Source organism: Spermophilus citellus (genome assembly GCF_964194105.1).
Source record: "Spermophilus citellus genome assembly, chromosome: 4".
NCBI classification, from domain to species: domain Eukaryota; kingdom Metazoa; phylum Chordata; class Mammalia; order Rodentia; family Sciuridae; genus Spermophilus; species Spermophilus citellus.
In genome coordinates this window covers 491461-724856 of record NC_138185.1, presented here as the reverse complement: position 1 = coordinate 724856, position 233396 = coordinate 491461, and the positions used below count along the sequence as shown (strand labels likewise).

The 233396-nt window shown below is 52.8% G+C and overlaps 10 protein-coding genes and 2 long non-coding RNA genes across 61 annotated transcripts; 9 read left to right on the top strand and 3 right to left on the bottom strand.

The window, feature by feature from the left end:
• Positions 1–4167: 4167 nt before the first annotated feature.
• Positions 4168–10979, bottom strand: STMN3 (stathmin 3). Of its 2 annotated transcripts, none has more exons than XM_081292228.1 (5): positions 10846–10979; positions 6483–6578; positions 6042–6217; positions 4850–5041; positions 4168–4545 (listed from the first exon to the last, which is right to left on the bottom strand). In XM_081292228.1, the coding sequence occupies exons 1-5, from the start codon at positions 10862–10864 to the stop codon at positions 4486–4488; spliced, it is 543 nt and encodes a 180-aa protein (XP_081148354.1). In that variant the 5' UTR covers positions 10865–10979; the 3' UTR covers positions 4168–4485. The 2 variants fall into 2 exon arrangements, with proteins under 2 accessions (XP_081148354.1, XP_081148353.1); XM_081292227.1 differs by having other exon boundaries at positions 6483–6659; positions 10846–10965.
• Positions 10980–14612: 3633 nt separating this feature from the next.
• RTEL1 (regulator of telomere elongation helicase 1) lies at positions 14613–48332 on the top strand. 11 transcript variants are annotated; one of them, XM_081290268.1, is made up of 36 exons: positions 14616–15002; positions 15859–15966; positions 16623–16821; positions 17121–17214; positions 17866–17947; positions 18175–18235; positions 21824–21899; positions 22590–22674; positions 24904–24969; positions 25957–26110; positions 31785–31836; positions 35255–35349; positions 35416–35494; positions 36425–36522; positions 37952–38007; positions 39462–39536; positions 39627–39708; positions 41259–41391; positions 41495–41608; positions 41695–41735; positions 41892–41977; positions 42128–42205; positions 42490–42567; positions 42860–43006; positions 43088–43203; positions 43399–43522; positions 43635–43785; positions 43876–44036; positions 44547–44639; positions 45517–45718; positions 45919–46059; positions 46702–46818; positions 47085–47309; positions 47414–47560; positions 47684–47835; positions 48071–48331. In XM_081290268.1, the coding sequence occupies exons 2-35, from the start codon at positions 15865–15867 to the stop codon at positions 47803–47805; spliced, it is 3732 nt and encodes a 1243-aa protein (XP_081146394.1). In that variant the 5' UTR covers positions 14616–15002; positions 15859–15864; the 3' UTR covers positions 47806–47835; positions 48071–48331. The 11 variants fall into 11 exon arrangements, 9 of the variants coding, with proteins under 9 accessions (XP_081146401.1, XP_081146397.1, XP_081146394.1 ...); XM_081290270.1 differs by having other exon boundaries at positions 14617–15966; positions 45520–45718; XM_081290271.1 differs by lacking the exon at positions 39462–39536 and having other exon boundaries at positions 14615–15966; positions 48071–48332.
• A 1626-nt stretch (positions 48333–49958) lies between these two features.
• On the bottom strand, positions 49959–58613 carry ARFRP1 (ARF related protein 1). 3 transcript variants are annotated; one of them, XM_081290297.1, is made up of 8 exons: positions 58353–58591; positions 57993–58090; positions 57493–57580; positions 57195–57277; positions 53027–53108; positions 52711–52781; positions 51640–51740; positions 49959–51570 (listed from the first exon to the last, which is right to left on the bottom strand). In XM_081290297.1, the coding sequence occupies exons 2-8, from the start codon at positions 58083–58085 to the stop codon at positions 51483–51485; spliced, it is 606 nt and encodes a 201-aa protein (XP_081146423.1). In that variant the 5' UTR covers positions 58086–58090; positions 58353–58591; the 3' UTR covers positions 49959–51482. The 3 variants fall into 3 exon arrangements, with proteins under 3 accessions (XP_081146423.1, XP_081146422.1, XP_081146421.1); XM_081290296.1 differs by lacking the exons at positions 49959–51570; positions 51640–51740 and adding an exon at positions 51769–52269 and having other exon boundaries at positions 57993–58086; positions 58353–58613; XM_081290295.1 differs by lacking the exons at positions 49959–51570; positions 51640–51740 and adding an exon at positions 51782–52269 and having other exon boundaries at positions 58353–58608.
• A 36-nt stretch (positions 58614–58649) lies between these two features.
• Positions 58650–73983, top strand: ZGPAT (zinc finger CCCH-type and G-patch domain containing). Its single transcript, XM_081290290.1, has 6 exons — positions 58650–59360; positions 71701–71834; positions 72076–72231; positions 72976–73095; positions 73179–73584; positions 73764–73983. Exons 1-6 carry the CDS (start codon positions 58846–58848, stop codon positions 73900–73902), a joined length of 1470 nt encoding a protein of 489 aa, XP_081146416.1. The 5' UTR covers positions 58650–58845; the 3' UTR covers positions 73903–73983.
• ZBTB46 (zinc finger and BTB domain containing 46) lies at positions 60558–138515 on the bottom strand. Of its 6 annotated transcripts, XM_081290280.1 has the most exons (6): positions 136643–136800; positions 116094–117063; positions 103534–103815; positions 89378–89553; positions 85472–85564; positions 85047–85178 (listed from the first exon to the last, which is right to left on the bottom strand). In XM_081290280.1, exons 2-5 carry the CDS (start codon positions 117028–117030, stop codon positions 85484–85486), a joined length of 1476 nt encoding a protein of 491 aa, XP_081146406.1. In that variant the 5' UTR covers positions 117031–117063; positions 136643–136800; the 3' UTR covers positions 85047–85178; positions 85472–85483. The 6 variants fall into 6 exon arrangements, with proteins under 6 accessions (XP_081146407.1, XP_081146404.1, XP_081146403.1 ...); XM_081290281.1 differs by lacking the exons at positions 85047–85178; positions 85472–85564 and adding an exon at positions 60558–64417; XM_081290278.1 differs by lacking the exons at positions 85472–85564; positions 136643–136800 and adding an exon at positions 137245–138515 and having other exon boundaries at positions 82343–85178.
• LIME1 (Lck interacting transmembrane adaptor 1) lies at positions 74211–77168 on the top strand. Of its 4 annotated transcripts, XM_081290292.1 has the most exons (6): positions 74213–74349; positions 75635–75748; positions 75923–75980; positions 76082–76133; positions 76247–76620; positions 76717–77160. In XM_081290292.1, the coding sequence occupies exons 2-6, from the start codon at positions 75651–75653 to the stop codon at positions 76918–76920; spliced, it is 786 nt and encodes a 261-aa protein (XP_081146418.1). In that variant the 5' UTR covers positions 74213–74349; positions 75635–75650; the 3' UTR covers positions 76921–77160. The 4 variants fall into 4 exon arrangements, with proteins under 4 accessions (XP_081146420.1, XP_081146419.1, XP_081146418.1 ...); XM_081290294.1 differs by lacking the exon at positions 75635–75748 and having other exon boundaries at positions 74211–74349; positions 76085–76133; positions 76717–77165; XM_081290293.1 differs by lacking the exon at positions 75635–75748 and having other exon boundaries at positions 74211–74349; positions 76717–77163.
• On the top strand, positions 77705–81164 carry SLC2A4RG (SLC2A4 regulator). 7 transcript variants are annotated; one of them, XM_081290288.1, is made up of 7 exons: positions 77705–78085; positions 78382–78527; positions 79382–79491; positions 79909–80096; positions 80163–80263; positions 80337–80762; positions 80847–81163. In XM_081290288.1, the coding sequence occupies exons 1-7, from the start codon at positions 77720–77722 to the stop codon at positions 80956–80958; spliced, it is 1449 nt and encodes a 482-aa protein (XP_081146414.1). In that variant the 5' UTR covers positions 77705–77719; the 3' UTR covers positions 80959–81163. The 7 variants fall into 7 exon arrangements, with proteins under 7 accessions (XP_081146414.1, XP_081146412.1, XP_081146415.1 ...); XM_081290286.1 differs by having other exon boundaries at positions 77705–78091; XM_081290289.1 differs by having other exon boundaries at positions 80340–80762; positions 80847–81162.
• LOC308646855 lies at positions 137897–139125 on the top strand. Its single transcript, XR_014021501.1, has 3 exons — positions 137897–138033; positions 138591–138659; positions 138744–139125. It is a non-coding gene; the product is annotated as an uncharacterized lncRNA (long non-coding RNA).
• Positions 139126–159752: 20627 nt separating this feature from the next.
• ABHD16B (abhydrolase domain containing 16B) lies at positions 159753–161867 on the top strand. The gene has a single exon (XM_081291854.1). It carries the CDS (start codon positions 160155–160157, stop codon positions 161553–161555), a length of 1401 nt encoding a protein of 466 aa, XP_081147980.1. The 5' UTR covers positions 159753–160154; the 3' UTR covers positions 161556–161867.
• Positions 161868–163514: 1647 nt separating this feature from the next.
• Positions 163515–183895, top strand: TPD52L2 (TPD52 like 2). 10 transcript variants are annotated; one of them, XM_081292546.1, is made up of 9 exons: positions 163518–163720; positions 167173–167249; positions 170499–170647; positions 171446–171505; positions 176643–176744; positions 180393–180419; positions 181700–181741; positions 182638–182686; positions 183196–183895. In XM_081292546.1, the coding sequence occupies exons 1-9, from the start codon at positions 163696–163698 to the stop codon at positions 183289–183291; spliced, it is 627 nt and encodes a 208-aa protein (XP_081148672.1). In that variant the 5' UTR covers positions 163518–163695; the 3' UTR covers positions 183292–183895. The 10 variants fall into 10 exon arrangements, with proteins under 10 accessions (XP_081148667.1, XP_081148672.1, XP_081148670.1 ...); XM_081292543.1 differs by lacking the exon at positions 183196–183895 and adding an exon at positions 182969–183025 and having other exon boundaries at positions 163529–163720; positions 167104–167249; XM_081292540.1 differs by having other exon boundaries at positions 163530–163720; positions 167104–167249.
• A 136-nt stretch (positions 183896–184031) lies between these two features.
• DNAJC5 (DnaJ heat shock protein family (Hsp40) member C5) lies at positions 184032–232625 on the top strand. 14 transcript variants are annotated; one of them, XR_014021742.1, is made up of 7 exons: positions 184032–186971; positions 190142–190201; positions 205684–205921; positions 211949–212077; positions 224276–224325; positions 224556–224787; positions 225999–226118. XR_014021742.1 is itself a non-coding variant. In XM_081292536.1 (6 exons), the coding sequence occupies exons 1-6, from the start codon at positions 186529–186531 to the stop codon at positions 226013–226015; spliced, it is 1032 nt and encodes a 343-aa protein (XP_081148662.1). In that variant the 5' UTR covers positions 184032–186528; the 3' UTR covers positions 226016–226113. The 14 variants fall into 14 exon arrangements, 9 of the variants coding, with proteins under 9 accessions (XP_081148662.1, XP_081148657.1, XP_081148664.1 ...); XR_014021743.1 differs by lacking the exon at positions 224276–224325 and having other exon boundaries at positions 225999–226116; XM_081292536.1 differs by lacking the exon at positions 224276–224325 and having other exon boundaries at positions 212036–212077; positions 225999–226113.
• LOC308647953 lies at positions 195230–204541 on the top strand. The gene is made up of 2 exons (XR_014021745.1): positions 195230–201152; positions 201344–204541. It is a non-coding gene; the product is annotated as an uncharacterized lncRNA (long non-coding RNA).
• Positions 232626–233396: the final 771 nt, after the last annotated feature.

Below are 233396 nucleotides of genomic sequence, written 5' to 3'. Positions count from 1 at the left end.
TTTCTGTTCCATCCTGCCATGGAGCTGGACTTTTGTTTCCTACAAGGCCAGAAATGATCCCTGTGGCAGAGGGGACTGAAAGTGCTTCAGCTTCCAGAACTGTGAGAAATTTGTTTATAAGCCACCCATATGGGTATTTCTGCTGCAGCAGACTAAGCCAGTGTTAAGTGAGTGCCCCCCACCCCCAGATAGGGACTTGCTCCAAAAAAAGATGGGCCTTGGTGGAACAGGCATTAGAACTAGCCAGAAGGGTCTCACTGGCCGGAGCCAGAGCTCTGACTATGTGAGCACTAGTAAGTGCTGACTGCTGGATTATGGCCACAATACGGGGCATTGCCAGTCTGCCATGTGGGTGTGAGTGGTAGCCAAGTAAGTGGGAAAATAGCACAATTCTTCCTGAATTCCAATTAATAAATATAGCACGTGTGAGTTACTGGGTTCCATCCCCAATACTGGGGGGAAAAACAAAGTCAATAAATGTAGAAGGAAGCAGTCACCTTTATTTGTGACAGGTATGAATCCACTGATAGTTGCTAAAGTTAAGTAGCAAAAGTTTCAGGTGAAATAGCGTTTGCATGGTTTCTGAATGTCTCCCCTAAAGTACTTATTTTCCTAGCTTTCTATTATTGCTCCAACAGATTACTTCAAATTTAGTGGTTTAGCTGGGCACAGAAGTGCACATCTGTGATCCCAGCTGCTTGGGAGGCTGAGGAAGGAGGATCACAAGCTTAAGGCCAGCATTTTTTTTTTTTTTTTCTGGGCATTGAACCCAGGGCCTTGTGCACACAAGGAAAGCACTCTACCAATTGAGCTATATCCCCAGCCCTTAGGCCAGCTTTTTTGAGAGCTACACAGTTGTGGGTACAACAGAGCACCATGCTGTTCGCTCGCCAAGCAACAAATTAGGAAACTGTGCCACAGCCATGGCATTTAAAGACATCCATGGAACCAGAGATGGCAATTCACCAAATTAGAATTACCCTCACCAGCGGCAATGTGAAATCACTTGAGAAAGTGTGTGCTGACTTGATCAGAGGCTCAAAGGAGAAGAATCTCAAAGTGAGGGGACCTGTTTGCATGCCTACCAACACTTTGAGAAGCACCACAAGAAAAACACCTTGTGGTGAAGGCTCCAAGATAGGATTGTCTGCAGATGAGAATCCACAAGGACTCATTGACTTGCACAGCCCTTCTGCGATTGTTAAGCAGATTACTTCCACCAGCCAGGAGTGGAGGTGGAAGTCACCATTGCAGATGCCTAAGTCAACTGTTTTAATAAATTATTAGTTGTTAAAAAAAAAAAAAAAAAAGTGTAAGGCCAGCCTGAGCAACTTGATGAGATTCCGTCTCAAAAATTATAGTTTTTAAAAAGTGCTGGGGGCGTGTGGCTCCATTGTAGAATACCCCTGAATTCAACTGCCAGCCAAAAATAAAAATCAAGGGCTCAAAATATGAATTTATTTTCTTATTCCTCTGTAGGTGAGAAATGAAATCCAACCTCAGGCTTGCTGGGCTGAAATCCAGGTACTGGCACAGCTAACGACTCCTGGGGGATCCAGAGGGGAATCCTTTCCTGCCTTTTGCACACCTGTCTCTCTCTTCCACTTTGAAGGACCCTCATGATGACATTAGGCCTGTGGGGATAATGCAGGAAGCACCTCTTAAAATTGTAGACTGGCAGCTTCCATTCGCTTGTGAGACAAATCACAGATTCCATGGGTGAGGACGTGGGTATCTTGGGAACCATCATTCTGCCTTCCACAAGATTTAATAGCTACCAAGGGAAAACTAGTGATTTTAAAGTGGAGAAACCAGATCAGATCACCACCAATGAGACTTGCTGATCCCAGGAAACTGTGAGGTGATACACTGAAAGACACACCTCATTTCTCTGGTTCTCTTTGCCAGAAATGCACAACCCAGTCCAGTCATGAGAAACTGAGGAATAGTCAGCAAAGTAGCTAATGGGTACTCCTCAGAGCACAAGGTAGTAAAAGGAGGAAATGAACTGCCACAGGTTGAGGAGGCTGAGGAAACACCCAATGTGTGAGCTTCTGGCAACATTAATGGAAAAACATTCACATTGGCTTTGGTTGGGTTTGTAGCACACCAGTGGCAACTTTCTGAGGCCCACAAGGGGACCCTCAGTCCAGGAGATGGCCACTGTCTCACAGAGGCCCTTATTCTACTTGCCACGAGACGATTAGCTTTTAGAACAATGATGCACACCTTTCCCAGCACCTAGGAGGCTAAGGCAAGAGGACTGCTTCAGTCCAAAAGCTTGAGACCTGCCTGGGTAACTTGGAAAGACCTCAGTTCAAAAAGAAAAGAAAAAAAAAACAGATTTTGGTTTTGTGAGGGATTCTGGTTGTGAGAATTGAACTTTTGGCCTTGGCTAAGGCTTCAGTCTATCACTGGCTGCATCTCCAGCCTCCAGAAAGCAATGAGCACCTGAGCCAGGCACTTAGGGCTCAGGTTGATAAGATGGTAGAAACCCACAGGAAGTGTCAGCAGAGTGCCACAGCTGGAGGACTGGGGGCTATGGAGGGGAGTGAAGGCTTAGGTGGAGCGGCCTCATGGAGAGACAGTGACTTAAGTGCCCACTCCCTGCCCTGCAGTGCCCTCTGCATCATCAGGGTCAGGTTGCACTATTGGCTCAAGTCATCCCAACTCTTATCCCACCCTCGCCATGAGGCCCACTTGAGCTGGGAGAGATGAGGCTTCTTTGTTTTAAGCCACCCCCTGTGGTGCTTGTTCCAGATGCAGGACACACTCTGGGCAGTCAGCCACTTCTAAATACACAGGTGTTTGTTCAATTAGTTTTAAGCTCACTCATGGATAAGACAGGTGCAGGCTGCATTAGGTTTTGGCTACAAAATAGCTATTACCTGCCAGGGAAATCCAACCTTAGCTCCCTTTCCACTTCCCCTTCTCAGTCCCGCAAAAGCCACACGTGGATACCACTGGGTTCCAACCCTGGCTTGTTGCTCCCTCTGGAGGGCTTTCTGAGACACGGGTGCCCCCATCTCTAGCTGGGCCTGGATGACCACCTGCAGTCCTCCAAAGGTCTTCTGTCTGATAAAAGCCAAGGCCCCTGTAGGCTGCAACCTGGCTTCTGGGGCCCTAGCTCTGAGTTGTGAAAGAATTGTGTCATTGTCCTCATACTTCACACCAACCAGGATCCTGCCCTCACAGTTGGCTACTGGGTGGAGTTGTCATGGATAAGAAGGGGATGCAGCTGTGGCACATAGGCAGGTGACTATCCCCAAACGGCACTGGAGCATTGGGGGCTGCTGAAGAAAAGGGGACCCAACCTAGGAGGGTGTTGACAGAAGAGGCCTAGAACCAGGCTTCCAACCCTCTGGTGAGGAATCTTGAGGATGGATGTGGCATGGGGGCTGGCTTGGGAACCCTGACCCTGCCCTTCCAACATCTGAATCTTAGACAGCTGGTCCTGAACCCCCGACCCTCATGTCCTGGCACCCACCCTCAGCCCTGGCAAAGGGCTCCCTGAAGACCTGTGGCTACTACTGTGTTCACACCTGGCCACACCTCCCTGGAGGGGAACCTAAAAGTCCAATGGCCAGGAGCATAATTGGACCAGAGCAGAGAGCAGAGAAAGACACTAAACTCCAAAGGGCTTTAAGGACTAGGTTCTTTCAGGGCATCTGTAAAGCCCAGAGGGATAGGGGCCGTGGCTTGGGATCTTTGAGTGCCTGCACTTCTGAGTGGGTGGAGACAGTATCCACACTGCCCACAACTCTCTAGATCACAACAGTCTGTTCGTGAGTAGTTGGAGGAGAATGTTCATGCACCCAGCAGACCCAGGTCATGCCTACCCAACCCAGGACCCTGTGCCATGACCACAGACTCTATGATTCACCTAGGGTGCCCACACCCTATGCCACCACATTAAGGAATGCTGCAGAACCTTCCCACCAGTTCCAAACAGCTATGCTGCACACAGGTTCCAGGGCTAGCTAAAGTGTCAGAGGGAGGGGGCTCCACGGACCCAGCCCAGTTTTTTCCTCCTCTGCCATTTACTCCCTGTGGAACCTTCACCCATGGAAAGACAGGAAGATGTTCTTGCCTTGTCTGCTGGCAGAGGGGAGTTGGCACAAGGACATGCCTTCATGTGACCAGACAACCCAAAACAAGGACCCATGACACTGCCATTAGATTTATTAAGGTTGCCACCATATCCACTAAGGGAGCCACCGAGAGGGGACCTAACCACACCTGGTCCTGTATCTGAACTGAGGGACCATGTCTCACACCCTGGTGGCTCCTCCGGGGAGAGCCCATGGTCAGACGCACCATCAGGACTGGACAACTGGGAGTGCGGAATGCGGAAAGAGAAGCATGAAGCTGGGGGTGCGGGGGCGGGGAGAGATGGAACAGGAACAAAAGTTGCATCTAGGCAGAGTTGAACAAAACAAAACAAACAAAAAAACTCGTTCTTGTCACCGCTGTGTCCAGTGCCCCTTAGCCCGACATCTCCTCCCGCTGCTCCTTGTTCCGGCGCACCTCTGCCGCATGCAGCTCCTGCGAAGACAAGAGGTACCCTTAAAGCGTGGCCTGAGAGGGCGCTGGCCCCCAGGGTCTTCTCTGACTCGGGGAACAGAAATACTTTCAAGTATTTCTCAAGCAGGACAGTGTGTCACGGGAGACAAAAGCCAACGGCGGGGCAGTGCGCTTTGGAAGCACCTAACAGACGGCCAGGGCGTGGTGCTTCGCAGTCCCGAGGGGCCCCTCAGCCCCGCACTCCTGCGTGAGGACCCCAGCCCCGTCCCACTTCCCCGCCCTCCGTCATCTTGCCCCGCCCCCCCCCCCCCCACGGTGTGCGCACCTTCTCGCGCAGCCTCTCCCGCAGCGCCGCCAGGTGCGCCTCGCGGATCTCCTTGCTGAGCTCCATCTTGTAGTTGAGCTTCTCCTCCGCCAGGCGGCTGAAATTGTTGTTCTCCTCCAGCGCCTTGTGCAGCACCTCGCGCTCGTGCTCGCGCCGCTCCGCCAGCTGCTTCAGCACCTGCGCCTCCTGTGTCTGCGCGGGGCCGGGCGCGTGAGCGGTGACCTCGGCCCCTCCGCGCCCCGGCCCACCTCCCTGGCGCTAGGCAGCCAGCCAAACCCTGAGTGGCTCCTCTGCCCCGGGCCTGCGGGTGCTGGACCGCGGGCGCCGTCCTGAGGACAGTCTGACCATCTCCAGGCCTGGGTCGGGCAGGGAGAAGGGGGTCACGGTTCTGCTGCAAAGGGCAGACTTTGTACCTCCTCTGCTCTCAGCTGACTGCCCCTACCCCGCGCCTTGTCCTACTGTCGTGTTGTTCATGGACACATCCTAAGAGCTTGGGCCTACACTGTACCGCCCAGTTTGCCTGGGACTTTCCCGGCTTTGGCACTGAAAGTTACTGTTGGGGGACTGAAGTGGTTCACCCTTGTGCCCATAACTGTCGCTCTATTCACTGGGCTGAGAGCATCTGTGCAAGACAAGCCCTGTCCTGGGGTTGATCCCTCCCAAGCAACACTGCCTAGCCTTCCTGCTGGGAGAAAGACCATCTCCTGGTGACCCTGGGTGGGGTCTCCTTGGCAGACTGACTCCAGGCTCCCAAGGATAATTACATGCTTCTTGCCTTTTGATTGACTGCAGAGGGCTTCACCCCTGCACTAGCCACTTTTGGTTAACCAGTAGACTTGGGTCCTGCTTAGCCTGGTCACTGTGCCTAAGATAGCCACTTCCCACTGGACAGCCAGTGGACTTGAGCTTTTGGGCTGCATTCCCGAACCAAGTCCTTCTCTCTGTTTCAGTCATAAAAGTGCTGGTGTAGGGGAAGGGATGGGGAAGGAACCTGGAGCCCACACCCATTTCTCTCAGGACCCCATTTAGCTCCTCTGACTGCTCCAACTGAGGGTTCTCAGATGTGAGGCCCTTCCTTCACACTCCCCTGCCCTGGATAAGACCCTTCTTGGATCATGAGTCCTCCAGGGCCCCAGATCTATGCCCTGACCAGGCAAGGCCCAGGGCAGCCTGTGCCGGGAGAGTTGCTTGCCTTCCTCCGCTCCTCAGCTGCCTCCAGTCGCTTCTGCAGCTCCTCCAGGGAGGCGTCCTTCCTCTTGGGGGGAGAGGAGAGCACAGGGCTCTCTGGGGACAGGTCAGAAGGGGACTTGAGGATGACCTCGAAGCTCTGGCCAGAGGCCCGCTTATCCAGCTGCTTTACCTCCATGTCTGCAGGGCAAGACCAGACAGGGCATCAAGAGGGCCGGCCAGAGGACGGGGGCAAGGTGAGGGGACTGTGTGGGGCAACATGCCAATCAGGGGCTGAGGGAAGGGGGAAGATGCTCATGCAAGACTCTCAGGCCTGGGCCCTTCTCCCAAAGCCACCCTCTGCAGAATCCAGCCATGTCAGGGTGCTTGAGAGTCCAGGGGAGGCAGGAAAGGCAAGGTGGGCAGGCCTGGCCCAGCAGGCCAACAACAACGTGGGCCCACTCACCCCCATACTGGTAGATGGTGTTGGGGTGAGGCTGTGAGTAGAAGCAGGAGCAGATGAGTGACAGCACGGACAGCTCCTTCATCTTCTCCTTGTAGGCTGTGGGCATGAGGCCATGGTGAGCGGTACCATCACTGCCCCACCCCTGAGTCTGCTGATCAGGGTCCCATTTTTCCCACCCTGTGAGACAGAGCTGTTCATCACACTATGTACCCACCTCTCTGACTTCCATCCCTCCTCTCCCGCTCCTGTCTCCAAGCTTGGACTCTGGTGGTATCTCCCAACACTGTTCTTTCTGTGCTTCTGTCTCTCAGTCTCTCCCCTCCTGGAGTCCTTTTCTCTCTGGGTGTTTCTGCCCATCTCACTCTTCTGCATCACTCTTGGTCTCAGCCTTATTCTTTCTATATGTCCCTTTCTGCCTGCTCTGGTCTGAATGTCTGTGTCCTCCCAAAATTCACGTGCTGAAATCCTAAGGCAGTGTGCTGGTGTTAAGAGTGGGGCTTTTGGAGGCTGTGTGTGGCTCAGTGGTAGAGCACTCGCCTAGCATGCACGGGGCAGTGGGTTTGATCCTCAGCACCACATAAAGATAAAATGAATATACTGTGTCCACCTAAAACTAAAAAATAAATATTAAAAAAAGAGTGAATAGGTCATGAGGGTGAAACTCTCCAGTGGGATTAGTACCCTTAGAGAACAGGACCCAGCAAGGGCCACCAGCCATTTTGGCAGGTAAGGTCGAAGTGAGGATGCATCTATGAGCCAGGAAGCAACCTCACCAGACACCAAATCTTCAGGAATCTTGAACTCCCAGCTTCCTGGACTGTTCTTGTTTAAAAGCCACCTAGTCAAAGGTGTTTTGTTATGCCCACCTGAACAGATGGGGACACAGCCTGGGTCTCTGTTCACCCTTCTTTAAGATTCTGTCATTGTCTTTGTGCCTTTCTCTCACAGTGCATCCCTCCCATTTTCTTTCTGAGTATTTCTCTGTGATTATTTGTTGGTGTGTGGCTTTCTGCCCTTGATACTTCCCATCCCCCACTAGCTCCTGTTCCTCTCCCTCTCTCTCAGACAGACAAAACCAACTACCGCCTCACTTTTTTTTTTTTTTTTTTTGTACTGGGAATTGAACCCATGGACATTTTGCCACTAAACTACATCCTCAGCCCCTTTTATTTTTTCTGTTGAAACAGGGTTTTGCTAAGTTGCCTCGAACTTGTGATCCTCCTCTCTCAACCTCCCAAATAGCTGGGATCACAGGAGTTGTGCCACAAAGCCTAACCAAACCCCCACTCCCACGACTGGGACCAGCACCACAGCTCTCTCTCCTCCTTTCTCTTCTTTGTTTTTATCTTTTTTAGACATACTCTCACTATGTTGCCCAGGCTGGTGAAATCAAGGGACCCTCCTGCCTCAGCTTCCCTAGTAGCTGGGACTACAGGTGTGTGCCACCCTGCCTGAACTGTAAGCTTTCTGAACTGTAGACTTGGGTGAAGCCCTCAGATTCTCCTGTGTCTTTTCTATTCATCCTGAGGACAGTGTGGTCACCCTGCGATAAATCCACACCCTCAGCAGACACATACTGTCCACCCAGGTAGGGTTGGACAAGGACAGGAGGAGCTGTCCACTCAGCACCACAGCTCACCTTTTTTTTTTTTTTAAAGGAATTCTTTCTTTTTTTTTTAAAGAGGGAGAGAATTTTTAATATTTATTTATTTATTTATTTTTAGTTTTTGGTGGACACAACATCTTTGTTGGTATGTGGTGCTGAGGATCGAACCTGGGCTGCACGCATGCCAGACAAGTGCACTACCGCTTGAGCCACATCCCCAGCCCCGCACAGCTCACCTTCTTGCCCTTCCAGATCAAGTGCCACCAACTAGTGTCCCTGCCATCTGACCAGAAAAGAAAATGAGCTAGTCAGGGCAACTGTGGCCCTGGCTCCTGTTGGGGGAAGGGAAACACATCCACTCTTAGAATGGAATAATTCAACTCTTTCAGGTCCTTTCACATGGTTTGAACTCCAGTGTGGGCCCACTATCTCAGTAATGCTCAGCAATCCTGTAAGCACCCTATAGTCACCCAGTTCCACACAACTCCAGGACCCAGCTTGCTGGAGTGACGTGAGAATGTCAGAGTATAGTCCTGGGTGTCTGTGCTCTTGCCCCCCACTCCAGTCTGGGAGGCTCTGCGGCCCATGCCTCACCCTTCCTGGCTGGAGAGACCCTCTCAGAAGAGGTGATCCAGCTTCCATACATGGTTATATATCAGCACCCCTCAAAGGAACAGACAAGAACTTGTATAACACTTAGAAGGGCAAGAAACTTTTTTAAAATTCTTCTTCTTCTTCTTTTTTTAGTTGTAGATGGACACAATTATTTATTTATTTTTATGTGATGCTAAGGATGGAACCCAGTGCTTCACACATGCTAGGCAAGTGCTCTACCATTGAGCCCCAAGAAATTTTTTTTTTCTAGTCCTGGGGATTGAACCTGGGGCCTCTTACATGCTAGGCAAATGCTCTGCCACTGAGATATATCCCCACACCTTTTAAAAATTTTTATTTTGAGGAAGGGTCTCATTAAATTGCCCAGTCTTGTCTTGAACTCGTGATCCTCCTGCTTCAGTATTAGTGGACAAGAAACTTTCTGATCAAACTTCACACATGATAATTTTTAAAAAATACTTTTAGTTGTAGATGGACACAATACCTTTTTGTTTGGTTGGTTGGTTTTTAATGTGGTGCTGGGGATTGAACCCAGTGCCTCATCATGCTAGGCAAGTGCTCTACAACTCCACAAACCCAGTCCCATGGTAATGTTTTAAAAATGAGCTGATACGAAATTGGGAGGACTGTGAATATGGAAATAGGACACAGGCAGGTGTTTGGACCTGTGTATTCAGAGCTGGAAGGTTTAAAGATCATGTCTCCCTTAGATTGGGAAACAGAAGCCTTGAGAGGTTAGGTAGCATGGCTCAGGTGGTCAGTCTCAGAGTTGCGTAAGGAGCTAAATATAAGGCAGAATCTACAAAAGCCATGAGCAGCATGGTGGCTGGAAGATGCCAAGCCTTCCAAAGTAAGGCTCAGACGTGTGGCCAGGACTCAGGGCAGATTGGAACAGTTTGTTGGCCATGGGAAGGGCAGAGTTGGCCTCGGGTGTCCTGGGAGAGTACCATTCTGAGCTTAGCTGTCCCAGTATCTCCGCAGGGCAAGAATGGATGAAGCCCAGATGGACAAGATTCCCAGACAGGGTTGGGGATACATTTGATCAGTGACACACAAGCCCCCTCCTCTACAGGGCCTGAGGGGCGGAGTCAGGGCGGGGCACTAGGTGAGCGGAGTTTGTGCCTGGGGCCTGGTGAGCGCGTGGGAGAAAACCCAGCTAGACCGTTGACCACAGTGATCCGACCCCAGGGTAGAGGGAAGAGCAGGAGAGGGAGTGGGGGCCTGCTGTCTGTCATCGCTGGCATCAAGAAAGAAAGACGAAGCTGGTCTAGGGCAGTTGAACAGGGCAGAGGGTCCGGTGTGTGTGTGTGTCGGGGGGGGGGGTCCTCGAGGGTCACCCCTCATCCAATGTCCGTATGTCTGCCCCTCCGCCAGAGCTCCGCACTTATGGCTGGCCAAGGGTGGGGACTGCTTTCGAGGGCTGTGGGTCTGCAGAGCACCGCGGAGGTAGGGAGGGAGAGGCAGACCCGCCCCCCAAACCCCCGCCAATCCTGGGAAGATTGGGAAATGGCAGCAGCCCTTCCCCCACCATCCGAAGCCCGTGGCGCAAAGGGTGGTGGCTTTTCCGGCCAGAGAAGCTTGCCCTGGCGTCGCCGTCGCCGAAGGGTGGTCTCCGAGCCCGCAAAGTCCCGGAGTGGGGGGTGGCGACGCGTGGGGCGGGTGCGGCTCTCTTGCTCCGGGCTCCAGCTGGTCCGGGCCTCCTGCAGCGCCCCCGCCAGCGCCCCTTAGACGCAGTGACAGCCCCGGGGCCGCTGGGGAGGGCCCCACTCGCTCTCCCATCCCCCGCGAAAGCGCGGTTGAACCGATATCTAAGGTCGCTGGCGCCTCGGGTCACCCCCCTCCACACAGCACGGGCGCCTTCACCCAGGGACAAGAATCGGTGCCCGAACTCCTGGTGGAACCACCCTGCGGCAGACGCCCGACCTGCCCCCCGGCACCGAAGGAACGTCGCGTCCCTGGCCAGACTCCGCCACCCTCCCAGCCCGCGGCGCGGCCCCTGCGGCTTCTGCAGCCTCCGAGCGGTCGCTGCAGTCCGGGCCCTGGGGCGCTCAGGCAGGTCCGGCCAGCCTCGCCAAGGCAACCAGCCCCTGCCTCAGGCCAGACCCGCCTCAGCCCCCGGAAACCCGAGGCCCTGCCGCCTACCGGACACGGTGCTGGCCATGGTGCTGGTGGCGACGGGCTGCGGAGGCCAGAGAGACGCAGGCGGCGGCTGGAGCTGCAGTCGGCGAATGCTGCAGTGCTAGGGAGGGGAGGGAGCGAGGCGAGGGCGGGCGCGGCGGGAGGGGGTGGGAGGGGGAGGGAGGAGGGAGCGAGCGAGGGGAGAGAGAGAGGGAAGGAAGGAAGGAAGGAGGGAGGGAGGGAGGGAGGGAGGCGATGGGGAGTGCAAGCCAGTACCTAGGCAGGGGCTGCCGCCGTCATAGCGGGAGCACCCAGGGATAAAAGCAGAAGAGAAGCCCGTGCTCCACCCTCCCACAGCCGCTGACTGCCATTCCTCCAGACTTGGCTTTGTGCTGGCTTCAGGGTGTGTAGAAATAAGCCCCCATACCCACTCAGAGCTCTTGAAAGAAGCTGCTGGAGACTGGGATGGCCACTGAGCCCTGGTCTGTGCTCAGAGAAAGGAATGTCATGGACCAGAGGGGTGGGCATTCCCAAGGGCAACTCCTCTGTGTCTCGAAGATGGGCAGGTTCCAGGCAGAGAACAGGGTAGTTGGATTGATGAGGTTAGAACCCCATCTTTGAAGTGACATAGAGGCAGGCTCTGACATTCTTTCTTTGCCTGAGGACAAGTTTCTGAGTTCTCTGGACCTCTGGTTCTTGAGTGTAAGATGAGACCAGGATGCCAGACCCCAGATGGTGGAAGAGAGGGAGTGTGCCAGGGCTGGAGCATGCACTCAGTGGAATGCATCTGTCTTGCTTCCCCCAAAGAGAGGCTGGCAGACAGACACAGTGCTACTCCTGTTTCAGGGATGGACACTGTGAGGCCAAGAGAAGGCTTGCTCCACCAACAATCAAGACTTAGGACCAGGAATAAAACTCAGGGATCCTTAGAAGTTCTACCCAGAATGAGGCCAGCTCCAAAAGGCTGAAGTCAAGGAAAGGCCAAAGGACTGAGATCAGCCTGAGCAACAACATCTTAGTGGTACAACCACAGGATGGACGGTGAATTCTGACAACATGAATGAGTTTGGAAGCAGGTTGGCCTTTGGTCCTTCCAGACAGAATTCAGCCCAATTGATCACCTCTTGTTAGCATTGGGATCCTGAGAATTGTGAGCTAACCCTTGAGAGGTATTTTGAGCTGCTGAATTGATGGCAGACCTGTCAACTAACACACACAGACACAGACACAAACACATTGGAATTCAGTTCTGACAGGAGCTGGGAGAACAGCAGCACACAAGCCATTCCTAACAATGGTGTTGGTCCTAGTGGAAGAAACCATGTCCTCTGTATGAGTCACTGCAGTTCTTGATTCTTATTCTACTCATCCGCATCCAGCATGGCCTAAGAATTTTGGGTTTCCCTTGCGTGAAATGTGCTGGCTGAGAGATATGACCAAAAAAATCACACGACACAGACATAATTTTGGGATGGAGGATAGGATGGCTCTGCGACCTTCAGGGTCCTGTTTCCACACTGGAAAGAGAGCCAGGAGAACCTGTGTTTCCTTTTTTTATACAAAAGGGAGCTTCAAAAGAAGTTCTATGGAATGTTCTTTTGCCAAATAAGGTAGGAGGTGGGCTGTCCAAGCCTAATGGGTAACGCCCAAGTCCAGAGCTTTGAGAGCTGTTCTGTTGTCAGAGCAGGGCAGAGATCTAATGCCTTGGGCAGTCTACACTAGGGAGTTGGGATTGTTCCCTAGGAAAGTCAACTCAAGTAGCATCATGGGTGGCCTACCACAAGCAGTGGTAGCTGGGAACTGTCAGTGTCCTTCAGATAGACTCAGCTCCAGATACTGGAACTCAGGTGGTAAGATCAAGAGAAGTAACCACCTCTGGTCCTCTAGTCTTCTCCTGTGGATGGAGAATACTTGTCTAGGCAGACTCAAGGGACTGTACTACCTCAGACTCACTTTGTTCATGTCCTCTGTTGAGTTTCTGTGTCCATTTGGGCTAGAGGGGCCAGCTGTTTGGGAAGCCCCTGGTACTGCCAGGTACACATTAGGTGCATATAACATCCACAGAAAGTATACTGAATGTTTGCCCCAATATAATGGTACCAGGCCTTGGAGCAGATTATATTTTTCTGTGTGTGGTACTGGGGATTAAACCCAGGACACTTTGCTGCTCAATGACATTCCTAGCTGGTCTTGTGATTCTCCTGCCTCAGACTCCTAAGTAGCTGGGATTACAGGGATGTGCCATCCCACCCAACTCTTGGAGAAGATTTGGACTTCTCAACCACAGTCAGTTGCAGGGAGTTCATAAGCAGCCATTTGAAAGACGCTTTTTGTGAACTGTGAGTTTATAGATAAGATCCTGCACTGATCTGAAAACAACCCTGGCCTTTCCCTGGAGGAGCCCTGCCCCTCGCTCAGTCAAAAAGCATCTGTGAAGTGCCTACTCACTGTATGCTGGAGTGGGGACTATGCCAGCAATGAGAGCACAAGGCAGGAGTCCTGGCAGTACCAGGCCTGCCTAGATGAGTACCCCTGCAGCAACCAGTCATGAGCAGTCCTAGGGCTAGACACGGACTTCCTTCCTCCTAGCTCTGTGCAAGTTCCTTCCATTACTCCTCTTTAATTCCAGACAGGCATTATTTTACTCTTGGATGGAATGGGGACCCTTGGACTCTCCTCCTCTCCCAGTTCCAGCCTCATCAGCTCCTTTGAGCCTTTACACCTTGGAGGGTCTTTCACTTCTGGGGCTTTCCCAGTACTTGCAACATGACTTTTCCCATGCTGTTTCCAACCAATCCACAGGGTGGCCTTTCTGACTTCTAGTCAAGGCAGCCTCCTCTCTTGTGTCTCTTCCTTGTATTCATCACAATGTGACTGGTTCATATTTGTCTTGTAGTCATCCACAGCTGTGTCCCTTGAAGCTTGAATGAGCAGATGCTCAATTTAGGTTTGTTGCCCTGGTCAAGATTCCTGTGCCTGCTGAGTGAGTCTTGCTATGGTCAGTCTTGGTTTCCCCATCCCCTCATCTCCCAGGTTGGGTTCAGTGGAATTTTTTCCTCTCAGTTCTGGGGATTGACCCAGGGGTGTTATATCACTGAGCAACACCCTTAGCCCTTTTTATTTTGAGAAGGATATTGCTAAGTTGCCCAGGCTGGCCTCCAATTTGTGGTCCTCTTGCAAAGTCACTGGGATCACAGGTGTACACCACCACATCCCATAGCAGAATGGCTTTTACATGTTTTAATTCAGAAGAGGTCCAGTTCTGGCCTATGAAAATCCCAAGTCTTTGGGTCTTTGCCTCTCCTTCCTTAGATTTCTCAGGAGGAACACCCTTGCCTTCAGGAGATGATTGGTATGGAAGTGAAGGACGGAACTGGCTCCTTGCAGGCTTTGGGCAATCTACACATAGATGGTACTGAAACCTGTTCTTGGTGCCCATTCAATTATTAGCGGCCTATCTCATCTTCTCCAAATCCCTGCTGAGATCTAGGAGCATCTGAGACAGGTGCCTTGGGTGAGTACCAGCGTGTGTCAGGTGCTTCCTCAAAAGAGACCTCACACAAGAGCTGGGCACACACAGATGCTGTCAGCGGGCAGCACTGCTGCTCCTGCTGGGACATGCTAGGGTGGCCTGAGGCAATACCTCCGACAGAAGGCCTGTGGGGGGCGGGGGTCTCTCCTGGGACCACCAATGACTACCAGCTGGAGACAGATGCTGGGGATTCACAGGGGCCTGTGTCGACCTCTGGGAACACTGACGGAAGAGAGGCTGGACCCAGGGGAGAGTAGGGACGTGGGGGGAGGGCGAGGGCTCTCTGGAGCGCGTCTAGGGCCAGGCTGCCATTTGCGGATTTTACTGACAGCCATCGACGCAGGGCCTCTGCGAGGCGAGGGCGGGGACCTCGGGAACGCAAGGTGCCGGCGCATTTGTGCGCGCGGTGGCGGCGGCCGCGCAGAGGGAGGAGGTGGCCGGACGTCGGGAGGGACGTCGTCGCGGCAGGAGCCGGGCAAGGAGAGTGCTGCGCCCAGAAGAAGCCGTGGCGGACCGCGCGACAAGGCCGAAGAGCAGACGGACCCTGCGACTTGAGAACCGTTTCCCACCGGAGCATCGAACGGCGGACAGGAAATGAAGGAGGAAGTGCAGCGTGCGCCTCAGCCCGCCAAGTCTGAACCCTGTGACGGTGCGTCTGAGCCTCGCCGGGAGTCGGTCGGCTGGGCACCTGGGGAGCCCGGGAGGTGGAAGGCTCCCGCCGAGACTGGCGATCGGAGACGCGCCGCGGTCTCGCAGCCGGCCGCTCCGCTGCAGCGGCCGCGCGGCACCTGGGGCGGCCGGATCCTGCGCCAGAGCGTACGCAGCCGGAGCGCCGCGCCGAGCCGAGCCGAGCCGAGCCGCGCTGGGCTGGGGCCTGGGCTTTGTGTTTGTCGGTCCCAGCTTCCAGGCAAGACGGAGGCCTGGAGAGGTTGAGCGACTTGCTGAGGGATGCTCGATTTGCATCCCAAGATGTCCTTTCGCTACTTTGGCTTCAACTGGGTGCCCACCCGGGCGACATGGGGAATGGCCCCTGCCTTTAGGGCAGTAGAGGGCAGGAGGCGCAGAAGCTGCATTCTGCACCGTGTGCCCGTCCAGGGAGGAGCGGTGCCGCTGCGGTCTCAGCCTCTCTCGCTCCTGTGAAAGTCACCGAATTGTTGCTTCTTGGGCCCTGTTGTTTTTGTGAACCCAGGCGAATCTTCAGAGTAGGACGGAGTGTCTTGGGGCAGAAAAAGGCGACTTATTTGGTATCTTCCTCTTCCAAGTTTTGTGTCAGGATATAACAGGCTTGCCTTCTGACTTTCTCCACAGGGAGGGATTTACTGAAGTGACTGGTGAAGTGGCCTGTCTACACAGTCTTGTTATCTTCCTCATGTCTGTGCTGTAGGGATTCCTGCAAAGATCAGTACTGTGTCCTAGTGCCTGGGACCCTGAGGTGTTCAGAGAGGATTTGTCTCAGACTCAAACATCTTACATCTTAGCTAACCTCTGTGCCTTCCTGAGAACAGGCTGATATGCCCAAGATAGTCCTGAATGGTGTGACAGTGGATTTCCCCTTCCAGCCATACCAGTGCCAACACGAGTACATGAGCAAGGTCCTGGAATGTCTACAGAAGGTAAAGCTGCAGAGACTGAGGGCTTTGCTTAGGGATGGGTTGATGGTGTTTTAGCAAGAGCCTCATACTTGCACTCTTCATTCCAGCCGGACCCTGTATTTTGTCAGGAATAGGCTTCCAGTAGGGTAGGAGAGGCAATATCAAGTGAGCAAAAAGATGATTCTATATGATAATAGGCTTAGGAGGTCCTTGGCTTCAGAGGAGGTGGCATCTGAGCAGAACTTAAGGGGTGGATGGGGAGGGGCAGTCACTTTCTACTGGATTTCTTGGAGTGCCCTCTTATACCCACTCACTCCTAACCCCTGAGTTTCTTGCTCAGGCTTTTATCTGAGAGCTGATATGTAGGACATCATATTCTGTTCAGATAGGACAGGGAAATGCCTGGGTCCAGAAGACTTGGCACCTAATTAGCCATTTTAGTATTTATATTATGCTTAAAAATGCTATTGCATTTTGGATAATGCTTCGCAAATTCCTACTAACAAGGGCTGAGTTCACCTGTGGTTTTTAGGGCATGAGTGGGAAATGTCATGTGGACTGATGATGTCCCATGGGCTTTTCTACCATGAGCTGTGTATTTGAGCAGAGCTGGGCGTATCATGTGGCCTCACATCTTGCTCTGCATCCCCATAACCCCTCTTCCTGACCCTCTTCAGAAAGTGAATGGCATCCTGGAGAGCCCTACAGGTACGGGGAAGACTCTTTGCCTGCTCTGCACCACACTAGCCTGGCGGGAACACCTTCGGGATACCATCTCTGCCCGCAAGATTGCTGAGAGGGTGCAAGGAGAGCGATTTGTTGGTCAAGACTTGTCATCCTGGGGGAACGCTACTGCTGCGGAGGGAGATCCCATAGGTGACCCAACTTCCTGGCCTCTCCTGGCCTTGTGGTGATGATAGGGAAGGGATAAGGTCAGGGACAGGGCCAGTCCTCCTGGGCTTCTGTCATCTGTGGAGCAGAGTTGAACAGGAGAATTTTGTAACTTTTTTTCCTGGAATTATGGCACTACAGGTAGCCTTTGAACCTGTTTCTGGTTGTGAGTGTGTGGATATTAGGTTCGTGGCTGCCTGTAGGACTGAGCCCAGTGTTGCTTGTTGAGACATGAGGACACTGACTCAGAGCCACCCCTTTTGTGCTTCCTTGTATCTGGGCAGCTTGTTATTCAGACATCCCAAAGATCATCTATGCTTCCAGGACCCACTCGCAGCTCACACAGGTCATCGGCGAGCTTCGGAACACTTCCTACCGGTGCGTCAGGGAGCCCTCACCTGCCTCAGGGTCATAGGAGGGATGAGCTTTGCATGGAGCTGGGCCCACATCCCAGCTGTGTGCAGCACTGCTGCATGGTGGTAGATGTCCACATTCTTTCTAGACCCATCCAGGGGGTGTGATTCTCTGCTAGGCTGAGGGAGGGCAAAGGGTGGTTGATTATTTGATTTTGCTTTTTTGGTGCTTGGGATTGAACCCAGGACCTTGTATAGAGCCTTGCTAGGCAAGCCTGCCTCTGGGCTACATCCCCAGCCCTTAGTGCCTATTACTTGTGAGAAAGCAGCTTTGAGCTGTGGCTATCCTTGGGCTGGCATACCAGGCTCTATTGTGTTGGCTGTGGTGGGTTGGGACAGACCCCCCAAGGGTTGCTTGTGAAGGGAATAGGGTCTGCCCTTTGCCAAGAGCCAAATGAGTCTTGACATCCTGCTCTGGGTTCTGTTTGAGAGAACTTGGACGGCAGGTTCTGGGAAGTTTTACCTGCCTGAGCCACATTCAGCCACTGTGCTCCCTCTGCCTGCCAAGTCTCCAGTGCATACTTATGCTTCCCACAGCTTATACTGCTGGACTATACTATGTGGCCATCTGTTCTTTGTGGCATCCCTCTTTGACCTTTCACTTCTCTTCTGCCAGGCCTAGGGTATGCGTGCTGGGCTCCCGGGAGCAGTTGTGCATCCACCCCGAGGTGAAGAAGCAGGAGAGTAACCACATGCAGGTGGGTTCCTGGGGATTTACTCAACCTCTGTTGTTCTTTTGGGCAGGTGCTGCCTGGGCACTGGAGGCCTGGGCTGTGCTCTAGTACATGCTGACCCCTGACCTGTGCCCCTGCTGGACTGGGCCAGGGCTTAAAAGTGTTTGGAGGTGGGGAGAGGGTTGGTAAGGCCTGAGGTGAACCCTCTGCAGCTGCTGCTCCAGATGTGTGCTTGGGCCTTTCTCTTGCAGATCCACTTGTGCCGCAAGAAGGTGACCAGTCGCTCCTGTCATTTCTATAACAATGTGGATGGTAAGAACAGCTCCTTGAAGTTGCTCCTGTCGCTTGTCGCATGGTAGGGTCAAGGTGAGGCATGTGCAGCTGTCTAGGGCTTGGCTGGGTATCACGGCCCACTTGATTTACCCCAGTACAGCCAGTAGGGCTGAGGCCTGTCTGTCTTGTGACTTGAGGGGTCACCTGTGTTGGGTCTCTGTGTGGGCTATGTTCTCATGTGGTGGTCTCAGAAAGGTCTACTGGCGGGTGTGTGGCTCAGGACCTCACCACCGCCAGGTGGGAGGCTCTCTGCACCTTAACTCTCTGTACACGTAGGGAGTATGCCACGCACCTTCTCTTCCATCTGGAGCCCAGAACGCTGCTGCCTGCCAGATAGTGGGCACCTTGTGGTGCCTCTGTGACCAGTCCCCTGGAGAACCCAGGTGTCGGGATGCCTGCAGGTTTCCCAGGTGACTGGCTTCTGGGGAGCTAAGTGTGTCTGCCTCCCCCTGATTCCTGCTCCTGCATCCTTTCTCTTACTAATTTAGCTTTGACAAATCACAGCCCCAAGTGTGAGTCCCTAGGTCCAGCCTGGGGTGGCCATGGCCTGACAGATGGCCTCATTCAGATATGGGATGAGTGAGTGCATTCAGGGTTAGTGGCCACAGCTGGCCCTGGTGACTGTGTGCCTGGAGCCCCTGAAGGGCCCAGGGCAGGGGTCTAGCTCGAGTGCTTTTTCTCCAAATCATTAACTTCCCATTCGTGTGTCTGTTGAGGGATTCTGGGGCTTATCACAGGTCCCCAGAGAGTGTGGCAGAAGGAACTTTCTGTGGCGGGGCCCTTAAAGTTGCTGAGGCCTGAAGGGTGGCACATCTGCCGTGTAGGCTGTGTGGCTGGGGAGCTCACACTTCTGTGGTACTAAGATTCTGTTTCTTGCCTTGGTTGGGACTGCCATGCTAGCACAAAATGCAGGGACCCTGGTGACACAGCCCTGGAGTACTCGCAAGGCCTTGGTGGGCCTGAGAGCCGCTGTCTGCTCAGTGTGTGTTCAGTGCCCAGCACAGCAGGGCTGAGGACCCTGGGGCTTCTCATGGTGGTCAGGTCAGAGGCTTGAACTGGGGGTCTCGCATCACCCAGCACCAGGTTTCCCCATTTTTTGCCCCTTGGAGATAGAACATGGCAAGGACCCTGACTCCTTCCTCTTTCCCTCTTTCTTGATCCTTTTGTGTGTGTGTGTGTGGGGGGGGTATTAGGGATTGAACCCAGGAGCACTCTACTGCTGAGCCACATTTCCAGCCCTTTTTTAAAGTCTTGCTAAGTTATTGAGGCTGACCTCAAACTGCTGTCCTCCTGCCTGAGCCTCCTGAGTCACTAGGATTACAAGTGTGTGCCACTGTGCCTGGCTTCCGTTGCCTTCTTGCTTACTGATTTTTTGGTCTGGTGGCACCAAGGACCCTTAGTCACTTCAGTGTGTGATTATCCTGGCCTGCTGGGATAATCCTGAGAAGGACTGTCTGTCTGCACTATGACAGTGGTCTGGAGGCCATGAATCTGGACCTGCTCTCCAGATGTGCTGTTTGGAAACTCCCCATGGACTCTGCCTTCTCTGGCTTCTTCAGAGGAAGGGTCTGTTGGGCATCCCCAGGCCACATGGTAGGGGTCTGTGGAAAGAAGGAAGGTGTGCACAGGAATCATTGAACACAGACCTATCCACAGCAGTCTGGACAGGAATAGTGTTTGGTGATCTTAGTCACTGGTCCTGGCCCCCTGGTCCTGTGTGTCTTCTGTGACCAGCCTGTGGGTGTCAGGTCACCTGGAAGGTGATTTTCCCCTCACCTTGTCCACCCCTCTGTTTGCAGTTCTCCCACCTGGTCCCTGGTAGCACATGTGAGCTTGCTTGATATAGTCATCTCTGCCCCATCCTGGCTGCCTCTGTTGTTCACAGCCCTAGCCAAGCTGGCCTCTGTAGCTTGCCTGTTGGCATTGTGCCAGAGGACCTGGTGCGGTGCCTGTGGGAACGGTTCCAGCCAACTTTCTGTAGCTGCTGTGGGTTAGTGCTCAGGGACCTGTAGGCCTGTGCTCTGCCCCAGCTGTCGCTTCCACTGCTCCTCGCCTGCGTAGGTCCTGAGGGCTCACTGCAGTGCTGGCCCCTGGCTGGAGACTGTCCGCATGACCTGCTCCTTATGACCCTGTGCTCCTTGAATCAGTGTGGAGGTGTGGTGGCAGCTGGCCTGACAGCTCTGGCCCTCTAGATATCTCCTCTTCACGACTTTGGGCTCAGTCCTAAGAACCACAGGCCAGCCCCCAACCTCACTTTGACTCACTGCTTAGCCTGTTGGAGGCTCCCCCAGCTGTGAACCTGCACATCTTTGCTGTGAGGCTATTTCTAGCAACCTCTCAGCTCTTAGGTGTCTTTGGAGTGGGCTGCAGTCCTGGTGAGGGGTTCTGAGGCATAGGGTGCCGTCCACCTGGGCATCAGCCTGTGGTGTGCCATGGGTCAGCCCTAGTTGCCCTTTCCTTGCCTGTTGTCCTTCTTCTCATTCCTCTTTTCTGTACTGACTCCCTGCAAATCCTCATGGGTTGGCGATCTGCCCAGGAATTGGCAAGTTGGCTCACTGCTGCCGTGTGTGCTGATTGGCCATGTGTTGCTACGGTGCTGCTGAGGATCAAGCTGCCTTGCCAGGGGGCGTTTGGGGAAGGGTCACTGTCGGGGTGTTTGTGTTTCCTGGCCTCTGCAGCTGATGCATGGGCTGTCATCATACTCCTGAGGGAGCTTGGCACCTGTAAAGGGTGGAATGAAACAGCCACAGTGAAGCCAGTTGCTGGGGGTGGCCCAGTTCTACATGTCTGCCCTGAGACTCTGTGGTGCTTCTTGGAAAAAGTCCCTCGTTCTGCCCACAAGGGCCCAGGGCCTAGGAGTTGCTCGTTTAGCTTCCAAGGGATTCCCATGACTCCAGTTTGGGGATCTGTACTGTGGTAGGGCAGCCTTTAACATCCTTTCTGCCCTGAACCCTGTATCCATCTGGGTAGGGCCCATTTCTGGGCTGTGGTCCTGAGAAAGGGTCAGGCTAGTGCTCAGCTTGGGTGGGGCAGGGTGGTCTCTGCCTGGGGTGACCCTGGCCTCCTGCCTGTGTGTGCCCTGCTTCCGTTCCCAGGAAGTGCCAGCTCTCCTGGCAGCTGCAGCTCTCCACCAGGTGGCCACTCTGGTTCTGTTGTGATTGGTGGGAAGCCAGGGAGCACCACTCACGAGATACATCTTGGGTTCTGGTGACAGGCTGTGGCTCTTCTCAGCCTCTCGGGGTTGCAGCCCTCCTGTCCTGTCTTGGAGTGTCCAGAGGTGGAAAGGATGCTTGGGACCTTTGGGGACAGTGTTGGCATCTCTCTCTAGGTTAACCCTTTGTCTCAGACTGGAGCCCGCCTTCTCGGGTCCAGGGCAGGACTCCCGTGGGGTTTCTCCAGGTGGAGCCCTCCCTGAGGACCTGACTCATCTGGTGGGGATTCTTCTGGCAAGTCCATGGGTGGTGGCTGTCCACACTGCCTGCTGCACAGGAGCCCTTTTGTTCTGGATGTCCCTCCTGGGTCTGGGGATAACTGAAGGTACTTGCTTACCCTTCCTGTCATCTACAGAGAAAAGCCTAGAGCAGGAGCTGGCCACCCCCATCCTGGACATTGAGGACCTGGTCAAGAGTGGGAGTAAGCACAAGTAAGAGCCCTCAGCAAGGCCACAGCTGCTGTGTGCTTCATGGTGGGCTCGTGGACATATTTTTTTCCTTTTCTTTTCATGAGATTAGCAACTGTTCAGTGTGAAAAAAATTTAAGCAGTTCTGAGAAATATGAAGTGAAATGCCTCCTCCTCCTGGCCCTTGCCCACTCCCCGGGGACCTTGGACAGGAACATGTGGTCTGTGTGCACTGTCTCCAGTTGGGTCCTCATGTACTCCACCTTGGGGGGGCTCTCTACATGGGTGCTAAAGCCCACCCCTGATTCTTCTGAGGACAGCAACCCTGTCTTCCTCTTTTAGGGCTGCATGGGTTTGAGCAGTGGTAGGGAAGACTTTCAGGGCTGGGTGCAGCTCAGTAGCAGTGCTTGCCTAGCACGCCTCGGACCCTGGGTTTCACACAGCATCGCAGGCAGACAAAACAAAAGGAGCATTCTTGCACCGAGGGGGTCACCCTGCCTTAGCTCTCCCCTGTTGTCTTTGTTCCCGTGGCCTGTGTCTAGGAACAGGGTTGGTTCTGTTTGGTATAGAGTTTCAAAGTGGACAGCACCATCACGGTTGAGAACACTCGTGGGCTCCCCACTGTCTGAGGCCCTGTCAGAGCGTGCCCAGTTCTGTCAGCTGCAGCCTGAATGGCCCTGTGTGGTTCTCACTGCCTCTTCCTCCTTACTCCAGAGTGTGCCCGTACTACCTTTCCCGGAACCTGAAGCAACAAGCTGACATCATCTTTATGCCATACAATTACCTGTTGGATGCCAAGGTGAGATCTCAGCCTATGTAGCTGGTGATCCCTGGTGTGGGAGTGGTTTCCCTGGGTTCTGGAGGGACTAGCCAAGCCTTTGCTGATTCAGGCCCTCAGAATAGCAGTGTGGGCAGGATACCCCTGCTGTAGGTCAAGGGCGCAGGACCTAGCCAGGTGCAGGGGCCTCCTGCCTCACTCATTTGCTTTTAGCAGGTGGTGTCAGCACCCTCTTACTTAACATGGTGGGAACAGCATCCTGGGTATCTTGTGCACCAAATCCCTTTGCCAATTTGTTATTTTCTGTGATAGATGTTCTTTGAGAATACACTGTGCTGGGTGCTGTCCTAGGCATGGCAGTGAATAGAACAGTCACTCATATGGAGTATAGATTAATCAAAGGGAGTCAGCAGGAAGATTCGCAGGAGCTGGTGCTACTGAAGAGCTCTAGAGTGTGTGGAAGGGGGCCCCAGAGCAAGTGTGGAGGCATGTGAGTGGTATAGAGGCCAGTCACACCATGAGGCCATTGCAGAGCCCTGTGGGAGATGGCCATGCCTGTGTAGAGCAGTTGTTGGATTCGGGGCCTGGAGAGCCAGTGAGCTCTCTGAAATTGTGGGTGGTTCTCATGACTTGAAGCTTTTAAACCTGGCTGCCTGGGAGCCACCTGGAGAACTGTTGCAAATATGGGGTACAAGCCCCATCTGGAGTAATCACATCACAATCAATAAGCTGCTCCGTGGTAGAGTGCTTACCACCATGCACATGGCCCTCGAGTCAAATCCTCAGCACTGCACAAATACCCAAGGCTGATTCTGATATTTTCTTAGAAATGTGAGTGATCTGGAAGAACAAGAGGGTTTTGAAGAGCAGAGTTGGAAGTTCATTGTGAAGTCTGGGAAAATGTGTGCTTATAGACACAGATCAGTGCAGCAAATGGTGGCCCCCATCCTTGTAGGCAGCAGCTCATTTTCAATACGTGTGCCAAAGGCATTCGAAGGGAAAGGAAAGTTCTATTGTGTTGTTCTTTTGAAAGGTGATAGGATAGCTGGTTATCTATTTGAAAAGTCAACACTCAACTTCACACTATGCAAATGTTCTTGTAAAAGCTGAACCTGAAATTTCTAGAAGGAATGGGTTGGTCTTTGCAACTTTGTGTTAGGCTGAGGTTTCTGAGCTCAGACACAAAGCACTAGCCATAAAAAAAGATGGAAACATTGCCCTTCACGAATGTAAAGCTTAGACTCCTTGAAGGAGCTAGGGCCATTAAGAGTGACAGGCCTGGGCCATGAATGTGAATAGCTGACCCAGGTCAGCATGCAGTAGGTGCTCAGCGCTCTGAGCAGCAGACAGGTGCTGCCTAAAACATGTGAGATGACACTGCATTCCACTGAAATAGCTGGGGTGTGGCTCTGTGACAGAGCACTTGCCTTTCATGTGCCAGGCCTTGGTCTTGATCTCCAGCTTCACCAAAAAACAGCAACAACAAAAAACCCAAAGCCCTAAGAGTTGGATGAGGTGTGAAGCAACTGCAAGCCTTACATGCCGGTGTGGGCAAAGAAGGGGCAGCAGCTCTGTGAGTACTGCAAGCCTGTGGCCCGCTGCAGTGTCCAGACTTACACACTCGAGGTCACCAGAGCTCATGCACAGTCAGCCCAAGGCCCACGTCTCAGCTGTGCTGTCCAGGAAGGCTGGCACAGCAGAGGCCCTCTGCTGACATGACATTCCAGAGATTAGACAAGCACACATCTGTCAGAATCCTGTGGTACGCTTAAAACAGACATTTGACTGTACGAAGACTTAGCTTGAAATTAGGTTGATTAAGCTCAGGCCACTTCCCTCAGGCTCTGGGGGTGGGACTGGGTGCTGGACTCTTAACCGTTGGTGCAGGCTTCTCCTCTGTCTGTCTGCGTACTAGGGCTTTGCGGCTTCCTTGGCTTTCTGCCAACCGCGGCATGCACCTTTGTGCTGTGTTTTTCTCTGTGATAGACACCTGTCGAGTGTCCAGCTACTGATCAGCCTAGGGCAAGGTATTGCCAGGTTGCCATCCTGAACCAGCCTTGAGCACTGCTATTCCTGCCAGTCGGGTGTGGCCCTTCCTGTCCCCACCAGCACTGAGTGTGTTCTGCGCTTGTGACCTTTGGTGGCTGCTGCGTGCCCTGGTACCCTCTTGCCCTGCCTCTGCAGGCTTGCACTCTCAGGATGCTGCTTTGCTGGGCTCCAGCCCATGGTTTCTTCCCCTCCTCCTTATAGAGTCGCAGGGCACATGGCATTGACCTGAAGGGGACCGTGGTGATCTTTGATGAAGCTCACAATGTGGTGAGTCCCCTCTGCCTCTGTGCTGTCCTTTCCAGCTTCCTGAGCATCCCTGGGGGCATCTGGCCAGACCTGGTAATAGGTGCTTCTGCTGCGCTGCCTCCTGGGATCAGATACCTCAGTGGGGCCTTGGACACACTCATCAGGCCCTTGTCCTTCCACCTGCTGGTGAGCAGCAAGGCCCATGCTGTCCTGCAGGATCTGCCCTTCAGGCTGCTTGGCTTGACCCTTGGGAAACTGCCATGGAGAGAGCTGTTCACCTCTGGTGACTGTGGCAGCAGGAGCAGCTCCTGAAGTCTTTCCTGGCTCCCTTTGTCCCTTGTCCTCAGCACACTTCCACCCTCCCTCCATGGTTTTCTGCTCAGGAGTGTGTATTACTTGGGATGGCCTTGGAGGCTGGCCACATGGGACAGCCTCATCCTTCTGCTGCAGATCCTGGGGTGAGGTTCCTCGAGAGCTGGGTTCCCATGGCAGGGCCTGGTGCTCTGAGGTGCAGCAGCCAGCCCCCACCAGCTTCCAGGCATTTGCTGAAGGAGGTGGTGGATGTTATACCAGATTTTTCTGACTTTTGAAACCAAAAATTTAGATTTTATTTTTTTGGTACTGGGGATTTAACCCAGTAATTTACCACTGAGGTAAGTCCCTAGCCCTTTTTGTTTTATTTTGGGATGATCTAACTAAATTGCTTAGGGCTTTGCTAAGTTGTTGAGACTGGCCTTGAACTTGTGATCCTGTAATCCCCAGTTGCTGCCACCATGCCCAGCTCAGAAATCTAGATTTGAATGGGAAATTTCCCAGTTATAGAACGTTGGCAACTCAAGTGAAATAGTTGTTTGAAACCTTGGTTTGGGCCATTTAGTCATCTTTAGTCATCTTGCCTCTGAGACCGGGGGCCATGGCTCCAGGGACTCAGCTGTGAGCTTCTGGTCCCTTCTGTGCCCCTTTCCTGCTTTTCTGAGCCTCTGTCCCACCCTGTGCTTGGCCTCTCAGGAGAAGATATGTGAGGAGTCAGCCTCCTTTGACTTGACCCCCCGTGACGTGGCTTCGGGTTTGGATGCCATTGACCAGGTCCTGGAGGAGCAGACCAGGGTGGTGCAGCAGGGGGAGCTCTGCCTGGAGCTCAGCGCAGACGCCCTCGGTACAGGTGAGTGCAGAGCCTAGGGCCAGAATGCTGAGCAGGGAGGCTGAGCCTGGTCCTCCTGGAGGCCGCAGTCCTGCACATCACTGTGTCCAGCTGGCATATCAGGACACTGAGTTGCCAAGCGGTTTCTTGGGCAAGACTATGTGAGGTCCCACAGGCTAGGGAGGGCTGGCATCATCCGAGGATTCTGGAGTTTTCTAAAGCACTGGTGTCCTTTCCTACCTGGTCCTGACTCTCGGTGAAGGCATTTTCAGTGTCCTTTGAATCTGCTACATGCTCTAGGTGTTGTCGCCGCTTCCCTCCCGATGTCCTCAGGCTGTGTCACACAGTGTGCTCTGAGGACACTCAGGAAGTGTCCGTATGTGCAGGCTGTTTGTCCAGAGGTGCACGTGTTTGCCCAGGTGGGCTGTTCTAGTAGGACGTTCGCATCTGCAGACAGCACTTAGTGGGAGTGCCTGGTTCTGCTGTGTCGTTTTCCTGGACCCGTATGCATAGCCTTGGTCCCTGCCTCTCCTTTTAGGTCTTGTGTGTCAGGTCTGTCCTTGGGAAGGATGGAGGCCCACGAGGACCTAGGCAGCCCTGGCTTTGCCCTTCCCACCGGGCTCATACCTCTGCCCTTTCTGCTGGGCTGATCTAGCTCTGATGCAACACTAACGTGTGTTGGTAGGAGAGTGTGCTCAGCACAGAGTGTTAAGGGCCCTTTACACCTTAGAAATTATTGAACTTCATTTTTGTGAGTTGTATCTATTGACAGGTACTGGAAATAAGTATTTATGTATGCCTTCAAGTAACAAAGCATTGCATGTTAGTGTGGCTTCCTAGAGCTGCTCACATGGGGGTACCAAGACAGTGGCAGTCCAGATCCAGGTATCTGTCTTTGGCTCCTTTTGGGGCTCTGAGGGAGGGTCTGTTTCTGCCTCAGCATGGGCAGCACTGGATCTGGGTGTGGCTGCATCACTGCCATCTCGGCTCCATCTTGACTCGGGCTTCTCCCCGTGTGTCTGTCACATTTCCATTTCTTGGAAGGACCCTGGGTGCTGGATGTTGAGCTGTGCTGACCCACAGGCCTCGTCTCTGTTGCTTATATCTGCAGAGACTCTGGCCTCTCCCAGCTCCTAGAGGCTACCGGCGTCCCTTGGCTATGGCCACAACACTCCTACCTCTGCTCCTGTCCTCACTCCTCCTTCTCTGAGTGTCCTGTCTCCTCCGTCAGCTCATTTCGGGCTCACGTGGATGATCAGGACACTCTGCATCTTGAGACCCTTGAGTTCATCCTATCTGTAGAGTTCTTTTGTCACAGAAGGTGAAGGAGTCACAGGTTCCAGGGATTGGGACATGGCATCTCTGGAGGCCAGCATTCTGCCACCGTCAGTTCTGGGAGATTGTCTATTCCTGAGAGAAGAAGAGAGGAGAGGCATTAATGCATGGTTATCACTAGTGGTCGTGCAGAGGAAATAGGGTTGGCCTGCAGGACCCCTGAGGAAGGGTCTGGCCTGGAGCCCTGGGCCATGCTGGCCCAGCCGGAGTGGATGGTGACACAAGGCTGCTCTGAGATGGCTCTGGGCCTGTTGGAGTCTACTGCTTATTCTCTGCGGCATGGGCTTCCTTCTGGTAGGCAGGGCATTGTCCTCTTGCTGGTGAGTAAAACCTCTAGGTCAGGGCTGTGTGGGACACCAGAGATAGTGCCTGTGTCTTGAGTGGTGGGGACTTTTATTTTAAAGCTCCAAGCGGAACTCCCCTGCTGCACCACCCTGGTCTGCTCCTCCAGGACCTCGTCATGGCATCCATGTATTTTTTTCAGAACTGGGGATGGAACCCAGGGCCTCATGTATGCTGGGCAAAGGCTCCACTACTGAGCTACACCCTGTCTTGTCGTGGCACTGTCCTCAGGATGTGCAGTGACCTGGGGGTGGAGCATCTGTAGAGCTGTTATTTCAGTTGTGTTTTAAGAGTCATATCCCCTTTTAGGGTTTCTTTCACTTGAAGACCCAGTGATTCTGCTGCAAGCCGTCCCTGTTCCCAGTTCTGCAGTGGTATTGTCCAGTGTGTGTACACTCAGCTGTGCAGTCATCCCCTCTGGACGTGTGCCAAGGCCCAGTGGTTGTCTGCAGCCTTGGTCGATACCTAACCCTATGTCGAGTGTGTTTTGTCTTATACAGAAGTACCTCTTACGGCCTTTTAGATCATAAGTTGGGTGCAGTAATAGCTCAACAGCAATAAGCAAGGTGGGGATTCTCACAATACATTGTAATACAATTGGTGTGAATGTGGCCTCCACTTTGACAGAGACTGCCGATCTTGGAGACCTCAGCATACCCTTTTCCTCCTCTTCATGTTGGGAGCATCCACCTTCTCAGAGGGATCATTTTATGGGTTCTCTGTGTCATATCCATGTTGCCAGCATTACTCTTCTTACACTCTGGGTCTCGGGACACACTGATGTGGTGCAGTTGATCCCACAGCTGAGAGGCTGCCAAGTGACAGGGTGGGCATTGTGGACAGGTGCTTGAGCTAGGCAAAGGGACATTCACGCCCCAGCCTGGGTGGAATAGGGCAGCACAAAAGGTCATCAACTGCTCAGAAAGGCATGATGTTTAAAACTAGGAATACAGGGGCTAGGGCTGTAGCTCAGTGGCAGAGCGCTTGCCTAGCATGAGTGAGGCACTGGGTTTGAGCCTCAGCACCACATACAAAAAAGTCATTTAAAAAATGCAAATTAGGGGCTGGGGATGTGGCTCAAGCGGTAGCGCGCTCGCCTGGCGTGTGTGTGGCCCGGGTTCCATCCTCAGCACCACATACCAACAAAGATGTTGTGTCCGCCGAGAACTAAAAAATAAATATTAAAAAAATCCTCTCTCTCTCTCTTTAAAAAAAATGCAAATTAAAAAAAATAGGAGTACATGTTTTCTGGAATTTTCCATTTCATATTTTTGGACTGTGGGTAGGGTAACTGGAGCCACAGAATGTGAAATCACAGATAAGGGGGCTGTTGTGGTTCCAATTTTTTTGCAGTGCGAGGGATGGAACCCAGGCCTCACACACGTCAGCCGGGCCGTCTGTAGCCCCTTTCATCTTATTTTGCGGCAGAGTCTGGCTAGTTGCCAGGCTGGCGTGGAGCTCGCACCCCCTCACAGCCTCCCAGGCAGCGGGGATGATGGGCATGGCCTGGACTTGTGCTCTGGGCCTTGGTCCATTGTGCTGCTCGGGACCCTGCTCTGTCTCCTCTGCTGCGCTTTGGGCTCCTCAGCGCCTCCTCCCTCCCTTTCCTTCCCTTTCTCTCAGGACACTGTCTGTGGCACGTACCTGCCTCTGTGTTCTAATTTGATCTTCATTTCTAAAGTGATTTATTTTCCCTCCGAATCTATTTGAGTCCTGTCCCTTTGTTTCTGAGTTTAAGGCCATCTGACAGGGTGTGATGGTGTGCACCTGTCATGCTGGACAGCAGGAGAGGGGGAGAGGGTATCTGGCTTATGTCCAGGTCTCGGGCAGTTCCTGGCGTCCTTTACTATTTTTCAGTGTCTGCTTTTATTTTTCACCACTACTTATTTTCCAAGTGGGCTCTCTCCTGTGTTGCTCCCTGCACTTTGCAGGGGCCCTTGAAGTCCCACAGGAAAGGGCCCGACCCTCCGCTGAGCACGCTCAGGCCTCCCGAGGATGATGTCTCGGTCTGTCTTCCGTGGCCTTAATGCTTTGAAGAGCCAGTTGCCCTGTGCACCAGCCTGCAGCTTATCTCCGAGGTCTCCTTGTGACAGGTACAGACTGTTCTCAGCCCCTTGGTGAGATGACCCCCATCTGCTGCACTCTGAGGCTTTCCCTGGAGGCTCAGCTCGCTGTCACCCCCACAGCCCTTCCTCACAGCAGCGGTTGCTGCAGTGGTTGCAGAACAAAGATCTTCTAGCCCCTTTGATGCTCGAGTTTCTTGGTTGGGATTCTGTGTCCGTGAGATTTTACTTTTTTCTTTTGGTATTAGGGATGGAACCCAGGGTGCTTAAGCAAGGAGTTACATGCACAGCCCTTTTTGTCTTTTATTGTGAGACAGCATCTCACTAAGTGGATGAGGCTGGCCTCCTTTTTGCCATCCTCCTGCTTCAGCCTCCTGAGTAGGAGTGATTGCAGGTGTGTGCCAGTGCACCTGGTGTCATTGGTTTTCTTTTCTTTTTCTTTTTTTTAAAGAGAGAGTGAGAGAGGAAAGAGAGCAAGAGAGAGAGAGAGAATTTTTAGTATTTATTTTTTAGTTCTCGGCGGACACAACATCTTCGTTGGTATGTGGTGCTGAGGATGGAACCCGGGCCGCACGCATGCCAGGCGAGCGCGCTACCGCTTGAGCCACATCCCCAGCCCCAATGTTATTGGTTTTCTACCTGTCCCTATTTCTAGCTCCTTTTTTTGTTATCATTTTTTATTGATTTATTTTTATGTGGTAGTGAGGGTTGAACCAGTGCCTCACACCTGCTCCAGCTCCTTTTTGACAGAGAGAAATTGGTTCCGTTTTCTCCACCATGTTGGTCTGTTCAACTTTATTGTTCAAGAATTGCTACCTCTTCCAGGAGTGGTGGTGCACACCTGTGATTCTAGCCTCAGCACCTTAGCAAGCCCCTGTCTCAAAATCAAAACTAAGAAAGGGCTGGCTTTCAGCCCTGTGGTAGAGCCCCTGGGCTCAGTCCCCAGCACCAGTGAAGGCAGGAATGAAGGGGTGAATTGCTGCCGTGGTGGAGGAGAGCCCTGCTTGCTGGAGCACAGTGTCTGCGCAGTGCTGGTCCACTGGTTGGAGAGCACCCAGCTGAGCCCTGTGCTGCTCCTGGGATGTGTCCTCCCTCACCGTGGCTTTGGTGTTCATTCTAGGCTCAGCTCTTTCTGCTACTTCTAATTTTTATTCCAATTTTCTCCAATCACGTTAATTTTAATTTTATCATTGCTTAATACACACACACACACACACACACACACACACATATATATATATTTTTTTTTTTTTTTTTTTTTTTGAGACAGGATCTCACTGTTGGTCAGGACCTTGCTAAGTTGCTGAGGTTGGCTTTGAACTTGTAATCCTACTGCCTCAGCCTCCTGAGGTGCTGAGATTACAGACATTGTTACTGCTTTTTTTTTTTTTTTTTTTTTTTTTTTGTGTGTGTGTGTGTGTGTGTGTGTGTGTTTGTGTGTGGTGTTGGGGATTAAACCCATGGCCTTGTGCATGTGAGGCAAGCACTCTACCAACTGAGCTATATCCCCAGTCCTGTTACTGCTTTAAAAAAAAAAAAAGGAAAAAAATTATAATTGTATATGGGCCGAATGCCTTTATTTTGTTTATTTTTATGCATTGCTCAAGGATTTGACCCAGTGCCTAACACATACTAGGCAAATGCTCTGCCACTGAGCTACAGCCCCAGCCCTATTATTGCTTTTTTTTTTTTTTAGTTGTAGTTGGACACAACACCTTTTTTAAATATATTTATTTTTATGTGGTGCTGAGGATCGAACCCGGTGCTCACATGTGCTGAGTGAGAGCTCTACTGCTGAGCCACAATCTCAGCCCCCATTGTTGGTTTTGAAGACGTACTTAAAACAGTAACATTAATCCAGAAGTCACGATCACACAATAATGCACACATGAGGTGGGCCTTGGTAGTTTCTGGACTGATCTTCCTTCCTCCCTCTCTTCCTTTCCCCAAATAAGACCTTGTTTTAGATGGTGTTCTCCAGAGCAACAGGTCCAACAGGAAGAACAGGTACCAATGAATGACAGGTTTGCTGTGAGGCTTGGCTCTTGCAGTTAGGAACCTCAGTCTGCATCTATAGCTGCAGTTGTGGAGCTGGGGAAGGTTGTGCCTGCCCAGCATCCCAGCTCAGGGTTAGCGATGACATGGCAGAACTGTGATCCCTGGCCCAGGTGGCCTTTGTCAGGTTGTCACAGCCAAGTTTGCAGTATACATGGAAGGAGGCTGCTAAGCATGGTCCATGCCCAGGGGCGGAAGCTCTTCAACTGCCTGTCATCCTGGGCCAGTGTCAGGCAGGGGTTCCTTAGAAACAACACAGATGACACAATACCAAAAAAGATACATTAGATGTCACCAGAATTAGAAACTTGGTGCTTGAGAGGTACAATCAAGAGGGTGAAAAGACCAGGGCTGGCGTCACGGGGTGGAGAGCCTACCAGGCATAGCACACTCAAGGTCCTGGGCTTGATCCCCAGCTGTGAAAAAAGAAAATGAAGACAGCCTGCAGGATGGAAGAAATTGTGAATCATAATCTAAAATATGTAAAAATTCTTAAAAACCTCCTAAACTAAATGAAAAGACAAATCAGTTAAAAATAGGCTAAAGATGTAAATAAATATTTCTTCAAAGAAGATACGCAGATTCTACCACGCGGCCTGTGCAGTGGTTTCATTAATGAGGTTCTGGCATTCAGTTAGTTAGAAGAGATCAAAATAAAACACACAGACAGTACCTTATTTTAATGCTAGGTCAAAGACGGCTCGCCTCTTTTCCCTGCCTCCTCAAGCCGCTCAGCAGGGCAGCGAGGATTACTCTGGGCTAACAGGAGAGAGAGAGAGAGCGAACACGCCGGGGAGTAGCCTTTTATTTGGGGGGACAAGAGATTCAGGGGAGAATTCCATCCAATGAAGGTTGAGGGGGGGCTGCACTCCAAGGTCAGGGTCAGTGATTGGGTCTCCAGGGTCAGTGGTTACGCACACCCCCACACGGATGGGCTCTCTCATCAGGAAAGGGTCGGGATAACTCCGACACAGCCAGAGTGCCTCAGGCCCTTAACGGGAGTCACCCAATCATGTGTCAGAATGGCTCCCCACAGCAGATGACCAGTGAGCATATGAAAAGATGCTCAACATTGTCACTCATCAGGGAAATAAATGCACATCAAAACCAGGGTGAAGGCGGGCATGGTGCAGGCCTGTCCTCCCAGTCACTTGAAAGGCCGAGGCAGGAAGATGCATGTCCCAGGCCAAGATAAGCAACCTAGTGAGGCCCTATCTCAAAAATAAACTTTAAAAAAGGGCTGGAGGTGTTGCTCAGGGGTAAATCCCCTCTGGGTTCCATCCCCAATACCAAAAAAAAAAAAAAAAAAAAAAATGGAGGGGATAGGGAGTGGCAAGTATTGATGAGACTGTAGAGAAATGGAGCTTTGAGACCTTGCTCATGGATCCTACCATGGTGCAACCACTTTGGAAAAGCAGCAGTTACATGTTAGTCAGCAGGGGCTGCTAGCAATGCTGCAGACAGGCAGGGCACTTGGCAGCGCTGGCCTCTCTATGAGGACACCAGCCTGTTGGGTAGGCCTACCCGGGAGCTCACACAACTGTCACTGCTGCTTGGCAGGCAGCATCCTGGAAGCACCATCCTGAAGTCAGGGCACCAGCTGTGATGGCTGGGGGCCCACTTGGAGTGTGGTCTATAGTTTGTAAAGGCTACGTGGAAAGATGGAGGTGCAGGGACACACACACACCTTGGCTGTTACTACTTTTGCTTATTTATTTATTTATTTTTATTTTTGGTGCCAGGGATTGAACTCAGGGGTGCTCTACCATTGAGGTAGATCCCCAGCTCTATTTTTCTTTTAGTTGTTGATGGACCTCTTTTTTTTTTTTTTTTTTTTTTTTTTTTTTTTTTTTTTTTTTACATGTGGTGCTGAGAATCAAACCCAGTACCTCACAAGTGTGAGGCAAGTACTCTACCACTAAGCCACAACCCTAGCCCTCCAGCCCTTTTATTTTTTATTTCAAGACGGTCCCCAGGCAGCCTGGAACTTTGACCCTCCTGCCTCAGCCTCCTGAGTTGTTGAGAAGACAGGCATGCTCACCAGCCCAGCCATCTGAGTCCTTTGGTCACTTCACATCAGTACAGGTCTTCAGCCTTCCTTTTTAAAACCTGATGAGGGTCACATTTACCTGGAGCCCCTTCTGTCCAGGTGTCCACTCATTCTCCTCTGTGTATAGGGAAGCATACCAGGCAACAAGGCGAATTTTGCTTACAGTCACCAAGCAATTTAAAAGAGAATTGTTCACCAGACATCATGGCTTATGCCTGTAGTCCTGCCACTGAGGAGACCGAGGCAGGAGGATCAACTGAACCCAAGAGCTGGAAATGACTGTGAGACCCAGGCTCAAAAACAGAATTGCCCATTGATTTGACCCAGTGGTTTGCTCTTTCTGATGGTCCACATTTTCTTCTAAAGTTGTTTCCTTTCAGTTTGAAGGACTTTAACAGTTCTTTCACATTTTTTTCTTCTTTTAATTGGCATGTAGAAATGGTAGCTATTTGTGGTGTGGCTAATAGTTCTCCAGAGAACTGCACAGTGACAGATTTCTAAATCTGTTCCTCTGAGGATGTCTGAAGTTATTTTTGCTGAGTTTGGAATTCTGGGGTCCTGGCTCTTCCCTGCCTGTGGGTGAGGAGTGTCCCTGCTGGCTGCTGCCCCCAGTTCTGGCAGGATGACAACCATCCTCTGAGTGGCGGCCTTCTGTTGGTCGTGGACTCTTAGTTTGTGGCTTGTTTGGCCGTTACTTGTCCCCTTGTGTGCTCTCTGGGTTGCAGAGTCTTTCAGATGCGAGGTAAGCGTTCTACCACTGAGCAACACCCTAGCTAGGTGTTCCAGACCGGCCTTGACTTGGAATCTTCCTGCCTCGGCCTCCAGGGTTGCTGGGTTACCCTCCTGTGCCACCACACGCAGCTGGCCGTCATTCCTTTAAGTGTTTGTTCTGTCCTGCACTCCTTCTCCTCTCCCTCTGAGCCCTGCCTCACACTGTCCCTTGTGCTAGAGGCCTGACTCGGTGCAGCCAGCACCACACTGCCTGTGCTTGCGGCCAATGCTTCCAGGCCTCTCCAGACACAGGGCTGTGTAGGGTGTCCATGTGTGTGGTGTGTTCAGATGTGTATTTTTTTTAATATTTATTTTTTGGTTGTAGTTGGATGCAATACCTTTATTTTATTTATTTATTTTTATGTGGTGCTGAGGATCGAACCCAGGGCCTGGCACGTGTGAGGCGAGCACTCTGCTGCTGAGCCCCAGCCCAGCCCCTCATGTGTATTTCCAAGGGTGTACCATGTGTGCTCCTGTGCTGTTGCCAGCTGGAGTGTAGACTTCGAGAACTGCACATGGCTCTGCTCTTGCTGGGTCCCCCCTCCACAGGGCAGCTGGCGGAGCTGGCAGGACGCAGATTGTGCATGTACTGCTCTCTCACCCAGGGCTGCACATGGAGCTGCAGGACGTCGCCAAGCTCAAGAGTAAGTGCTGCCCTCCCTCACCCCCACCACTGGTGGGCCCACCCCTGACAGCCCCTTGACCCACAGTGATCCTGCTTCGCTTGGAGGGTGCCATCGATGCTGTCCAGCTGCCTGGAGATGACAGTGGCGTCACCAAGCCGGGAAGGTGAGGGACAGGGGTAAACCCTGTGACTCCAGGCAGGGCCTGGAGCTGGAGGGGACAATGGGCTGTGACCTTGGTATTCTGCCAGGTACTGAAAGTCAGACCTGGGCCATGTCCTCCAGTTGGGTCTGTCTCAATTCTCAAGGCTCTTGTGTGCTGCCACCTCTTAGCAGCTGTGGAGAACACCAGGAGTCATAGCGCACGGTGGCATTGTCTTCTGCAGCCCTCTCCCCCAGCTGGCCCAGCCCCTCACTGGCAGTGCAGGTGCCTGTTAGTGAGGCCATCCGTTTAGGACCAGCAGAGCAGTGCAGCCTGTTGTGGAGGCCAGGAGGTCCTCAGAGTCTGAATGCTCTAGCGCGGGCACTCCGTTTTTTCCTGCTGTCTTTCTTGCAGGCAGAGGAGGGCCTGGGGGTAGTTCTCTCCTGAAGACAGGTGCTGCCGGAGCTAGGCCTGGGTTTATTGAGGAAGGCCCTGGCTACTGCCTTTTGCCAGAGCTGGTCTGTTCCTCTGAATGTGGCAGGGACTCCAGTTGCCGGGAGGTGAAACCTAGCTCCTCAGCTGGATGTCCAGGACTCCAGCTGGCCCTGGAACCTTCCCTGCCTCAACAAAGGCCCCCTTGCTGTAGCTTCTGCTGCCCTTCCCCTGTCTCTTTTCAGAGCCGTGAGCACGCCCTGGCAGCCCCATGGGCGGGTCCCTCGCCCAGGCACCTGCTGTCTCTTGGGTACATTGCACTTGGGCCAGGGCCTTCTCTCCTCTCCCTTACTTACAGCTAGCTCCTGAAGGCAGAGGCCTCTCACTTCAGCTTTTCTCTCCCTGAGAAGCCTCAGTTTGCTCCTGTCTAAAGGACACTTAAAAAGCTTCTGGCCTGTGGGTTCACCAAGCTGAATCCTGGTCCCCTTGCCAGGCTCAAGTCGTCTTTTTCCTCTCGGGCAGTTACATCTTCGAGCTATTTGCAGAAGCCCAGATAACATTTCAGACCAAGGACTGCATCCTGGACTCACTGGACCAGATCATCCAGCACCTGGCAGGGCGTGAGTCTCTGGAGGGCTGGCTGCCCTGTGGTGCAGACAGAGAGGGATGGGGGCTGCCCTCATAGAGTTGCTGCTCTGTGTCCAGCAGTCAGCTGCCTGCTTCAGGCTGTTGCCCCTCCCTGTGAGCAGCCTGTGGAGCTTCCCCTTCTGTTTGGGACTGAAGGCATCCGTGCCATTTGACTGTTTTGCATGTGTGAGGCGAGCACTCTGCCACTGAGCCCCAGCCCAGCCCCTCGTGTGTATTTCCAAGGGTGTGTGCTCCTGTGCTGTTGCCAGCTGGAGTGTAGACTTCGAGTTTATTGACTTGTTTATTTTTTTGGTACTGGGATCTAACCCAGGGTGCTCTACCACTGAGCCGCACACCCAGTCTTTAGCTTTCATCTTGAGACAACTTCTGGCTGAGTTGCCCAGGCTGGCCTGGAACTTGTGTCCTCCTGCCTCAGCCTCACAAGCTGGGATTTCAGACTGTGCCCCTGCACCTGGCCTGTTGTGTTGTCCTGCAGATGTGTTCCAACTCTTGTTAGTGGTGTCTTCTTATAGGGCATTCCAGAGAGACCCCTCCTTTTTATTGTTGTTGGTACCAAGAATTGAACCCAGGAGTGCTTAATCACTGAGTCACATCCATGCCCTTTTTATTTTTCATTTTAAGACAGGGTCTTGGGGCTGGGGTTGTGGCTCAGTGGAAGAGCGCTCGCGTAGCATGCATGAGGCACTGGGTTCAATCCTCAGCATCACATAAATGTAAAATAAAGATATTGTATCCACCTAAAATTAAAAAAGACAGGGTCTTAATATATGAGGCACTGGGTTCGATCCTAGCACCACATAAAAATAAATAAAGGCATTGAGTCCATATACAACTAGAAAATAATAATAATAATTTAAAAAAAGGTCTCACTAAGTTGTTGAGGCTGGCTTTGAACTTGATCCTCCTGTCTCAGCCTCCTGAGCTGCTGGGATAACAGGTGTGAGCCACCGCACCCACCAGATAGTCTCCTTTTAAAGAGAGACAGCAAGAGACCTTGGGCTTATGAGTTGGGAACCTTGCTGGCTTCTCCCTGACACCACCCAAGTCCCATTTCTGCTGTTTTGTGAGGGGCAGAGGGCTTCCCAGGGTTCCATGGCTACACTCCCTTTTAAGCAGGTGTTGGGGAAGTTTGAAATGCAGGACCTGTTGAATCTGCTGCGCCTCTGGGCACTGAGGAAGGGTGGCTTCTACATGTACTTGACCACAGAGCCTTCCTCGAGTTCCACAGAACCCTTTGGCTTCTCCCTCGCACTCTGGGAAGAGCACGACCGCTGCCCTCTTCCCATGTCCTGTGCCTGATGCTGGTTGGGAAACTGGTCTCCCCACTGGGCAGGAGGCAGGGCTTGGTAGTGTGGCCCTGTGAGATCCACAGCTGCCTCTGCCTCTGCCTGCTGCCCACAGGTTCTGGAGCACTGGCCACCACGGTGGGGTTGCAGAAGCTGGCAGACATCATCCAGGTAGGAGCCTGCTTTGGACTGCATGGCCCCCTTTCCAGATGGAAGTCAGCAGGGTGTCAGAGCCTGGATGAAGGCCCCCACACCACGTGTTTCTGTTGGCAAATGCTTAAGCTCATTTCCTCTCAGTCTGAATGCACTGAGCCTCTAGGGGAAGAGATAGAGGACCCGTCCGGCTGTGCTTGACTGTTGAATGGCCAGACATGTCCAGAGTAGCCCTGGGGGGGAAGCTGGTGTTCCCTGGTACTGCTGGAGGTGGGCATCAGGCCAGAGGCAGTGTCCTGGGGGTTCTCACACAGACAGAGGGGCTCCCACTGAGGGCAGTGCTGAGCACAACAGGAGACCATCTCGGTGTCTGCAGTCTAACTGGAAACTGGAAGTGAGGGCAGCGCACCCATGCTGGGAGCAGTCTGCATGGGGCTCTGTCAGAGCCCCAAAGGACAAGGAATCTTTCACCACCCTGGTGTTCATGCCACAGAGTGCTGTCACGGGCACACACCCAAGTTGCCGGAGACGCCTTGCCTGCACTGTTGGGCACGTTGGTGCCGGGCAGGTGGCCTCCCTTGAGCAACCTTGGCTGAGGCCTGGTTCCCTGGTGTGCCTGAGAGCCTGCTCTCCATCTCCAGGTCCCAGCAGCCCCCCAGGGGTGTTCTCTTACCTCCTTCTCTATGGTTTCTGACTGTTGGGTGGCACCCTCTGGAGCCCAAGGCACAAGTGTTCCCCTGGGGGAGCTGCCCAGTTCGTCCTGCAGCTTGAAAGCCACATCCCTTGCTGACCTAGGTGTGCTGGTCGGAGCCTTGCTGTCCGGTTGCTCACTGCCTTTTCTGTGAACTGTCCTGGGCATGCCAGCTCCATAGGGCTTTGTCACTGCAAGTGTTGATCCCTTGATCTGCACAGTGCATTTGTCTTCTGACTGCTTTCTGTGGTGGGGGCCAGTGAGCAGGAGGCCTGCCCCTGCTGGGGCTGGCCCCTCCCAGAGGGCCGGAGCCCACTTCTTTACACAGACAGCTGCCCCGCCCACAGGTGTCCTGTGCTTCACCTTGTCCTTTTTGGCCAGAACAGTTTCTCCCGTGCCTTTCAGCTCTGAGGTTCTCCGCCAGGTGGACTTTGGGTCAGCTCACTAATGTCCTTTAGGATCCTGTTACAGTCTTGACTGGGATGTTTTGAGTTTCTAGGTTGATTTGGGATGTAGGGTAGAGAGTAGCCAAGGCAGAAGAGGAAAGGCCCAGTGGGGCTGCTGTGTGTTCCCTGCATGTGGTCAACCTGGTGTGGAGGGTGCTGCCCCTCATCCTGTGATGTTGTTGGGCAGGTGAGCCAGGGAGGTCCTGAGTGCCTGTCCATCATCCTGGTGGCACAGGTATTCCTGCACGCTGGGCCAAGGGCCTGCTTCCCAGCACAACAGAGGCTTCCTTCTCGGCCCTGGCCCTTGGCCCTGTGATGGACTCCTTGCCTTTTAGGTCGTGTTCAGTATGGACTCTGCAGAGGGCAACCCGGGTTCCGTGGTATGGCCTGGGTTCTCACAGGCCTACAAGGTGGGAGCTCCCTCCAGGAGGTGGGCAGCATGGTGGTGGTGCAGAGATGTGAGGAAGGGGTCAGGACACTGTCCATGCTTGTCCCTCTAGGTGCACATTCATCCTGACACAGGATACAGGAGGGCAGCTCAGCGGTCAGTCACTTGGAGCGCCAGTGCATCCAAAAAGCCAGGTACCAGCCTATGGGCTAGGACCCACTCCCCCGCTGACCTCAGACACACTGGAACTGCCTACCTCAGTCAGCCACACCTGTGGCCACCTCACTTGCTCACTGAAAGCCAGAGGGGCCTTGGAGGAGGCTGAAGGCACATGACCTGTCCGTCACCTGGTGGGCAGTGACAAACCCAGGGACCAGTGAGGCCTCTCACCTGCCCGGGACACACTGCATGTGGTGCAGTGTGCCCCTGGCTTGGTGTCTGGAGCACAGGGGTTCTGGGGTACAGCTGGCCCCACCTCTGTGAGACGGTCAGTCCTTGTGGCCAGGAAACAGTGGATTCATGCCTGGGGCCCCTGGGTGCTGCTAACTCAAGAAGTGTTGGGCCCACATTCCAGGTGTGCCTCTCTGTGTCTGCAACCCTCCCTGGCTCCTGGGCCTCTGTGCCCTTCCCTGTGTGGGGCTGCTGTTTTTTCCCGCTGTTGTCTCATTTGGGGTCAATGCCTCAGCAGAAGCAGCCAGTGGGTGTTTCTGTGTGGGTACTGTAGTTTGACTGCTGTCGGGGAGAAAGGTCTGGGGGGTCCAGAGTAGCCTAGAGCCATGGTGTGGCCAGGAGCTCTGATCCTCACAGCCTCAAAGTATGGCCTCTCACATCCTGAGTAGGGGGTGGCATTTGTGAAGCTAAGGGTTACCTAGAATGAGGGCCTGAGTAGTGTATTCTCCTTCCACTCAAATCATGTGGCTTTTTAGAAGCCGCCTCCCTGACCTGTGCATGGTGGCGCACGCCTGTGATCCCAGGGACTTGGGAGGCTGAGGCAGAAAGATTGTAAGCTCAAGGCCAATCTCAGCAATTTAGTGAGGCCCTAAGCAACTTAGTGAGATCCTGTCTCAAAATAAAAAATAATAAGGACTAGGATGTGGCTCAGAGGTGGGGTGCACCTGGGTTCAATCCAGTTAAAAAAAGTAGTCTCCTGTGTTGGGGTGTCGATGGGAAACCAACCCTTTGTGGTGGGTCCTTGCCAGGCATCCCTGATGGTCCCCATGTAGGGCAGCTCATGTGGGAACATGTTCCCAAGCTCAGGAAAGGGTCCTGCCCTGGGCTGTCTGCCCTTACTCCTCATTCTGGAGAGTGCTGGGAGCAAGCAGTGGCGTGGTACCACGAGGGCCTTTTGGTCAGGCACTCTGGGAAGCTGCTGGCTTCTGGGGTGGTGACCTTGTTTGTCCTGACTGCCCAGAGTTGGAAACTCACTTCCCTGGCTTCTGCAGAGGTCTTTCATGCCTGGGAGGCTGGACCTGCTTCCTTCCCTGTGGTTTTAGCAGAGGGCCTCTGAGCCCTGTGCCACACATTAGGCTTTGGAAAAGTTTGGGTGTGAGATTGGTGGTCTCTCCCAAGGGGTCTCCTAGCATTCGCCTTGACCTGCCTCCTGCTCCCTCGTGTTCCGAGCTCTCAGGCTCAGCTAACCTCAGGAGAGCCTTTTTGTTCTGACTTCTGCACCCTGTGCCTGTGTGACTGTAGGAAGGTGGGAAAGATGACAGATGTCCCATCCTCACACCCCCTTTCCTCACAGGGAAGGTGCTGAGCTACTGGTGCTTCAGTCCCGGCCACAGCATGCATGAGCTGACCCGCCAGGGTGTCCACACCCTCATCCTCACCAGCGGCACACTGGCCCCGCTTTCCTCCTTCGCCCTGGAGATGCAGATGTATGGGTCACCCCTGACCAGAGACCAAAGTGCTGGGGACAGCTGGGTGTAGGGGTGCTGCCCGCGGGGCCACCCACTGACTGCTCCCTCTGCCTGGCTCCAGCCCCTTCCCAGTTTGTCTGGAGAACCCACACGTCATCGACAGACACCAGCTCTGGGTGGGAGTTATTCCCAAAGGCCCGGATGGAGCCCAGCTGAGCTCCGCGTTTGATAAGCGGTAAGGGGGTCCTGTCTGGGCCTCACAGGGTGGTGGGGTATAGCTGTGCTCTGGTCCTCATGACAGCAGCCTCCCTGGCTCTGCAGGTTTTCTGAAGAGTGCTTGTCTTCCCTGGGGAAGGCTCTGGGTAAGTGCCACTCCACCTAGGAGTCTGCCCTCTCTGGGAAGCCCTGGTGTCCAGCCCTCCCATGCTGTCAGAGCCCCACTTGGAGTTGGCACACCCATTCCCCTCTCCCAAGAGCTGTGGGGCCCTCTGCCTTGACCATGGCCACCATGCTTCCAGGAAACATTGCCCGCGTGGTGCCCCATGGGCTCCTGGTCTTCTTCCCTTCCTACCCCGTCATGGAGAAAAGCCTGGAGTTCTGGCAGGTACATCCCCTGTGCATCCTCAGGGGAGGGAGTCTGGTCAAGGTGGCAGGCAGATCCAGGGCATTGAGAAGACTAGCTGCAGCCCCACAACTGCCCAAGTCTGACCAGTGTGCTGACGAGCCTGTGCACACCTGGCTTTTCCTCCTACAGGCCCGAGACTTGGCCAGAAAGATGGAGGTGCTCAAGCCTCTCTTTGTGGAGCCCAGAAGCAAAGGCAGTTTCTCAGAGGTCTGTGCTCCACCAGGGTCTGCCACCTCCCTGGGTGTATTGCCTGGAGAACCGCTGACATTTCACTGGTGTCTGAGGCCCCACAACCACCCTGGCTGTGGGGTCCCTGTGCTTTCTGGGAAATACTAGGCAGCCTCTGGGTCCTGGGCATGGGTCCGTGGGACCAGCAGTGGTGGTGTTCGTACGACCTACTGGCTCCCCGATTTCGGAGGATGGGATCCCGGTCTCCCTTGTGGCAGAGGAGTCCAGGCCTAAGGCTCAGGCTGACCAACCTCTTCCTCCAGGTCATCGATGCTTACTACAAGCAGGTCGCCTCCCCTGGGTCCAGTGGGGCCACCTTCCTTGCAGTATGTCGGGGCAAGGTGAGGCCTCTGTGGTGCATCCTCCCCCTGCCATGGGCCCTGCTGGCCACTGGGACCTGTTCATAGGCCAAGCAAGCACTGGCAGGGCACAGGAGGTTCTGAGCAGGGGAAGTTGGTGATGGGCCCGGCTGGGGCAAGGAGGGGGCTTCCTTATATCTCACCCATGCCTGAGAGATGGGGCTGTGTGGGCTGGGGCACAGAGGGACCATTGGGAAGAGCCCCGAGCTCAGGTGGGGGCATCAGGGGTGAGGAGTCTCCACTGCCCCAGGCAGCTCCTGGGCCTGTGTCTTAGGCCAGTGAGGGGCTGGATTTCTCAGACACCAATGGCCGAGGTGTGGTTGTCACGGGCCTCCCATACCCACCACGCATGGACCCCCGGATTGTTCTCAAGATGCAGTTCCTGGATGAGATGAGGAGCCAGAGTGGGACTGGAGGCCAGGTGAGACACCACAGAGCCAGGGCTGGGTGAGGGCAGGGGACTGGTGACAGCCCCAGTGACCAGGCGCCCCTGCCCCTGCAGTTCCTCTCTGGGCAGGAGTGGTACCGACTGCAGGCGTCCAGGGCTGTGAACCAGGCCATTGGGCGGGTCATCAGGCACCGCCATGACTATGGGGCTGTCTTCTTGTGCGACCACAGGTACGTGCACCAGGGCTCCCCCTGGCCACTGGAGGCCCTTTGTGGGCCTTGGGCCTTTCAGCCCCGTGTGAGCCCCCTGGGGTTCTGTGCTGGGGGACTCCTCCTGGCAGACAGTGAGCCTCTGTTTGGAAACTGGAGCCCTGTGAAGTGGGTCAAAGAGCAGAGGACCCTGGCTGAAGGCCACACACCTTGTAGGTTCGCCTGTGCTGACGCCAGAGCCCAGCTGCCCTCCTGGGTGCGCCCCTACCTCAAGGTATACAACAACTTTGGCCACGTTATTCGGGATGTGGCACAGTTCTTCCGTGTCGCTCAGAAAATTGTGAGCTCCCAGATGCCCAGCTGGCCGTGCCTTGTGCCCTACCCAGGGAGGGATTGGGGTTCCTCTTCTGAAGAGTCACAGAAACAGGCCCCACCTGCCCTGTGGTCTGCAGATGCCTACACGGGCCCCACTGGCTGCAGCCCCAGGTGTGGGTGGGGAAGAAGCGATTGTCTGCACGGCCAGGTTGCCCAGCACCCTCCTCTCTGCCAGGAAAGCCACAAGTCTGGATGTGCATGTGCCCAGCCTGAGGCCCGGGTCCACAGGTTAATAGGGCTGGGTTCGGGGCCACCATTGACAGAGGCACAGCCTGCCTGGCTCCTGTGAGCCTTGCTCTCATTCTCATGCTTCTGTAGGATTGCCATCCTCTGGGAACCCCGAGAGCAGCTTGTGCGTGGAGTATGAGCAGGAGCCTGTCCCAGCCCAGCGGAGGCCCGTGGGACTGCTGGCTGCCCTGGAGCACAGTGAGCAGAGGGCTGAGGCACTTGCAGATAAGGCCCACCTCAGGGAGGAAGAGGTGCGGAGATGGGGTCCAGTGCTTGGTGCTGAGGCTTGCCCTTGAAGGGAGGTGCAGGCTTGGAGCAGAGGAGTGCCTGGGGGTGAACACTGGGGTTCTGAAACCTGCCCAGGTCCTGCCCATTTGACCTTGGCATCTTTCCCACTGCCTCTGTAAATCCCCTTCCTGGTGGGTTGATGGGGGATTTCAGCACCCCTAGCTATACTCTATGCCCTCAGCCCCAAGCAATGAGGTCCTGATTATGCCCCCCGCCATGCTATGCTTCCCTGGCAGGTCAGGCTGGCACAGCCTAGTGGCTCCTGTTGCCTGCTGCACCCAAAGCTGGCTTTCTCGGGGCCTGGGCTAGAGTGGGACTTGAGTTCTGGTCCCTAGGGGCCTTTGCCCCAAATCCAGTTGCCACCAGGACTTGAGCATGACAGCCTCCCCCTGCAGGGCTTCTGTTCAGGACACTGTCAGAGCTCCTGCAGACCCTCAAGTTTGGGGTTGGGACCATAGCTGTGTCCCCCTCAGGTCCTGGGTCACACCGCCCCAGCCCTCCAGCGTGAGAAGAGGCTGGCCGACATGCCGAGAGGAGGAAGGAGGAAGATTAGGCTGGTCAGCCCGGTATGTGAGCCGTTCTGCAGCCACACTGGCTGCTCAGGGACATGTCTGGAATTTGACTCTTGTGCCCATGGTCCCCAACCAAGTAGGGTGTGGGTCAGTCGGCCCCAACAGGTGGACTTCCTGGGCAGCAGTGATGACAGTTGGCTGGAGTTTACAGTTCCTTCTGTGGGTGTCTTGAGAGCCCCTCTTCCTTTCTAGCCAGGATCTGGTTTAGCCCTTGGGCCCATTTGTTTTGGGTCTTACAACTGGCCATGATTCCACTCCCCCTCCAGCTATGGTGGGGAGCACGTCGGGACCCTTGCCGTCCCCGAGTACAGACTCCGACCTGCCTCGTGTGAGCAGGTGCAGTGTGCTCCAGGTCTCAGATGAGAGCCACCGAGTCAGACCTGAGACGGGCCCTTTGCCTGCTAAAAGCCCAAGTGCAACTGCTGTGGTCATGTCCCTCAGCGTCTAGGAAGAATCAAGCAGTGCCCAGGAGGGCTGGTGCAGCCAGGAAGGGTGGGGCAGGGTTGCTGGGACTGCCTGGACCAGCCTGCCTTGGTTTTCATAGAACCACGTGGGCCTAACTGGGCATGGTGGCCATGTCTGGGACCGGGCAGGCTGAGGCAGGAGGATCCTAAGTTGCCTGGGCAACTTCGTGAGACCCTGTCTCAAAATAAATATATAAATAGAAAATGGCTGGAGGAAAATCAAGTGGGCACAGCCTGCTGAGAAGCAGCTCTCATTGCAAGCTGCCCTCTGAGTTCAGCTCCACCTGTACCTGTGGTGGGCCTTAGGTGCAGGGAGCTACAGTGGACCCTTGCAGGCCTCTCCTGGCAGTAACCAAGGGCAGAAAGGATGGGGCTGGCCCTGATAGGTCCTCTCTGCATGTGCCCAGCAGGAGGAGCCAACAGCTGGTGTGCAGGCGGGCAGAGCCAAGCTGTTCATGGTGGCCGTGAAGCAGGCCCTGAGTCAAGCCAGCTTTGACACCTTCACCCAGGCCCTGCAGGACTACAAGGGCTCTGACAACTTCGAAGCCCTGGCAGCTTGCCTTGGGAGCCTCTTTGCTAAGGACCCCAAGAAGCACACCCTGCTTCAAGGTGCCCTGGCTTGCAGAGCCCTCTTGCCATGGGCGGAGTACCTTAGCTGTTGCGGGTGGGGAGCACTTGCCAGAGGGCTTCTAGGGCCTAAGGTTGTCCCTACCTTCTGGACAAGGGAACTGGTAGGCCACCCACAGCCCCTCAAACCTCCATCTCAGTGGCCACAGTACATGGGCACAGGCAGCTTCCCTTCCTAACAGGGTTCTACCAGTTTGTGCGGCCTCACCACAAACAACAGTTTGAGGATATCTGCTTCCAGCTAACAGGCCAAAGCTGCAGCTGCCAGCCAGAGCACAGTCTTTCCCATGGGCAGCATGCACAGTCAGCCCAGGACCACAGTGGTGAGCTACCAAGCAGGATCCTCGGCCTCTGACCCCAAGGATGGGTGGTACCTGGGACCCTGGGTGGTCAGAGTGGGCATCTGTGCTCTTGTTTGGCCCAGCCTCCCTGCTCCTATGTGGGGGCTGATAGCATTACCATAAGATGGAAGCACTTATGTGGGCAAGCCCTGTTCCTATGCACTGGGCTGGGCCTAGGCCTCCCAGGAGAGACCTGCACTTGGGGAGCCAGGTGCACATACCAGGTCTAGATGCTAAGCACTTCTCTACCTTCTTTTCCTGCCTCTGAGCTGAGGTGAGCTGGGTCCTAGAGGGGCAGTGCCTGCTGTTGCTTTTGCCAAAGAGCAGCCCACCCTATGGTTTTTCAGAGCAGGCTCATCCGTAGGAGTCTGGGCTGGTGGGGGGTGGAGGTCCTGGTGCCTGCACCTATGGCTCTGTGCTCCTGGGCAGGGCCTTAGCCCTGTCCCCCTCCCCCAACAGAAGGGCAGCTGTGTGGGCTGTACTCAGCTCCCCCAGGTGCCTGCAGCATGTGCAAGTCAGGGTCATTGCCCTGGACTGTGGAGGGTGATGAGACCTGGTCTCCTCTGGCCAGTCCTGTTCCTGCCCTGGGGATCCTCTCAGGCACTCAGGAGCATATTTCTTCAGGAAAGAGAGAATATGAGCCCAAGCTGACCCAGTCTGAGGGTGTGTCCGGGCAGCTGGATCCTGGAAAGCACCTGAACCAGGGTGGGCCCCACCTGTCGGCCAGGCTGACCCCTGCAGGTACCTGACTCCTGTAGACCTAGGTAGGGTGTACAGTTCTCAAAGAGGCTTGTGCTCTAGTTTGGTTTGTGTGGCTGCAGCCAGAACAGTCTGGAGCAGAGCTGGAGCCTCTGGCAGGGGTGTCTCCTATCTGCTCTCCATTATGCCCCCACTGTCCTGACCAGCACTAGGCTCTGCAGGAGTTCCTGGAAGGAAAGGGAGTGGAGGGGGAGCCCTGGACCCCCAGAGGCCCAACACTACCTCTGAGCCATTCTACCCCTGATCAGGAGCCCTGGGCAGCTGTCCACAAGTCATGTCCAGAGAGGAACAGCGGGGCCAGCCTGCTGTGAGTGCTTACCTGGCAGATGCCCGCAAGGCCCTAGGGTCTGCAGGCTGCAGCCAGCTCCTGGCAGCACTGAAGGCATATAAACGTGATGATGACCTCAACAAGGTTCTGGCTGTGCTAGCTGCGCTGACCACCTCAAAGCCTGAGGACTTCCCCCTGCTGCAGAGCAAGTGGCCCCAGGGTGGGGTGGGCAGGGCAGGAGGGCTGTGGAGAGGATGGTGTGGGCCTGGCCATGCAGGGTAGGTACAGCCTGAGCAAAACTCCCCACAGGGTTCAGCATGTTTGTGCGTCCCCACCACAAACAGCACTTCGTGCAGACCTGTGCAGAACTGATGGGCCTGCCCACCACAGTGACAACACTGCAGAGTCCTCAGGAGGAGAGCTCCCCTGAGCTCACCCTTGGAGCACCTCAAGCAGGTGGGCACCTGTTTGGGCACTCTCTCTGCCCATTCTGTCACACTTGGGTCACCTGCAGCCCTGGGAAAGCGGGAAGGCAGGAGGGCAGCACTGGGCACCCCTCCAACTTGCTCCTTTCTGCAGGTCCCTCACAGGTGGATAAACCAGGGAAGACCCAGAGCAAGATCTCCTCTTTCCTTAGACAGAGGCCAGTGGGAAGTGCAGTGCCCAAGGGCACCACCACAGACCAACACCAGGCCTCCTGATGGGCATGCGAATCCTGGGTGGGGTAAGCTGTCCCAGGCTGCAAAGACTGCTAAGTCTGGGGGATGGCACTGGGAGGGCAAGTGAGCTCACCCGGGCCCCTTGTACCAGGTTTCCGGGCAGAGAACACAGTGCCTCTCCTTTGATGTCCACTTCTGGTGATGGCACTTCAGGTGGTGGGCTGGGTGGGAAGAAGTTAAGGCCCTTCGCTAGGCTGTGGTGTTCAGCAGACGTGCCCAGCAACCTGATGTCTCCACAGGCCTCCAGGAGGTGTCCTGTCATGCTGCTGCCAGGAAGCATATCACACAGATCTTCTGGCCCAAGCTCCAGTGAACATCTGTGGACTACCTTGTGCCCTGCTGTGGCCCCCACACTAGCTTGTCCCCGCTGTGGTGGGGTCCAGGAGTCAATCCTACAGCCTCAGACACATGGGGCCTGGGATAGGTCTGCCAGAAATTCTTCTCTGTAACTTTCCCCAGGGACCTCTGTCAGCTATGTGCAAATAAAACTGCTGACAGTGGCCAAAAGGTGTCTGTGTGACCTTGCTTGTTGGGGTATCTGAGGATACACTGAAGATCTGAGTAGCAGGGAGGGTGCCCTTGGTACTCTCAGAGGAGACCTGCCCCAGACCTGCTCCTGGTCAAGGCCTTAGCCCTGTCCCCCTCCCCCAACAGAAGGGCAGCTGTGTGGGCTGTACTCAGCTCCCCCAGGTGCCTGCAGCATGTGGAAGTCAGGGTCACTGCCCTGGACTATGGAGGGTGATGAGACCTGGTCTCCTCTGACCAGTCCTGTTCCTGCCCTGGGGACCCTCTCAGGCCCTCAGGAACATTTCTTCAGGAAAGAGAATAGGAGCCCAAGCTGACCTAGTCTGAGGGTGTGCATGTTGGGCCAGGCTCCAGACCCCTGCAGGAAGTCCTTTTGGGGCAGCCCCCTCATCCCCTACCAATCACATCTTGGGCTCCACCCAGGAGGGTTCCTGCCTTACCAGGCACAAGGACAGTGGCCAGACAGAAGTGAGCATTCCCACAGGCTGGCATGCTTTTTTCTGTTGCTTGGCAGGCAAGCTGCAGCAAGCACATGGCAGTGGCCCCTTACCTGTGCCTGGGGGGCATGGACTGGGCAATGTCCACTCCAGCAAGGACAAGAACACTGGAGAGACTGGTCCTGTTGCCCTGATGGGCACTCCCTACGCTGGAGCTGGTGTGACCCAATGCCCAACCCTATCCTCTTCACACAGCCAGGACCAAGTGCAGGTGCAGGAGCTTGAGGCAGTGCTGCCTGGCTGTATTTCATAAATGTGCCTGACACCACACCCTGGCTCCTTTGTGCATGCAGGTTTCTGGCAGGTGCATGAGAATCTACACATCAGTTCTGGTACCTCCCTGGGACCATACAGTGCCAGCCTGTGCCCAGGTCAAGTCCTGAGCACTAGTTACACCCTCTCCTACCTCCAGCCCAGATCCAGGAGAGCAGCCTGGAAGGCACAGCAGCTAGGGAGGGCCTCCAGAAGCTTCATAGGGTTGGGAACTCCAAGTTCCCACCAAGCCTTTAAGCTTTTCAGGGTGGCAGAGGACTAGGATTCAAGTTAGGCTGAGTTCCACTGGAGAAGTCCCAGAAGAATCTTGGACACACATTCCCTGTCCTTGGGAAAGGCCACTGCTTCCTTGCACAGGCCCAGAGAGCCCAGGTTTCTGAGATGCAGATGCTAACCTTCGTCCTACTACACCTCATGACTGAACCTCCCTGTCCCTCCCAATTCTTTCTATAGATAGGGCAGACCCCTGGGCCCTTGCACTGGCTACCCTGGCCTGGAGCTGCTGGGCGGCTGCCCCACCCCTGTGCTCCCTGGGCTTTATATTCCATCTTTGTCCTGCACTCTGCAGTTTACTTTTGGTCTGTGAAACTGGTGGCCCATGTGCCCACTCTGACCCTCCTGCAGGGAGACAAAGGAATGTGAGTATACTATCACTGACTTGGTGGCTTCCCAGGGCATCTCCAAGAGGCTGTGGTGGCTGGAGAACAGGTTGCCACCCAGGGAGAGTGGCATGGCTTTGCAGTCAACACTCAGCTGATGTGGCACACCCTATCCCGCAGCACCTTATTTATGTCTTGCCGCATACCCTCACCCTGCCTCTAGACCCCAACTTCACCAAGGGAGACTTCTTAAGGTTTATTTTAAAAAGGCATTTTGTAAGACTTGTTGCTTTAAAGTCATGTTTCTGTTCAAAGACAGGCAGGGATACCTGGTGGGAAGTTCCACCCTGCCCAGGTGCTTCAGCAGACCTTGGGGTCTGGGCCCGCCTTTCCCACCCATACCTGAAACACCAGGGCATATCATCCACAGGAAGGTCTGTGAAATACCCATTTCCCCAAGTCTTCCTCTGGTTAAGTAGCAGAGGAAGGATGGGGCAGCACCCACAGGACGTCTCACTGTGCTAGAGGGACCCCTTTACCCTGATCTTTTGAGTCCCACCCACTTCTAATGTGCAAGGGGATTTCCCATGAGAAGCCCGGCCAAGGACCTCAAGCATCCCATTGTCTTCTCAGAAACAAGGTGGTCTCCAGACCTATCCAGAGAGCCTAAGGAACTGGGTATGCCACCCTCCCCTTCCAGGGTGGCCAGGTCCTTCCTGAGGCTGGAGACCCTCAGGTCCTAAGAATCAACCTGCAGAACACCCTTTGGGGCCTGCAAGGGTGGGAACAGAGACTTTATCAAGGACTACAGCTAGACACCCATTTCCCACCCCCTCCAAGATAAAGTCTGGTTGTGACCTGATCTGGGACAAAGAGCCACCAATTCTCTGGACTGTGGCTGGGCTGCTTTCCACACCCACAGGATGTAGTCATGGCTCCTTACTTGCCTAGGGAGTTCCCATCTGCCACCTGCCCACCCTGAGGGCCCATGGTACAGTTCCTTGCTACAGTCACTCTGCCAGACAGAAGGGAACCTGGCCTTTGGGCTGCTCCACGGAATGGATGGACAGGAGCTGCTTTGACTGCATTGCTGCCCTGGCTGCACTAGAAGGGCAGAGTGCTGTCTCCAGAAACACCACCCAACCTGCAGGGTAAGAAGGACATACACACCTGCATGACCTCCCAGCATTTCCATGTTACCCCTCCCTGGGGACTAAAGCAAGATGATAATGGACCAGTGGGCACAGCCACCTAGGAAGGTCTCCACTCCATCCCAAGGTTCCACCAAAGCCCAGGGCCCTGCTGTGGACCAGATCCTCTCAAGGTAAGACCAGCCCCAGACTACCTCCAATATGAGGCCATACCTGCCTCCTCATGGGAAAGCTGGACAGAATACCCACCAGAGCCAGATCCTCATTTCCAACCCATTTCCCTAAAAACCCCACCTTGAATGGGCAGGCAGGCCTCAAGGGCAGCCTGTCCACCAGGGCCTCACCCAGCTCCATGCCTGGACTGGGAAGGGCTCCCAGCCTGTGGTGGCCTGCCTGGAGCCAGGTGGGCCCAGCTGCCCGGCGCCTCTTGGCAGAAGCCTCTGGATGCCTACAGTTTTCCAGAGGAGTTTGTCTTACAGAAAACACAGAGCAAATGAAGGAAGCAAAAGGCAAAGCAAACCCAACCCCCAGCCCCATGGCACAGGAGCCCATGGCGGGGAGCGAGCTTCTTCAGCACTTGCAGAAGGGCCATCCAAGGCAGGGCTCAGGTGTGCCTATGTGATGTCCCTCTGCCGTGGTGGCCGGTGGACGTTCCGCACGACGCACTTCACCATCCACTCGATGCCCTCGCGCACTCCTTTGCTGTAGAGACAGTGGTGTGAGGCAGAGTCGGCCTCCATGCCCAGGCCCCTATTGGGGAGGCCCACTCACCCCGTGAGGGCAGAGCAGGCTTGGGTCAGGCAGTCTCGCCTGCCAATCTTGCAGGTGCAGTGACTGAACGCAGTCTTGATGTCAGGAATCGAGAGGCAAGTCTGGGGGAAGAGGAGGCCCTAAGCAGCAGCCCCCATGCCTGCCCCATCCAGGCTGCACGGCAAGGACCACCCCCACCCTGACAGCAGTCCCTACAGCAGCCACAGTGAGGACGTGGGCTCCAAGCAGGGAGCTGACACAAGCCAGGTGGCAAGGCAGTGGGCCTCAGTGGCCCTGGTGGGCCGGGTGAGGGAGGCGGAAGTGGCAGTGTCCTCTCCGCTCACCCTTCCCTGAAAGAAGACCCCACCCCGTGACAGACAACCCCCATTAGTAGTTTCCAGACGCAGGAGCAGGGCTGGTGGGGCAGGTCTGCAAGGAAGCAAGGAGACAGGCCATGTGGGGCAGGCTAGGGAAGGGGCAGAGGCACTTCCGGAGAGTGATGCTTTCCCTGGTCCTCCAGACACTGGCAGCCACTGTGGGCTGCAGCTGCTTCTGTGCAGAGCCTCTCCATGGCAGCATCACCTCCAAGGGGTCCCAAAGGCTCGGGGGAGGTTTGGTACAGACACTGGCTCCAATGATGGTGGCGACAGGCTGGGGTCAGAGCTGACTCTCACTCAAGGGCCCCTCACAACTTCTGAGCTCAGAGCTTTCACCTGGGTCTCCCCAGTCCCACTCTAGGACAGAGCACAGTCACCCTCCAGAGGGGAAAAGATGCCCACACAGAAGGAATATGTCTCTGGGGTGCTACCCTCCCCTCACCAAAATCCTGGCACTTCCCTAGGGAAGAGGGTGGTACCTACAGCAGGGTGAGAGCGCCTACAGCGAGGATGGGTCTGCCTAGTGATGAGAGCTCCAGGACACTCAGAGAGGAACTGGGCTCCGGGAGCTGGAGGTCCTGAGCACATGAGACAGAGAGGGCTCAAGAGCTCTGTGCACCCAGAAGGACGTGGCGCTCTCAGCATGAGGGTACACACACACCACTCTCCTTATAGTTGGGACACAGGGACTCCAGAGAAGTTGTGTGGGGCTCACCTCCACATCCTGCTTGTTGGCCAACACCAGGATGGGGACACCGTCCAGCGCCTCGCTTGCCACCACCTTCTCTGGAGAGGGTACGACAGGCAGCACCTTGCACCCTGCATCCTGATAGCAGGCAGTGCCCGGGGCCCACGAGCATGGAGAGTGGCACCAACTCTCCTTTCACCCTCCCCTCGCATGCCAGGAAGCCAGCTCCAAACACATGGACCAGACTGGACCATGTCCAGGCTAGATCCGACCTCCCCTCACTTCTCCCCACACAGCCCTGGGACATAGATTCTTGCCTCTGCTCTATCTGGGTTACACTCACCAAATGCCTGCTTCGACTCAGACAGCCTCTCCTCGTCAGTGGAGTCGATGACATAGATGACACCATGGCACTCTGCATAGTACTAGGAAGACATGGAAGATGGCTGGAGCCACCACCCTGCCAAGGGTGGACTTGGCCAAGCTCCATGTCATGGCCATCAGGAGGGGTCCATAAAAGGAAGATTCTCACCTCAGGGGCCACAGTCAGGTAACAGGTGCAGCCCCAAGGGGAAGATCTGTTGGGGTGCTTTCTGGAGCTGGGGGAGCTCAGTTGTAGACACATATCCAGGGCCTTTAGGGAAAGGCTTGTTGACCCTGATGATGGAGTCATCCTTCTCCTGCCTAGGTGCTATCCTGAGAACCCACCTGCGGCCGTGGCTGATGGTGGCATTAAAGAGACAGGGCTGGGAGAAGTCCAGATCTTAGCCTGATCTCTGTGAGGAGTGCACCTGGGGGTTTGTGTAGCACCAGGCACAAGGGGGAGCACAGCAATGGGGATGCAAGAGGGACAGGCATGTTTCTGACAAGGCACTCGGAGAAACCTACAAAGCTGCCCTGCCCCTGCCAGGACAGTCAGCCCTACTGAGTTCAGACCTCTGCAGGCTGGACATGGCCAGTCCTGGGCTCACCAAGGGTGATCAGTGGGCAGCACTACTGGGGCCAGACAGACACAGGAGGTGCAGGTCTACATGGCAACAGCCAAAGATTCAGCAGGTGTATTTTCACCCCAAGCAGAACAGAATTTGGGAGACTGCCATATCCTTGTGGCACAGATAACAGCATGCCTGCCACTTCACCCGGGGCTACACCAACTCTCCTGTCCCAGCACAATGGTACTCGGCATTGACAAGTACCAGGATGTGCTCTTGAAGAACAAGACAAGCCAGTGGTCACATGCACCCCTCAGGTGGGCAATAACTGGAGAAGGAGCAGGCTGCTAGCTCTGCAAGAGCCTTAGGGCTTCTGGTCCAGGAACAGATAAGCCACTGCACCTGAGAAGCAGGAGGCTCAGTTCCAGATGTCCTCCTGGGTTCTACAGTGAGACCCATACACAGGAGCTGCTCTGGCCTGGAGCTAGGCCTGGCACACAGGCTGCCATCTCCAGGAGGGCTGGGCAATAGGCTGGCCTCTTGCTACAGACTCAGGAGCTGGCAGGTTCTACCAGAGGGTCTACAGCCAGCCCAGTGAGTCCCAGTAGCACCTGAAGTGCATGAGCAAGGCACAGATAGGATAACTGGGTCTCAGACCTTGGAACTCAGAGCCATCCTGAACACCTACCACGCACAAGATGAATGGCTCAGAGATAGCCAGTGAGATGGGAATGGCACATTAGCTCTCCAACAGATACAACACACCTCTGGCCATGTAAGAAAGCCCTGAACAACCAGAAAGGGAAATACCCAAGCATAGGTCAGATAGACAGGTAAGGACAAGCCAGAGCTGAAGAGCAGCTCAGCTGCTTGTGTGAGAAGTCGTGGCCTGAGATGCATGTGTGCCAACTTGTGGACAGCATGGACACAGGGCCTGGAGCAGAGGCAAGCAGCAGGCACAAGGAGCAGAGGCCTTGGTACCCATGTAAGGTCCACCAGAGCAGCTGCTGGGGATAAAGTGATTTGGCTTGCCCAGTGCAGGGATGCAGCACTGGGTGAGTGAGAGGCGGTGACTGTGGTGGCAGAGCACAAGCCTAATGGGACAGGCTCCACTCACCAAGGCTGAGGGATGCAGCCTGACAGTGAAAGCAGGGCTGAAGCTCAACAGGGTGTGGTCCTCAAGGAAATCAGAGGAACTCTGGAGTCAAATTAATCTCAGCAGCAATGGGTACTCCCACCATGAGATGTCAGCCCATGATGCAATATGTCACACCAGCCCCAGAGGCTCCTGTAAGCCACTATCATGGCATGGGCCCACACCTGGACAGTGTCACACAGGGCTGGGCCAGCCACAGTATTCGCCTAGCGGCAGCCTGCAGGGGGCCAGGCCTCAGGATGAGATCAGCACTCCCAGTTAGAGACCTGAGGTACTGGGCTCCAACAAGGAGGTCACAGCATTCAGGGACCACAGTGGAATATAGGCCCCTTCCTGTCCCTCCCAGTAACCTATGGGGGACTCGGCTGACTGTCCCCATAACTGAGGGCTCTGTGGGGTTGGAGGTCTACTCACTAAAGCAGCAAGTGCTCCACAGAGTTGCTGAGTCATAAACCGTGGCTGCCTGGGAGACCCCACCTTGGCAAGGTAACTGACACCAGTTGGCAGGGGCAGGGAAACCCAGTGAGCCATCTGGACAAGGGCTCAGACCCTTGGTGGCAACAAAGATGAACACAGCCCAGGATCAGGTGCCAAGACTACAGGCCCACATTCTCCTGGGCCAGCCTCCTCTTGAGAAGAAGAGCCATTCCCCAGAGCAAAGATACGAACACAAGTGGTACGCAGCTGGCCACAGGGCCCCACTGCAGTCTTGCTACCCAGTGGCAGGCACTTTGGCTATTGCAGGACCCACTTTGGCTGCTAAGAGCCATCTTACCAGGTCACACCTGTCCACACCGGTGACAGAAGGAGTCCTAGTCATCTTTGTCCAACATGGTATAGCTGTGACAAGCAACTCTCCTCCTGTACTCCCAGCTTGCCAAGGCCCTGCTGACCCCATCACCCAAAGTGACATTTCCCCCTGCTCAGTCCTGTACCCTCCTTGCTGCCTTCCCAGCACAGATCCCCAATGTGCACACTATGCCCAACCCATCCTGGTCTCCATTCCTGAGACCCTGGCTCCCCAGTTGCATCTGCATTTAGATGAGGGTAAGACAGAACACTTTGATGGGACCCAAGAAAGGAGACCAAGGTCAGAATCAGGTGCAGGTCCTCAGGTTTTTGTATTTTCTTTTCTTTTATGCAGTCTGGGGACTGAACCCAGGGACACTTTTCCACTAAGTTACATCTCTTAACTCTTTTATTTTATTTGAGTGGTGCTGGGGATTGAACCCAGGGCCTTGGGCACGTGAGACAAGCACTCTAACAACAGAGTTATATCCCCAGCCCCTTTATTATTTTTTGAGACAGGGTGTTGCTACACTGCTGAGGCTGACCTTGAACTTGGAATCCTACTGTCTCGGCCTCCCTGGGATTACAGGCATGTTCCACCATGCCTGGCTGGATACTGTGTGTGAGGGTAGCTGAGGCATCTGCACTATAGCACTGGGCTCCCCTAAACCCACAGTGCCAACCCATGGGACAGGAGTTCCCTAAGGGAAGGGCCAGGTCTGTCCTGCTCAGTACCGGACCCAGTGCCTGGCATAGGTTGAGCTGAACCCACAGTATAATCTAGGCTGTGTATAGAGAGGGGTACCACACTGGGGTCTCAGAAATGCCCATAACCTACATCAAAACAGGAAGCAGTTTCTGTCTGCTTGAGGACACTCCCTGGTATGGGGAAAAAGCTACCAGAGAAAAATGTATAATGAGCTAGAATTGAGACAGGCAGATCCACCTGCAGATGCAGGTTCTGTGCCCACCCCTCATCTGATTCTTGCCATTTTTGCCTGTATCCTGTGGTGATCGGCAACAAAATTACTGTAAGCAGGAAGGAAACAAGTGCGTCCTCACTTGGCAAGCGATGGTGGTGGTGAAGAGACCTCCTGCTTCTCCCATTTTTTCTCTTATGCTGAGAAACAGATGCCTTAATGACTCTGTGACCAGGCCAGCTGCCTGATTTTCCCAGCAAGCTTGAGCCCTAGCTGGGGCCTTGAACATTCTCTGGTCTTGGTAAGTGTTGGCTTACCCCAAAGTTATTCCTAGTTTGACTGTTCCCCAAAATGCTCAAAAAGAACTGACGTGGTCCTGAGCCAGATGCCTTAAAATGCCCAGGTAAACCCCATTCCTGGCCTGCTGGTTTAGAGCAACCCTTTCCATCATTAACTGCCAAAAGACAGGTTGCAGCTCTCTGTGTTCCCCCAGGAAGTGCTCTGTGCTGACCACCACAGGAATCCCCTGCTACCACTTTTGTGATGACTCTAGCAGCATGTTTGGCTGGAATGAAACAGGGAGTGACTGGGAAACCTGGGACAGAGACCAGAGAGAAGTCTCAGGGGAAAAAGTGGATAATGGACTTTCACACAGGAAGACCAAGGGCTATTATCTGCAAAGAAATGCTGTGGGGACAGACTTGTATGTCTTACCTTGTCCCACAAGGACTGCAGCTCTTCCTGTCCTCCTAAGTCCCAGAACATGAGGCGAGTCTTTCCCACATCTACAGTACCAACTGGGGAGAAGAGAGAATGGGCAAGCTCATGACATTAGTCTTTGACACACCAAGTCCCAGCTCTCCTAGGGAAAGGGCAAAACACTCTGGTGCCACCCACAGGGGTCTGGGAAGCAGCCTAATACACAGGGCTCTGGCCACTGACGGGCTGAGTTGTGGCCATAACAGCATCCTTAGGGGTACCCCTAAATCCACATCTTTAAGGTGCATCTTACTGTTTAGACCCACGGTGGTAGTGATTTTAGATAGACTCATGCCCTTGTACTGCTTGTTAAACCGGGTTTTCGACTGCTCCAGGAAGGTCTGAGGAGAAAGGAAAAGGCAGCTAAGGCAGTTTTCCACGTGTTTCTCAAATACTCTTATTTTTTATTTACTTATTTTTTGTACTAGAGCATTAACCCAAGGGTGCTTTATCACTGAGCTACGTCTCCACTCCACCCCCACCTTTTTTAAATTCTGAGACAGGGTCTCACTAAATTGCTTCGGGACTGGTAAGTTGCTGAGGCTGATTCTGAACTTGCCATCTTCCCGCCTCAGCCTCCTAAATTGCTGGGATTACGGGTCTAACCTTTAAAAAACGAAAAGAGAAACCAAACAGATCCGTGTGCTGCTCTTCAAGAATGTGGTGGTGATCACGGCCCTGCGGTGCACAGCAGCTATGGGTATAACCCCCAGCAGACCCCGGCAGGGAGGGGCCGGGCAGGCGGGCACCTACCGTCTTCCCGGCGTTGTCCAGGCCCAGGATCAGGATGCAGTACTCATCCTTCTGGAACATGTACTTGTACAGCCCGGACAGCAGTGTGTACATCCTGCCTGGGGACCCGAGAGACGTCACGGTGCGCACCGCCAGCACCCCACTTCCCCGGCTTCCCCTACGGTCCGTCCGTCCCGCGGGCAGCTCAACTCCAGCCCGGGCGTTCCCGGCCATTCTGGAAGCCCCCTGACCCCGCTCTTCCCCGACCACTCCCACCGCAGCTCGTTCCGCGGGTGGTAATGGCCGGCCTTTCAGAGTCCAGGCCCTTTCCTGTCCCTTCCGTCTCCGCCTCCCAAGCCTCTCTCCCTCTGGACCACGTACTCGGAACACGCCTGCAACTTGCAGCCGCGGCCCAGGGCCAGCCAGTTCCCGAAGCGCTCACTGGCGGGGCCGGGTTCTTGTGCCGCACCCGCCGCGGCCCACCTGCGCCCGCACCGACGCCGCAGCCTCCGCAGCGACTTTGGAGCCTCTGCCGCTGAGGTCCTGACTCGGCCGACCCCGCGCTGACCCCCGCGCGGCGCTAGACTGGACGCGGGCCGAGGCCGGGACTAGGCCGCGTCCCGGCGGCCCCCGCGCGCGGGCACTTCCGGCGGTGGCGGCGCTCGGGCGGAAGTGCCAGCGGCGGGCGGAAGGCGGGCGCCACCGCTGTGGCGTCGAGGCCGGCGGGCCCCGGACGGCGGCGCGGGAGGCGGCGGGGCCGGCTGCCGCGCGCCTGAGCGAGCCTGCCGTTACGGGCGAGCGGCCGAGCCGGCACCCCTGGCCGCGCTCCCGCCGCTCCGCCCGCGCCCCTCCCCGGACCCGCGCGGCCGTCGAGATGGACGAGGAGAGCCTGGAGGCGGCCCTGCAGACCTACCGCGCCCAGCTGCGGCAGGTGGAGCTGGCCCTGGGGGCCGGCCTGGAGGCGGCCGAGCAGGCCGACCTGCGCCAGCTGCAGGCCGACCTGCGCGAGCTGATCGGGCTCACCGAGGCCAGCCTGGTGTCCGTCCGCAAGAGCAAGCTGCTGGCCGCGCTGGACGCCGAGGCCGCGGGGGTGCCCGCCGGCCCGGAGATGGCCCCGGAGGGAGAGGCGGGGCCGGGACCCGCGGAGCCCGGGCGCGCGGACCCGGACCCGGACCCGGACCCGGGAGAGCTGAGCGGCGCCAAAGTGAACGCCCCCTACCGCAGTGCGTGGGGCACGCTGGAGTATCACAACGCCATGGTGGTGGGCACCGAGGCGGCCGAGGACGGCTCGGCGGGCGTGCGCGTGCTCTACCTCTACCCCACTCACAAGTCCCTGAAGCCCTGCCCGTTCTTCCTGGAGGGGAAGTGCCGCTTCAAGGACAGCTGCAGGTGAGGCCTTGCCCTGCCCGGGGAGTTGCAGCGGTGTCGGGTGAGGTGTTTACTCGGACTTTCCTTTTTCTTTTAATTTTTTTTTTAGTAGTAGATGGACACGTTCCTTTATTTTATTTATTTGTTTTTATGTGGTGCTGAGGATCAAACCCAGTGTCTCATCCATGCTAGGCCAGCGCTCTACCACCAAGCCCCAGCCTCATGTTTACTTGGATTTTTTTTTTTTTTTTGAGAAATCAATAAGTCTGGATTTATATTGTAAAGAACAATACCTGCCCATCATCACTTTGCTCTCCAGAGTGAACCTTAAAATTAGCTTTTTTTTTTTTGGCGGTGTCAAGGATCAATCCACATACTGGGCAAGCGCTCTGCCACTGACTTGCACCTCAAACCCCAGGATTTACAAGAGTTTTCAAACATGCACAAGATTAGAGCGGTGACAACTGCCAGCTTCATTATTTATCACATTTTCCAATTTTACATCTATTTTCCTTTGCTCTACCTTTTTTTCCCTCCTGGACTATTTTAAAGCAAATTCCAGAAGTTCCTTTTTTATTTTTGCCCGTAAGTGCTTCAGGGTGCACCTATGATCTATTTGATGAGGATATTGAATAAATAATGTCCGCATCTTTACATCTCAGGAATGGGATGGCATCACCTCATCAAATGCAAATGCCCTCATTTACTGCCACGGTGTCTATTTTTTTTTCCCCCCTTAACACATAGTTTTGTTTTTACTTCATCTTTAGAAGGAGTATTCACTAAAACTTTTCATAGTTGATTTTCTTTTAAGCCAGTAGTTCAGGATGACTACTGGACTTTTTTGTTTTGTTTTGCTGTGTGGGATTGAACCTCAGCTGACTCTAACCCTGAGCTACATTGTACTTCACCCATTTTGATTTTGATTTTGACATATGATCTTCCTAAGTTGCCATTTTCCTGAATGACTGGGACTATAAGTTTATGCTACTGCACCTAGCTGGATATCATATTTCTTAGTAGACTCTTGGCACATTTTTTCCTTTCCTTCTTCCCTCCTTTCCTCCCTCTCTTTCTCCCTCCCCACCCTCCTCTCCCACCCCTGCACAAAGGTGCCTGTCATCAATATTCACCAAGTGGACATGTCTGTGTCACCATCATCTTGCCACTGTCTCTGGGGGTTACCAAGTTCCTGCATTGTGTTCCCTACAATGAGAGATCTAGTTTGCTGCTGGCCTGTTTCCTTTGGCCCAGGTGCTGTTCCAAGAGATTTGCACATGCTCACTGACCTGTGCAGCAACACTATAGGTAAGCCCTGCAGTCACTCCATTTTACAGATGGAGAGATGGGCTCTGAAGCACTAAGTTGCCCAAGGTCACCAGCCCCAGCACTGTTCATCAGCAGCTTCCTCTGCAGCTTTAGGTCCCATCTGAAGACGTTGAAGCATCTCACAAACACTTGCCTCGCCAGCACCCCAGGCTAAGTTGTTTTCTTGGACTTGTTTTGGACAATGATAATGATGATGATGAAGATGGTTTGAAGTACTGGAAATTCAACCCAGAGGTGCTCTACTGCTGAGCTGCATCTCCATCTTGATTGATTGATTGATTGATTGATAGATAGATAGATAGATAGATATTGGGGATTGTACCAATGATCTACAGCCCCAGTCTTTTAAATTTTTATTTTGAGACAGGATCTTGCTATTTTGCTGAGGCTGGTCTCAAACTTATCATCCTCCTGCTTCAGCCTCCTCAGTAGCTGGGCTTACAGGCATGCACCACTGTACCCAGCTTGTAATTTTTAAAATAAAAGAAATAAAATGGTACCAATAATATAAAGTACCTTTCTACCCCCAATCTCTCTGTTTTACTCTCCTCCTGAGAGACTGCTGTCACCAAACTTGGTACATACCCTTCTAGTACATGATGATCCTCTACAGATGTGTGTCTGTAAGTGGTGTATGTACTGTGCTTTTTTTTGGGGGGGGGGGTGTTACTGGGGATTGAACTCAGGGGCACTAGACCACTGAGCCACATCCCTAGCCCTATTTGTGTTTTATTAGAGACAGGGTCTCACTGAGTTGCTTAGCATCTCTCTAAGTTGCTGAGGCTAGATTTGAACTTGCAATCCTCCTGCCTCAGCCTCCTGAGCCACTGGGATTACAGGCATGGGGCACTGTGTCTGGCTTCAGTATGTTTTGAGAGATGAACAAGTTGATTTTATGAAACTTTTGTGTTCAGGTACTGTTACTTTCCCTCATCTGAGTATGCCACATCTTATTCTATCTGCTTTGATGGTGTTCAGCTTTCATTTATTGCAAACAACGAGTGGTGACTATCCTAGTGCATGTTATTTTGCACCCAAGAAACATTTCCCCAGCATGTAAGCATTGTGGAGAGTCAGTGTGTGCCTGGGTCAGTGCAGAGAGCACGCACTTGCTCACCTCCTGAAGTGCCTCATTTTTAGTGCTCTTCTTATTGCCCACACTCATACTGTCTGACCTTCAGATTTGTGCTGTTGAAAACTGGACAGTGGCATCTGGATGGAATTTGTATTGTCTGATTACTAATGAGGTGAGCATCCTTTCACGCTTTTTTTTTTTTTTTTTTTTTTTTTTAGTGTGTGTGTGTGTGTTGCTGGGGATTGAACCCAGGACCTTGTGCATGGGAGGCAAGCACTGTGCCAACTGAGCTATATCCCCAGCCCCTTTTCACACATTTTTATAGCTTGATCTCTCTCCTCGCCTCTCTTCTAAAAAATGGAGGTGAGAAGTATCCCTGTAGTTACTGGGAGAATAGAATGAATTCACGTACAGGACCACAAAAAATATAGAACAGGGGGCTGGGGATGTGGCTCAAGTGGTAGCGCGCTGGCCTGGCATGCGTGCGGCCCGGGTTCGATCCTCAGCACCACATACAAACAAAGATGTTGTGTCCGCTGAAAACTAGAAAACTAAATAAATATTTTTAAAAAATATATATAGAACAGTACCTGAAGAGTAACAAGCATAAGTGTTACTCTTTAGCTTTCTTTAGCTCATTACTCTGAAACAAATTCAGATGTGGGAAGCAAATAGAATATAAAGAAATGTTTTGAACTGGCTGTCACCATCCAGATCAAAAACTACCAGTTGTCAATAATCCTAGAAGCCCCCGCTTTGCACCTCAATCCTAAACAGCCTCTTCCCTCAAAAACTGTATTTCTTATTTATATGGCTTATCAAACAGGTCTGACTGTGGTGTAACCGCCATAATCTAGTCTTGCCCATTTTCTGACCCTGATTATAGCTGCACCTGCCATCTGCAGGCTTCAGGTCCAACCTCTGTTGGTGTTACTGTTTTTATCACTAGGGTCATTTGCTGGCCATATGAATGGAAGGGGTGCAGAGAGCACACACCTGGGGTGCCACTTGACCACCCAGTATAGAGAAGGGATAAATGCTTGACATTTCTGTCTTGTTTACTTAGTTTTGAAGATAAAGAGCTGAATCATTTTTATAATGAGAAGGTGATGAAGTAACTTTTTAAAAAATTTAATATTTTTATGAACTCAAGAATTTAAATGCATTTGATGAATTTTGATCTGCTGCAGTTCTGATCCTTTTTTTACCTGCAAATTGGCCTGCCTTTGGCCAGCAGGACCCTCTTCAAGTTGACTTCTGCATCCTTTTGACTGGCCTCCACTGATGCTGATGGCCACCTTGCTGGGTCAGGATACTCAACCCACCAGTGCACTTCCTGCCCCAGACCCTGCATTGCCCAGCCTCCAGGACGGATGGTTTCCTTCATGGGAGGGGGTGTTTCTAGACCTTTAGTGTGCATAATACGAATGCAGGCTGGTCATTGTTTCTACATGTTTTAGGTGGCAGAGCTAGGAAACAGGGAACAGTGGATGTATATGTATATAGGCTGCCTGAGATAACAAGACCATGCACCTGTTCAGTTTTGGGTTTGTTTTTGGTACTAGAGATTGAACCCAGAACTCTACCACTGAACTTCATTCCCAATCCTTTATTTTATTTATTTTAAGACAGGGTCTTCCTCAGTTGCCAAGGCTGGCCCCAAACTTTTGATCCTTCTCAGTCTCCCAAGTTACTGTGGATAACAGGCATGCTCTAGTGCACCCACCTATCCACCTGTATTTTTAAGAGTAAAATACATGTGAGTTCATATAGGTATTCACAATTCAAATTAACAACTAGCGTTTTCATTCAGTCTCTTTTGGATCACATCTGAATTTCCTTCTCTACCCCAGGGTTCTTGGTTCTCAGGGGCTCAGGGGATCATAGACTCCAAATTTCCTCTTGTTGCTTTTTGTCATCCCGTTGTAGGTACACAGCGTTCTGAGAGCAATCGCACTTGGACTAACAGCACCAGTTGCAATGACTGAAAACTGTGGGAAGTGTTTTTATCCACGACCTGCATTCTTGTGTTTTACGATGGCACTAGGTCTCCATTATGTAGTGTGTGGTCATCTTAGCCCATCATCTCAGCTCTGCAAGGGCCTATGCTGTGTGTGCCATCAATCCGTGTTGGGTAGTTGGCTTACTTGGTTATCTGAGGCTCATCTAGCTCTAGGTGAGTGGTGGGCTCCTAGAGTGGCATTTCTGGAGAGCTGCTTATTGGAAAAGTTGTGTTTGTATTCTTTATGTTCAAAGGCCAGTTTTATTGGGTATAAATTTTGGCTCACACATTTCTTTCCCTGTAAAATTCAGTAGTTTTACCATGATGCATCTCACTGTGAATCATACTAAAGTGATACTCTCAGCATGGTATAGTCTTTCAACATAGGTAATTACAAATATTTTTCATTTCAGGAAAGTTTTTTAAAAATGTATTTTAGATGGACATATAACTTTATTTTTTTAATGTGCTGAGGATCCAACCCAGTGCCCCACACACACTAGGCAAGCGCTCTACCACTGAGCCATAACCCCAGCCCATCAGGAAAGTTTTCTTGAATTACAGTACATAGTATATGTCTTGTTGTCCATACTAACTCTTCACTTATCTTTAATATTTGTTGCTTTCTCTCTTTATCTTGTTCTTCATTTCCATATTTTGTTCTTTCCTTCACTAAAAAAAAAAAAAAAAATTACATTGAGTGACTGGGGATAGTAGTTCAGTCGTAGAACACTGTTTAGCATGTGTGAGAACCTAGGCACGATCCATAGCATTACCAAAAAAAAAAAAAGCAAAACAAAATTCTGTTGAGATTTAATTGACATGGCATACAATTCACCCATATAAAGCATACATTTCACTGTTTTTTCATGTTACATTATTAATTTTTAAATGTTGTGGTAAAATATGTATGACAAGGGGTCCCGTTTTAACCATTTTTAAGCCTTCAATTGAGTAGCATTAATTGACATTCACAGGATATCATAATCATCACTGTCAGCACTAGGGATGTGGCATAGTGGCAGAGCACTTGCCTGGCATATGCAGGCCCTGGATTCCATACCCACCCTCCACCCCCCAAAAAAGTCATTACCACCACTATCTATTTTCAGAACATTTTCTTCCCAAACAAAAACTGTACTCATTGAGTAAGTAACTCCAGGACCCTCTCCCCCAGCCTCTGAGAACCTCTACTTTGTCTCTCTTCATCTGCCTCTTCTAGGTGCCTTGTACAAGTGGAATAATCCAGCATTTGTCCTTTGTTCTTTGGCTGGATTCATTTAACACAGTGTGTGTGCATGTGAGTGGTCCTGAGGATTGAATCCAGGGCCTTGCACATGCTGGTTGGGCACTTTAGCACTGAGCCTCATCCTCGGCCCTTAACATAGTATTTTCAGGTTTCATCTGTGTTATAGCATGTATCAGAGAGTGTGTGTGATTGAACCCAGGTCCTTGCACATATTAGGCAGGTGCTCTGCCACTGAGCTGTACCCCAGCCTGGCATTTGGAGTTTTGATAGGGATTGAATACATAGACCAATCTTAATAAGATTGTTAACAGTATTAGCAGTATTCTCTTCCAATTATATTTTGTAATGTACAGATCTTACATGTTTTGGGTTTAACTTATTTTTAATATTCCTTTTGATGGTCTTATAAATAGAATTTACTTAATATTCTTAATTACATTTTTAAATTGTTCATTTCCAATGTGTAGAAATACAACTGAGTTTTGTATGTTGATTTTGTATCCTTTGCTAAAATTTGTTTATTAGCTTTAATAGGAGTTTTTTGTGGTTTTGTAGGTTTTTGTAACTTTTAAAGATTTTCTGTTTATAGGATCATGTTATCTCTGAATAGAGATTTTAGTTGTATCCAACTTATATAGCTTTTATTTCTTTTTCTTGCTTAATTGCTCTAACTGGAACTTGCTACATTGTATAATAAAAGTGATAAGAGTATGTGTGTATTTGTGTTTTTCTTTCTTTTTTTTTTGGTCTTAGAGGGGAAAGCTTTCTGTTTTTTACTATTGAATATGATATTAGTTGTGGGTCTTCCATGGATGCGCTTCATCAAATTTAGGACATTCCCTGAGTTGTGTTTGCCATTTCCAAATGCTCTTTTGTATCAACAGATATGATTGTTTTTGTTTTTTTTTACTTCCTCTTTTACTAATGTGGTGTATTATACTGAATGGTTTTCATGCATTGAGCTCCTCCTTACATTCCTGGGATGAATCACAGTTAGTCATCGTGTATGTTGAATATGCTGCTAAATTTGGTTTACTACTGTGTTGTTGAGGGTGTTTGCATCTCTATCCATAAAGGATAGTGGTCTGTAATTTTTGTATGTATATATGTATGTATTTTGCAGTACTGGGAATTGAAACCATGGGTACTCTATCACTGAGTTACATCCCCAGTCCTTTTTATTTTTTGAGACATGGTCTTGCTAAGTTTCCCAGTTTTCCTCCTGCCTTGATCTACAGAGTAGCTAGGATTAGAGGTGTGTGCCTCCATGCCCAGCCTAAATTAATATTTTAACTGACACATTAAAAAAATAAAATTGTACCTAATAATGGGGTGTCATGTGATATTCCCTGTAACATTTGTCATTTATTTATGTTAAAAAATATTTACAATCATTTCTTCTAGCTTTTTGAATATGGGAATGTTTTTATTTCTTCATCATTTTGGAAGGATAGTTTTGCCGGATATGGACTTCTTGATCCAGTAGGTTTTTGTTTTTTCTTTCAGTACTTTAAATGATGTTCCACTGCCTCTGGCTTCAGCAGTTTCTGATGAGAAACCGGCTGTTAATCTTCTGGAGGATCCTTTGGACATGCTGAGTCCCTCCTGTCTTGCACTTCTCAGGATTCTCTGTCTTTGGATTTCAGCAGTTTGCTTGTAATGAGTCTCATTCTGGACCTCTTTGAGTTTAAAGATTTGGAGTTTATTGCACTTCTTGGATGTTGTGGATGCAGATCTTTCATCTCATGTGGAATGTTTCAGTCATTAGCTCCACATCTTCCAGAGTACTCTTTCTGCTCCCCTCTTTCCTCTCCGGAAGCTCCTGCCTTGTGAGTGTTGGTGTGTGGGGCTAGTGGTGTGCCATGGATTCCTGGGGCCTTGCTCATTCTCCTTTCTCTCATTCAGTAGACCTGCCTCCAGGTTTTCTGTTCTTTCATCTGCCAGCTCAACTCCTCTGGCTATTCTACTGTTTAGCTTCAGGGTTTCCCTGAAGCTGGTGTTTGGGACATTGTACACTGCTCCTCCATGATGTCCTGTCTGTGGGTACCTTCTGTTGGGTTACCTTGGGGCAACATACCTTGTTCTTACACTTCCTTTGGTTCATCATCCATGCTTACCTTTAGTTATTTGGTATAATTAACACAGCTGAGAAATAGTTTCTGTTAACTTATTTGTTCCTGTTAATGGGCTATATTTTCTTATTTCAGCATGCCTTGTAATTTTTCATTCATGCCTGATTCGTCTGAATATTGGAGTATGGTCACCTTCATCTTTGAAGGTCACCTTCAGAGCTCTTGGTGGACAGTTCTTTTTCTTCTTAAGCATTCTCATACAACATCACATCGCCTTCTGGCTCCATTGTTTCCAATGAGGAGACATCTATGAACCGAACCACTGTGCCTTTGTACAGAAACAGTTACTTTTCTTTTGCTATGCTTCTCTGACTTCGGCCCTTCTATTGACATGTCTGGATGTGATCTCGTTGCGCTTGTACCATTTAGCCTCAGAAAGTCTCTTGAAGCTGAGTTGATGTCTAGTCCACCAGGTGGGAGGGCCTTGCAGTCACACATCAGGTGCCTCATCCCCTTTGGACTCCCAGTGCACATGTACTGGTTTACTTGATGGTTTTTTTTTGTTGTTGTTGTTTTAATTGTTATTGTTTGGGTTTTTTGGTAGTTGTAGATGGACCGAATATCTTTATTTTATTTTCTTATTTTTATGTGGTACTGAGGATCAAACTCAGTGCCTCCAAGCATGCTAGGCAAGTGCTCTACCACTGAGCCCCAGCCCCAACCCCTTGCTTGATGTTTTTATATGGGCTTCTGAGATGCCTTTTTTCTCCCCAGTTTGGTGGGGTTTTTTTTTTGTTGTTGTTTGTTTGTTTTTTTTAGGGAGGTTTTAAGTTTGCAGCAAAATTGAATGGAAGTCAGAAATTTCTTTGCATGCCCCTGCCCCAGGCAGGCACAACCCCCATGGCCAGCTCCTCATGCCCCAGAGCACCTGCGTTGTCACCACCCAGACACAGTGTGCACAGGGCTCCATCTGGGTATTGCATGTTCAGTGGATTTGATCGAATGCGTAGTAACATGATCCGGCTCTATAGCACCACACAGAATTGTTGGACTGTCCTGGAAGCCCCCTGTGCTCTGCCTGTCTCAATCATTCTCCTCTATTTAGCGTGTTTTCAACGGTGGCATTTCTATTTGATTCTTTTTATATAATTTCCTCTTTTAAGATATTCTGTTTCTTGAGTGAGTATCATTATCATTTAATTCTTGAAACATACTTACAATATTTGTTTTGACGTCTTGTTTAACTCAGCATTTGGACTCACTCGGTTGTATTCTATCAATTGCTTTTTTCCATAAATTTAGATCACATTTCCTGTTTTCCTGTCTCATAACTTTGTTGAAAATTCAATGACATCTCATTAGAAAGAGCAGAGCCAGAAGGCAGGTGATATATTATACCTGGATTCTGAATTGTTTTCCTAAGTTTGTTTTAGTGAAGTTTTCTGGACTTAAATCAGAAAATCTGCCTCCCCTGTAATGTGCAGCCTCTGTCACCACTGCTTATTTAAGATGTGCTTTTGCTCTTTAGCCTGGTTTCCTAGAGCTGCATCTTTGTGTGTGTGTGCACATATGTGTGGTGGGGAGGGGGCTGCATCTTCTTAAAGCTCCATGGTCGCCTGTGATTTAGGCAGGAGTGGTACTCAGATACCTCTAGCACCAAGGGCTTCTTACCTCAGCCATTTGGCCCTGTGGGTTGGGGAGCACCTTCCGTGTTCACCCAGCCTCTTGTTCTCTCTCCCGGTTTCTCCGGTCTTCTCTTGGAGCTCCTAACACATGCATTTCCCTCAAGAGCTGGGGATCTCCCTGTTAAACACATAGCTGGTGTTCACTGCAGCTGAAGTCACAACCCCACATGATTAGAGCTGTTTTCCCAGTGGTTTTTGCCAGCACTGCCACATGTAGCTGCCAGGGCCTGGGTTTTGCCTCTGCCCCCATCTGCTCTGCGGCTTTTAGTTTTTTCCCAAGCTGGAAGAACTATCATGGGTTTTCTGAACCCAGTAGCGGGCCAAATGTAGCAGCTGTCTCCTCCCATTTCCACCAGAGTTGAGCGGGTTGTCACTAATCTCTTTTCAGTGTATGTGTGCTCTCATCAATTTCCAGTGAGTCTTGACAATTTTTTCCAGTTTTAGGCTTGTATTTCTGTGGGAAGTGTTCAATGATGTCCTTACCAGGCCCTAGCTGAGCTTAGATCTTTTTATAGTTCAAGATCTTTTTAGAGTTCTCAGGTTTAAGTCTTTACTTCATCTAGAATGTGTTTCTGTGGACATTTTGATGTTGGTCATCAATTTGGGGGTCTTATATATGAAAACTCAGATTTTGAATCCAGAGTTCATCCTTCCCTAGCATGTTTGCGGTACTCCTCAGTTGTTAGGTTTCCTATGTGCATGGGGCTCTTGCTGCTCTCCTTTGTTCCACAGGTCAGTTTGTCCATCTCTTATTTTTTGCCTCATGGATATACCATAACTATTCCCCATGCTTCAAATTTTTAGATTATTTCTAGGTTTTTCATATTCTTGGAAATCCTTTCATAAAAGCACTTGTTCGATTGAGCATCCCTGATCTGAAAATTCAAAATCTGAAGTGTTCCAGAATCCCAAACATTTTGAGTGTGGACATGATGCCACAAGTAGAAAATTCCACACCTGACCTCATGTGAACAGGTAGCGGTTCAAAATCAGCCACACTGAAAATACTGTGTAGGATTACTTTAAGCTGTGTGTATAAGGTTTATATGAAACAAATGAATTTCTTGTTTAACTTGATTCTACCCCCAAGATATCGCATTATGTCTTTGTAAATGTTCCAAATTTTTAAAAAATCTAAGTCTAAAACACTTCTGGTCCTAAGCATTTTGGATAAGGAGCACTCAATCTGTGCCAAATTTTAAGTCCTCTACTAGTGATAAAGGATCCTCCAAAAAGGTTTGACTGATGCTCAAACATTGGGAATGTGTGTCGAACTCACCTGGCGAGGAGTTGCTTCAAGTGCATCCCTTTAGTCCTTGGTTGAGTGAGACTTTTCTGCCAGTACCTCCACTACAGTGCTCTTGCAGCTGTGTCACAGCTGCTAGTATTGCTTGCTCAATGGCAATGCCCTATTTACCAGGATAGCCAGGGGTGAGAAGGGGCACCCCAGACCACCACTGTGCAACTTGGGGAGCTTACTGAGACTGCCTGTCCATCTCCCTCCTTCCCACCCACAGATTCCTGCCTAGGAAGGCAACCCTGGCTCTGTTTTGACGTGAATGCCAGCCCTCAGCTGCTCCTGTGGGGTTAACAGTTTCCTGTATGAAATGATGACATGCAGTGGTGGCTGGTGGTTAGCTTTTTCATGTCTTTATTTGGCAGGTCCAAGTTTGCAGTCCTGTGTCTGTACCCACATTTCCTCTTCATTCTCTTCTCTAACTTGGTTTTGGTTTTGGTTTTAATTTTACTGGTGTACTGATATCTAAAAGTTGCAATACTGCTGAATATGGTGGAATAGGTTTGTAATCCCAGCAAGTTGGGAGGCTGAGGCAGGAGGATTGCAAGCCCAAGGGCAACTTAATGAGACCCTGTCTCAAAACAAAAAATAATAAGAAGAACTGGAAAAAAATAAAAAGGGCTAGGGATATAGCTCTGTGGTAAAGTACGCCTGGGTTCAATCTCCAGTACTTAAATATATATATATATGAGTCTCAGCACTGCTACTTATGACTAGGCTGTCCTAGTGGGTTTGGGTCCAGGACATGCATGCACCCCGTCCACCCTATACCATGTTTGCTATGAGTACTTATTGGGTCTGGAACTTCATAACTGGAGATGATGGTGAGCCAAAGTCACAAGCCCTCTGCCACATTGTCACCCTAGCCTAGCAAGCTGGAAACAATACCAGGATCTGCTCCTCAGAGTAGCCAAGCGCATCCTGAGAGACTTCAAGTGTGCATGTTTAGTGTGTATGAGTATATTGTTTGTGCGTGTGTGTGTTTATTCGCGTGTAAATATAGTGTGTGAGTTTATGTATATGGATACATGGGAATATATATGTGTGCTTGTATATTTGTGTGCACCTATACATGTATATGTAGGTATGTCTGTGAGTATGAGTGTATATGTTTATGCATGTGTGTGTTTATGTGTGTGTGCATGAGTGAAAGTCTGTGTTTGCCTGTGGGAAAGTGTGTATGTATATGCACATGCAAAAGTGTATGAGAGGGCTGGGGCTGGGGCTCAGTGATAGAGCATTCGCTTAGCATGTGCGAGGCCCTGGGTTAAATCCTCAGCACCACATTAAAATAATTAAATAAAATAAAGGTATTGTGTTCATCTACAACTAGAAAAAATATTAAAAAAGTATATGAGAGAGGGCTGGGGCTGTAGCTCAGCGGCAGAACCCTTGCCTAGCATGTGTGAGGCACTGGGTTTGATCCTTAGCAACACATAAAAAATAAATAAAGTCACGCTGTCCATCTACAACTTAAAAAATTTAAAAAAGGTATGTGAGAGAGATGGAAAAAAAAGTATATTCTTTTTGGTGTGTTTATCTCCCTGTCTGTTTCTCCCTTCTGGGCACCAGGCAGGTGACCTTGGTGTTCCTGGGCTTGTTTGCCCTCATAGGCCATGCCTGAGCCTTGCCTCCTGTGGCCTTCTCTGCAGGTTCTCCCATGGGCAGGTGGTCTCTGTGGATGAGCTGCGCCCCTTCCAGGACCCAGACCTGAGCTTGCTGCAGGCTGGCTCTACGTGTCTGGCCAAGCACCAGGATGGCCTCTGGCACCCAGCACGGATCCTTGGTGAGGCTGGTGTGGGGACTTCCCTGACAGGGTGCTTCTGAATAAAGCCCTTCTTAAAAAGTCTTTTCTCTGCTTCCTGTGGCCACTTCCTATCTCTTTGGACATTGAGACCCCGACTGGGCCCAAGAGGAGCAAGTCTGGCCTGGCCTCAGTTCTGCCTCACTTTCCCCTTCCTTTGTTGCTCCTTACTGTGGCCTGCTCATGACAGCTGCTGACCTGCAGCCCATGTTTGTCTCCTCAGATGTAGATAATGGCTACTATACAGTCAAGTTTGACTCACTGCTGCTGAAAGAGGCTGTGGTGGAGGGAGATAGCATTCTGCCCCCGCTGCGCACGGAGGCTGCAGAGTCATCAGACTCAGACAGTGGTGATGCGGTTGACTCAAGCTATGCCAGAGGTACAACAGCAGCGTGGTGCCCAGAGCCAGGATGGTGGGGGCCTGGAGCGAGGTTGGCAGCTTTCTCCCTGAGAAGCACCCTGCTAAGGGGACAACTGTAGTGAGTGGCCAAAGTGAGGTCAGCTCAGCCTGGGTAACCACAGCAGAGGTCTTGGGGTAGGGCCAGAGACCTGGCCTTTGGCTTTGAGGAGCATGTGCAACAGTTACAAGCTCTGAGATGCAAGGTCTTGGCCTTGCTGTGGGAGAGGAAGGACTGTTGGGGCTGGAGCTGCTAAAGAGACAACAGGGAGTGATGGGTAGATGTGACGGACAGGAAGGGGTGGCTCTGTCAAATGCTTTTCGAGGCTGAGGACCTGTTGCCTGGTGGGTGGGGGTGGAAGGGAACCTGGCAGATAGAGGGTATGTGTCCAGATACGTTGGGTGGAGGTGTCAGGAAAGGGAGCTGGTAGGCAATGTTCAAGTCTCCTGAAGGGTTGGGGAGGATGATGACAGGGAGGTGTCCCTGGGAACCTATGGCATGAATTGGTGATTTCTGAACCCCTATCCTCAGCAACCAGTGATAGGCTGCAGTACAGTCAACTTACCTGCTTAAGGTGCCAGGAACACCCACAGCAGGTTTGTGGGTCTTGGCAAGAGATGGGTATCCTGCTTGGGAGCTGAAGTCTTGGGGAACACAGGCCAGAGCACAGGTCACCACTCACTGTCCTCTGGCCTAGCTGAGCCATTGCCCTCTGTCTCTTGCAGTGGTGGAATCAGGCACTGCAGACACTGGGACCTGCAGCTCTGCCTTTGCTGGCTGGGAAGTACACACACGTGGCATTGGCTCCAGACTCCTCGCCAAGATGGGCTATGAGTTTGGCAAGGGTGAGTGTGTGCTACCTGGAGGGAAGGGTGCTGGAGAGCAGCTGAGGGTCAGTAGCTGTAGCACCAGCCCTACTTCTTCACAGGCTTAGGCAGACATGCCGAAGGCCGGGTGGAGCCTATTCATGCTGTGGTGTTGCCTCGAGGGAAGTCGCTGGACCAGTGTGCAGAGATCCTGCAAAAGAGGACCAAGCGGGGCCATGCTGGTGCCAACAGGCCCCCAAGGTGCCAGGGGAGTGGGGGTGGGCCTGGGGGCCGACCACCCCCTCGGAACGTGTTTGACTTCCTGAATGAAAAGCTGCAGAGCCAGGCTCCTGGGGCCCTGGAGGCTGGGGCGGGCCCCCCAGGAAGGAGGAGCCAGGACATGTACCATGCCAGCAAGAGCGCCAAGCAGGCCCTGAGCCTGCGGCTCTTCCAGACTGAGGAGAAGATTGTGCGTACCCAGCGGGACATCCAGGGCATCCAGGAGGCCCTCACCCGGAATGCTGGCCGGTACGTGTGGGGCCCTGGGCGCTGGGTGGCCATCCCTATAGGACATATGCGGGAGGTCACCTGACCTGAGGGTGCCTGCTGAGTTTGAAGAAAGCTAGATGTAAGAGGTTGGGCAGTGGCCACAATAGCAGTGGTGTCAATGGGCCAGGAAGCTATGCTGACAAGCTGGCCGTTCCTAGGCACAGCGTAGCAGCAGCCCAGCTGGAAGAGAAGCTGGCAGGAGCCCAGCGGCAGCTGGGGCAGCTCCGAGCTCAGGAGGCAGGCCTGCAGCGGGAACAGCGGAAGGCAGACACCCACAGGAAGATGACAGAGTTCTAGAGGCCTCGAATGCACTGTGGATGGGTCTTGGGACCCCAGCTCCGGCTGCCTTGGCTGGAAAACCAGCTGTCACTCTGACACCTAAGATACCTCTCAAGAGGGGACAGCCCACTTCTAGAATTCGTATCAGCCTCACCAGCCTGGAGTATTTGGACACTGCCAAGTGAAGATGTCCTTCTGGAGGTTCAGTCACTTCTGGACACTTACTTGCCTGCAGAGCCCACCTGCCAGTGTCTTGGGGCGTATCCTTAGCAAGGACATTAAAATGATTTCGTCACAGTATCAGTGGAGACTCAGCTGGCTACGGGGTCTCTGGGGAGAGAGGGGTCTGCACAGGTTCATGGCAACTCACGGGCTGGGCTTCAGGGGTCCTGAATGAGGCCACAGCCCGTGCCAGGGTCAGAGGGCCCAGGAGAGTGGCCTTCTCCCTTCTCTTTTCTGATTGAGGTGGGTAAAAACCCTGGGTGTCTTTTGGTGCCCTGTGCTTACTTCACTGGGTGGAGTTGGCCCTCAGGAGCACTGTTAGGCAGGTGGTCCTGGTCAAGTGGGTTTGGTCAGTGCAAATTTGGTGGCCACTGATTGTCTAGCTGATCTACTCTCCCCACTTCTTGTTGGCGACTGTTCACTTCAGTGGGTGTGGTAGGGTGCAAAGCTGGGCTCTCAGAATATAGGGATGGCCACCCAGCGCCCAGGGTAGCACACTGACTAGACCAAGGGAGGGGCCCTAGCAGGTGGGTGACTCCTGGTGCGGCAGCAGCTGCAGCTCAGGGCTGAAGGCTGCTGGGGAGGTGCTCTGAGGCAGCGACAGGAAGTGAGGTGGGGAGCTCTACCAGGCCCACAAAGACCTTCCTGGCTGCCCCAGACAGGGCCGTGGAGGAGCCGCGTGGTGGCCTTGGTAAGTGCCTGCTCTGCCCTCCAGCATGGGCAATTCCCCAAGCCCCTCAGGGGCGCTCCTTGCATTTGGGAGGGCTTGGACTGGCCTGGTCAAAGCATTGGGAACTGGCTGTGTTCTAGTTAAGCAGACTGGGCCCTCCCACATGCCCGTGCAAGAAGCCCGCTGCTGAGTCTGGGTAGACTGGCCTCAACCTCCAAGATTACCCCTTGAATCTCCCCTAACTCCTACAGATAGTTGGTGGGCCCACCTGTCACCCACCACCCATCCCCCAGGCAATTCTGCTGACATCATTCCAGCATAGGTGGCAGAGACCAGGGGGAGGAGAGCCAGAGCCGTGGGAGGACATTTCAGTGCCTGAAGCTGGCCTCTCCTGCCTCTTCTCCTATTCCACTTCAAGGTCCAAGCTCTCTACTAAGATGGCTTAGGGGCATCACCTAAGACAAGGGGGCCACAGCTGGGCAGGGTGGGTAGATGAGGTCTGTGGCCTGTGGCTCATAGGCCCAGGGGTGTAACTGCAGGGACTTCCCCCAGATCATGGGTTTGGGCTGCAGTGACCACAGCATGATCTTGGCCAGGTTACAATTGCCCTAGCCATGCTCTGCCATCACCATGACCACCTGCAGTTATGGTGAAAGTGCAGGCAGAGCACTTCGTTTCACCAGGAGTTCCAAGCTAGAGGTGGAAGGGCGGGTGCCCCTGTGTAAGGTCAGGTGTTTCCGGTATGCTGAGTCAGAACAGGGGGAGGAGCCCACCCACAGAGGGAGGGGCACAAGTGGGGCTGCCATTTGTGTGCCCCATCCTCAAGCCAGCCCCAGTGCCCCTCTCTTCTGCCCCCAGGCCCCTGCCTCACAGGATGGGGCAACCAGTGCCCTTGGCCCTGCCCACCCTCTGGGTCCTAGGGTGCTTCTCCCTGCTCCTCTGGCTGTGGGTGCTGTGCACAGCCTGCCACAGGTATGTCTGTTGTGCTGGGTTCCTTGTGGGCCCTCACCACCTCCTTGTGCAGACAGGAGTTAGAGGCAGGCCTGTGCAGAGGCTCTGTGAGAACCTCTACATTGGTCTTGCATCAGCTGCTGACCACCCTTGTACCTACCGTGGCCCCTGGCCTAATGATGCTCTTGCCCCCAGGACACGGGTGCCGAGGCATCGGGCCAGGCTGCAGGGCAGCATGATGCCAGTGCAAGTGGTGAGTGCCAGGCCAGGGTGGGGCCAGGGTGGGGCCACAGGGTCCCTTCCAGACCTTTGCCCTCAGTCAGTGCTGAGACAGACTCGCTTCTGCTCCCTCAGCAGGTCCGGCACCAGGCTGCAGGAGCTGCACCACGGCCCACACAGCAGCATCGTGAGCCTCCAGGAGGGTTAATGGGGTGGGTCTGGCCATAGGGTGTCTCCCCAGTTCTGGGGCCAGGCCTGCTCCCCACCCCTAAGTGACCTCTACTCTAACCCCACCCCTAGCCCCACGACCTGCCAGCATGGATCTCCTGCGCCCACACTGGCTGGAAGTGCCCAGGAGCAGCACCAGGCCACAGGCAGCCCCCTCCATCTTCCCACCACAGCAGTTGCCTAAGGCCTCTCCTGTCTCCCCTTCACCCTTCATTGGCCCTGAGGACACTTATTCCAACATAGGGCTGGCTGCAATCCCCAGAGCCAGTCTGGCTTCGAGCCCTGTGGTGTGGGCAGGGACACGGCTGACCATCGGCTGTGCCAGGCCTGGGCCTGGGGCCAGACCTCTGGTGGCTGAATATGCCTGCATCCAGAAGCTCAAGGGGACAGGTCAGGGTCCCCAAGAACTGCAGCAGGGGACTGCTGAGAGGATCCCAACTGCTCAGGTAAAGTGGGCCTGGGCTGTGCACAGCAGGTGGGGCTGGCAGATTCTTGGCAGAGAGGCTGGTGTTTACCGCTCCTTGGGTCCCTCCTCTCTCCAGGTGGACAGCCTGTACTCCAGGGTCTGCAAGTCTGAAAGCAGGGACCCAGGACTCATCAAAAACCAGCCAGACCTCAAGGGTGGGGGATCGATTCTGGCCCCAAGGAATGTCTTGACCTGTGAGACCCTCCCCCTCAGGGACCTGAGCATGGACAGCAGGCCCCTGGAAAATGTGTATGAGAGCATCCAGGAGATGGGGCCCTGAGCAGGAGTCACCCCTCCTGTCTACCTGGTAACACAGTGGATATGTGCAGGTGCCAGGCCCCCGTTTCTGCCTCGGGAGGGTTTGGAGACTCCTGAACACCCAGTATTTACTATGTTCCTTTCTCCAGAGTGAGCTCTGCCCCTGCAGCTGACTGAACAAATCCCAGATCCCAAGGCTTCTAGCCTGTGAGGTTCTATTTCCACCGTCCACATGTCCTCTCCCTGCTCCAGAGAAGGCCTACATCCTAATAAAGTTCCATCAAACAAGGATGGACATGCATGCCTCGCAGCCTGCCGTTCTTGAAAGCGGGGAGGGTTGCGGTGAGGACTTCTGGAAGGATCCATGGCTCCTTTTGGTCTTGCAGGTGGTCTCACCCAGATGCCCAAGCTCTGGTACCTGAGGCTGTTCTGGTTTCCGAAGCCATTGGCGGGCAGGGGGAAGGCAAACCGTCTCGCTGTGGTTTCCAGTCCTGGGGACAGGGAAGCCTGCTGGGCGGCTGCCAGGGTGGGACTTGGACCCTGGGCTCCGCCACCAACCCCTAGAGTTACATAAGTTGGGGGAGGTGGGCAGTTTGCGTTAAAGGATAACCTGCTCCAAGAAGCCAGCCAAGGAGACAGGGCCCCTTTCTGTCTCTGGCAGCTCTTCCAACACACCGGTGGGGAAGCGGCCCTCCCAGGCGGCGGAGCGCTAGAGCGCCCGCCCGGAGCTGGCCAGGCTAGGGTCCGTCGGGCGCCGGGAGGCCACCTCTCCTGGCCAGCGCGGGCCAGTCGGAGGCTGAGCGCCGAGCCCCGGCCACCGAATGTTGATACGCCCGCCGGCCAATAGGCGCGCGCGCCGGGGCGGGGGGCGTGGTCGGCCGGGCGGCCTCGGGGCGGCGCGGCACCAAGAGGGCCGCACGGGATCCAGGGCGGGGGTCGGCGGCCCCGCCAGCCCGGCCCGGCCCGGGGCCGCCTCCCGAGAGTCCGCCCTCGCCGCTACAGCCTCGGCGGCCGGCCGGCGGGCCATGGAAGCCGAGCTCTCCCCAGGTCCGGGTCCGGGCTGTGAGCGCCCCCAGCTCCGCGCCGGCGGTCGGGACCCCAGTGCGCTACGGGCCGAGGCGCCGTGGCTGAGCGCGCAGGGCTCGGGCCCGCGCGCCGCGCCCGTGACGGTGCCGGCGCCGCCACAGGTACCAGTGGGCGGGGGCGCCAACAAAGTTTCTCTGGCTGCAAAGATGGCGTCGGGGCTGCGCAAACTTTGGGCCCCGAGGGCGTGGCAGCTAGGGGTGGCCGCGTCGGCCCCTGCATGTCCGTGGGTCCGGCCGTGCGGCCGGGGGACGCTCCCCGTCGCCCGCGCCGAGGCGGGGCCGGAGGCGGGGTTATGCTATCCACATCGGCCGCAGCCGGTGGGGCGGGCGCCAAGTGGATCCAAGGTGCAGGCTGGTGGGCCTGGGCTGCCTCTTCTATGAGTTTCTTCCGTCTGCAGGGCCCTTCTATGGGCGGAGGTTTTGCGGGCTTGGAGTTCGCGCTGCCGCAGGAGCCGCAGGCTGCAGACCTAGGGACCCCGGGGACGTGGGCGGGGGCGGCTGGGCTCCCGACACCGTCGGTGCACATCCCGGTGCCAGCGCAGAGGTGAGCCCCTGGGGTGGGGGGTTCGTGCCCTAGGTGGGTGTGTGCACACGTGCGTCGGTGTGTGCATAGGCAGTGGGTGGGGCACGGATTTCTGCCTTCCCGACCCTCCCGAGGGAGGCCTCGGTAGAGAATAGGTCAGGGTCTGGAGCTGGGTTTCTGCGTTCTCTTCCCCCAGCTCTCCAACCCTGGAGGAGTTGGACATAAATGACCAATTACATTGGGGGTCCCATCGCAGAACTGGGAGGGGCGGCTGTCAGTTTCTGTGCAGAAGAGGCTGTGCAGTTTGCTTGGGGCTTACTGTCCAGGAATCCCTGGGGCTCCTATTGCCACTCCCCCACTCCTGAGCCCAGACACTTCTGGCTGGCTGCGCAGCAGGGGCGGGCCCTGTCCTATCCCGCTGAGGCCCAGGACCGGCCTGTGCTTGAAGCCCATTCTCCCTCCTGGCTGCTGCCGACTGCTGGCTGCTCCCACCTCCTAAGCCTGGCCCGGGGCCCACAGCTGCTGTTGCACAACGCACAACGCTGGTTAATATGTGATGGGGGCTGGGTCGGGGTCAGTCCTAGCCCACCAGTGAGACATGGTGCCCTGTAGATCCTGAGGGTGCAGGGGACAAAGCCCAGGCTGTAGAGAACACCAGCCTCAGAGAGACCCCAGCCCTGTTCCCGGTGGTTCCTGGTGATTTGGGGCTCTGCAACCTGAGCTGGGGGTGGAGCCAGACCTCCTTCTCTGCCAGGAGTGAGGCAGCCTGGTGCTGGAACACGTGCCCAGGCCTTGAAAGTGTAGTTGGGTCAGGGGAGGGGCCTAGAGTACTTGTTGGGCCCCACCCACCCATATCTTGCCCCTGTCTCCTTCAGATCCCCCCCAGGAAAAGCTCGGCTAGATGAGGTCCTGGCCGCGGCAGCCCTTACAAGCCTGTCTACTAGCCCCCTCTATCTGGGGGCCCCTGCTGTATCCTTCAGTCCAGGTGTGTCTGAGAAGTCTGTGCTCAGGTGGGGGCCGGGCCTGGGACAGAGTCCTCAAGGACCCTACAGCCACCCAGTTTCTGGGATCGAGCAGAGTCCTCAGACCTGCCACCCACACTTCAGCTCTCTTTCTGAAGTGGTTATATGGATCTTCAGTGCCTCTCACTGAAGCCAGGCCTTTGCAGATTGTCCACCTCCACTTTGTTGACCATGCCAGGCACCCCCTTTTCTCTGCTATACTGGGGGATGTCTCCCCATGGCCCTGTGACCAACATCTTCTCCAAGACTCTGCCCACCAAGCTCACCTGAATAGGTGGCAGCTGAGTTAGGGACTGCAGATCATTAGGCAGACAGCAGGCAGCAGCTCCCCACGGAGCAGCTCAAGCCCACCAGAGGTCCTGAGGTGCATGTTCCTGCAGAGCCTGACTTGGAACCCTGGAGGGAGGCCCTGACTCAGCCCACTGGCAGCTACAGCAGCAGCAGCAACAGTGGAGACTGGGTCTGGGACCAGGCCAGCGACCAGTCCTCCCCGTCCACACCATCGCCCCCACTGCCCCCTGAGGCAGCCCACTTTCTGTTCGGGGAGCCCACTCAGAGGAAACGGAAGGTGAGCTGGGGGAGCCCAGGGCGGGTGGACTCGAGTGCTGCTCCTGACACACACCCTGTTGCCCAGAGCGCGGTCCAGGTGGTGTTCCAGTGCCTGTGGAAGAGCTGCGGGAAGGTGCTGCGCACAGCCTCCGCCATTCAGAGACACATCCGCCTGGTGCACCTGGGGTGCGGCAGGGCCGGGGGCCGGGTGGTGGGGCCAGGCCAGGCCAGCGCTTCAGCTCCCTTGCTGTGTCCCCAGCAGGAGACGGGCAGAGCCTGAGCACAGTGATGGTGAGGAGGACTTCTACTACACTGAGCTGGACATTGGTGTGGACATGCTGACCCATGGGCTGTCCAACCTGGCCCCAACGTCCCCTGAGGCCCCTGTGCCGCCTGCCTTCCCCCACCTGGACCTGCCCAGCCTGCTGCGGCCCCTGGCCCTGCCCCTGCCCCCTTTGCTTAGCTCTGCAGCTCCTCCCAAGACATGCCACGGTGACCATGCCCACCATGCTGGGGAGGCCACAGGTGGCAGCTGGGAACAAGTCTCAGGGCACTCTGGAGAGGAGCGAAGTCCAGGTTGCAGTTCCCCCCAGGGCTGCCTGGCACCCGTCCAGGTGGACCCACAGCCCACTGAGGGCCGGGCCACTGCACCAGCCCTGCCCTCCAAGCTTGGTGCCAGCTTGAGGTGCGTGTGGGTTGCGGGCCTAGTCAGGTGCCAGGTGGGGGGGGGTCCCAGCTGACAGCACGCGTGTCCCACCTGTCTCCCCAGGAAGCCCCGCGGTGATGCCAAGAAGTGCCGGAAGGTGTACGGCACGGACCACCGGGACCTGTGGTGCACAGCCTGCCGCTGGAAGAAGGCCTGTCAGCGGTTCCTGGACTGAGCCCACTGGCCCTGCTGTCCCGCCTGCTGTCCTGGGCGATCACCAGGCCTTGCCTCCTCTAGCTGTGGGCTACTTCCTCAGGCAGGGGACAGTAGGGGAGATGGTGACCCTGGGCCCCGGCAGTGGGGAAAGGGGTCCTGCTCTTCAAAGTGCCTCTGGAGAAGCCAGCGTTTTTGCACTAAAGCCAAATAACATCACTGTCCCCTGGGCCCCGGGACTGGCCAAGGATGTTGGCAGGCCAGCTGTAGGGTTCAGTCCAGGAGGCACTTTGAGGGGTGTTGAGAAGGGGACTCCCACACTCACACCTGATGCAGTGGTTTAGGGCCAGGGCTGACTTTTCCATGTTTCTGAAGCTCAGGTGTCTCATGTCTGGGCCACCAGGCGAGGAGAAAAATTAAACATTGGGTTTTTTTCCAGAAGCTGAGTCTGCCTCCTGGAGGGAAGGAATGGGTCCAGGACCTTGTGGGCAGGGATGGGGGGAGGCCACAGGCCTGGGGGTCTCCAATCCAGCCCCCTGTATCCAAGATGAGGCCGAGGAGGGGGCTATCTGAAACACAGGAGGCATCTGCTGGGAGCAGCAATTTCCCAATTTATTGAAAGTAATCGCTTTGCAAGAATGTCTATGCTAATCCCGTCACAGAAAGGAACCCCACAGGCAGGCCTGGAGCCTGTGGAGGCAAGCAGGAAACTCCAGACCCTCTGTAGAGAAGAGAAGGTGATGCTGGCTGCTGGCCTGGCCTCTGGCTACCAAGACCTAGGCGGCAGCAGCTGTGATTTTCCACCAATGGACTAAAAAACCTCCCCGAATATTAAACACATCTCCAGTACAAACACAGATTTATAATAATATATAAAGTCAATATAATAGAGCATCCCAAGAAAAAAATCAACAGTCTCCAAACACTGCCTTTTTTTTTTTTTTTTTTTTTGTCTCTTCTGTTTTTGATGACAGGTTGAAAGCATGTTGAAAAAAATAAATATTTAAGGGAAGCACACACACAGCACCCTCACTACAAGTGGTTCTAAAAGGGCCGCGTACGAAACAACAGAATCTAAACAAAAGACAACCACTAGAAAGTATGGCTTCTTAAAGAGCTGCACATGTCACAAAATGAGCCGAAGATTATCTTTCATAATATTGCAAAAAGTTCCAGTTTTGCATTTTCTCAGATTTCTTTCTTAAAAAGGAAGATGTGCAAAGTTGGAAGCATAGCTGTGTCCCGAGTCAGGCCCTGGAGGGTCCTGGGAGCATCCTATTGCCCAGACCCACAGTCCAAACAACCTGGCCAGGATCCAGAGCTCCATACAAAAATCATGGTTTCCCTATTCACATACCCCCACCACCATGGACTGTATCTTCCACTTTGGTGTTGCAAACACCAAGGTATAAACAGACACAAACAACAACAACAAAAATACAAAATGTGAAATGTAATCTACACATTATTTTCCTCTTCATAAAAAAATATTTATTAGTTTGAACATTGATTAAAAAAAAAGTCACATAAAAAAAAAAAAAAACCTTCATTACATACGTCTTTTCCCTCCATGCCTCCTGAGATGGACGTGTTCATCTGGGTTTGAAATTCCACTCTCCAACTAGCAAACTGAGAACAGCGGACCTGCCACACAGCAGATGGGGAAGATGGTGGACAGATGGGGACCCTTGGTTTTCCGGTACAGTATCATTTCAAGGATATGCCCCTAGGCCAGCAAAGGCATCCAGAGCGGGAGCCAGTCAGAGAGCAAGACATCCTGAGTGCCAGGCAGAGGTGCCTGGGGGAGGTGGGCCAGGGGCCCTGGGCAGTTTAGCCTGAGAGGGAGGACCGGTACAAAACCCAGAGGCTGGTAGCAAAGGTCTGGTTTCCAAATGCAACTTGTAAGAAAATCAGTGTATAGAAAAGGTGTTAAAAAAGTGGGAGAAAAGGTACAAAGTTCTGAGAGCCCTGAAGGGGGCTGGGAGCTCAGCTGCAGCTTCCCTGATCAGGGGGTCAGCCACACTGCCCCACTGGGAGCACCCCAGACCCCGCCATGGCAGTGGGAGAATGGGTGACAAGCCAAGGCCCCCATGCTCTGTGTAGGAGGGTCTGAGCTTCTGCTAGGGACTGGCTCAGGAGCTCATGGCTTTGCCAAGGAGGGATGTATGCGCAGGAGGGCTGGATGGCAGCAGGGGGAGCAGCCTCTTGTGACTGGTAGAAACTGGCTGATTTTACTTTGAAAAAACAAAAGAGAGAACTGCAACTCCTCCCCGTACACAGGCCCTCGAGGGCAGCACCATGTCCCTGCGCCCCACATGGGCCCACCCTGTGTGTCCTTGGCAGCAGCTGCCAGACAGCTGTGCTGAGGGAATGTTCTCGGGAGATGTGCTCCAGGTGACCACTGGGACCTAAGTCATAGTTCTGTGGGGTTTTCCTTTTGTCCACTGAGGAAGATGTGACAGTAAAAAGGTGACAGCCCTCTGGCCTGCAGTCTGGAGGAGAAACTAGAAACTCACTCTCAGCTGGTGCTCACACTCAGCTCCCAGGGAGCCCTGGCCTAGGGTGGGGAGTGGTCAACCTGCCTGCACCTCACCCTGAGAGGGTGCACAGGAGGAGGAGGAGAGGGTGGAATGTCTGAGTTGTGGTGTCAGAGCAGCCCGGAGGAGGGGCCCAGACTGCCATGTCTGTTCTAGGGTGGGTCTGGCAGCCTGCCTCCAGGACCTCAACGCTGGGTGATGCACAGAGATGCCCACCATGGGGGCCTTTGCTTTTCACTCAGGAAAAAAGGAGAACACATGGGAAGCTCCTTCAAAACACAGCAGGAGGACTTCACAAGCCAAAGGAAAAACAACCCTATGCCGTTTTGCCAAGTGCGAAAAACAATGCAAAAATAAGAATTTTCTGCAGCTACCTCACGATGTCTCCAACTACTTTAACATTTGGTTACCCAGGCAGGGAGGTGAAGCAGCACACTGCAACAAGGACACCCACCTCCAGTGTTAGCAGCAACGATGGCAGGAGTCCGAAGAGGGGTCAGCAGGAGCCCTGGAGCAAGCCCAGGGTGGACAAGGGGCCCAGGCTCTCTAAGGAAGTGCACCCAGAGCTGAGGCCCTCATGGCAGAGCTGTTTTGGGCCTGAGATGGGGAGCCTGGCCAGGGGTCTCCTCCCTGACTGAGGAGTCCTGCATGGGAGGACCTGCGGCCTCCTCAGGCCCCGCCCTCCGGGACCACCGGAGAGAGCACCTGGAGCCCTGGATCTGCAGCTGCTGTGTTAAGCACCAAAGCCCAGAGGTAAGAGGATCGCAGGGCTTTCTGTGCACCAGACCTGGGTTCTACAGGCTGCCACTGCGTGGCAGGAGCCAAGAGGGCAAAGGGCCACTGCGGGGTCACAGGCAGCCACCTGGCTGCAGGGCTTGAGCAGTGCTGCGGATGGACGCAGCTCGGTGTATGCAAAACTCTCAACATGGACTGAGACCTGTGGCCTCGAGGATGCACTCATGCCCCTGGCCAGTCTGGCCATCATGCATCCAGGGTCTGGCCAGCCACCCAGGGCTCCTTTGATGCTCTGGAGGCAAACCCCAGACCAGACCGGCACACACCTGCAGGCACCTGCTGGGGACTCCAGGCATCCCAGGACAGGCAGGAGCATGCGCTCTCCCTTGACCGCAAGGCCATGGCCAGTGTCTGTGGGAGTGGGGCTGGATGCAGGGAGGACCAGAGGAGGGGCTGAGAAGGGCACTGCCCTGCCGTCGGGTGTTGAGACCCACTAAGACACACACACAGGTGGACGGAGCGACGCAGCCACCACCCCACCATCAGACCCTGCCCACCGAGGCAGGGCCTAGGAGATCCAGGCGAAGTCCTTTTCAGGCCCTGCAGTGGGGCTGCGGGGGCCCTGTGGTGAGTCCTCGTCCTCCTTGTCGTCCCCCAACAGCGTGTCCTCGGGCGCCAGCCCTACATCGTCCTTCCACTTTGCCACGTCGTCGTCCTCATCCTCCCCCAGCTCCTCCTCACCCTCCCCTCGCGGGTCCTCGGGGTCTTCCAAGTAGGGCCCATCACCAGTGAACAGGGCCTCGGGGGAGCCTTCGCCGCCCCCATGGTCCAACTGCACGGCTGCGCCCCGGCCAGCACAGTCGGCACACACACCGTGGCGCCGGGAGCCGTGCCTGATGCCCACGCTGGCTGCAGACATGAACACGCGGCTGCACACCTTGCACACGTACTTCTTGTCCTTGCTGTGGACCTGGGAGGACAGGGCAGTCAGTGGAGGGGTGAGTCATATGCCCTAAAGAGGCATATGAGCAAGGATAGCCATGGCATGACTTGGAGGTGACAGATCTGCTGGGACCCTCAAGCCCAGGCTTGAGGGTGCTGCCCAGAGTCTACATGGTCAGAACTGGGGACAGCACCCAAAAGCCCTATCCCTAGGGGTGCTGACACCAGGGGCAGCAGTGTCCCTCCGCAGCCCCAGCAGGGCCAGGTCTCAGTGTGAGTACACACACACACACATGCACACACAGAGGCCCTGCTGCATACTTCTCTCTCAGGTCACACTGCTCCCCCCTCCCGAGTCCCTGCAAGGACAGGCTGAGTTCTCATCAGACAGCGTGGAGCACTCCTGTGCCCCTCCTGGAAGAGACGGTGCCAGCTCAGGCTGGTCAAGGGTGGAGAGCCCACACAGCGCTGACCAAAAGCTATAGGTTGACTCTGGCTTCTGGGAGTCCAGTCCAGGCCCATGGCTTGATGGGCTGGGCAGCAGGAGAGCCATGGGTCAAGATTGAAGGACAAGGGCTAGGACTGTAGCTCAGTGGTAGAGCACTTGCCTAGCATGCGTGAGGCACTGGGTTCAATCCTCAGCATCACATAAAAATAAACAAACAAAAGCATTCTGTCCATCTACAACTACAAGGAGATTAAAAAGAAAAAAAAAAGAGTGAAGGACAGAGGGAAGGGGAATTGGGATGGAGTCCCAGGAGATGGTGGTGGACTGGGAAGAAACTGGGGGCAAGTCCACACCCCAGCCTTCTCCTGACCATTTCCTTGTAGGTGAAAAGGCACAGCTCCCTCCCCCAGCTGGAGCCTGAGGTCAACTGAGAGCCTAGGACAGAGATTAGCAACTGAGGTCAGCAGAAGAGGCACATTGGCCAGGAAGGGACTGGATCAGTGCCCCTTACCAGGGCTATGCCTGACAGGGAGCAACAGCATTTGGGAGAGGGTCCTCAAGAGAGCAGGACACAAAGACCCTAGGACCTGAGGACGCACAGATGGGATGCCTTCTGCAGAAGGGGCAGGATGCCTGCTGCTGTTTGGAACCTGTGGAGACTTCAGCATGGGCACTGGAGTCTGTGGAGAACCACAGCACCCCTGGCTAACTTGAGGAGGGCTTGGAGGGATGGGTCACCACCAAGCCCTGACCCTACTTTTCAAGAACAAAGGCCAGTGGGCCTACATGTGGCAGGCTACCTGCGAGTCTTGGTCCACCCTCTGGTTGGACCTGGTGCTAGCCAGGCTTCTGCCCTCAAGTGCCAGCAGCCTCCCCAGACCTCCAGGCTCTCTCGGCCCCTCTGTGTCCTGCAGACGCCTACCCTCCATGTGCAAGAGCTGGAGCTGTGTGAGAGCTGGAGCTCTGTGAGAGCTGGCTGCACACAGGGAGGGAGCTGTCCAGAAGGTGTCTGAAGCCAGCTCTCCACAGCCTGCAAGAAAGTCCTGTCACACAAAGACTGCAGCCAGGCTGTGGGGGAGAGGGGTCCTGCTGGGGTGGCTGAGAGCGTCCCAGGCTCATGTGTTGAAGGCATGGTCCCCGGCGCAGCAGTAGTCAGAGGTGGGGCCTCTGGGAGGGCTCACCCTGAGGGTCCGGACTCCTCAGTGGCTGGGTCCTGGATGGTGAACGCACTACCTGAGGTGGGACTGGCTGGAGGAGGGTCTCTGGGGCACGCCCTGGGAGGCTTACCCGCTGTCTTTCTCTGCTTCCTGGCTGCCGTGAACTGAGCAGCTTTACTCTACGATGCCCTCTGCCATGGTGTTTCTGCCTCATCCTGGGCCCAGAGCAATGGAGTCGGCCCACCATGGACTGAATCCTCTGAAACCCTGAGTCACAATAAACTTTTCCTTTTCTAAGTTGTTGTTTTTTCCTCCACTAAGTTGTTCTTGTCAGGTATTTTGGTCACAGCAAAAAAAAAAGTTGGCTAACATTTTCTTTTTTTTTTTTTTGGAGGGGGGTGCTAACAGGAATTGAACTCAGGAGCACTCAACCACTGAGCCACACCCCCAGCCCTATTTTGTATTTTATTTAGAGACAGGGTCTCACTGAGTTGCTTAGGTCCTCGCTTTTGCCGAGGCTGGCTTTAAACTCTTGATCCTCCTGCCTCAGCCTCCAGAGCCACTGAGATTACAGGCGAGTGCCACCGTGCCTGGCTAAACTCATATTTCTTCTACTTGCAATGATCTGACAAGCGATCACTGTGGTCCTGCAGCTATGCCTCGTGAGCTGCCCCTCACTGGCCTCAGCTTCCCAGGCCCTTGGTCCCACAGAGCACTGCTCTTGAACCTAACCTCCTTGAAGGCAGGGTTGTTACTTCCACCAAACCCCAAGTGGGGAAGGCTCCAGTGACAGCTGCCGGGCTGCCGTGACAACCTGCACATCCAGAGTGTGGCATGGGCAGGTCATCACATGGGACCTGAGACCTTCAGGAACAGCTGGTGGTGGCCCTTGGAGCTGGGTGCTAGCCCCCTGGCCTCCTCAAAAGCCCAACCAGCAGGGTCTAGACCTCTGGGTTGGGTCCAGCATTCTGTAGGTTTGTTTGCTCTGTATTAGATTCAGGGCCTCCCTCTGCCCCCCACACAGGGGAACAAAACGCCAGACCAAGTCACCATAGGAACTGTGAAAATGGGGATGACAGGGCAGGAACAGGCCTGGGGGGGGGGGGTCAGGGTCTCCAAGGCAGATGGCCAGGCACTCATGGATGCTCACACTCCTGCTCGGGGAGGGTGCTGGGCACCATGGTAACTGTTGCTGAGCTCCTTGGTGGTGCTGCTGTGGAGCAGGGCCAGCCCACCCCATCCAGACCTGAAGCCCTCGCAGGTACAGAGGGGACCCACTCCTTGCTGCTGGGTCTGCCCTCCAGAGGTGCCAGGAGGGCTACTGTGCGCAAGGAGGCCGCAGACCATCTCCCAACGCAGGGCCCTGTTTCTCAGAGTGGGCACCCAGAGAAAATAACCCTCTCCTCAGGAAGAGGTGGGCTACCTTCATTGTTTTTGTTTTTGTTTTGTATTCTGCTTTTTTAACACTAGGGGTTGAATTCAGGGCCTCATGCATGCTAGATAAGTGCTCTACCACTGGGCTACATCCTCAGCCTTTTTATTTTTTATTTTGAGACAGAGTCTTGCTAATTGCCCAGGCTGGCCTACAACTAGAGGTCCTCCTGCCTCAGCCTCATGAACAGTTGGGGTTACAGGCATGGCCACTGCAGCTGGCCCCAAATGTTTTAAGTACATTTTTCAAGGCCCTCCTGTGGGTTCTCTAGACAAATGCAATGACCCTCATTGAGACTCATCAGCATTTGCTAGTGTGAAACAAGATGTGGTTCCTCTAAATAGGTACATATGTGCCTTTTAGATTTCGTGTCAGTCTGCAGAGTGGTCTCTGTGGCTTATTAATTAGATGAAGCAGAAGCAATTGTTCACTTAGAGAAAAAATTCTAAACTTGGCTTGCTAAGACCTCATGGCTTCTCGTGGACATGGGTCTGCCTCTGGCCTCCCTTCATGGTCAAGGGCTCTTCCTGATCCAGGCATCCCCACCTCACAGAGGGACACATGAGGGACCCGAGAGAATATCCCTCTGTGGGCTCTGTAGCCATTCAGGGACCCTAACCTCAGGGGAGCTCCCAGCTGTCCTCACCTCAAATAAGAGTACCCCACTACGCTCGAGCAGCAGAGGCCAACAGAGAGCCTGAACCCGGCCTCGGCCCTTGCCGCCTGGCAGGGCTGCCCATGAAGCTGGTGAGCTCCAGGTGACCCAGCCTGCAAACCATCCCCATCCCAAAGATGCCCGAGATGCTCCCCCATCCCAGTGCAGCATCCCATGGTATCACACCTGGGGCTGTCCCCTGTCAGGGCTCAGGGCCTTGGGGGTCCGTCTCGCTAGGCTGATCTCCTCTCTATCTCCAGACAACCTCCTCTCTGTCGCTCTTAGCTGAGCTGGTCCACTCTCCAGCATCTGCTCCCTGACAGCCACCAGCTGGGTGCAGAGCCTGGCCCCACCCCTACAGGACGAGTGAGGCAGCCCGGAGCCGGCAGCAGTGACCCCTTGGCGAATGCTGTCCATGGTGGCCTGCTTGGCTTCCCCACTGCAGAGTGTCCAGGCATCCCATAGCCACCCCCACTGCCCGCCTTTCAGGACATCTCAGCTCAGCATAGGCCGCAGCTCCAGGCCCTGCACTCACCAGCGTGTGCCGCTTCATGTGCTCACGGCGCGTGAACTTCTTCCCGCAGATCTCACAGGGGTAGGGCCGCTCCCCGGTGTGGGAACGCATGTGCCTCTTGAGGATGCACTGGTGCATGGCCGAGAAGCTGCAGTAGGGGCACTTGAACTTCTTCCTGATCACTGTGAACTCATTCACTGGAAGAGAGCAGAGGCGTCAGTGCAAGGGTCACCTGGCTGCCCCCTCTCCACGTGCTGTCCACCCAAAAGGGACCCACAACCCAAGCCCAGGGAGGCTGGTGCCCACCTCTCAGGAGCATTCTGCAAAATGGAGGCCCACTCAAGCAATCTTTCCCTGATGAGGGCTGACCAAGAGCCCAGGCATGGGCAGCAGCAAGCCCTGTGGACAACCAACCCAGCACATGCCATCTTGTCTCTGTTCATACATTCCTCATGTCCTCAGATGCTGCTGGACATCAGGACCTCCCAGGAGGCAGATAAGAAGCCAGCACCATAGTGTGGCATGGGCCAAACAACACAGAGGGAAAAGGAGACACCCTCTGCTGGAAAACAACCGGGGTCTAATCTATCCAGGACACTGCACTGTCCCAGGGAACCTGGGCCCTGACTCTGCGGAAGGACCCTCAGAGGCTCCAGTGTGGTTCTGCTGCTCAGACCCCAGCCTCAGCATGGGATTTAGAAACTGGCCAGCTCAGAGCAGCCCCAAGAGCACTGCCCTGGACTCACACAGGTCCAATCAGGAAGACCCACTGCGAGCCAGAGTCCTGTGCCCCACAGACAGTGACCCCTGTCCCAGGGACACGATTCTCCAAGAACTGAGGGGAGAGTTCGTCCCTGCTAGGCCTAGGAAGCCCTGAGCTGACACCTGGCACCTCCAAGGTGGGCTGTGTGGACACCATAGCTCATAGCTGAGCCACTCCCCAGAGCCACGGTCCCTGTCTGTGCCCCTAAAGCCACATCAGGTCCCCTGGAGAGTAGGAGTCCACAGACTTCTGCTTCTGAGCCTCTCTAGTAGATGTACACCGTGTCCCTACATCAGGAGCTTTCAGTGTTGGTGGGTGTGGCAATGGTGGCTGGGGACAGGAGGGGGACCACGCTCAGCATGGCCTCTAAGGCAAGACAGGCACTGAGATGACCACAGCCAACAGTGCACCATCTTCCGGTTGTACCCATATAAAGTCAGGACTGGACCAGAAGGCATTCCGCACATAAAGCACCCACTCAACACACTGTGACCTCAACGCACAGCCTCGGACTTGCTTCTGCCAAAGGTCTGCACATACCAGACCCACCAGAGACCCGGCTGCTGGGCATTCAAGGTGTTTCCCTCTTTCACCCACGAGAACAGTGGTTACTGCGGTTCCTGTAGATGACTGTACCACCCACCACCTTCTGAAGACGGGTCCTGGGCAGCATCTACCCACAGCCCTGCAACTGTTCCTGTCCACCTGGTGCCTGTGCAGTGGGGCTCCTCCAGAGGAGCACACTCCAGGAGGACCCTCCCCAAAGCAGGTTCCTCGGGGGAAGTTGGTGTCCAGTGTCTGCTGATGATGCGCACTCCCTTAGCCAGGGCGAGTCTATCCAACAGGCTCACACCAGTGGTACAAAGAGAGCGGGCGCTCGGCAAGGCGACCCACAGGAGACAGGCCTCTGTCCAGCCACTGCCCACACCTGCTTTGTCCTCCCTGACCACTGGGCTCTGTCCTTGATGTGGTCCAGTGAACTAGGCACAAAAATATTCCCCTTTTCCAGCCACACCTCCACCAGGAAGGACTGCTCTTCCTCAGAACCCTGTGTCCCCACTGCTGTACCTGGTGGGTGGCGCACACCCTCTAGGTGGGAGGGGAACGGGACATGAATTTCTACACTGTTTGACTTAAAACAACTTTTGGGGGGAACACAGCCATCGTTCCTATTCTGGTTTTACAATCATGAAAATCGGAATTTTGAATTACCATACATTTAGCCTTCTATTTAGTGATTCAGACCTGCGTGCTAAATCAACACTTCCTCTGTATAGAAGCACTATTTCTTCTCTCATAAAAACTGCCTGGAACTTCCTGGCTGTGGCTCCCCGCTCCTAAGCAGGGCTTGCCCAGAGCAGAGGCCTGGCACACCATGCCACTCCGTACCTGTGGCTTCTGAAGCTAACGCAACAACGCTTTCTGGTCTTTTCTTGACAGGTTATCTTAGGGTCACAGCTATAACAAAGAGCCTCTGGGTGGCCCAAAACAGTAAGTAAATTCAGTCTCATAGTTTTGGAGGTCAGACCTGGGACACCACGGTGTGAACTCTAGGGGGCTCCTTGTGCCCCCTCCGGCTCCTGGGCCCCAGTACCCCTTGGCTAATGGCCACATGGCTCCATCTTCAGGTGGCTTCTCCTCTGAGCCTATGTCTCCTTTTCTGCCTCTTATAAAGACATGTGTCACTGAATTTAGAGCCACTCTAATCCAGGACGACCTCATTTGAGATACTTAATTTAACCACACCTGCAAAGACCCATTTTCCAAATAGGGTCACAGTCACAGGTCCAGGAGATTAGGAGTGGGCACTGGGGCCACCAGGTACCTGCTGTGTGCAGTCAGCAGCATGTCACTGCCAGTGTCTCGCCGGCTAGGAGCTGCTGCACCACCGGGCCACGCCCCAGCCGGTGATGATTACAACAATGCCCTTTTTTTCTTCTTCTTCTCAGTACTGGAATTGAACCCGAGCCTCAGAAACCTCCACCACTGAGCCCCATCTCCAGCCCTTCTTATTCTTTATCTGAGGCAAGGTCTTGGTGAGTTGCCCAGGGGCCTAGAACTTGCCATCCTTCGGCCTCAGCTTCTTGGAGCAGCTAGGGTCACAGGAGAGTGCCACTGTGTCTGATAAATTAATTCCTAGTTGGAAACAACTAAGATCCCCTGTAATTTCTTTGTGACTTACAGCTTACATATCTTAGAAAATTCCCCAATCATATAGTGCTAAGGCTGGAATGTGGCCCAAAGTGCAGTGTTGGAATCATAGTCCCAGCAACAACACGGTGCCGGGCACAGGCCCGTGAGAGGTCTGGGCCTCTCCCTCACGTGGCACACCTGGCTAGCAGGTGCTGGCCCAGTGCTCCATCCCAGCACTGCAAAGCCAAAGGACAAACACAAGCTGTCTTGGGAGTGTGTGCTGCCGTGAGAGCAGGCTGGTGGCAAATGCAGGGCTCCCCGCTGGCCTTCCACCTTGGGCTGGCAAGGAAAATAGGCCTGGCCACAGCTGCACCTGCAGTCCCAGCACACAGGACCCCTCAAGCCCACAAGTTCTACACCAGCCTGGGCCACAGGTGAGCCTGTCTCAAAAAGTAAGTAAATAAATAAAAAGAATGCAGCCCTCTTCAGACTCAGTCCTTCCCCCGTGGACTTCCGTCTCCAGAATGGTAGAGGCAGGCACTCTACCAACTGAGCTATATCCCCAGCCCCAAATTCTTTTCTTTATAAACAATCCAGCCTGTGATTTCTGTGGTGGCAGCAAAAATGCACCAAGACGTGCAGCTTCATTGTCATAAACATTAAAAAGCCACATAAGAGTCACTGCCATAAGCTGCCATGGCAGCCACATCTTGCTCCCAGCTGCTCAGGAGGCTGACACTGGAGGATCCAAGTTCCAGGCCAGCCTCAGAAACTCAGTGAGATCCTGTCTCAAATAAAAATAAACAGAGCTGGGGTGCAGCTCAGTGCTGGAGCACCCCTGGGTTCAACCCCCAAGCCCCCCAAAAAGAGTACTTGGCATAAACAAAAACATGCAAGACCATTAAACCAAACCGAACACCAGGGGTTCCATTCCAGATAGTTAATTCTTCATCTAGTCATCATCTTCCCAAGAGGGCACTTCTACAGTATTTCAGAATCAGGACCATAGTTGACTTCAGAGACTTACAAGGCATCCACAGTTTTATGTTAGAATGAGGCGGAATTACAATGTATCCAAGTTGTTTCAAGGTTTTAACCGTGGGCAAGTGCATGCACCCCAGGACCCAGCTCAGTGAGGCCTCACCCATCTGTGCACCCACACGCACACACACTCAGCAGTACACTGCGCAGCGGCCTCAGGGGCCCCCCATCCCAACACTCTGTGCTGCCTGCGTTCGCCCATTTGTGCTGCTGATAGGGGCTCACGACTGTGCACAGGGATCTGAGGATGCCTGGGCAACTGTCCTGGTTCAGACACTGGATGTCCCCAAGAAGCTCAGTGAGACAAAGCAAGAAGGAGAAGACTAAGAGGCCTGGACCTAGTCAGGCACTCCGGTGAGGGTGAACTGGGTGGACACTCAGGGCAGGCGGGTGTGGCTGGGGAGGTGGTCACTGGGGCCTGCCTGGGGGTCTCTGGGTTGTCCCCGGGGAGCAGAGCTCTCTGCCTGTTTGCCACCTCCTGAGCTGCTTTCCTCTTCCATGCCCTCCTTAGCAATATTCTGCCTCATCTCGGGCCCAGAGGGATGGAGCTGGCCTCCTGTGCAGCGAACCTCTGAAACCATGAGCCAAAATAAGTGTTTCTTCCTCTAATTGTTCTCCTCAGCTCTTCTGGTCATGGCAGTGAAAAAGCTGACTAAAACAGTGTCTCATGTGGCTCAGTGGTAAAGCACCTCCATCTCCAGTCCTGCAAAAGACCAAATCAAAACCCAAACCAACTCCTGCCTGCCCCCACCCCCAGCAGGTCTGCACTGGGGCGGGGGGTGGGCACCACCAGCTCCCAAGGCCACTGGGCCTGCCAGGAGACCCCAGAGGGCCTGTCCTCAGGAGCCACTCTGCACACACCTCCCTGCCCAGGACCTTGGCCAACCACAAGGAGTGTTCACCTGGGTGGAGGTCACAGACACAGTGTGGGAGCTCCTCAGGTGACCACAGGGCCCCATGCCCAGAAGCCCACCGTGAGCTGAAAGGTGGGCCCCACCTCCCGACCCCTGGAGCCAGCCACCACCCCACGCTGCAGGGAGTTGATGGTCTGCCCTTACTGAACACGGGGACTCAGAGATGCCACTGCCCAGAATCCCATGACACCACCACCACGGAGATCCCCCAAGACAAAGTCTGAGTTCAGCTGTGTGGCCTCTGCTGCAGCCCAGAGCTTCATGCCACTGAAGACCAAGCCCTGTAGCCAGGTGGCTCGGGCCAGTTGTTGGGAGGACCCTGAGGGCCACTCTGACTTCCCTAGACACCGGGGACCACTTCTTTCTACTCCACTAGGCTGGGAATTCTTACTATGAATGCCACTGGGTTTAGGATCACAGGGTTCCCTTTCCTTTTTCTCCTTCTTGTCTGCAAACGTGGTGAGTCCCATAGGCTGATTTGCAAAAGCTCCTAGAAGGTTCTGAGCACCTACCTGCCCCAAGGCACGGCTGCTGTTCTGTGGGTGCTGGGAACTGAACCCAGGGCCTTACATGACGTAGGCAAGGTCTCCACCACTGAGCCAACCCCACCTTGACCTTACTGAGGCAGGGCCTCAAACCTGCAATGGGACCACGGGCAGGTGCAGTGCGCCCAGCTGGTCATGCCGAGGGCCTGCTCGGTCTCACTGGTGTCTGCTCCTCCTCTGTCTCCTGCTTCCCTTGGATTGCGCGTGGTGTCTGCCGTGGCCTGGCCTGCAGTGCTGAAGGCTCGGTCCCCAGTACGGCAGTGTTCGGAGCAGGGGATCTTGAGGGGGCCTGGCCTGCGAGGCTCCCACGGCACCCATCGTGGAGGAGTCCTCAGGTGGGCTCAGAGCTGAACGCGCTTTGGGGAGTGGTGGAGACCCCGTCCTTGGGGATGAGCCTTTGGGCACTACGTCTTGTCCCCAGCCCCTTCCTTCCCTTCTCCCTGCCTCCTGGCCACCATGAGGTGCTGCCACCTTGACCTGCCTCACTCAGGCCCAGAAACAATGGAGCCCAGAGACCCTGAATCAAGCGACTTGTCTCCTCGGTGTCTGGTACCAGGGTGGAGGGGGTGGAGTGCTGACCCCACACTCTTCTCTTCTCGGATTCCTTTTCTTTTCTTTTGGCGGGGGTGTACAGGGGATTGAACTCAGGGGCACTTGGCCACTGAGCCACATCCCCAGCCCTATTTTGTATTTTATTTAGAGACAGGGTCTCACTGAGTTGCTTAGGGCCTCGCTAAGTTGCTGAGGCTGGCTTCGAACTCATGATCCTCCTGCCCCAGCCTCCCAAGCCAGTGGGATCACAGGTGCACTCCACTGTATTCAGCTCTTCCTTGATTCCTGACATATGAATCCAGAGCCTTCTCCTTTTCTCATCAGGGCAACAGAGCTCTGAGCACTGTCTCAGGGTGCTCTGAAGTTTTGAGGTGCTCTTACTTCCACTATCATTCAACTCAAAACGTCACCACCTCCGTGGCATCCAGTGACACAGGATCTCAGTCCAGTTGTGGCCTCAAGCAGAACCTTTGGGAAGTTCTAGCATCTTCCTCTGGCTGACCCCAGCTCCAGCCCTTGCAGTCTCAGTCCTGGGACATGGCTGGTCTGCCTTGTCCTTGGTAACCCTTTCCTGCACCTGTGTTAAAGCTGCTCCTTGGTCTTCAGATACAAGATTCTCCACAAAGTGTCAGCAAGCTGAATCCAAGGGCAGTCTGGCTAGCCGGACAAGGTGTCAGAAACCCCCGATTATGACCATGCACTTGTGCACAGCTCCCTCTAGCTTCTTGCTGACTTTTGTTCCATGTACTTAAAGACTGAACTTATTTTTGGACACATATAGGAATGTCAAGTTCACTATTTAATTGCTACCTTTTTTTTTTTTGTACTGCAAATGAAGCCAAGGATACTCTACTACTGAGCCACCCCCACCCCCAGTCATTTGTGTGTTTATATATTTTATTTAGAGAGGTATTCTGGGTAAGTTGCTCAGGGCCTCCCTAAGTGCTAAGGCTGGCTTTGAACTTACAATTCTCCTGCCTCAGCCTGCAGAGTCGCTGGGATTTTGGGCATGGCCACCAGACCAGGCTGTGACACCTTAAAGTGTATTTTGGCATTAATATTGCTGCATTGCTTTCTCTAGGTTGGTGTCTGCATGGCTTATCTTTTTGCTTTATATTTTCCTGTGTTCTTATCTATATAGTCTGTGATCCATAAGCGGTAAATATTTTTTTAAAGGCTAAAACCAAAAAGAAAGTTGGGTATGGTAGTGCACAACTTTCTTCTCTCCCAGCCACTCGGGAGGCTGGGATAGGAGGATCACGTGAGTCCAGGAGTTCAGAACCACCTCAGCCACACTCAAGGCCCCTTATGCACCTGCCCCAAAAAGGCCAAGGATTATTTTGCTTTTCTTTTTTTTAATATTTATATTTTAGTTGTAGGTGGACACAACACCTTTATTTAATTTTTATGTGGTGCTGGGAATTGAACTCGGTGCCTCATGCATGAGCCACAACTGCAGCCCCCAAGGATTGCTTTTCCACTTTGATGGGAGCAGTGCAGTATGCCCCCGGGAGGGACTTGCCATGATGTGTCCATTCATGCACAACACACTTTGGTCAGAGCTCCTGCCCAGGAAGGCACCCAGTTCTTTCCTGGGTATTCAGGCCTCCTTTGAGGGCCAGCTATGGAGGTGCTGGGCATCATTGAGCCTCCTCTCCCGCCCCTTTCCCATGGTCAGGAGTGGCTCTGTTTCTTGTCACAGCCCCCAGTTGCACCTGTGTTTTGGCCACAACCAGCTGGACTGTGCGAGGACTGAACAACCAGTCAGCAACCCAATCTCGTCACCCTGGGCTGTTGTCACCCCCGGGGCTGAGGGTGCTTCCCCCTGGAGACCTGTTCTAGGAGGTGAGCTCTCTGGCTCCCCCTAGGTGCCTGAGAAGGCCCTGCACATGCCCCCAACGGTGAGCAGACTTCCTGCCGTCGCCATCCGGGTGGGCCGCCCGTCCTCAGAGCTGCAGCCCCAGCACTGCGTCTCCTCTGGCTGCTGTCAGCGTCCTTGTCAGCGTGTACCTGTGGCTGCTTCTGTGGCTGGCTGGTTGGTCTCGGTGCTCACAGCTCCTGAGCCCAGGCCGTCTTCCCCGGTCCTGGAGCATCCCAGTGGCTCTCTCCACCTCGCAAGCTCCGCGCCGCGCCTTGCAGCTTCACGCCCTTTCTTTCTTCCTCTGAGCTCCTGTTTTCCACACATCTGTCTGCAGCCACTGATCCACCTTCTGCATTGCCTGCTCTCAGACTATCTGTGAACTTAAATTCCAGACACTGTATTTTCTCTTTCCATTTTTTTTTTTTTGTGGGGGGGTGGGTACCAGGGATTGAACTCAGGAGCACGTGACCACTGAGTCACATCCCCAACCCTATTTTTTTTTCTTTTTTTGGATTTTATTTAGAGACGGGGTCTCACTGAGTTGCTTAGTACCTCACTGTTGCTGAGGCTGCCTTTGAACTGAAGATCTTCCTGCCTCAGCCTCCCAAGCAGCTGGGATTACAGGCGTGCGCCACTGTGCTCTGCCCAGCTCAGACACTGGATTTCCAAATCCAAAATTCCACTCGATTCTTTTTTACAGATCCCAATTCTCTTGGAATTCTCCATCTTTTGCTGTTTCTGGCTGATTCCTTGAGCAGGTCAGCTGCAGATCCATCGGCCTTGTCTGACAACCAAGAACCTTCTTGGCTCCCAGTGGGTCTTGGTCAGTGGGTGACCTGGCACACACTGGACCCTTCAGTTGGATGATGGGCACTTGAGGCACAGGGAAGAAGTCCTTCTCCAAACACAGTGAAGGCAGATGTTTGCTGTGGACCTGGCAATGGCTGAGGTCCCGTGAGGGCTCAATGGTTCTATGCAGTCTGAGTTTTACTCCCAGAGAGTGGGTCTCACCCCATGTTCCCTTGTCCCTCCACCCAGCCCACGTGACCCTGGCTTCCTCCTACTCTGTGCTTCTGGGGAAATGCTGCCTGATGCACCTTCTAGAACATTCCGGCTGGACTTCCTGGAACATGGCTCTGAGTGTGCTAAGAGGCCGAGGGTCTGTGTGTGCATGTGGGGGTCTCTTGCACGCGGGTTCTGCCCCTTGAGTGCCCCAGTGGTGGGCAGCCTGAGGCACCACCTCCACCTGTGTCCCGAGGGCTCAGCCTGTGGGTCAGCTCCAGCACCCACAGAGACCCAGGTGGGCGCCCTCCCACCCTCCCCAGGCCCTGCCCCCACGTGGGCTTGCTCCCCAGGACTCCAGTGCCTGTGTGTCTGGCTTTGTGTGGGTCAGGCTTCCAGTGATGAGTTCTGGGAGGGCACTTTCCCATCATCCGCCACGGAGGTCAGCCCAGGACCAGCCAGGCGGGCCGAACCTGTGAGCCCCACTTCTCTTCAAACACACTTTCTTTAAAACAAGTGTTTTTTTTAATAGCAGCTGACAAATCGCCAAGCTGACAATGTAAAGTGCAGTCTATGGGCTGGGGTTGTGGCTCAGGGGCAGAGCGATTGCCTAGCATGTGTGAGGCACTGGGTTTGATTTTCAGCATGGCATACAAAATAAATGAATGAAATAAAGGTCCATCAACAACTAAAAATATATAAAACAAATATAAAAAAACAAAAAACAAAAAAAACCCAAAATCTAAATTAGTAAGTCCACACCCCAGGTGAGTGGAGTCTTGATCTTTATGACCTGCACGCCCTCCTGGTGTACCCATAGGCTCTGGAGTGGGTGACACTCTTCCCCTATGCGAAGGAGACAGCAATACCAGGAAAATGAATTTGCAGATATGGAGCAGATGCTTGACAGTTAACAGACCTAAAGAGAAGACCAGCCTTTTATTACTGAAGTTCTGTTTTCAAGAAGGAATAATGGTGCCCAGTGTGGGGCACACCCCTGTGATCCCAGCTACTTGGAGGCTGAGGCAGGAGGATTGTAAATTTGAGGCCAGCCTCAGCAACTTAGGGAGACCCTGTCTCAAAGTAAAGTTTTTAAGAGGGCTGAGGATACAGCTCAGTATAAAACACCCCGGGGGCCCCCAGAACGCGCGCGCGCGCGCGTACACACACCCACACACACACACACACACAAAGCTTCCTACATCCCTTATCATTTTTACCATTCATCACAAAGCCTCTTTTTTCAGGCTCTCTGGAAACCATCTAAATTTTAAGTTGTTTTCAAACACCAACCAAAACCTCTGGGCCTGCGTGTGGGTCCCAAGAGGTACCTCCCTCTGGTCAGCTGGTAACCTCCGACACCATTCCCCACCACCCCTACCAGACACCCCACCTCAGGTGGGGATCACCCATGCCCCCCAGCCAAGGTGCCCAGGCGGGACACAAAAATCTCGGCGTGACAGTGAACAGACTCATGGTGGCCCACAAAGTAAGGACACGCTCAGTGCAGATGGCCACCAGAGCCTGAGAGGGACCTGCCCTGGCGGGCCCAGCCTCAAGACACCCCCCACAGCTCTCTGTCCTCAGAGCTGCCATCACGGCACAGAGACACATCAGCAGGGAGCTGCGGCGGCCTGAAGGCGGTCTGCACCGGTCACAGGGAAGGCTGTCCATCAGGCTGAGGGGAAGCGCCTTTCCCAGGGACACCTGCCCACCCTGCCTGACAGCACTCTGGCTACTCCAGGACCCTCCTGAGCCACCTGCTGTTCCGCAAAGGGGAGCCCCAGCTCTGAATAAGGAGGTGATGTCGACTGCAGGCGTGAAGGCAGAGGGCGCTTTCTGAAAGGAGGAGCATCTGGTGATGCCCATCAGCACTGAGGGGTGCATGGGCAGAGGCCTGCACCACACCCGCCTGGGCCGGGCCCTCAGGTCCCTCTGGGGAGTCAGGCAGACCTCGTGGACTCCACCTCCACGTGCCCCTGTGCCCCTCCTCTGTCCCCCAACTCCACAAGCCACATGGTCAGGTTGCCTGGAGGCTGGAGGTGTGCCCGCCCCTGCCAGGCGGCCCCTCCCTGACTGGGCTTCACAGCCGTGTCCCTAACTGCCCCACATATCAAAGCTGCACATGAGTGGCCACAGGGACCCGCACACCAGGCACCCAGCCCCACTCAGGGCTCAGGGCACCGGAGGCCCGTCCTGTCCCACAGGGACCCTTAGCAGACTCCACAGGCATTCCCAGTGCCCAAGACCACAGGGCTGGCGCCCCGGTGCGGCCCTCCAGGTGGGGCAAGGCCACCCAGCCTGTGGGAGGAATGCTGGGTACTGGGAGGAGGCTCCTCAGCACCCTGGAGAGGACCCCGGGAGCCAGGTCTAGACAGCACTGCTCAGACCCAGGTCCAGGTCAACAGAGATGCCAACCTAGAGCCAGAGGCCCACGAGCTACTGACCGGTGGTGTGAGAAAGGTGGGCAACACTTCTGCAGCTGATACCCCCTCTCACTCACCTGGTCCCCGTCCAGCAGCTACAAAGACAACCTGTCACCGGCCACCTGGAAAGGAAGGCTGTCATTAATTCCCAACAAACAGACGCGTGGAAGAAGAGCTGTTACCAGAGCAGCAGCACCCAAAGCCACCCTGCGGGGATGACCTGCGGAGGAGGACGAAGAGCAGCAGTGGACCTGCAGATCCAGGCGGTGGCTCCAGGCCTTCCCCTGTGGCTAGGAACACGAAGGAGTATGTACTCCCACCAGACCTCTGGGGCCAAGGCAGATGGTCAGGAACGGTGACCCCATGCAGGAAGGCCCCCAGAGATGGCCTCGCTCTCGGCTGTGGGAATCCGAGTTCTCAAACTCCTGCATGTGAATCAAATGTTTTTTGGGGGAAGAAATCCTCAGAACAGGGTCACAGAGACAGGTCTCGCAGGGTTGCCTGGCTGGTCCTGACCGTGGGACCCCTGACAGGTCCTCCCACCCAGGCGCCCAAGTGACTCAAGAAACACTTTAAATCGAACAATTCTGCTTCCCGTGTCTCCGGGGAGTGGAGCGGTCATAGTGATAGCTAACGCTGGGTTCACCTCCAAGGACGAGCTGAAAGGGGCCGAGGGAGGAGGAAGGCCATGTCCCAGCTCCTGAGGCACCAGGCTTGGGCCTCAATGGTGCCCCCCCCGGCCTGCTCCTGGCCACGTGGCACTGCCTGGAGGCTCACCTGCGATGGAGGAGCAGCGCCAGCCTTTGGGCTCGGGATGCGGGCTCACCAGAGACCAGAGTTCCAGGAGCACCATGCAGGTCCCCAGAGTGCATGGCTGGCCAGGGACAGTGCCAGGGTCTTCACGCATGGCGAGTGTGGGTATTTTCCTCAGCTGTGCAAACCCAGCAGCAGGGGTCTCGTTGGTGACTCATCTGAGCTTGGGGTCAGCCTCCCAGGAGCAAACCAATTTCAACAGAGGGTTTCATCACAGAAAGTTGCAGCACGGGACCTTGGGCCTCGAAGGCTGATCTGACAGGGGCTTCCAGGCAGATGCTGCGGCTCCTCCACAGGGCAGGACGCCCCACAGGGCAAGGGCCCAGCACCATCCAGACTCGAGCTCGGGCCCTGGACACCTTGTTTAAACAGCTGAAGGAAGCGTTCTCTAAGCCAGAACGGAGGTTCTGCCTCTGCCCTCCAGATGCTCCTGCCCACAGCCCAGGGTGAGCCACAGCCCAGTTGCAGTGCCACAGCCATGAGCCCCCAGGAGCCTGGCGGCCTCCTCCAGGGAGGCAGGACCATGTCACATGCAGCTCTGTGGGTGTCACTGGCCAAAGCTCACGGTGCTCCAGAGGACGCCTGTGCTCCCGTGTCACCATGGGATGGGACGTCGCCACGCCCTCCTAGACCCGGCTGGCTGGTGTTCACGTGAGGTCCAAGCTACCACGTTCCTGCGCCTTCTCCAGGCCCACGGGGGCAACGCGCTGGCCGAGGACCTGAGTGGGTTGTTTGTACACAGCGGCCACTTGGCGCAGCTAATGGCGCCTTTTCAGTGAACGATGACTGTAAACAGGTAGGCCATTAAGTCAGGCTGCTCAAATGCAGAAGTCCTCATACCAGGCCGACACCCCCGCCTGCTGCCCGTCTGGTCAGTCCTATGAAACAAGGACATTAACTCAGCTTCTCTAGAACGCTCCGGGACCACCCAGACAGGACCGCTGGCGGTCTACGCTTTGCACACAGCCCACTCACTGCATGTTCTCTTCACTGACCAGTCCACACTCTGTCCACTGCGCACTCCGTCTGCCTGCTCGGTGCTCGTGGACGTCGTTCTGTGGCAGATCCCAGCACCTATGTAAATGGCTCCACCTCCATTTCCCAGCAGCGTGTCCAAGACCAGAGCCCAGTGCCCACACACTGCCCCGCCCCACCCTCCAGCCCTCGACAGGTGCACGGGAATAAAGAGGACACGAGCGTTCCTTCCAGGCAGCATTTATTAGCCATAGCGATACACAGCCCTTACACCAACACAAACTCTCAGGATATTTCAGTCCTCGTGAAAACAAAATTGTAAAAATACTGTCTTTAAAAACAGTAAAAATAAAAAAAAGATACGTGTTCCAAAGCCCCACAGACGACCGGCACCCTCCTTTATTTCATTCAGGGGACTCGGCACGAGGTGAGGACGCGGCTCCACACACACGCCCGCCCGCCCCGCGCAGCACCTGCCGCCTGGGGTGTGCCCCCGCCCCGTAGGGGACAGGCCCTTGTTCACTCCACCCCTGGCAGAGCCTCCTGGCACTGCACTGCCTGGGGCCGCGTGCGCTGCCAGTCTTGGGGCTGGTGCTGCAGGCTGTGTTAGCTGCTCAGGTAACACCTCCCGCCCACCAGGGACAGGCACCAGGGGCCTCTGCAAGGTGCGGCCGTACCTCCTGCCACGCGTGCTCTCACCTCCCACCACAGCGCTGAGGGTGGACACAGCACCCAGCTTCTTCCCACACTCACTGCCACGGCATCATCTAACAAGAACGAGCACGCGGGTGGCCTGCTGTCCTCCTCGGCAGCCGCAGCTGGGCTGCACACCTCCCCCACTGGGCACAGGGCCCAGCAGAGGGCGCCTGGTGCTCCACAGAAACCCGAGCCTTCCAGGCCTGCAGCGTGAACAGCAAACACCTCCCTGGCTCTCCTGCTGCCTGACCACACAAGGGCCCCAGGGGACCCCAAGGCCAGTTCGGGCTTTGTGCAGCCTCCCAAGATGCCTAGAGGGACGGGAGCAGCCACGGCCCTCAGCCACTGGGTGATGGGCAGCCCCACCCTTGTCCTCCATGCTCTCTGGGTCTGACCCTCGTGATGGGATGATGGACGCGGAAGCAAGCACAGCAACAGGCCAGGGGCTGGACTTACGAGACAGCGAGTGGGCACCCTTAGGCAGGTACTCGAACAGCAGGGAGCCGTCGTCCCCCAGCACGTCGGCCTTCAGAGACAGCAGGCTGCTCTGACTCATGAGTGCCGCGCGCAGACCGGCCACCGCACTGGCCTGGTGCAGCACCTCATCCTTCTCAGGAGTCAGGGGTGGGCCCAGGCAGCTGGCCTCTCCCAGGAGGCCCTCGTCCATGTGAGTGTACAGCTCGGCCCTCTCCCCTCGGCTGTCGGAGCTGCTGGCCTCAGTGACAGTCAGGTCTGCACCTGTGGGTGGGAGGAGGACACGTCAGAGGACACGGCAATCTTCAAGACTCTCCTAGTGGACAATGCGGCCAGTCTAGGGGAGGGCAACAACCTGCTGCTGACCATGGCCTGGGAGATGTGGACCCAGTCCCGATGACCAGGACACCTGCCAGGGCTCTGTAGTGGCCTAGTGCTCCATCCCGCCCCATCCTGCCACCCCGACCTGCTGTGCCCTCAGGCTGCAGCCCTGCTCAGAGCCCCACCCTGGACGAGGACTCAGACCCAGGCAGACTGCCCGGAGCTACAGGTCTCCACCTCAAAGAAGAGGAGATATCAGCACCAGCATCCAGCCTGGATATCAGAGCTGCAGCCACAACACTCAGGAGGAATCCAGTGAGCTTGGGCTGGGTGAGGGTTCTGAGGTCCACGCCTGTGTGCCACGGCACCTGCCCTGCCCTTCAGAGGCACAAGCAGCAAAGACATACACTAGATCTCATCAAAATCAAAACCTCCTATGTCCCATGTCTGCTCTCAAGAAAGTGAGAAGACAACCAACCCATCAAACGGGGAGAAAATATCTCCAAGCCATGTTCTGATAAGAAAGCCTACCCAGACTGCATAAAGGACTCTCGCGATTCAAAAGACAAAGGCACCAGGGACCCCGTGGCTGAGGAGGGTCAGGGCCTGGGCAGGCCTGCAGGGCATGGTGGGGCCAAGCAGGAAGGGCCCTAGGGTAAAGTGAGGGAGAGGCTTGGGGGGATCCAAGATGAGAGGGCAGCCCTGGAGGCTCAGGAGCACCCCAGAGAGCCAGGGACACCGGAGGCCAGCGCTCCTCCGGGACTCCAGACCACTAAGAAGGGCGTGCCGGCCCTGGCAGGGGCCTGGAAGGACAGCGCACTTGCTGGGACCTCGGAGGCACCAGGCGCAGCTCCAGACTCTGGCCGCGGGGGGCCACCGAGGCTGCTGTGCTTCTGGACCCTGTGGTGCAGTGGAAGATGTGCTCCTTACTGCTTTCCTCCCTCCCTCCCTCTTCTTTATTCATTCGAAAAACATTTACCGAGGCTGTTGCCATGATCCAGGCAGACCCAGGCACCTGGGAGTCACCGTGACTGGACAGGCACAGCACACACTGTGCCTGCTCTGGCAAGACGGACGGGAGGCCCTCTGGGCCAGAGCCATGATCAGAGGTGCTGATCACGGGCTGGGGTGAGCAGGGCCTGCGCAAGCGCCTATACAGGAGCGTGCACATGCGTGTGTGTGTGTGTGTGTGTGTGTGACCCATGTGCCCACGTGCGGGCACATGTGTGGTGGCAGCACCCACGTTACCAGTACACGGTGCGTTTCTGAGTCATGGTTCTCGGGGCCCTGGGGTGGGCCACCTCGGCTGCCCTTGGCCCTCATCTGGGAGGCACCTGTGGTGCTGTGGGGACTCGTGTGCAGAGTGGCCTGGCAAGGCGGGCAGCAGGTGGAGCTGCTGGAAGATTTCACTGGACGTGGGACAGTCCAGAAGCACAGCAGCCTCGGTGACCCCCCGCGGCCAGAGTCTGGAGCTGCGCCTGGTGCCTCCGAGGTCCCAGCAAGTGCGCTGTCCTTCCAGGCCCCTGCCAGGGCCGGCACGCCCTTCTTAGTGGTCTGGAGTCCCGGAGGAGCGCTGGCCTCCGGTGTCCCTGGCTCTCTGGGGTGCTCCTGAGCCTCCAGGGCTGCCCTCTCATCTTGGATGCCCCCCAAGCCTCTCCCTCACTTTACCCTAGGGCCCTTCCTGCTTGGCCCCACCATGCCCTGCAGGCCTGCCCAGGCCCTGACCCTCCTCAGCCACGGGGTCCCTGCTTCTGCTGGATTCGCTCCCCGCTGCTATCCATTCTGGGGCGTGTCTGCTTCATGAGGGTCTTCCTCCCCAGGGATACAAGGGAGGGTTGGGGAGAGACCCCAGGGCTGAGCCAGGCTGGGCCCACAGAGGGCTGCAGCTGCAGATGAGGGGCTGGGGCGGTGGCTTCCCTGCCATGCCCCACTGCTTCCGACAGAGTGCAGACGGTGTGGGAATCGGAGGGGAGACCCGCCCCAGGGGGCGCAGAGGCCGCCCTCAGCTCCTTCCCAGACAGCCACGGGTCCGGCAGTGTCACCCGCACAGCAGCAAGATGGGACCACATCAACTGTCCACAGCTGGGCAGGGTCCGTGTCACCTCCCACTGGAGAGCAGCAAACGCGCTGAGACCTGTGCCCGAGTGTTGGAGGCCACCTGTGGGCGACACTGCCACCTCAGCACAGCGTCTCATCTGGAGGTGACACCCACTCCGAAACAGCTCTCTCAGTCTTCTGCTGTTACAGTTTTGATGTGAGCATCCCGGAGCTCACGTGCGAGCAAGTACAAGAAGGTTAGAGGAGAAATGACCGGGTTGTGAGGGCCTTGACTCAGTGAATGAATCCCGACAGGGATTAACTGAGTGCGATTGAGGTGGAGGGTGCGGCTGGAGGAGGGGGCATGGCGGCACGGCTTGGTGTCTGGGAGTGGAGCCTCTCTCTCTTCCTGGTCACCATGTGAGCTGCTCCCTCTGCCACTCTTCCACTTGATGTTCCGCCTCACCTCCAGCCCCGAGGAACGGAGCCGGCATCATGGACTGAGTCCTGGGAAACCGTGAGGCCTCAAGTAAACTTTCCCTCCTCTACAGCTGTTCTGGTCAGGTCCTTTAGTCACAGGTGTGTGGGGGGAACCGGACTAAAACACCAGCTGAAGCCTAGCACAGAGGTCCCTGCACACCTGTGGCCCAGGGACTGGGAGGCTGAGGCAGGAGGAGCCAAGTTCCAGACCAGCCTGGGCAACTTAGTGAGGGCCTAACCACCTCAAAATAAAGAAAAAGAAAAAGGACTGGAGGTGTGGCTCAGTGGCATAGCAACCCTGTGCTCAATCCTCAGCACCAACAATGAATAAATAAATGACCCCTAGCTGGAAAGAAATCACCACCACAATCAGAGCTTTGAAAAGATAAAACTGGCTCATTTGGGTCAGTTCAAATAAGTAGATTAGGAACAGGAAACACCATGCAGAGTTGCATGGAGGCCCTGGGCAGGAGCGAGATCCGCATCAGGGGCAGCCTAAGGGAGGGCGCATGAGGTGCAGGGCAGCTGCAGGAGTCCCCTCCAGACTTCTCCAAATCCACTGTGGTCTGAGGATGCCCCACCTGAGTAGGGGCCCATCCACAGGCTCCCTGGCCTGGCTGGGTCTGAGGAGTGGAACCCACGGCAGACACCACCCTCCAGCCACACGGAGCCCAGACGGCCACACGGAGCCTCAGGAGCAGCCATACACTGGCTTTCCCACCACCACAGAGCACCAGGTTCAGGAAACACAACCGCAGAAAAACGCTAGAGCTGCGCTGTGCGTGAAGTCGCCTCCACCTTGTGAGTTTTTTTAAGTTGTTCTTTATTTCTGAAGGTCCAAATTAAATTTGTTTCCTCACTTATAATCATATCAGGGTGTTTTCACATCATGTAAGAACTTCTCTCTTTTCCTATGTGCATTTGTTCCTGGGTATCTAGAGGGTACTGGTCTGGGAGCCCCAGGATAGAAAGCCCATGACACTCAAGTCCCTGGCAGCACCGTGTCTGCACAGGGCCAGGGCCTCCCTCCCATGGCCTTCAAGGCAGCTCTGATGACTTGTGGTCCCTAACATAGCGGAAACGCTGTGTGAACAGGTGGGACACTGTACTGCTCAGGGGATAGTGACCAGAAGAAGTCAGTGCATGTTCGGTAGAGATTTGATCTCCTGATTTTAATATTTTGAACCCATGTTTGGATCTGCATTTGGGAAATCTGGAGACACAGAGGTGGCCGTGCACGCACTCAGCACCTCAGCTAGGGACTCCAACAGGGAAAAGCCAATGCTTCTGGTGAGTGGCATCGGGACAACTGCACAATCGCACCAAAAGCCAACCTCAAGCCAACCTCATGCCACATACAGAAAGCGACTCAAGTCACAGGAGCTCGCGTCGCACTTGAGTCTGTAAAACTTCTAGGAAAAAGCAAACTCAGGAGAAGTTGGTGACTTGGGCAGAGGTCCTAGGACCAAAGGAGAAGGAGCCAAAAAGAAAACGGTCAACAACACTGCCGCTCTTAAAACACTGCTGGATGAGACAACGAGCAAAAGACACAGGAAGCGTTTGCACCTGATGTCGGATTTGCATGTAGAACAGCAGGATCAGCGAAAATGAATGGACAGAGACGAGTGGACACTTCCCACGAGCAGGCAGATGGCCACCAAGCCCAGGACAAGCCCTCAGCACCTCACAGCCTGAGGAGGAACAGCAGACAGCAGGAAGGAGCTCTGTGAACAGCCAAGAAGCTGTGAAAGAGCCCAACGGCCCCCTGCTGCGCGTCTCCCAGCCTGGACACTGGGGGAGGTGGAGCCTTTGGGGATGTTGGGACCTGGTTCCTGGTCTCTCTGTGCTTCCTGGCCACCAGGAAGGGAGCAGCCCCCATACCACTCATACCCACAACCGATGCACTGTGCCGCCACAGGCCCAAAACAAGGGGCCAAGTGAACCACAACCCAGAACAAACCTTCTCCCTTATAAATCCTTTATCTGGGGCTGGGGATGTGGCTCAAGCGGTGGCGCGCTCGCCTGGCACGCATGCAGCCCGGGTTCGATCCTCAGCACCACATGCAGACAGGGGTGTTGTGTCCGCTGAAAACTAAAAAATAAATATTAAAAAAAGAATTCTCTCTCTCTCTCTCTCAAAAAAAAAAAAAAGTCCTTTATCTCAGGTACTTTGTCACAGTGACAGAAAACTGACTGACACACTCAGCCACCAAGGAAATGGAAACCCTGAAGAGACCCACGCTTCTTCCCCCGAGGGGACGAAATCCAAAGGTGCCAATGGAGCCCGTGGAGCTGCACGCGGCTGGTGGGCATGCGACGAGCAACGGCAGGAGGCTGCTGGCTGCTTCTCAGGAGGAGCACACCCTGGCCAGGGGCTAACAACCCCACTCCTCCCTGTTCACTGACGAGGAGCCAAACCAGGTGGCCAAAGACAAGTAGGCTCCCTGCAGCCTCCTCCACCTCAGCCAAAACCAGGATGGAGGCCACCCACAGGCAACCACGAGCCAGCAGCACCACAGCCAGGCCACAGAGCTGGGCGGCCAGGATCCTGTGCTTCCTTGACACACAGACAGCAAGCAGCCTTGAAGACAGGGGGCTACTGACACGAGACCAGGCTGCAGGGGTGCGAGGGCCACTCGGGGCCCTGCTCACAGTGTGGCTGGATGGCAGCTGGACACACAGAGCTGAACATAGCGCGTGACAAGAGGCAGAGCTGGAGACCCCACCTGGCCTGTAGATTGGCCGGCGAGAGGGGCTGCCAGTGCCGGCAAGGCACAGCATCGTGGGGCCTGCACCGAGGCCCGCGGGGCTCCTCTGCACCCGCACCTCAACGTGGAAGAGAAACACAAAGCCAGACCCAAGGGAAAGCCCTGGGACACTCCTCTCGGTGGCTCCAGCTGGTCAGCACACTGCTCACAGCCCGAGGACCGAGGGAACCTGGGGTCACCCATCCTCTGCTGGTCTACACACCTTGGTCAGAACCCATCAAACTACAGGGGTGGTGCAGGCCTGGGCTCCTGCAGCCCCGGAGGCTGAGGTAGGCAAGTCTCGGGTTCGTGGCCAGTCTGGGCAATTTAGGGAGACCCTGGCTCAAAATAAAAGCAATAAAAAGGGCTGGGATGTGGCTCTGTGGTAGAGAGCCCCTGGGTTCAATCCCTAGCACCAAAGACAGAAAGAAAAAGCCAAGACATTTCTGATGTTAGTCACCCTGAGACTGAAGAAGGAAAGGCAGGGTGTTTAGACAGCAGCAGGGGCACCCAGCCCGAGGCAGACGCAGCCCAGGCAGCCACACTCACTGGCACACACAGGGACCTGTCCCAAAGGCGAAGTCCACCCCAGACACACGGGCCACCATCCCACAGGCTTCCAGGCAGGACCTCTCCCCCTCAGTGGGATTGGGCTCCATGTCTGCACAAACTTCCTCAACATGAATTTGAGACTGGCACATTCCTGTGCATGAAATCCACCAACAAATGCAAACTGGACTCTGACAGAGATAAACCTGAAGTGCATGCCGCCCACCTTTCGGAAAGCCCTGAAAATGAGGTGGACTGGGGTATGTGGATGGATGTTCAATAAAGAAAAACAGCAAAACAGAATGCACCCAGGAACCCAGAAGCAGGTACACTCTGCTCCCTTTCCTCAGGTTTCCCAGGAGAACGTTCGAGGTAAAGACAAAAAAGTCTTCAACTGGTACACAGGGATCTGCAGTTGGCCACGTCACATCTCAAAGAGTGGGAGGTCATTCTCCCAAGAAGCACACCTGCTGGTGAACACACCGTGTGCTAAGGATTCATATCCAAGTCCCCGGAGCCTGCAACACCATCACCTTATGTGGACAAGACCCCCCAGGTAAGAAGAATCAGGAGGAGGTGGGGAGAAGGAGTGAGGATGGGAACACAGGCAGGAGGGCTGTGGCCCTGGCCAAGCTGGGGGGCCTGGCCGGGCTGCTCCCTGGAGCCTGTGAAGGTGGCCTTGGGCTCCCAAGACCTGCAGGTAGCAGAGTTGTGCTGGGTGAAGCCACTAGGCCTGCCCCAGCTCAGCTGCCTCATGCCTGCAGGCCACCTGCTGCCCCCCAAAACATGCATGGTACAGCTGGGGTCCTGAGGTGCCAGACTCACACCCTGTGCTTGGTGCTCCAGGAAGGAGCAGGCTCAGCGGGAGAGGGCCAGCCTGGGACGAGGAGGACAGCTGGCCTCTGGCTGGAAAATCCAAACTCAACCAAGTGCCCCTGTCAGGACAAAGGCCACACAAGGCAGGGTCTGGTGGGCATGAGCACCTGTGGGGTGCTGGTCAGGTTGGTGGTTTGGACTTATTCTGACATAATCTGGCACATTTGTTTCCAAGACCTTTTTTTAAATTTTACAGGCTGAAGATTAAACTCAGGGCCTCACACATGCTAAGCATACAGTCTACCACCGAACCACACCAAGCCCAGTCTACCACCAAACCACACCCAGTCCTCAAACTTCTTTTTTTTTAAATTTTAACATATATTTAAGTATGCATACTTGGGTTGGGATTGTGGCTTCGTAGTAGAGCGCTCGCCTAGCACACGTGAGGCTCTGAGTTCCATCCTCAGCACCACATAAAAATAAATGAATAAAATAAAGGTATGGTGTCCAACTACAACTAAAAAATAAATACTTAAAAAAAAAACATGGGGGTGGGGTTGTGGCTCAGAGGTAGAGCGCTTGCCTACCATGCCTGAGATACTGGGTTCGATCCTTAGCACCACATAAAAATAAAATAAAGATATTGTGTTGACCTAAAACTAAAAAATAAATATTAAAAAAAAAGTATGCATGCTTACTCTGAGGGGCCTCAAAGACATTTCTGAGTGACATGCATCTCTGTCCGCCTGTGTGCAAGCAGTACTTGCTAGGGTGCCCAACACTGGCTGCACATACCCGCTGTGCACCCCCCAAACAGTTTTTCTTTTGGTACTAGGGATTGAACCCAGGGTGCTTACCCACTGAGTCACATCCCTAGCCCTATTTTATATTTTACTTAGAGACGGGGTCTCACTGAGTTGCTTAGCGCCTTGCTTTTACTGAGGCTGGCCTTGAACTTGTGCTCTTCTCACCCTCACATTTTCTAAGAAAGCAGGGACAAGAGCTCTCCAATGTTCTGGGAGTGACCCACACCCCGTGACCCCACCTACTCGGGAGGCAGAGGCAGGAGGACTGCAATTCAAGACCAGCCTGGGCAACTAGTGAGACCCTGTCCTAAAATAAAAAGTCAAAGGGGCTGGGGAGGTGGCTCAGCGGTGGAGCGCTCGCCCAGCATGCAGGAGGCCCTGGGTTCAGTCCCCAGTATCACAAAAGCCACTACCACAAAGTGCTGCTCAGCAGAGGGCGACTTTCCTAACCCTTGTGCCTCCCACTGTCTGCAGGCCAGAGCGAGGCGGTGTCCTAGAGCAGGCCAGCCTGGCCCCTCTTCAGCCCAGGCTGATCTGCCTCTGCCTGGGGACCAGGCATCCTCCCAGCTCTGCCAGGTGCCCTGCTGAGCAGACAGGCCACTAGTAAGCTGAGCTGATGCCCACAAGACCCCTCAGGACTCACCCTTTTATGGATCATGTTTCCTAGAAAGGCCAGTGGCAAAGACAGGCCCTTGCATGTGAGCTCAGCCTGAAGGAGCAGGTAGGAAGCAGAAGTCCCTGTGGCTCAGTCAGAACAGCCAGAGTGGAGGTCCTGAGGCCCAGCTCAGCACACCCACCCCAGATGAGAGGCCAGAGTCCACTGGACCCTCAGCTCAGTTGGCACAAGCAGTGACCTGCCTGCTCCCATGTGAAGCAGATGCCCCCTGAACCCCACGAGCATCTGGCTCCTGCTTTCACCTTCCTGTCCCTCTGTTCGGCACCATTAGTGCATCCTCACCTAGATGGCAGAGGTGGAGCCAGCTCAGCCTGACCTGGCCCTGCAGGCTGCACCTGGCTCAGTGAGCCCTTCCTGTCTATAGCTGCTTCGCGAAGCCTGCACCCAATGCAACACAGAGACAAACCCACAGGCCCACAGCTTCCGGAAGTCAGTCTGCACCTGTGTGATCTGGTCAGGTTCTGATGCCCCTGGCTTCCCTCACTTCATCTCCAGCAGGAGCACCAAGAGGCTGAAGAGAGCTTGGAAGGGGAACTCAGGAGGCTGGGACTGGCTGAGGCCAAGAGGAGCCAGGTCTGGGAGCTGGCACTGCCCACTCCCCACCCCAAGCAGGATTGGAGGCTGCCATGACAAGGGTGACACCGGAGCCTCCAGGGACCCATCTACCAACTGGGTGTTCTGTGGTCCCAGTGTGGTCATGAAAGTCCTGACGCAACGAGTTCCAACGTTACTGAACATCACTGAAGTTCAGCACAGACATGTGTTCTACAAAACCACAATTGTGCTCTAGCTAGAATAAAGCTAAGGCTCAATCCCAGCAGCTCCGACAGCTGAGGCAGGAGGATCGCGAGTTCAAAGCCAGCCTCAGCAATTTAGCGAGGCCCTGTCTCTAAACAAAATACAAAAAAGGACTGGGGATTTGGCTCAGTGGGTAAGTACCCCGGGTTCAATCCCTAGTGCCAAAAAACCAATCAAACAAACAAAAAACACACAAAACCTCAAGGCTTTATTTATTTTTTCAGTACTGGGGATTGAACCTAAGGGCACTTTGCCACTGAGCTACATCGTAGCCTTTTATTTTATTTTGACACAGGGTCTTGCTAAATTGCCCAAGCTGTCCTGAAACTTGGAGCCTCCTACCTGCGTCCCTCAGGCTCCTGGGGGGACAGGTGTGTGCCACAGCTCTCAGGTTACAGGACCTCACTCTTGCAGAACCCTGGACAGGGCCCTGTGCTGCTCCTCTGCCATTCCTGAATCAGCAGCTTCCTCTCCACCGGCCACCACTGAGGTCGCTGTCCTCTGCAGACGGGGCAGTGAGGCAGAGCCCCAGGAAGCTGACGCCAGCAGGGCAGGCCTGGCCAGAGCCCTGACTGTGCCAGGGCTGCCTGGCGGCTCTGTCCTGCCCAGTGCTGTCCCAGACGCTCTCACAGGGGGACAGTGGAAGACTCTGTCTTCAGAGCGGCTAGGTCAGAACACATGGGACCTTGTACTTGGAGAACTGCTCCTAATGGCCAACAGGTCCTGGGGCACCATGAGCCAAGGGGACACAGAGCAGAAAGGGTGAGTGAGCTGGCAGGAGGGCTGGGCGTCCACAATCTGGCCGATGCCCAGATGACTTGCAGTAACCACCAACATGTTTCCTTAGGAAAGAGCCTTTCTCCTTCCTCCAAGTGGAGGGAGAAGGGAGAATCCTCCCTAGGATACAATAAACCTTCAATGAAAATGAGCTGACCTCCCTAAGGGACTACGACTCACACCTCTGAATCCCAGGCGGGGGGCCAGAGCAGAGGACAGAAGCTCAGGAACGACTGGCCACCAGGTCCCATGCCCAGCCCAGGCCCACATCCCGCGCCCACGCTTCGGCACTGGGAATCTGCTGGCAGGAGCGGTTCATGGTTGCCTTGGAAACCTAAGGGTTGAAGACGCAAAGGAAAGTCCACAGCCGCAGTCACTTGTTGGAATCGGAAACACCTGCTCCCCAGCTGTGGAGATGTCCAGCCAGCGGCGTGAGGGGCATGCTGCTTCCGAACCCGCTGACAGCTCTGTGACACAAAGGCCCCCAGAACTGTCACCTGCAGGTGACTCACCACCCACGGGGGCCTTGGTGCGTCTGTGCATGTCAGACCGTGCCCATGGAGGGTAGTCACTCCCCAGGGGCTGTGTCAGAGCTGTAGACGGTTGTAAAACAAAGCCAGGAGCAGAAGTGAGTCACTGACGTGTCTGCTCTTGTGGGTACCTCCCCATAGGCACGGCAGGGACACTCACCTGATTCTATTCAGCTCAGCACCAGTGGTGGAGGACCTTCTCAGGACATTTGTCCATGTCAGGTAACCCTGGCACTGTCACACCTGGGGGACAGGTGACACTGGCATCTTGGGTGGAAGCCAGGGACTTGCTCTGCATCCACTGTGCTCAGGACATCCCCACAGAAAAGGGAAACCCTGAATTAAATCGACTTCCGCTGAACGTGGTGAGCTGGGCCCTGCCTTGGAGGCTCAGTGTGAAGGCTGGGAACAGAGAGTGCGTAGTGAACAACAGCATTCCACAGCTGGTGGATTCTGGCAGGGCCCACGGCAGGTCCTGTGTGGTGGACAGAATTCTGTTTGGGATGATGAAAAAGTGCTACAGAGCTGGGGGGAGGGGACTCAGGGCACAGCATCAGCCCAGCAGGCACCTGGGCTCCACCCCAGCACCCAGTGAAGTAAGTTCTGGATGTAGAGCAATGACATGGCACAACAGTGTGACCTGCCAGTGAACTGTGCACTTAAAAGTGGTTATGATGTCCCTGGGCACACTGGCGCCAGCCTGTAATCCCAGCAGCTCCAGAGGTTGAGGCAGGAGGATCGTGAGTTCAAAGCCAGCCTCAGCAACTTAGCAAGGCCCTAAGCAACTCAGCAAGACCCTGTCTCTAAATAAAAGATAAAAAGGCTGGGGGTGTGGCACAGTGGTTAAACGCCCCTGAGTTCAATCCTCAATGCCAAAAAAAGAACAAGTGGTCACCCGGTAAGGTTCATGCCGTGTACGTTTTACTGCACTGAGCCAGCCAGTGTGGAGACCTGGCCTCAGGAACCCTCCACAGCACTCCCAGCTCCCGAGGCTTCCGTTAAGGAGAGGAGGAGCTTAGGGCCCAGTGTCCACCCACCCAGCCAGCCCTCCCACCCGCCCACAAGCTCGCCTGGCACTGGCTGCACCTTTGTAGGCTTTGGGCCCTATGGTGTCTGCCCCATGAACACCTCTGTCCACTCACATGTACCCAGGGTACATTCTAACCATCCTGGCAGCCTCCCTGAGTAGGCAATGGCCACCTCTGCTCTGATCAGTGCCCTTCTGGCCTGGGCCTGGGAGGAAGGACAGTTGGAGCCCCACCTGGCGCTCAGAGGACATGCAGCACAGGCAGAGGCTATTGTGGGGTGCTCCGCACCAGGAGCAGCCCCAGCATGAACACGGAGCTCACCGTCTTCCATTCTGGGAGATGGACAGCACATTGCCGTGCAGGCTGAAGCCCAGCTCCCATGCGTGGCTTCAGGGCCCTGGAAAGCAGGGCAGAGGGCCTGTGCTGGTCATGGGGCCCCCAGCATGCAGCAGCCCCTATTAGCCTGGCTGGGAACCACACTTAGCAAATACGGATCCTGAATCCTGCGGCAGGCCCAGGGCCACAGCACTGCTGAAGCAGCTGAGGGGACAGCCTGGGTCCCACAGGCACTCTGGTGACAGGCGAGTGACCCCTTGAATGACCCCTTCAGTCATCATATACAAGAGGAAGCAGCTGGACCCACACCCCACACGGGGCTGAAGAGCTTCCCCAGGACCCTCCCCACTGATCCACCTCCAGACCCCTCAGCTGGTCCCCTGGCCTTGGAGGAGCCCCGCCCCGGGTGGCCACTGGTGTAGTACAATGGGAACGGACAGGCAGGGGCTCCCAGACACCAGTCGCCCCAGCCTGAGCCCTGTCACTTATGTTCCCGTGGGAACCCCGACTCCCTATGAGAGGGGGAGACCGCAGAAAGCCCCCAGCATGCACCAGTGACCACGCCACTCCACCCACGGCCATGAGGCCCCGGGGCCGGGCACTGGGTGTGGACCTGATGTGGCAAAGGAAACGCTTACTTGAGTCCCGGCTGCCGAAGGGCCACCCGGGCGTGGGGAGGAAGGCGGGTGAGGGGGAGCCGGCCCCACCACCTTCCTCCACCTGCTGCGTGATGTGCCGCACCGTCTCTTTGTTCTTCCGGTTCTTCCTGCGGCCCGTGGGCTGCCAGCCGTCGCCGGCTCCTGGCTCTGAGGCAGAGCTCGGCATCGTGCTGTCCTTGGCAGAAGGCAGCTCGCGCCCTCCATAGTGAGGAGGCGATATCTGCTCCTCCTTGATGCGCAGAGGCCCGTAGCCCACGTCTCCAGGCCACAGGGACTGCGAGGCCACGTCGTCGGGGCCCTCGGCCTTGGGCTCCTGGTCCTCCTTCCCATAGGTGCTGCCCCCCTCGTGACAGCTGGCAATGGCTGAGTCTCCGGAAGAGTTGGCGGGGCTTGTGCGCCGCGCCAGCCACGGAGAGATGCTCCTGCCGGCCATCACAGCAGAGATCAGCGCCTCTGTGCTGCTGCCGGCCGGGGCGCCGATCTCAAACTCTGCGAGCTCGTCGGCAGCATCCGACTTGATGCTGATGTCCAGGGCAGCCTTGATGAAGTCATGGCAGGCCTGCACAATGTCCGTCATCTGCAGGAAGCTGGCGGCAGACATCACCTCAATGACGTTCCTGCTGGTGAGGGCCAGGTGGGCTGAGTACATGAAGTCAATGATGGCCTTGAAGCCTTGGGCAGTGACGATGTCCAGGTGGGTGACGGTGGCTTGGTCAGACGTCTTCTGCACCTGACAGTAGAGCGTCTTGAAGTAGCGGCTGCTGCCCAGCAGCACGTTCTTGTGGGCCTTGAAGACCTTGCCTTCCACCACGACGCACACGTCGCACAGGACGCCGTGCTGCCTCTGCTCGTTGAGCTCGCGAAGCAGCTGCCGGTAGTGGGACGTGATTTCCATATCTTCCTTTCGGTTGTTCATTGGGAAGTCTTGGTGTTGCCTCTTCTACAGACTCTGTGGGGCAAGACAGAAGAGTTACCCATGCAGCCCAGGCGGACAGGGACTGTGGCCGGCCATGGTACAGGCCAGCAGCCAGCACAGTGGCCACGAAAAACCCCGCATACAGAGGGGATGAGCGCTGCCAGCGAGGCTATCCACACACCTGGAGCACAGGTGTGCAGGAGGCATCCACCCTCACCACGAAGGGCAGCAGGCAGCAAGTGGGCACTGACCCTACCCAGCAGGACATCTAAGGCCCGTTTCCAGGCTCATAATGGACACCGGTGCTGAAAAGAATCCCCACACAGGAACCAACATGCCCCAGAATTAATAAGGTCACCCTTCAGTAAGTAGATGGGCCAACTTTCCTGCTAAACTGAAAATCTAGGCTAAATGACCCCAACTGTGGGCTGCCACGGGGGCACACTTGTAACCCCAGCGACTCAGGAGGCCGAAGCCAGTGGCTCCATGTGCTCAGGCTAACTGACGTGGAGGGGTGGACCACAGCTCCGCCAGCCATGCCACTGACACCAGAAACGTCGGTGCCTCGCTTCAAACCCAGGAGTCGCAGCTGCATTATTTGATTTCCTGCAAGAATAACATCCCTCTCCTTTTTTTTTTCTTTTGTCCAGTACTGAGGATTGAACTCAGAGTGCTCTACCAATGAGCCAAACACCCAGCCCACTTTATTTTTATTTTGAGAATCTTCCTGCATTGGCCCCCAAGACTCCAAGATGACAACAAGCACGGCCACTGTGCCTGAAGACTGCTTAGCAGGGACTTTTTGCGGAGTTGTGTGCTCAGAATATTGATGCAGATGTAGGATGGGGGCGCTCTTCCTTGGGCCCTAAGCAGCTCCACCAGGAAGGTGATTTGTTCTAACCTCCATGCAGGTCTGTCCCACCCAAACTGCATCTCACACTCAGAGCCCAGACCAGGGGACAAGGAGCTATGGCCTCAGGCGCCCCCTGCTGGCCAGGCCTCAAGGCCGACTCCTCCCTGGGTCTGGTCACCACACACGTTCAGGAAAAAGTCCATTCTTCTTAGAGTCATTGTTTTGTGTTCCTTTGCTTTGGAGTTGTTTTTGGTCCTGGGGATTGAACCAAGGGCGTTTTATCATTAAGCCACATCCCAAGCCTTTTTTATTTTATTTTGAGACAGGGTCTTACCAAATTACTGAGGCTGACCTTGAATTTGCAATCCTCCTGTCTCACTCTCCCTGGAGTCCCTGGGATTACAGGGCTACCACACCCAGTGACGAGAGAGAGAGAGAGAGAGAGAGAGAGAGAGAATTTTTTAATATTTATTTTTCGGTGGACACAACATCTTTATTTTATTTTCATGTGGTGCTGAGGATTGAACCCAGCGCCCCGCGCATGCCAGACGAGCACGCTCCCGCTAAACCACATCCCCAGCCTCATTATTTTTTTAAACTTATTTTTTAGTTGTAGGTGGGCAACTTAGCCAGACCCTGAGGAGGAGGAGGAGGAGGAGGAGGAAGAGGAGGAGGAGGAAGAGGAGAAGGAGGAAGAGGAGGAGGAGGAAGAGGAGGAGGAGGAAGAGGAAGGAGGAAGAAGAAGAAGGAGGAAGAAAGAAGAAAGGAGGAGGAGGAGGAGGGGGAGGAAGAGGAGGAGGAGGAAGAGGAAGGAGGAAGAAGAAGAAGAAGAAGGAAGAAGGAAGAAAGAAGAAAGAAGAAGAAAGGAGGAGGAGGAGGAGGAGGAGGGGGAGGAAGAGGAGGAGGAGGAGGAGGAAGAGGAGGAGGAGGAAGAGGAAGGAGGAAGAAGAAGAAGAAGGAAGAAGGAAGAAAGAAGAAAGAAGAAGAAAGGAGGAGGAGGAGGAGGAAGAGGAGGAGGAGGAAGAGGAAGGAGGAGGAAGAAAGAAGAAAGAAGAAGAAAGGAGGAGGAGGAGGAGGAAGAGGAGGAGGAGAAAGAGGAAGGAGGAAGAAGAAGAAGAAGAAGGAAGAAGGAAGAAAGAAGAAAGAAGAAGAAAGGAGGAGGAGGAGGAGGGGGGGGAGGAAGAGGAGGAGGAAGAAGAAGAAGAAGGAAGAAGGAAGAAAGAAGAAAGAAGAAGAAAGGAGGAGGAGGAGGAGGAAGAGGAGGGGGAAGAAGAGGAGGAGGAGGAAGAGGAGGAGGAGGAGGAGGAAGAGGAAGGAGGAAGGAAGGAAGAAGGAAGAAGAAGAAAGGAGGAGGAGGAGGAGGAGGAGGGGGAGGGGGAGGAGGGGGGAGAGGAGGGGGGGGAATGCAGGGTTCCTCTCAGCTGACTGTGCGGCAGCCCGGGATGTGTCCTCGTGGTCTGCAGGGTCAGCAGACCCCAGCAGGCTGTCCGCAGGAGGAAAAGCAGGGAGGCTATGCCCTGTTCACCCAGCAGCTCCCCGGCACGGCCTGGCAGCTGGGCAGGGCTCAGTTCTCAAGGCACTTCCTGGGTGCTCACAGCTTGTGCTGTTCTGGAAAGCTCAAGACGGAGATGTGTGTGCATTGCCACGTGACGGCATAAGGTACGATTCACAGGCACCACATGGCCTCCGCTCATGGCTGCATGCAGCATCCTTAGGGGTAGGGATGTGGCTGAGTGGCAGGGCGCTGGCCTGGGGGTACAAGGCCCTGAGTTCAGATTGTTTTAAATGACGTACTCCGATATCATTAACAGACACCAGCCCAGGTGAGACGGGGAGCCAGCCCAGTCCCGGGGCTCAGCCTAACCTTCACTCCACCGGGGCCCACAGCCTGACACCACCACCTACAGGCAGACTCCAGTTGAGGCCAGTGAGCGGCAGGGGCCCAGGCAGCATGAAGGTGCTGTGGAGGACAGGGAAAGGCAGGGGCCGCACCTGTGCTGCAGGGCACAGGTGGTCTCACAGCACCCCACGGAGCCTCGGCTCTGACATCAGTGGCCTCCAGGCCTGACTGCAGCCTCAGACTCCCCACCAACCAAGAATGTGAGGCAGAAGTGACCCTGGGCATTCCTGAGCATGTTTGGACTGACTCCATGATGGAGAAAGGCGGGCACCCAGGCAGCCCACCAAGTCCGAGTGCTAAGGGCCAGCCTGGCCTTTCAGTGCAGAGAAGCCCAATCCACATGGCTGAGCTAGCAAAGCTGGCGGCTCCCAGCATGAGCGCGAGGGCTGCCTCCAGCCCTGAGCCTGGGCTGCTCAGGAAGAGGTGGCAGGACAGCAGGAAGCAGAGAGCACCAGCTGGCCAGAATTCAATGACTGGGACATCCAAGGATGAGGAGCCACAGGACAGGAGTGAGGCTCAAGCCGCAGCCCATGCCACAAGCGGTGCACTGGCCAGCAAGGGTGCTACTGGCCTCAACGGCTAGGGACCCTGAAGGAAGCCATTACTATGAGGGGAACCTGCCCACACAGGCAGCCACTGCCCAGGACCCTCACATCCTGACTCGGGCTCTGCCCCGTGGGCAAGTGGCCCAGGTCCAGGCCCTCAGGTGAAGAAGACAGAAAAGGATCAGCCCAGGGCACTGGCCCAGAAAATCCTCCTCAGGGTTAGCCAGTGACCAGGCTCAGGCCCTGTGCCTGGTGTGTCCATTGGGGGCAGGGCTCCAGAATGTCCAGCCTTGTTGCTTCAGCTGCTGGGAAGTTGGCCCAGGAAAAGGGAAGAGACCAGCTCTTACTGCCTGGGCTCCGAGGTGCACCTGGCCTTGAACCTGGCTCCTAAACCTGACTTTCACCCTCGGGTCACAGAGTTTGAAGGGCAGCTCAGCCCTATCAGAGGCAGCACAGCACGGAAACCCCTCCAGACACCAGCCCTGCCTCCTCCAGGAAGCCCTCCTGGGTACCCCAGCCACTCTGTCCTTAAACTAGCAGCACACCTGCTGTCCAGTGCTGCCTGAGCTGCCCTGCCCCGCTACTGAAGCTGGGGCCTCTCAGCCCAGGGACCACACCTCAATACCACACACAGGTTCCATGTACACAATCAGGTCAAAAAACTACCATGCTTTCATCACATTAAACCTGCAATACCAAAACTGTACATTTTTAACCCAAGAATATTTCAAAACATCCTTTTTAAAGTGCTGATAAAAATAAAACAAGATGTCAAGGTCCTTGGTCCTAGGTCAAGGGCTGGAGGTGAATAGCAAGAGGCAGTGGAAGACGGCGCAGCACAGGGAAGCTTACAGCGTGCCCTGGGCCCCACCAGGTGGAGCAAGACCCTTCCTCGTGCTGGGCTGGAGCAGGGTGGAGGGTGCAGGGCCTGCACTGTGGCTCCAAAAAGGAATCTAGGCCTCTCCCAACTGAGTGGGGTGAGTCAGGCAGGGGTCCATATGCAAAGGGGGAATGTGGGCACAGATGCACAGAAAGGCTGCATGAAGACAGCCACAGAGGCTGGGCTAGAGGACGGCCACAGTTGAGGGGCCTGACCTGCAGCCCTCAGGAGGGCTGCTCCTCGACACTTCGGCCTCAGAGCTGGCTGCCAGAACCCATCAAGAAGAAATTCCCGCTAGAAGAGCCTATCTGGTCCTGTGGCCACGCACCCTAGGAGGCCAGGCATAAGCACCAGAGACTTTGTAAACACTACCCTTTTCTGCAGGGCCACACCTGTGATTCCAGCTACGGCAAAGGCTGAGGCAGGAGGACCCAAGTCCCAGGCCAGCCTCGGCAACACAGTGAGGCCGTCTCAAAATACACAATACAAAGGACGGGGGTACAGCTCAGTGGTAGAGCACCCCTGAACTCCATCTCCAGCATCATACACACACACAAAAAAGGAAGAATGTTAGGAAAAAAGACAACTCCACAGCTCAGGAGGAAGGCAGAGGACCCACCGATGGCACTCCTCAGGGTGGTGAGCAGTGACCTGGGTAGGGCACCTGAGCCCGGGGCAGGGTGCAGCTCAGCAGAACAGGCTCAGCACATGTGTCTGTGGTGTAGACCCAGAGTCACAGTCAAAGGAGCAGCGCAGGGCTGGGGCTCAGTGGGGGAGCGCTCACCTGCATGCATGAGGTACTGGGTCTGAGCCACAGCACCACATAAAAATAAAAAAAATATTGTGTTCACCTAAAACTAAAAAATAAATATTTAAAAACAGAAGGAGCAGCACAGCCCCCCAGCAGGCCTCTAGCACAGGCCACTCCCTCAGCAACTTCACCCACTGCTTGGCCTCAAGGCCCAGATGGGGTATGGGGGTGCCACCAGGGACACCTGGGGACACAGAGAGCAACTGAGGGCATCTGGGGGCACCTGGGGCTGGGGGGCACATTGCGCAGCCTCAGTCAAGGGGTGCCGAGCAAGCCCCTTGTCCTCTCTATTCTTTTATATATATATATATATATATATATATATATATATATATATATATTTTTTAGTGATAGTTGGACACGTACCTTTATTTTATTTATTTACTTTTACGTGGTGCTGAGGATCAAATCCAGCGTCTCGCACATGCTAGGTGAGTGCTGTGCCACTGAGACACAACCCCAGCCCCATGTCCTCTCTATTCTTTTAAGGTCAACATGAATCCTGGCACTGGCAGCTGGGCTCAACCTTGTGTGCAGTGATGAGTGCTGGGGACTGACCCCTGGGGCACTCTACCACTAAGCTACATCCTAGCCCTTTTATTTTATGTTGAACTTTGCTAAATTGCCCAGGCTGGTCTGGAACTTGCAATCCTCCTTCCTCAGCCTTGCTAAGGGGCTGGGATGACACATGTATGCCCGTGTCCAGCTTTGGTTTAACTTAATGTTATGACTTTAAAGGGCTCTGGACAGGACCTAAAGAGACCAAGTGCAATGTCCTAGACTCTGAGAGTACCACAACATCTGAATTTATGAAGGTAGCAAAGAGCAACATCAAATCCTAAGTACCCAAAGCTGGTGGTGTACCCAGACCCATGCCTGGTCCTGCTGCACAGCCTGCAGCAGGAACAAGGCTCCCAATGTAGTCCATCTCTGACCCACCAGCTCTACTCCTGGGCTCCACCCCCAGGGAACAACCCAAAAGGTCAATTCATCCCAGGCATGCTATGTATAACAGTGAGGATAAGAAAGCCCCAAGTCTCAACAAGCAGAAAACAGAAAACCCAAGCACAGGAGCCCTGAGCTCGTCACCTGGTGGCTCAGAAGTTGATAGGCAAGAGAAGAGGAGGGCCCACCAAAAGACTTAGGAGACCTGCACCAAGCCCTTTCCACACAGGCCAGTGGCGGTCTTCCAGTGGGACATCCCACCAGAAAGTCAGATCCAGGAGCTAGGAGGAAAACTGCACCTATCCACACTCCTGTCAGGAGCAGAGGCTGGGAACCCAATAGAGTCTGGGTGCTTGCCCCCCGACACCTTCTGACCTGAAGACCAAGCCACCTCCCAGGTGTCAGGACCCCAGTAAAGGAGGGCCAACAGGAACTTCAGACTCTCCAGGGCTGGGGACTGCTCTGACAGTGGGTGCCTCACCTAGAACTGGGAACTACCAAAGGGGGTCTGACCTAGAACTGGGAACTGCCATGGGGGGTCTGACCTAGAACTGGGAACTGCCATGGGGGGCCTCACCTAGAACTGGGAACTGCCATGGGGGGCCTCACCTAGAACTGGGAGCGGCCATGGGGGGGCCTCATCTAGAACTGGGAACTCCATTGGGGAGTCTGACCTAGAACTGGGAACTGCCATGGGGGGGCCTCATCTAGAACTGGGAGCGGCCATGGGGGGAGTATCACCTAGAACTGGGAACTACCATGGGGGGCCTCACCTAGAACTGGGAACTGCCATGGGGGTGTCTCACCTAGAACTGGGAACTGCCATGGGGGGCCTCACCTAGAACTGGGAACTGCCAAGGGGGTGTCTCACCTAGAACTGGGAACTGCCATGGAGGGCCTCACCTAGAACTGGGAACTGCCATGGGGGTGTCTCACCTAGAACTGGGAACTACCAAAGGGCGGCCTCACCTAGAACTGGGAACTCCCATGGGGGGTGTCTCACCTAGAACTGGGAACTGCCACGGGGGGCCTCACCTAGAACTGGGAACTGCCATGGGGGTGTCTCACCTAGAACTGGGAACTGCCATGGGGGGTCTGACCTAGAACTGGGAACTACCAAAGGGGGGCCTAACCTAGAACTGGGAACTACCAAAGGGGGGCCTCACCTAGAACTGGGAACTGCCATGGGGGTGTCTCACCTAGAACTGGGAACTGCCATGGGGGGCCTCACCTAGAACTGGGAACTGCCATGGGGGGTGTCTCACCTAGAACTGGGAACTGCCATGGGGGGCCTCACCTAGAACTGGGAACTGCCATGGGGGGTGTCTCACCTAAAACTGGGAACTGCCATGGGGGGCCTCACCTAGAACTGGGAACTGCCATGGGGGGCCTCACCTAGAACTGGGAACTGCCATGGGGGTGTCTCACCTAGAACTGGGAACTGCCATGGGGGGGTCTCACCTAGAACTGGGAACTACCAAAGGGGGGCCTCACCTAGAACTCGGAACTGCCATGGGGGTGTCTCACCTAGAACTGGGAACTACCAAAGGGGGGCCTCACCTAGAACTGGGAACTACCAAAGGGGGTCTGACCTAGAACTGGGAACTGCCATGGGGGGGCCTCACCTAGAACTGGGAACTGCCATGGGGGGCCTCACCTAGAACTGGGAACTGCCATGGGGGGACCTCACCTAGAACTGGGAACTGCCATGGGGGGAGTATCACCTAGAACTGGGAACTGCCATGGGGGGGCCTCACCTAGAACTGGGAACTGCCATGGGGGTGTCTCACCTAGAACTGGGAACTGCCATTGGGGGAGTATCACCTAGAACTGGGAACTACCAAAGGGGGTCTGACCTAGAACTGGGAACTACCAAAGGGGGGCCTCACCTAGAACTGGGAACTGCCATGGGGGGCCTCACCTAGAACTGGGAACTGCCATGGGGGGAGTATGACCTAGAACTGGGAACTGCCATGGGGGGCCTCACCTAGAACTGGGAACTGCCATGGGGGGAGTATCACCTAGAACTGGGAACTGCCATGGGGGTGTCTCACCTAGAACTGGGAACTGCCATGGGGGGAGTATCACCCAGAACTGGGAACTGCCATGGGGGGAGTATCACCTAGAACTGGAACTGCCATGGGATGTCTCACCTAGAACTGGGAACTGCCATGGGGGGAGTCTCACCTAGAACTGGGAACTGCCATGGGGGGGGCCTCACCTAGAACTGGGAACTGCCATGGGGGGAGTATCACCCAGAACTGGGAACTGCCATGGGGGGAGTATAACCTAGAACTGGGAACTGCCATGGGGGTGTCTCACCTAGAACTGGGAACTGCCATGGGGGTGTCTCACCTAGAACTGGGAACTGCCAAAGGGGGGAGTATCACCTAGAACTGGGAACTGCCATGGGGGGCCTCACCTAGAACTGGGAACTGCCATGGGGGTGTCTCACCTAGAACTGGGAACTGCCATGGGGGTGTCTCACCTAGAACTGGGAACTGCCATGGGGGGAGTATCACCTAGAACTGGGAACTGCCATGGGAGTGTCTCACCTAGAACTGGGAACTGCCATGGGGGGAGTATCACCTAGAACTGGGAACTGCCATGGGGGTGTCTCACCTAGAACTGGGAACTGCCATGGGGGGAGTATCACCCAGAACTGGGAACTGCCATGGGGGGAGTATCACCTAGAACTGGGAACTGCCATGGGGGGAGTATCACCTAGAACTGGGAACTGCCATGGGAGTGTCTCACCTAGAACTGGGAACTGCCATGGGGGGAGTATCACCTAGAACTGGGAACTGCCATGGGGGTGTCTCACCTAGAACTGGGAACTGCCATGGGGGGAGTATCACCTAGAACTGGGAACTGCCATGGGGGGAGTATCACCTAGAACTGGGAACTGCCATGGGGGGAGTATCACCTAGAACTGGGAACTGCCATGGGGGGGTCTCACCTAGAACTGGGAACTGCCATGGGGGGGACCTCACCTAGAACTGGGAACTGCCATGGGGGGGCCTCACCTAGAACTGGGAGCGGCCATGGGGGGGCCTCATCTAGAACTGGGAACTGCCATGGGGGACCTCACCTAGAACTGGGAACTGCCATGGGGGGAGTATCACCTAGAACTGGGAACTGCCATGGGGGGAGTCTCACCTAGAACTGGGAACTGCCATGGGGGGAGTATCACCTAGAACTGGGAACTGCCATGGGGGGGCCTCACCTAGAACTGGGAGCGGCCATGGGGGGGCCTCATCTAGAACTGGGAACTGCCATGGGGGTGTCTCACCTAGAACTGGGAACTGCCATGGGGGTGTCTCACCTAGAACTGGGAACTGCCATGGGGGGGGGTCTCACCTAGAACTGGGAACTGCCATGGGGGGGTCTCACCTAGAACTGGGAACTGCCATGGGGGGAGTATCACCTAGAACTGGGAACTGCCATGGGGGGCCTCACCTAGAACTGGGAACTGCCATGGGGAGGTCTCACCTAGAACTGGGAACTGCCATGGGGGGGTCTCACCTAGAACTGGGAACTGCCATGGGGGGGCCTCACCTAGAACTGGGAGCGGCCATGGGGGGGCCTCATCTAGAACTGGGAACTCCATTGGGGAGTCTGACCTAGAACTGGGAACTGCCATGGGGGGGCCTCATCTAGAACTGGGAGCGGCCATGAGGGGGCCTCACCTAGAACTGGGAACTGCCATGGGGGGGCCTCACCTAGAACTGGGAACTGCCATGGGGGGTGTCTCACCTAGAACTGGGAACTGCCATGGGGGGTGTCTCACCTAGAACTGGGAACTGCCATGGGGGGCCTCATCTAGAACTGGGAGCGGCCATGAGGGGGCCTCATCTAGAACTGGGAACTGCCATGGGGAGTCTGACTTAGAACTGGGAACTGCCATGGGGGGGGGTCTGACTTAGAACTGGGAACTGCCATGGGGGGGCCTCACCTAGAACTGGGAACTGCCATGGACCGGTGGGTTTTACCTAGAAGTGGGAACTGCCGTGGGGGTCTCCCCAGAGGACAAGGGAAAGACCTGCTTTCTTCTTCTCCCCTCACAGAGGAGGAGCAAAGCCCAGTGCTCTTACTTCTGAAAGCAGAAGGAAATTCCTCAGTGGGGCTGTGGGCAGCTCTGGCAGGCTACAACCGACACTTCATGCCCAGTGAAGCATTTCTGGGAGCCCCCGTCTCTGTTCCAAGGCCACAGACAAGACACACAGAGTGGGAAACCTCGGGTGCTGCAGACAGGAGGGTGGGTAGGTGGGAGCCCATGCATGTGCTGCAGGTTCCTCAGGGAAGGACTTCTCCAGGCCTGAGACCCCCACCTGCCTGGGTTGGCAGGCATCTCCAGTTCCCAGGGCAGGGCTCTGGGCTGGTCATGGCCACCTGTCAGGCACTACTGAGCTCTGAGATTTGGCCAGGCATAGAGGTGGACAACTGTGATCCCAGTAACTCGGGAGGCTGAAGCAGGAGGACCCCAAGTTCAAAGGCAGCTTCAGCAACTTAGTGAAGCCCTAAGCAACCTAAGGAGACCATGTCTCAAAATAAAAAATAAAAACATGCTCGAGATAGGACATGTAGTTAAGCACCCTGGGTACCAAAAAAATGAAGGGCACTGGTCTCACCTGCTATCCAGGGCCAGGGAGAGAAACAGACAAGGTTCTGGGTCCAACCCACAGGGAGAAGGAAGGGCACAAGGGCAATTAGCCATGCAAGTGGGGTGCTGGGAGGAGGGGACACAGTCCTGCTTTAGACAGGGAGGCAGAAGGGGCGGTGACAGTTACTCCAAGCCAGCCCAGACACCTGGCTCTTCTCTCCTCACCCCCACTGAAGTGTGGGAGGCCCGGCCCTCCCTGCCTCTCTGCAGCCCCCTGCAGGCTGAGACCGCAGTCGCGGCATCACTGCTGCCCCCGCCAGGATGCTTGCCGGTTTGCTGGCTGCCACGTCGCCAGGAACCCTGCCTGCCAAGGGACATACTACTTAATATGGTGGTCACCTGCACCTCTGCTGTAAAGAACAGGTCTGTCAGGGACATGGTGCCCTGAGAAGGAACAGCTCATGACACCCAGAGAAGCCTTCCCAGGCAGACTGAGTGACGTCTATGGAAATGTGTCAGTGAGGCGGGTCTATGGGAGCCTGAACCCCACACCGTCCAATGTGACCGCACTTGGAATCCGGGTCTCTGCAGATGTGAGTTCAGATGAGCCCTACTTAACCCACCATGACTGCCACCCCTAGGAAAGGGGAGCATGGACCCACAGGGGAGGACAGGGCAGACTGGGAGATGTGACCACCAGCCAGGCACACCAAGGCCTGAAGCTGGAAGGGGCAGGGAGGGTCCTCCCCAGAGCTTCGGGAGGGAGGAAGCTCGCCGACACCAGGTAAATCTCTGCCATCTTCAGCCACAGGAAGCATATGAACAGCGGTCTGCAGCACCCCAGTTGCCCCACAGCACAGCAGGAAAGGCCATCTGAGATGGGACGCTAGTGGTTTTCACCCGGGGCCACAGTCCACCACCACATTCTGATTCAGTAGTTCTTGAGGGTACTGGGGCCTGAATCCAGGGGTTCTACCACAGAGGCACATCCCCAGCCCTTTTAATTAAAAAAAAAAATACGTTTTTGTTGTAGATGAGCACAATACCTTTATTTTATTTATTTACTTTACGTGGTGCTGAGGATAGAAACCAGGGCCTCCCACGTGCTAGGCGAACACTGTACTGCTGAGCTGTAGCCCAGTCCCCTACAGCCATTTTTTACTTTTGTTTTGAGACAGGACCTCACTGAGTTGTTGAGTCTTGCCTGGAACTTGAGAGCCTCCTGCCTCAGCCTCCCAGTGGCTATAATTACAGGCATGTGCTACTGTGTCCTGCTTTAAGGGTGAGTCTTATGAGGCTCTCCACAGGCCACCTTCACCTGAAGGGAGGTGTGTGCTATGCAAAGTCACACAGGAAACATGTGGCAAAGTCACTCCGAGTGCAGGATGCCCAGAGTGAGAGCCCTTCCAGATGGGCTGCATCGGACAGATGTGCAGCGCGTCACCTGCTTAAGAAGCAATGCATGCAACACTGGCCGGCTGCTCTGGGTGTAGCTCTGCAGGGGAAGGTGGACTGAGGCTGCCCCAGACCCAAGACACAGCCTGCACTGCACAAGCAACAGATGGCCTCCGGCCAGCTTGCAGTTTCCTATGCTGCCTCACAGGCCCAAGGAGGTATCAAGCTCAGTGCTCACAGTGCCTTCCTTGGGAAGCAGAGAAACCTGCTTGAATAAAGAATGAGCTCACCATCAGCTGCACGGAGCCCACAGACACAGGGGCAGGTATTATGCTGGGCCACAGCCCTCACCCAAGTGAAGGCATGTTCCTCAGCCCTGGCCCCACTTCTAGGGCACCTGCAGGCCATGCACAGGTGCTGGTGAGCATTTGTGACTCTGCTCCACCCAAAAAAACTGTCACTGGACACAGCCTCGCAAAGCCACACATAGCACTCTCCCTTTCCCAGGATCTCTGGCAATTTCCACGATGCTAAGCAGATTTTAAAAAATAGCAATAGTGATCAAGATGCCAGACCAAGAGAAGAAGCAAAGGATCTGGCAGGACCACCTCCCAAAGGGTTACTTCCTCCAAAGCCTGGGCATCTGTGAAAAGGGCCTTGACCACAGCGGATGTTAGAAGTGCCTCCTTGTCTCATCCGCCAGCACACAAGAGAAAGAACTGGAAAAGTCTACATGAACCCGACATGGAAAACCACTCTGTTCAGCTGCTTAGTGGGCCACTCAAGGGGTTCAGGTTTTACTGCCCTGCAGACAGAGCACCTCTGATGGTTTCCGAAAAATTCAAGACACCTGAGCATAAAGAGCCAGTCTTCAAGCAAAGAAATAGAATAACACAAACATTTCCTACATGACAGCCAGCAATGGGGAATGAGCTCTCCTGTCACCTATCCACCCAAGTACCACCAAAGGCAAGAGCGACAATGGATGACATACAGACACACTTTTAATATTTTTACCTTTACTTTATTTATTTATTTTTATGTGGTGCTGAGGATCGAACCCAGGGCCACACATGTGCAACGTGAGCACTCTACCACTGAGCCACATCCCCAGCCCCCAGACACATTTTTAACAACATGATGCTAAACAGAAACACTTAAAGTGCAGAGTGGCATTCACCTAAAATGTTTCATTTGCTTCAGACAAGGGCATTAGCATGTTTAGTAACTGTGGAGGAATTTCTGTTTGGTGTTTTGCTTTGTTTTGGTTTTGGCTTTGGGCACTGGATTAACCAGGGGTGCCTCACTACTGAACTGCATCCCCACCATTGAACTGAATCCCCAGCCTTTTTTATTTTATTTTTAGACAGGGTCTTGCTAAATTGCTCAATCTGGCTTCTCCTCCTGAGTATCGGGGATGGCAGGTATGCACCATGCTACCCAGCTGCCCCTGAAGTTTTCAATATCCTGACTTCCTTAGTTTCCCTTCAGAGCTGGAAAATCATAAACGGCCACAAAGCACTTTGTGAACCACACAGAGCAGGTGGTGGCCTGCCTGAGCCTTCCTGGTCAGGAAGAGCCACCTATTTACTGGCCAAGGTGAGAAACAGTGGCGTTTTGACTTTGTCTTACATAAGGTTTCCATAGGAGAGATCCACTTGCCACTGCACTCCGCTGTGAACTCTTACTGCTATGGACACCAGGAGAGCACTGGCACATCACAAACCTGTCTTAAGATTCAATCAGGCAGGGAGACTGGAATATCAAACCCAAGGGCCCTAGAGGGTCCTGGTGGAGTGTGAGGGCCACACAGAGTTGGGAGCCCTGAAGTGACCTAGGGTGCTCACCAGGGACACAGCCTTCTCCAGTGTAAACAGACCCCAAGGGGAACTTGCGGGAAGCTTTAGAAATTTCTTCCCAGAAGCCGGGCATGTTGACCACACCTGTCATCCCCGCGACTTGGAGGCTCAGGCATGGGGATTCAAGTTTTAGGCCAGCCTGGGCAACTTAGTGAGGCCCTGCCTCAAGAAAAGAAAAAAATAAAGCCTGGGATGGAGCTCAGAGGTATGGCACCCGGGACTGAGTTTCCATCATCAAAAGACAGAAAGGCCCCCACGCTGACATGCATGTGCACACACAAAGCCAGGCACGGAGCCTGAGGGGTCCAAGAGGAGAAGACAGAGGCCTTCCAGGGCTCGAGCTCTTCAGGTTCCCTGATCGGCCGAGACTGGGCTCAGTTCCGCAGCAGGACTGGCAGCACCTGGATCTGTGAGGTGTCCTCAGGAAGATGCCCAGCCTGCCAGTAACTGCTGCTCAGGAGACACAAAGTGAAAAAGCACAGGGAGCCTGGCTACAGCCATCCAGGAGCCAATGTGAGGGAGGACAGGTGCCATGCTGGACACTGTGCCCTGGCCAGACACTCCCGGAAGCAATTCTCCTTTCTGCATCTTCCAATCCTGATTCCTCTCCCGAACTCTGTCCTCTCAAAAATGCATGTCCACAGTCTGCATGACTGCTTTATTTTCTTTGTCAATAGGCATGTCAGCCAGGGAGTGGACCTCTCCCCGGAGCTGGGAATGACCAGATTACATCTAGAAAGGTGGGGGTTTGAGTGGAAAGAGGCTTGGGTGGTACACATGCCTCTTACAAACCAGCCGGCAGGGTATCAGGCAAGCAGCAGCTTCCTTGGATGGGTGACAACCACACAGGTGGAGTCTAGGCATGAGGAACACCTCAGAAGTTGAGCATGCTGGTCTATACTCAACTAGGCAGGCTCCCCTGCAGCACAGAAGGCATCATTCCATGGCTAGAGGATGATGAAGAACCCGAGCACCATTCTCACCTGCAGGGGTCACCTCTTCAGTCAGTTCATTCTCCACCTCTAAATGAAGCTGTGTAATTTCTGCTTCCTACCAAAATTCCTAAGCTGATTTTGAACTTCCTAAATCAAAGCATGCTGCTGTTCAGGCTTCAGTGCTCAATGGGTCAATGAGAACAGCACATCACAAACCTATCTTAAGATTCAAAGGAGGGCTGGGGATATAGCTCAGTTGGTAGAGTGCTTGCCTTGCATACACAAGGCCATGGGTTCAATCCCTAGCACCACAAAAAAAAAAAAAAAAAAAAAAAGATTCAAGTGAATGGTGGCACATGCCTGTAAACCCACTCAGGAGGTTGAGGCAGGAGGATCACAAGTTCAAAGCCAGCCTCAGAAACTTAGTGAGGCAAGTAGCAACTCAGCGAAGACTCTGCCTCTAAATAAAATATAAAAAAGGGTTGGGATGTATCTCAGTGGATAAGCAACCCTGGGTTCAATCCCTGGTACAAAAAAAAAAAAAAAATCCAAACAGGGCTGGAGTAGTGGCCATGCTTGTCACACACCTGCTCGGGAGGCTGAGGCAGAAGGATTGCAAGTCTGAGGCGAGCTGGGCAACCTAGCAAGACTCGGTCAAAAAAAAAATTCAAAAAGGGCTGCACCAGGACAAGATTATGAAGACTAAGACTTTCTCTTCAAAGGTCATTTTAGGTATGCATCTGACAGACCTACGAGAGGCAGGGCCTGTCTCAGCACACAGACCTGCGCCTGCCATCCCAGCCCAAGATGCAGCGGTGCCTTGTTGCAAAACTCTACAGAGACCCCTGCACACCTGAACGCTGCTGGTGAAGGAGAGGGTTCCCACTAAGAGAGAAGCCTCGTTTCTTGCAGTGGTTGGAAGGAGAGAGATAAAGCCATGAATGAAACAAAACTGTCTCATAAACAGAAGTCGATCTGTGTCCCATAAAAGCAGTGACGCTGTCCAACTTTTGTGCAAATTAAGACATTTTAAAAAACCCATCTTTCACACACAAACTCGTGGATCATTTGCGACCTGCAGGCAGCTGGAAAGACAGAGGTGTTAGCAAATCAGAGAGCCACAAGCAGACAGGGAAAGCAAGAAAAACTGGGCCCGTCTGGGGCACCTGAGCACCCAGCTCTAGGCAGGGAAGGAACTGCTTCTGCACGCTCTCCAAAAAAGATGAGGGGTCTCCCAGTATGACTCATGGGAAGGGACTGTGGGCTGCAGCAAGAGCTCTGAATGGTGCAGTGGAGAACACATCCCTTCTCATGCCACCCCCACAGCTACCCCCTCCAGCCTGCCCTCATGGGCAGACCACACTCATAAAACAGGTCAGACGCAGTTCTCTGGAGCCCTGGCTCAGGTGCCTTGGACAGACACATGCCCCTCCACACCCTACAGTCTGTGTACACTCTATCCTTTTCCAGTCCTCAAGGTGGCTCTCTCCCACCTCTTTGACCACATCACATCAGTGGTCCCTACGTGCCCCCTGCCGCATGCCCACAGACCACTGGCACTCTGTCCCCAACCCGACCTGAAGGCTGGTGCACAGCAGGACCTCAATAACCCCAAGGAGTGGTCAGGAAAACCCTGGGTGTCTCACACAGCTCAAAGGGCACATCCGTGGAAACACAAAAAGCGCTGTCAGAGCTGCTGAAAAATACACTGAGGCTCTCAGCCATCCCCCAATGCCCAGTTTAATCCAAGTCATGTTGCCTGACAGGCCCTGGGTTCCATCCCAAGCACCAGAGGGGAAAAATTAAACACCCAAAAAACACAACATAGTAATTTTAAAATCTAAGTTAGAGTTACATGGTACTGCTGATTTCAACATCCAACAGAAAAGCCTACAAAAGTCAGACTCAGATCAAATCTGAGGAACCTGCTAGTTTTAACCCTGCATAGAAGAACTCATCTGTTAGAAAGGGCTTTCCACTTTCCACCTACAAGCAACATGGTCAGGTACATTCTCCCACCACTAGCAAACCACAGTACCACCTGAGAGTGCAAAAGAAGGCAAAGTGTCTGAGAACCGCCAAAAGTGAGGAGACCCACAGGTTCCAGTCTCAGTCCCAAGGCTCCGCACATGCTAGGACAAACTCCAGCCATGCCAAAACCAGAGCTGCAGCCAGAGGCAGGAAACCAAGACTGGAACAAAAGGATGTATTTCAAAGACGTCAAAGACGTAAGTCTGTGGCCTTGATCATGATGCTATTGCATCTTCCACTTCTTCCTGGGGTGCAGCGATTCAGAAACTCCAGCAACCACAGGGATCTTCTTTCTTCCCCCACAGAAAGGCACAGAGTCTCAGGGGAACTAAGAATCTGCATCACTCCAGAGAACTTAAGGTAAAGCACACACATCAGAGTAGAGGATAAAGCCCACATTTTTCATGAGAACAATAGTTGGGCAAGAAGATACAGTCCCCCAAACAGAATTTCCCAAAGTAAGTGCTGGAACACTGGTGTCGGCATGTAAGGGAACAATGGTTTCTAGAACTTTCCTCTCATACCAGCAGCCAAGAGGGCGCCTGAGCACAGAAAGTGATGGCAACGTGAGAGAATCAGCTCAAATTCCCCAGCTTGTGGTGCATTCTAAGCACCATGCACTAAGTGGGTCCCTAAGTTCCTGGAGGCTGGTCTAAGACCTCTGATGAAGCACAGAGCACCACAGCTGAGCAGCCGCCCCAGAAACACAGACCACAGGGACAGAGTGGCCCAATTTCCCTAATTTGAAGAACCCCACATAAGGACAGTTGTGGGAAGTTCACTATTGACATTTAATTCGGTTTAACAGTGTTTGTAAATAAAACATCTCCAGACAATAACCAGTGTCCACGCTTTGTGGTGTTTCTCTGCACCTGTGGAGCAGTGCTACCACTGTACCTGGCTTGCCTTAATGTCTGTGCTACTTGTGACCAAGGGACCTGGGAAGCCACAGGCCATGGGACAACCTGACCCCGGTATGATTCAAGTGGGGATACAATGTCAAGGGGACAAGTACCCCCATGTAACAGCCAACCAGTCCCAGTCAGAAAGGGGAGGGGACTGAGGCCTGACTACCAGGACAACCCGTGTTCTGGCAAAAGCAGCTAAACCTGAACAAAAGTTATCTACGCAAAACAAAACCCTTACATGCAGGATACTGTCAGTGAGAGGCTTAATTAAATGCTGACCCCAGGCAGGCCTGAGGCAAGATTGAATTTTGGATTTCTAGACATTCCAGTGAGGTATACCACTACTCTTAAGAGAAATCCACAATAACCCCTCTTCCCTTCAGTAAAGCATATGGAAACAATCACAAGCTTTTTAGGGGACACAGTGTTAAACTCCTACTTATATCTAAAAAGCTTTCGCCTAAATATTCCCATTATTCACCTGATCTTTTCGGTAATAACAAGACTGGGACCTCAAAGTTTTCAAAATATCTAATACTATCACAAAGTTATAACAAATGTAAGAATTCTATGATAAAATACTACCGTTTGCGTCTATATGTCTCCTTTTGATGAACAAACTATTTTCCACTCTTGCTGAGTGGAAATACTGCCTTACACTGGTAAAGCGAAGGCCAGCAACAGAGTGGATCCACCAGTGTTACCAAACACGGAAAGTTAGCCTCGACGACACAGCCTTCGGGAAACACTCTGCAACTATACCACTCTGAGGCACAGGAGCACTCCAGGCACAGGTGTCCGCACCGGCTGCTAGTGAACCGTTTCCTAATTAGCATTTCTTTAAACAATGCAGATAACAATCTTGCCAGTATAACCCTCGCCAAGAGCTCCGCTGAGATTGTAGCGCCAATGCCACTAAAATTCCCTAAGAATCTCAGTCAAACTTTCTTTTGTTTATATTTCTTCGATGTAAGAAATTACCTGTTCTGCGCCCCATTTGGCTTGCCCTCAGGCTCCACAGTCCAGCCCTATTGTATATAGTTCTTTTTAATCCTTCAAACAGTGAAATTCTTGGAGGAACGGGGGAACCCCAATTGGCCAGAGCCCTCCCTCTGGCGCAGAAAATTCCCCATTTGCCCTTGGGATTGAGTTGTCAGACACTGTCTTGCGCTACCCGGTGAAACTGACATGTCTATTTACAGGGAAACAAAGACGCGGCTCGCAGCGGACCCCGCTCCCTCCGCGCTCCCCGTGCGCTCCGCGCGCCGCGTCTTCTCTGCGCGCCCCTTGCCGCCCGGCGCCAGGGCCCTGCGCCCGGGTTCGGCCCGTGATTAAAATGGAGACTGGGCCGGCGTCCGGCTTCTGGGAAGACAATGACCCCCAAGGCCCCGCAGGGTGCGGAGACCTGCCTGCTCCCACCTCCCGCAGTTCCGACTCTTGGCAAACTCGGCGCGGGCGGGTCCGGGTGCGGCTCCGCGGCGCGGGCGGAGGACGAGCGGAGCGGCGCGGGCGGGGGGCGCGGGACGCCCCCGGGTTGCCTCCCGGGGCCGGGCGTTGACGCAGCAGAAATTACCAGCTGGAAAATTCCCCTTTCGGAGGTGACGGGGGAGGGACCGCGGCGGCAGGAGGTGCCGGGGGCCGAGGGGCCGGGCAGCCCGCGGCCGCCGCCACCTCCGCGCTCAGCCCCGCAGGGATCCGCGCCCCCCGCCGCCCCGCCCACGCCACTCGGGTCGGGACCCGCGGCCGGGGTCCGCGCGCCGCCCCTAGTCTCCGCCGGGCGCTCATCGCCCCCGGTAGGGCGCCCCCGCGGGGCGGGGCGGGGCGGGCGGTGGGGCGGGGGCGCGCCAGGCTCGGAGCTGCCAGGCTACAGCGTCCCGGCCCGGCCCGGCCCGGCCCCGCCACGGTACGCCGGCCCGGCCGCGCGGACAATGAGCCGGCGCCGCTTACCTGTGACCCCATGGGGCGCGGGCGGGCGCCGGGGCCGCCGGACCGGCGCCGGTGATAGCCGCTGCCGCGGGCGAGCGCTGCGTGCGGGCGGGTCCGAGCTGCGTGCTCGCCGGGGCTGCTCGGTCCGCCCGCCGGTCCGTCCGTCCGTCCGTCAGGCCGGCGCGCGCCCCCGCGCCGCTCCAGCCCCGCGGCCCGCCGCCCGCGCGCGCCCCGCCCGCGGACCCTGACCCCGCCCCCGGCGCGCGCCCGCCTGCCGCTGATTGGCCCGCGCTGCTCCGGGCCGCGGCCACCGCCCCGGCCCCGCCCCCGCCGCCGGCCGCCGCCCCGCCCCTCGCCCGGCGACTCCGCGCAGCGGGCTGGCGGGGGCAGCGCGGCAGTCGGTCTGCACGCCCCCCCCCCCCGTGGCGGCCGGACAGCGGAAGTGCCGGCTGAAGCTCGCTGGGCATTGTGGGAAGCCCCCTCCCCTGGCTGGCGGGCACTGGGGCGGCGCGGCGGGGGTCCCCGGCCCGCGCGTCCCTTCCCCGTGGGTGTCGGGCAGCGGGGAGACCACCCAATGGGAGAGGCCGGCTGGGCGAGGGCGCCCGGCCCTGGGGACAGCGCACCTGGCGTTGCCTACGCGCCTGTTCCTGGAGCGCGCTGGTCCTCGGGTCACCGGTTGTCCCCGAACCCCGACGCGCCGTCGTGGTGCGCGCATCTGGCAAACTTCGCGACTTTCTCACCAGCACCGGCGGATAGACGGGCCTCGGAGCGCAGGACGCCCAGACGCTCCAAGGCCGCCGGTGGCGCAATGCCGGGGAGAGCCTGGGTACCGCGCGCCCCCACCATCGAGGGACCTCGATGCACCCGGGGGTGGGCGCACCTTGGGGCGCTGGCCACGTGGCTATGCCCGCCACTGGGGCTGGGTTTTGGCCAATTATGAGCAGTGGCGCTTAGGTCCCTTCGTGGTGTAGTCGACCCGTGGGGCGCGGGGCTTGGGAAGGGGCAGAAGGCAAACGGCCCGGGTTTTGCTCGGATTCTCCAGCCGGCAATCCGATCGCGATTTGTGCCGGCCCCAGATGTGTCTCTTCCCACCCCCGCCCCCAGTGGCGTGGTGAGACCAGCGCCTCCCCCTCTCGCCTCCGCTGCCCTCGGGCGGACAGAATGGGGAGCTCGGCCCCGCATTCCTGGCTGGTCTGCGCGGGGGTAAAGGCCACCTCGCTTCCTCCCCCCAGCACGGCGGGAAGGGAGGTGAGCCTGTGGCCGGCCAGCCACGCCGAGGAGTCGAGCTCCGCTAGGTCAACCAATCGCAAAGCTCTCGGCGGTCCGCGCCCTGCCTCCCTGCGGGGCCAGCGCCGCGGAATTCCTCGGGAGGTGGGAGGCGACGGGCCATGATGGAGGCTTTCTCTGAATGTGTAAGGAGGCATTCACCCGGCGGCAGTGGGAGGGCAGGCTGGGGGAAATTCTCCTTGAGAGAGCAAGGGCGAGCCGAGGTCTGGCAGCCAGCGATGGAAGGCTGGGACACTCCCTCACTGCTCCGCGGCGCCTGGAGAAGGCTGTGCAGACGCCCCCGCCCCAGCCTCTCTCGCCAGCCGCCTGAGCTGGCACTGCGGGTCCAGGAAACACCATCCCCAGCCTCTTTGCTGGAGGACCCACTTGGGATGAACCCAAGTGTCTCTGGCCCTTAGGAAGTGGGGGTTGGGCACAGTCACCCTGAGAAGTGGCTGCCTCTAGGCCTCCAAGAGGTTCTGACTGGTCACCTGCCTCTTCCCTTTGAGGAGGCAGAGGACACTGTCTGCAGATAGCCACTCAGCCCCCACTACCCCCTAACCTGGAGCTCCGTTGGAGCCCATAGGAGGAAGTGAAGCAGGGAGAGACCTCTTAGGTCATCTCCTTGCTCAGAGAGACCCGTTTTTCCCAAAATGGTGGGGTGGATGACAGTGTTTGGGTGCCATGCCCATGTCCCATGCAGGACTGTAGAGCAGTGGATGCTGCCTTGCCAGAGCATTCTGGTGCTCAGTCATTGCTCAAGAGGCTGCAGGTGAGAATGAGGTCTGTCTCACCACTGCAAGGCCCATTCCACCTGCCAGGCCAAGGCTGCCTCCCTGCTCTTATTGGGTCCTAGGACAAGCCAGGACAGAGGGACCCCACTCCTGACTCGCACCCTTCACCAGTGACTAAAGACCAAGATTTTCACTTTCCTGTGCCAAGAGCCAACAGCAAGTCAAGCAGCGTTGACATAAAGTCAACACTTTGAAAAGGCAAAACCAAGATCGAGCCCCGGAAACAGAGCCCTAATCAACCTCTGCCTAAAGCCACCCCATTTCCACACCTTTGTTGTTCCGAGAGATAATAAACTTCTTTATATTTAAAAACAAAAGCAGAAAATGGTAACTGCAGCCTCTGAGCAAAACTGGGCAGCAGGGTGGGGGATACATCACCTGGACTGTGTGCCACCTAGATGTGTGTTCTGGTGGGTCAGTGTGCTGCATGGCCAAGGAACCCTGCCTTCATCAGGCCCAGCACCCACAGCACTGCTGGGAACCAGACTCAAGGCAGACAGATGCCAGACTGGATCACTCCTCTCTCACTGCAGTCCCTGGTTGCTGGTTCCTGACAGCCACAGGCTTCTCCTGGACACAGGCCGCTCCACCCTGAAGGCAGGTCTGGAAATCGAGGGGATGGGTGTATGTGATGGGCTTCAGAGGCACTCTGCCCCAGGCATCCTGGCCTCCAGGGATTGTACATGGTCCCTGCCCTCAACAAATGGATGGACAAGACAGGCAAGCAAATGGGCAGCCAAGGCCCTGCAGATCACTCTTGTCCTTACTGTGTGGTGTGGTCATCTAGGAAAGCCACTCCAGCCACCTGTGTGAGCATGTTTGGTCCTGCCTAGGGACACCCCAAAGCTGCAAGGAGTGAGCAGCAACAGGCCAGGCGTTCTGAGGAGCCAGGGCGTGGGGCAGTGTGTAGAAGCTGCTCTTGCCACCGGTGTGCTTGCTGATGCCAGCTCCTCAGAAAGTGCCCTCTTGGCCCCGGGGACCTGGACTGACTCCATAGGAGCCAACCACGGTGGGAGAGTCACATGGCTGGCGAGCTGCACATACAGCTCTGCAGACCTGAGCTTAGAGACCCCGGCGCCACGCTCCGCCAGCTGGCTGCCTGCCTCCCACCCCCATCGTGGGCTGCAGTAGGGCAGAGGAGGAGGGAGGGGTACAGCCCTGTGCCAGGTGCCTGTCTCCTCTCAGGGGCTGCTTTTGTGAAGAACGCACTGGGAGGAGCTTTGGAAGAGAAAATTACAAAGAAACAGCAAATATCCCTTCCTGTCTTCCTTCCGAGTGTCCTGGGGGGCACCCCACCCTCTCTGCCATTGCCAGGGCCTTCACCATCCCCATCTTCCCCAGCCACTCCAGCAGGATTTTCTGTGCCTTTCTTTGTCTCAGTCACTGGTCAGAGAACCTGCCTGTTTATTCTCCAGCCAGTGGTGTTGCTCAGCCGTCCCCATGGCAACAGCCCTGGGAGTCCTGCCCCCTCCCAGGGAACTGCCCATAACCTGTCCCTGTCCTCTCCAGGCCTCTGCTGGAAGCCCAGAGAGAAAGGCTGAGAGCAGGGCGGAGAAGCAGACACCCACTGCGGGCTGAGGATACTGGGCTGCCCAGGGGACCGCCCACTCCACGTCATCCTGGGTCCTGCTTGTGGATGGGAGGTTGGCCTTGGGCTGCAGCAATGCCACACCCGTGGGCTGGAGAGAGTGCCTCACCCAGGCTGGAGTGAGGTGGGCCTCCTCCTAGGCATAGCTTGGCCAGGTCCAGGGCCAGCTGGCCCTGCCCTCATGCCCAGGCCTCCCCAAGACCACCCTCCAGAGCTGCTCTGGGCCAGGGGCTACCTGCCAACCCTGTGGCTGCCCCACCCCAACTGCCCTGCAGTCCTGTGCCCCTGCCAAGCCCCAACTGCCACTCCAGCTGCCACCGCCAACTGTCGCCCCATCTCTGTTCCAAGCACTCACTCACCCCCAGCCGTCCTTCCAAAGTAGTACTGCCAACTGTCAGCCCTCCTTCCCAGTCCCTGCTCCCACCACCGGCCCAGCACCACAGCTCTGCATTCCAGGCTTCCCCACCTCCTGCCAGGTCATGGTGAGGCTACACCTGCCTTGTGCCTGGCGGGGGAGGTGCTAAGGGCCCGAGAACAGAGAGCGGTGTTGGAGGGTAGGGGAAGAAAGTGAAGGGGCTGGGGTCCCAGAGCCCAGCAGACAGAGGGGAAGGGCAGCCTGACAGTGCCTGCTGCCAAGGCTGAGCCCAGCACAGTGGTAGGAAGCAGCCAGGGCCCTAGCAGGACCAAGCAGGTGTCCTCAAGTGGGTCGTGACCAGGCTGAGGCACGGAGCTGGGCCTGTACATGGGTCTCTCCTCGGAGGGTGTGCCAACAGCTTGGCCTGACCACAGACCCTGGGAGGATCCCCAACAGGCCTCTCTCTGGGGTGCTGGCCCTGGCTTTGCTGCCCCTCTTCCTCCTCACAGCCCCCTTTCCCCATTCATCCCATGGTCCCCATGACGGGTCACTTCCATTGGAGGAGACACTCACCTGACACCCACCCCCTTCCTCATGGAAGTCCACTAGACTCTGTCCTCAGCCCCAGCAGAGCCTTGGGCCCATTACAACCCTAAAATGGGTCCTGGCGGTGTTAGAAGGAGGCACTGCTGCCCCTTGCAGGTGCGAGCCTGGGGTTGAAATTCCATCTGAGTCTGCACTGGCAGGACCATGGGGGCTGGGCTCAGTCCTGGCCTCCCCAGGGGCCTTCCTTGCACAGGGTGGTGATCACTAGGCAGATAGCACTGCAGGAGAAGGGACACCTGGATCTCCCTGTGTCCCTGTTCTTTGGGGACAGCCAGCCCTTCAGGCTGGGACACACTAGGGGAGGAGGTACTGGGAGCTGTGTCAGCATGTTGGGTCAGGCTGGCCCTGGGAAGAAGGGAAGAGACAGGGTATGTTTGCTAAGAACCTACTGTGTGCCAGGAATCTCCCCAAGTGGGGAGGGGAAGCACTTACCCAGGACCCTTGTGGCCCTCCCTCCCAGCTGGGGCCTGGGAGAGGGAGAAAGCTTGTGACTGGGACCCCCAGAGGCCTGTGGATGGAGCCTCTCTCCAGGGATGCAGGCCCTCCCCTCCCACCAGAAGAGGTCCTCTGGGGTCCCCTGGTGGGTGCACAGAGGCCCAGTCCTGAGTGGGGCCAACAAGTGTCCTCAACTTCATTTATATGATCACTCACTGGTCAGATAAAGACCAGAGCTGCCTGTGCTGGGCCACACCCAAGTCGGAGTGAGCATGGGGAAAAGAGGATGAGCAAGAAGTGCTAGAAAAATAAACCTTCCCTGCAGCCTCCAATGATACCTGCAGTGGCACCTGCAGGCTCTCCCCCTCCAACAGGTGATTAGCACCACACACACCTGCAGTGTGGAATGGGCTTTGGGATCTCTTCTAAAGAATAGGACCAAGAAAGGGACAGAGAGGACCTTTGTGGCCAGGATACCTGGCAGGCACAGTCTTACCCAGGTGATCCAGGTTAGCATCACCAGATGAGGGTGTGGATGGAGGTACCCGTGCTGTGAAGTGGGGAGAAGGGCACCTCACCTCAATCTCACCACAGGAAAGTGAATCTGACGGACCCTGACTGAGAGACCTTCCGTGCACACCTTACCTGGTGCTCCTCAGGAAAACGAGGGAAGCCAGAGAATGGGTCACAGACAGAGGAACCTGAGCCCTCATGACAACCTGAAGCACTGTGGTGCCTGGGTGGGGGACTGTGGGACAGAAGGAGGACATGGATGAGAAAGTCTAGCTGCAGTGAAGAGATGCCCCCACAGGGGCTCCCACAGATGATTAGGGAGGGGCACACAGGAACTTGCTACACTTGGCAACATTGCAACTTTTCTGAAATCTAAAATTACTCCAAAAATAAAGTTTATTTTTAAAAACAGGAAAAAAATGCAAAAACCAAAGAAAACCACCTCCCGTAGGCTCTGGCTGGGAGTTAAGCAGACTCTCAAGGTCTGTTTCAGCCAGGTGCTCATTTATAGTTTTGAGTCAGAACTTCAGGATGCTCTTGGCTCCACCCAGCCCTGAAACTCTCACACGCCACAGGGACCGCAGAAAAACCTAACAGAGCCAGGAATGCTCCTTTATTCCGTGTTCCCGAGTGCCTGTGTGTGGTGAGCTGTGAGCTCTCGCAGGATATGAAAGACTTGCCTGAACACTGTGTGGTGGGATTTGGCCACCCTCCATCCTGGCCTCCACCTGCACGAGCTCAGCCCTGAGGTACCTCACGTCCCTCTGAGTCTGCTCAAGAAAACTCAATGGTACCAAACTGCCAAATGTGCTTCATCCCAACCCATGCTGCCAGACCATTTTCAGTAATTTTTTACTCCTCCAGCCTCTTTGATCCCTTATTTTCTCCTTTAAAAACGTTGGTCACAAAAAAAAAAAAAAAAAAAAGGTTAGTACAGTCTGAAAGGAGAAGGGAACTTGAATGCTACCTACTCTCTCCATGGCTTTGGGTCCAACATCCCTGTCCATCAGCCTACTCCAACCGCCTGGCCCCACCTCCTCCAGAGCCAGTCTCTGAAGTACACTGCTGCTGGTCTTAAGAAATATGAATCCTGGGCTGGGAATGTGGCTCAGGCGGTAGCGCGCTCATCTGGCATGTGTGCGGCCCGGGTTCGATCCTCAGCACCACATACCAACAAAGATGTTGTGTCCGCCGAGAACTAAAAAATAAATATTAAAAATTCTCTCTCTAAAAAAAAAAAGAAAAAAAGAAATATGAATCCCAGGGCAGGGCAGGGGCTCAGTGGCAGAGCACCCACCTCGCACGTGTGAGGCTCTGGGTTTGATCCTCAGCACCACATAAAAATGAATAAAGATATTGTGTCCATCTACAACTAAAAAAATATTGAAAGAAAGAAAGAAAGAAAGAAAGAAAGAAAGAAAGAAAGAAAGAAAGAAAGAAAGAAAGAAATCTGAATCCCAGGTCTGCTTGCTTTTCCCACTTTTTTTTTTTTTTTTTTGGTACTGGGGATTGAAACCAGGGGCACTTCACCCCTGAGCCACATCCTCAGTCCTTTTTATATTTTATTTAGAGACAGGGTCTTGCTGAGTTGCTTAGGGTGTTGCTAAGTTACTGAAGCTAGCTTTGAACATGAGATCCTCCTGCCTCAGCCTCTTGAGCCACTCCCAAGGATCATAGGCATGCGCTACCTTGCCCAGCTGCTTTTCCCACTTTGGACAAGAAACGATCAGCGTGGCCTCTACCCACCAGCCTGGCTACACCACTCACACCTCTGCCCACCTGCCAGCCCCAACACTGCCAGCTCCTGGCCTGCTGTCCTCTCCGCCCCGAAGGGCTGTCCTGCTCCTACCTGCAGTGATCCTCAACTATCCAGGCAGACACCTCAATCCTGACTCTGGAGCTCCACAAGTGGCCTGCCCAGCTTCAGGCCTTCACTTTTCTTTGTGTTTCCCCCTCCCCTCCCCAGGTTCAGGTGGCCTCCAGCCCTATAGCTCCTGATCATCCTGGCCAGAACTAGTGTCACCACTGGCTAGCATTGGGCAGCCATAACCTGCACCTGAAGAACCCCTGAAAATCTCACAGGGGAGTGGACAAGCAGTGCAGAGAGGTGTGAGGTGGGAGAACTTGGGAAGTGGAACTGAGAGCAGGCTCTGCCTTTTCTGTCCTTTTGAGTCTTGGATTCTGGTAGACACTCCCTTCCTGTAGGGTTTGGGCTCAGAGTCATCCCTGGTGTTCCTAGGCAAGAAGGGTCCTCAGATGAGGTCCTGCTGCACAAGAGACTTGCTGAGTCTGGGAGCTAGAGTTCTTTCTTCTGGACCCTCTGCCCCCAGAGTAGGCCCACAGCCAGAGGAGAGCCCAGGTCCCAGGGCTGGAGGGGAGTAGGCCTTGGTCAAGATGTCACAGGTGGGCAGTGCCCTGCCCATGGCCAAGGTGTTGTTGGGGGGTGCCCTGTCCAGGAGGGGCTGAACAAAGCTGTAGCCGCTTCACCTGATTTGGTCACCCCTGCTTCAAAGCCTCCAGACCTAGCCAGGCTCCAGTGGTCAGGGCCCCCTTCTCCTGGGGCCCTATGGGGAGCTCTGTTCTGCCACTTAAAGGCTAGGGCCCGGGTGTGGAACAATAAGAGCCAGGATCTGTGACCCCAGCCCCTAGGGTTGGTGGGGCTCCACTTCCTCCTCCCCTGGGGGTCCTGGTGCCGGGGTGGTTTTGAAAACCAGAGCCTGGAGGCCTTATCAGACCACAGGTTTTCCTGAGGAAGGAAGGGTGGGTGTGGGCCTCCAGGACAGGGCGGCTCCTCTGGGCGTGCCCAGCACAGTGGAGGGGTGCACATGTGCTGCCAGGTCCTCCTGGAGAGAGGACTGCCTCTCCCTGGGAGACCCCAGCCCCAACAAGACAAACCTCACAGGTTCAGACTAGGCCAAGGCCTTGGGGGATCCACACTCTCTGGAATCCAGGCAAACACCAGAACCTTCTGGGGGAGAGTCCCCACACCCCACGAATGCTCAGAGGGATCTGTGACCTGTCCAACTACAGTTCCACCCCAGGATAGTCCCCATGGAAATCTGTATCTGGGCTCACCAAGAACACTTACAAGATGTGAAAGCATAAAAGAATTTTATTCTAATCTGGATCCTGGTGACAAAACATGTTTGGTTCATGGAAATCCATGAGCCACAGACATATAGTGGGTCCTTTTTTTGTTTGTATGTAGTATGAAAGTTCCACACACAAAACCCCCACCCCCACCGGCCCCTTCCTCAGGGAGGAATGTTCCCCAAGGCAGGCTTATCCTGCATCCTGCTTGTCTCAGCCCCCAGATGTCCTTTTTCCCTCCAGGGAAGTCCAGGGCAGCCCTGGGCTAGAAGCCAGGGAGACGGCTGGGCAGGTCTGTTCTGGACCCTCCATGGAGGGAACAGGCTGAGGAGGGGGCAGGGAGGGAGGAGAGAGCACCCCTGAGGGATTTGGGAGGGGAGGGCCCGGCTTGGAGCAGGGCAGTCTGGGCATGCTGTCCAGCTGCCCAGGGCCCTGGGCCCCTGGATCCTCCAGAGGTTGGGGCCCCACAGCCACTCAGGTTGGGGCAGCAGATGTGGAACCCACGGGGCTAGAGCGCTGGCAGGGGACCTGTCAGCCCCTATTGGGGGTGCCTCCCCTCCTCCCTGAGCCTGGCCTCAGGAGTCTCTGCCCCTTCCTTCCAGAGGCCCCAGGGCTATTTTTAACTTGGCTGAGCTGCCAGAGTTGAAGGTGGACTAAGGGGGGGAGGGGGAAGGGGGAGGAGAGAGGGCCCAGCAGCTGCTGTCCTGTGTCCATCTGCCCAGGGGTCCAGGCATCCTAGGAGCACTGGTCATTCTTTTTTTTTGGGGGGGGCATACTGGGGATTGAACTCAGGGGCACTTGACCACTGAGCCACATCCCCAGCCGTATTTTGTATTTTATTTAGAGATAGGGTCTCACTGAGTTGCTTAGTGAGACCTCACTTTGGTGAGGCTGGCTTTGAACTCATGATCCTCCTGCCTCAGCCTCTGAAGCTGCTGAGAAATCAGGTGTGTGCCACCATGTCAGGTACACTGGTCATTCTTGACCTTAGGGGATAAATGGCACTGCATTTGCCACCCTGTCTGAGATTCAGACATGCCTGAGACACAGGTCAAGCACACACACCTGCCGATGCACCCAGGCTTTCACACCGACACTCCTTCCCACCCAGGAACTCACGCGTGGCACACAGAGATACTCAGACCGCCCAGACTCCTAGACATGCCCACCTGGAGGAACACACAGGCATGCAGCCTCCACTCGAACACACACACACACACACACACACACACACACACACACGCTGTGGGGGTGAGGAGGAGCAGAGTGAAGGGGAGGTACTCAGACTGCTCTGGCCCTTCCTAGTACCAGCCCAGTTCCCTGCAGCCCACGGGGGGGGGGGGGGGGGGGGGGGGGGGGGGGCGCCTGGCTCCAGGAGTCTCCGACCTTCCACGAGGCTCCCTGCTCACTCCCCACGAGAGGCAGGCTTGAGGCAGGAACCTGACCTGAGCCATTGGCATCTCCCCCCGCCCCTCCCCACTCAGCCCCCACACACTCCAGGCAGGAAGCCCCAAGAGAGGTCAGGGGCTGGCACGAGGGGTCAGCCTGCCTTTCCCTGCCCCTATCTCCCTGCCTCCCACAGCCTTTGTTCTGAGGAGCAGCTGCCTCTGACCCAGGGGGAGCTGGTCTGCCCAGGGGATGCCCAGTGACTGGGCGGGGGATTTTCCACTTCAACAAGTCCAGGGGGAAGAGCTGGGAGGGACAGAGCTCAGGATCCCCTGGTTCCCCTTCCCCTCCCCACAATGTCCACCTCTGCCCCTGGAGGCCCCAGGGCGGCTCCTGGGAGGAATAAGGCAAGCGGGAGACAGAGGCTATGGACAGGACATCCTCTTGGCAGGACACAGGACGCCAGGCCGGAGGTTCCCAGCCCTTGTCAAGGCCACAGGGGGAAAAGGTCACTGGGGCCTGGGGTTCACCAGTAGTGCCCCAAAGGCCAGTGGAGCAATGAGTGGAGGGGACAGCAGATGCATACCCCGCCCCTGACTTACCCTGTGTCACACCATGACCATTTGGCCTGTGGGGGTGCCACCTGGTCCCATCCTCAGGGAGACCATGTTGTGTGGGCGGAGCCAGGGCCTGGTGGCCACTTCCACCTGGGTCTGTCTTCAGTTCCTTGTCGAGTGCTCACTCGTCTAGGCAAATCTGCTGCCCTGGAGGGGAGGCCTCAGACTGGCCTGCCCTCCCTTTCCCAGGACAGGAAGGCCATGTGGACCCCCTGTTCCTACCACCCTTCCAGGAGCCGAGACTGGCTAACTAGCTCACTGGCCTGGGAGACGAGGGTCCCAGAAGGTGCCCAAGACACCAGGTGGAGAACATCTTCCTGCTTCACCACACCTGCCTCAGGACCTTAGGACCCCTTCTGAGCATGGCTTCTCCCCCTGCCTAAGGCCACAGTGTCACGCCTAACGAGTGCCTCTGCTCACCTTTGCCCGCTGTCCTAAGAACCAAGTGGGAAAGGTGCCTGCCTCTGAGAGGCAGGGAGTTCTTGGGAAACAGCTGGAGTCTAGATTGGCCTGTCTCCCTTATAAGCGGGTGGGAAGCAACCTCCATGTGACTCAGGGCTCTGTTCCTTGGCACCCTCCAGGAGAAATGCTTGTGCTCCTGTGTGCACATGCACCGGGAACAGCGCCCGGCTCTCCTAGGCCTCCTCCTTCCTCCTCTCCCCTCATCCTGCGATGACCACTTGCAATCTTTGTGTCTTTTAAAATTCAATCTTTTCTGAGGTACCATTTGCACACATGATACTGACCCAGTATTAAGTACAACATATGACGAGTTTTGACAAGTTCATGACCAACTCCTGTCAAGGCATGCCAGTTCCCATAATGCCAGAGAGTCCCTGTGACCCCTGCCAGCCCTGGTCTGCTTTCTGTCACTACAGGTTAGTCTTTCCTAAGATTTCACGAGAGTAGAACCAAGCAGTCTGTGGCCTTCCGAGCATGGCTTCTGTGCTGAGCAGGCCGCTCTGTGCGGCCTCCTCCAGGGACAGTAGCGCAGCCTCCACTCCCGGGGCATGGAGATGCCTGGCTTGCTCCTCTTTCAGGGGATGGGCATGGGTTTTTCCAGTTTCAGGCCATTGTGAATAATGCTGCTCTGAACATTTGAGGACAAGTTTTTGTGTGAACATGATTAATTTCTTTAGTAAAAACCTAGGGGTGGGAGCAGGGGTGTGGCTCAGCACCCCCAGGCCCTGGGTTCAATCCCCAGCACTGACCCAACAACAACAACGACAGACCTCAGGGACCCAGGAGGTGGACTGCAGAGCTGTGTATGCCTTGTTTTCTCTTCTTTCTTTCTTTCTTTCTTTCTTTCTTTCTTTTTTTTTTTTTTTTTTTTGTTGTTGTTCCTGGGAATTGAATCCAGGGGCACTTAACCACTGAGCCACATCCCTATCACTTTTTATATTTTATTTAGAAACAGGGCCTCACTAAGTTGCTGCGGCTGACTTTGAACTTAGGATCCTCCTGCTTCAGCCTCCCAAGCCCTTGGCATTACAGGAGTGTGCCCAGCACCTGTCTACTGTATGCCTTGTTTTCTGAATCTCTGCTTGCATGTGTTTGCCTGCCTCTCACTGACTGTTCACCTGACAGGCACTGACCTGTGTGGCTCACTGCCAGGAGCAGCCCAGCACAATTCCTGGCCAACAGAAGATCCTTGACAGGACACTGTGCTGGCAGAGATGGATGGTGGGGGTTTGGTGACGCCATGTGGAAGGTGAACATGGAGCTGAAGGCAGGGCGGGTCACAGTGCTCGTGGTGAGTGGGGTGGGTGGTGGTGGACGGGGAGGTGGAGGTAGAGATGCTGTCTGCAGCCCTCCTCAGAGGTGCCAGGCACTGAATTCTAAGCACAGCTCTGCCACCTTGCCTCCTCGCATCCTCCCACTGCTCCCAGGTCACACCTGAGAGCTGGCTGACAACAAAGCATACACTCTGGAGTGACCCCTTCCGTTCCTCCCTGTGCAGCCACAAAAGCCCCACCCTAGCCATAGGTGCTCACCTCTCACCAAACTCCCCTTTCCAGGGACAGCCTTTCTGTTCTACAAATAACTCCCCCATCCCAGGCTTTTTTTCCCCCTTTGATTCTAGGGATTGAACCAGGGGAGCATGACCACTGAGCTACATCGCGAGCCATTTTTTTTTTTTTTTTTTTTTTTGAGATGGGGTCTTGCTGAGTTGCTCAGGCTGGCCTGGAACTTGTGATCCTCCTGCTTCAGTCTCCCAGTAGCTGGGATTCTATACAGACGTGTGCCACTCTGCCCAGCTCAGCCTTACCCTCTTTGGCTTTCTTTCTCAACCAGTTTACATTTTGCAGTCCATTGTTACACTGTTTTGAAAATATCTGAAGTATTCAAACTTCTATCTTTTTTTTTTTTTTTGTACCAGGGATTGAGCCCAGGCGCTTAACCACTGAGATACACCCCAGCCCCCCTTTTTTAATATTTATTTTTTATTTTTAGGTGGGCACAATATCTTTATTTTAATGTGGTGCTGAGAATCAAACCCAGTGCCTCATGCATGCTAGGCGAGCGTGCTACCACTTGAGCCACATCCCAGACCCTACCCCAGCCCTTTTTATCTTTTATATGGAGACAGGATCTTGTCCAGTTGCTGACAGTCTCACTATGTTGCTGAGGCTGGCTTTGAACTCATGATCCTCCTGCCTTAGCCTCTGGAGCTGCTGGGATTACAGGCATGCCCCACCGTGCCTGGCTCAAATTTTCTGCCTTTTTATGGCATCCATCCAAGAACCCTGACCAGCACCTCTGCTATTGCTCACTGCTAGGAAAATCACCCCAGGAAGCCTGTGCCACCAGAAGCCAGACCTCAATGTCTCTGAGCACTTACTCCCTGCCCAGGAAACAGCAGACATCGATCTCACTTGGCCTCCTCTGCACTCTGCTACCACTTTTCCTGAACCGTCTGCTCTGGTAAAGCTTTCCCTGCTTCCCTGTCCTCCCACCAGTGTCCGCCGCACCCTCCTCCAGGCATCTGCACTAGAGCATTCAGTTATGTGCTGGTGTTCACAGGGATTCCTTCCAGGGCCCCTGTGAACACCAAGACCTATGGGTGCTCCCATCCCTGTGTGAAATGCTGCAGCACTTGCATAGAGCTATGTGCATCCTCCCATGCTTTTTTTTTTTTTTTAGTGCTGAGGATTGAAGGACTGAACCCAGGCAGGGATCTACCAATTAGGCAAGTGCTCTACCACTGAGTTACATGAGTGATCCTTCTGGATACTTTAGCTCATCTCCAGATGACTTATAATAACTGATACAATGTAAATAGGTATGAAACTGTATTGCTTAGGGAATGACAAGAAAGTATGTGTTCAGTAGAGGGGGAAAATTTTTTCCCAAATATTTTGGATACAAGGTTGATTGACTCTGAGGATGGACAGTTGCACCTCTCTGGAATTTTCTGACTGAGAATCCTTCAGTGGGTGGCTTCCTAGAAGTGACCGACCTTCTGGGCTGTGGCTCAGTGGTAGAGCACTTGCCTGGCATGTGTGAGGCACTGGGTTCGATTCTCAGCACCACATATAAATAAATAAAATAAAGGTCTATCAACAACTAAAAAAAAAAAAGAACAAGAAGAAGAAGTGACTGATCCTTCCTCCTCCCACCCCACAGTCACTTCCACCCCCACCCCGCTTTCTTTCTTTCTTCAATACTGGGGATCAAGCCCAGGGCCTAGCATGTGCTCTATCACTGAGCTACATCCCCAGTCCTTTTTAAATTTTGAGACAGGAGCTTACCAAGTTGCCCAGACTAGCTTCAAACTTTCAAATCCTCTGCCTCAGCCTTTGGAGCAGCTCACATTCCTGGCTAGAAATGACTTTTATTTCAAACTCACAGCCCTCCTGGGAGTCTGCAAAGTTCCACCAATCTTTCCACCCCCATTCTAGCCTCCTTCCTGATGCTCAAGCTCACTGGCCTTGCCTTCGATCCTCCCAAACTACCACATTCCTCAGCTCTAGTGCTCTCAGGCTCCTGGTCCACAGTCTAGTTCGTAGGACTAAGTCCTGTCTTTCTGGTCTCAGCTCCTGATCCTAGTGAGCCTTCCTTTGGGTCAAACCTTTATTATGCCTTCAGTAAGTATCTGCTGATTGGATTATTATTATTATTAATTATATATTTTTATTTATTTACTGAGAATGGTGAAAGGGAAAATAGAGAGGGTAAAGAATGGAGGATTAAGTCAGCACCAGATACAGAAAATGACAAGGGAGAAAGAACTACCTTCATCCTGTCCTCTGGTATCCATGGCAGGAGACCCACTCAGGCAGAAAAGGGAGCCCACCCAGGAATCTAAGGCACAACCTAAGGGACCCAGGAGGCTCCAGCTGCTCTCCTGACCCTGCCCCCCACTCAGGTTTGTGCACTGCCTGGGACTTTCCAGGGGGCCTAGCCACTGACCAGGAGCCTTTGCTGGGGCGGCCAGGGCACCCAGGCATTTCCTGTGACGCCTCCCTTCCTTAGGCCCAAGCTCCAGGCCCTGCTTCCTCCCCCGCCCTGGGGGCTTTCCACCAAGCCCAAGGCCTGCTATTTTTAGATGAGGGAGAAGGACCAGTTTCTGGGCCCATTCCTTCCCCCACAGGAGCTGGGCAAAAGGAAATTGGGGCTGGGGTTCAGCCAGGGGTGGAGGACCACCCCTCCTTGCCCCAAACCTATTCCTAGGCACACCTGGATGGCCAGAGTGGTCCAGCACAGAGGGACAGCTCTAGGGCTGGGCTCCTAGTTTGGTGGGCAGAGGGGCTTTCTCTGGGGAGAGGACCCCAGGGAGAGGATGGGCTACCGCCCATTTCCTGTGGCCTAGCCCCAGCACTTCAAAGGCAGAATGTGGCCCTGTGGTCACTCTGGGCTCCCACGCAGCCAGAGGGGCTGGGCGGGTCCATGCACCTCTGGCAGCTGGCCCAGCTCAGGGCAGCTTCAAAGCCAGTGGGAGTGGGCAGCGCTGTGGTTAGGCCCTCCCCAGGGCTGGGGGCACAGCAGGGCCTCTCCTCTGCTTTCTTCCTCCTCTTGTGCATCTTCCTGGGTGGGCTTAAGGTGAAGGCCCACTTTCCTGACCCCCAGAGCCTGGAGCAGGGCCTGCCTGTGGATGTGTCTGTGTGTCTGTGTGATGCAGGTAGGTCTGGTGGCCTGGTCCCGTGACCTGGAATCCAGTCTCAGTTACAGAAGTCAAGGTGAGGGGCACCCTCCCGGACCCTGTAGGGCAGGCTCCCTCTCTTCACCCCTTCCTTTTCCCTTCCTAGTTCACTGCTGAAAGCCCTGGGGGTGGGTCGGGGAGGGAAGGGGGCAAGGAAGAAGGGCTTGCCTGTCTGGGCCTGCTCAGCCTCACTGCCAGGCTGTGGTGGGCTTGACATCCTGCCAGCTTCCCTGCCCACAGGGGTGGGGTGGGGGAACCAAGCCCTTGAGCAGCCCTCCTGGAGTCCCGCAGACACTGAGAACAGAAAGTGCCTGGGGTGGGTGGGGGATAAAGCTCTCAGGGTCCCCTGGGGTCAGCTCTGGGACAGTTGCCGTTTTTAATCTGTGCAAGTGACTTAGGAGGAGCCGCCAGGGCCATAACCTAGATATGCTCAGAGCAAGCTCAGGAGGTGCGCCTGCTCTCCTGGCTGGTGTGCCTGGCGGGTGGGGGCCCTGGATGCAGTCTTCCAGTGGTGGAGCGGGCCCTGCTGGTGTCAGGTCTACCAGCTGCCTTGCAGGGTCCCTACACTTGGCTGGTCTCTCCCTACCCCTCCCAGTTGGGCTCGGAGTTCTCCAGGGACCATCAGCTCTGCAGCCTGGGGTCACAAAGGAGCCCCACCCCTGAGCTCACAGCCTGGAATGCCAAGTCAGAAATTAGCTTCCTACTCACCCATCCTGGCAGGTGGGAGCTGCTGCCCAGAGGCAGGTGTGGAGCTAGGGTCCCCACCAGGGACCACCAGCCTCTGCCAACACAGCAGGGCTCAGCTCCAGTCCTGTCTTCACACTTTGTTTTCCTGCTCCACGAGACTGTCCCAGACTGTGAGGGTTAGGGGCTGTGCAATGCTCACAAATTCTGCCCCACAACCTCAGGCTCAGTGGGTGGAAGGTGAAAGGATGCTGGGCAGGGTGCAGGGTCATACTGTGGCTCTCCTAGGGCCGCATGTGGACTCTTCCCTCTGTGACATTTTACGCAGCCCTACCACCAGCAGAATTTTTCCAATTCCACAACTTGGAGGAACCAGGAAAGAGGGGCAAACTTTGCCTACTCCTGGCATACTGGGCCCCCTAATGGAGTAAGCATCTGAAGGCGACTCCTGGCTGGGACCCTCTGGACTGATCATGGCCCACTGGGTCCAAATTAATCTCCTCTTTTCTCTCAGGGCCAAGACTGACTGTCCAAAAACCAGGCCATAATTTCTATCTGGTAACCAGGAGGGCCTCAGGTGGGTCCCACACAGGTGAGGGGTTCCCTGGCAGGCAGAATGACTCAGAGGTCAGGTTCAGTCAGTGTTCAAATTGATTCACAAGGAGACAGACAAACACTAAGAGTTTGGAGCTGCCTTAGGCTCCTATTGAGCCTGCAGAGACAAGCCCCCTCCAGGGTGTGCAGGATGACAACCAATCTCTCTGTGTTAAGAGCACACCCTTGATGAAGCAACAGACGTTCAAGAATCCAGCATACAAGAAAAGAACTCAAAGCAAGGGTCCTGAGAAGGAGGCAGGTGTACTGCAGTTGCTTTTGCAGAGAGAAAAGGTTTTAAAGCCTGCAGAGGGATACCTGAGGCACTAGTGCATGAACACTGGTGGGGTGGGGGAAGGGGTTTGCAGCCACATGCCAGCCAGCAGTGAGGCTTATGATATATTGTGGAGAAAAGCAAGCTACGGAGCATGCTTGATACATTTCTGTAAAGCAAATGACAAAATAACCTCCTCCACAAGACCTATGTGTATATACATGTTTGCAGGCAAATAGGGAAGGTGTGAAAGGAACAGACCAGGCAAACAACTCTGGGCAGTGTGGAAAGGACAGACATATCTCAATGGTTGCACTGAGAATATTATGTTTTGAACAATAAGTACTGCGGATGGGGGTGTATAGCTCAGTAGTGGAGTGTTTGCCTAGCATGTATGAAGCCCTGGGTTCAATTCTTAGCACTGTGAGGGAAAACAAGTACTCATCTTATACCAAAACCTGGGTGTTGCAGATAAGGCCCCTCCTCTGAGGGACTCCCAAGCCAGGGGGAGACTAGCTTCTGGACATACAATGACCCTTCAGTTTGTGTCTGGGGCCCCAGAGATCATCCCAGGAGGAGGGCCTTGGCCTGAACAACCCCCTGGTGGTGGTGGGGGGGTGGGGATGGGGCCAGCTACACTTGGGAGTCTGCAGGAAAGGTGTAGATTACTCTCCACCCAGAAAGAGAGTGGTGAGCCCCAGGGAACAAGGATGGTGTCACATTGCACAGGCCTTCAGGGCTCTGGACTCTAGCCAGACTCTACTCTGACCTGAAGCAGTCCCCTTCCCACCCATTAGTGCATAAGGACACTTGGGACTCTGAGGGACACTGGCCCACACTCACAGAGAAGAGCAGGTTGGGTAGGGGAGCACAAAGTTTCAATGGGCATCTGAGTGAGGAGAAACGAGGCTGCTCTCCAGACCCTGGTGAGCTCTGGCCCTCCACCTCCTCCTCTCCACAGGGTGTGGACTGGGTGGCCACAGGCTTTCAGGGTGGCTGCAGACTCAGGAGGATGACTGGCTGCGGCTGCTGCTTTTTTTTTAAATATATATTTTTAGTTGTAGATGGACACGATACCTTTATTTTATTTATTTTTATGTGGTGCTGACGCTCGAGCACAGTGCCTCACACATGCTAGGTAAGCATCCACCACTGAGCCACAGACCCAGCCCAACTGGCTGCTGCTTCACCCCTGGAAAGGGTGTTAGGACCTCTGGGGAGGAGCTGCCCACAAGTCCTTTAACCTATCAGGAGAAAGGGTAGCCTTTGCTGGGAACCAGGAAGGAGGGCTCCCTACCAACCCCACTGTCCTTCAGGCTCTGGGTAATTAATTCTCTGTGACTCCAGATGTTCAGCAGCTGTCTTGGCCATTTCCGCCCCTTCTTCTGACCCCGCATCCGCCAGGAAATGTCCCCTCCTGTCCTTGGGCTCCAAGCCACCCCCACCTTCCCTGCACCCCATTTCCTGAGCAGAGGCATTTGTGTAGACTTGGCTCCCCTTCTGCAGGGTGGCATCAGTGTTCCTAAGACTAGGGCACGGCTCCCTGAGTCCAGGGCTGTGGTGGTCTGTTCCCACTGAGCAGCAGACTCTCTGCCAGGGCTCTGATCCTGGCTCTGCCCCTCTGGCCTCTGGGGCTTGTTTTCTCGCTCTCCTTTTCTTCCTTCTCCAAGGTTGGCTCTGCCGACTTAACAGCATAAATCAAGGGCCTCCAGGGAGGCTAACAGAACTGGCCAGGGAGGAAGCTTTGCCTCAGTGGGGGAGGGTGGAGGTCCAGGACTAGCAAACCCTGTGGGGGTGGGATGCATGTTCAGATGACTGCCTGGAGTAGGGGAGCCAAAGGGGATTCCATCAGCCCATGTGCAGGGACAGAACCCCCCAGCCCTGCTGCACTTCCCTGAGCAGAGGGGGTGGGGAACAGAAGGTCACTCCTGCCACAGCTGGTCCAGTCCAGGGGGCTCTTCTGGAGAGGGGACTGCTCCCTTCCTGTCACATGCTTTCCTGTATCACCAGAGCTGATGGTTCTGGGGCACTTGGGCTTCTGTGGGCTGGTGGGGTCAAGGGCCAGGCCAGAGAAGGCATGGAGTCCCTGGGGACTAGCGGCTCCAGTCTGCTGACCTCTGCCCTCCAGAATCCGGTCTCTGATTCTCCCCCCTCCTCTAAGGGCAGGTGGGCCTGGCTGGGAAAAAAAGCCTCCATTTCCAAACAAGTCTCAGAGCCGATGAGGCAGGGAGAGTGCCCCCAGGAGGACAAAGACTCTCCAGGGTTATCTTTTCCCAGGAATCAGAACCAAATGTAGTATCTGCCCTTGTGGCACACACCTGTAACCCCAGTCACTTGGGAGGCCAAGGAAGGAGGATTGAAAGTTCAAAGCCAGCCTCAGCAACTTAGGAATGCCATAAGCAACTTTGTGAGACTAACCCTGTCTTAAAAAAATAAATATCACCCCCCCCCAAAAAAAACAAAACAAAACAAAGCAGAAAACACCTTCTATACTTTTTTTTTTTTTTTTTTTTTGTACTGGGGATTGAACTCAGGGATATTTAACCACTGAGCCATATCCTCAGCCTTTTTAATTTTTTATTTAGAGACAGGGTCTCACTAAATTTCTCAGGGCCTCACTAAGTTGATGAGCCTGGCTTTGAACTAGTAATCCTCCTGCCTTAGCTTCTCCAGTGTTGCAATGGGCAAAAGGTGCAACTTATGCAGTCGAGGGGAAGAAATAAAGAATGTCCAAGCACTTCTGCTCTTTTCATTGCTTTATTCACTCAAATCACTCAATACAATTTCACTCTATAGGTTCTTTTTTTAAAATATATATATATATATATATTTTTAGGGGGACAGAATATCTTTATTTTACACTTATGTGGTGCTGAGGATCGAACCCAGTGCCTCGTGCATGCTAGGTGAGCACTCTACCACTGAGCCACAACCGCAGCCCCTCACTCCATAGGTTCTTAATTAAGAAAATGACAATCCTTAATGCTGGGCACTGCAATAGACATAATCAATTCACAGCAAACAATTCTAGATTAATTCTAAGCACTGCAAACACAGTTAATCATGACACGCTCATGACAGACATTCCCTCTGCCTGCTAAGCTCAAGTGTCAGATCACAAGTCTCCAGCCTTAGGCTCTAAGTCCAGCAGATGCACACTCACTCAGGTCAGGAACCAAGGCAGGCTTCTCCTGGGGTGGGGCTGACAGCCGGCTGAGGAGAGGGTCATAGAGAGAAGTCGTGGCTCTCACCAGGGTCAAGATGTGGCTGTAGAGTTTGAGAGCAGTGAGGAAGGTGCAGAGGATCAGCAAATGATGAGAAGAGTTGGGATGTCAGTCCAGGTCCTCCTCAGGCTCTCCAGCAGGGGGGCATCAGTGTTGGCTGGCTGGATGTCTGTTCATTTGCTCTATCATTTATACTAAATTTGGGGGCTTCTGACCACCCTTTCAATCCCTATCAGCTGCCACAGATTTATCAGTGATATCATTTGCCTTTGGGTTAAAGTATCTGGTCTGGTGGTCCCCACTCTGATTTTCTTGTCTCTCTCCCTTATCGGGGAGAGGACAACATGCCAGAGACTTCACTCTGAATTTGTCGGGATGGGGAGAAGTGACTTCTTTATGTCAGGCTAAGCCTGATGATCATATTGGAGGGCTCCATGGTGAGATGAGACTGCAGGTTTCAAAGTGAAGGTTTTATAATGGAGTTGCTTAGGCTAAGGCCTCACACCATCCTTATACCCAGCTACTGGGATTAAGGCCTGGCTTGTACTTGAATTTCAAACAAACAATTTTTAAATACAGATGCTCTTTGACTTATTATGGGGTTATATCCTGTTTAACCTGTCATAAGTTGCAAATATTGTAAGCAAAAAGTTCATTTAAAGCCAGGTGTGGGCTGGGGATGTGGCTCAAGCGGTAGCGCGCTCGCCTGGCATGCGTGCGGCCCGGGTTCGATCCTCAGCACCACATACCAACAAAGATGTTGTGTCCGCTGAAAACTAAAAAATAAATATTAAAAAAATAAAAAAAAATTAAAAAAAAAATAAAATAAATAAAAGCCAGGTGTGATGACATACATCTATAATTCCAACAACTGGAGAAGCTGCCTCAAAATAAAATAAAAAAGGCTGGGGATGTGGCTCAGTGGTAGAGCACTCCTAGGTTCAATTCCTAGTACTGAAAAAGAAAAAAAAAAGTATATAATACACCTAACCTGCAGGTCATAGCTTAGACTAGCCTATCTTAGATGTGCTCAGAACACTTATATTAAACAACAGCTGGACAAATCATCTAACAGGAAATCTATTTTATTTTATTTTGTAGTACTGGGGTTTGAACCCAGTGTTCTCTACCACTGAGCTACATCCCCAGACCTTTTTATTTTGAGACAAGGTCTTGCTAAGCTGCTGACTGGCCTAGAACTTGTGTCCTCCTGCCTAAGCCTCCTGAGTCACTGGGATTCCAGGCACACACCACTTTGACTGACTACAAAGCTATTTTATAGTGAAGTCTTCTTTTTTTTTTTCTTTCTTTTTTTTTTAAAGAGAGAGTGAGAGAGGAGAGAGAGAGAGAGAGAGAGAGAGAGAGAGAGAGAGAGAGAGAGAGAATTTTTAATATTTATTTTTTAGTTCTCGGCGGACACAACATCTTTGTTGGCATGTGGTGCTGAGGATGGAACCCGGGCCGCATGCATGCCAGGCGAGCGCGCTACCGTTTGAGCCACATCCCCAGCCCATAGTGAAGTCTTGAAATCTCATGTACCGAAAGTGAAAACAATAGTTTAATGGGTACACTTCTATGCCCACTGTGATGTCAGGGATTGCAATACTTGGAACATACTCATAAAGTATTTGCTGCTTATCTGAAATTCAACTTTAACTATATATTCTGTACTTATTGGAAACCCCAAGTGTGTGTGGGGGGGGATCAACTAATCCTTGTCCCATCTGCAGCTTTCTACAGATAGCAGCATCCCTTAGCTGATCCCAAAGCCAGAGGGGGCTATTTAGACCAGGTGGTTTTTCCAATCCAACCTAGAGCAGGGGAGTCAGAGGGGGCTCTTGAGGCCCTGAATCTCTCTTCCCCAAAGCCTGGTGTCTCAGGCTCTCAGGTCTGTTTGGGTTTTCCTGGTTCTGCATTTTTATTTCTTTTTTTTTTAAAGAGAGTGAGAGAGGAGAGAGAGAGAGAGAGAGAGAGAGAGAGAGAGAGAGAGAATTTTTAATATTTATTTTTTAGTTCTCGGGGGACACAACATCTTTGTTTGTATGTGGTGCTGAGGATCGAACCCGGGCCGCACACATGCGAGGCGAAAGCGCTACCGCTTGAGCCACATCCCCAGCCCTCTGCATTTTTATTTCTATCTTGGAAATTATTAAATAAGTCTCCTGAATGGTGCCCAACTGGTGGCCTCTATATCTGCCCCTTGACCCTCAAGTGGGTTGGCCCTCTCCAGTGTATGAGAAAAAGTTTGAGAACCACCAGAGCCCTCAAGAAAAGAGGAAGGTACAGCTTGTGGAGTGGTTTGAAGGGAAGGGGCGGCTCAACCAGGGACTGGAAAAGAGGAACCCAGCCTGGCAGGACCCACCTGGGGAAGGTCTTTGCTGCTGCTGATGCCAGTAAAAAGAGGATCCAGAGGAGGTGGGGGAGGGGAGTTTCCAGCCTGCCCACACTCTCTTTCCTGACAAGGAACGGGAACAGCGGCAAGAGCTGCAGGCCAGGAGTAAATTCTGCCTCCCTGCTCCAGCAGCAGCCCTGTTTGACCTGGTCCTTGAGGGGAGGTATACACCAGGGGACCCCAGGGGGCAGGTTATCCCCAACAACCTTGGAGGTGTCCATTTGTGGTCATCTTCAGATAAGAAAGAGGGAGGTGCTGGGGCAGGACCTGCCGAGGGCGTGGCAAAACTTGAGGTTCACACCTCTGAACCTTTGTGTGCCCGTCACTCTAGTATCACCTCTTCCCTCAGCAACAGTGACTCACAAAGCTGGTCTGTGCCGGGTAGATGCAGCCTCCCCATGGTCCTGGAAGGTCTAGGTCACAAAGGCCATTAGGGTCTATCCAGAGGAGGTATGCCCCAGGCTGCCCCGCGAGGCGCTCGCCCCCGCAGCCGCCCGCTGGGCCGGGCCTGGGTCCCCCTCTGATACTTAGCCCAGTGACTGGGCCCCGGATAGCACAGAGCCTTGGCACCAATGTGTGTCATCTGCTTCGTGAAGGCGCTGGTACACGTGTTCAAGATCTATCTGACTGCGAACTACACCTACAACTTCCGCAACTGGCCAGTGGACTTTCGCTGGGATGACGTGCACGGCGCAGGCAGTGGTCACCGCGCGCTGACGTGTGCTGCGGCAGCAGCGGGTGTTTGGCTACTGCGTGACGCGGCACTGGGCGGGGATGTGCAAGGGCGCCCTCCGCATGGGGCTCGAAGCCAGACCCAGTGCCTCCTACAGCAGATCCGGGAGCTGCCAGGGCAGCTCGCCAGTTACGCGCTGGCTCACTCACTAGGCCGCTGGCTCGTGTATCCAGGCTCCATGTTCCTGATGACACGCGCACTGCTGCCGCTACTACAGCAGGGCCAGGAGCGCCTCGTGGAGCGCTACCATGGCCGGCGCGCCAAGCTGGTTGCCTGTGATGGCAATGAGATAGACACCATGTTCATGGATCGCCGCCAGCAACCTGGTAGCCAGGGCCAGGGCCTGCGCCTGGTCATCTGCTGCGAAGGCAACGCGGGCTTTTATGAGATGGGCTGCCTGTCAGCGCCACTTGAGGCCGGCTACTCTGTGTTGGGGTGGAACCACCCTGGCTTTGGCGGCAGCACAGGCGCGCCCTTCCCGCAGCACGATGCCAACGCCATGGATGTGGTGGTGAAGTACGCCCTGCACCGCTTGCACTTCCCGCCCAAACACGTGGTGGTCTATGGCTGGTCTATCGGTGGCTTCACAGCTACCTGGGCCACCATGACTTACCCAGAGCTGGGTGCACTGGTGTTGGATGCCACCTTTGATGATCTTGTGCCACTGGCCCTGAAAGTCATGCCCCACAGCTGGAAGGGACTGGTGGTACGAACAGTGCGGGAGCACTTCAACCTCAATGTTGCAGAGCAGCTGTGCTGCTACCCCGGCCCAGTGCTGCTGCTCCGACGAACGCAGGATGATGTGGTCAGCACCTCCAGCCACCTGCCCACCCTGCCACCCAGCGACGTGGAGGGCAACCGTGGTAATGAGCTGCTTTTGCGCCTGCTGCAGCACCGATACCCAGCTGTGATGGCACGTGAGGGCCGAGCTGTTGTGACCCGCTGGCTGCGAGCCAGCAGCCTGGCACAGGAGGCAGCTTTCTATGCTCGCTACCGTGTAGATGATGAGTGGTGCCTGGCCACGCTGCGCTCTTACCGTGATGGCTGCCAGGAGGAGCTGGAGGACCAGGACTGGGGGCCACATGGGCCTAGTTTCCCCTGGCTTGTGGGCCAAGGTCTCAGCCCGCGGCGGCGCCGGCAGCTGGCACTATTTCTGGCACACAAGCACCTCAAGAATGTGGAGGCAACTCACTGCAGCCCACTGGATCCCGAGGACTTCCAGTTGCCCTGGGAACTGTAGCCCATGGCCCCCAAGGCTGATGCATGGGTACCTGTACACCTTCTAGGCCTTAGGACCATTCCCCTTCTACACTCCCAACCAGAGAAGGTGGTCCTGCAGGGAGTCCTGACCTGGAGTCTGGGGAGGTTGGGTAGTATGTGTGGATCATGCTTACCATTCCCTGGGGTGTTCAGACCTTCCCTTTGTTTTTCTATACCTCCCTCTTTCCTCTCTCTTCCACAAACAATTTTGGACACATGTCCCAGTTCCCAAAAGGAATGCAACGGTGAACCTGACCCAATTTATGGCAATGCTGTGTAATGGGTGCCTGTCATTGCAAAAGACTGTCAGGAACAGGCTCTGGGGCCACAGGGAGGCACCCTTAACCTGGCCTTGGTTTTGGGGATGGTTCCTGAGAAGAGGATGTCCCCTCAGTGATTAAGTGTACAAGTTGTCCCTAGCTGTGAAAGGACATCGGCATTGCAGGGCCACAATGTCTCAGCAGGTAGACATTTTTAGTTGCTTTGCAGGGCTGCCTTCCCACCTCTACATTCTGTGGGAGACAGCTCATGGAGACTGCAGACTTGGAGTAATTTGGCACAGGATGGCACAGGGCCTAGAGATAGTTGCACTGACTACTCATTGCTGGGCCTACTCTCGGGCCAGGCTTGGACTTTGTTCATGGCTCAGGGATGCAACACAGAATGTGAGAAGGCTTCTGCTCACCACTACATCTAATGTAGTGGCTTCCTCAAGCAGGGAGTGTTGGCTGTCCCTGTCATCCCCAGCCTCTTGTGGACAGAGGCTGGCCAGGTTGGATTGAATAAGGTGGCAAGTGGGATGATGTATTATTGGGCACCCCTCAACAAGATATTATCATATGGTAAGTATTATCATCTGGATGTATATTATCACCTGGATGTTATGAGTACTAGAAAAACACCTGTGGGAAGAGGGGAGCCAGGTGAAAGTAGGAACAGCCAGGTGAAAGTAGGCTTCCAGGTCTGGTGTGTGTGTGTGTGTGTGTGTGTGTGTGTGTGTGTACCAGTACCTGTAGTGGCCTGGCTGGAAGTGGGGACTACAGTCAGTCTAGGGCAATCATAGATTTGACAGGGTGTGAATACCATTGACTTCCAAGAGTGAGCAAGGGCCAAAGAAAGAACATGGTGGGACTTGTTTTAGCAGTTGGTGCCTGATGGTCAAGCCTCTCTCCTTTGAAGTCAGGCAGGATCTTATTCCAAAATCTCTGGAATCCTGGTAGCCCCTCAGCTAGCTGAATGACCTTGGGCAAGTTACCTTGGCTTCGGTCTCTTCATTTGTAAAGCGGCGAGGGTGCTAGTACTGGTTCACAGGTTGTTGTGAGAAGTGAGAAAACTGTGGGGTGCACACACAGGGTTAGCCCGCAGGCGCGAGCGAGGAGGTCCCCGCAGTGTCCACGTCTGTGAGAACTCTGCTGGCGCAGACGCGCTAGATCAGGCAGGGGTCTAGGAATTGAACCAGGGGGCGGGCAGCGGCGCCTACAGGGCACAGTACGAATCATGGTCTTTTTCTGCGCAACCCTAAACAATTGTGCTCACAAAGAGGACAATCTGAAAAAAGAAAACTAGGACAAAAAAGACTTGCGGGGGTTGGGAGGAGAGGCCGACTCCCCCCAGGTCAAGGGTTGGGCCTTGGTAGGATCTCCTGGGTCTGACGCGGCCAAGGCTCCTGGGGGCAGCTGCACACACGCCCCGATGGTTCCGCGGGTTCAGCGCCTCGCGTCGGACGCCAAGTTAGATGGTCCTCCCGCTTCCCACCTCTCCCGGGCTCCTGCTCTGACAGCCGTTCTACCTGTGCGTCTCGCTGGTGGAGTCAACCTGGGAGGGATGCCCCCAGCCTCCACTTCCGGCTTTGCCTGCAGCTTTGGCCTATCAGGGCCACACGGGTAAAGGGAGACGGGACCAAAGACTGCTCTCATTGGACGCCACCTGTAGGGGCGGGACGAAGGCGCAGTACGCGCATAAGCGGAAGTGGGTCGGCACGTCGATGATTACGTGCTGCCGCGGCGGGCGGATCGTTCCGCTGGCTCTCGAGTGCTTGGTGGGCGACTCCCGGTGCCGCCCCTAGGTCCCGGTAGCGCTGGTGACCCAAGCCCGGACGCCAGCTGCGGCCCGGCTGGCGCATGAACATGGACTCCGCCGGCCAAGGTACTCGGGCCCGGGCCGCCCCGCATCCCGCCCCTCCCGGGTCCCGCTTCTCGCAGCTCGGGCCCCTCCGCCGCCTCCGCCCCCTCAGCCTGTGCCCTACAGCCCCGCGGCTCTGCAGTCCCCGCGGGCCCCTGACCTCCACGCTCGCGACGGTCGCAGTGTGCATCTTCGGCTTCTTCCCAGCGGCCCTCCGGGCCTCCGCTGGGACTGGCGTCCCCGCCTCTCAATTGGGTTTCCCTCACTCCGGGCGGCTTCCGCAGCATCATTCACCCCCTGCCCTTGTTGGCTGTGCCCGCCTCCGTCCCTGCGCAGGGCGTCGGGGATACCCAGGTAGCCCTGGACCCGGGCCGAGTGTCGTAGGCGGCTCCTGGCGGCCAGAGGAGGTGAACCAGCGTTGAGCGCCGCGCCCCTTGGGTGGCAGCGCTGCTCCTGGCTCTCATGGGGTTGCCTCCTGGGAAGAGGCTGGAGTGAGTCAGGGGCACACCCCGCACACCCGGCCTGTTTCCGGAACAGACGCCCAGACAGTATGAGGTGGCTACTGAGGGGTGTGGAATGGGCCCAGGAAATTAAGATCTTGTGTGTGTGTGTGTGTGTGTGTGTGTGTGTGTGTTGATACTGGGGATTGAGCCCAGGGACGGATTACCACTGAGCCACATTCCCCAGTCCTTTGTGTTTTTAAAAAAATATTTATTTTTTTAGTTGTAGTTGGACACAACACCTTTATTTCACTTGAACCCAGGGTCTCGCACGTGCGAGGCCGCGCTGTACCGCTGAGCCACAACCCCAGCCCCTCCTTTGTATTTTTTGAGACAGGGTGTCACTAAGTTGCTTAGGGACTCACTAATTGTCCAGGCTGGTTTTCAACCTAAGATCCTCCTGCCCTAGCCTCGAGAGTCACTAGAATTACAGTTGTGTGTCCTGGCCCGGGAAATTAAAATCTAGAGAAGATGGTACAAATATGTCTTCCACTTTGGGGCTCTAGAAATGGGATGCTGAATACTCATAGATATAACTACTTTGACAAGTTCAGGAAGCTTTTTTTTTTTTTTTAAACTGTTTGGCTTGTATCAGCATATTAATTAATCATTGGAATTCCTGAGTTCTGATACATTTTTGGAAGTTTTCCTGCTTTTGGTGGCTATATACAAAATAGTTGAGTGTAGAATTTCCATCTCTGATAAATTAAGATGACTTTTTAATGTTTTACTTGCATCTTTAGTTGAGGTGAGTATCACAGCTATTAGATTCTGATCATGGGAATACAGAAAACACTTGAGCATTTATGATGTGCAGATAGCCACCATAAACCTGTGTCTCAAGTGATTTATTTATTTATTATTACAGAGTGACCTTTTGAGATTGGTCCTTGTGTTACCCTCATTTTGTAGATGAGTATAGTCATTGAGAGTTGAGACTCACCTACCCCCTACGGTTAAATGCTTTAGCTCACTAATTTTTGTCTATGGCAGCACCTCCACACTTATTTTCTGTAGTACCATTGGTAAGATATTTTCCTGATTTTAATCCCTTCTGTAAATTAGTGATGAGTTCAGTATCTTGGTTTCTATCTGGGGGTGATTTCTATAGGACCAAGTTTTAGCTTTATAGGGGAAACTGTCAAAAGTGCTTCATTTCTTAAAATATGGGAGAAAACTTGTAGTGATTTTAAGGTTCTTACTGAACTTGAGTCTCAATACAGTGAATGATGAAATAAAATAATGTAGGTTGATTTCAGTTAAAAATTAGAATCATTGATAGAAGAAATAGATCTTTTATTTTATAAGCACTTGTTGAATGCCAGAAAAATGTGCAGCTTTAGCAGTGTGGGACATGTGAAGAAAACAAGGTGCAGCCAGTTACTTTTACTTTTTGGTACTGGGGATTGAACTCAGGGACACTCAACCACTAAGCCACATTCCCAGCCCTATATTTTGAATTTTATTTTTCTTTTAATGACTACTTCTGAAAATTATTTTTAGTTGTAGATGGACACGATACCTTTATTTTATTTATTTATTTTTAATGTGGTGCTGAGAATCTAACCCAGTGCCTCACACTTGTAGGCAAGCACTCTTCCACTGAGCCACAACCCCAGCACCCTCCACCCCCAGCCCTTTTTATATTTTATTTTGTAACGGGGTCTCACTAAGTTGCTGAGGCTGGCTTTGAATTCGTAGTCCTCTTGCCTTGGCCTCCTGAGCTGCTGGGGTCACAGGCGTGCGCCACGTTGTCCAGCAGCTCACTGCTCTAAGTACAGCATTGCTGGTTTCAGTGCATTCAGTTTATTTTTAGTAGACTCTTTAGAATTTGTACAGTTGACAAACTTTACTTTGATTAAGGACACTTTTTCGGGCTGGGGATGTGGCTCAAGCGGTAGCGCGCTCGCCTGGCGTGCGTGCGGCCGGGGTTCAATCCTCAGCACCACATACCAACAAAGATGTTGTGTCCGCCGAGAACTAAAAAATAAATAAATATTGAAATTCTCTCTCTCTCTGTCCCCCTCTCTCTCTCACTAAAAAAAAAAAAAAAAATACACTTTTCCTTCTTTCCAGTCTTTATGCCTTTATTTTAATTGGAATACAAATTACTATTTTTGTTCACAGAAAATGCTGGTTAAGAGGGAAGATGTTTTCAGTGTTGATTGTATAAAAAGGTACTAAACAATAAGTCATATATTTGTAGTTGGAGAGAACTGAAGTAATGTTTTTCCTTATGTTGAGTCTTCTGGGCCTTTAGTGCAGACAAGAAGATACACTTAATGTGAAGGAAAAATAGCGACTACAGGAATTAGAGCATGATCCAGTGTGGCAAGGTGTGGGGAGGCAGTACGCCCCCTTCCCCCCTCTGCATGTGTTAATGTCTGGCTGTGGGATGGGGTTCAAGAATGACATCAAAGGTGTTTTTTCTTTTGCTGGTTTCTTGCAGTGGCTGGATAACTAGCACGTGTTCCTTGTAATTTTAGCATGTTCCTGGCAGACCATTTGAGTGCAAGGTGTTGCTTGTGTGTTTATGGCCGTGTTAAACTCCTTTGCTCTAAAATGCGAAGTCTGTTACATTCAGCCACTTTCTTTATAGCCAGGGTTTTCTGCCTTGGAAGATAGTATTCTTACAGGGAAACCAGGGTTTGGCTGCCGTGCCCAGTATTTCGCGTGCTCCAGCAGCACTGGGGGTATTAGGTTTGCCTCTCAGGTGGCTTGAGAAGTACCTGCCTTCCATCTGATGCCCAGGCTGTCTTCACAGGTCTTTCATAGAGGAGCATTGCTAGTCTCTTTCCCTCTACCTGTCACCTGTCCCATCACTCCTGCTTCCTTTCTGGTGGAGAACTCTACCCTGTTTACTTCCCAGTTACTTGACACTTTCTGACCCCATTTTTGTCGTGGCAGATATCAACCTGAATTCTCCTAACAAAGGTCTGCTGTCTGACTTCATGACCGATGTCCCTGTCGACCCAGGTGTGACTGCCCGGACTCCTGCTGTTGAGGGTTTGACGGAGGCTGAGGAGGAGGAGCTGAGGGCCGAGCTTGCCAAGGTGCTGTGATTTGGCTGTCTGTCCTGGGGTGTTCATGAGTCCAGGCCATCTTGGATTAATGAGGAGCCAGAGCACTGCCTATAGTCTGAAGGAATTGCCCTGGGGGATTACCCACCTACTGTGTTCCCACCTATTACATGTTTATCTCCTTATGTGCCCAACTCTGTGGAGTAGACTCAGAACCACTGGCGGTAGAAGTAGACCCTAATCTCTACTGCCTCTGCCTGGCACTTAGGTTTTTAGGGGAGCATCTACTCAGGTTTGACCTCTCTGAGCATGCTGTCTGCTGGGATTTTCTCCATTGGAGTTAACATTTGACAGTGTTCCCCCCTCCCCTTTTTTTTTTCTTTTTTATAGGGGAGTTACTGGGGATTTACCACTGAGCCACAGCCCCTCTTATTTTTTATTTTGAGACAAGCTCTCATAATTTGCCTACGCTGGCCTGGAACTTTTCTTTTTTGTACGAGGAATTAAACCCAAGGGTGTTTAACGACATCACATCTCTAGCCCTTTTTTATTTTGAGAAAAGGTCTCACTAAGTTACTGAGGCTGGCATTGAACTTGCCATCCTTCTTTTGCCTCCCGAGTAGTGGAATTATATGCATGGTCACTGTACCTGGCTTTGACAGTTGTTTTTAAGACCATAGGAATACATATGCCTTAATTTTGTTTTGACGGTGCTTTATTGTTTTGAAGGTAAGAGTCCCTTAAGAGTAAAATAGGAATTAAGAACAAAAGTCTCCTGCTTCCTTCCTGGTGGAGACCTCCACCCTGTTTATTTCCCAGTTACTTGACACTTTCTGACTCCATTTTTGTCGTGGCAGATATCAACCTGAATTCTCCTAACAAAGGTCTGCTGATATATATGTATATATATATATATATATATATATATATATATATATATATATATATGTATGTATACGTATATGTATATGTATATATGTGTGTGTGTGTATGTGTGTATTTTTAAATGTTTATTTATTTTTAGTTGTAGTTGCACACAGTACCTCTATTTGTATGTGGTGCTGAGGATTGAACCCAGGCCCTCACACATGCTAGGCAAATGCTTTACCACTGAGCCACAACCCCAGCCCTTGAGTTGTATTTTTTAAGACAACTCCCAAGAGTTTGATTTCAATCCATGATGCCAAGTTTAATGTTAAATATCTAACCTTGGTGCCCATCTGGACTGAATTGGGGCTCTGCAGGCTCCACGCTGTGCTGTGGGCTTCCGTCATGCTTCAGAGCCCTCCCAGTCGGCTTCTGCTCTTTGTGTAGGTCTCTCTCTGTCTTCAGAGGGCAGCTCTGTCCTGAGTGTTCTGGGACCAGACTTGAGTCTAAGCAGAACGAGTTGAGCCGTTGGACCTTGGTCTTTGGACCAACTTTGAGACCAGGAGGACATCATGGAACTATCTTTGGATTGAAAGGAGGATGAGGGAAAAATAGCATGGGCTTTAAAGAGATTTTGCTTTTATTTCAGAGTGTGTCAGTTTAGAAACTGAAGCCACAGAGTGTTTTTCAGAGTTGAATTACAAGATGAAGAGGTTTTGTGTCATTTAAAAGTTTCAATGACTGGGGTCATAGAGCAGTGGTAGAGAGCTTGCCTAGCATGTGTGAGGCACTGGGTTCGATCCTCAGCACCACATAAAAAGAATAGAGGTATTGTGTCCATCTGCAACAACAAGAACAACAAAAGAATGCAGCCTTTCAAAAAAAAAAAAAGTTTTAATTTACATGCTCCCCAAGACAATTAGACTACATGCTCTTGCACCCTGTTAGTCATTGCATTTGAATTTTATTTTTTTTTTAACTTGGAATTGAACCCAGGGGTGCTTAACCACTGAGCCACATCCCCAGCCCTTTTTATTTTTTATTTTGAGACAGGGTCTTGCTGAGTTGCTTAGGGTCTCGTTAAATTGTTGAGGCTGGCTTTGAACTTACAGTCCTCCTGCCTCAGCCTCCCAAACCAGTGGGATTATACGCATGTGCAACTGTGCCTGGCTTGAATTGTTTTCTAAAAAATAAGCTAGTAGTAAGTGGGCCCTAAGCTGGCTTTTGTTTTTTAGTTATAAATGGACATAATACCTTTATTTCGTTTATTTATTTAATGTGCTGAGGATCAAATCCAGTACCTCACACATGGTAGGCAAGTGCTCTACTACTGAGCTACAACCCTACCCCTGTTACAAAATTTGTTTTTAGTTGTAGATGAACAAAGTACCTTTATTTTACTTGTTTATTTTTATGTGATGCTTGTGTGATACTGAGGATTGAATCCAATGCTTTATGCATGCTAGTCAAGCGCTCTACCACTGAGCTACAATCTCAGCCCTGCCCCTGCTTTTTAGGAAAGGGATTTTTTTTTGTTGTTGTTTTGTTTTTTTGGACAGGGTCTTACTGTGTTGCTCAGGCTGGTCCTGAACTCTTGGGTCAAGTGATCTGCCTGCCTTAGCCTCCCAAGCAGCAGGGGCGACAGGAGTGCCCCACCATGCCTGGCCGAAAGGGAGTTTTTTATAACAACTACTTAACATAGAAACTGGCTTCAAAGGATGCTCACTTCAGAATTCTTTCATTTTTGAATTTAAGACTTAAGAAAATTCAAGTCCTTATTATCAGGAATCTTTGTGTTACTCGACTCAAAACTGCCTTAAGCACAAAAGAGAATTTACTTTTTGGCTTGTGTTACTGGCTTTTTTTTTTGGTACCATGATTGAACCCAGGGCACTTTAGAGAGAGGGTCTGGGATTACAGGAGTGTATCATGGTGCCTGGCTTGTGTAACTGGCTTTTGCCAGGGGCTGGAGCTGGCCTCAGAAGTACCCGTGTTGTCATAGGAATGTTTTTCTGTCACCTGGGTCTCTGCCCTTCAATCTTTCCGCTCTGCTTCCTTCTCAGTGCATAGGGGATTCCCCCATAGGTGTTGCTGTGTCCAAGCTGAGACCCAGAGCTCAGTGGGAGAAGCTGCTTCTCATTCATGCATATGCCCATTCCCTGGGAAGAGCTCTGACAGGCCTCACCTGGTCACCTTGAGATACCTCTCACTGCTTTGATGACAGCCTCACCAGAAGTGGGGAGCTTGGTCAGATTAAAAAAATGCTGCTGTAGATGCTAGTCCTAAAAATGGGATGTATTTTTGTAAGCAGAAAATTGTTACATAATTCTGAGAAACGTTATTGCAGCATGGATGAGGGTGTTGGTCACTTCCTGAAGTAACAATGGCCCATCATGTCAACTATGTGCTTTGTAGGTGGAAGAAGAAATTGTCACTCTACGCCAGGTCCTGGCAGCCAAGGAGAGGCACTGTGGAGAGCTGAAAAGGAGGTTGGGCCTCTCTACCTTGGGGGGGCTGAAGCAGAACCTGTCCAGGAGCTGGCACGATGTGCAGGTCTCTAACGCGTAGGTACCATGCCTAGGGGGCATGCCCTGCTGGTTGGAGAGAGTGGCTCTGTCTTGCAGGTGGAGAGTATGAGTACTTGGAGACCAGATACTTTCAGCCATAGGGATTGAGGAAATCTGCTTGGGAACAGCTAGACAGAGGCTTTGAGTCAGGGATCATACCTGTATTTACTTAGAGTATACATGTTCCAAAAGGTAGATGGACACGCTAGTTGCCCAAGCAGAAGTTGGCAAAAGGAAGGTGTTTCAGAGTCCATATTAGAGAGAGCACCTGTTAGGTCCTCAACGAGAGTGAGTTTTCTAGGTCTGCTGACATGAACATGTGTCCTCTGCTGTCTTCTGTTATGGCCCTGGCCCCGTGGCTCCTCGACACAGCATGTCTTTGGAGATGAAATGTTTCTGAAAGCTGTGTCTCACAGGACAGGACAAGTTTTATTTCCAAAACCTCATTTGTGGAAGCCCAACACTCTTGCCTTGGGATATTATAGGTTTTGAGTCCCAAAGGGTGGCTGTCAGAGCATTCTGGGGCTCAGAGCTATGCTCTCCCAGCTCCCCAGAGCAGTACTGCCTCTGGAAGCCTTCTTTCAATAAAAGATCAAGGCCATCTTGGTGTGGTAGAAAATGAGTAGTCAGCTCCGCTCTGCCAATGCCTTAGCTGGCCTTGGCTTGTTCTGGGGCAGGTTGGAGGGCAGGTGCTCCTGCCAGTTAGTCCTTCTGTCTTCAGAAGAAGTTTCATCAGCAGTTCAAAGCCCGAGGTTAAATCATCCTAAATATTTACCACAGACTTTCTGTTTTTAGCTATGTGAGAACTTCTGAGAAACTTGGAGAGTGGAATGAGAAAGTGACCCAGTCTGACCTGTGAGTGCCTGTGCCATCAAGCCCTTTCCTCCGTTCCTCCTTCTGACTCCCTGGGGTGGGGAAGTTGTGCACATTTGGCACCAACTGCATTTTAGCATATGCTGGCTATTTTTTTCCTCTCAAGTACAAATAAAACTATCCTTTGAGCTCCCTTTGGAAGGGCATAGCAGCTGAAAGAAATTCACTCAGCCACCAGATCACATTAAAGCTTCTATGCCTTAGATGTGGGGCCTGAACTGGGCAGGTGCTCTTGGCTTTTAGCAAGGACCATCTGCTGTGCTTTTGCTGGTGGTGGATTCTTGTTTGTTGTCCTCTTTCCCCCACAGACTAAACTCCAGCTGTTGGGGTCTTAGAGCTTCATTTGTACTGAGGGGCTCTTGGGTGGGTGGGAGGTTAAGCTGTGCTGGTGGGATCACAAAGAAGTCCTGTGGTGTGAGAGGTGCTGCTCTGTCAGTCACGCAGCATGTCAGTGGAGGGTGGATTACACATGAATAGCTTTGTGTGTCTTATCAGAGCTGTAGTTCAGTTACTTCTGCTGTTTTGATTGTTAAATGACATGCTAATGTTTAGCATGAATTATCTGTGCTCCAGTCTGATTGTAATGTCTTTGAATTGGGTAGAGGATATTCAGACACCTCTCTCCCCCCGTCTCTCTCTAGCTCTCTTTTGCTCTCTCTCTCGCTCTCTCAATATTTTTAGTTGTAGATGGACATAATACCTTTATTTTGCTTATTTAGGGTTTTTTTTAATATGGTGCAGGGGATTGAACCCAGTGCCTCATGCATGCTAGGCAAGTGCTATACCACTGAGCCACAACCCCAGCCTTTAGACATCTCTTTTGTGGATTTTTTTTTTTTTTTAATAGTTGGAATTGAACCAATGGAGCACTTAACCATTGAGCCATCCCCAGCCGTGTGTGGGGGTGGGGGGTGGGGAGGGGTGGTGGTGGGGTGCTGGGGATTGAACCCAGGGCCTTGGGCATGTGAGGTGAGCACTCTACCAACTGAGCTATATCCCCAGCCCACATCCCCATCCTTTTTTTTTTTTAAATTTTTTATTTTTTTAGAGAGAGAGAGAGAGAGAGAATATGAATTTTTTAATATTTATTTCTCAGTTTTCCGCGAACACAACATCTTTGTTGGTATGTGGTGCTGAGGATCGAACCCGGGCCGCACGCATGCCAGGCCAGTGCGCTACCGCTTGAGCCACATCCTCAGCCCCAGCCTTTTTTATTATGTATATTTTTTAAATTTTGAAATAAGATCTTGCTAAATTGGTGAGGCTGGCTTTGAACTTGCAGTCTTTCTGCCTCCACCTCCCAAGTTGCTGCAGTTACAGGCTTGTGCCACCATACCTGGCTCAGACGTCTTTTTATGTGGGACTTTCCAACACTTGTTTAGGAAGATGTGCTCTCATGATTGCTGTAAAATGCAGGCGCAAGGTCCTTCCCCATTTGGGCTGGGAGGAAATGCTGCTGCTGAGGTCTCAAAGGTTCTTAGGAACCAGTTTGGCTTGCTGTGCCTGAGGACTTTGCTGTCTGATGTCACATGAGAGCCAGGCTCTAGGAAGCTCTGGCCGTTTGTGTGCTTTGGTTCAACAGCCAGATATTTGCCCAAGGTGTCCAGGAGCACCTGTGGACTGTTGTTAGTGCTGCACTAGTCAGTGACTTTGAGAATGTCCCTGGGAAGGAGACAATCTGTCATCTGTGGGTCAGAGTATGCAGACAGGTTCACAACGCAGACTCAACCCAAAAGTAGTCTTGAGAAACTTGTCCTATTGTGTGTGTCCAGCCACCTGATAAAGAGCTACTGGGGAATTATCTCACATAGTTTCTCAAAGAGCTCGGGAGAGCCAGGCATGGTGGCTCACACCAGTAATCCCACCTACTCAGGAGGTTGAGTCAAGAGGATTGCAAGTTCCAGGCCAGCCTGGGCAACTGTGAAAAAAGGAGCTGGTGAAAGAGCACTTACTTAACATGTGTGAGGCCCTGGGTTCTGTCCTCAGAACTACAGAAATTAAAAAAAGCTTTAGGACATATAGACTTCTGACCCTCTGAGACAAATCCATGACTCAGGTGAAATACCTCTTTCCAAGAGCTTACCCTGGGAGAACCTGTTCCCTTGGTGTGGGGGAGTTGTCATAGTGATGCTTCTGGAACCTGGAACCAGGGGCCTTTCTGTACTGACAGTCTAGGATAGAGCATCTCGGGGTGGGGGCTGATGATATTGGTGTCCTGTGTCTGCCTGGTGGGCATCTATCCTGGTCATTCTGCAAGAGATGGGTTGTTGACAGCATTCAGCTTCCCGGAGCTTTTACAGGGGAAGGTGATAGGAATGAGCTTGATGGCTTTCCTGACTCACATGTGTATAATAGGTTCTTTTCAGCCAGCAGCACCCTGGAGGAGTGGAGTGGGAATGTGGCTGAGCATGTGGTGTGTCTGGGTTTAGCCCTCAGGAAGCTGTGCCATGCTCACATAGCTTATGCTGCTGCCAGCAGCACAATTCATTGGTTATGAAACCGTCACTTTGTTAGGTTCTTTTTGTAGGTTGATCTTGCTGAAAACCTGATGCTAAGAACAGACCACACTCTTGGTTACTGTTTGGTCCACTTTAAGTTCTTTAGGTTACAGGTGACAGAAAGCAGACAGAATGCTAAAAAGTATTGGCCAAAGGGGGAGCTGGGAGGACTCTCCTGCCAGAGAAGCCCCAGACTCATCCTTGGTGACCAACAACAAGGTAGCCCAGGTATGAGTCTCAGTGGACTAGTTGCTATGGTCAGAGAGCTGGTTTCCTCTAGTTGGCCTGAGTGGGACTGGGGCAGCCTCAAAAGGGAAACTCAGGAGAAAGGAAGGGAAAAGGACATCCACCAGATCTCCATACTGGCCAGTGGACACACCCTGGGCTCTACTCTCTAAAGGTTTAAATAACTCACAGAGAGGAGCTAATTGGAGTTGCACAGCTCCTGAACAAGCTTTCTAGCTCTGCTCTTCAACCTCCTGGTCTCAGCCTCCATCTTGTTAGGTGGTGATGGTAGCCAACTTCGTATGTCTCTAGGGAGTGTCGGAGGCCCCTGATGGACCCAAGGCACTGGAACCTATGAAAGAGGTGGAGTCCCTGCCCTCCTCAGCCAGGAGTATAGAGATCGGAGTTGCAGTGTTGGAGCCTGCGGGTGGGGTGGGGGCTAATGATATTGGTGTCCTGCAAAGACCTGTGCAGGCAGCTGCATCCTGGCCCTGAGGCTCCTACTTCTAAAGGGGACTTCTTGTGTTCCCTGTCTCACACCCAGAAGTGCTGAGGGCTAGAGAGCCCATCTTGGTGTGAGCTTGGCTCATGGCACTGCGGGACCAGTGGCTCCTCATGAGGTGTTGCTTACCAGCTTGCTGCCTTGCCTCTGGACCCTCTGTGCCCTTTGCAGCCCTGGATGCAGGTGCTCATTTTCTGTCCATCCTCAGTTTCTGCAGCTTCACCCTTTGACCACAAATAGAGATTCTGTGAGGATTTTTTGTTTTCTTCTGGTGCTGGGGATCAAACCCAGAGCTTCAAGCCTGCTAGGCAAGTACTGTGCCACTGAGTCACACCCATAGCTCCAGGGTTTTTCCTTAAATCCTCTACTTTAGACTCTTCACTCCATAGACCACAGAATGTTGACATGGATTTGTGTGTGTGGTTTTTCAGGGAAAAGTGAGGGGAATGTTTTCTGAATTTGTATGTTGCCAGTCCTTGGTTACCTTGTTCTTAGTGTTTGATGAGAACACCCTAGTTTCAGCTTCACTCTGTGGCTTATAAGAGTCTTGTTTCCCTTGCTTTGGCAGGAGAGGGTTCAGGTGGCTGGGCCTTGAGTGTGTTCTAGCAGGGGGTACCAGCTCAGTCCAGGAGGCTGTAGTGCTGGTCCTTGGGGCTGCATGTGTAGCATGCTGCCACACCTGCCCCTGCCCTGGGTTGTGGTCTCCTGGCCTGCTGGGTGACAGTTATTGGGAGGGCAAAGGAGGACAATTGATGCCTTCATAGCAGTCTACTAGGAGTGGGAAGGATGGGGGAAGAAGAGCTCAGAAGGTCATTGCTGGTGCCTCCTGCAGCCTGATGATACTGATAGAGACAGAAGCTTGTGCCTTCCTGCAAGGCTGATCTCAGTCATTGCTCCCTCAGGCTTAGCCGGGTTTCCCAGAGGAAGCTCCTCACATAGGCCCAGTGATACTATCAGCCTTGAGAGCCCCACCCTACCCTTTACTCAGCCTCGTTTCCTAGCTGCCACACTGAGCTGTGGTCCCTAAGGCTTTGGTTGAGTCTGGCGGCAGATTCTGTCATGTTAGAAGCTGCATGTCTTTTGTGGTTGCTGCTGGACCAGAGCCAGCAGCCTCAGGTATTGGCTTTCACAGTGGGCCTATGTCCCTGCCATCCCTGCAGCCTCTGCATCCTGACTGCCCACCCTGTACCCTTCCTCCTGATGCCGATGCCAGCAGGTCTCAATGGGATGTGCCCTCCTGTGGGTGGATGCTGGAAGGGGCTAAAGGGGATTGGAGAGGAGGTCTTTGCTTTGGGCTCCTTTGTCTGGAGGTCACCCCACAGGTGCCAGTCTGCACTGTGGATGCTGCCCCACCCCTGGTCCCTTCAATGGGTGCAGTGAGCTTTCATTTTCTCCCCTCAAAAGACTGTCTCATGAGAAAAGGAAGGGGAAGCCTTGGGCCTGCATTTGCCTGTTTGGGCAGAGAGCTAGGGACTTTCTTGGCTTCTGTTCTAGCACTGCTCACCCAGGTGTATAGCCAGACCCAGGGCTTCTGGAACCTGTTTTCTCTGCAGCAGGCAGGTGTCATTTTCAAGCAGTCAGAAGTGCCATGAGAAGACAGCAGAGTGGGCTGAGTATCAGGTGCATTGTAGGGGAGGTTGGATTGTAAGGTGAAGTCTCCCCACAAGGTGGGGGTTGCAGCTCTGGGTGTTGGAGGTGAGACTTCAGTGAGGGAGGCAGCTGGGCGCTGCCTCCACAGCACCTCAGCACTGCTTGCCACTGCCACACTCCTCCCCACCTTTCCCTCGGGTATTCTCCTGTGGCTATTCTCCGGGCTACAGGGAGGGTTTCCTTGGTGATGGGTTGTGACTGTCCTTGCTGTTTGGTCTGTCTAACTGGTGTGTCTTTTTCCTAGCTACAAGAAGACCCAGGAAACCCTCTCACAGGCAGGACAGAAGACATCTGCTGCCCTGTCCACCGTGGGCTCTGCCATCAGCAGGAAGCTTGGAGACATGAGGTGAGATCCTCAAGGTCTGGTCAAGGCAGTGGGGTGAGGAGTAGGAAGAAGCCCTGTGGGAAGCCAGGGCTTAGACCTCTGCCTGGGAGTGGCCATGCCAGTCTGGGCTGTTCTGCATGTGAACATTTGGGGTGTTCCTGTGCCTCCTATTGTCTGCCTTTGACCATTTCTTTATTCTTTAAGAGAGGGATAGACACTAGTCCACTCACTGCCTCTGACACTTAGGACTGATGGGGAGGGTTTTCTCTCTGGAGCTGTGTTGAGAGGCAATGATAGGGCCTAGGGCCAGGTTCAGGATGGGATTTCAGTCTGGGCAGACCACAAGCTGTTTCTAGAACTGACTTTCAGTCTGGTATTTGCTCAGGTGTCTGCCTGGGCCAGGGTGCAGAAGGTGCAGTCAGGGATCAGAAGACCCCACCTCTGAGTGTTGTCTCTCAGAGCCAGTAGGAACCTTGGGGCCATCAGAGGTACTTCAGCAAGCTGGAAAGAGTCTAGGAAATGAGGGGGTGAGCCAGACTATGTACATTTGCTTCGAGTTCCCTGTCCTGGGCTCCTCTGTGTGCCTGTGCAAGCCTACTTTGTGGGGTGTGAGAGCTATGGGTCTCATGCTCATAGCATCCTGGGCCTGTCACTGGGGGCCACCTGCCTTGCCCTGTTAGCTGTGCCTAGGACCAGTCCCCTCACTTCTGAATTGCAGGGCCTGCCTCCCTGTAGCCCCGACAGCCCTCATTCTGTCAAAGATTTCTGGTCCTCCTCTTTCATTCTTTTATTTTTTGTGGTGCTGGGGATGGAACCCAGGGTGTTGAGCATGCTAAGCAGGCCTTGTCTCTGAGCTCACCCCAGCCCTGACAAAGGTGGCTTCTGGATGCCCATTCTCACACTCAAGAATCTAGTGGTGCAGTGAGGCTGAGGCAGGAGGATCATGAGTTCAAAGCCAGCCCAGCAATAGCAAGGCACTAACAACTCAGTGAGATCCTGTCTCTAAATAGGGCTGGGCTTCCAAAAAAAAAAAAAATAGGGCTGGGGATGTGGCTCAATGGTTGAGTGCCCCTGAGTTCAATCCTCAGTACAAAAAAAAAAAAAAAGAATCTAGTGGCTGAGCATTCTGTGTGTGCTGTTGGCCCCTTACCTCTTCCCTTTTGGGACTCAGACATGAGCAGTGAGCAGGGTCCCTGGGCTGCTGATGCAGGTGTGGCTCTGAATGTCTGGCCTCACTGCTCTGGCCTGTGTCTCTGCTTGGGCTGGCTCATTTCCTGCCTGCCTCCCAGCCTGGGAATTGCCTAGCGGGGCCTCTTCTGCATAAGTATTCTTCCCTGACTCTGAATTGGGAGTGAGGAAGATATCTGCATACCTGAGGAACCACATTGCCAAGCAAAAGGGATGGCTTCTTCCCAGAAACTGTGTTCATCTTTTGTTTGTTTGAGATAATCTACTGCCTCAACTTTTAATTTTTAGAAGTTTCTAACCTTGACAAAGTGTGGTGGCTCACACCTCTAATCCCAGCCACTTGTGAGGCTGAGGCAAGAGGATCGCAAATTAGGTGCCAATTTCAACGATGTGGTGAGAATGACTTGTTAACAATCGACTAATTTCATTTCAAAATGATTAATTCAACTTGTACTAAACCATGTATCAAAAAAGGATGTAGCTCAGTAACAAAGCACCCCTAGGTTCAATCCCCAGTACCAAAAAAAAAGTCTAACCCAGTAGAAGCTGCACGAGTGCTGCTTAGTGTGTCTTCCCTTGAGCATACACCTCCACACTGAGACTTTAACCATGGTCCCATGTAGTGGCTGGGGTCCCTGCATGCAGCTCTGCTCACCACAGCTGATCTAGACCCAGGAGGAGCTCTGAGCTGACAGTGAGGGAAGGTCTGCTGGGACTCTCCTGTTGGGCTTCATGAGAACACACTGCTATTCCCTAGGATGCCTCCTTAGGCACCTGAGCTGCATGGTGGTAAGTTGGTGACAGTTAATGGTCACATAGTGCTGGTGGCTTGGCCTTGCTCCATGGAGGAAGGCAGAGATGTCCCAATGCCACAGTGGAGAGCTGCTGCCTGTACCTTCCTAAAAATGTCCATCTTACCACAGAACCTTTGTAAGGAGCTAAAGCGTCTACTGTGCTAAGCCTTATGTCTGCAAGAAGCATTCTTACTCTCTCTGGGCTGCTGGCTCATTCTCTTCCTCCCTCCCTTTGTTCAGTGTGTCCTGGATGGAAGCTTGATGGGAGAGTTGAGCCCTGGGTGCTTTTGGCAGTGGCTTCAAGCCAGCCAGCCCTATCTTTCTCATATGGCCTGCCTTTCTGTGGAAGCAAAAGATACCTTTCTTTTCTCTGCTCCTCCTTTCCGATGTTTTCTTGTGCTCTTTCTGAGAATTGAAGTCTGCCACCGACCCCGTGGTTTGTAACCTTCTGGTAGTGGGCAATGAGTAGGGTCCTTGTAGTGACGCAGGCACAGTTCTGAGTGCCTAGCTCACTACTGTAGCCCGTTGGGGCCAACTAAGGCAAGCAGGGGCCTTAGAACAGGCAGAGGGCCCAATTCTCTGTATCTGATTGTTTGTATTCAAGGTGCCTAAAGGGAATTCTGTTTGCTATTGAGTCTTCCCTTGGGGGTACTTCTTTTGGAGTTTGTAGTGGTGTGAATTCAGACCTCTCACGGCCTTGGTGGATCACCATCGTCTCACTAAGTGACAAGGGCCATCAGTCTTCTTGTTTGGAGACTGAGACTGAGAGCTCAGAGCTTTCTGAGGATGATCCTGGACCCAGGAGGTTGAGAGCACAAGGTTAGGGTGCATGGCCCTTGTAGGTCCTTCCTGAGCCTTGGTTCCAAGTCCTTTGAGACAAGTGCCCATATCTATGATGGCCCATCCTGGAGCAGCCCTGGCCTAAGAGGCCTCTGGTGTGCCATAGGCCTGAGGTGATGAGAGGGAGGAAGGGGAATTGGATTTGGGTCAGAGAATGGTTTATGCCCGGCTCATTACTGGTTGGGGAAACTTGGGCAAGAGGAGCAGATTCTGTGTCCACTGTAGGTGGTGAACCTGTTCTTCTATGGGTTCCTTGTGTTGGGAGTGTACTTTTTTTGGCTTTCAGCAGTTCGGAGTGGGAGGGTCTAGATATACACAGAGGAGAAGCTGGCTGCATTGCCCCATGACAGCAGCTAGCTGCCCTTGGACACGTTTCCTACTTGGCCTCTGTAGTGACAGAGCCTGGAGCAAAAGTTCTTGGCCCACAGGTGTTCCTTGTTTCATTTCAGTTTTGAAGGAACACAGGCCACTGTATGGATGTGGGGTGTTGGCTTAACCTGGCAGGCTCTTGGTATATTTCTTAACCTTTGTGCTGCTTGTGGGGCACTTGTGTTCCAGGCATGTTTTTGTCCCTCTTTAACCTCCAAACAGGTATGGACACAAGAGCCTCTTGTGCATGTAACCATGCCCAGGAGGCAGAGGCATGGGGTCATACGGTTGCTGGTGGTGCTCTCAGGAGCCTCTTGGACCCATGTGTCCTGCTGGCATGAGCACTGGAGGAGTGGTCGTGGAGTGCCCCTCTACACACTGTATCCAGCCTGGCCTCTGGGGCTGCTGCAGAGGGTCTCCAGTGACTCTGCCTCCTTTACCTAATGCTGCCTTGTTTTCTCCTACTGCCACCTTTCAGGGCTCATCCGTTCTCACATTCCTTTAGGTAAGACTGGCTCTGAGCACCTTGGAAGGCTTCTTTGAGTCAGGGCAGGTGGACTCTGGAGGGCCCCTGGGAGGCTGTGCCGGGTGGAGCTGGGAGAGTGGGTATGATGGAAGCATCCTTTCAGTGTGGGTATTGGCCAGCAGCATGTCCCATCGAGGGACTCTTCCCCTGACCTCCCTGGCATCTCTGTTCCCTCTGAATGCTTCTGGATGTTCTTGTCTGCCTGCTCCTTGAGCACCGAGAAGGCTGACCCAGTCTTACAAAGCACTGCATCTCAGCATCTACACCTGAGTTCATTCCTGAAAAGAAGCACTTTTGTGTAGGAGGGTGATACCAGCTCTCTTGCTCTATCTCCGTCCTATCAAATGTAGGTCCTGATCCCTCAGATTGAGTTTTGTCTCACTTGTTACCTTGGAGCCCTGTATACTCCTTCCTAGGACTACTCCCTTTGTTGACAAAGTGTGCCTTTTGGCCAACACCAAAACTCTACACTGTGATCCTCTTTTGTGGCTGGTACTGGAAGGTCTGGAGTCAAATCCAGAACAATCTGTGGCTTAAATATTTTTCTTTAACTTGGTTTGGATACTTTTCTTTAGTTAGAGGTCATTTACTCTGCTGTGAAGCTATCTGAAGGCCAGGTGGACTAAAGGTTTTCCACAAGCTCCAAGCCTAGGACTGGGGATGTAGCTCAGTGGTACAGTGTTCACGTAACACATCTGAGGCCCTGGGGTTGACTCCCTAGCACAACAACAACAATAACAACAAAAGTCCCCGACTAGGTCTGTTTTAGAGTTTTCCTGTTTTTTTTTTTTTTTTTTTTTTTTTTAAAGAGAGAGTGAGAGAGGAGAGAGAGAGAGAGAGAGAATTTTTAATATTTTTTTTTTAGTTCTCGGCGGACACAACATCTTTGTTGGTATGTGGTGCTGAGGATCGAACCCGGGCCGCACGCATGCCAGGCGAGCGCGCTACCGCTTGAGCCACATCCCCAGCCCCAAGAGTTTTCCTGTTTTAATGCTGTCCTTTGACAGCGCCATACAGCTGGTTGGACTTGGGCACCTCACGTGGAGCAGGGAGAGAGGAGCCTTGAATTGTTTATCCTTCTGGATGTTGTGTGGAAGGGTCTAGCAGCTTGGTCCAACTCTGCTGGGGATGGGGTCCAACCTCTCCTGCCCTGATAAGCTGGTTTCTGTGTGAGCCAGGCTGGCAAGTGCCTGCCAGTCTGGTTGGTGCGCTGTGCTAACTCTTGCTTCCTTCTCTGCTTCCACCATGCTTCCAAGCAGCAACTACTCCATCCGCCACTCGATAAGTATGCCAGTCATGAGGTAACGTGTGCCTTCTGTTGCTTCAGAGCCTCGGTGTCTCTGGGTGGGGGTTGGGGCAGCTCTCACCAGTTATACCTTGTACTTCCTGTACCCCCAATCTAGGATCCCCCTGTCAGTCAAGGGCTAGGGAAGACCCTCTAGGCTAATGAGGAAGAACTAGTGGAAGTGAAGCTCTTATCCTGAGGCCACCAGAGGAGACCACTTGTCAAACTGAGCCCCTGTCCTGAACTTCCCACATCCTGGCCCTGTTGCCTGTGGAGTCAGGGAGAGGGTGGAGAGGCTACACATGGAAGTTGGCCCCTCTGCAATGGGCTTTTTCTGGAGGTCTCACAAGTCACAGCATGGGGACATCTGCAGCCCCATCTGCTGTTCCTCACCTGCTCAGTCAGGCCCTGCAACTCAGCAGAGCCCATCCTCATCAGGGAGACTGTTTTGGGGGATCTGGTTGTGTGAGCGCCAGTGGTACAGGCTGGCTTGCTTCCTTTTCTACTTCCTCACCCATCTGTAGTTGCAGAACTGTCGTTGGTTTTCCTCCCATTTGTCTTCTCTGAGTTATAAGGGAGGGCTCCTGGACTTCCTATAAGCCCAGTGCAGAAGAGCCAAGGGTATCATTCAGAGCAGGGCAGGGACGTACCAGGCTCCCACCCATGACATAGTCAGGGGCTCTGTGATATCTGGGGCATGGTTGCCCTCTGTTCTGACCTGGGAAACTCCTAGAATGATCCTGGCTGGACTCTTAGAGGGTGCCCTGCCTTTTGGAGTGTCAGTTTTGCCGTGAGAGCTCAGGATGCTGTCAGGGTTCCTTCTAGACAAGAACCCAGCCCTGAGGCCTTTCACATTGAGGAGGGCAGCACGCAGCTGCTTTTGACACCAATACCTCTTCCCTTTCTCTAAAGGAACTCTGCCACCTTCAAGTCGTTTGAAGATCGAGTGGGAACCATAAAGGTAATTGTCCCTGGACTGTCCAGTTCTCTGGATGGGGTGTGACCTGTCACATTATTTGTTATTGTAGATTCAGTTATTATAGGAAGTCATGCTGACAAGTTCTTTATGCATTTTATGTGGTTTCTTTCACTGATAACATCTTGGTGACAGCTCGTAGAACTGTGGGGCAGTGTCCATGCCCATCAGGATTGCCTTGTGCCACTTATAGCCCTGCTCACCTTCCTCCTGCCCCTGTTTTGCCAACCCCTAATATGTTCTCTGTCTCTAATTTTGTCATTTCAGGAATGTCACATAAATGGCACCACACAGCAGGTAGCCTTTTAGGATTGGCTCTTCACTCTGCATAAGGCCCTGGGGATTCACCCAGGCTGCTGCCTGCTAGCGACTCATTCCTTTTCATTGCTGGGCAGTGTTCATGTTGCATAAACTTATGTAGAAAGTGGAGCATGGGCTTAGACTGACCTTGTGTATGTGCTCTCTCAGGTTTTCTTTTTTTTTCTCTTCTGTAGTCCAAGGTTGTGGGTGGCAGAGAGAATGGCAGTGCCAGCCTCCCTTCCCCGACAGGGGGTGGTGACCAGCCGCTGCCGGGACCTGCACCTTTCTAAGCCTGCAGCAGCATCACCTATAGCAAGCACACCCTCATCATCATGACCACAGCTGAGCAACGGGGCCACCAGCCAGGGCAAGCCAGCAGCTGATTTTGAGGACATTGGTGCCCGTTCACACGCAGATATGGCTGCTGCCTTCGCATGATTTAGAGAGCAGTCTTGTGCATAGATGTTTACACTGAAGTCAGTAGATCAGCAGATTGCTGTGCTGTCCTTGCCAGGGCCACAGGAGGTGGACAGCATGGAAGGTCCAGAGGGTGCTGAGCCAAAGCCCACACTCCCTTTGGGAGTTTTGTGAGCTCACTAGGATGGAGGGAAGAAACATACTGAGTATAAAACGAGTGGCATTTTCTGTTCTCCCTTTCTCCTCCCTGACTCACAGAAAGAAATAACCACCCAGGGCACTGCCTGGCCACATTTTATCTGGAAATGCTGAATGAGAGAACTGTGTGAGAGAACTGTCCATTTTCTGAGACCCCAGAAAGGAAACATTGTCAGCAGCTGCCTGATTGTTACACTAATGTCCTAGCTTTGACAGAAGCAGAGTCACTATTTTTTAAATGCAATGAACTTTTCAAAAATTAAAATTTGTTAAAGCGGCTTTAGCCTCATCGTTAAGAGAATGTTATTTCTTTGGACTCAAGCTGAAATTCAAGCCTTACATCACCTTATGCTTTGTTTATAATCTTTTTATATGTAAAAAGAGGTTCATTCATGGTTCTGAGCACTGTGTAGAATTTTACATCTGGCCTATGTCACACACTGCCTGTATTGGTTAGTGTGTTTTATTCACTAATGCCCTCTCTCCTTGTGTGCAAAAACTTGCTTCTCTCAAAGACTGGCAGTTCCCATGGGCTCCCTACTCTGGCCCAAAGGACTGCTGGGCCTCTGGGGGGAGGCCAGGTGGAGAGAGAGCCTGTCTTCAGCACCCTTTGAATAAGGTGTGCCCCTGCACAGTGCTGCCTTGCCTGGGCCTGACCTGCCAGCATAGCACTGGCAGACAGCCCTGCCTGCCTGCCTGCCTGTTCACTGCACATAGGATGAGTGGGAAGCAGAACCAGCTCTGCATTTCAGGTTGGGGATGGAATTTTGGGATCACCTGAAACTCTGTCACCTTTTCTCAGGAGCTACAAAGATTTCATTCCCATTTTTAAACCGCCACACCCTAGTAGCCTCTCACACTGGGGCCCTGCATGTCGGGAGGGATGGTCTGGAGGGTCAGCCATGTGCCTTAGTGGCTCTTGGCAGGGCATCAAGACCTTGCCTGCTGTGTGCACATCTGTACATCCCTGGCGGGGGAGGGGGGTACTCAGGTCTGTCTGGTAGAATCAGATGCCCTAGGGGCACTGTACCACACAACAGGATGCAGGAGCCAGAAAAGAGTACTGTTTAATGTTCTTTTTCCAGGGTTAAAAGCTATCAATGGGTGTGGTGAGAAGGCAGGTTGTAGGAATAGAATGGTCACTGATGTATCTTGTTAAAATGAACGATGGTCAATTTATTAATAAAGCATTCCTTTGGGGGAAAAAAATCCACATTTGCTTGTTTGGTGTGTCTTTCAAGATAATGGCAAAAATGTGGTGAATGGACAGGGGAGTCCTTGCTGTCATAGACTATACCCTTGGGAGAGGCAGGCAGGGGACAGTTAATACAAACTACAAAACCTCTGCTCTGTGAAGGTAAAGGGTGCTGGTCAGCGCTTCTGAGGAAGCCAAGTGGAAGTTGAGGCTGTGGAGTGGGCTTTCCAGGGACTTCGCATGCAGGCAGCATTCGCTTCACTGGCGGGCCTCCTTGCCCCTGCAAGCCTCATCTCCATCACAGTTGAGCTGTGCAGTATGGAGCCAAGGCCTGTGAGGCTGGGTCTCAGGCAGCTGCGGGGAGCTGAGTAGTGGAGATGGCCTCAGAAAGAAGGACAGTACAGAGGATGTTTATTCAGACACACAACGGCCCCTTGGGGCTGTGATCTTGTTCTATAAGTGGGGACCATTTGAAATGATAGAGAGTAACTGAAGCCCCTCAAGTGCTGAACAAACAAGGCAAATTTGGAGTTGGAGACTTGAGATCAGAAGAGCTGAGACTACACTGGGTGGGATGAGAACAGAGCCTTTACATGGACAGGTCTGGATTGCAGAGCAGCAATCGGGTCTGGCCGCTTGATTCATTATTAACCTCCAAAAGGCTGAACACAGCTTCACTCTGAAATTGGTCCCAGTTCCATTTTGCTGTCTTCTACAATTCTGGCCCACAGTCTTTCATTCTGAGTCGGCAGATGTTCCTATCAACGTGGCCTTTCCATCTCTTGGTTTCCTAGGCCTTTTTGCTGCCTGCTTGATGTTCTGCAGTTTAATGACTGCTAGGCCTCCAAAGCAGCCTCTGTGCTGTCACGCCACTCTGGGATGAGCGTGGCAATTCAAGATCAGCAAGACAGCATGAGGTGTAGGATGAAAGTAGGGGAAAGCGGTTAGAAGTGGGAGACAGGTTGTTGGAGAATTTTAGATAGTGTGACGTGAGAAGACGTGGATGTCCTTTTTTTTTTTTTTTGGTGGTGGTGGTGGTGGTGGTGCTGGGGCTTGAACTGGGTGGTCTGCCACTGACCTACATTCCCAGCTCTTTTTATTTTTCTGAGTCTCAGTAGCCCAGGTTGGCCTCGAACTTGCTATCGCCCTGCCGCGGCCTTCCTGAGTCACAGGTATGCAAAGTCCACCGCACCCAGCCTGCTTCATGCTTTTAAAAAAATGGCTGCTGAATGGAACGTGGTCCACCGAAAAGAGTCGAAGGGAGGCGGCAGGAGCCCTGGTGCAGGGGTCATTTACGTGGCTTATAGGAGTGACAGGAAAGGTTACCGGGTGACCCGGCTTCCCCGGCTCCGGGTCAGCGTGATGAACTGGGTTGTACGGGAAGGACGGGGGCGGAGAGTGCAAGTGCCTTCCCTCCGAAGCCGTGGTTCCCAGGTGATTCCGGGAGGGCGGCTGGGCGATGGTGGCTGGACAGGAAGGGAGTCCCATTCGGCTCTATAGGGATGAACCACTGTCAGTCTCATGCCAGTGGCTCGGGATGGGGTGTGGAGTCTCCCCGCCATCTTCCACCAGCTCCCTCTCCAGTTGATGAAGACATATTTCTCAACCTTAAGTAAAGCGAGGCAAATTAGGCGCGAGACAAGCCATAATTTCTCCTTCCGCGCAGCTCTCTGTGGCACCTGCCGGTCTTCGGGGACACGGGAGCCACCTGGGCTCCATGCGGGTTGGCCTGGAACCTGGCCCTGCCGGGCAGTGGGACCTTCCGGCTCCGCAGCTACGAACTCCTCCCGCCGCCGGAGGCTCTGACCCGGCTGCGGCTCGGGGCCCGCCCCCTTATGGGCGGAGCCTCAGTCCAGGTCTGTCACCCGGCCTCGGTCCCTGGGCGGAGACTCCGCAGGCGCTCTGGGCGCATGCGCGGCCAGCCCCACGCGCCACTCCAACTCGCCGGAGCACACGTCTTTCCGGGGGGCGCGCGCGCCGGTGCGGGTGCGTGCGTGAGCGTGCGCGTCCCCGCCGCTGCCGGTGCAACTCCCGCGCCCTCTGCCTCCGCCGCTGCCACTACCGCTGCCGCCCGGGTACCCAGGCGGAAGAGCGCGTCGGCCGGCTGCCCAGCAGCGCCGCGGAGCCCACAGCCCGGAGTCAGCGGGCGGGCGGGGACAGGTGAGCTTACCGCGGGCCGGCCGGGCGGGCCTCGCGTCCGGCGGGCCGCGGGTGAGGGCAGAGGGCCGCGGGCCCCGGCCGCGGGCGGAGCGAATGGCGGCGGGGGCGGCGGCCTTGCTCGCGCGCGGGCCGAGCGCTGCCCGGGGCTGGTGGGAGCCGGCCTGCGCCGCACAGACCCCGCGGGCAGCGGTGCGTCGCCTGTGGGCGCGCGGGCGCGGGCCGGCCCTGGTGGTGTGCGGTGGCAGGGCCCGAGGCCCTTCCGTTTCCCAGCTGGGTCCGGTCGTGTCTTACGGGAAGGGGAAGCAGAAGTTTCGGCCTCGTTTTGCTTTCGTGCTTGGACTTGGGGGGGCTTTGGGTTGCTGCTTGCTGGGTGTGCTAGCCAGCGGGGCAGAGCCTGATGGACGCTGTGTCTGGCGAGAGCTTTTGTCTAAAGTCACTTGTGTGTCACCCAGAGTCTGTTTAAATGACAGAAACAGTTACATTGCTGCATCTACTGTCACGGTTACCTGAAGGCGAAACTCTACCTAAGCGTCCAAGATATTATGTCCCTTTATTTGATCTGCTCTCTCTAAAAAATGCCCTGCTGAGTTTAAGAAATGAGCGATTCGTCCACCAAGAAGCAGTTAGAAACCGCAGCTGAGGGCTTTGGGAGTCTTAACCCCGTGTGTGCATCTCCTTTCACCCGTGTTGTGGGGCCCAGCTGGCTGACATGGCTGCCGCTGTAGAGCCAGTGTGGCCTCTGGACGCAGACTCTTGGTGGGGAGCCGAGCTCTGTCAGTCCCTGCCGGGTCTGAGCCCCCCCCCCCCCCAGTCACTCTGCACCCGCCCAGTGCCACCTTGCTGGTCTCTGAACAAACCCAGATGCTGCGCCCTTGGGTCTGCCTGGAACACTCATCTCCACACCCCTTGTGGCTCTGGGAGGCAGTTACTGCCTACCCTATTTAGAATTTCAACACTCCACCTCCTATTTCTTGCCTCCATTCCCTGCTTAATTTTCTCACAGCACTTGATCCAGCTGATGTCATATTCAATGTATTTATCTTATTTAACATTTTTCTCTGAAGTCAGGGCCATGGGGAGATTGTTTTTTCAAAGAGCAGTTGCTGGCACATAGTATGTGTTCAATGGATATTTGCTGAGTGAATGGAAAGGAGGAGCTTAGCAGCAGCTGTGCTGTATAGTGTCGCCCAGAAGGTATGGTGGTGAGTGCATGAAGGCACAAGGCGGGGAAAGGGTAGCCAGCTGAGAAGGATCAGAAGCATGTTTAGAACTTTCCTGTAAATCCTTTTTTGCAGCTTTACATCTGTAATTTTTCAAAGCTAAATGCTTTTTTAAAAATCAGATCTACCAAAGGTGATTTTGCTCTGAGAAGTTTGTCTTTTGTCCTTAGCACTCTGTTGTGACATGAGGTAATGGGGTGAATTGGAGTTATCTGCTTGACTCTTTAAAAGAACTGCATAAGAATGATCCTGATGCTCTCAGCCCAAAGCTCATTAGCAGGCCCAGCAGAGCCTTCTTTGTAACTAAAGGACCTTCATCTCCTGCCCTGCTAAAGTCAGATGAGTGGGTTTCCTTGTGTTTCCAAGGACGATTCTTAGTGTTTTTCGAGGGTTGAATAGATGCTGCACACTTCTGCCACTTTTCCTCATGAATTTCTTTGCAGAGACGGTGGACACTGCTGGTGGCCCTGGCCAGACTGCAGTTGTAGGGCTACTCAGCCACTCTGCTTTGCTCAAGGTCTCACTGTTAGTACTCATCAGACCTGGAACTTGAACTCAGGCCTCTTGAACCAGCTTTCTTCTGACTGTTCATCAACCATCTATTATCAGGCAGAACCCTGTAACAGTCTGCCAGCGTTGCCTCTTCACAGCCCAGGTGTGCAGTCCTCACATTGGTCTGGAGTATATAGATGCTCAGAAGGTTTGTTGGGTGAATGACTAAAATGCAGTGAGACTGGGGGTTGTGAGAAGGTAGAGCTTTATCTGAGGTAGAGGTTTGTTTTCTAGAGTTAGGTATGATATCCAGAGAGTATAGAAAGTTGTGGGAGAACCAAATGAAGGCAGCTTTTCTCCAATAAGGAAATAAACCCCTAAGTTCTCAGGGGATTGATTGGAAGCCATTTGTGTGGAAACAATCATGAGGACCAGTTGTGTTACAGGAATGAGTCTCTAGGTTTTGTATGTTGGGAAGTTAAAAATGGTAGCAGTCAGGACTGGGTGAAATTCAGTGTGAAAATGCTTGCCTGGCATGTGCCAGGTCCTGGGTTGGGATCCCCAAAACTGTGGGGTGGGGTGGGGTCGGGAAGTAGCACTTATAACATGAGGCTCATTATTCTAGGCTGCGGAGTCCAGGGTGTGTGGTCTTCTGTCAGGCACACCTGCTCTGTCACAGTCCTCCCTTCCTCTCTGTGTCAGCACAATAGGCTAGACTTTGCTTCCTGAAAAAGGACATGACGGGAGCTCACATGTTCAGGTCCTTTCTCTGAGCCTCTGCATGCTGTAAATTGAAGGTGATGGTTACCACCCTCTTGCCTTTCAGTGGAGCAAAGGAAATGATAAATGGAAAGATGTCTCACCAACTGTTTCCTAAACGGAAATGATAAAGAAGCTGAAAAATGGTGACAACCTCTCTTTATGAAAATCCTACTCTTAAGACACCCTTGATCTAAACCTGGACTGTGTGCCAGGGCTACCTGAGATAATGATGCTCCCATGAGGATTAGCTAGTCTGTTTCAGTCACTGGCAAGTCAGCCCCCAAAGATTTAAGGATTAGCTTACCCAACAGCCTTCAGTGCCATTGTCTTGCCTGACACCTTGCATTAACTCAGAGTGTGCTGTGTTAGTGAAACTCTTTTGTCTTGTTCTTTTCTTTTTCTTTCTTCCTTTTTTTTTTTTTTTTTTTTTTTTTGGTACCGGGGATTGAACTCAGGGAACCACTTAGAGACAGGGTCTCACTGAATTGCTTAGCACCTCACTTTTGCTGAGGTTAGCTTTGAACTTGTGTTCCTCCTGCCTCAGCCTCCCTAGCCACTGGGATTATAGGCCACTGTGCTTGGCCTTGCCTTGTTCTTGATACGTAACATTTAATAGATTCAAATCTTGAGAAATAAAAATTGCTTTAAATTTTAAGAGTTTTGCAAGCACATTGATGTTTCACATTAAAATTGCAGAAATGAAGTGCAATATCTCATTCTTCAAAGAAGGAAGAGTGCAGTGAGACCATATTTGAGGCAAGTCACCAAAAACTGTTTTGATAAGGTTTTTTGTTTGTCTGTTTGTTTGTTTTTTGCTCGTGGTACTGGGGATTGAACCCATGTACACTCTACCTCTAAGCTACATTCCCAGAGCTTGTTATTTTGAAACAGGGTCTTGCTAAGTTGATGAGGCTTTCCTGAAGCTTGTGATCTTCCTGCCTCAGCCTCTTGATGCATGGCCACCCCACCTGACTGGTCAGTTTTTTCTTCAGATGTCTTCAGGACTGACTATACACTAAGGTTTCACTTCATTCCAAAATCATTCTTATGTAAGTGATTTGTAAAAGTTAGTTCTGTGGCAGAGAACTTTGTCATTTATCCCTGACAGAGCAAACCCAACAAATATTTTTAGAAGTGATACACTGTGGGTGCTCTGTGAATGTAAGTGAACCTTACTCATCATCATGGGTTGTCATTTTATTGTCCTTTTAATTGTTCTACATTGAACATGAGACATAAAGTCTCTCCATTGCTGTGTTCTGAGGAATGCTTGCTTATTGGTTATAAAGTTGCAAACCTGGTGAATCAGAGGGTGGGAATGCTGACTGGCCAGCCTCCTATCAGCTGTGCTCCACCCTCTGGGTATCTCTGGGAAAGAAAAATGAGTGACCGTCCTCTTAGAGAATTCTGCCCCTGTGTGCCGCTGTTCTTTTCACTGGTTGGGGTGGAGATGGAAATGAACAGAACCAAATTATGCATCACATTAAAACTGAGTTACTTTAAGGGCCAAGAACTGAATAGAGGGGCCTCGGGGTCCCAGAGCGTGGGCTTTTGTCAGACCTTCTCTTCTGAATGGAGGTGAGTGCTGAGTATTAGTGGCCTTAGCTCTGCAAAAGGAGTGTGTACTGTGCCTGCCTTTTATTTCCTTCTATTATTAGAAGGGATTAATAGCATAGCAAATGTTTGGGTTTTAGCTAGGCAGTCCCATAAGATTTTTCTTTATTAAATAGTAGTGTCTTCTTGTGAGAGGGTTTTTCTAAAACAAATGCTGGGTCAAAGACTACAAACTACATAATTTTTGACATACCTCCACCCTACTCCTCTGAACTGAGGATTGAAACCAGCCCTTTTGATTTGTTACTTTGAGACAGAATCTGGCGGAGTTGCCCAGGTTGGCCCAGAACTTGTCATCCTCCTGCCTCAGCCTCCTGTGTCACTGGGATTATAGGTGTGGTGACCATGCTTGGCTATATTACCCAGATATTATTTATTATTCCCCTCTGGTAATATATCTGTCTTTCTCCCTTTTTTTTTTTTTTGGAAGGGGGTTAGTTAGGTTTTTTTGAGTCAGGGGCTCATTGTATTGCTCAAGCTGGTCTCAAATTCCTGGACTTAAATGTTCCTCCCCCCTCAGCCTCCTGAGTGCTGCAATTATAGGCATATGCCACTTCACTGACCTTATAGCAGTGTGTGTTTTGGTGCCAGGGACTATTATAGGATTTGTTATTAAAATCTGAGGGGTTTTTTTGTTGTTGTTTATTTGTTTCTTGTTTTAGGGAGTTTGGTTTTGTTTTTGCCAGTTATAATAATTTTTACTGGATTTTTCTTGATGCATCCTTTAGGAAATTTTTGGCTGTGGGCTAGGGGTATAGCTCAATGCTTGCCTAATATGTGTGAAGCTCTAGGTTAAATCCCCTCTATACTTTAAGGATAATTGTTATCTATGAAGTATTTTTTAATTTGCCCTTCTTAGAAATCCCCTGAAAGGACCCTTGAAATAGCAAACACTCTGAAATGACCTGTGGCTTGTTGAACAGGCACTATGGCAAGCTTATCTGAGGTGCATCAGCCACAGCCCTGGGAAAGTCTTCAAGGTAGCTCTGGTTCACTTTGGATAGACGAGGAAGTTGAGCTCCACATATTATCCAGTGTAATGGTACAGCATTGAAGAATAAGCACAGATATTACCATCATACATGTTAAAATGACCCTGCAGTTAACAGAATTACCTCTTAACATGTTGTTTCTGTTGGTGCAGTTTTCTCTTGATTCATCCTGTCTTGTTGAGTAATCCTAACAGATTGTCACCAGCAATCAGGTGGACAACATCCCTGCATCTCCCCATTGTGTGGTACTGATGTGGCTTCTACTCTTGTGTTATCTGCCCCTGCTTTTTTTTTTCTCCCTCCTCCTCCTCTTCTTCCTCTTCTTCTTTTTCTCCCTCCACCCACACCTTTACCTCTTCCTCCTCCTCTTTCTCCTCCTTCCTTCTCCTCCTTTTTTTTTTTTTTTTTTTTTTTTTTTGGTATTGGGGATTGAACCCAGTGGCACTGAACCACATCCCCAGCCTGTTTTTGTATTTTATGTAGAGATGGGGTCTCACTGAGTTGTTTAGAGCCTTGCCAAGTTGCTGAGGCTGGCTTTGAACTCATGATCCTCCTGCCTCAGCCTTCCGAGCTTCTGGGAATACAAGTGTGGGCTACCACACCTGGCATCTCCTCTTTCTTTCTTGGTACTGAGGATTGAACCCAGAGGTGCTCTACCACTGAGCTACCTCCTTATCCCATTTTTTAATTTTTTTTTTTTAGGATGGGGTTTTGCTAAGTTGCCAAGGCTGGCCTGGAATTTTTTTTTTTTTAATATTTTTTAGTTATAAATGGACACATTCCTTTATATTATTTTTACGTGGTACTGAGGATCAAACCCAGTGCCTTCCACAGGTGAAGCGAGCACTCTACCCCAGCTCCTGGCCTGGAATTTTCAATCCTTCTGCCTCAGCTTCCTGAATAGATGGAATTATAAACATGGATCACTGTGCCCAGCCCCTCCCTGCTCTTTTCTTATTTATTTATTTATTTATGTAGCTGGACTCAATATCTTTATTTATTTATTTTTATGTGGTGCTGAGGATCGAACCCAGGTCCTCGCACGTGCTAGGCGAGCACTCTACCGCTGAGCCACAACCCCAGCCCTTCTCTTTTCTTTGATATCAGGGCTTAAACTCAAGGGTAATTAACCACCAAGCCACATCCCCAGCCCTTTTTTTTTACTAAATGTTACCAATGAAAAGGGGGAAAATTTTTTTTTTTTTTTTGAAACGAGGTCTTACTGCGTTACCCAGACTGGTTTCAAGCTTGTGGGCTCAAGCGATTCTGTGGGTGTATGCCACCATACTTAACTACCTTCGAAAATATCCTAAAACAAAAGTATTGTCACACACAGCCTCTGAGGTGGCCTTGAGTTGTCCAGCTGGGTCTTGACACTGTTGTCTCAGGCAGGTAGGTTGGGGTGCATTCAGATGTTGACAGCATGTGCACTCTTGAACCTGCTCTAGTGTAGGGGAAACACTCAAGCATTCAGCAGTGTCTGTCTGTCATCACCTTTAGGGGGGCCTAAGCTCATGCTAGTGGTGAGGCTACCCATTGTGCAGCAGACCTGGGAACTGCTGGAGTGGACTGGCAATCACTGTTCTTCACTTGCCCCAGAATCATCATCCAGCTGGTAGACAGCCACCTCCCCCTAGTTCCTTAAACACCGATTTATAAGTTAAGGAAAACGCTTGACATCTAAAGTGCTATGCAACAATAGTTAATTTTAGTCTTCAGACTAAGATTTAGAGAATGACCAATATAACTTACTCAGTTTTATAAATTTGTCTATATGTATATTTTTATTTTTATGAAAAATAAATATTAATAATACCTTACTCAGAAAAGGCTTGATATCCAGGAAAAGTCATTTGTTGTCAGGCCAGGAATTACTTTCTTGCAAAGTGGTTAGTGAAAATCAGTTACAAGGTATAGCACATAGGGTCAGACTGGATATGAATCAGTGCTGCCCAGCCCTAGCAGCGTGACCTTGAGTTGGTTATTCATACTTTCTGAGCCTTGGTCTTCTTATCTGTAAGCTGCTGATCATATGATAACTAACATGTTTTGTATGCCTGACATTGCTGTGCTCCCTTTACACAAACAAGCTTACAAAGAGGATACTGACAAAGGAGGTGTTCAGGACTTGCCTGGTCATTGAGCCCCTGAGAGTGGCAGTCAGGTTCCAGCCCAGGGAGATGACCCCAGAGCTGCCCTCCTGTTCACAGGACTGGGCACCTATCCCACAGGCTTCTTAGGAGTAGTTAGAGGTGTTAAAAGAAAAAAAAAATAGAGTTTGTTTGAGCAAAGGAAGCTTCGTGAACAGGGCTGCACCCTAAACCAGTAAGGGTTCATAGAGCTTCATTCAGCAACGGGGCAGGCAGAATTTATAGACAGAAACTGATTTGTAAAAATAGCCTGATGACAGGTCTAAGTTTGCCTGACATGAACACGTCTGAGCAGTTGGCTGCCTGTGATTGGTTGAAAGCTTACCTGCTGTGATTGGCAGAGACTCTACTACTTGTTACAAAACATACTTTCAGTAATGTTGCAATAAGTTAGGTTACAGTTTGCTAAACACAGAGGTAGCTTTTGGTCACATTTAACAGTTTGCCTCTTTGGTTCTACCTGTTACTATCAAAACCTTGGGCACTGATACCATTTCTATCACCATCATAATGGGATTTGTTTGATCTCAGCACGGAGTTCAAAATTCACAACATTAAATTAGTTGGATTTTTTTTTTTTTTTTGTAGTTGTAGATGGACACAATACCTTTATTTTATTTGTGTATTTTTATGTGGTGCCAGGGATCAAACCCAGTGCCTCACACATGCTAGGCAAGTGCTATACCGCTGAGCTATAGCCCCAGACCCTGGATGATTTTTTTTTTTTAATTTTAATATTTATTTTTTAGTATTTGGCGGACACAACATCTTTGTATGTGGTGCTGAGGATCGAACCCGGGCCGCACGCATGCCAGGTGAGCGCGCTACCACTTGAGCCACATCCCCAGCCCCCCTGGATGATTTTTAAAAAATTTTTTTTTTAAGAGAAAGAGAGAGAATCTTAACATTCATTTTTTAGTTTTCGGCGGACACAACATCTTTGTTGGTATGTGGTGCTGAGGATCGAACCCGGGCCACACACATGCCAGGCGAGCGCGCTACTGCTTGAGCCACATCCCCAGCCCCATGATTTTTTTTTTAATATTTTTTTTTTAGTAGTAGTTGGACACAATACCCTTTTTATTTGTTTATTTTTAATGTGGTGCTAAGGAGCGAACCCAGGGCCTCTCATATGCTAGGAGAGCCCAGTTGGATGATTTTTTTTTAATGCTTGCTTTGTTTTGTTATTCTAACTGTGGTGAAATCATTTGATGTACAAAGGATAACTACAATATGAGCATTTCAGACTTTCAAAGTGATACCAACATCAGGGAGACTATTGTATCTGTCAGGAGAATAATACCAAGAAATTGCAGTATACTCCTTGACAGGATCTCCATGAACTGAATTGGTCAAAATCAGGTCGGAGTTCAGACACGAAAATAGCTCAATGGTGGTGAGTCCAATTGGTCTTGGTCTTTGAGGCCTCATAGTGATTAAGAACCTTATTCGGTGTAAAGTGGCTTTGTTCAGAGGATCCATTTTTGTAGATAACAAGTCATAGTAACTTGGAGACCCACAGCAGGAAACAGAATGAGAGAGCATGGCAGTCAGAGCTGCCATCCACTGCTTGGGATACCTGCCTGCTAGCTGTACATACGTGTTCTCTTCCCTGAGAAGTCTCCTCAGTGTGTTTGGTGGCTGTGTCTCCAGAGACCAGTGTTGACCACCCTTTTATTCTCTTTACATTTGGTATGGGATGGGTATCAGGGATTGAACCCAGAGGCACTTAACCACTGAGTCACATCCCCAGTCCTTTTTATTTTTTATTTTGAGACAGGGTTTCCCTAAGTTGCTTAGGGCCTCACCGAGCTGAGACTGGTCTCAAACTTGTAATCATCCCTCCTCAACCTCAAGAATCACTGAGATTACAGTTGTATGCCACTGTGGCCTACACATTTTTTGGAAAGGGAGTCTTGCTATGTTGCCTCCTGATATCCGGAGCTTGGTTGATCACACCCCTTCAGCCTCTTCCTAAACAGCTGGGACTGCAGGCTCCATACCCTGACTCACCACATTCTAGGGGGTGTTGAGGATGAATCCTGGGGCCTCGTACAGCTGGTAAGATATCTGAGCTACAACCCCAGCCCCTTGCCCACCCTTTTGAGCAATTCTGTTGCAGTAGTAAAATCGGGGCTGAGTTCTGGTTAGACACAGGCCGGTCCCCAGCATGGGCAGGAGGAGGAAAGCTGAAGCTACACTGTCCGCTCAGTGTTCTCACTGAATATCAATGTTCTTACCCCCTTTCAGAGTGTGCCCTTTCTTTCTGAATCCCCAGAGTGTCTATTTGGCTACAGAATCCAAGATTTCCCCCAGTTTAGGGATTTGTTTCAAATTCCGTATAAATGGCACAGCTACCAAGAGCGAACCCCCAGGAATTCATCAGGAAGCTTCCCTCTGTGGAAACTCATTCCTCCTCTTCCACTTCAGTGTTGGTACAGTTTGGTTTCTGACCCCTTTGGCCTCAGTTATGGGAGGTGTTATGGACCTCAAGAGAGAAGGCAGGAGTGAGCCAGGCCAAACAGCAAAATCAAAACTAAAGAAGGCAGAGCAGAGCAGAGCAAGCAGATTCTTGGCAGGCCCAGCGCAGGCTAGCAAAGAGCCACCCAGTGCAGTGTGAGGAAAGGTCTGTTAAATCTTTGCCCCCAAGTCTGCATCACTCCTGACAAGGCCAAGGGAAACTCACTTCTTTGTGATGCCTAAATAGCCTACCGCAGGGGTGTGTAACCATGCTCCGTAGAAAGGGGCACGCTGAGCTGTGTCTGGCAACACGTTCAGTCACTCTGCCACACAGATCGTCCCCAGGTCCTGCATACGGCACTCCTGGAGGCAGACATCACTTGGGCAGTGGATTTTTCATCAGCTGGAAGGGCCAGAGGGCTGCTTCCAGGGAGTGTGGGGCATGTGGTCGCAGCAGTCTTCAGCCTATCGAGGAAAGCACCCTACTCCTGGGGCTTCAGGGTGACCACCTTTGGGAACACAGAGAGGTGTTGTCATTAATGGAGTCCTTTTCTGACATTTGGGTTTTAGTCTGAAACCTCATAATTGCTCTGGAGTGAGCCAGGCCAGACAGAGCATAAGCCTTTATTAAAGCTATCCACAGTTTGTGGTCCCTTGGACCATCCTACAAGGACAGAAAAGGGATTCGGACAGCAGGGAAAAAGAGGAGCGTTTTGTGATGGCAGGGACGTCTTCATCCATAGCTCTGGGAACTGCCCGCCTCCAGGGTGCTGTCCTTGCTTGGTGAAAGCATCCCTGGTAAGCTCCATCTGAAGGTCTCCAACAGATGCATATTCTAGGATTCTGGAGCTGCCACCACCATCTCAGTTGAGAGATGAGGATCCAGGACCTGGGGCCACAAAACTCTGTTATAGATAAGAACTTGATATGGTCCCTTCCATGGGAGTTCATGGGCAGTGTTGCTCTAAGTGTCACTTCTAGAAGACCCAGTTTCTGGGTCATAGATCATGAAAGTCCTCTTGTCATCAGTTGGTTGGCCATGAAGGACTGCTTTCACTTGGTGAAAATATGCTGTGGCATAATGCATTAAAGCCTCATGCTTCTGGGTCCTGTCAGAGTTCCTGTCAGATTTGGTTGGAGTGGGAGGCACACCAGGTTATGTTATTAGGGCCAGTGGCCTTCCAGTGACTTCCATGAGGAATCTATATTTTCCAGTGAGGATGGATCTGGTTGTTATCAGTCAGTAGAGTGTGTGTGTATGTATGAGAGAGAGAGAGAGGGACAGACAGACAGACACACACACACACACACACACACACACCAGTTTCTGTGGCTCAAACCCAGGACCTAGCATATGCTAGGTAAGCACTGTACCACTGAGCTACATCTCAACCCTTTTTTGTTTCGTATCTTACTAAGTTGTCCAGGCTGGCCTTTAAACTTTTGATCCTCGTGCCTCAGTCTCCTGAGTAGCTGGGATTATAGGCAGGTGCCACCTTACCTGGCTCAGGGATACCTTTGACCAAGGTATCTCATTTAATTCAGTTAGCTTTACGTGGTGCTAGTGGTTTGTAGTACTTTAAACTGTCACACAACTTGTGCAGCAATTTGAGCACCCCACTGCTGCAGATCTGTGCAGGCGTGCACCATAAGGGAAACATGTTTTCTTTTTTTGGGGGGGGTACTTGGAATTAAATTCAGGGGCACTCGACCACTGAGCCACATCACCAGCCCCTCTTTGTATTTATTTAGAGAGAGCGTCTCACTGAGTTACTTAGCACCTTGCCCTTGTTGAGGCTAGCTTTGAACTTGTGATCTTCCTGCCTCAGCCTCCCAAGCTGCTGGGATTACAGGCATGCACCACTGCACACAGTGGGAAACACATTTTCTAATAATTGCTTAGATGTTATTACCTTTCTGCATAAGAAAGCTTCTTTAGAACCAGAAAATATACAATAAAGGTGGCAATTGGGGCTGGGGTTGTGGCTCAGTGGTAGAGTACTTGCCTAGAATGTGCAAGGCCCTGGGTTCGATCCTCAGCACCACATAAATGTAAAATAAAGATATTGTGTCCATCTAAAACCAAAAAATAAATATTAAAAAAAAAAGGTGGCAATTGAATGAAATCCATCTAAGTGTTCACATAACCCAACAGGTGCCAGAAATGTTTCACCTGAGGTTTTCATTGTCATAGCAGAATTATGGGTATAACAAACCAAATATTAATTGTAAACCATTTTAGCATCCAGATAACAACCAGATCCGTCCCCACTGGAAAATACAGATTGGCCCCTCATGAAAGAAAGAAAGTTCATAAAAATTTTTTTTTCATAATTTGGATAATTTTATCTCTTGTCAAGAGTCATGGCATGCAGAAGTATTATAATGGGAGGCTTACAGGACTCTGAAAGGACCAGGCAGCCTCCCAGCTCTTCACGATTTCCTGCTTAATACATTTACATTTCTGAAATACCAGTTTTGTTTCTCTAATTTAAGTCTGTTACACTGCCTCCTTTTTTTTTTTTTTTTTTTTTTAAATACTGGGGATTGAACCTGGAGCACTCTATTTTGAGACAGTTCTCACATTGCTCAGGCTGACCTGGAGCTTGTGATCTTCCTGCCTCAGCCTCCCAAGTCTCCGGAATTGCAGGTGTGTCCATGCACAGCCATAGCGCTGCTTATTAAATGGGTTTTGGTAGGTAATTTAACTAGGATCAATTCTCTGGAGTTTAGTGCTTACCAGCCTTAGTACTGCTGATTTAGCATGAAGATCTGACAGGTCATTTCTTGGTATTTAAGTAATTCTTGGTCCCTTGATGTTGGGTTAGCAGTTTTGAGTAAGTGAGTCTCTTCATTAGGATTCTGGGAGTTCTTACCCAGTGCAGTGGTTGTCCTTTATGTGTATGTGTGTAGAAAAAGCTTATTTGGGACTCACGGTTTCAGAGATTAGGTCTGTGGTGGCTGACTCCATCCCTCTGACCCAAAGGTAGGAGGTGAGGCAAAACTTCCTGGTGGAAAGGTGTGGTGGAAGGAAGCTGCTCACCACAAGCAGCTGGGAAGCAGATGGGAGGGGGGGCATGGGGACAATATAATCCCAGGGCACACCCCCAGGGACCATTCTCCAGCCTTGCCCACCTTGCCTATAGTTAGTTATCACCTAGTTAGTCCATTCAAAAAATTTTTTCAAATATAAAAGTTCTGCAGGGATTCCCTCCCCCCATTTTTATTGTTGCATCATAGTACATGTGGTGAGATTTGTTGTTACATGTTCTTACAGGCACACCATACAGCAATATAATTTGGCCAGTGTCTCCTCCCCAGTATTTTACCTTCCTCGCCGCCTCCACCCCAGTCCCATTCCTGTACTGATCTCCCTTTGCTTTCCATGAGATCCATTCCAACTTGTAGTGGATGATCTTATTCATCAGAAATTCCTTGTCCATGTTCTTTCCATTGTCTCTTCAGTGGTGAACCCCTCATGTGTAATTAAACCCCAGGACAATCATTCTCTGAGAATGACAAGACCTAAAAGGTCTGTGGAGATTTGCTGAGAGTCCATAATAGTAATGAATGGTTGTTGAGGAAATTTGTTTTTTCCTGTGGTATATAACATGTTAAGATATTTAAAACTAGAGTTATGAACTGGTAACATTAAGCCAGAATGCGTAGATTTCTATGGATTCCATGCCGTGTAAACTTCACTCAAAGGTTTAGCATCACTTGCTTGACAATGTTTCCAGTATGATTTAATATATATACTTAAAACCCAATTAGTTTTCTCTTTTTTATAAGGAGAAGTATCTTTTTGGGGTTTTCTGAATGCATATCTGAAAATCCTAAAATCAAGGAAAAGACTTAATTTTGAACCCAGGGCCTCACACATATCAGGCAAGCATCGTACCACTGAGCCACATCTCCAGCTCTTAATTTAGAATTTGATATTAGAAAGTTCATAAAAAGGGTTGGGGATATAGCTTGGTTGGTAGAGTGCTTACCTCACATGTACAAGGCCTGGGTTCAATCCCCAGCACCACAAAAAGAAAAAGAAAGTTCATTAAAAAAAAAAAAAAATCAAAGGTTAGCTAGGTGTGGTGACCATGCCTGTAATTCCAGTGACTCAGAAGGCTGATACAGAAGGATCACTAATTTGAGGCCAGCCTCAGCGATTTAGTGAGACCTTGTTGCAAATAAAGAAATAAAATAGACTGATACTATGGCTCAGTGGTAAAGTGTCTCGGGGTTCAATCCTCAATTTAAAAAGTGTGTGTGTGTGTGTGTACACATATATATTACATATATATGATTTAAAACATTTGATCAAAATAGGATCATAAGCTGGCACAGTGGCACACTCTTATAATCCCAGCTTCTCAGGAACTGAGGTAGGAGGATCCTGAGTTGGAGGCTGTGTGCCACATGACAAGACCTCATCACAAAAACAAAAGGCCTCAAACAAAATAGAATCACAGGTTGCTGTGAACGATGGTCATTGTTCATTTAGCAATCTTTTTTTTTTTTAAGAGAGAGTGAGAGAGGAGAGAGAGAGAGAGAGAATTTTTAATATTTATTTTTTTTTTAGTTCTCGGCGGACACAACATCTTCGTTGGTATGTGGTGCTGAGGATCGAACCCGGGCCACACGCATGCGAGGCGAGCGCGCTACCCCTTGAGCCACATCCCCAGCTCCATTTAGCAATCTTATAGCTGTATCAAAATGAACCTCATTATTACATTTAACTATAGTACACTAATAAAAACATTTTAAAAAATCTTAGAAGTGATAGACTTCAAAGGCAAATGCAAAAAGTTGTACAATTAAAAAAAAAAACACTAAACACCTTAGCTCTTTTAATAGAGAATACTCAATTTTGAGTCACCAGAACCCTAGTCAAGACAAGATGAAATACAAGAAAGCATGATGTGCAGTCTTTGTCTCCCAGGCAGGCCAGTTAACTAAAGGGCGAGGAAGGACCCTTCACAGGCCCCAGATGGCAGACCAGTACTCCCAACCCTCCTACTGTGCTCTTATCACTGTGTTTGTGTCCAGTGCATTTCCTCTTCTCATTTTGGAACAATCAGTCTTTCTGCTTTAATACAAAAATTGCTTTTTCACAGAGCAGACACCTTCCTCCCTTGAGCTTATGCTTGCAGAGAGGCCTCTTTTGCTTTCTTCCTGTGCTTGTGTGGAGTTGTTTCCCATGTTTCTTTTGGTGATTCCAGTTATAATCAAGATCCCTAGCCCTCAGTGATCTCATTTCTATAGGCCAGCCGCTGTGAACTGTCCTCGATCTGGAAGCAGGTGCTCTCTTGGAGTGCAGTGCAGTTGATTGGTGGGGCACAGGATGCCTCCTATCTGCAGCAGGGAGCTGAGGAGGCAGGTTGCTCGCTTTCCTTTTCACTATTTGCTTTCTTTGCTGAGCCTGAGGATTAGGTTGTTGTTTGTACAGACTGCCCTCAGCTTTCCATTCTCCTTTTTGGTGCCGAGGACTGAACCCCAAAACTTACCATTCTTTATAAGAATATTAAACGTTCAGGTTTAGGAAGGACATGTTTTAAATGAGCATTCTATATCTATTTAACTCACTTATTTGGGAAGTGGGATTAAAAATATCGCCTATGTGGAAAATTTAAAATATTTGCAAAGAGAAAGAAAATAGTATAATAAACCTCCATGTAGCCACACTTAGTTTTGTAATGAACTCATGACCGGTTTGGTTTCACCTATTTCCACTTTCTTGGATTATTTTGGTATGAATCCCAGCTGTATCATGTCACTCACAAAAATTTCAACATGTATTTCTAAAAGATAGACTTTAAAAATATTATAATCCATTACCAAACCTAAAGCTTAATAATTCCTTTACAATAACACTTGCTTTTGACTATTGGGTTTGAATTGTTTATTCAAGAATATCTCACTGGGAACAGTAGCGCACACCTGTAATCCCTGCGGCTCAGGAGGCTGAGGCAGGAGGATCGCAAGTTCAAAGCCAGCCTCAGCAAAAGTGAGATGTCAAGCAACTCAGTGAGGCCTTGTCTCTAAATAAAATACAAAATAGGGCTGGGGATGTGGCTCAGTAGTTGAGTGCCCCTGAGTTCTGAGTTCAGTCCCCAGTAACCCCCCAAAAAATAAATAAAAATAAAAAATATCTAGATCCAAATTATTTGTAGCATATAGAACAATATTTCCTGCCTAGATGCTAAAGGTTTCTCAACTAACAGTTGAGAAAAATATGTATGAGATTTTATTTTTACTTCCTTCTGTAAGGAACACTTCCGCCCCTTTTGTTTTTTTCTACTGAGGATTGATGCCAGGAGTGCTCTACTACTGAGCTACATCCCCATATCCCCATTTTTATTTTTTATTTTGAGACAGGGTTTTGCTAAGTTACCAAAGCTGGCATTAGAACTTGCAGTCCTGCCTGTCTCCAGAATAGTTGGGGGTACACATGCAACACTGCACCCAACTGTAAGGAACCTTATAAAGAGGAAATCTTTGATTTGTTAAGTATTTTAGATACCTCTATGTACCAGGCAGAGAGTGCATCCCATTGCCTCTGGCATTTTGAATTCTTTCTTTTCTAAACACTTTTCAAGTAAGCGGTTTGATATAGGTTAAAACTTTTTTGTGGCTACTTTTACTCCAAATTTTTCTTAGTGAACCCATTATTCAGAAAGTACAGGTTCCAGGCCTATAGTTTTTGTAAATAAAGTTAGCCAGTGTCCCAGACTTCTTGTATTTAGAGGAGCCTGTTTTCATAAGATGTATAGCTGAGATCTCTAACTGGTTGCCACTCAATCCTGGACCCAGTTTGGTTAAAATGCTCTACAGGTGGAGTGTGGTTGCACACATCCGTTGATCCCAGATACTTGGGAGGCTGAGGCAGGAAGAGTGCAGGTTTGAGACCAGCCTGGGCAATTTAGTTGGACCCTGCCTCAAAAAATCTTTTTTTTAAAGCAGGGCTTTGGTGGTGTGTTGGTTTGCAGGCACCTTGACCACCGTGATCCTTGGTGCCACCGGCTGTGCTGTTCCACATACTCACACCTCCAAGTGTGCAAGTGCCTGAGGACTGTGGTGCAGAGACAGCATATCCTGCTGCAGTCTCCAGGGCCCTGGGCACCTGTGCATGGAAGTGTTTAGTTCCTGGCTCGTGAAGTTATGGAAGGAAGGAAAATCCAGAAGTGTAAGTGTCCTCCTGAGATATCTTTTAGGTTGGGAGCTGGAAGTGAAAGGGACAGAAACTAAGTAAGTGTGGCAAGCTGCTGGGGAAAGGCCACAGTTACTTCCAATGTTAGTAGCATTTGATGGAGAGGATCTCTGCAGGGGCACAAGGCTGAACAGGAGCCTGAACTGATGAAGTTCCCTCCCACGTTTGTGCTGGAAGTTACAAAGAGCAGTAACAAGAAGGCCCCCCAGAGGGGGAAGCAGAGAGTGACATTCTCTCTCTGTTAAGGAAGTTGGCTTTCAGGTCACTGGGGAATCTGAGCAGAAGGACACATATTTCCCATGCTACAAAGTCCCTGGACTGAGTCTTATAAGACCATCCAAAGGGTTTCCTTGCTGCTAAGGGGGTGAACAGTACTTGATGAATTGATGGAACTCACAGCCTTGGAGCACTAGGAGTATGTTACTTTTCTTGAGGACCTCAAAAGTTTTGTCAAGAGCCAGTGGAAGGCAGGCACTCTGGCATGCACCTGTAATCCCAGCTGCTTGGGAGGCTGAAGCAGGAGAATCACAAGTTCAAAGCCAACCTCAACAACTTAGGCCCTGTCTCAAAATAAAATGGCCGGGGATGTGGCTCAGTGGTTAAGCACCCTGTGTTCAATGCCTGGTGCAAAAACAAACTACCCCCCCCAAAAAAAAAAAAAAAAACCCAAAAACTCCAGTGGGGCAGTCAAAGACACTGAAGGATTTAACTTTATGGTGAGCTTTGGCTAGTGAACAAAACCTACACTGACATCAGGCTCAGGTGCTTGCTGACATCATAAGAAAATATAAGCAGGGCTGGGATTGTAGCTCAGCGGTAGAGCGCTCACCTCGCACATGCGAGACCCTGGGTTCGATCCTCAGCATCACATAAAAATAAATAAGTGAAATAAAGGTGTTGTGTCCAACTACAACTAAAAAAAAAAATAAATATTTTTTAAAAAAGAAGATATAAGCAAATTTAAATGATTACTACTGTGCTGTCATTTACTGTTCATTTGGGAGTTTTCCCTGTACAAGTCTATTATTTGTATGTTTTTGTGTAATGTAATGATGGACAAAATAATTATTTTGTCTCTTGAAAAAATGAATCAAAAACGACTGGGCTGTAACTCAGTGGTAGAACACTTGCCTAGCATGTACAAGGAGGCCCTGGGTTTAGTTTCCAGTGCTTGAAATTAAAAACCAAACAACATCACCCAACAACTCAGAGTTGGAGAGCTCTATGGAGCAGCAGTTAGAGAGGTCCTATACATGGCCCTGGTTGCTGGAGAGGGCAGTGGACACTGTGGACCTGACAGGTGCCTTCCCTTGGCCTCTCACTGTTCCTGGAGTCCCTGGAGGTCACTTGAGACCCCACTTAAGATGCCAAGTTGTTAAAAGAAAAACTTTACTCAGATTGAATATAGTTTATTTGAGCAAAGAAGTGCTTTGTGAATCAGACAAGACTCTGAACCAGTGAAGATTCAGAGAGCTTCATCCAGCAACTCTGGTCAGGCAGTGTTTATATACAGAAGAGAAACATGACTTACAGAATAGACTGATTGCTCCCAGCTCAGTTTCCAGGCATGTTGGGTGTGGGTTTGGTTTTTTTGATGTTTTAAGCCCCTGGAGTTGGGCATGTCTCAGAGCTAGCTTGGCGTATTTGGGTTGGTGCCTCTTACCTTCTGGTGTCTGCTGGGCTCAGTGGAATCGCTGGTTGTTGGCATCCTTGCAAGGAAGCAGTCAGTCTGAACTCACATTTGCTGGCATTGTTAAAGACAGTTCACATGTGGGACGTGCTGGCCAGCCATGTCTCCACTGTGGATTTTTCCAGGAGCAGCCTGAGGGCAGGAATGCGCGAGCCACCTCTGCCATGTGTCTCAGGACATGTTCTCTTGGAAACACCCGAGTTTCTGAAGCACTGTATGAGCTCCAACTTACTACTGTATCTCAACATCTGCTCTGGAGCTGGTTCTGCGGCAATGATCAGTCCATTCTCAGGGGCCAGGCTGCAGAAGAAGGAGCAGCGGGTGCTCTGCCCTGGCCCACGGCTCTCCTGGGTGTGTAAGGAGGTATGTTAGCCTGCACTGCTCTAAGACTGGCCGTGTGTGTGTTTATGCCTGTGCTATTTGAGGTTGAGGTGTGGATGATTATCCCCTGTGGATATTAGTAAGACTCTCTTGGTAGGCACTCACAACAGTGGATCTCCTCTTAGTTACTGGTTGCTTTATATCCTCTCTGCCATGACAGCTGGAGGGCAGCAGATGCCTGCCTGGGCTGGAAAGTACTCCTCTTTCTTTCTTTCTTTCTTTCTTTCTTAATATTTTTATTAGTTATTGATGGACCTTTATTTGTTTAAATGTGGTGCTGAGAACCGAACCCAGGGCCTCACACATGCTAGGCAAGCACTCTACCACTGAGCCACCGCCCCAGCCCCAATACTCCACTGGGCCACCGCCCCAGCCCCAATACTCCATTTTCTGAGAGTTCAGTATGGTGAATTTAAGAATGCCAACAACTGGGCTGGGCACAGTGACACAGGCCTGTGATGCCAGAGACTTGAGAGGCTGAAGCAGAGGATTGCAGGTTCAAAGTCAGCCTCAGCAACTCCAACCGTCTCTGAAAATAAAAAGGGCTGGGGATGTGGCTCAGTGATAAAGCATCCCTAGGTTCTATCCTCAATACCTAAAAAGAGTGCCAACCACCAGCGTGCTCTCGCTTGTTCACCTGTGGAGGTCACTGTTTGCACTGTCTCATCTGGTTTCATATTTGCAGCTGGGCCTCTGCTGGGTGTCCTGAACCTTGTAGACCATGGCAGTTGCTCTGCCGAGGACCTGTTCTTGAGAAGTGTGATCAGAGGGGTCATCACAGACCACTGCTGCCCTCGTGCTGTTGCAGCTTGTCCTCCTCCTCCTCCGTGTGGGGAGATGCACAGCTGGGTGAACAGTGGCTACCCAGCTGTGGTCCAGGTTGTCTCATTGGTATCACCGATTTAAGTGAAGGTGACATGTAGCAGGACTGGAGGGCAGGCAGAGGTGTGTTGGGCACTGGTCAGGGGACAGGAACGTTTTGGTGGCTCCTTACCTGTTCATCCATAAATCACCTCCTGAGTGGCAGGTTTTTGAGAATAGACCTTTTCTTTTTAACTTTCCTTGTACTTAAACACAGATCTATAGTTTTTTTTTAATTGTAGTTATAGATTAACAGAATGCCTTTATTTTATTTGTTTATTTTTATATGGTGCTGAGGATCAAACTCAGTGCCTTACACATACGAGGCAAGTGCTCTGCCACTGAGCTACAGCACCAGCCCTCTATAGTTGTTTTTGCTCAACTTCTGACCTCCTCTTCCTTTTGAATTATTGTATTCTTTTTTTGTATTTTTTTTTTTAGTTGTAGATGAACACAATACCTTTATTTTATTTATTTATTTTTATGTGGTGTTGAGAATCGAACCTAGTGCCTCATTTGTATGGAGGCAAGCGCTCTGTCACTGAGCCACAATCCCAGTCCTTGAATTATTGTATTATAAGCATCAGTTTATTAGAGAAAATCTTCAGCGAGGTTTCTGGATGTAAGTTGCTGTTGACAATTCCACAAGCTCGGCATGATGGCCACGTCTGTGATCCCAGGTACTCTAGAGCTGCGGTGGGAGAGTAGTGAGTTCAGGGGCAGCCTGGGCAACAAGGGAGGCCCCATCTCAAAAATATATTAATTCAACAAAAGTTTACTGAACGCTGCTGAAACGTCAGGCAGTAGCTTGGTAAATAGACAGGAGGGCTTCAGGGGGAGGCTCTTGATGTTTCTCTGTAGCTAATCATGCCCTTGGAATGGCTTTGCAGTGTGGGAAGCTCTGCTTGCAGGCAAGGTGTGAGCCTGTGAAGGCAAGTGGATTCTTTCTCAGGTGAGTGCCTTGTGAGTGGTGGCCAGTCTTGTTTTCTCACATGATTTTGTGAACCGCCAGGGCGGAATGTCTGTCTTCCTTAGTGCACAAGCGTGGGAACGCTGTCTGTGGCCAGGCAGAATGCTGATGGGAGGTGGAGAGTGCTGCTGCTCCTGCCAGCTGCTCCCGGACTGCGTGCTGGTGCTGCTGGCGTGGGGTCACATTTGCTCCCTCTCCAGTTCATCAGTGATGGAAAGGGCTGGACTTAAAGCAGCCATCAGTGTTACTTTTCTATGTTTTAGGCTCAGCATCACAGTTGCTTCTTTTTTCTTAGTTAATTGAGGAGAGGTGAAATCTTTGGGGGGTTCCCATGTTTGCAGTGCTAGCAATTTGTTCCACTTGAAACGGGACGGTGACTGGCCAGTATCCTCACTCTTTCCACACTGTGACTGACTTCTTCAGGTGTTTTTAAGGCTTCATTGGTGCCCGTTGTTCCTGCTGTGTACTCTGCTGGAGTGGAGAGGGAATTCAGAGTGACACACAAGCTTCTCAGCCTGTTTTGTGCTCTGTGTCCCTGGCCCAGCACACTTGATGGCAGCCAACTTCTACGTGGCTCATCATGGATTTCAAATATAAAGTTTCCCCAGTTGATTTTGTGTCTGGCATTCTTGTTTTTAAAGCAAATGAGCCCAGGGTACTCAGGGCAGAGTAGCAGTACCTGCCTGTGCCCCATGACACCTTCTTCGCCCAGAGATGTTGTGGGGGTCCTGCCTGACTCAGCTGCCCTGTGGCTGTGCTGTCACTTCAGGGGCCCTCCTTCTCGACTTCTGCTGCTTGTTCTTTCTAAAGTGTTCCTCTTCCCTAGTCCCCAGCAAACTTTTCTTACAATTGACCCTTTTTTTTAGCCTCTATGAGTTTTTTTGTTGTTGTTGGTTGGTTGGTTGGTTGGTTTGTCATACTGTGGATGGAACCCTTGGGGAACTCTACCACTAAGCTGGGGTGACAGTTGTATGCCACCGTGACTGGCTAGCTTATGTTTTCAGACCCTTCATGATAGGATGGACTGTCCCTGTGGCCTGGGCACTTTCTATCCTTATGCCTTGGCCTGTCAGTGGCTCACTGGGTTTGCCTGTCCAGTCCCCATCATGGGATAACCTACAGTGGACAGAAGCTGAAGAGCCCAGCAGGATAGCTGTAGACCCTCCTGAGGGCCACTCCCATACCTATTCATGTCTCCACTGCTAGTTGGCACCACCTAGACTTTAGTCCTTAAAGCCTGGGAACCTGGGACTTGGATGATGTTGTGACTCATTAGGTTTGCCTTAGGCTTGCCCTTAAAACCCTCCTTGTCTTCATGATGAAATACTTGTGTTATAACATGCTTGTTGGCTGGCTCCTTTCCCTGTGAAGATGGCCTGCATTCTTCCCTGAATGTACCTGCTTTCCTAAATAAATCTCTCTGAAAACTAAAATAAATTGTGATTGTTTTAATGTATATAGAAATACTAGAGAATTTGTGATTTTTTGTGAAAATTTCGCAGAGAGCCTCATGGTTTCAGATGTTTTTGAGTAACAGATGTTGAAGGTGGAACAAAGATCTGACTTGGAAAAGTTCCCAGGAAGCCAGAGGCCCCCAGTTAGGGCCAGGGAAAGAGGAGCCACTCGCCTGTGAGTGCTTCTGGGACTGGGTTGCCACTTTGGCACATGGGAGCTGGCCTGTGTCTCCTGCCACAGGACATCTTGAGAATACTTTCCACCTTGGGGTTGGGAAGGGTTTCTTAAACATAAGCAGTAAAGGAAAAATTGATTGATTAATTCAGAAAGATTTTATATGATCATTTACATAAAAATTAAGAACTTATAGTGCCTGTCCTCCCAGCTACTCAGGAAGCTTAAGGGGGATTGGGAATTCAAGGCCAGCCTGGGCAACATGGTGAGAGCCTATCTCAAAAAACAAAAGAGTAGGGCTGGGGTTGTAGCTCAGTGGTAGAACACTTGCCTGGCATGGTTCAATTCTCAGCACTGCATATAAATAAATAAAATAAAGGTCCACTGATAATTAAAACAAATACATACTTTTTAAAAAGATTGCCTGGGTGTGGTGGCACATGCCTGTAATCCCAGCAGTTTGGGAGGTTATAGCAGAAAGATGGTGAGTTCAAAGCCAGCCTCAGCAAAAGCGAGGCACTGAGCAACTCAGTGAGACCCTGTCTCTAGATTAAATACAAAACAGGGCTGGGGATGTGGCTCAGTGGTCCTGGGCCCCTGAGTTCAATTTCCAGTACCAAAAACAAAACAAAACAAAAAAGAGCAGCTTCATATAGCTGTTGTTAACGATGTGCATATAGCTAACACTATACTACCATATCCTTAAGAGAGAAAGCTTTATGTTATATGTCTTTTGAACAGTATAATTTTTTAAAATTTAAAATTAAAGGCTGGGGGAAGGGGAATGGGTGGTAGAGTGCTTGCCTCACACACGTAAGAAACTGGGTTTGATCCCTAGCACCACATTAAAATAAAAGCATGCTGTCCATCCACAACTATAAATAAATAAATAGATAGATAGATAGATAGATAGATAGATAGATAGATATGAAATAAAATTAAGGGTTGGAGGTGTAGCTCAGTGATAGAGCACTTGCCTAGCCTGCATGAGGTCCTGGCCTTGATCCCCAGCACTACGCAAAAACAGTGACACCAAACCTGTTAAAAGACATCACAGTAAGTAAAATGAATTTGGAGAAGAAGAATTTGTAAAACATTTGTGACCAGTATAATGGATTCCTGGGTATCGACATGGTCGACAGCAGGCCTGGGCACTGTGGAGACACCACAGGTAGGAGAACCTGAAGCACCGAGTAGCTCTCAGAGCTATGGGAGTGAGATGGCACCTGCCACCCAGCAGTCCCACTACTGGCCACCTGCCCTGAGCAGTCCTCCCCGGACTGTATGAGTTTGATTCCAGTCTGCTACAAGTTGTGGTGCCAGTCACTAACGGCACATGTGAAGTGCAAGCCCAGACATTGTCCTTTCCTTGTCTGAGTTAGTGTGTGGAGACCAGTGGGTCACCACCACAGAGTACACAGCACCAGCACGCCACCTGCCTCTGGCAGCTCTCTCTGCTCTCTGTGGCCTGTTTCACCTGTTGAGAATGTCATGCAACAGCATGCCACCGTGGGGACACCCTTTCACACAGCGCTAAGCCTTTGAGGACCATCCATGCCATGGGTGAGCAGTGCTCCCTTGTGTGGTGGCTCCCTCTTTGTCATCCAGTCACTGGCTGAGTGGTATCTAGTGGCTTCTGGGTTTGGTATTTATAAATGTTCACATACTTGTCACTTTAAGGAAAGTGCCCTGTCTTTCCAGAGTGGCTGTCCTGCACTCCCAGCAGCATGCACAGGGCTTCCCTCCATTCCCACCGGCACTCAGCATGTCACATTGCTGTTCTTTGAAACAGTTCTTTGAAAGCAGTTCTTTGTTTTGTGTTTCTGAGATGGGCTCTTGCTATGTTGCTGCTGTGATTTGGATATGAAGTGTCCCCCAAAGACTTGTGTGTCGAAGCCTTGGTCCCAGTGCTGCAGTGTGCAAGGTGCAGGTTCTTTGCAAGTAACCCTCCCATGAGGACTCTGGCCTCCTCAGTGGACGGCTGTGCTACAGGGCTGAGTGGACTATTGGGAGGCGGGGCCTAGGTGCAGGCACTGGATCCTTGAGGATGTGCCCATGGGAACTAGGTCTTGTGCCAGTCCCTTCTGCCTTTCTTCAGGCTCAGAGTAATGGAGCCTGCCAACCCTGCTCTGAAACTGTGAGCCAAAATAAACCTTTCCTGTTTGTTAGCTCTTTGTTGCTGTGACCATACCTGAGGAGAATAGCAACGGAAGGGGAAAGGTCTATCTGGGCTCACAATTTCAGAGACCCAGTCCATAGCAGCTGACTCTTGCTCAGGGCCTGAGGTGAGGTGGAGCATCGGGGCCCAGGGAAGCAGTGAGGAGGAGTGAGGATTGGAGAAGTCCCCAGAGGCCCCTTCCTCTGCCACATTGCCACCTAAGGGTCCCTTCAGCTTGTGGATCCATCAGGTGGGTTTATCAACGGAGAGGTCACAGCGCACATGAGCTAGTTACCTCACGTCTGAACATTCCTGTTTTGTATAACACATGAGCTTTTGGGGGACATTAAAGATCCAGACCATAACTCTTCCTTGAGTGGTTTTTCCTTAGGTTTTTCACTTCAGTAAGGAAAAGCTGACTAACAACACATACCAATGTCGCCGGGGCTGACCTCTGACTCGCAGTTCTCTGCCTCAGGAGGACAGGGCCGTGTGCCTGGCAAGGCCGTTCTGTTGCATGGTAGGTCTCCGGTTTTGCCTTCTTCTTGCAGACACGTGCACTCTGCTGTGCTGGTTGCTGTGTGATGCTTGCTCACTCCACTGCTGGTTCCCATGCTTCTCGTGAGCCTGGTGCCCTGCACCGGCACCACCCCTGTGCCTGCTGTGCAGCAGCCTTGAGGGATCACTCACTGCTTCCCTGGGCCACGATGCTCTGCCTCACCTCAGGCCCTGAGCACTAGAGTCGGCTGCCTGGACTGAGTCTCTGAAACCAGGAGCCCTTCCTTAGCTGTTTTCCTCAGGTATGGTCATAGCAACAAAAAGCTAACAAAGAGGAAAGGTGTATTTTGGCAGGATGGATCCATAGTGGTGAGAGAATTAATTACAGCAGGACTTTGCAAGGTAGAAAAATCTTAGAAACACATTGAGCTTCCCAGTAAGCCCCAGAAGGCTAACATATGATGTTGGTCAATTTTTTTTTTTATTTTTTAAAGAGAGAGTGAGAGAGGAGAGAGAGAGAGAGGAGAGAGAATTTTTTTTTTTTAATATTTATTTTCTAGTTCTCGGCGGACACAACATCTTTGTTGGCATGTGGTGCTGAGGATCGAACCCGGGCCGCACGCATGCCAGGCGAGCGCGCTACCGCTTGAGCCACATCCCCAGCCCCGATGTTGGTCAATTTTAGGGATTTTTTTTTTAAATGTGTGTGTGTGTGTGTGTGTGTGTGTGTGTGTGTGGTGCTGAGGACTGAACCCAGGGTTGCTTAACCACTGAGCCACATCTCCAGCCCTCTTATTTTTTACTTTGAGATAGGGCTTCACTAAATTGCTTAGGGCCTCACTGAATTTGCTGAGGCTGGCCCTGAACTTGCAATCCTCCTGCCTCAGCCTCCCGAATTGCTGGGTTATAGGCATGGCCACTGTGCCCAGCAGGCTGGGACTTTGTGTGTTTTGTTTTGTTGTTGTTGACTCCTTGTGTTGAGAAGGCATGTGGGAAATGCTTCATGAACTTTTGCTGAACACATGGATGATGGGCTGTGACAGGTAGAGACCCAGACTTGTGCTCAAGGCCCGAGACAGCTCCACAGTAGGTGACAGCTGTGCTTTGTGTCCAGGACAGCTGTCTCAGGTGTCTGCACAAGGTCCTGAGGTCTCTGGGGGAGCTTCAGACAGCAGGGAGGTAGAGGGTACGTCAGAGTCTTTGTCCACCAGCAAGTCAACCTGCCTGTTAGGTCCAGGAACATAGTAGGTTCAGGCTGGTGGTCAGCAGGCCCTGCATCCAAAAACAGTCTTACAGGGCAGGCCAGAGAGCTGAACCTCATGCTACCAGCAGAATGAAAGACCTCAGGTAACGGGAGCAGCTCACCTGGCATGGTGAGGGGCCCCGTAGAGGGGGACATGCTGTGTGAACTCCAGGAAACCCCCTAATGTGCCAGGCCCCCCATCCCTGCATGTGTGTGTAGATGAGGGCCTTAGAGCCCCATCCAGCCGTACCTCCCAAGGCTAGATTTATAAAATATACTTTTTTTTTTTTTTTTAAGAACTAAAAGTTGGGAATTTACCCTCCTGGAATGCAGATGTAGCAAACCTGTCGTGGCAGTTCCTAAATCCTAACGAGTACAGTTCAGGTAGATCTTGACCTGAATCTCAGGAATCTCTAAAATTTAATTAAAACAAGCTATTTAAAAAATAAAACAGCATTGTGCAATTCTAGCAGCAGATGACATATTCCTGGGCTCATCACCCTGGGAAAAATGCAAGGATGCAGGGGTTGGCCTGAGTTCACCCTAGTCATTAGGAAATTGAAGTAACAGAGAGGGCAAGAACACGGAAGAGACCCACACTGGGCGGGCAGAGTCACGACTGACCAGCATCAGAGCTCTTACTGTTGTCTATGACTTAAGGGCAGTTTTTGTTTTTGCTTTATTTTATTTTATTTTAATTTTTTGCAATGCCTGGGATTGAACCCGGGAACTTGTGTTCTGCCTGAGCCACACTCCACCCCAGAGGGTGGTACTCTTAACGTTTTTGTTTCCTGTGTTAGAGAAAGGTTCATTACTTGTAATCATTAAAGTGCGTTTGCTTTCCGGCCACACCTGTTATCCCAACCATTTGGGAGGCTGAGGCAGGAGGACCCTAAGTTCCAGGCCAGCCTGGACAACTTAGCCAGACCCTGTCTCAAAATGAAAAATAAAAAGGACTGGGGGTGTGGTTCAGTGGTAGAGCACCCCTGAATTTAATCCCCAGTACCAAACGATAATAAAGTATGCCTGCTTGTTTGGGAAGTTAGCAAGCCCTCCCTGTGAGCATGGAGAAGCTTGTCTGTAATGTGGAGAAATGCTGGGACAGGCAGTGTTTCCATTAAAGGTTGTTTTTTTGTTTTTGTTTTGAACTCCGGCACTCCACTACTGAGCCACATCCCCAGCCCTTTTTTATATTTTATTTATTTATTTATTTATTTTTTAAAATATTTATTTTTTAGTTTTAGGTGGACACGGTATTTTTTTTTTTTAAGAGAGAGTGAGAGAGGAGAGAGAGAGAGAATTTTTAATATTTATTTTTTAGTTCTCGGCGGACACAACATCTTTGTATGTGGTGCTGAGGATCGAACCCGGGTCACACGCACGCCAGGCGAGCGCGCTACCGCTTGAGCCACATCCCCAGCCCTGGACACGGTATTTTTATTTTATTTTTGCGTGGTGCTGAGAATTGAACCCAGTGCCTCATGTATGCTAGGTGAGCACGCTACCACTTGAGCCACATCCCCAGCCCCCCTTTTTTTATATTTTAAAGATGGGGGTCTCGCTAAGTTGCTGAGGCTGGCTTTGAACTTGGGATCCTCCTGCTCAGCCTTCCAAACTGCTGGGGTTAAAGGCATGTGCCACTGTGCCCAGCCTACATTAAAGGTTTTGATAAATTCAAAAGAAGTTGTTTTTTTCTGAAAATGGATATTAATGGTATTTTTGTGACCCCACAGGGAGGCTGAGCATGCCAGGGGTAGAGGGTGTGCATGGCACGTGTGAGGCCCTGAGTTCCACCCCTAGCACCACAGGGGAGATGTAGCTTCGTGTCTCTGTTGTCGCCATTCTCTTGTTTAATTCCTATCACATATCCCTTTGCCAGCAGTCTCCCAGCTAGGAGAGAAATTGCATCCTTTCTTGCTGGGATGTGTCTCTTCTTTAGTTACAGAACTGTGTGCCAAGTGAACAAGGGACTTTTATGAGTGCTTACTGCCTGGCCGGGGGTCGGCTTTTAAGTGGAGTGTTCAGAGCACTTCATGGCAACAGCATGCAACAGAGCAGAGATGCTTGCCTCATGGCCCCCAGGAGGAGCAGGTCCCTGGTCCCCTTCCTTCAAGGGCATGTCCCTGCAGGGTGGGAAGGTGTCAGGGGTGCCCTGGGCTGGGGATGAACCTTCATCACAGTCCCTCGGAGGGGCACTTCAGACCCCCCGTAGAGCAACCAACCTGTGGGCTGTGTGGCATGTGCAGAGATTTAAATGGAATGGTCTCTGTACTTGGACAGTACCTGTTATAGCTTACCAGTAGCTACTTCTGTGCTGATTGCCGCACAGGCCTGGGACTTCTGGGCTCACATGGTCTTCCTGCCCTAGCCTCCCAGGTCTCTGGAACTACAGACAATTATAACAGCTGACATTTTAAATGCAGGTAAGATCAGTGTACAGTGAGAAGCACAGATGTGCTCTACACATTTTCTTTTTTACTATATTTTTTTTACTGGTGCATTATAGTATGGTGGGATTTGTTGTTACATATTCATATGTACACGTGTAAGTTTTCTCTTCTTTTTTCTATACTACTGAGGATAGAACCATCCAGGGTCTTGCACATGCGAGGCAAGTGCTGTACGACTGAGCTCCATCTCATTTCTCTCTTCTGTTTTGAGATGGGGTCTGGCTAAGTTGCCCAGGCTGGTCTTGATCTTGGGATCCTCCTTTTAGCCTCCCAAGTAGCTGGGGTCATAGGCCTGCGCCACCGTGCCCGGCTTGTTAGCTGTGAGCGCCAGTGAGTTTTGGTGTGCATGTGCACATGTGAAATCACAGTGCGGTAAGGTCTAGGATGATTCTGTGACTTCAGGTTTCCCTTGGCCACCCTGAGGAGTCATGCTTTCATGTACACAGGGTCCTTTTGTGTCTAGCCTGTTGTGCAGGATGGACTGTGTTTGAGATTGACCTGTGTTGTTGCTGGTGTCCACGTGTCCTTAGTTAATACTATCCTATTAGGGACATCCCAGATACTATCAGTCCTTCTGACTGCCCTTGGTTTGTTTGCTATACTTAGAACTAATATTGGGAGTTGGGTTGTGGCTCAATGGTAGAGCACTTGCCTAGCATTTGTGAGGCACTGAGTTCGATTCCCAGCATCACATTATAATTAAATAAAAATAAAGGTCAAGTACATCTGTTATTAAAGAACAAAAAACTAATCTTAAGCTGGGATCCCAGGTACTTGGGAGGCTGAGGCAAGAGGATCCCAAGTTTGAGGCCAGCCTGGACAACGTAGTGAGACCTGTCTGAAAATAAATAAAAAGACTGGTATGAGGGGGTTGGGGGGGATCAATATTCAATATTGTACTACTTCACATAAAATGTAGCCACCCCCACCCCCACCGTACTGGGGATTGATTGAACCACTAAGCCACATCCCCAGCTCCTTTTAGTTTTTATTTTGAGACAGGTTGCCCAGGCTGGATGGAACTTGAAATCTTCCTCCCTCAGACTCCTGAGTCTCTGGGATGACGGGGTGTCCACTGCACCCTGTGAAGTGTGGAAGGTCTGATCCTCCCCTTCACTCACTCTCTTTCTTCCTAGATGCCCTGCACGTCACTTCTGCCTACTGTAGGGCAAGGTGTAGCTCAGTAGTGGAGCATGTGCTCAGCATGGAAGACACTGGTGCCATTCTCAGCAACACTGAAGGAAAACAAGGGTAGTTTGTTGTTGCTCCTATTGCTTTTAATATTCCTATGTGATTTTTTTAAAAGGGAAAAATGGTCTTATACCTATGGTGGCACACACCTGTAATCCCAGCTGCTCAGGAGGCTGAGGCAGGAGGATTGCAAGTTTGAGGCCAGCCTCAGCAACTTAGTGAAATCCTGTCTAAAAACAAAACATTTTTTTTTTTCAGAAGGGCTGGGGATATGGCTCTGTGGTAGAGTGCCCCTGGGTTCAATCCACGTGCCACAAAAAAGTGAAATAAATAAATCTGGTGCCAAGGATGGAGCCCAGGGCCTTGTTGCTAGGCAAGTGCTCTGCCACTGATCCACACTCCCAGGCTGTTTGTACGGCTTTCTAAAGCTTCACCTGCTGGTGCCAGCACCTGATTATCTCGAAGTGGCAGTCATGGGTTTCCTGTGTCAAGTGTGGGCTTTTGTCTTGAACATGACACTGACTGTGGGCCCAGCGCTGCTTCCTCGCTGGCCGCCTCTGTTCCTTCCACACTCTGCAGCCAGAGTGATCCTGGAGGACAAGCTGGCTCTGTTGCTGCCTGGTCCTATGAGCTGTCCTGGGTGCTCGTCCCTGCTGATTCCAGGCACCCTGCTCTGTGGGACCTGGGGCACCACCTCGGCATGTTCCCTGTGTGTGGCAGGTGGGGCACTTGCAAGGGCCCTTGGTCCTGGAGGCCCCTTCCCTTTGCTGGGAGAAGATCACATGTGAAAGAGGGTTTTGTTGAGTGTTTGGTGTGGACATGATAAGAGCAGTTCTGTGCTCTATGGCCACTCAAGTGTTCCAGTTGGAAAGCCCTTCAGATAAGGGTTTGGTGTCTGTGGGGGCTGTGGCTTCGTAGCACAGGACCCTTCCTCCTCCCCAGTGTCCAGTGCTTTGGAGGGCAGGGCAGCGCGGTGAGCAGTGGAGAGGATGGGGTGTTGTGCTGGCCAGGCCTCGCTGGGCACCCACTGCGTCTTGGGGCAGCGGATTCTCCTGCATGGTGCGTGGTCAGAGGCAGTAGTGAGTCAGTGCTCCCCTGAAGTGAGGAGAGCGAGCTGGGGCGGGGAGCGGGGAGCAGGAAGCACTCTCTGCGCTTCCTGGCAGCATGCCACCAGTTCTCCTTGAAGTCCATGCAGCTGTTGCTGCTGTCTGTACCAACCACTTCTGTGCTGCTTCAGAGTTTTAAAAATGTTTACCATCTTGCCCAGTGCAGTGGCACATGCTTGTGATCCCCAAAGCCTGAGACAGGAGAATTGTGAGTTCAAAGCCAGCCTCAGCAATGGGGAGGTGCTGAGCAACTGGGGATGTGGCTGGGGATGTGGCTCAGTGGTCGAGTGCCCCTGAGTTTAATCCCCGTACCAAAAAAAAAAAAAAAAAAAAAAAATCACTAACTGACCCAAACTGAGCAAGGCTTAACTTCCTGCCAATCACTTGTAAGAGAACCCTCACTTGTGCTTCAGAGCGGGTCACCTAGGTGGCTGTAGAACGCTGCTGGCACACAGCTGTGCTTTCTTTGACACATTCAAGACTCAGCTGCAATGGAGGCTGCCAGATCATGGCCTGCCCTTTGCCCACACTCAGCCCTGCCCTGCAGTCGTGGCAACACCGCAAGGCTGCCTGGCCAGTTGGTGCTGGCTCGTGTTGCCTTGGACCTCTAGCTGTGTGCCACCTGTGGCCTCACAAAATATGGGAAAGCAACTTTCTCACTTCACTTGGTGAGGCAGGGAAACTGAGTGATTTGAATGGGTTTGGGGAGGAGACCTGGTTTTTGCTCGTTCTTGAGAAAATTTGGGGTTCCTCCCCAGGCCCCTGTGATTACCTATTAGCCAGGACAGCCACTCAGATGGACAGCTTTTCTCTCTGGATCTGAGGACACTGTAGGACTCTGGGAGACTGCATGGAGGGCGGAGATGGCATGTGGGGTGAACTTGGGTTGCAGGAGGCATTGGCTCTGTGTGGGTCTGGGGTTCTCAGAGTGAGCCAGTGTCTCGCAGCCCACCATGGTGCAGGGACGTGATGGGTGTTGACCGTGACATCTTGGTTGTGATTTAGGCTACTGCAGCTGAACCCCTCAAAACCCACTGGAGACTTTTGTGGAGTGTGTGGAAATGACTCATGTAGATCAGCTTCTAGGAAGGGCGTCAGGAGAGGTCTGGTGGCTCATTTTATCATAATAACAACTTTAGTTTTCGTATAAATGTGGTACAGAAATTTATTAAAAATTCAAATAAGAGCCAGGCATGGTGGCCACCCCTGTAATCCCAGTGGCTCGGAAGGCTGAGGCAGGAGGATCACAATTCAAAGCCAGCCTCAGCAATTTAGTGAAGCCCTAAGCAACTTAGTGAGACCCTGTCTTAAAATAAAAAATAAAAGGACTGGGGTGAGCTCAGTGGTTAAGTGTCCCTGGGTTCAATCTCTGGTACCAAAGGGAGGGAATTTTTTTTCTAGATAATACAGATTAGTACAGAGAAGAACATAATTTAAAAATCCAGCAATGGTGTACCACAAAGAATAAGTTTTTAATCTCTGGCCCTAGTTCTTCCCAGAAACCTGGCTACTGGATACTGCCTTCCAAAGAAGTCCACAGCGTGGCATTTCTCCTTGCAGGAAGGAGATCGTTGTTCACAACATTACACAGCTCTTGACATATCATGTTTCATACATTAGATTCAAGTGGGTTATGAACCCCCAATTTTACCCCAAATGCAGATTGCAGAATCACGTCGGTTACACATCCACAATTTTACATAATGCCCTATTAGTAATTGTTGTATTCTGCTACCAATAAAAAAAAAAAAAAATTTTACCAAGCCAAGAAATAAGTAGTTATAGATCTTACATGGTTTGATATTTTGATATGATTACAGCACCAGCTCATGCTCTTACTGGAACTGGAGTTTCTAAACCTTGAACATGTATGCCTTTTTTTTTTTTAGAGAGAGAGAGAGAGAATATATTGAAAAATTCTCTCTCTCTCTCCCCCTCTATCACTCTCTCTCTTAAAAAAAATAAATAAATAAATAAATAAACTGCTTGGGACCAGAAGTGTTAAAAAAAAAAAAAGGGAGATCGTTGCTGCCTCACCCCAAGCAAGCCTGTATCCCAAGGGACATTGTCTTTGCCCCAGGATCTGATTTGGTTCCTGGACTCGCTTTTACTCATTTACTTATCACTGTTGGTGGTGGTGCTGGGGTCTAACCAGGGCCAGGTCGTTCTGGTTTCAGGCCATGTGGCTTGCCCCTGCTGGGAGGCGTGAGCTTCGCCTGAGGCTCCCCTATGTGTTCTGGTGTCTCCCTCCCACCCTTCAGACCATCCGCTCACCTCTCACCCCTGTGATTCCAGTGTCCTTGGCTGGGTTTTTCTAGAAATCCTTGAGTTCATTTTAATACTGTTGGCTCAGAATCTCAGACACTGCAGGTTTACAGATTTGCATTACTCAAGAAAGAGAAAGCTGCCTTGGGGTGCATAATTAAAGTTTTTGTTCTCTGGGTTTGAAGATGTGTGTTTTCTCAAATATTGAAGTTTGGATATGGTTACTGGCAGTTCATTGAAACTAAGAAAACTAATTCTAAGGTTTTGAAGTGTTTAATCTGTGCTAATGAAGAAGGTAGAATGACAACCAGATGCGGTGGTGTATGCCTGTCATCTCAGCCACTCAGGAGGCTGAGCAGGATGATCACAAGTTCAAGGCCAGCCTGGGCAGTGTAAGTGAGACTCTGTCTCTGTGAAAAACAGGAAGGGCTGGGGGTGCAGCTCAGTGCAGAGTGCCCTGGGTCCTGCCCCAGGACTGCAAAATGCAGCACAAGAGCCATAGCCACCAGTGCACCAGGAGCAGTGAGAAGTCGGGCAGGCCCTGCTCCTCTCCCCAGATGCTTCCCCACTGCCCTGCCAGCAAGGGGGGAGGTGCTGTTGGGAAAATGGCACCTTTCGAGATGTCCGTAATTCTTGGTAATGCTCTCTCACGTCCTCCGTTTATAGTGATCTTCATCCCAATTCCAGAGGGCTGTTTCTTTCTCCAAATGCCACCCCTTTGACCCAGAAAGTGGACCAAGGAGTTACGGCAGCTTTGCAGGCCTGCCATTTGAGGAGGAACTTTGCCCAGGCCATTGCAGCTGAGGAGACATGCAGTTCAGAAAGGAGTGGGACATCTGTGGCTGTATCAGGACTTCGCCTGGGCTCGAGGGGATGCCACCCAGCAGTATGGATGGCGTCTGGCAGGAGACACTCAGGAGGTTCTTCCAAGACCTTGGATGATCTGCCAAGGATGAGGAAGTTGCAGAAATCAGCAGGGCTGGGGCTGGGATGTAGCTCAGTGGCAGAGCACTTGTCTGTTGTGCAAGGCCAATAATCCCCAAGACTACCACCAAAACCAAAGCCTCAGCAAAGCTGTCCTCGAAGTGGCGGCCAGTTTAACCTGGAGTTGTGCGGACTGTACTGAGGAGCTTCTAGAGCCAGCTCCTGAGCAAGCAACCGGCAAGGGGACACAGCTGAGGAGGAGGCAAGAGACAGGGAACTGCAAGGAGCAAGAAGAACCCCAAGAAAGGTTCCAGAGAACGGCTCAGTAGTAGCTCCTGCAGACCTCTGTGAGCCGAGAACTGAGAACACGAACCCCACACTAAGAGGTTCTCATTAGCAGAGAGGAGTGCCCGCACACACCACCTGCCTGCAGTCTGATGAGCAGCAGACGCACTGGCAGGGCCAGGCAGGTCCCCAGGAGGCATCTGGAGGAGGCTCTGCCATCACAGAGGGGCTGTGCCTGCACCACTGCCCTGAAGACCTCCAGCGGGACACATGTGGAGGTGGGCAGGGGATGCCTGGTCTTGACCCTTAACGGCTTGGCCATGCGTGCGCTCATGCCTTCAAACTTTTTTTTGGTGCTGGGGATTAAACCCCGGGGTGCTTAACCACCAAGACACATCCCCAGCCCCTTTTATTTCTTATTTTGAGGCAGGGGCTCACTCAGTTGCTGTGGCTAGCTTTGAATTTGCCATCCTCCTGCCTCCTCCTTCCTAGTCCCTGAGATTATAGGTGTACACCACCACCCGGTTCACTTCATGTCTTAGGTTTGGGTTTTGGGGTGTGTGTGTGTGTGTATTTAAGTTGTAGTTGGACCCAGGACCTTTATTTATTTGTTTGTTTGTTTATTTATTTATTATGTGGTGCTGAGGATCAAACCCAGCATTGCTAGGCGAGCACTCTACTGCTGAGCCCCAGCCCACATCTTAATTTTTAATAAAAGCTAGCTGTGGTGGTGCACACCTGTGATCCCAGTGACTGGGGAGACTGAGATAGGAGGATTCCCAAAATACAAAACAAAACCGAAAAACTTCAGAAAGTAAAATATTGTAAAAAATTAAAAACAGAAAAATGTGTTTATTATTATTATTATTACTACTGCTACTATGTGGCAGGGTACCAGGGATTGAACTCAGGGGCATTCAAACACTGAGCCACATCCCCAGCCCTTTTTTGTATTTTATTTAGAGACAGGGTCTCACTGAGTTGCTTAGCGCCTCACCATCACTAAGGCTGGCTCTAAACTCTCAATCCTCTTGCCTTAGCCTCCTGAGCTTCTGGGATTACAGGCGTGCGCTGCCACAAAAAAAAAAAATGTGCTTATAGACTAGCTCCAGAAAAATGTGCTTATAGAATCAAGATATTAAACAACAACAACAAAAAAATAACTGGGCGCAGTGGCCCATGCATATCTGTAATCCTGGCTACTCAGGAGACTGAGGCAGGAGGATCAAAGTTGTGATCCTGGGGTGCTCTACCCTGAGCCAAATCCCCGATTCTCTTTATTTTTTATTTTGAGACAAGGTCTCCCTAAGTTGCTGAGGCTGGACTTAAACTTGCACCCTCCTTTCTCAGCCTTCCAAGTCACTGGGATTACAGTCCTGCACTGCTGTGCCTAGCAAGTACAAAGATCTTTAAATTACAACAGGGTGGGTAGTAGGTTCAGTCCCGGCAACTCTAGAGACTGGGTGCAGCAGGAGCATCTGGAGTTCAAGGCCAGCCTGGGCAAGACAGCAAGGTTCCATCTAAATACAAAGAAAGGAAGAGAAGGGTACTAAGGCTGATTTATTATTGAAGAAAAATCCTCTGTGAGCTAGGTACAGTGCCCATACCTGTAATCCTAGAGGCTCGGGAGGTTGAGGCAGGAGGATCTCGTTCAAAGCCAGCCTCAGCAAAAACAAGGCCCTAAGCAACTCAGTGAGACCCTGTCTCTAAATAACATACAATATAGGGCTAGGGGTGTGGCTCAGTGGTTGAGTGCCCCTGAGTTCAATCCCTGTTTCCCTCCCCCCCCCCAAAAAAAAAAGCCTCTGAGAATTGAGTGTGGTCTGAGCGCAGTGTCTGGTCTTTGTGGTGGTGCTGTCCTGAGGCTCCCACACCTCACCCGAGCTACTTCCAGTCCTGCACGCTGTCTTCCAGTGCTCCAGACAGGACCAGCTCTTCTGCCTATGACACAGGCCTCACCTGTGTTTTGCATGCTGCCAGACATTGCCTTGCATTACCCACTGTCGAGTACGGAGCCTGGGTGACAGGAGCTGTCCGCGTGGCCCCAGCAAGTGGTGGGCTCTGTGTGCGGGTCTGTGCAGGTGACTCCTTGGGTCCGTGGTGCTCAGGACCAGTCCTGCTGTTTGTTACACAAGGCTTTCAGCAGCTTGTAGCGCTGTTTTCATTTCCAAATGACTGATGATCTTTTCAAGTACCATGAACCATCTGTGTGTCTTTTTAGAAGGGTTCAAATCTTGTTCCCATGTTTAAAAAAATAAATAAAAACTGGGGTTTTGCTGGGGACGTAGTTCAGTGGCAGAAGTTATTTAGCCTGTGTGGCTCTGGGTTTGCTTTCCAGCATCGTGAAATAAGACAGACAAAAGCCCTGCGAACCCAGACTTGCTGTGGTGGCAGCCGAGTAGAGCAGAGTCCTTCATGTCCCGCCCAGTCGCGCCTTGGACTGCTGCCTCTGTGCTCTTCCTGCCAGTGTTGCAGTGGGGATCCAGGTCTGCTACCTTTCCACATGCTTTTTAGATCAGTTAATCAATTTCTACACAATGCCTGCTGGGATTAGAGCTGGGTTATGTCCACTCTGTAGACCTGCTTGAGGAGAAGGACGCGTTAACAATAGCAAGGCCTCCTATTTAGAGATACCGGCAATTGTACCCAGGGGTCGCTACTGTTAAGCTACACTCTCAGCCTTTTTAAGTTTTTACTTCGAGACAGAGTCTCACTAAGTTGCCCAGACTAACCTGAATTTGGATCCTTCTCCTCAGCCTCCTGAGTTGCTGGAATTGCAGTGTGCGCCATTGTGCCTGACTAGCTTGTACGTCTTTTGTTAATCGTAAATAATCCGTGACTTTGGGTGCTGCTGTAAATGACATATCTAATAAACTTCTAATTGGTTGCTGCTGTCAAAGCTCAACTGTGTGGGGTGAAAGTTAGACTCTTCTCCCTTGTCTCTGCCTGGCTCCCTTGTCAGTCCCAGCTGCTCTGCACATAGCCACAGTTTGTGTCTTACTTCCTGGGCTTTATGCTTTTTATTTCTTACTGCAGCATTTAGGAATTCTAGAACAGTGCTGGACAGAAATGGGAAGAGCAGCATCCTGGCTGTGTCTGCTCCTCCTCAGCTCTGACCAGCTGGTGCTAAAGCAGGAGTCCCACCACCTGCTGCTCACAAGGATTGATCTCCAGAGTGGCTCACAGAATTCAAGGAAACATCTGCTTCTGCTTCATCTGCCTCACTACGAAGGATACATTAAAGGATACAGGCTGTGCAAACGGCCTGGTGGGGCATGCATGGGGCGGTCGGCGGTCCTGGCACAGGTGTGTCCCTGCTAGTGAGCTGAAGAATGTGCATCCTGTCACCTTCAGAGCTCCTGGTGCCCTGGGGGTTTGTGGCCTGTACTCATGGCTCTCTTGTTTCTGTGGAGTGCTTGTGGCATAGGCCTGTCTGATTGATGGGTTACGTTACGCCACGGCCGCTGGTCATTGGCTGACCCCAGTTCCTCTCCACCCAGCTACCTGTCCTGCGGTTCTCTAGGGCTTTGCAAAACTCAGCTTGTCAATGTGAGTCCAGGTGAGCTTGAAGGACTTGTATGTAACCTGCCGGAGCACTTAGGAACCAAGGGCAGAGTTAGTCTCATGCCCTATTGGATATGGCTCAGTGGTGGAACACTAGCCTAACATGAAAGCCCTGGGTTCAACCCCCAGCACGTAAAAAAAGAAATACTTTCTAATGTCCCCTGTGATTTCTTCTTTGAATTCCATGTTATTTTGTAGTGTGTTGTTTAACAGCAACTATTTCAGGTTTTCTTTGCTCTCTTACTCTTGGGTTTCTAGTTTAATTATTAAGAGTCACGCTGTGTGTGACTGATTGAGGCTTGTTTCAAGGCCCAGTGTGGAGTATCTCTAGGTGCATGAGTAGTGTGCATGGAAGAAGCATGCTGGGTGCTCCACAGACCTCAGGTTGTGACAGATAATGGAACTGTCTAGTGTCACTCCTGATTTGACAAATCTGTCACCTGGGCATGGTGCACACACCTGTAATCAATCCCAGGAACTGGAGCGGCTGAGGCAGGAGAATAGCAACTTCAAAGCCAGCCTCAGTAGCTTAGTGAGACCCTGTCTGAAAATCTAAAAAGGGGGGCAGGCTGGGGATATAGCTCAGTTGGTAGAGTGCTTGTCTTGCATGCACAAGGCCCTGGGTTCAATCCCTAGTACCACAAAAAAAAATTTTAAAAAGTAGGGGCTGGGGTATAGTGTAGCTCAGTAGTAGCGTTCAATCCCCAGTACTACAAAAACAAATGGATAAAAAATAAAAATAACTGTCAGTTTCTGAGAGGGGTGTTAAAATCCTAATGGTCTCGCATTTTATGCACTCTGACCACCCTGCTGTGTTAGGCTTTTTTTTTTGGGGGGGGGTGGGTACTGGGGATTGAAACCAGGGACACTAGACCACTGAGCCACATCCCTAACCCTTTTTTGTATTTTATGTAGAGACAGGGTCTCACTGAGTTGCTTAGTGCTTCACTTTTGCTAAAGCTGGCTTTGAACTTGTGATACTCCCGCCTCAGCCTCCCAAGCCGCTGTGTTAGGCTTTTAGTCCACTGACACTGAATCTCATTTCTGGTATGTTTAGGTTGACATTGCTTTTCTGTTTGTTTCCTAGGTGCATGTGTGTTATATGAATGTTTTTAAGAATTTTATGTTTCTTGAGGCTGGGGTTATAGTTACGTTACGCTTGCAAGCACAAGGCCCTGGGTTTAATCCCCATCACCAAAAAAAAAAAAAAAAAAAAAAAAAGAAATAAATAAAGAAAAGAAAAGAAGAATTTTATGTTTCTTAGCTGGGCATAGTAGTGCACACCTGTAATCCCAGCTGCTTGGGAGGCTGAGGCAGGAAGATCTTGAGTTTAAAGTCAGCCTCAGCAAAAGCCAGGCCCTAAGCAACTCAGTGAGACCCTGTCTCTAAATAAAATACAAAATAGGGCTGGGGGTGTGGCTCAGTGGTTGAGTGCCCTACCCTCCATGCCCCATCCCTCAAAAAAGAATTTTATGTTTCTTTAAACTTTCTGCCTCGGGGCCCTGACCATGGCTGGCCTGGAACTCCTGTCTCAGCCTCCCGAGGAGTGGGGTCACCAGCGTGCACCACCATGCTGGCCCTTCTGTGGGTTTTTACGTAGCCGGGGGACGATAGTGACCGCGTGACTCCTCTCCCCTTGCTGAGGCAGCAGTGTCGTGGCACCACAGGAGACGTGGGATGCTCCTTCACGTCCACAGGGCTGGGAGCCTGGCTGTAAAGAGTGTCCAGGTGGCTTTGCTTTGGTCTTATGAAGTTCCTCAGTGCACCCTTGCTGTTCCTTCCTCTCGTAGAGTGACCTAACATGGCAGACCAGAGGCAGCGCTCACTCTCTACCTCCGGAGAGTCACTCTACCATGTTCTTGGGCTGGACAAGAATGCCACCTCAGATGACATTAAAAAGTCCTATCGGTAAGAGGCTGCACGCGGGCCCTGCACCTCCCCTGGACAGGCCTCTTCATGCACTGTCACCGTGCTCTTCTAGGAGCTGGCACGGCCTTTCCCCTGGAGGACTCAGTAGTGGCTGGTGGTGCTGCTGCTGCCTCTCTGCAGGTGTAACGTGCTCCTCACAGCTCAGGGCTGCATACTGGTGTTCTCTTAGCCGAAAAAGCAGCACTTTGTGGATGCTACAGCTGCGCACAGTTCTGGAGCGGGTGGGGCTGTGCAGCGAGGGTGGCACCCCTGTTTTCTGCCTTGGCCTTCTGGCTATTCCAGGCACTTGGCTTGGCTGCTGTGACAGGCGGCACCCTAGACCAGGGAGGCCTCATCACTGACCCCCGCCTGGGTGGCGGCATCTGCGCTCCCAGCACCCTGCTGTTGGCTAGACAGATTGGCATGTGCAGTGGCCCAGCAAGGACACCAGGGGGCAGGAGGGTACCGTTGGTGATTCTGAAAGTGGGGAGAGGAGTGGGGCTGGCCCTGCTGCCCTGGCTACCTCTAGACCCCTCCCTGTGCGGAGCCAGGTGGGGGGGGGGCTTCCCCCTGGCATGCCAGACCTCTGGGAAGTCGGGAAGGCAGGTGGTGATGGGTGGGCCTTCCTTCTCCTGGGCCCTCCAGTGGCTCAATGCACAGTGCCAGTCCAGGAGAGAGCCAGCAAATGGTTCTGTTGCAGGAAACTTGCCCTGAAGTACCACCCTGATAAGAACCCTGACAACCCGGAGGCCGCAGACAAGTTCAAGGAGATCAACAATGCACATGCCATCCTGACGGATGCCACGAAAAGGAACATCTATGACAAGTACGGCTCACTGGGGCTCTACGTGGCGGAGCAGTTCGGGGAGGAGAACGTCAACACCTACTTCGTGCTCTCCAGCTGGTGGGCCAAGGTGAGGGCCAGGGCGGGACCAGGTAGGAAGTGAGTCTTCCCTTCACAGCCGTCAGGAAAGGCATCTTGAAATCTAGTTTGAAGGCCCCCACTTAGATCGCTGGTGGTGTTTCTATTAACTTTCTTGCTTTCCTGACTTGCCACCTCACACAAGGCCGAGGGCTATGGCCCTTGGCTGTGGGAAGCCCTCCCGTAATCACCCCCTCTAGGCAGCTGTCTGCTCTTCCCTCCTGCCTCCCCTTCCCAGCAGGTTCTTCCTTCATCCCCATCTGAGAGACCCTTCCTTAGCTGGAGGCCCGCCTCTGCAGCCCGTGCTCTGGAGCCCTGGCAGAGGCGGAGGCCCACAGAGGCCATGGGTGCCTGCCTTTCCTCCGCAGGCCCTCTTCGTTTTCTGCGGCCTCCTCACCTGCTGCTACTGCTGCTGCTGTCTGTGCTGCTGCTTCAACTGCTGCTGTGGCAAGTGCAAGCCCAAGGCCCCCGAGGGGGAGGAGACGGCCTTCTACGTGTCCCCAGAGGACCTGGAGGCACAGCTGCAGTCTGATGAGAGGGGTGAGTGCCTGCCCCCGGGTGCGTGTTCGTGGGGCGCCGTCACGTGGCCCTGAACGTGTCAACTGTCTTGTCAAACAGGAGGGCACTGACACTGTGCCGCGAGTGTTTGTGGTGGCAGCTGGGACTGTTGAGGTGTGAACGTGGACGCTGAGGTAAAGCAGGGGCAGAGAGCTGTCCCCGCCCGTGCACTGCGGTAGCCATAGATCCAAGGGGCAGGAGGTGGGCGGCAGGCAGGCGGGAGGATGAAGGGTGGTGGTCAGCCAGCAGCCTCTCCTGAGTGCCGTCCAGGTGGCCGAGTGTTGTGACGCCAGGACCCTGTACTGGGCACATGCTGGCTACTACCCTTGTGCAATGAGCATGTCTGCTTGCTTTTCAGAGGCCACAGACACGCCAATCGTCATACAGCCCGCGTCCGCCACAGAGACCACCCAGCTCACGGCCGACTCCCACCCTAGCTACCACACTGACGGGTTCAACTAGGTTCAGGAGGAGCTGTGATTCGAGGAGGGATCAGCACCCGGCCACCGCAACCTTAGATCCATGAACTAGTCACCAGATGGGGAGGCGCCGCGTCGGGGCCTCCCCTCCTCCACGCCCGCTGCCCGTCGACCCTCGATACCCGAAGTGCGTAGCATGCAGTATTTAAAGCAGTGTAGCTACGGTCTTCTGCTCTCCTTTTCTAGTAGCATGTATGGTCGTGTTCAGTGTCTGTGTTGTGGACCTGCTGTGGCTCGGCCGCGCTCGCTGGACAGTGGAGCTGCCTCGGGGTGTTTAGCCAGGTCGGTCCAGTGAGGGTGGACTGGGCAGGAAGGGCCTCTGTGCTCCTGTGCTCACGGGGCTGGGGTCAGATTCTGCCCTGCAAAGCCACATCTCCACCTTGGCCATGGGGTCCCAGGGCAGGGCCTGGCTCATCTGGCCCATCAGGGACAAGCTGGGCCAGGTCCTCTGGAACCACAGGGCCATGGTTGTCCCTGGGTGTTACATTGGCATGGCGTGCAAGGGCCTCTGCACCCTGTCGTCTTCTCGTGGCAGGTCTCTCCAGGTAGTAGGCGTGATGTGGACAGTGTGTGCACACGCGTGCACTCTGCACGGTTGTCTGCCCCGTGCCTCTTTGCTTCAGGGTCTGAGGTTCCTGTCCATCGAGGGGTGCCCCTCCCGGTGCGTGGAGGTCCTCCGTCTTTGTTCCTGAACCTTCCCAGGCTGAGCTGGACTGATGGGGCCGTAGTCTCTCTCCCCTTCCCTGGGTTGTTCTCCACACTCCTTAAGCCCACCTGGTTTTTTTTTTTTGTTTGTTTGTTTGTTTGTTTTGTTTTGTTTTTAAGCCCTTTTTGGACTTTTAAGAATCACAAGTGGTTGCAGTCAGAGGGTGTGAATCCAAGTGGGTGGATGAAGGACGCCAGTGAGCCCCCAGCCTCTGGACGACCCTCCTAGTGCTGGCCAGAGCTCCATCCACCCACTCGCCTTCACTTGCGCCTGTTGCCTGTGCTCTAGTCGGCACGAGAACATAGGGTTTCTGGAGCGAGATGGCTGGAGCCAAGATGCCCCTGGCCTCAGGAGGGCTGGGTCCCAGCGAGACTGTGGGACACCCTGCTTGCCAGCCAGCCTGGGAGGCCAGTGCTGGACAAGACTCTGTGAACCGCAGATCTGTGGGTGGCGCCTTGGTGGGTGAGCTGGGGAAATGTGAGCACCACATGTCAAGGCATTGGGGCCACCTTGTGCCCCCTACAATTTCCTGAACGTGCCGGACCAGAGTCCAGTGGGCCGAGTTCCTGCAGGACTTTCCCGAAGCCTGCTGCCGAGCATCTTCTGAATTTCTAGTAGAGATGAAGAATGAGAAAACTCCTGTGCTGACCACGTGGCCCTGACAAACCACCTTGAGCTCCTGAATCCCTTCACCCCCATCCCCACTCCCTCCCACCGTGGGCTCCTGTTTGCCAGGGACTGCCAAGGGCAGGGCTTTGGGATTTTGGTGTTGGTTGAGGGTACCCAGCAAGGTCCAGTGAGGCTGCTGTGATGCCAGGGCCCCCAGCTGATCCTATTGCAGGTGGACGTGGGCAAGGAACTGCCCAGGAACCAGTCCCTGGGGCGTGTTTGTCCGTTGCTCATTGAACGATCATGAAGGTACTGAGCAAGAGGGCCCCACACTAGGGTGCTGTGTTAGGGCCGTCCCCCTGTGGAGGGTGGGAACCACCAGTGGGCCCACCGACTGCTCAGCAGGCAGCCCAAGGGCTAGTCCCAGCACAGCAGCAAGAGCTCAGTCCCCGAAGCTTTCTTGCGAGAATTCGAGAGTGAGTTGCTTTCTCAGAACAGCCAGGACCCAGGGCCATAGTCTGGTGACCTGCTGAGCATCTTCTGAATTTCTAGTAGAGATGAAGAATGGGAAAACTCCTATGCTGTGGGACAGCCCTCCTGGCATGCAGCCCTGTGGTTTTTGTCGTGTGTCCCTGTGAGCTGTGGCCACTTCTTAGGAGAAAGGATCTCCCTGGGTGGCAGCTGGGGTGGGAATAGCCACTTAGCCCAGTGTCCTGTGGGGGTCTCTGAAACTGAGTGAATCATGTAGGATTTGTAACACCACAAACAGGACACAGACTCTGGAGTGAGGGCCGTGGCTCTGCAGCCATGGCCAAGCATATCCCTCACCTGCTCGAGGCAGACAGTGCCTCACCGTGCACTGCGATGGTCTGTGGCTGCCCTGGTTCTGTTTCCTTTCTAATAAGCACAGCTGGTGAGTCTTGGGGATCAGCCTGACCCCCATGTCCCCAGCTCCTGGGCTACACTTCTGGGCTGTGGACAGTGTGTGATGTATTGCCTGGGGAGTGCTAAGGTCAGTGTGCTTGGAAACCCATCCAGAGCAGTGGTGGCCCGCAGGGTCCTGGCCACCTATGGTAGCTCTGGGGTGTGTAGATCCCTGTTCCTGCCCAGGGCTGTGGTCTTTCCTTGTCTTCCTTTGGCTTCATTCTATTTTAAGCTGCTTTAGATATTGTTGCCCCATGTCAATGAGCCTTCCTAGTTCTCTGGTGTTCAGTTAATGCAGCCAGTGTCCAGTGGGAACCCGTCAGGAAGAGAAGCCAGAGTTCCCGCGGTCTCTGTGCTACTTGCTGGACTGGGCTGCAGCTCCAGTCTGGAAAGGTCCTGAATCATGAAGCAGTCAAGACTCGTCTCAGCTGTCCTAACCCAGGTTTTAGCAGCACAGGGGAGCTGATGGCCCTGCAGGCTGTCCCTCAAGGGTCCAGGTGATGTGGGCAGAGGCAAGGTGGGTCCTGCCCATCCTTGACTTCAGTGCATCTGTGTGGTGCCTAGCTGGTGAGAAGCATGGCAGGCGCTGGTGCCACCCGTTTCCCAGTGCTGAGCTGGTGCCCTGTAGCCCAGGACTGGCCTGTTTGTTATTTGGGTTCTGAATGCCCTGCTGTGGACAGGTGCAGCTTGTGTTGCCAGGTGCTGTGGTGCGGGCTGTGTGTCTGTGTACATGTGTGTATGTATGGACCACGCAGCAGGCCCCGCGTGCTGCTGTCCAGGGGTGAAGCAACAAGTACAATAAAGTTGGCTCCAAGGTGGCCTCTGTTTTCTTGGTGAGTTGGGTAGGGACAGGGTCTCGGCACGGTCCTCCTGGCGGATACACCCAAGGGAACAGCCTGCTATGTGCAGGATGCGTGTGCCTGAACACAAGGTCAAGACCCCACCAGCGTCAAGCATCGGCGGGGTTGGGCATAAGGGTGACTGTCCTAAGCACACGTCATGTTCACCTGGCCCACAGGTGTGGGAAGTGTGGGAGGTGGCTGGAAACTCTCCCCTCCCTGGGCGCCTGAGACAGTCAGTGACAAGGTTGCATCTAAAGAGCAGCCTGGGCACCTGCCTGCAGGAGGACTGGGCCAAGGGCCCCCCAGGTGGTGCCTGTGGCGGACTGGTTGGCCTGGGAAGCTGGGTGAGGGAGGGGGAATACACACTGACACGCACACCACAGGTGCTGCTTCTGAGAATCAGATGTGAGTGTGGAGAGCAGCAGTCCACGAGCTGGTTCCACCCAGCTGCCAGGATGGCCTGCTGACCTGGCTCCACGCACATCTCCAGGGCTGGAGAGCGAGTGGTCTCCTTGGTGATCTCTGTCTTGTGTGTGTCTGAATGTTGACCTAAAGTAAAGATAACTTGTAAAATAAATGTTTTCACTGCAGAAAGTGTGTTTTTTGTTTAATGATCCCTGCAGAGTCTCGTTTTTTGTTTTTGTGTTTTGGGAGGCAGGTTTGTTTTGTTTGTGACAAACACTTCCCACCTGCCTGGTCCAAGTGCACATCCGCCTTCCCAGGGTCCTTTTCACTTGATTTTCAAATACGAAGACGAATCACAGGAGGGACCTCTGAGCTCCCGAGGGCCACCAGCCCAGGAACTTGGACCTCAGTCTTGGAGGCCTCCTGTGGCATGTTGACCTCCAGTGGTTTGTACCAGAGTAGGTGACCCCTTGCCAGGGAAGTCCTGTGGTCTTCATGGCCACACCAGGCCTGCAGCCAACATTAGTCCTGTTTGTACCATCCACCTGTCTGACCATCAAGCTCCTACCTGCGTTTCCTGTTGTCTTCCACAGATGGAGATTCCTGCTGCCTGGTAGTGACCATTTTGGCTGGCCTCAGTTCTAGGATGAGCAGGTGCAGGGGTCTGGAGCAGCATATGTGGGTGCCCTCATGAACCAGCTCCTGACTTGGCATGGCCCTGCCTGATTCCAATCCTAAGCATAAGGAATTGGGGGAGAACAGAGGGCAACTGGGTAGCTCAGCTCTACAGTAGGGCCAGCCCTCCTATTCCCTGGAGCAGTGACCACAAAAGCTGAGCTGGTCACTCCATCTCTGCCCACCTCTGTCCTGGCCATTTGGATTTCCCAGGGCTGAGCTGTAGCGACTCTGTTCCTGCTACTCAGTGCCTGAGCTGGTGGTGCCCCGGCCTTGCACCCCAGT

Coding starts and splice junctions, on each gene's coding strand:
- ARFRP1 (XM_081290296.1), bottom strand. CDS start 58,085: ATGTACACACTGCTGTCCGGGCTGTACAAGTACATGTTCCAGAAGGAT. Junction 57,278..57,492: donor TACCACCGTGGGTCTAAACA/GTAAGATGCACC, acceptor TCTTCTCCCCAG/TTGGTACTGTAGATGTGGGA. Junction 53,109..57,194: donor TGCAGTCCTTGTGGGACAAG/GTAAGACATACA, acceptor ATGTCTTCCTAG/TACTATGCAGAGTGCCATGG.
- ZBTB46 (XM_081290278.1), bottom strand. CDS start 117,030: ATGAACAACCGAAAGGAAGATATGGAAATCACGTCCCACTACCGGCAG. Junction 103,816..116,093: donor CTTCGGCAGCCGGGACTCAA/GTAAGCGTTTCC, acceptor TCCCACCCACAG/GTGCAGACCTGACTGTCACT. Junction 85,179..89,377: donor ACATGAAGCGGCACACGCTG/GTGAGTGCAGGG, acceptor CTGTCCTCCCAG/GTCCACAGCAAGGACAAGAA.
- RTEL1 (XM_081290268.1), top strand. CDS start 15,865: ATGCCCAAGATAGTCCTGAATGGTGTGACAGTGGATTTCCCCTTCCAG. Junction 26,111..31,784: donor CGCAGACGCCCTCGGTACAG/GTGAGTGCAGAG, acceptor TCCCCAAATAAG/ACCTTGTTTTAGATGGTGTT. Junction 39,537..39,626: donor GGTTCTCACAGGCCTACAAG/GTGGGAGCTCCC, acceptor TTGTCCCTCTAG/GTGCACATTCATCCTGACAC.
- DNAJC5 (XM_081292531.1), top strand. CDS start 186,529: ATGCGGGTTGGCCTGGAACCTGGCCCTGCCGGGCAGTGGGACCTTCCG. Junction 186,972..190,141: donor CAGCGGGCGGGCGGGGACAG/GTGAGCTTACCG, acceptor TTAAAATTGCAG/AAATGAAGTGCAATATCTCA. Junction 205,922..224,555: donor TCTCCTGGGTGTGTAAGGAG/GTATGTTAGCCT, acceptor TTCTTACTGCAG/CATTTAGGAATTCTAGAACA.
- ABHD16B (XM_081291854.1), top strand. CDS start 160,155: ATGTGTGTCATCTGCTTCGTGAAGGCGCTGGTACACGTGTTCAAGATC.
- ZGPAT (XM_081290290.1), top strand. CDS start 58,846: ATGGACGAGGAGAGCCTGGAGGCGGCCCTGCAGACCTACCGCGCCCAG. Junction 59,361..71,700: donor CGCTTCAAGGACAGCTGCAG/GTGAGGCCTTGC, acceptor CCTTCTCTGCAG/GTTCTCCCATGGGCAGGTGG. Junction 73,585..73,763: donor CTCACCCGGAATGCTGGCCG/GTACGTGTGGGG, acceptor GGCCGTTCCTAG/GCACAGCGTAGCAGCAGCCC.
- STMN3 (XM_081292227.1), bottom strand. Junction 6,218..6,482: donor CACCATCTACCAGTATGGGG/GTGAGTGGGCCC, acceptor CTTGCCCTGCAG/ACATGGAGGTAAAGCAGCTG. Junction 4,546..4,849: donor GGGAGAGGCTGCGCGAGAAG/GTGCGCACACCG, acceptor TTGTCTTCGCAG/GAGCTGCATGCGGCAGAGGT.
- LIME1 (XM_081290291.1), top strand. CDS start 75,519: ATGCTGAGTCAGAACAGGGGGAGGAGCCCACCCACAGAGGGAGGGGCA. Junction 75,749..75,922: donor CTGTGCACAGCCTGCCACAG/GTATGTCTGTTG, acceptor TCTTGCCCCCAG/GACACGGGTGCCGAGGCATC. Junction 76,621..76,716: donor AGAGGATCCCAACTGCTCAG/GTAAAGTGGGCC, acceptor TCCTCTCTCCAG/GTGGACAGCCTGTACTCCAG.
- SLC2A4RG (XM_081290283.1), top strand. CDS start 77,720: ATGTTGATACGCCCGCCGGCCAATAGGCGCGCGCGCCGGGGCGGGGGG. Junction 78,528..79,381: donor ATCCCGGTGCCAGCGCAGAG/GTGAGCCCCTGG, acceptor TGTCTCCTTCAG/ATCCCCCCCAGGAAAAGCTC. Junction 80,763..80,846: donor AAGCTTGGTGCCAGCTTGAG/GTGCGTGTGGGT, acceptor CTGTCTCCCCAG/GAAGCCCCGCGGTGATGCCA.
- TPD52L2 (XM_081292540.1), top strand. CDS start 163,696: ATGAACATGGACTCCGCCGGCCAAG. Junction 163,721..167,103: donor CATGGACTCCGCCGGCCAAG/GTACTCGGGCCC, acceptor TTGTCGTGGCAG/ATATCAACCTGAATTCTCCT. Junction 180,420..181,699: donor CCGTTCTCACATTCCTTTAG/GTAAGACTGGCT, acceptor GCTTCCAAGCAG/CAACTACTCCATCCGCCACT.